Below are 288,358 nucleotides of genomic sequence, written 5' to 3'. Positions count from 1 at the left end.
GGTATGATCAGAGATGCTATCCTCCAACACAATTTTGTTGATGTTTATCCTTCCATGATGGGCCCTACTTGGGATATTAGGAGATCACAAGATGCATACCTTTCTAAGAGACTCGACCAATTCCTTATTCATGACAGGTTGATTGATTGCTTGGGGATTCCCTCTTTGAGGATTGTTCTGAGCTTCATCTCGAACCACAGACCTATCTCCATTCAATGGAATCATCAGGGCCACAGGAATGGCTTCTATTCAAGTTCAACAGAGTTTGGTTATAGGATGCACAGTTTAATAAACTTATTCAGGATATTTGGCTATCTTCTTCCTCTGAAGACTGATCTTGGCATACCCAAACCTTCTTGGATCGCTTGTCTACCCTCAGAAAATGTGTAAAAAGCTGCCAGCGGGAAAAGGTGATTTCTAATAGGGCAGCTCTCAAGGAGATAAATTGTAAACTTGAAAGTTTATCGTTAAATCTGAATGCAAACAATGTGTCTCTGGATATGAGAGCTCATATAAAGGAATTGGAGAGAAAAAAGCAAAACATTCTAGCTATTGAAGAGGCTACCTAGAGATTGAAGAGCAGAGCAACCTGGCTGAAAGAGGGTGATAGAAATACAAAAATTTTCCACAGATATGAAAACAAAAGACAGGAAATAAATTCGATTTGGGAGATAAAAAATGAGGGAATCTCAGTGGTGTCACAGGAAGAAATCACAAAGGAGGCAGTAAATTATTTTCAGAAAGCATACAGTAGGAATAGAGGCAGCGGATTCGAAGACTTCTTGTGGGGCACAGAACCCTATCCACTAATGTTTGATGAGGCGCAGAATGAGCTACTATTTGCCAAGGTCACTGAGGAGGAATTCATGACGATCATGAAATCTTTTAAAAAGGACAAAAGTCCGGGCCCTGATGGATGGACAATTGATTTTTTCATACACTTTTATGACCTGTTTAAGTCAGACATTCTGGAAATGGTGGAGGAGGCCAGGATAAAAGGCAACATCAATCATATTATATCCTCCATTTTTATTGCTCTAATTCCAAAAAATAGGTTTTCTCACACCTTCTCGGATTACAAACCCATATCTCTTTGTAATACCCTCTATAAGATAATCTCCAAACTCATTGCTGACAGGATGAGAAATATTTTATCAACCCATTTGTCCCAAGAGCAGCATGGTTTCCTTAAGGGTAGGAACATTCTGGAGGCTGTTGCTCTTACTCAGGAATGCCTCCACTCCATGCACAAAAAAATCTGAAGCAACTATATTGAAATTAGATCTCAAGAAAGCATATGACTGCATCGACTGGGGTTTCTTAAGGTGTCTCCTTACCAAAATTGGCCTCAATAACAATTGCTCTAATTGGATAATGGCCTGAATTGAAAATGTAAACTTTGTTGTTCTTATCAATGGTACCCCTTCTTCTTTCTTTCCTACCACTAGAGGCCTGAGGTAGGGGTGTTCACTGTCCCTTCTCCTTTTTATTCTGGTCATGGACTCCTTAAGTCTTCATATAAAAAGGGCCGTCAGAGAAAAGAGATGTCGCCCTCTGGCAATCAGCCGAGATATTTCTATTACACACAACTTGTTTGTTGATGACATCCTACTTTCAGCGATTCTTTGTCGGGCAACATGGACCTGTCTTCATGTCATATTGGGAAAGTTCCAAAGAGCTACGAGGCTGTGTATAAATGACGACAAGTCATCTTTCCATCTGGAGGATGTTAATGCGGAACTTATTATTCATCTGGTGCAACTCTTCAATATAAAAGCAAAACCACTTAAAGATGGCCTGAAATACCTGGGATTTCATTTAAAACCTGTGGCCTACACATTAGCAGACTAGATGTGGATCCATGACCAATACTTCATGAGAATTGTTGGATGGGAATTTAAATGTCTTTCTATGGCTGGGAGGGCGATTCTAACACAAGCAGTTCTGGTCCAATTAATGGTCTACTGGGCCCATTTATTTTACATTCCTGTAAATATAATTAACAAACTAAACAGATTAACTGCAAATTTTATCTGGGGGGGGTCAAAGAGAGAAGAAGATTCCACCTGACTAAACTCTCAAATTTGACTCGTCCAAAGAAGATGGGGGGATGGGGAATCATGGACCTCCAAAAGTTTGGCATAGCTCTTCTCTGCAAATCTTTATGGAAAGGAGTTTTAAGGGACTGTCTTTGGAGCAATGCCATCAAATCAAAATATATGGATAGCAGAGACATATCCTATTGGTATAGAAAAGGGATAATAGGAACTCCCCAGGGATCAGCCATATGGAGGAGCTTTCGAAAAATTGAACAATTTTTTCTTCAAAATCTGGTATGGAGTTTTCAAATAGGGAAAAATATCATTATTGGACTTGATCCCATTGCGGGAGGAGATGAGGAAATTTCCTTCCCTCGGCAGCTACTTCGGATCTTTCAGCAACAAGGGATCTTCTTTTGGGAGCAAACCATTGATAAATGGCTGGGGTCTCCTCCAATTTGGAAAACAGCCTCGATGTTGGACCTCAATGGTGATCATGCTCTCCAATGGAATCAAATCACTTGATCTATGAGGAACAAGGGAATCTACAGATCTGAGGTGGAGGATAAACTCATCTGGAAGGGGTATAGGGGAAGGTCGAATGTTTATGTCAAAGATATCTATTTAGTACTGCAAAAGGACAATCCCATTCTATAGGATAACATCTTCCCTACTATCTTTTGGAAATCTGGATGTTCCTATAAGATAATCATATTTTCATGGCTTGTTTTCCATAATAAGAACCTCATGTGGGATAACCTTCAAAAAAGAAATTGGAGCGGGCATGCTATCTATCCTATTTGTAAAACTGAAGAAGAAAACAACTTGCACATTTTCCTAAACTGTCTTCAAACACAGGGGCTATGGAAGAATCTGGCAGACCATTTCGGATTCTATTTGGTTTCCTTTCTCCCTCTTAAAGAAGCTTTTGTATGGTGGAGCAATCAGAAATCGGTCTGGAGGCCTATTCCACTATTAACTCTTTGGGCTATCTAGAATTGGAGGAACAAGGCCCTTTTTCAAAACAACAAGGAAAATTTTAACACAGTTTTTTGAATCATTCTCTCCCAGTACTACTCCAGTCAATCCTCCATTTCCCTTCAGAGATTTTAAAAGCTGAAGGCAAAATATCTTGATCAGTCGGGCATACCTCGAGCTTATTTTGATGGGGCGGCTCAAAATGGTATATTTGCTTGTGGAGTCTTTATTATTACAATGGAGAATCAACACTTCGACATTTTTTGGAACAGTGGAAAAGGGTCTAACAACAAAGCAGAGGCAATGGCATTGGCTGGTCTCCTTATGTTTTGTGACTATCTAAACATTCAGGTTTTGCAAATTTTCGGAGATTCTCAGGTCATTATTGACCATGTAAAGTCAATTCACTCCATAAAAAACCACAATCTTTTGGGGTGGTTGAACAAAATTGACTCTATCTGGAAATCTCGAAAGGACTATACTATCAGCCATATTGATAAAGCAAAAAACAAAGAAGTTGATTCACTGTGAAAAAAAGGACTTTCTTCACCAAATGAATACTGGAAGATGAGCATAACGGTGGGGGACAAATTGCACCAAATTCAGGATTTCTTACTGCCAGGTACTTAATCCTCTTTCATCTCTCTTCCATTCTGGTATGTATCAAGTACCCCCTTTTTCTCTTCTGGTAGCTCTTGATTTTCTGATCTTGCATACTTTCATTGATGCTTTATATGTCTCCATATTATTCTGCATATTTTTTATGAGGTTTTAAGTTAAAGGCTTCGTTTTTGTATCTCACTGAATTGGCTTGGTTGCCTATTCGGGATGCACCTATATGTTATCATATCCACTAGATGATGCACTGTTATCTTTTTTGGAATGAATAGCAATCTAGCTTTCTTCGTATTGAAAAAAAAAATCAATTTGTAAACACTTGATTGAACAAAAAAATTGATGCCTTATTTCAACATTTACGCCATGTGTCCCAATCTCACTAATAAAATTTTCTAACTCTGATAAATCGCCAACATTCACAACCGAAATATGTCATCATGTTTTACATTTTGAGAATATTTTTGTGATTCCTTTGTAATTGCTTTTTAGGAAAACTGAGAAAAAAGTGTATGCTTTTTAGGAAAACTGAAGCTTTAAATAATAGATATCAGATGACGAATTAAAATTTTTGTCACCTGAAAAAGAGGACAGAGTAGCGTGTTCTTAAGAGATGCATAGGAGTAGATTTTGGAAGAATCATAGGCGATGCATTTGAATCTCTTTGTTTGGAGCCAAAGAAAATCAATAGCAAGGCTAAACAAACAACGAAGGAACATGTATCCAAAAACCGTCTATATGTATTTAGAAATTAAGGTATCATGCCTCGTGATCTTGTTCAATGCACTCCCAGTGAAGATCATAATTCATATCCATTGAGTTGACCCAAGGCAAGGAATTACATTCCATCACCTATATATATTATGTATAAATTTCAAATATCATAAGTTCTTTGAAACTTATGAAACTTCCAATAATTATAATTTGTGCATATTTCAATGACATGACACTCTTTTTCATTGAAAATTCAATCTTGATTATAGAATGTAAATTGGAAGTGGAAATGGCTTTTTTTTGTGTACTAGAATGGAAACCGAGAACTATAATCGATAACTAAATGTAGGTTTTAAGTGCACGATAGTCTATGTAATTTTTTTATTTTTTGCACAACAAAATATAAATGCAAATTTATGAGTTATGTAATTCTCTTGATGGTCACATGATTTCTTTATGCAAAGTTTTTGTACAAGAATATTAAAGATTGGATTGCTTGACAATGGAAACAACACAATAAAATCAATTCTAATGTTCCTAAAAGTATCATATTTGACCATTTTTGTTTTACTTTGCCATATATGATTTCTTTATGCAAAGTTTTTGTACAAGAATATTAAAGATTGGATTGCTTGACAATGGAAACAACACAATAAAATCAATTCTAATGTTCCTAAAAGTATCATATTTGACCATTTTTGTTTTACTTTGCCATATATATATATATATATATATATATATATATATATATAATGGTTGTTATCTTAAATTAAATACTAATAATTTTTTATTGTTATCTTAAATTAAATAATAATAATTATTGAAATAATAATGTTTTATGTTCCAAGCTATAGCTCGAGTGGTTGAGAGATGAGTTTCTCATCTCACACACATAAGGGAGCTTCATCCACCAATTTAGAGTCTAACTTGGTTGCGACCTTAAATTAAATAATTAATTTTATTGAAATAATAATTTTTTATGTCCCAAGCTCGTAGTTCGAGTAGTTGAGAGCACGATCTATTCATACTTGACTTGTTGATCTTGGGCCTTGCCTAGATTACTCCATATTATCCATTCACTATAATTACAAAAATAATAATAACTTACCAATTCACTCCGAGTAAATATCCTAAATCTTAAAAAAATAAAATAAATTGATATTTAATCTTTTAAATGAAATAAAATTTATTTATTTATTAAAAAAAAAACAACGCCCCATCCTTCGGTGCCTTGATGGGGCCCACCTTGACTAAGGGGTCCAACCTTTCTCTTCCTTCGGACAGTGATCTTCGATCCTTGTGGGGGCTATTTTTTTTTAAATTGTATCCAAGGTGAGCCTGAGGGGGCCTAGGGCATTTTTAAATGTACTCCTAAATCTTAAAAAATAAAATAAATTGAAATTTAATCTCTTTAATAAAATAAATCGAAATTTAATTTTTAAATAAAAATTAAAAATTAAAAATTTGAAAATAAACTTAAAAACATTAAATAAATTTTTGACTTAGAAAACAACCTTCAAATTAATAATAAGTTGATATCACCTTTGTACGAATTGACATTTATTTTCATGATTATGACCCATTTTAAAGGTTTCACACATGTAATATAAAAATCCAATTATTTAAATATTCAAAAAATTGCAACACAGTGATTCATTCAACATTAAAAGGCCTGTCAATTGATAGGGCGAAGAAATGATACATCCCTACCCCACTTTCATTGGTGTTTCCAACCCCTTCTCATCCATGCATGCAATAAACGTGTCTCACGTCGATTCTTTTTGCATATTAGTGTGACAACATTGGGCCCGCCTTATTCCTTTGCATATCATCCATGAATTCACTCAATGTTGGCTTGGTAAAGAGGTATATTTGTAATGTTCTAAAGATATCCCATGTAACATTGCCTAAGGTTTTGCAATGAGATATGGGGTTCACTTTGGAGAAATTCTCTAAGCACATACTCCTAGTCAAAAGGGAAAACTACACTAGACTAGTTACATCTTCACTATCTGTCAACATCATATAAGGTCAATGATCAAGCCTTCCTCCTTTCCTTCCCAAAATCATAATGACATAGCATGTAACCTATTTTTAACAATAAAAGTATATTCTTTTCATTCTTTTTAAAAGTATTTAGACTATAAAATTAGGAGGTAGCTAATCTAGTTTAGTTTATAGTTTATGTTATATTTTTTTTTTGTACAATTAGTTCTGGGCGCTATTACATTGGGTTGGGGCAACGCCTTGGATTCTTTTTTGGAGGACTTAAGGATGATTGAGCAAACCCGAGGATGGGGTGTGCCCACCCTTGGTTTTACACATGGTTTACGTACGATGATTTTGCCCATGGTATTTTGTAGATCTGGTCGAGACGGTTATGTTATAATCCAGGATTAATAGATTAGAGGTTTATAAATGCTTCAACATGTATACATGTATTATAACATTGTAAGGAATATAATGAAAAATTAATCTAGTTTTCTTGGTTTTGGGTTTGAGGATAAAAACCTCTATGTATATTCTTTGTTCTCACCATTGTTTATTTTTTATTTTTTTTAAGAAATCGTTTACCAGTAATTTTTGTACAAGGTTAAAACCTTCAATAGTCAGTTATGTATTTATTTTTCATGTGTTCTCCAAATGGTCTAATTTGGATTGTTATATATAATTTTAGGATTAGATTTTAGCTTTTTAGTTCTAGGTTATATGTTTAATCATTCAAAATAAATTAACTGTAAGTTTATATATTTAATTTTTCAAATTAAAATACTTTGTAAATATATTCTAATGTATTGAATTTACAAGTGATTGTAATTAGTGTGGGCCCCAATGAAGGTGAAAACAATCTTAAACATGTCCAAATACATCTCAACAATTATAATCAATTAACATCTCAAAATTGTAATCCATCTAATCATAAATCTAAATACCATTCATAATATCATATTAATTATAATGTACTATAACATTATCAATGTAATTACATTAAGCAATACTATTAAAATTGAGCCTAAGGCACAATTATTCATGCTATCAATCTAATTCTTAAATTAAATAATAAATGGTAGAAGAATTTAAAACTGACACTTCCCTCAAACTCCAATGCTATCTCCCCTAATCACCCCTAATCACTTTTAGTAATCGCAAAACTCAATATCTAATTCAACATATTGATATAACTGTAATAATTAAAAGTTAATTAATAAATTTTAATAATCACAAATCTCAATATAACTACACTAATTAATATTCAAATAAAACACAATATGAAAATGTGAAAATTACTATCCCCTAACCTCTCCTCTCCTCTCCTCTCTCCTCTCCCCTCTCCCTTTCAACGTTCACATATCTATTAATTATTTAACAAAGATCAACCACACTAAACAAATCCATGGATGTAGCCAAAATATACTACTATAATTAAAACATAATGTTACAAGAAAAGGCTATTATGTAAACTCATATAGGGAATCGCTTGGCCTACCAAATAACCACCTTCTTTTCATATGAAGTTAATGTCATGAATACGTGAGCCACTTCATTTAGGGGAATATGTAATGAATATTTGTAAATATTGAATTAGACTCGTGCACATGTAGAAAAGGTGCGGCCATAGCAAGTTTGTAAATATGGAATTGGAATGAGAATTATGACCTTTTTTTAGATTTTTTAAATTATTTTATATATACTAATAATTGTATCAAATGTTGCAATAGAAACGTTGTAAGGCGGTAGCATAGGAAAGAGTGGCACTAAAGTGTTACTCTTCCATAATGACAGTGAAAGTGTCACGAGATGTTGCCAAAGGGTGTAAGTAGAATTTTGTATCTTAGTTAAAAAGGGGTCTCAAAAATTGCTTCATTAACATGAAAGGAGTATCCAGAGTATCGGGCTCTCTCTTTTTGGTTATTTAGCATAGTTGCCAAAGAATGCACGGTAGAGATAGCAAAGATCTCTATCCTTAGCAATTATTGACTAGAAGACCTTGTTTTGGTCTTTCGGTTAAACATCCATATGTATTTGCATTGGTAACACTTGTGTTTGAAGTATTTTCTTACTTGAATGGTTGGAATTATCCAAACCCTATTTGAATATGCCAACTTTATTTGGGATTCAAGATTTTGTTGCAATTGATATAGTTCTCTTGGGTTTCATTCAAATCCATTTACATTGTTCCTCCATTTCAAACTCTAGCAAACATTTGTATTATTCTATTTTTTATCACTCTATGGATAGGATCATAGTGACGTGCATCCAATGATTTTGGATAGATTATAAAAAGATCAAGTTGAAGCCAAAATATGCATCTTTTGAACTCAAGGATGTTGAAAATTGGTGCAACACTCACAATATATAATAAATTAATGATTTTCATTTTCCAAAATATCAAACAATATCCCATTTCCATCTTTGGTGCAATTCTATATGTGGAAGGGTATAAATGTAAAATCATATGATTGTAATCTTCATTTCCATATTGGGTGTAAGTATCTCTTGATTGATTAGCATTTATAATGAAATTCAGAAAAAGGTACAACAATCACTATATATAGTAAATGCTTGCAATTCTCTATGTGGAAGAAAGGTATAAATGTAAAATCATATGATTGAAATCTTCATTTCCATATTGGGTGTAACTATAATGAAAAAAAAGAAGTACAACAATCATTATTTATAGTAAATGAGTTCTACTTACCAAAATATCAAACATCATTACTTTATAATAATGAATAGATTATTAATGCAATAAATTTATAAAATTATGATAACAATTCACATTTATAATGAAATTGAGAAAATGTGCAACAATCACAATATATAATAAAATTAATTATTTTCATTTTCCAAAATATCAAACAATATCTCATTTCCATCTTGGGTGGAATTCTTTATGTGGTCGAGGGGTATAAATGTAAAATTATATAATCATAATCATAATTTCCACATTTCGGTGTATCTATTTCCGGATTGGTTGGCATTTATAATGAAATTCGGAAAAATGTACAACAATCACTATATATAGTAAATGATTTTCACTTTCCAAAATATCAACATCTCATATTACTCTATAATAATGAATAGAATATTTATGCAATAAATTTGTAAAATTATCATTAGAATTAATAGAATATTCTTGCAATAAATTTATAGAATTGTGATGGTCACTGTTTTGAAATCTAGGGTGATTTTGACAACTTAGACCTATCCAGGGTGATTTTGACAACTTAGACCTGATCCCGGGTTGATTTTGGCAACTTAGACCCGGGGTGATTTTGACAACTTAGGTGAAGGGTTTTTTTTGTAGCTAGATAAAAAGAATGTGTAGGACTAGAGATATATGATATTTTTGATATGGCAACATGGAGTTTCAACATTAATCAATCAATTTTGCAGTGGGGAGAGTAAAGAGCCTTTCTCTGTGGAGCCTCTCATTTCTCTTCTCTAAAAACCGCTGAATAGAAAATTTTGGAGTGGTTGGAAGTGCCACTATAAAAACAATGTAAACTACTATCAAATTTACATTTTCTATTAATTGGAAAGAATTTTCAAGTGAATTTGATTGGCTTTTACTATTTAGTTACAGTTCCTCTTACCACTTTTTATCATCTGAGTAATTTGGGTTCTGCTATCATTGGCTACAGGTGATGTGGAGGGAGAAATGTGGGTTGAAGGTGTGAAGGGAGTCGACGTAGAAGATGAGAGATTCCTATTTATTCTGCTAGCCATTGGCATTATGGCCTTTGTCTGCACCACCACCACAACACAAAAAATATTTCAATCCAAATCTTTCTTTACAAATTACAAAAAAAATCTCTGCAAATTTGATATTGCAAGCACTCCAATGAAATATAATAAAATCCACAAGATAAGCATAAAATCCTTCTTGTGCAAGAACGCTACGCCACCTTATCTGTCGATACATGGTAAACATTTACTTTCCCCGCACAGAAATTTGTGAGAAGGGAGAAAGGGGACTCTCGTTGGGCTCTGCATAATAAAATCACGCTCAACATAAATTCTGCCACTGATTTGAGGGGAAAATTTTATATTTGATGTAATTTAAAAACAGAAGAGGGCAAGAAGATTTAATTTATTGTGATTATGATAAATCAAATCCTAAACCAAGAAGCTCTCCCTCTATTAGAGTGTGATAAGGGGTGAGTCAATAATTGAACAATGAGTTTAGATACTCAAATTTAACTATAACGAAATCGAATTTTATACATATACGCATCAAATATCAAACTTACAGGTGACTGCGGATTCCAAATTTAATAGGTGTGGAGTTATCCTTTGGCTACTAAATTTGGGAAACAAATTTTCTTTAAAATGCCATTGAGTAGAATCGAATAGTACCTGTGATATTGTTTTGCTCTGCCGATGCTGCAAGATTTTCCCACGAATTTTCTGAGGGTTGTTTTCCCTTATCATTGTCCGATCAAGTATTCATAGATCCCATAAAGACCCACATTGTTTAAATAAAATGGAAAGGTAAGATCTTACTGTCAGACATGGGATCAGGGGTGGGAGCCTATGCATTGGCATAAGGTGCGAAGAGTTTTCCCTCATCATTGTCCGATCAAGTATTCATAGATCCCATAAAGACCCACATTGTTTAAATAAAATGGAAAGGTAGGATCTTACTGTCCGACATGGGATCAAGGGTGGGAGCCTACGCATTGGCATAAGGTGCGAAGAGATTCATTACCAAGAAGGCAACAAAGAACATCAGTAAAGTAACAAGTACGATGGAGGCGACCATCTCTGAAAATACCAGAGATGTCGATGTCCAATACCAAGAAAATCAAGAAAGAAGATCATAATACCAAAAGAACACCCTCGTGGTAGTTCGTCCATCCCACACATTTCAAATTTTCGAGCAGGAGTGCTCAGTTTGAGGGTTTCAGCTACTGATAATCTTGCAACTGATCCAGCTTGAAATCAGTTTCAGAATTTAGTGCTCCATCACATTCTATCAAGAAACGAGCACCGCCAATTATAACCGCCAGCGTCTAGTCTACGCAAGTTTCTAGCTAGTCACAACTGGCACATGTAAATCAACGGATGATTATAATTCAATCGTCTAACGAAAGATCGAATGGTGTACAGTGAAGACAAGTGGACAGTAGAGGAGTTCGTTTCAGAGAGAAATGCCTTACGGCATAATAAATATAAATGGTGTATATTAAAAAAATAATTAAATTAATTAATTATATTAGAAATGAAATTTTAATTTTTTTTATATATTAATAAAAATAAAAATTATTAATTAAAAATAATTTTTAATATATATAATATATTTTTATTTTAAAAATTTAATATAATATATTTAAAAACATATATAAACATAAATCATATGAATAAATAATTAAAAAATATAACATAAATCATACTCTTTTCTCTTTTAATTTATACCATTAAGATTGGATAAATTTTGAAAACATACCTACTCAACCTGAAAACACAATAATTTTGAAGTACATAATAATTCATGCACAAGTCAATTTTAAAGAGAAATGACGTAAACAATTTCAAAGTGATGAACACATTAAAATATGCATAAATTTAGTTATATTATTTAAAATGAAATGATTTCGTTATGTGTAACGGTTTTTTTTTAAATATCATGCATAATAATTGTTGTGGGTTTTTTTATAATATTAATAAAGAAAAACACAATAATTTTGAAGTACATAATGATTCATGCACAAGCCAATTTTAAAGCGAAGTGACGTAAACAATTTTAAAGTCATGCACACATTAAAATATGCATAAATTTAGTTATATTATTTGAAATGAATCCGTTATGTGTAACGTTTGTTTTTTTTTATTTAGTTATATTATTTAAAATGAATACGTTATAGTTGTGGCAGGATATAACACACTTTTTTTTTCATTGATTTGTTATTAGTTTTGTATTGATAAAATTAAAATTTATTTAAAATTTAACATTATGAAATAAAATTTATTATTTTTAAATAAAATAACTTGTTATTAGTTTTGTATTGATACAATTAAAATTTATTTAAAATTGAAATAGTCTTTAACGCGACTTTTTGAAAGTCTTTTCGGCAGATTTTTCCGGTCGAAATCCGGCAGGAAATTATTGGAATCGCAAGTTTGATAGCTAGTTTTTGCACAATGAAAGTGTCCCACGGATTTTCGAGGGTGCTGAATCCAAATATGCAGTTAAAAAACCATTTTAACTGCAACAAATCATGATTTAACCTCAATTTCTTCCGCCGGATTCCGTCACCGGAATCTCCAAAAAGTCGCATTATAAACAACTCCTTTAAAATTTAACATTATGAAATAAAATTTATTATTTTTAAATAAAATTTATTTTTGATGATGATGATGGTGGTGGTGGTTAAAGTACGTCGAGACTAAACATTGGTTTATCGGACCTAAAAAAACAAATTATTTATTTTGATTTAAGATTTTATTCCTATGCTCAAAAAGCTTGGAGAGAAGTCTCCCGAACTCACTATAAAAGGCTAGGAAGGTCAGTGTTGTAACAAAGATTGTGAAACTAAGATCTAATGTGGTTGTACACGGGGTACTCTAAGAGGAAGTGGTTTTCATCCTCGATGTTCCTATTCTCACATATATGGCAGATCCTAAGATTGTGAAACTAAGATCTAATGTGGTTGTACGCGGGGCACTCTAAGAGGAAGTGGTTTTCATCCTCGATGTTCCTATTCTCACATATATGGCAGATCCTTTCCATCCATGGCATTTTAGGAACTGCCCAATGCCCTGTTTCACTATGTTCCTATTTATCTCAAATATTATTGGTTGAAATGTCTCCCCTCTTATTGTGTAATGATGGCAAGAATTGACTTTTGTGTACTTTATTATTAATTTCTATGTACTATATCACTAATTACTATGTACAATAAATATAAATAATTTGAAAAATAACATTATATATTAATTACTATGTACCATACACAAATGGTTTGTAATTAAGTTTAAAAATTATATTTTCTCATTGGTGTAAAGTATTGAATAAATTATTTTTATGGGTTGTATTTTTTAATTTACAAAAAATAGTTTAAAAAATATAAATTTGAAAAAATATGTAAAAATAACATATATACAATTTGTACAACTCTCATTATATCAATTTATACTCTAATATGACATGACATGTGTACTATAATATGAACATTATATAAAAAAATTGCCATCATTAAATATTAAATAAATAATTATTAACTTGTTATCATTCTTTTCAGTGTCAATTATATATATATGATTTTTATCTACCAAAAAATGTTTAATTATATTAAAAAATTAAACAAATATTCATATAACATATTTTACAATTTTGCGGCCTGGAGTATGCCGTAAAACTGCTTCTGTTTGGCTAAGAGCTTGTCTTCCTCGGACGTAAGGAAACAGGTTAACGGCCCAAGACCCAGAGGCATCTGGCAGGAGTGAAAGCCTGCTCCCTTACGGACCACCAGCGGGTTATTACAGGTGGCGTGGTTTTCCTTGATAACAGTGATGAGTCAAACCGACATTCGCGGATAGCAGCCAGAGATGGCTGTCCTCACTGTTGGTTTGACACCTGAGTTTGATAGGTTTTGCCACCTAGAAAAAAAAAAAAAAAAAAACATATTTTACAATTTTACTATTATTTGAAATACATACAACACATCATAAAATTAAAATATTTTATTAAACCAAACTAAAAACCGCTAACTATACGACCCAATTAAATGTCAAATTTTATTATAATATTAATAAAAAACACAATAATTTTGAAATACATAATCATTCATGCACGAGCCAATTTTAAAGCGAAAGGATGTAAACAATTTTAAAGTCATGCACACATAAAAATATGCATAAATTTAGTTATATTATTTAAAATGAATCCGTTATGCGTAAGTTTTTTTAAATATCATGTATAATTATTGTTGTGGGTTTTGTTATAATTAATAAAAATGAGGGTATAGTTTTTCATTATATCTTCTTAAATATAAATGTTATAAATTTATAAAAATATAAAAAATATATATAAAATTACATAAATAACAACGAATAAGGGTCATCTAAACCATATCAGTGACGAATAAGGGTCATCTTTTTCAAATAAATCTTTAAAAATAAAAATATTTTTATTTTAAAAATATAGATACATATTTTTCTCAATATTTTTTTTATAATAATTTATATTTTTTATAAAATTAAAATTTTAATAATATTAATAATTTATTTATTTCTTAAATAAGTTTTTTAATTAAACTGTACCAGATTACATAATATATATATATTTTTTTTTATCATGACTTATTAGATTGGAAATCAGGCTAATGGACAAAGTTAATGTCTTCTATTTCAAATGTCTATATACTAACCAAATACATACAAAAAATCTACTAACTAGGACTTCATTATGTAATACATTATGCCACATTATTAGTAAATTCCAAGAGACATAGAAAAACCATAAGTTAACTAAAACCATCAAAATGACATGGAAATATCAATAGTGCCTCGAATGGTTGGATTGACTTGAGGTACAAGTTTTGGTTTGTTGCAGAGATGCTCCTCTATTCTGGCTAGTCCTTCATGTTCTTCCACCCCAGTGAGGTTTCTTGATCTTTGTTTATCATCTTGATAATTCTCAGTCTCTAGCCCTCCCATAAGTTACTGTTCCAGCTTAGTGAAAGATAAAGGTGAATGTCATTGCATCCCAAGTAGGCCAGAAGGTCCATTACCTTATTGCATGTTCCCCTAACGTGAGAGGGAATAATGACTGGAATCATATGGATCAAATGGTTAATATGTGTGATATACTTTTCCAATCTCCATTTGTGGCAAAAAATTTTCTGGAGAAGCTTGATCAATTGTTTTACTCTTGAGATGACTAATTAGGAATCACCCTCCACAAGCATCCTAAAGAAGCCTTGCGATGAAGAGATAATAACCACTATCTAGAGTTGCAAATTTCGTTGCGTTGTTACTTGAGTGTCCATACTATATGCGAATAGAAACATTGATTTCCCATGGTTGTCATAGAAGATTCCTCCAAGACCAACATAACCTAGATTTCCTTTAGATGCCTTGTCAAAATTAAGTTTAAGGAGTCTAGGGGGAGGAGGGTTGTAAGATGTCAAAGGACTACAAGATGGGATTCTTAGAGGTAAGGGATTGATAGAAGAAGAGGGAAACAATTGACGATTATGCAAAATTGTGGCATCCAAACCTTCAACATCCTAGCGTGATGATGACCATAGGTGATTTGGGTTCTCTTGAGCTACCAAAATTATCCAAGATCTTTTACTTTTGTGATGTTGTTAGAATTTCATTTAAAAGAGCATAAAAGAACCACATGTGCATGCTTAAACAAGAGGAAACATGACAACGATCAGCAAATCAAGAACATGATACATTTGATAACGGAGTTCACCCAATGTGGGTTATGTCTCCGAGCCTGGTGTCAAGATGGTGGAGGCTGCTTCATATAATGCTGGAAATGATGATGATGTACATGGACTATTCTTTGTCATAACAAGGTCATATGCCCTCAACAAGAGTGGCTTGTCTCTCCATGAGACGTTCTCCCTACAGGAACTCTCACTCAAAATGGGCTTCCTTCAGCATGACAAACTAACAAGTATCTCACATAATGTGGCAACGAGTATCCCCTCGACATAGTTACACAGGGATCTCAACAACAATACATAGCATGACAAGCTAATGACATCTCACATAATGTGGCAATAATGATCCCTCGACATAGTATCAAACAAGGATCTCAAGAATAATACATCATCTCAGCAATAATGAAAGGAAACATAACATGATTGCTTCATGTACCTTCACTTCTGAAGTTGGATGAAAAATGAAAGGCTCAATTGCAAAAACTGACTGCACCACTGAATTTATGGCATCGAGTAGTGTAAAATTGACTACCAATTTGTCCAATTCTGACACTGTCAAATTCTGGGCCTTCGGGAATATTTTAGATACCCCTAGATTCTCCAAATATTCTGCTCCATGGGCTGACTGGAGATCTGCTGCTCAAATGGAAAATCTGATATCACCATTGTGATCCTTGCAAAATTCTGAGACTTTTGAGTATAAAGTTGGCTACATTCTGACTCTGGCAAATTTCAGCCTCCAAGGGAATCTAAAGATTCCTCAAGATTCTTCAAATATTCCGTTCTGCTGAGCACCTGCAATTTTGCTGCTCAGATGGCGAATCCAACTTCACCATTGCACTCCCTACAAAAATTTGATAAAAAAAAAAATTACTGTAAACTTGATAACATAATAACAATGTAAATTTTTACCTCCTAGGGAACCTCAAAGATTCCTCGCAAGCATCAAAACATTATGAGAATATTCCTCAAAATATTATTGTCTCGGAATTTGTGCCATATGATTTCGGCCTCCTGGTTGTGTCTGTAACTTTGCTCCTTCGTGGTCCATCGGTTCCCCGCTCACAGCTCCATTGGCCTCTTCCCTAGGCATCTGAGTATAGTAAGGTTTATATGGTAAAGGGGCGATGGATTTCACAAAACCGACACCAATGGTGTGTTGGTTAGGGCAGGGCTCTAGAGGCAGGGAGGTCAGGGTGATCAAATCTATCCCCTACCAAAATTGGTGCATATATATATTTTGGCGTTTATTTTCTATGTTTAAAGTTTGGCAGTTTAACAAATCGTTTTTGTTGTGATATGGTTTGTGTTTAAATATGGCATGGGGCCACTGCGTGGGGGAAGGCAGGCCCACGTGGCCGGTGCGGGTTCGATACTTGTCGGCCTTCCATTTAATACATATATTCTGACCGTTGAAATGGCCAACCCATTTTGGGCCTTTATATTGTAATGTATTATACCGTTGGGGTGGGCAGGTCCAGTGGGCCCAACCGACCCTTTTTTTTAATTATTTTTGTTTTTTAATAAACATATGGTCATTTTTAAATTTTCCGAAAATAAGGCCCATTGGGAAAAGTAAGTAGGCAACAATTTCTCCCACTCGGTGGCCGTATTCCGTGCACTGGGTCTCGGTCAATTTGTAGAACCATTAAACCTGGCCCACATACCCAGTTTGACCAAAACTTTGATCAACTCTATCTTCCTCATACGAACTCAGATTTGAGTTCCGTTTGCACCATTGGAATCAATGCGATGAAAAATTTGCTCTGGTTCTAGTTCAAGAGTAATATGACCACTTTGAATTTTGAGCTATTATAAGCCCTTTTTGACTTGTGAGGGTCTCTGGAGCCACTTGGATCATTCCTCCCCACTGAGGAGCTTTTGGTCCTCCAAAAGCATGAACATAATTTGCAAATGTCTTGTACATTGTTTGCACCACAAGTGTCCTGACAGGTCACCCTTCCTTCTCCTTCACCTTTGTTCTTTGGAGCCATAAACGATGAGCTGACACCTACATCCTCTACAAACCTGTAGTACAATCTTTTGCAAATTACATGCTTAATTACATGACCAATAATGACCCAAGCATCCCATACTTGCCACGAGTTTATAACACATACTCTATGGTCAAGTTTACATCAAAATGGAAACAATACCCGAGCTATCAATACAAGGCCAAAACATCATTGTTGCTTCAACAAGTGATGAAAAATACATCATCACTTTTTCAATGTAAATTGCAACAAATGATTTACAAAAATAAGGTTATGACAAGCTAACACATCTAGAAAAACCATCTCTCACTTATCAAAGTGAATGGGTCATCTCCCTGTGGTGGATTTTCTTGTCGATCAACTTTTTCAACTGGTTTCTACACGGATGCTTTGTCTTTAAGGCATTGCTCTGGATGGAGAATCCAACATGTGGCTCTTTGATGACCACCTATGTTGCAATGACTGCAATTATAAGTATTCTTCCTCCAGATCTGCTTAACATGCTTCTTTCCCTGTTGTGGAGAAGGTCTTTCATGCATCATCGTCTTTCGTGTTGTCATTCTCTTCCAACACTCAACAAGCACATGGTTATGTAAACCACAAAAACTGTATGTTTTTCTATGCCATGATTTCGGTTCATCACTAATAATATGATTGTAATCAAAATGAACTCTAGAATGATGAGACTTGTTATAACTTTCTTGGTTGTCTCCAGTGCAATTATGACGATGAGAGATTGCCTTAGCTCTTTCTCTACAATGTGAATTGCCATGGGATGATGGTGAGGTGTTTCCATCATTATCTTTCCTCGACGGCCTTAACAATGTCTCAGAAGCTTCTGACACCTTTGAGCATTGTCCTCCAGTGTATCCTAGACTTGCATATGGAGGTCTTTGCACAACCTCCAATGGTTGAGTCATGCCTTTGCCATTAACACCAAGTCCTCCTCCTTTATAACTCATCTTGGTAAAGAGTCTCATGCCAGTCCCTGTAATGGGTACCTCCACATTTCCAATAGAAATAACCAAGGAGAATTTTAAGGGATAATATTCGTAGATGGGCTAATTTTCCATGATTTTTCCGAAAATAAAATTCACTAATTTCCATTTTTTCTAAAAATGATTTGCCCAAATTTTATAGTAAAAAAAAAAATTACATTTGAAATCGCCAACATTTTATAGATACTATATATAAAATCATTAAAAATTTGAACATTTTTACAAAGATATCAACAAAAATTTCAGATTTTACTTATTAGGGACTATTGATATTCGCCAAGGTTTTTAAACTTTAAGATTAATTTACATCCTTAAATTTTTCCCTAGAAATAACATCATGTGAAGATGAAACTGAAGAAAAATCAACATTGTTTACCTCAACTGTTGTTTCTAAAACAAGTGATGTTGGCGTCAACTTTTCCAAGGCCTCTTCTGCGGCTCGCAATTGAATCTGCAATCTTTTCTTATCCCCTTTCTCTTCTCGTAGAAGCTTCTTCAATTCAACATTCTCTACTTGAAGTCTCTGGTTGATCTCCTCATTCAAATGATGGGAAGATGATGAAGGCGATGCATGTTCATTGGAAGGTGTGGATGGAGCATTGTCCTCTACTCTTTCTTTCTCCTCTTCCTATATTCTCTTCTCATAAGCTTCATACTTTATGTCCCCCATTTTGGACATCCTGAGCAAGGCCTCGTACATGTCTTTGTCATCCTCCATCGCTACACGTTTAGTCATTCACACTCGCAATTCACATCAACGAGAAGACCACTCTGATACCAAAATTGATCTGGGCTCTCTTTAGCTACTGGAATTATCCAAGATCTTTTACTTTTGTGATCTTGTTAGAATTGCATTTAAAAGAGAATAAAAGAACCACATGTGCGTGCTTAAACAAGAGGAAACATGACAACAATCAGCAAATCAAGAACATTTTATAACGGAGTCACCCAGCGTGGGTTACGTCTCCGGGCCTGGTGTCAAGATGGTGGAGGTCGATTCATATAATGTTGGAGATGATGATGATGTACATGGACTATTCTTTGTCATAACAAGGTCATGTTCCCTCAACAAGAGTGGCTTGTCTCTCCACGAGACGTTCTCCCTACAGGAACTCTCACTCAAAATGGGCTTCCTTCACCATGACAAACTAACAAGTATCTCACATAATGTGGCAATGAGTATCCCCTCAACATAGTTACACATGGATCTCAACAACAATACATAGCATGACAAGCTAATGACATCTCACATAATGTGGCAATAATGATCCCTCGACATAGTATCAAACAAGGATCTCAAGAATAATACACCATCTCAAAAATAATGAAAGGAAACATAACATGACTGCTTCATGTACCTTCACTTTTTAATTTGGCCGAAAAATTAAAGGCTCAACTAAAAAAATTGACTACACCACTAAATTTCTGGTGTCGAGTAGTGTAAAATTGACTACCAATTCGTCCAATTCTGACACTGTCAAATTTTGGGCCTTCAAGAATATTTTAGATACCCCTAGATTCTCCAAAGATTCTTCTCCATGGGCTGATTGGAGATCTGATACTCAAATGGAAAATCAAATATCACCATTGTGATCCTTGCGAATTTCTGAAACTTTTGAGTATAAAGTTGGCTGCTTTTTGACTCTGACGAATTTCAGTCTCTAAGGGAATCTCAAGATTCCTCAAGATTCTTCAAAGATTATTTTTTATTGCGCACCTGCAATTCTACTACTCAGATGGCGAATCTGACCTCACCATCGCGCTCCCTTCGAAAATATGAGAAAAATGATTGTAAAATTGATAACATTATGATAATGTAAAAATTTACCTCCTAGGGAATCTCAAAGATTCCTCGCAAGCATCAAAATATTCTTGTCTCATAATTCGTGCCACATGATTTTAACCTCCTTGTTATCCCTGCAACTTCGCTCCTCCGTGGTCCGTCATTTCCCCACTCACGACTCCATTGGCCTCCTCCCTGGGCATCCAAGTATAGTTAAGGTTTATATGGTAAAGGGGAGGCAAATTTCACAAATCTTGCACCATTGGTGTGTTGGTTAGGGTGGAACTCTGGAGGTAGGCAGGTTAGGGGATCAAAATTGGTGCATATATATATATATATATATATATATATATATATATATATATATATATATATATATATATATATATATATATATATATATATATATATATATATTGGCGCGTATTTTCTATGTTTAAAGTTTGACAGTTTAACAAACCGTTTTCGTTGTGATATGGTTTGTGTTTAAATATGGTATGGGGCCGTTGCGTGGGGGCAGGCAGGCCCACATGGCCGGTGCGGGTTCAATACCTGTCGGCCTCCCATTTAATACATATATTTCGAACATTGAAACGACCAACCTATTTTGGGCCTTTATATTGTTATGTATTATGCCATTGGGGTGGGCGGGTCCAACAGGCCCAACCCACCCCTTTTTTAATTATTTTTGTTTTTTAATAAACATATGGTCATTTTTAAATTTTCCGAAAATAAGGGCCATTGCGCAAATTAAGTAGGAAACAATTTCACCCACCCGGTGGTCAGACTCCGTGCGCTGGGTCTCAGTCATTTGTAGAACCATTAAACCTGGCCCACATGTCTATTTTAACCAAAACTTTGACCATCTCTATCCTCCTCATACGAACTCAGATTTGAGTGACGTTTTCACCATTTGAATCAATGAGACGAGAAATTCGCTCTAGTTCTAGTTAAAGAGTAATCTGATCACTTTGAAGCTATTATAAGCCCTTTTTTACCTCTGAGGGTCTCTGGAGCCACTTAGATCAATAGGTGGATTAGTACTATTTCACGAACACTCTAAAATGCTTCTGCCTAGATTACCTCCTATTCTAATGATCGATTATGAAAGATGCAATTTTTCCTCTCTTTCCATATATTCCATAGAAAAACTCTGGAATGAGGGCCCAAGATTGATATACAATAGGATTTTTTGTCATAGAGGATCTCCAACTTTTATGTTTTTCTTATGGTGTCATTCCTATTCCTATATGATTGTTCAAATAATATTAAGAGTTGAGACCATATAGTTTCAGAAAAAGTGCATGTATTGGGAAAGTGCTCCATGTCCTCGACATCTGATCTACAAATAAATCATAGGGAAGGGCCTTCAAATCCTCTATGGATGATCTTATCCCACAAAAGGATTTTTTATGTAATAAAAACAGTAGAAAATGGTCAACTTTGGAACATAACTTATGATCCCAAACCTATTTCCAAATCAGTGGATGAGGAAGATTGGTGTGACCTGCAATTAGTTGATATGCCTCTTTGGTTGTGAACATACCCTTCTGGTTATAGCCCCATCAAAGTTTGCCTTATCCCTTGGAGAGGCATATTTTGTTTGTGAATTTATTCCCTTAATGTGTCTAGATTGGCTTGATCAAGAGTTTGAGACTAGCATTCCTTATTTTTCTATTCTCTCCAAGAGGTGTGTTCCTCTATTTATTGCCAATAATATGTTATTATCAAGAGACCTATGGGTTTCATAAGCTCTTTTATAGCAATGAATTCCACCATACCGCTAAGATTTGGATACTGCTGCCACAATTATGTCCAAACACACAACATCCTTTCCCTCTAAAACTTCCTGGATCAATGTTCCTATATGATGGATTTATTAATGTTGTCCAAATTCCATGTTGAAGATCCTTGAACATGGTTTTGAGCTCTCAATTGTTGTTTCCATGATTTAGTGGGGTTGCATTTCTTGCTCCAAATTCGCCTCCATAAATCCTAGTCACCTTGGATCCACCTCCACCATAATTTTGCCTCCAAAAAATTATTTAGGATTTATGCATCACAAAGTCCAAGGCCTACTACCATTTTGGAAAGACATAATTTATCCCAGGCTACAAGGGCCCATTTTCTTTCCTTCATAGTCCCTCCCCAGAGAAAGGACCTATAGTTAATATTGATGGATATGAGGATTCCTTTGGGTGCTTCCAATGCAAAGATGATACATAAGAAGGAATTGCAAGGTTTATTTTAACAAGACTAATTTTGGAAAATTTAAAGATCTGAAGGTGCATCAATCCAATTGTTTGGATATTTCTGGACTAATTCCTTCCAATGAATATTTCCAAGGGAGTTATCTACCAAAGGCACCCCTAGATATTTAGTACAGAGGGAACTGCATACAATTTGGCTAAGTTCCCTTGCACTATTAAGTTAGTATTAAAGAAATAATTTTGAGATTTACCAGCATTAATGGATGTAAATGAGGCCTCCATGAAGTCCTCTAGGATCTATTTTAAAGCTCTAACTTATCTTACTATAGGAACTCCCATTAGCATCACATCATCAACAAACTGGTGATGGGAGATGAGAAGATCATCACCATCAATTCTTAATCCTTTTATCTTTTCTTGTGATGTTGTTTCCTTTATAGTGTGTCCCAACCCTTTTGCAAGAAGAATAAATAAGAATGGTGAGAGAGAGTTGCCTTGCTGAATTCCACGTGAAGAATTGAATGTCGAGGAAGGAGATCTCTTCAAAATCACCAAGAAGAAAGGGGTTGCAACCAAATATCCTACCTAGTTAATCCAACTAATTGAAAAGCTAAAGGTTGTGAGAACACTAGAAAGCTAAGCCCAACTAATTCCATAGAAGGCCTTAGACAGGCCATGCTTAATTAGCATTCCTACATTTTTAGATTTTTTTGACAAACGAAGGACCTCATGGGTTAATTATTTTTAGTCCAAGATCTGTTTTCCCTTCACCATAGCTGGGCTGCTCCATTGAAATTATATTTGGCAAGAGAAACTTTAGAAAACTTGCAATGAGTTTCGAAATAATACTATATATGACATGGCATAAGGCTATTGGTCTAAAGCTACTAGGATCAAGGCATTATTAGAATTTTGTACTATTGCTAATAAGATGGAATTCAAGATTGGAAATAAAAAGCACATATTGGGAGATTTGTCCACTAGGTCATGGATTTCTTTGTCGAGGAAGTGCCAACAAGCTTGGAAAAAATCTATGGTGTATTGATCTAAACCCATTGCTTTGTTTTTTGGTATGGACATTATCACCTCTTCAACTTCGACATAGGATACCTCTCACGTTAATGCAACATTTTGATCTGGTTGAACCAACATTGGAATGTTTTTTGTGATTTTCTAAATTTACTTCCATTATAATAATTATTATTATTATTTAATTTCAAGATTTTTTTTACTGTGGTTCACATACATTGAGTAGTCGCTACATCCACGAAAAAATCCAGGTACATCAACTTGAAGGGAGATTCTACCCACCAGCCAAACTAGCAAGGCCTAACCCCAAGGGCGTTGAGGAGATTTGACCCTGTGACCTCCCGATATGCGAGGTACTTAGCAACAATAACTTGACTAATTGAGCTATCCCTTAGGGTTGATTTAATTTCAAGATTATAATCAAATAACTTCAAATTAATATATACTATTTTCATTTAAAATTAATTAGATTTAATTATACACGATTATTTTAAAATATTAATTAATATGTTTGAAAATATCTACTGCTTATAAAAATAAGTTGTAGTCTATTTGTGCTACTTTTTGGAAGTTTTTCCAATATATTTTTCTGGTATAATTTGCTCAAAACTAGGAAGAAATTTCATCAATAACAAGTTTAATTTGAAAACTTTCCATAATCTGAGTGCCCTAGAGGTTTTTTTCGGTCGTTGAATCCATATATGTAGTCAAAAGCCCATTTTAAACAACACAAAATAAGATTTGACTAAAAAAATTTTACCAGATTCTGACAAAAAAATCTAAAACATTCCTATATAAATAAATTATATATAAATAATTTTATTATTAAATAAATCATAATAATAATACAAAGGATATGAAATCATTAACATTAATTTATAATTTATATGTATTTATTTTGTCGTTACTCATTTCCTTAAAAAGAACAAACTCTTTTCCTTCTAAAACATGTGAATATAATGTCCAATACATGGTTTGAAATTTCAAGTGTACATTAGAGCATATAATAGAATATATATATAAGGCTCTTTTAAAGTGTAAGATCTCCATAACAATGTTTTCCTTTTCCTCCCAAGGAGGGAGCTTTTTTTGGAACTAACTTTGTTCTTAAGTTGGATTTGCTTTTACAGTTTGAGACGTATCATTGAATTAGTTGAATAATATATAAACATAAAATAATGGTTTAGTTAGTAATATGAATATAGGAGTATAGAGGTTTGCATAATAGTGAATATATTTTTTGAATATTTTTATTGTGTATGAGGATTTGTTTAATGTTTTGGGTAGACATTCCACCTATCCCTATAGACCAAGTAAAGAAGAAAGATTAGAAAATAGTGCAACTAGATTTATATAGATGTAAGGAGAGGCAAGAGGAATGTTAGATTTCAAAGCTCATTGGTCAACTAGGTTACTAAAATTTGACTAAGATATGACTATAGGTATAGCTCATTATCTATAAAATTACGCGGAGTAGTTTATGAATGAAGCATGCAGTGTCCCTTAAATTATCCAAGGCTTATTATCTTTAATGGCACATCAAGTATTAATTTTATATGCCATATTTTAGCATGTACAAATAGATCTCATAATCTTATGTGTGTGCATTTTATTGGTATGTCTACACTCACTCAAGAACTCATATGTTTTACCTTTGACATTATGTTCACATTCCTATAGTTGGAAAAGTCAATAGTCACCTAAGTGTGCATTGTGCACCCTTTTATATTATATACATGCATCTATAATCAAGGATTCCAACTGAGGAGAAACATAATTTGACCCTACCTCCCTCTCTACCCTACAATAGAGGAATAAATGATAAAAGTAAAAAGGGAAAGAATCATGAAGAAGGCTAGCTTCTCCCATTAAATGAATGAAAAGATGGCTACCTCTCTAGCTAGAAGGTTTGTTGGTAGAGAAAGAAAAACATCAATAATTACATATATAAAGAAAGAATCCACTCAACGCAAACATGTAGGCCTATGAAAGAAAGGTGAAGCCTTAATCTCTTCAACTAGTGTTTTAATTTTAGGTTTTCTTTCTCAAAACAGACTAATCAGAGCTTCTCTTATTAATTGAAGGGTTATCACACATATAAATACTTTTATATACACTTTGTTACACCTTATAGGAATTTTATTCACTAAAGAAAATAAATACCAATCATCGTGAAGCACAAAACATGAAGAAATGTTTTTCAAAAATACCGAGAGTAGATGTGAGAATACCCTCATTGAATTCCTCAACCACTCATAAACTAGCCTCAAATTGCAGTCTATTCTTTGAGAGTTGTTCTTCATCTTCATTTAATTTTCTAAAAGTACAAGTTAGATAAATAGATTCAAAATAAGAGGCAATCACTTTTAATTGCTCCACAAAAGATAAGTGCCACTTTCTGTTGCTCCCCCAAAATAATTGGTGTCACTTTCAATTTCTCTCCTAAAAGAATTAAAGTGCAATCCTATGTTAACATCTCTCATTCATCCAATTTATGACCAATGACGAGTCCCCACATTGATGGACTTCAGAGAAAAGATTGTCGCTGGCAAGATATAACAACTTCTTCAAAACCATTGATTTGGCAAGATTGTTTGACTTCAAACCCCTACTAGCTTTGAGCCTAGAATAATAAGAATCTAAAAAGAAGAGTATACCCCCAAAACCACTTATATTGACTCATTGCATCAAAAAACCCCTATGCTTTGACTTATCTATCTATAGATCCTCTATGCCCCTAGGAATCATAATCTTGGAAGTTATCCTCATCTTAGCAATTATAGACTAGATTTTAGTTAAAATATGAAAAATATGCAATATTGTAATATACGTAGGGTATATACAACTAGACTTACAATATAGTGATTATTATATAATAAGTAATGATAATGTAATAATCATCATAAATTGATTACTATCTAATATTAATGCCTAATAATGATAATTCATGTCCTTTGCCAAAGACATCACCCATCTCCTCATACGCGTATTTATACATGGTTATTATTATTGAATCTTAACACACACACACATATATGAATTTATGCATTCATGCTATTATGATGAAGTACTCTATCGGGTTCATTGTAATAGGTATCATCATAGTTATTTTGCTAACATGTCAAATTTTATTTCTCTATTAGAAATACCAAGAATTTGGTCTATCCAATAAGGAATTATTGAGAAAATTATCTAAATCCCATTTAAAAAAGAAGAAGAAGAAGAAGAAGAGACAAAAGAAAAGATTTCGTAAATAATTTTCAAGCTTGTGGCCTAAATCTTATATATGTATATATATATGAATGATAAAAAGGTTTTCAAGTATTTTCATAACAACAACAACAATAATAATAATAATAACATCATATTGGTATATGAGACCTAGGACAAGGGACACCCCTCCATGCAATGATTTTAAAAAGTGCATGTGAAAAAGTAAAAAGGGAATTTCCAAGTATCTTTAAAAGTGCACTTAAATAACTAAAACAAATATTTTATAATTGACAATAAATAAAGTTAATTGCTACACAAAGGGAAAAAAACTAAAAAAAGAGATTTACATGTGCTTTATAATTGAAAAGGAAAAAATTATCTCTTTATGTGGGCAATGTTGTGCATAGAGAATTAAAAAAAGAAAATACAAATCTCTCTTGATGAGGAAAATAGGTTTTATCTCTTTATGTGGAGAATGTTTTGTTGAATTTTGCAGCTAGGGAGAAATTCCCAATTACCCCTCCCCTCTTATATTGGATCAAACAAGAAATATCAATTAAATTCTTGGGATCAAAAGAAATTATTAATATTCTCATTTATGTCAACTTCAATTATTAGAGGGAAATATTTTAATTCGAAATTCAAATTTAGATCAAGTCGCTTCTCAAGGGACATGACCTTTCGCTTATAGAATCAACTATAAATACCCTATTGGGTTTATCTCCAAAGACAATTTAGATGGCTTATTTGGTTCTGTGATTTTCGGATGGTATTTGTTCTGAGGTTATCGTCTAGCTCATATGGTTATGAGATATTTCAGATATGGATTCTCTCTATATTTTTTGCAAGGGTTAGACTCACATTCTCCATTGGACCTTCGCTCTTGGAATGTTGCTACAAGACTCATGCTCGCTATAGGACTCACTCACGCTACAATACTCTCGCAGATGGTGTTATGCAACTATCTTGTTCTCACTAGTCTCACCTTAATGACATTCATTCTTTCTCTCTATATTGTCTCATTTTAATACGACATGGACTCACATCTTTAGATGGTATCTGATCTGACTCTAATGGCATCATATTCACAAATATGGTCAACATAATGGTATATATAAGGAATCGGTTCTGTGTATGTAATACTTGTATATGGTTTTTCGACTTTATAGCCTCGGCATTGTTATATCTTTGTTCTATGTGTATGACCCGATTGTACACGGACCAATGGTTAGTAGTGCCTGGTGGTTCACATGGTCTATTGGTTAGCAATGGTTGGTAGTTAGCATGGCCCAGTGGTTAGAAGTGCTCGATGGTTAACAAGGCTCAGTGGTTAGCAGTGCCCGATGGTTCACATGGCTCATTCGTTAGTAGTGCCCAGTGGTTAGCATGGCCTAGCTGCTAGCAATTCCCAGTGGTTCACATGACCCGTTGGTTAGCAGTGCTCGGTGGTTAGCATGGCCCAGTGGTTAGCAGTGCCTGACGGTTAGCGTGGATCGGTGGTTAGCAGTGTTGATGGTTCACATGGCCTGTTGGTTAGCAGTGCCCAGTGGTTAGCATGACTCAGTGGATAGTAATGATTGATGTTTAGAATGGCTCAGTGGTTAGCAGTGCATGGTGGTTCACATGGCCCATTGGTTAGTAGTGTCCGATCGTTAGCATGGTCCGGTGGTTAGCAGTGACTGGTGGTTCACATGGCCTGTTGGTTAGCAGTGCCCTGTGGTTAGCATGGTTCAATGGTTAGCACTGCTCGGTGGCTCACATGGCTCATTGGTTAGCAGTGCCTGGTGGTTTGTAATGCTTGAAGGTTCACGTGTCCCAATGGTTTGAAATTCCCAACGGTTCACATGGTTTGGTAGTATGGTTCACATGGACTGCATTTTGGTCTGGCTCATGTTAGCGCTTGAGATTTCACCCTAGGCTGAGAAAAGTAAATCTTCAAGGCTACATCAAACCATTTCACCTCGTAGCTAGCCCTACGAGGTATGAGAAGGCTCTCTCGGGTCAGATTCGGTAGATCTTTCAATATGATTAGGCTGACCAATTAAGAATAAAGATTTTAGGCTAGTAAATTGATAGGGGTTGGATTTAATGATTTTTGGGGTTTTTTAATGGAATGACGGGGCTTTTCTGGGCTGCATGGGCAAAATCACAGCTTGAAACAGAGAAATATAATGACTACACAGGTTATCAACTGAGGCAAGGTAGGCATGCAATTTAACACCAAATCTGGTTTCAAATGGGATGGCAAGACTGGTGAGGAGCTAAGGAGGGCAAATAATACTTCGAATCCTCCTTAAACAGAAGAAAACATTGAATTGAACAAACTTATAGGAGGAGCATATAATACTATGAATTCCTACCTAATCACTTCATTTGCTCAAATAGATATGATCATGAGGTGAATGAAACAAAACAGTTTACATATGAGACAAAGGGAAAAACTTATGCTAAATCAACATACCACATGAATCTCAGCAAACAGAGCTGTGAAATTCCATTCAATTCTCTGTCATAAAACTGTACAAAAAAAAACTCTCTGCTTCTCCAGCAGCTCCCAGCGCTCAGAAAAACTCCCCTCTCTCACTCTTTTTTACAAATGAATTTTTTAATACATTTAATACAACTGCTGCCCAAAACAGGGGCGCTGTTTTAACTAACATCACCAAATATGAAACAAAAACCAGCTGGGGGAAAACCAATCGACCCCAAGATGAGGGATTTGTTTTATTATCCTTATTAACAAAATAAACTAAAAATAATCAGCGCTTCCTGAAGAGAGAATGGCGCTCTTTCCACTGAATTCTGTTGATGGTTTGGCTAAGTTCGAGGCAAATCTGGTGCTAAAAATCTCATGAAATCATGACTTGGCAAATCCGTTTCTTTTGAACTCCTCTGATGGCCGACACATGGAACGCAGATCCAGTTGAAACATTCATTAAAGTCTGGGAAATAGGAATCGAATCCTATTATGTTGTTCTGGCGCCGTTTGAATAGCACCGAAACTACACCTGTCAACCCCTCTAAGAAAACATTTAGTACTCCTTGGTTGTGAGAGCCTTGCCCTTGTTGTCGCCTTTCAATTTCTGCAACAAATTCTTCATCAAAAAACAAAAACGACAACTCTGAGCTGCCTTGCTGAACTGGGCTGCAGCATTGCTTACTGCGAACACTGTGTTATTGAGAAAATTCCTTGTGTCTTGTGACCATGCCATTCCCTATGGCTGAACATCAAAAGCTGGCTTAACGAACTTGGCATACTCTCTCAACGGTGTCATGTTTTATCCTCCTAGGTAGCTTTACATCCGCATCTGTGTCAACAAAGATCTTCATGTTCATCATTTCCCGGACACGAGGATCATGACATACTAAAATTCCCTCTAAAATAATGACATCTGATGGATTCACCCTGCGGAAGGCATCTGTGTGATCAAAACTGTACTTTTGCACATGTTCCAACTCCTCTGAGGTTAAACCACGATAGAACGAGTCTTAATGAACAAGAATGACACGATGATCATGAAGCTGTTGAATGATCATATTACAAACTGTAGTTTTTCCAGAAGCCGTTGGTGATTTATGAGTCACAATGATTCAAATAATGAAGCTGCATTGTTGATATGTTTTTCACTTTATTTAATCCACAGATTAGATTATTTGCATGATATGTGACCGCAGGTATTTCAGGATTTCACCACAGGAATAAGTAGCGTTTTGGCATTGCCATCAAATGCATCACTCATAAGCATCGTGAATTTATGATTTCTGCATGCCACCCTCAGAAACCAGTACACTAATATCCTCCCCAGGGCTGAAAGAGACCGATTGAGTCACTTTCCTTATCGAACCTCTGAGAATTCATCTTCAACTCCATGAAGAAATGCTCCAACAGCGCTAAGGGTGAAAAGATCTAATCCTCTGCCATGGCATGCTAGGTCTTTATCGCCCTCAGGAGTTCCATTAGAAAAGTTATTTGATACCCTCCTTGCTGATTGGCACAAGATTGTTTATCAAAGAACAAATTATATTAATAATATCGACCCTCAACGTTTTTTCCATGCATCCATAAATTCGAGTCATTTCAACAACTGGGGAACCATCAAGCTCAAGTAGCTTCAACGTCAATGCTTTGTTAATGCATGAGTGCCCTGACTGAAAGGAACATTATTGTAGACCAGTGTTCAAGATCCAAGACTTCAATAAGAACTAGAATAGACTGATATCTGACATGCTGTGCATATTTCTGCGCTTCTTATGTCACAGCAAGTTTTTCAATGTTGCTACAACCCGATATTATGTCCTTGAAGACACCAAGTAAACTTTTCCATCTATCAGCTGTGCAAATATGGGCTGGTTCATAGTAGAGAAGAAATAGAATGTCCATAATTAAGCTCTCTTCAATCAAAGTCTCCTCAGCCCAAAGGTCTGCATATCGAAGATCCAGTTTTGAAGGTCGCTTAGCTAAAAGCAAGTCTTTGAAAACCACTAATGCCTGATCCTCCAAGCCCTCGTCCAATAGTTCATTTGCTTCTTCTCTTATTGCAATATACTCTGAAAAAGCATTTACACCTGTACAATTGTACATGAGGATTTGCCGTGCACATTTTAACAAACATTGACGCTCCAAGAAATATCGCATTGCAATTGTTTCCTAAAAATGATTCAATTCCATCTGTTGTAACAAGGGTCTCCTGTTTAAAAGACCTGCTCACCAGGATATATATCTGGACCTCATCCAATGCCAGAAAATAACTAAGCTGGAGAGCCATGTCCCTCAAATCGGATTTGATCTCTATACTATGCTTCCCAATGATTATTCGGGGACAGTTCACGGCCGATCTTGAATTTGAATCTGGAAGTTTGAAAAATGCTAATAAATTCAACAACCAACCATGATGTTCTCTCAGAGTCTGCATCAATGGCAGCCCATGCTTACGAACTTGAGCCATCCATTGTTGACCAGCATCATGCTTACCAAATAACTGTAGCTCTGTCCCAATTCTCTTCAACTGATACCAGATCGGTGATACATGTGTAAGTTTGGCACGAAATTTTATGGCCATGTTATAACCTTTACTATTCCAGGGCATAACATATGCAAGAACCATAGAATTAAAATGCCTGTGAGTAGTGTTCATTCAGGGCTTCTCTCAAAATATTTGTGAAAATTAAATCTGCGTCCCGGAGCTAAGTGTGCAGAGATGAAGCCATAGCGCAATGTGAAGTAATTAACTTTAGTCACTGAACATAAAAAGATGAAGATTGGTATCCTATTCCAAAAATGCAGATGGCGCCCTCCAAATAGCTTTTTGCCTTTGATTGCTGATGATGCTTTGAACTGTGTTTGTGCGTTTGCAGAGATAGGAGTTTGAAGTTTGCTACTGCCTTTTGAAGAGCTAAAGATAAATTACATAATTTAAATCAATACATTAAATGATTTCTTCTTCAAAACCCTGTTTTGAAGAAGAATCAATCTCTGACATGAGACGGAGTCTAACATCGGCTCCATTTGGGATGGCAACTGCAGCTTCCTGGAGGTGCCAAGAACCGCAGAACTTTGGGAGAGCAGACAGTGCCTCCACCATTGGGCAATGGAGTCATCATAACACAACTCTTGACTTATTTTCACACTGAAACTGAACTGAAACAATCTTCAAGCAAACTAAAACAAGATGCTTCCCTTATGGCTGCTTATTTATTTACAACCTACTCTAATCTGCTGTATAAACAAGAAATCAGGTGATGCTAAAATGCCAAATTAACCATGCAAGTAAACCTGAAATTGAAGCCGCTTGAGAATGCTGCCACGAAGTCACAGATGCAGTTGCTGGCAGCCCTTCATGTGAGTACTGAGCTTGGTCACGGAAAAGACAGCCTGATCTGTCAATCAAACTGAAAAATGTGTCCATGTATGCTGCAATAGGATCACGGACACCGGCCTCTGTTGGCTGCCCCAACTCTGCAATGCATATTTCCAGCTGCACATTGTCAATGTATACCTCTATAGGCAAGTCTGTTATTGCTTGTTGTGAAGGAAGAAGGATTTCCAAGAACTTTTTAGGGTCTTGGAAATCATAAGACTGAATTTGCTCATCGAGATACTGAATCTCATTTTCAACTCTTTCAACAACTAACTCATAAAATCTAGTTTTGCCTTCAAGATGAAGCTTCGGAGATTTCAAACATTGAAGGAAAATACTGAAAAATTCTTCATTAATTTCAATATCCGCTAACAACTCTCTAACGCCATATAGAGCTTCACAAAGTGCAGGGTCTGCCACATACCCTACCATTGCATGAACAAATCAACAGGCACTGGAATGTCTGATCGAATTGGAGTCGCCAGGTGAATGATTCAGCCTGCATAAGTATCTGACTGCTGTCCACCATCAACATCAGATCTGAAATTGATACATGTACTGGGGTAAAATGCAATCGAATTGGTCGTATTCACAAGCTCACGGAGATTGACTGAAGCAGCGTTTATCTACTAACGCTGATGTAAAACAAGAGCGTTTTCGAAGGCTTCTGGCGTAACTTCAGGCTCCGTCTAAGACTTATGAAACAAACACATCAACCCACAAACAAGTTTGTTCTCCCCAGTATGGTCGCCACTATGTTAGCGCTTGAGATTTCACCCTAGGCTGAGAAAAGTAAATCTTCAAGGCTACATCAAACCATTTCACCTCGTAGCTAGCCCTACGAGGTATGAGAAGGCTCTCTCGGGTCAGATTCGGTAGATCTTTCAATATGATTAGGCTGACCAATTAAGAATAAAGATTTTAGGCTAGTAAATTGATAGGGGGTTGGATTTAATGATTTTTGGGGTTTTTTAATGGAATGACGGGGCTTTTCTGGGCTGCATGGGCAAAATCACAGCTTGAAACAGAGAAATATAATGACTACACAGGTTATCAACTGAGGCAAGGTAGGCATGCAATTTAACACCAAATCTGGTTTCAAATGGGATGGCAAGACTGGTGAGGAGCTAAGGAGGGCAAATAATACTTCGAATCCTCCTTAAACAGAAGAAAACATTGAATTGAACAAACTTATAGGAGGAGCATATAATACTATGAATTCATACCTAATCACTTCATTTGCTCAAATAGATATGATCATGAGGTGAATGAAACAAAACAGTTTACATATGAGACAAAGGGAAAAACTTATGCTAAATCAACATACCACATGAATCTCAGCAAACAGAGCTGTGAAATTCCATTCAATTCTCTGTCATAAAACTGTACAAAAAAAAACTCTCTGCTTCTCCAGCAGCTCCCAGCGCTCAGAAAAACTCCCCTCTCTCACTCTTTTTTACAAATGAATTTTTTAATACATTTAATACAACTGCTGCCCAAAACAGGGGCGCTGTTTTAACTAACATCACCAAATATGAAACAAAAACCAGCTGGGGGAAAACCAATCGACCCCAAGATGAGGGATTTGTTTTATTATCCTTATTAACAAAATAAACTAAAAATAATCAGCGCTTCCTGAAGAGAGAATGGCGCTCTTTCCACTGAATTCTGTTGATGGTTTGGCTAAGTTCGAGGCAAATCTGGTGCTAAAAATCTCATGAAATCATGACTTGGCAAATCCGTTTCTTTTGAACTCCTCTGATGGCCGACACATGGAACGCAGATCCAGTTGAAACATTCATTAAAGTCTGGGAAATAGGAATCGAATCCTATTATGCTGTTCTGGCGCCGTTTGAATAGCACCGAAACTACACCTGTCAACCCCTCTAAGAAAACATTTAGTACTCCTTGGTTGTGAGAGCCTTGCCCTTGTTGTCGCCTTTCAATTTCTGCAACAAATTCTTCATCAAAAAACAAAAACGACAACTCTGAGCTGCCTTGCTGAACTGGGCTGCAACATTGCTTACTGCGAACACTGTGTTATTGAGAAAATTCCTTGTGTCTTGTGACCATGCCATTCCCTATGGCTGAACATCAAAAGCTGGCTTAACGAACTTGGCATACTCTCTCAACGGTGTCATGTTTTATCCTCCTAGGTAGCTTTACATCCGCATCTGTGTCAACAAAGATCTTCATGTTCATCATTTCCCGGACACGAGGATCATGACATACTAAAATTCCCTCTAAAATAATGACATCTGATGGATTCACCCTGCGGAAGGCATCTGTGTGATCAAAACTGTACTTTTGCACATGTTCCAACTCCTCTGAGGTTAAACCACGATAGAACGAGTTTTAATGAACAAGAATGACACGATGATCATGAAGCTGTTGAATGATCATATTACAAACTGTAGTTTTTCCAGAAGCCGTTGGTGATTTATGAGTCACAATGATTCAAATAATGAAGCTGCATTGTTGATATGTTTTTCACTTTATTTAATCCACAGATTAGATTATTTGCATGATATGTGACCGCAGGTATTTCAGGATTTCACCACAGGAATAAGTAGCGTTTTGGCATTGCCATCAAATGTATCACTCATAAGCATCGTGAATTTATGATTTCTGTATGCCGCCCTCAGAAACCAGTACACTAATATCCTCCCCAGGGCTGAAAGAGACCGATTGAGTCACTTTCCTTATCGAACCTCTGAGAATTCATCTTCAACTCCATGAAGAAATGCTCCAACAGCGCTAAGGGTGAAAAGATCTAATCCTCTGCCATGGCATGCTAGGTCTTTATCGCCCTCAGGAGTTCCATTAGAAAAGTTATTTGATACCCTCCTTGCTGATTGGCACAAGATTGTTTATCAAAGAACAAATTATATTAATAATATCGACCCTCAACGTTTTTTCCATGCATCCATAAATTCGAGTCATTTCAACAACTGGGGAACCATCAAGCTCAAGTAGCTTCAACGTCAATGCTTTGTTAATGCATGAGTGCCCTGACTGAAAGGAACATTATTGTAGACCAGTGTTCAAGATCCAAGACTTCAATAAGAACTAGAATAGCCTGATATCTGACATGTTGTGCATATTTCTGCGCTTCTTGTGTCACAGCAAGTTTTTCAATGTTGCTACAACCCGATATTATGTCCTTGAAGACACCAAGTAAACTTTTCCATCTATCAGCTGTGCAAATATGGGCTGGTTCATAGTAGAGAAGAAATAGAATGTCCATAATTAAGCTCTCTTCAATCAAAGTCTCCTCAGCCCAAAGGTCTGCATATCGAAGATCCAGTTTTGAAGGTCGCTTAGCTAAAAGCAAGTCTTTGAAAACCACTAATGCCTGATCCTCCAAGCCCTCGTCCAATAGTTCATTTGCTTCTTCTCTTATTGCAATATACTCTGAAAAAGCATTTACACCTGTACAATTGTACATGAGGATTTGTCGTGCACATTTTAACAAACATTGACGCTCCAAGAAATATCGCATTGCAATTGTTTCCTAAAAATGATTCAATTCCATCTGTTGTAACAAGGGTCTCCTGTTTAAAAGACCTGCTCACCAGGATATATATCTGGACCTCATCCAATGCCAGAAAAGAACTAAGCTGGAGAGCCATGTCCCTCAAATCGGATTTGATCTCTATACTATGCTTCCCAATGATTATTCGGGGACAGTTCACGGCCGATCTTGAATTTGAATCTGGAAGTTTGAAAAATGCTAATAAATTCAACAACCAACCATGATGTTCTCTCATAGTCTGCATCAATGGCAGCCCATGCTTACGAACTTGAGCCATCCACTGTTGACCAGCATCATGCTTACCAAATAACTGTAGCTCTGTCCCAATTCTCTTCAACTGATACCAGACCGGTGATACATGTGTAAGTTTGGCACGAAATTTTATGGCCATGTTATAACCTTTACTATTCCAGGGCATAACATATGCAAGAACCATAGAATTAAAATGCCTGTGAGTAGTGTTCATTCAGGGCTTCTCTCAATATATTTGTGAAAATTAAATCTGCTTCCCGGAGCTAAGTGTGCAGAGATGAAGCCATAGCGCAATGTGAAGTAATTGACTTTAGTCACTGAACATAAAAAGATGAAGATTGGTATCCTATTCCAAAAATGCAGATGGCGCCCTCCAAATAGCTTTTTGCCTTTGATTGCTGATGATTCTTTGAACTGTGTTTGTGCGTTTGCAGAGATAGGAGTTTGAAGTTTGCTACTGCCTTTTGAAGAGCTAAAGATAAATTACATAATTTAAATCAATACATTAAATGATTTCTTCTTCAAAACCCTGTTTTGAAGAAGAATCAATCTCTGACATGAGACGGAGTCTAACAGCTCATATGGCCCAAGATGGCCCGGTGACATGCCATAAGTATTCTTGGACTCATTTAATTATCATAATTCAATTCACAATCAAAGTTGTGAACTAACTTGGAGTATCTCGATGTAATGATATATATCACCATGGATGTTCTTTCTATCTCAGCTAAACAATTAATGAATATCTAATAGAAGAAGACGAATTTAATTTTGAGTTTTCCCCCTTATGGTTCTTTACCCTGGTCTTCGACCAAATACTGGTGTATCTATTTGTGCATGATTTTCTTCTGTTGTTCCTTTATGTTCTGCTACATCTTTATTGTTCTTTCTACATAATTGCTAATGATTTTATGATGTTGTGGGGTGAATTCCATGTGTAAAAGATGTCATGCAATTATATAAAGAAAATAACAATATAGCCCTAAGAAAAATCAACATGGTATCAGATCTAGTTTGAAGAAAAGCCATGGATATCACCCCTGTGAAGACACAAATGGATCAAGTAAAATGAAAGATGTTGGAGACCTAAAAGAATTCCATGGTTTGAAGGAAACCCTAGGCAACTTTGTTATAGCAAGTTAAAATAGGTTTTGATGGATAACATGAGGTTAGGGTTTGGAAGAAACTCTTGAAATGTGCTTGGAAGAAGGTATGATAAAGGCTTGAGTTCTACAAGCCTTGTAACCCTAGCTTGATTAGTATGAATTTAGTTCATCATTTGTGACATATTCAATGTAATCCTACATGGGCTAGTCTCAGTTGGGTTTGGCTACTTATGAAGTTGATTGAAAATATTGAAGGCAACATTGACATATGGATGATGAAAAATAGTGACTCTTGAAGGTTGGCTCAAGAGAGAGTTGTTCACCTGTCGCTAAAGATAAGTACCTTCTAAACTTATGTTATCTCTTTATGGCAATGCTCTTATTTATATTTATTGTTTTTCTTATCCTTCTTGCATGAATATTTGAATACTTCTAACTTTATGATGAAGATGTGATAAGAAAATCATTCTTGAGGATCATTTGGATGCAAAATGGTACATGAAAAGAGAGCTAGTGCAGGATAGAGAAAGCTAGTACAAGAAAAGGAACTTGATGCAAATTTATTCTGGGAGCTAGTGAAAAATATTATGGGCATATGTGAGATGACAAAATGGATATGCTACCAATTTCTAAGGTATATGAATATTACGAGGTATGTTACGGCGTTATGTTTTGATTTAGCTGCAACACTGGGATGGCAAGTTAAACCCTACGGTATGACAATAATATTGCGTTCAGAAAAGTCTTGATTTATACAATAATCTTATATACTTATGTGAGTAACTTTAATTCTCAATACATGTAATATATTGGTGCATGGTATAAGTTCAAATATCCTTGATATTTGGTCTTGACTTTTATATATGGTATGATATGGAGGTACACTTTGAAATTAAACCTTAATGAATAACTGATGACATATACATATATGTCATTGAAGCGAAATTGAAATCGTTGATGATAACTTGTCATGAGAACCTTATATAATTTGACTTCATATGATAGTCTTGTTTGAACAAATGTAGTTATGATTTGAAGAAACAATGATCTTGATACATAACAGTGGAATGATAGACAAGGTTTAAGTCTCCTTCATTGATGATGATTGAAGAAGCCTTCCCATTTAGAGGGAGATACACTTTTTAAGATTCCAACACCTATTATTATTTGCAGTGCATGATTAGAAGTCCATGATTGTAGAATGAATCAAGTCGGACATGGATTCTCTTTGTATTTTTTGCAAGTGTTAGACTAGCATTCTCCACAGGGCCTTTGCTCTTGGCATGTGGCTATAGGACTCACGCTCGCTACAAGACTCACTCTTGCTACAGTACTCTCGTAGATGGTCTTATGCAACTATCTCGCTCTCGTTGGTCTCATTGTACTGACATTCACTCTTTCTCTTTGTATCATATAATTTTAATAAGACATGAAGTCACATCTTTTGATGTTATCTGATCTCACTGTAATGGCATCGTATTCATAACTATGGTCAACATAATGGTATATATAAAGACTCAATTTTGTGTATGTAATACTTGTATGTGGTTCTTTCGCTTTGTAGTCTTGACACTATTATATCTATATTCTATGTGTATGGCCCAACTATACATGGCCCAATGATTAGTAGTGCCCATTAGTTCACATGACTCGTTGGTTAGTAGTGTTCGGTGGTTATCATGGACTAGTGGTTAGCAATGCCCAATGGTTTGCATGGCTCAATGGTTAGCAGTGCTCGGTGGTTCACATGGCCCGTTGGTTAGTAGTGCCCGATGGTTAGCATGGAATGATGGTTAGTAGTGCTCGATGGTTCACATGGCCCATTGGTTAGTAGTGCATGGTGGTTAGCATGGCTCAGTGGTTACTAGTGCGTGATGGTTAGCATGGCTCAGTGGTTAGCAACTCCCCATGGTTCACATTTCCCATTGGTTAGTAGTTCCCCGTGGTTCACATTTCTCGTTGGTTAGCAGTTCCCGATGGTTATCATGGCCCAATGGTTAGCAATATTCGATGGTTAGCATGACTTGGTGGTTAGCAATGTGTGTAGGTTCACATGGCTCGTTCATTAGCAGTGTCTGATGGTTAGCATGGGTTGGTGGTTAGGAGTGCCTGGTGGTATCATAGCTCGGTGGTTAGTAGTTCCCGATGGTTCACATGGAACATTAGTTAGCAATTCTCAGTGGTTAGTAGTGCTCGATGGTTCACATGGTCCGTTAGTTAGCAATGCCCGGTGGTTAGCAGTGCTTGGAGGTTCACATGGCCCTATGGTTCGTAGTTCTCGGTGGTTCACATGGCATGGAGGTTCATATGCCCCAGTGGTTAACTCACATGGACCACACAATGGTTTGGTTCATATGGCCCAAGATGGCCTAGTGACATAGCAGAAGTCTTCTAGGACTCATTTGATTATCAGAAGTCAATTCATAGTTGAAGTTTTGAAATGAATTGTAGTCTAATGTAATGATATATCTCACTATGGATGTACTTTGTATCTCAACTGAACAATTGATGAATATCTAATTTAAGATGAAGAATTGAATTCCAGGTTTTCCCACTTGTGGGGTTTTGCCTTAGTCTCCGACCAAATATTGGTGTCTCTTTTTGTGCATGTTTTTCTTTTGTTGTTCCTTTATGTTCCGCTCATCTTTATTGTTCTTTCTACATAATTTCTAATGGTGTAATGATGTTGTGGGGTGAATTCTATGTGTACAAGATGTAATGAAATTATCTAAAGAAAAGAACAATATATCCTTAAGAAAAATCAACATATTTTGTGTAGAGAATAAAAAAAAAAAGGAAATACAAATGTCTCTCTACATGGAGGATAATTTTTATTCGAATTCAAGCTTCTGTGATCCATAACTTGTTAATTTATGAAGATTTTCGAAAAAATCACATTGCTAACATTTGGTTGACGCGTTTCGAACCAGCTAGTGTGGTTCATCTTCAGAACCAAACATTGGCAATGTGATTTTTTCCGAAAATCTTCATAAATTAACAAGATAAGTTTTGTCTGAGAAGTTTTTTCCTGGAGGAAGAAAAAATGAAATATAACTACATCTTTATTTGGAGGATAATTTTTATAAGTATTCATGTAAAATTTAATCGTGTGAAAAGGAAAGAGTATTAAAGTATATTCTTAAGGTCAATTATTATTATCAATTTTTTTCTTTTCCAAGGTTCAATTAAAGGATATTAAATTAATCCCTAAGTTTCAGTCAAGAGAAAAGTGAAAATAAGAAATAAACCTATAGTGAAAGATAAAAGATAAGGTCAATCATTGTAAATTAGCCATCGACTCACTCATTCATATGGGTGAGGGACTCACTATTCATATAGTGAGGATTGCTCACTCAAGAAGGAAAGGAGGCAAGGGAGAGTAAAAAGCATCAGTATCCGCAAAAGAGACAGAGACAATGGGAGCAGAGGTGGTGGGTGGTTATGCATGCCGAGGATAATAAAGATACCTATACCTGACGTTATTATAGTCGCGCCTGGTGATCAAAGTAAGGTTGGCTGGCTCGAACAAGAATCGATGTCTTGGTTCTTCGGTTGGGTGACGTCGAAGTCGGGCAAGTGCAAAGCGAAAAACCACTTATTAAAGTGTACCAGCCAACCCAGGAGAAGCCCCACCGAGATAGAGTAGCACCCGCTTCTCTTACGCTATTTGGAGGGAAGAGAAAAGCACTCCCCTCTTAGAGCTGCCCACAAACTAGACACCTGTTTTTATTACTCACATAGAGTACCGGCAAGACCGGCGCCTTGTTCTGCCATTAAGAAAGAAGAAAGCCAGGGGGATTTCATCTTTGAATACTGGTACAGGAGGGACAGATGCTCGGATAGCCAGATGCTATGGAAGGAGGGAACCCCGCAAAGAACCATCGGGAGAAGGGGCACTGGCCTCACTTTAATAAGAAATGCACGACTTGATTCCTCATCGTCGGATCAGAAGGGAGCGGCTCTGGTACACTACTTTTAGGTCCCATAATAAGAAGGCTTACCTTTCTATTGAGAATGTCCCGAGGGGATGGAGGATTTATTGGACATAGAAAAATGCCCACTAGGGCAGGCAACCGGCCTTCAACAGATACCTTATTATACACTTGCAGTACACGAAAGGGTGAGCATAGTCTAGTAGACGGAAAAAAACCAACCTGTCTTTATTTGTTAAAAGCAGGTACTCTTCCATAGCTGCTACTTCCATACGCTGATCGGAGGTCTCGGAGACCGAACTCACCGGGATGCAGAAGAGCTGGGACCTAGGAGACAATCCCCCTTGACCCTCTCTTTTCTTTATTCATATAGGAAAAATTCCCCGTAGGGACATCTCTCAATAGAAGAGAATTCGGCTAGTCAGGCCGGACAAGCAAACTCACTTAGGCAGCTACAAGCGCAAGGGGAAGGGAGGAAGCTTTGGGGCATCAACGGGATCCATAGGGTAGGCAACCGGCCGTAGGGGAGGAGGCCTTTGAGACATAGACAAAGGGAGACAGAGGAATTTCTTACTTTCAATCAATGCTTGGATGGATGATCGATGGATGGCTGGATGGGATAGGCCACTTTTCAGTATTGAAATTCCCAGACATAAAGGCGTGGTACAGCTGGTATGTCTGAATGGGCGGGTAGAGCTTTAGAGGGCTTGAGAAGGAGGGGTAGGGCTAGCAAAGTGCAGGTAGGGCGATGAAGGTGCCGGGCTTTAGTGAGAAATAAGGGTAGGTCTTTCTCCTGGAAAAGAATCTCGTATACAAAGATACATTTCATTATATATGTAATTACGCTTTAGCACCGTATTTTGCAAACTCTACTCAAAGTTGAATCAACGTATCGCCATGTTGTATCTGCATCTTGGTGGTGGTTTCGTGTAGGTCCGTCTTGGTGGTATGTTTTTTGTAGGCGTCAAGGTCGAGGAGGTATAGATCATAGATCATAGATCAGTAGGTATAGAGAGAAGAGATCTAAGGAGGTATAAAGAGCCGGGCAGCAATTGAGATCCGAACAGTTAGCAAGATCGAAGATATCAGGTCGGTTCGTTCGGTTTCATTCATTCTCCCACCATGCTACCGACCGACACGTCAACCTGCCTGCCTACCGCACATCAATCACCACGACCGAACCAGCAAGAGATTAACGAATCACGGCATTGCAATTGATTACCGAACCTACCGCACACTTACACATACTGAGAGCATTACACGCCCGCATTCCCCATTCCCCTTTCAGTCCGCCTGCCCAGTACAATCACCCAGGAAGGAAGGAACATTAGGGAGGATGGAGTCAATGGGAAATAATAGTCCAGGTCCAGAGATACGAGCTTTGGCGAGAAATATACGTATGTCTGCTCATAAAGCGCGTAGAGTAATTAATCAAATTCGTGGTCGTTCATATGGACAAGCACTTATGATATTGGAACTGATGCCTTATGGGGGCCTGTTATTCCATATCACAATTAATTCATTCTGCGGCGTGGTGAAAAATAATATAAAAAGTTATACAATTTGCCAAGTTCAATTTAAATTTCAAAATTAAAAGTATTATGTAAGTAATATGGGGTGGTATCAATTTGAAGTTGTGGGGAATATTTTGATAAAGGGGATTTTTTTCCTTTTTCTTTTTTAACCCGTAATAGGAAAATTGTATTAATAAAAATATGCAACCAAAACACAATGTTGAAGTACATCAAATTGAATAGAAATTAAATGCTCAATGTATAAGGCAAATTTATCCACCTTTCCCTGAGTGATATAAACGATTTCTCTAATCAACTGATAAAATATGTCGATTCAACCATATACCTTTAGATTTAAAAATTTGACAATAACAGTTGTGGACTTGATTATGAAATATGGAGCTCCACAAGCTTGCTCCATTGCGGCTAGGGTTCCCCTATGTTCCTGAATCACTACTGTTTGAAGGCCATGTCACCATCGTCATCTCCAAATTGTTGTTCATTGGGTTTCTGGTGCAAGGGTAAGATCTGGGATTTCACCTGATGTGGGATTTTTCCCGTTGTTCGATTTGGAAACCCTTAGATTGTAGTTGTTTGGTTTTCCATCTTTGTTGGTGGACAACCTTTGAAGAATATAAAGTGGGTGTTTTGTTTATTGTGTAGTTCCATGCATGCAAAATGAGTGCCCCAAACAAATTTGGGAAGAAGGCATAATCAATTCCTTCTTTGGACCTAGGGCTTTCCTCCCCAGTGAAAAAGAGTGTGGCACTTTAGAAGGAAGAAGGGTTATTGGGAAAGTTTACTAGCTTATAGCCAAGTTATGAAGCCATTGAAAATTGGGTTTCTATCAACTCAGAAAATAATGAACCCAAGAACATTCTCTATAGTGGAAATGGGTATTACACATTTCTTTTTTAGAACTGAGAATATAGAGACCAGATCTATAAGTCAAGTCCTATTTCATGGGTACCAAAAGCTTATTTCTCACTCTATTGGTCTTTGGAATTTAACCCCCTGATGAAAATTTCATCTGCACCAGAGACATGGAAAATGGGAGAAATTTTTTGTGTGCCTGAATTTGCGTTGAAATGGATTTCACAAAAGGCTTCCTTGAGGTGATTCAACTAAATCTGGATGGTGGGTCTAACCTCTAAGCTCTAGATTATGAACAAGCTCCTTTTAAGTGTAATATGTGACATGAGTATGGCCACTTTGCAGAAAGTTGTCCAAAAGCTTCAGTTTCCCAAAGCTCTCCAATCCATCGCTTCCTTCTAAAGAATAGCAAGGAGAAAATAAGCAAGGATTCATTATAGTTAAAAAGAAACACAATAAGCATGAAAATAAGAAACTATAGACATATAAGGTTGAGTCTCAACATCATCACCTTTCTAACAATAGTTTTGGAGTCTTGAATGTTCCTTAGACAGAAGGTGAGAATCTTGAGGCCCTAATGGATTAGCTAGTACCATCCAAGAATACTCATATTCCAAAGGTCCATCCTAATTCGAAGGATGCAGAAGCCTCTAATCAGGACTCTCCAAAAAAAACTTCTGTGGTGGAAATTTTTTCTCCAAAGGTTCCTTTTGCATTGAGAGATAAAGAAATTGGTATGGTGGTCGAGAACGATTTCTCCTCTACTTCTCCTTCATATTCATATATGCTTAAAAATCAACAATCTTCCCTCTGGTAATAAGAAGCAGAAAAACTCATAGTAGAAAGAACTATAGTCCTGAGATATGTCTTGCCTCCCGTGGGTCAAGCGGTGGGTTGTCCTCTAGCATCTTATAGAAATATTATGTTTTGCATTTTCTTATGCAATCAATTTGTTAAATTTACTCCTAATACATGAAGTAGTAGGAATAAAAAATCAAAGAGTTAGTTTTGGACCTTTTCCCTGCTTGTTATTATTGAGAGTAGGTTGGTTTTTAGTCTTTTTAGAATTTTGTGAGACAAAATCAATGTGATTCCCAATGAACTTGCTGTGTCTAGGGGCGGATTTTCAATATAATATATATATGCATTCTTGTTTTTAAAAGTACATAAAAATAATATTACAAGGAAATTTATTCAATGAATGTAAAAAGAGGAGAGCAAAAAAACCATCCTCTACCCAATAAAAGGAGAGGGGGATGAGTTCCAATATTAGACCTTATAAAACTTGCAACTACTTCTTCTTGTGAAAAAGAGTAAATTATTACAAATTGCTTGCAGAAGATGATACACAACAAACCATTTTAAATATTTGAGTGAGATTGACCCCCGCTAGCCCCACAGGAGGCGAGAAAATGATCAACACTTGATTTTGGAGATTCCTTGCTTTGATATTTCCTACTTCTTGTTAATGGAGGGGAGTAACACTGGTTGATTTTTAGAGCATCTAAATAGGAAGGAGAAGAAGAGGGGAGTTTGACCTCCTCCTCTTCCTCCATTCGAGCCTCTTCTTCCTTCTTTTCTAAAAGAAGGCTTTTCTCATTATCCTTGGATGAATATTCTTCCTCAATAGATGAATTGATGTTCTTTGGAGACACTTGAACTAGAGTTGGTTGATCAAATTGAGATTCTTCACCCACTTATTATGTTTACAAGAAATTCAAAGTTTCATATATATTATTGAGGGTATGATATTGATGAGATTCAAGTATATTTGAATGAGGCCTCTTAGATAGATGATTTCTTGGCGGAGGTTTGATGCCTTGGCCCTTGCCCGATGCGGACAAGCGACTACGTTCCTTTCGTCAATTTGAAAACTATGTATGAAGTGACCGTAGAAGGCTGGAAAAATGGTTTTCAAGGTGTTTTACTGAAGTTGTTTTGAATGCTCCTTGCTCATCATTATTGTGAGAGGATTGAGAAGGTTTACATGGAGGATGAGAAGTTGAAGCATTTGGACATATTTTTGCAAAGCTCTCATAATCATGGAAAAAAATCATTTAAAAGGAACTTTCTCATAATTGAGGGCCTAAAGATGGGACCAACCTTTCAAGTCAACATGAATCACTTCTTAGATCCCTTTTTTAAAATCCATTTTGACACAAATTTTGGCACAAGAGAATTTATTTTCCTTGACCTAAGAACTAGTAATACACCATCCCAATTTATCTCCTATGGATTTAAAAACACCATCACACCAAAAAGAAGGGAAATATATGATGGTCTAATCCAAACAGGTGTAGAAGCAATTTAAAAAATCTAGAGTCCAATGGGTGAGAAAATTTCCTCGGGTACCCATGGAATAACATCCATATATGGAAATCAGATCCCTATCCTCCTTGCTTTAAAAAACGAAGGCAAAACAACCATTTCCATAATATAATATACCAATGGGCTCATGGTCTAACCAATTATTATAGGTCCATTCTAAAACATAGCTATAACTAGGAAAAAGGCTAGTGAACTTACCAATCAACCCTCTTTTGTTAAGAATATTAACATTCTTATTTGAAGAAGAAGCAAACCAAAACCAATAGAAGGAATCGAATCCACCCTTTTAACAAATTTTCTTGGTATACCCATTGAACAATAAATGATATCAACAACTTGAGATCGATGGAGAACTCTAAATTCTTGTCTACATGGAACTAACTTGTTATAACTAGTAGCAATGCATCATACAACACTAGATCATAAACTGACAACAGAAGAATCCAATCTACTATACTCAAATGGAATTGTCTGAGAGAACAGATTATCCAAACCAATAGCAAGCTGGGGTAGCTGAAAACCAAGTATGAAACTTTGATTAAGTGAAAAAACTCTTGATGTGTCACAAACAATGAAGCACTCTATACACAGAACACAAAATCTAATCAAATGAGAACTATTTCCTTAAAAGGAGAACTCTAGCAAAAAAACCCCAAAACGAAAAGTGTTGATGCTACATCAATATATATATATATATATATATATATATATATATATATATATATATATATATATATATATATATATATATATATATATATATATATATATATATATATATATATATATATATATCTATATATATATATATATATATATCTGTGTGTGTGTGTGTATTTATTTTTTATTATTATTATTATTTTCTTTTTTTCTTTTTTTTCGGTTTTTTTTTTCGGGGTAAATTTTCAAGATTTTTTGAAAATGGCAATAAAAACCAATTTTTTGTGTAAAAAAATGAAAAAACACCGTGAAAACGAAAAGTGTTGATGTTAGAACATTTTTTTTCCAGGGTACATTTTCAACATGTTTTAGCAATGGCGTTAAAGATAAAATATCAGAACTCCGAAAAACCTTAAAATTCCAACAATTGTCATCCATGCCATTAAAGATAAAATTTCATGACTCTAAAAATACCTAAAATTCTAACTATTTTCAACTCATTGATGGCCAAAAATTGCCTCATTAACATTTGGGAAGGCCACCCGGTCAGAGTCCCAAATCAAACTCCTATCCATTTGTATAATCGCTCCAACTGGTTCAATTGGGTCCAATTATCCTCGATCTCCCCCTGTTAGCTTGTGGTTTATCCATAACTCACCAACAGAAAAAAAAAGCAATCAAATCTGCCCTCTTGTTGTGCACAAGCAAGCATGAAAATCCTTAAGCTGGTTTAAGAGTTCAACCAAGCCACAACTAAGGTATGTACATGTGTAAGGGGGCTTCTAGAAATGCAATGATTAAATCTATATGCATAATTATTCTAACACGCTGGCAATGTTGAGATTGCAACAAGATGATGGAGCTTAGTGAAAAGAGTCGCCTTCACTAAGTGGGCCCGCATGCTATTTTTGGCGTAAGTCTATTTTTAGACTATGTCTATTTTTAGACATATGGATCATGTCTATGGATTGCAGGTTGCTATTTATGGATGATTGGTCAAGTTGGGAAAAATAGATGGACTTCTATTTTTTATCAAAGTGTGAGTGATCACAGTGTGAGTGATCAAAGTCTATTTTTAGACTGGCTGTCAAAAATAGAAAAGTCAAATATTATTGTCTCATAATAATATTTGGACTATAAAATTGATCTTATTCGCTTGGAGCAGTTCAGTTTGAGCTACAGAGGTGGCACATGCAGCTGTCAGAAGGAAATACGCTTTTCTTATGAGTCAGTTGAGTTGTTGCATGCATGACTTCAGTTAGAACTCAATCAGTTGAGTTTGGTGGAGTTGATGGAGTTGTGTTCAGTTTGACTTAGTTAAACTAGTTGTAATTAGTCTAACTGCAAATAGACTAATGATGAGTTGTTAAACTAATTATTAACTCATGATGCAACTAATGAATACATCAGTTAACTCAGTTGCATGTCAGTGCATGTTCAGTTCAACAGGGACAGGTGGTAGAGAATCAGATTGCTATCAGTTGTGACTATAGTTGTGCACCAGATCTTGCAAAATCAAGGGATTGAGTATGCCAGTGAGTTTGCTCACGTATGTGCCCAGTATTGTAGCCTTTGCTCACGTCCAACAAAGTGTGAGTGATTATTTTGAGGTGAAATACGAGTTTGGTAAGCCATTCTCATCAGTTCTTGAGCAGGTATTAAGCAGTGGAGGCAGGCAAGCAGTGGAATAGATTTGGAGATCAGATCTTAGCTGTATTGTGTGTAACAGGTGGAGCTGGTACTGGATTGCTTGTGATAAGCATTGTACTTTGTAATGTTACATGGTCTCAATCATTAATATACAAATAGTTGGGGTTTTTAGCGAGATGCTTTCCCCGGGTTACATACTATGTTAATGTGTGAATGCTCTTGATGTTTTATTGTTATTGATGCTGCTATATTGATGATCAACGTAGAGGAGCTTATGTATTGTGTATGTATTCCGCAATAGTACATGATCAGGATAATCTCTGTTGAATATGTGTTAAATTATTCAAAATTTCTACATGGTATCAGAGGTGTTGATCATCAGATCTACTATTCAGGAAGTGTTTACATTCTATTTCTTCAGGCAGAGTCTGTAGTCGGGCCAGGTAGCCTCTGGATTCATCCTTCCTTTGGAAGCTGAGATATCCGGTGAATGCCCATATAGTCAATCTCTGTACGAGAAATATTGTGTTCTCACGAATCTTAGATCCGAGGCGGTTGAGTTGGTTGCTGGTGGAATTCGAATTTGCAGCAGTGTTTTCTTGGTGACAACGCAGCAATGTCTTTCAACGGATTGCGATTGGAGTATGCTCTTGAGGGCAGCTCAAACTATATTGCATGGAAGGACAGGATGGAGGCAGTATTGGATGATAACGGGCTGAAGGAGTTCATAGATACGGATATCCCAAAGCCTACTGATGCTACTCAAGCTGATGCTTGGCAAAAGAAGATCGCAAAATGTCGAAGGATTCTGTTGGAGGGCGTGAAGGATCACATTGTGTCCAGCCTCCATGGAAAGGCTACTCCATATTTGATGTGGAAATCATTAACAGAATTATTCCAAAGCAAGAGCGATCAGAGGAAGCTGGCGCTCAAAGATAAACTCAGAAACATCAAATGCGAGAAGGGTGACAGTATTCCCAAGTATCTCACGAAGTTCACTGAGTGTCGAGATGAGCTGGGAAGTGTGGGGGTTACTGTCGATGATGAGGACTTGGTGAGCTTGGCTCTCCTTGGTCTTCCGAAGAGTTGGCATTCCTATCAGGACTCTGTCAATGGTCGGGAGAAATTGCCAGGATGGGAAAGACTATGGTCAGATCTTGTGCAGGAGGAGATCAGGCGGAGTTACCAGGGACGGATCTTTGTCAAAGGGAGCTGATGAAGAGAATTGTGCTTTGGCTGCCAAAGCAAAGAAAGGGAAGAGCAAGAAAGCTTCTCAGTCTAGTGCGAAAGGCAAGAAGCAGGACATGTCCAAGGTGAAGTGTTTTCACTGTCACCAGCACGGACACTATGCCACAAATTGTCCACAGAAGAAGAAGAACAAGCAAGCTGCTGGATCTGCAGGGGGAGAGGCCTTAGCTTCTCAGTTTGAGCTTGATTTTTCGTTGATCGCATGCTTGGTTTCAAGTGTGATGGGATCCGTGTGGTTCTTGGACAGTGGTGCGTCTTTTCACATGACGGGAGATAGAGATTTTTTCTCTGATCTGGAGGACAAAGATCTTGGAGTGCACATCGAGATGGGCGATGATGGTAGATACAGTGCGACCAGTATCGGTACCATTACCTTTGAGAGGGAGTCTGGTAAACCCTTCGTATTGAAGGAAGTCATGCATGTTCCAGGATTGAAGAAGAATCTTATCTCAATGGCGATGTTAGAAGACAAGGCGTATGATGTTGTTTTCAGCGAGGGAAAGGCTTTCCTACGCAGCAAGACAACTGGTGAGACCCGGAAGATAGGGGTTCGAGTGAGGAACCTTTATCAGTTGCATGTAGATGGATGCGCAGCAATGGAAAGCAAGGCAGAAGGATTGGTGAGCTGGGATGATGGCGAGTTGTGGCACAGGGGATTGGGTCACCTTCACCATGGAGCCTTGAAGATACTGCAACAGATCACTACAGGGCTTCCTAAAGGCACACTTGCGCAGTCAGATCAGTGCAAGGGGTGTACTTTGGGGAAGTTTGTGAAAGCCACCTTTCACGAGAAGGATAATCGCGCCACGACGATCCTTGAGAGAATTCACACAGACGTGTGTGGACCTTTCTCAGTTGCTTCGACAGCAAAACATAGGTATTATGTGATTTTTGTTGATGATTTCTCTCATAAGTGCTGGATCTTCTTCATGCAGAAGAAGAGTGAGACATATTCAAAGTTCTGTGAATTCAAAGCACTGGTCGAGAAGGAGTCGGGGAAGAAGGTGAAGGCTCTTAGGAGCGATAATGGTGGTGAATACATCTCGGACGAGTTCAAGGATTTTTGCAAGGCAGAAGGGATTCGTAGAGAGCTCATAGCTCCCCATAACCCATAGCAGAACGGGGTAGCTGAGCGGAAGAACAGAATGATTGTGGGTGCTGCACGGGCAATGTTGCATGATCAGGGCCTACCCCTTCACTTGTGGGCGGAAGCATGCAATACAGCAGTTTATGTGCAGAACCGTTGTCCTCATAGGATACTTGGCATGAGTACACCCGAGGAGGCTTATTCTGGTAAGAAGCTTGATCTTTCTCATTTGAGGATTTTTGGTGCTAACATTTACATGCATGTGACGAAGGATGCCAGGAAGAAGTTGGAGCCGACCGCAGAGGTTGGGATATTTGTGGGGTACACTGATACGCCCCACAACTATCGTGTGCATTTTCCAGACAGTGGTAAAACTGTTGTGCGACGGGATATAAAATTTCAGGAGGAGAAAGCCATGAAGTGTTCGCTTGAGAGGGAGCTACACTTGTATGCAGATGAGGAGCTATTAGTTCCTAAGGATGAGCTTCAGGACGTGGATCAGCCACAGGACGAGGTTCATGGAGTGGAAGAGACCACTCATGCAGCGCCAACCATCAGAGGGCGAAAGCGCTTGACAGAAGTTGAGCGACTGACTCAAGATGCAGAGAAAGTTGTAGGACCACCTACAGCGCAACACAGGCAGAGACAGTCACCTGATCGGTACACTGGATACATGGCTCTTATGAGCAAGTGTGTTGTGACTGAGCCATCCTCTTTCGAGGAAGCTGTGGAGGATCCCGCATGGGTAGACGCCATGTTGGAAGAGTATGATTCTATTGTCAGAAACAGTGCATGGGAGATTGTTCCTAGACCGGAAGGGAAATCAGTGGTGGGTTCGAGATGGATCTACAAAGTTAAGTAGGCAGCTGACGAGAGTGTGGAGAAGTACAAGGCAAGATTTGTTGCCCGAGGCTTTTCACAGATTGAGGGGATCGATTATGAGGAGACCTTTGCACCTGTCGCAAGGTATTCTTCCATACGGACGATTCTTGCTCTCTCAGCGCAGTTGGGATGGCACATTCATCAGATGGATGTGAAGACTGTGTTCCTCAACGGAGTCATTGAGGAGGAGGTGTAAATTGAGCAACCCGAAGGCTTTGAGATCTTCAGCAGCGAGTCGCATGTGTGCAGGCTCAAGAGAGCGTTGTATGGGTTGAAGCAAGCACCACGTGCTTGGTACCAAGGATAATTTTAGGGGCGAATGTTCGCTCTTTGGCGAAATTAAGGGGTTTTAAATTTTTAGTGGGCGAATATTTTGTATCATAGTACATTTTCACAAATCATCTCAAATAGCCCACCTTATTTTAAGGGAGAGGGTAAAAAAGGTAAATTTAGCCCTTGAAATTAGGACTTACAACCTTCCATTCGCCCATTTTCAAGAATAGGTTTTATTTAAGTGAATCCTATGGGCCAAATACCATATTTATAAAAGAGGTATGGTAAATTAATAAAAATATAAATAAATGAGAGGTATGGTAAATAAATAAAACATTTTTTATATTTACTCCATAAGTCACCTTATATACATGTAAGGGTGTAAACAAATAAAAATATAAGTAAAGTGGAGGTATGGTAAATAAATAAAACGTCTTTTTATACTTACTCAAAAGGTATGGTAAATAAATAAAAATATAAATAAACTAGACGTATCGTAAATAAATAAAATCTTTTTTTATATTTAGTCCATAACCCTTGTTCTATTTATGAAGGCTCAAGAAAGAGGTTTTATTTAAGTGAATCCTATGGGCCAAATACCATATTTGTAAAAGAGGTATGGTAAATTAATAAAAATATAAATAAATGAGAGGTATGGTAAATGGCACATGGTATTGACCCACGGTATTCACCAAAATGGCACATGGTATTGACCCATGGTATTCACCTGGAATGTAGCCTATTTAAATGGGGGAATTAAACCAGCATGTAGCCTATGCTAAGATTCACTATGACTTTACAAAGTTTTATTATTTAGTGAAAGACTCGCCAAGATCTTACAAGATTTTATAATTGAGTAAGATATTCGTCATGCCTAAGATTCACTAGGACTTTACAAAGTTTTATTATTTAGTGAAAAACTCGCCAAGATCTTACAAGATTTTATAATTGAGTAAAATATTCGCCATGCCTGGTGAGAGATTCGCCAAAAAATTATATATACATATTATATTATTGATAAAATCGCCTTCCATTTTTCCTATATACCATGGAGATTCGCCCATTTATTATATTTATAAATTTAGGGGGGGGTCTTAAAATTTTCCCTGCTTGGTACACACGGATAGACAGTTATTTCACAGGACTTGGATTCTCCAAGAGCGAGGCGGATCCTAACCTATACCAGATTGTGGTGGAGGGTAAGTTGCTTATCATTGTACTGTATGTTGATGATTTGATTCTAACGGGTGATGAGCTGTTGATAATGTCATGCAAGAAGGATCTTGCTACAGAGTTTGAGATGAAGGATTTGGGCCTCCTTCACTATTTCCTAGGATTCGAAATATGGCAGCGCAGTGGTGCACTGTTTGTTTCTCAGGGCAAGTATGCTCGGGAGATACTGGAGAAGTTCAACATGTATGGCTGCAAGCCTGTTGATACTCCTCTTCCTGGAGGTTGGAGGAAGGAGGATGCCACTTTGGGAGAAGAAGTGGATGCCACTGTTTATCGACAGTTGGTGGGGTCGTTGATGTATTTGGTCAATACACGACCCGATATATGCTATGCAGTTAACCAGCTTTCACAAGCTATGGTTAAGCCTACCAAGCTCTTCTGGAAGGCGGGCAAGCATGTATTGCGCTACTTGAGAGGCACATCGGGATATGGTTTGCGGTACAGACAGGAGGATGAGGTGAAGCTATGTGGCTTCACGGATGCAGATTGGGCAGGGAGCCCAACGGACAGAAAGAGCACATCAGGAGGGGTCTTCAGTATCGGATCGACAGCAGTTTCTTGGTACAGCAGGAAGCAGAGATCCGTGGCACTCAGTTCAGCGGAGGCCGAGTATATGGCAGCAAGTTTGGCTGCATGCGAGGCTATATGGATGAGGAAGATCCTGGTTGGGTTATTCGGTTCTCATTTGGATCCTACTGTGATTTACTGTGATAACCAGAGTTGCATTAAACTCTCGGCTAATCCTGTATTTCATGATAGATCTAAACATATTGACATCAGGTACCATTATATCAGAGATTGTGTGCAGCGGAGGATCATGTTGCTTTCATACATTCCAACGGAGGATCAAGATGCTGATATTCTAACGAAGGCTCTCACCAGGAGCAAATTCGAGTACCACCGAGGCAGGATAGGGTTTGCTGATAATCCATATCTTGTCGAGAGGGAGTGTTGAGATTTCAACAAGATGATGGAGCTTAGTGAAAAGAGTCGCCTTCACTAAGTGGGCCCGCAGGCTATTTTTGGCGCAAGTCTATTTTTAGACTATGTCTACTTTTAGACATATGGATCATGTCTATGGATTACAGGTTGTTGTTTATGGATGATTGGTCAAGTTGGGAAAAATAGATGGACTTCTATTTTTTATCGAAGTGTGAGTGATCACAGTGTGAGTGATCAAAGTCTATTTTTAGACTGGCTGTCAAAAATAGAAAAGTCAAATATTATTGTCTCATAATAATATTTGGACTATAAACTTGATCTTATTCTCTTGGAGCACTTCAGTTTGAGCTACAGAGGTGGCACATGCAGCTATCAAAAGGAAATACGTTTTTCTTATGAGTCAGTTGAGTTGTTGCATGCATGACTTCAGTTAGAACTCAATCAGTTGAGTTTGGTGGAGTTGATTATGGAGTTGATGGAGTTGTGTTCAGTTTGACTTAGTTAAACTAGTTGTAATTAGTCTAACTGCAAATAGACTAATGATGAGTTGTTAAACTAATTATTAACTCATGATGCAACTAATGAATACATCATTTAACTCAGTTGCATGTCAGTGCATGTTCAGTTCAATAGGGACAGGTGGTAGAGAATCAGATTGCTATCAGTTGTGACTATAGTTGTGCACCAGATCTTGCACAATCAAGGGATTGAGTATGCCAATGAGTTTGCTCACGTATTTGCCCAGTATTGTAGCCTTTGCTCACGTCCAACAAAGTGTGAGTGATTATTTTGAGGTGAAATACGAGTTTGGTAAGCCATTCTCATCAGTTCTTGAGCAGTGGAGGCAGGCAAGCAGTGGAATAGATTTGGAGATCAGATCTTAGCTGTATTGTGTGTAACAGGTGGAGCTGGTACTGGATGCTTGTGATAAGCATTGTACTTTGTAATGTTACATGGTCTCAATCATTAATATGCAGATAGTTGGGGTTTTTAGCGAGATGCTTTCCCCGGGTTACATACTGTGTTAATGTGTGAATGCTCTTGATGTTTTATTGTTATTGATGCTGCTATATTGATGATCAACGTAGAGGAGCTTATGTATTGTGTATGTATTCCGCAATAGTACATGATCAGGATAATCTCTGTTGAATATGTGTTAAATTATTCAAAATTTCTACAGGCAAAGAAGCTAATCCTATGTCAAATTGGAAAAGGATAGTCTTATCTCAATTTGAAAGAAAATGAATAAACTACTTAGGGGAAGAGGATTGCTTATATAATGATTGAATTCAGAAAATGAGATTAAATTGCAATATGCAAAATAGTTTTCATTTTGCACTTTATTAGCTTGCTTTATGCAAATCGAATTTGCTTAAATAAATAGTTATCAACAAATTAGAAAACATGTCTGAATCCAATAAAATAATTGAATTCATTATATGTTTTTCATTAATTAAACAAGTAGTTCATTCAATTAATGAAAGAGAAAACAAAATGGGAATACATTTAAACAATAATTAGTTACTGCTTAGTAAATTTCAATTTCAATGAATTCGTACTAATTCCAATTTTGTTATGCTCCTCAGAGATAGCTCTAACATAACTTCAATAGCATAAAACAATTGATATGACAATAATTCTCAATCAAAATGTGATACACTGTTTAAAACATAAATTAAAATCAGGTGTAGAAATTCTGGTAAAAAGTGATTAATTTACATATCAAACAATAGTGCACATGAAATGAAAATTAATTAAGATCATACCAAAATCTCGTTCCAAAATTATGTAGTCATTGAATAACTTCAAGTCCTTGGAGAAATTGCTTACAATAGTGTAAAAAAATCTTCTTTTCTAGAGCTCAAAATGCTCAGTCTCTCCATAATTCAACTCATAGTACACTACAAAAGTGCAAATGCGCAACAAGAAAAATCACAAAATTTTCCCCAAATACCTCAAATATCAAGTTTTCCACAGCTAATAATTCCAATGCTTCAGAATTCACTAGTTTCAAAGAAGGGGAACCCTTTGTTCATTATCAATTCTGATATTTAATAATTACAAGAATCTCCAAAATGGAGAACTGTTAGGAGTGTTTTTCCATATCCTTAATTAGAGCTACAAATTCTCCATCTTCTCTTTGCTGGTCTATTTCCATTGCTCCAAAGTGCATCAGTGTCAACTTCCACAACCAATCACCTGTTACAAACCAATCAAAAATAAACAAAATAAAATAAATTGCACACTAAAATCAAAATTACAAAATTGGGAAAACCCAACTTTACAATCAAATTCTAATTAAATAAATAAAATAAAATAAAATAAATATGGACTTCCCTTGATCCATGTAAATACCTTGTTGATCAAACAGGTTATAATTTTGGAAAAATGCATGTTTGGGCCAAAATTAGGCATTTTTAATTAAAAATTAAAAATTTAAATTAAATTAATAATTTCAAATGAATAATTTAATTAATTAAAAAAAAAAACAAATTAATTTAATTTATTAAAAAAACATAATAGAAATGTGTGCTAATGGTTTAGTGGCAATTGGCTCTATTTAAATGCGCCTTGGTATGGTTTAGTGGCAATTGGCTTTATTTAAATGCGCCTTTATAAGGTAATTAAAGAGGGAGTTATAATGGATATAAAGGAGCGCATGGGAGTCATAAGGTGAATGTCAAAGGAATAAGCAGGGGAAATCTCGGGAGGAGGCTTATAAAAAAGTTACGAGAAATTTGAGTTCCAATATGAGGTGTGGAGTGATAAGGAGGATCACGGAGCTCGGAGGAATAAGGGTTTGGGGGAGATTTAATAAAAATTTACCAGAGGAGAGGAGAGGAGAGGAGAGGAGGAGTGAAACTTTCTTTTTATAAATTGTAACCATTTTATTAACATGGTTTCAACTATATCAAAAAACTACAACTACTATTGAATAAAGAGTTTCAGGATCTCGAGACATTTTAAAATTGAATCTGAAATAAAGTTCGAGAAATGAAATCCGAAATTTCATTATGTATCATTTTTATATAAAGTGTTAATTATGATAGGTATACATATTGGTTCTTAACTGTGGTAGTTCTACGAAACAATTAGTAAAATCAAATAAAAAATTAATAAAAAATAAAAGAATATCAATGAAAATTAATATTTACATATAATTAATTAATTTACAAAAATCAAAGTAATATACAAGTTTGTACATTTTTTAGCTTAGGCAGTACTGAACTTTGGATAAAGACCATTTATAAACCATGATTCTAAATGAGATGAAACAAAAACCGATGGAAAGTTAGTGAAAAATCGAATGAAATGAAGTAATAAAAATGTAAATCCAAAAAAAAAAAAACGCACACTTAATCAAAAGACAATATTAAAGGCGATTTGGTCAAAATTTACGAAAATGGTCCCCGTTATTATTATAAATATAATAAGTTAAAAATAGGGAGGAGGGGTTGTGATTTCACCACAACAATGACATCACACGAGGAAGAACCAATTATCTCTGGTTAAAAGATGATGAACTTCACTTTACCCAAAGGTTAAAAGTGAAGAATTCTATTAAACTGTTAGACAATAAAAGATTTCCCATGGGTCCCACATTAGTAAATCAAGTAATATAAGTTCAAAAAATGGTAAGTACTCAAAGCAGATTGAGTCTAAAGTCATGAATCTGAATTTTGAGGAATATTTAGTATTTAAGATTATCTCGTATGAGTGATAGAAGAAGATATAGATGGGGAGTTCTTGATAAAGCATATATCCATTGATATGAATGGCCTCTGACATTGCCTCGCTGCCAGTGAGCCTAGTCAGTACCCCGACGAATTTGTCATTTAATTCCATACAAGCATGGCTCCGCTTCCAACGAGCGCCATATCCCTAATGAGTTTATTTGCATTTCCCATGCTTCTCCTTTTGATCACCCTTTTGATAAGCACATTTATGAGCTATGTTTATAATGTAGCTGAGTGAAAGAGGTGGGATGGTAAAAGATACTTAAGCAAATGGATATAATACTTCCATAACATCGACTTCGTAATCCTTCCCTACGACTATTCATTCAGAGGCTTTTATAAAGTGGAAGCATGAGAGGGATCCATTGAGTTAAACTCAAGGTCAGTTTTTTCCTTGAAAAGATGAATAATATCACTTACAAAGGATACATGTTCCTCCATGAAAAATATTGAAATAAAGAGGGCTTTAGGATTCCATAAATATATCCCTTTAAAGGTAAATGAAACCCATTGAAATTGAGAGAGTACAAATTTTCCATGTATGCCAACCAATGTTGGGTAAGAAAAGTCCTTTTACATGAATCTTGGTAATATCCACAAAATCGATCCAAAACAAACAATAAAAGTAAAAACAAATCTAAACCAAAGCAAAAGAAGAAATCAAAAAAACTTCTAAAATGTCAAACAAGGAAAGGAAAAATGAAAGGAAAGCCCAAATTAAAAGACAACCCCAACAAGGCTAACTATAAAAATGTCTCAACAAAAGAGTAAAATAAGACAAGCATGTGTGTTCGTCTTATGTTGAGATTTTAATGAATTCTATCTTGCAGAGTTATAAACAATTAGGCTCTCAAACTATAAAGTGAATAACAATCATGAGGTAAAATGAAGCCAAAAGAGAAGTTTTTACCCTTTGCAATTTTTTTGGTTTCATAAGAACATCTTAACAATTTTCTAATAAAAGCAATGCTTGTGAAACAAATTAAAGGTTTAGGGACTCCCCAATTTAGCTAATTTGATGAACATCGTAACTGCTCTTCCAAAATTCAAAAGTAAGTAAAACAAGGAGCATGAGTTCAGATATGAGTTGGTAGGGGTGTGAAACAGTTCTGGAAGACCTACAAAATAGAGGTTTATATCAACGAAACTAAAAACAAAGCTAAAACAAAACTGCTAAGAAATAGAAAAGGATGAAAATGGGCATATGAGGCTTACCATTTGAAGAATTTCGTTAAAATTTTAGATGAGAGATCAATTTTCTCCAACAAAAGATAACCTCTTCTTTTAATCCGAATTAAAATTATGTAGAAGTGGCTTTTGATGATGTTTTTCATTGGCCCAAAATCATCATTTATGAAATCTAAACTAAGATGAGCAGTAAATCTAGGAAAAATAATGATTCATGTTCAAGAAATATGAAGTAAATAAAATTCATTAAAGTGAAAATGAAGATGTGCTTCTCTATGAATTGCAACGACAATTATTCTCTTTTTTTTCAGATTTCCTATCAACTCCATGGTTTTCATAAAATTCTCAAAAATCAAGACCAAGTCCCAACTTATGTAACACTTATGTGTATATGGAGAGGACTTGAATTTTGTATGATAAATATGGAGTGATATATTGTTATTATTATTATCCACTTTTAAGGTCACAACCAAGCCAGACACCAAAATGGTGTATGAGACCTCCTTGTTTGTGGGACAAGGGACCCACCTCTGTGCAACAATTTGACTGCTAAGTCTACGAAGGCATACATACTCTACCCCCCTCTAGTTTTGAACCTGTGACCTCTTAGGAGGAAACACATGCTCTTAACCATTAGGCCCATTAAAGACAAATGGACCATAAGAGAATTCAAACATAAATTAAGCATGCTTCATTACCTTTGCATGTTCTGAATTTCCTCACCAGCTAGTTGTATTGCTATAGTGGTTGCATTATCATAGTGACTACTTAAGAATGCCTCGAAAAGATTAAAAAAATGCATATTATAGGACAAAAGAAAAGGAGATGGGCCTCTGATAGTAAAATAAGACTAAAATATGAGTAAGCCACAAAACATGAAAGCATATCAATACAAATTATTGCGGACACACTAGATAGAATAGATATCCCTAAAGTCACTTAATCATCTCGAGGAATAAATTCTTGGAAGTTTGTTGAAAGTATAAACAAAAATTCATCCAAGCTCTCGAACACAATGATAACATGGAATTCAACATAAAGATACAAAGATAATCAAAGAGGACTCCAAGTGGTTATGACAAATACGCCAAATTGTCAAACAATGAATGAGTTGACCATAAGCTTATGAGATTACATTAATCTGATATTTCACAGGTTCAAGATATTGAGGAGGCTCAGTATAGAGAGAAATAAGAATCGTGGAAGAGAAATATTGTAATTTTTTAAAATATGTTTATGAGAAAAGGAGTTCGAGATCAATAATATGAGCTAGTGGGAATAAATTTGGTATCGAAAATCTCGGAAGCCATTTTGTGATTTAAATCATCTTACGAGACTCCGAGATCGTGAGGTCCAAGTGAAAATAGTGAAGTGGGGTCCACTTTCCTAATTAAACATTTTATTTCGAAAAGAGGCAAAATGAGTGCGACGATCGAGAAAATGGCCACATGGATCTCAGACTAAAAAATCTCATGACATAATTTAAAATTCTTCTGATATAGTGTGTTGCTGAGGTTCTGAGGCATTGAGTTCTCAGATGATAAATCTCAAAAAATATTTAAGATACTTTCGATATAGTATAGATCTGAGAGTACGAGAACCCTGCAAGTTTGAAGTCATGAGGAAAAGATCTCGTAAAGGTTATTTTCTTAAAAATGAAATGAAAAACTAAGGACTGAGATTCCGAGATTTACCAGTTAGAGGCTCTGAATCACTCGGGAGAAATAAATGTGACTAAAGTGGTTGCAAGATAAATGAGCACAGTGATAAGATTCAACTCAACTCGGTAAATGTAATATTCAAAATAGGCAGAGGTCAAATCATGGATAAGAGTCCTTTTAAAACTTGCTGCAAGACTTTTGTATTTTCCTTTGCTTTTGGGCCTTCTTTAATTTAACATTTAGGATGTGAGAAACTGTAGACCCCTGACATACCTGAACAAGAAGGAGCCAAGTATTTCATTTCAACTGCACCAAAAAAAAGTGTAGTATGATTATTGAGTCATCTTTCAAATTTGCAAAGAAAGGAAATATGAGGAGAAGCACTGATACATCGTACAAAAATTTGGATGAGAAAGCAAGTACTTCCCTTAATATTTTTGTGACTTAGAAAAAGTTAGCTGCTCACTTTATTCTTCTACCTGTATTGTTAAAAGAAGAAACAAACCAAAACAACAACTAACTAAACTAATTATAACCCTATCCTAACTAGATGAAAGGAAACATAACTAGGTATAATCATATTTCCAATGTAACCATTCCAACATTTTATTTCATGCATGTATGTATAGGTCAAAAATCAACAACAAAAATATAATTAAATCAACAAAAATAAATTTGAATGCAATATCTACACTTATGTTGTAGTGGCTGCAACACCCTCCAAAATTTTGGCTTGCATCCAAATTTTGGAGCCTTCCTTGGTTTTTCCCCTTGATGGTTGCAAACACTCACGCTCATCCCATGAGCTCTTGTTGAGTTTTCACACCCTCTTTGCTTGATCGATCATTGGTCGTCTTTTGGCATGTTTATCGCTATGTCATGCTTGCGAGTTTGTTTTGGCAATTTTGAATGTTTTTCTTTGTGTGTATGAGTTTTTTTCACTTTGTCGACATTGGTTGCACTCACACACAAAGTTGTAAACACTTCGCGCAAGTGTTGTCACGGTCATTCGAAGACATATTTCAACGGTCACACTTGTCGCTCTTAATCTTTGAGTCAGTTTCACTAAGGACATGTTGTCTTATTGGTTTGAGGTGTCTTGTCACCAAGTCGCGCTAAGAGTGTGATCACATTGTCGTGTATGCACAAATACACTTGCTTTCATACTTCATCAATTTTCCCAAAAATTTGTTGACCGGACAACCCTCCGTCAACCGGACCCAATCTCAGTAACCTTGCATTACTACCCAGAATTGCACAGAGATTGAGGCTATCCTATGGGAAACCTTCTCTATGCAATTTTGGAAATGAGCTAGTTGACTAACTCCTGGAATTGCGCAAAAGTTATCCCAAAAATCGATCCAGTCTGTGCTTCCCGCAAGATCTCTCATTAAGCCTCCCGCTGGTCAACCAGAATAAATGACTTGAGTTGTGACCCAAGGTTGTATTGATCTCCAAAATTTCGTAGAGTTGTCCTCCACCTGCCCTTCTTCCCTGCTCTACAACCAACCCAAGAATTACGTAGAGTTGTCCTCCAACAACCCTTCTTCCCCGCTCTACAACCAGCCCAGAAACTGCGCAGAACTGTTAGGCATGCTTCCCTGCTGACCTGCTCTGCTCTCACTCAAAAAACTGCGCAGAAATAGTTGTCGCCAACCCTTCTTCCCCGATTTTCAATAAGCCTAGAAATTGCACAAAATTTTCCGGGCCCAGACTATCTCCTAGGCTTGCGCAATTTTGACCAGCAGCTCTTGCAGCCCAATCGTGTCGTCCTCTGGAAAACTGCACATATTTTTCTGCCATTGCCTCCTACTACCCACACTGTCTTCCCTGTATAAATTGTGCAGATCCCAGCTGGATGACCTACCCAGTGTTCCCCTTGAAAATTGTGCAGATTGGCCCAACAACTCCCTAACACCCCACCTAACCTTCTTCCCGAAAACTGCGCAATTCTACCTCCCAGCTAGTTTTTGCCCCGCAACTGTTACTGATGTCCCGGATTGCAAAAATATGTCTCCCAATGACATCTGCGTAGTTTTTCCCAACAATTCTCTAGAGCATCACATCCCAGCCTAAGCTATGCTCTGCGTAGTTTCAGTGCCTTATCCCTCTCCTGGTCACCTGAACTGAAATGGAAAACAATGCATGATGATAGACTAGGAGATTTTTGGATTTGATGTCGTCTCATCATGGGTGATTGCAGGAATAGGTACATCAATGAAACATAGTGCAATGATAAACGAGATAGAAAAAAGGTGCATGCTAGAAGACTTGCTCGAAGTCGAACGAACACATGAAGCACATCGAGCAAGCGAGCGAAAGGGACATATTCACATGCTCCATCAAGAAAAGACCAAGATCATCGAAGACCGCACACATTTTTACATGTGGAGGTGAAGACATATTACACTGAAAGCATATCATCACTCAGTACCACAACAACTCGACACAAACACCACAATCAGCTAATACATGTCAACAATGTCATGTCGAGTTGTGTCATGAGTTGTCTCAACCACATCACTACTATGGGTCATACTTGTTGTAATCAATGTAATGTAAAATGGAATTCCAAGAGACCCACATATGAAGTTGAAGAGTCATGTAAAGTCAAAAAGTCATAGGAAGTCAAACAATCATGAGGGAAGTCGAAGAGTCACAAGGGTCAGTTATACCCCCTTGGCTATATATATCCCCTCATTATATGAGCAAAGGACTTTTCACCTTGGCTCCTCCCGCATAGCCTTGAGAGTTTGTAATTTGTTCTTTGAGGAGCGAGGAGTGGCTTCAATGTCCCACTACTGGGACTAGTGATGTATGGTGTATAGACGTGTCTTGGATCTTTTTCTTAATCCATAAGCCTGTCTCATGCCATCATGTTTTCACGCATGTTTTGTATCCGTTTGTAAGACTATTCTTTAAACATTTGTAATGCATGTTTTCTTAACTTGTACTAAGATAGTTGAACTATTTCGGTTATTTTAGTACTCATATTGTTGAATATGTGTTGTATTGTTTATCATTGTTATCTCGTCCATGTGGACTACTCTGCCAAACATTAGATAGACCATCTTTTTGTTTTCTTGGTTTTAACATCCATCACTCCCGTGTGGACTATTACGCTGGACATTGTACGTGTTTTCCCTTGAACTTTGGTTTTCACGACTGTCGCATCCGTTGTGGACTATTCTGCTTGGATTCTGGACAAACCCTTGTTTTTATTCGCGTGTGTTTCTTCCTGGGTTGGGACTGTTCCCTCTCATCAAGAGGTTCACTTTACCACCTCCCTTTGATAGTAAGAGAACCCAGACACAAAGTTACATTACGCACTCACGAGGCATACTCACCTCGCTTTCTTGAAGTTATAAGCATAACACTCTCATGTGTTGAACAACAAGAGCTAAGGAAAATCCCTAAGATAATGGAAACCAAGCCATCATACTGGATGGGACTCCTACACCAAACGATGTGAGGTCTAGTTGGGACTTCGTATCGAGGAGATCCCCTAAATGTTGGCAGGTCCAACACCATCAACAACTTATTACTAACATAATTATAGAAAGAGGCTTATTTGTAATCAACCCCTCTTGTAGATTTTCCTCCAGCAAAATCTCTATGGGATCATAAAAATATGGATGGATAGTTGATAAGAAGAAGTCAAATGGGAGAGAGGTTGAACAACCATGAAACAAGTCATTAGTGATCTTTGGTAGAATTGAACCTTCCAAACAAATTTTAAATGTATCAATAAAATTTAGATGGGAGCTTAATGAATCTACCAAAAGATCACTGGTTAAATTAAGAGGCTGGAAATATTGCATCAATGCACTCAAAGAGATGATTCATGTTGAAAATGCACTCTAGAAGGAACGATAAGCTGATAAGATATGGCCATCAAATGGAATTGGAATATTAACAACTCTTGATGGTCATGATCTAAATATTTAGATTCTTTTTCGTATTCTAGTAATGTACATTGCAAATTTTCAACACTTAGTTGCTCAATTTGCCAGCAAATGACCTCTTAAAACTAAAAAAATGCAAAAAGAAAACAAATCTGAAATCAACCAATATAAATGAAGGAAAAATAATGAAATCAACTCGTAATTTACATTAATGTTACAACACAATTGGGACTGATTTGAAACAACTTATTTCTCATAAACATTAGCATAGATAATATAATTAGAATGGTCATCGACATCAACTTGTGGAAGAGAAAAAGGTTTAAGACCATGAATATGAGCGAGAATTTGATCATCATAAGAATAAAAAATTGGGATGGATGCTTGAATGCTGAAATCACAAAAATGATTAATTGTTTGAAAATGAGAACTAATTGGAACAATTTCTAAATTAGAGTTTTCTTCATTTTAAAATATGATTTGACTTTGATCATGAGGATTGATTGGAGAGTGAGATAAATAAACCTCCTCAATGTCAAAGAAATTATCATAAATGACTTCACGACATTCACTAGAATTATCTTCATTCCCATACGATGCATTAAAACAAGGAGTATTGAGCACATTTTCATCAATATTAAAATAAATATTGCTAAATGTCTCTCTATCTTGACAAAAACTAATCATCAATTCATTTGTATCTGCCTATCTATTTTTTGGAATAACATTAATGCAAAGAGGAGATAAATTACTATCAACAAAAATATCAGGATAAAGAGAGAAATGAGAGTTTGAGGAAATGAACTTGAAAATATGTTTATTTGCAGAATCTTGTGTGTTTTCTCCATTACAAATTTCAGATTCTTGATCATTCTTTTGGCTGTTTAAACTTTGTTGAAGACTATTGATTCATTGCCTTAAGTTTTGTATTTGATAAATATGATAAAATTCAGAAATTTTTGCAGTGAATTGTACATATTTAATTTATGCTTGTAGTTATTGATTTCTTAGCTGATTTTCTAATTTCATTTCATGTTCATTTTCAGATTTTGAGGCAGTTGGTTCTTCAATTTTGTTGTTGTTGGTATCTTCTTGCAGTTGATTACCAAAATCTTCGAAGCTTTATTATGATTCATTAACATGTGGGAGTGCATCAAAGTCATTATTAATATTGTAAGAAGTGTGCACCAAATGAAGGAATTTATCATACATGGCCGAGGAAACTTCATCATGATTGACATGCACCTCCATATCAAAATTTTCAATCATGTTAATAGAAGTTGAAGAAGATTAATCAAAGCTTGAAATTGTATCATATGGATTAGGAATACAAGGAAGGGAAACTAATTTTCTAAACCATCTTGTTAATTGAAACTTAGGAGGCAAATCCTCAGATTGAAATTGAAAACAAATTAATTTAAATCTAATGAGAAATTCATCTAAAGACTCACCTTCAAATCGGCAGAGAGCTTCAAGTTGATTGCATACCTGTTCATAATCATAATCTTGAAAAACACGTAGGAAAAATTTTACAAACTCATCCCAAGTGCGAATGGAGGCAATGTTGGGTTGTGTTATTCTTTCCACGACTAGCCCACGTAGTGAACTAGGGGGTTAGAGGGGGGTGGGTAGCCCCCCTCTACGGGGTCCAGGGCAGCACCCCAGGAAAAAAAAAATGGACCCTATATTAGGTTGGGCAAACCTACCTATGGTTTTGTGCATGATTTTCACACATGGTTTTAGATGCGATGGTTTTCGATCCATGGTTTTGGAGATGATGGTTTTCGGTCCATGGTATTGGATGCTTCGGCATGTATAAATATGTATTGTAACATTGGAAGGAAAATAATGAAAAATCAAGCTGGTAGTCCCGGTTTTGGGATCTAGGGGAAAATCTCTGTGTATATGTGTTTTATGTGTTATGCTCTCGCATTGTTTATTTTCTGTGTTTTAGAATTCGTATGCAGGTAAATTCTATACGGGCTTAAAACCTAAATTTGGTATCAGAGCGGTTTTGGCTTCAAGGGGATGCCTTTGTTGCTGAGGGATTTCGCTCGAGCCTGTGGTAGACCATGTTCAGTGGGAGATCTGTGGGATCGATTCTGGTGGTGAAAGAAGATGGCGAGCAGTGGAAAGATATAGATCGAGAAATTTAATGGTCACAGTTTTGAGTTGTGGAAACTCAAGATAGAGGATCTGTTAGTGGATAAAGACCAATGGATCATGGTAGATCTAGGTACTAAACCAGCGGGAGTGTTTGATGAAGAATGGAAGATGTTGGCTCGAAAGGCAAAGAGAACAATACAATTGTGTGTCTTAGATTTAGTATTGCTGAATGTATTAGGGGAAGCTACGGTGAAGGCTTTGTGGGACAAGTTAGGGACTTTATACCAATCTAAGTCTCTGGTGAATAAACTGTTCCTATGGAAAAAGTTGTATAACCTGAGGATGAAATATGGACTTGGTGACAAAGCATTTGAATGCGTTTAACACTGTGTTAAGTCAGTTATCGTCTGCTGATATAAAAATTTCAGATGAAGATAAGTGCATTAGTTTGGTATGTTCTCTACCAGATTTGTGGGGTAGTCTGGTTATTGCAATAGGTAGCAATGCAACTGCCTTGTAGTTTGATGAAATAGTCTCATCATTGCCGACAAAGGAGATGAGACGGAAAAATATGGAGAGCCAGAATGGTGATGCCTTGTCTGTACGAGGATGGTCCCAGAACATAAATAAAAATAAGTCATCGAGTGGGAGATCTAAATCTAAAGGGAGATCTAAATCTCCAGGAAAACCTGTAAAGGTGGTGTGTTGGAAATGTGGAAAGGAAGGGCACTACAAAAGGGACTTTAAATCTAAAGCTCTTGACAAAGGAAAGAGATCTGATGATGCTCCTTCTGCAGAGGCAAAAACCACCTCAGATGAAGGTGGGGATGTGTACTTGACTTCTTCAAGTACACATGTAGATCATGAGGCATGGTTGATTGACTCATGTGCATCCTTTCACTTCACTCCCCATAGAGAGTGGTTCTGTGAGTATGAGAAATATGATGGTTGTGATGTCTTCGTTGGGAATGACAGGAAGGCTAGAATCGTTGGTCATGGAAAAGTAAAGTTGAAGTTGCAAGGTGGAAGGGTTAGAACACTTCCGGGTGTTCTGCATATTCCTGCATTGGCCAGAAATCTGGTTTCCATAAGCAAGTTGGATGGTGTAGGTGTAAAAACAATGTTCGAGAATGATACCTTCAAGATGGTTCAGGGAGCACTGGTATTGATGCGAGGAGTTCGAATTGGAACTTTGTACAAGCTGCAAGGTAGCACTGTTGTTGATGGGTGCAACAGTTCTATGGTTCCTGAAAGTGGAGCAGAAAATCTAGTGGTCTCTGGAGAGAGGACCATGCTGTGGCATCAAAGGCTTGGACATATTGGAGAGAAGGGCTTTCGAATACTTCATGGTAAAGGTATGGTAGAAGGTATCAGTAATAGCTCTCTGGATTTTGATTTTTGTGAAAATTGTGTATATGGGAAGCAGAATTGGGTGAGTTTCCCCTCTGGTGGTAAGAGGGTGAAACAAATATTAGAGCTTGTGCACAGTGATGTGTTTGGACCTGTGAAGGTTCCATGTATTCAAGTCTTTGACAGATTTAAAGAATTTAAGGCTCTGGTGGAAATATAGACAGAGAAGAAGATAAAGGTGTTGAGGTCAGATAGCGATGGAGAGTTTTGCAGCAAGGAATTTGAAGAATTCAGTAAGAAGTGGGGTATAGCACGGCAGAAGACTACTCCATACACACCTGAGCAAAATGGAGTTGCAGAAAGAATGAACAAGACGTTGATGGAAAGGGAAAGAAGCATGCTCAGTGGTGTCGGGTTAGGACAGGTATTCTGGGCAGAGGCGGTGGAGACAACATGTTACTTGGTCAACATATCACCTTCATCAGCGTTGGAGGATAAGACTCCATAAGAGGTATGGACTGGTAAGAAACCCTCTCTTTCACATATGAGGGTATTTGGATGTGATGCATATGTACATGTTCCAAAGGAGAAAAGAACCAAGTTGGATAGTAAATCTGAAAAGTGCGTCTTTACTGGGTATAAGGATGGTTTAAAGGGTTATAAGCTTTAGAACCCAGTAACAAGGAAGGTTGTGTACAGCCGAGATGTGGTGTTCAGAGAGGTGAAAGATGTTATTAAACATGAAGTCCAACCAAAGGAACCTAAGAAGATAGAGTTTGAGCTCAAGGAGGAACAATCAGACTCTATAGAAGTAGAGGAATCAAAAGATGAAGAGCCACAAACTCCGGGTGTGAGAAGATTAGTTCAAGAAAGAAGGCAGCCAGAAAGGTATAGTTCATCTACTTTCTGTTCAAATTTTTCTTTATCTGTTACTGATGATGATCCCAGAACTGTGAAGGAAGCTGTAGATTTAGAGGATGGCAAACTCTGGAAAGAGGCCATGGTTGATGAAATGAAATCTTTGCTAAAAAATGAAGCTTGGGATGTGATGGAGTTGTCGGCTAGAAGGAAATCTAGTGGCAGCAAATGGGTGTCAAGAAAAAGACAAATGCAGAAGGAAAGGTGGAGAAATACAAAGCTTGGTTGGTAGCAAAAGGCTATTCCCAGGTGCCGGGAATTGATTTTGGTGATATTTTTTCTTCTGTTGCCAAGGTAGCTTCTATTAGATTACTTTTATCTGTTGATGTTGCTTTTGATTTTGAGGTAGAATGGATGGATGTGAAGATAGTATTTCTTCACGGGGATCTAGAAGAGGAGATCTACATGAAGCAACTTGAAGGTTTTGCAGTGAAGGGTAAGAAAAAACTGGTATGAAAATTAAAGAATTCTTTGTATGGGTTAAAACAGACACCAAGGATGTGGTATCAGAAATTTGATGCATTTATATGGGGACTTGGCTTCACCAGAAGCAAAGCAGATTACTATGTGTATTTTAAATTAATCGGTGACCGTGTTATTTATCTGGTCTTGTATGCGGATGATATGTTGCTGGTTGGAAATGACAAAGAAATTATCCAGGATTTGAAGACCCAATTGTCCTCCAAATTCAACATGAAAGAACTTGGTGTTGCAAACTATATTTTGGGCATGGAAATTAAAAGAGATCAGAAAAAGAGGAAGCTCTGGTTAAACCAAAGGAAGTATGTCGAGACAATATTGCATAGGTTTAATATGCAGGATAGTAAACTGGTGAAGGTTCCTATTCTTGTAGGTGTAAAGTTATCCGCTGAACAGTGTCCCAAGACACAAGAAGAGGAAGAGGACATGTCCCGTGTTCTGTTACACTAAAAAATGTCACCATGACTATTTGCAGTTAGTATGGCTCCATCCACTGTCATACTATCCTCCTTGGCAAGTCTCATGCCTCTGCTCTTCATGTCAAACTTCAAGAAAGAGAGAAAAGTCATTTAAAGTCAATTATCTCTGGTACGCAGTTTCTCTTAGCCTTACCTGTGTGTACGCAACCCAAGTTCATAATACCTGCGTACTTGTACGCTCTGTATGTAAAGCAATGGGTGCGTACTCCTGTAAAGGTCAAAAGGCGCAAGTTTCACTCCAAAAAAGTTACTTGTGGTCATTTCTAGAGTCTTCTAGAAGCTTATTTGACGTGTATGAAGCGCCTCCAGATGGTTCATGTATCCCTACCAAAGAGGAACTTATCCCATCAAGAGGGGAGCTATCCCATCCAAAGAGGGGCTTATACCATTGATGGTGGACCTGAATAACTTCCTCTAGAGCACTATAAATACAGGCATTGGGCCAAAGGGAGGGGAGGTTGAAAGCTGAACATTCCTAAGGGTAGATGCTGCTGGAATTAGGACTTCCTTGTAGAAGCTTGTGAGGAGAGATTACCATCTTTGCTTGTTTCCATTGGGAGGTGGGTGAGCTGATCAGAGTAAGGGAGAACTCTTGTGGACCCTGGGAGGAGCTTGCACAACACCAAGGCTCAGGTTGTAATGGTTCCTTTTGTTACCTTTTAATACAAATTAGTCCATTCTTCTCAACAATTTGTTATTTATGAGTTGTTTCATATACTCCTTGGTCTATATGTTAAATATGTTTTATTTTATGTGATATTCAGGTGCTATTTAATCGTTTGATTGTTAGTGAATGCAGGTTTCGAAGGGAATGAGGAGCTCATCCGGATCAACGAAGCTGGACTACTACAACAGCGTTGGGTTACAGGTAGGATCTAAACACTTGATTTCTCATATTGTAAAAGCATATTTAGGGAAGGATTGCTCTTATTTGTCTTGTTTTTCATTAGAAATTCTTAGGCTTCTAGGAAGGTTGGTTGTGTCCGCACTAACGACTCTTTCCGTGTGACAAAATGGCGACTCCGCTGGGGAATCCATGAATGTGTTTGAGTTCTTTTTGATTTGATATTTTGTGTATTACTATGTGTATTTTAAATTAATCGGTGACCGTGTTATTTATCTGGTCTTGTATGCGGATGATATGTTGCTGGTTGGAAATGACAAATAAATTATCCAGGATTTGAAGACCCAATTGTCCTCCAAATTCAACATGAAAGAACTTGGTGCTGCAAACTATATTTTGGGCATGGAAATTAAAAGAGATCAGACAAAGAGGAAGCTCTGGTTAAACCAAAGGAAGTATGTCGAGACAATATTGCAAAGGTTTAATATGCAGGATAGTAAACTGGTGAAGGTTCCTATTCTTGTAGGTGTAAAGTTATCTGCTGAACAGTGTCCCAAGACACAAGAAGAGGAAGAGTACATGTCCTGTGTTCCATATGCAAGTGCAGTCGATAGCCTGATGTATTGGATGGTCTGTACGAGGCCATAAATTACACATGTAGTGGGAGTATTGAGCAGGTTTATATCAAAACCAGGGAAGGAGAATTAGATAGTATTGAAGCGGGTTTTCAGGTATTTGCGTGGCACTAGTGATTATGGTTTGCGCTACCAAGGAAGACCAGGATTGGACAGAGTGTTGGATATTCATGGCTTTGTTGATGCAAACTGGGTTGGAGATCTGGATCAAAGAAGATCTAAAAGTGGGTATGTTTTTAACCTATTTGGAGGTGCATTCAGTTGGATGAGTAAGAAACAATATGTAGTGGCACTATCAACTACAGAGGCAGAATACATGGCAGCCACTCATGCAAGCAAGGAAGTAGTTTGGTTGCAGAGATTGTGTTCAAGTATGGGGTTAGTACAAGGAGCTATAAGGATAGACTGTGATAGCCAAAGTGCAATTTTCTTGGCAAAGAACCCTGCTTACCATTCAAAGACAAAGCACATTGATGTTCAGTATCACTTTGTGAAGGATATGATAGAAGACAAAAACGTGTTGCTGGTAAAGGTGGAAACTTTGAAGAATACTTCAGATGCATTGACAAAATTTGTGAGCTCTGAGAAGTTCTCTTGGTGTAGAGAAACAATGGGCATTGCAGGGCTGGATAAATGACTAAGCTCTCTTGTGGCCCCCTATGGAAAGAAAACAACAAGTGGGAGAATGTTGGGTTGTGTTATTCTTTCCACGACTAGCCCATGTAGTGAACCGGGGGGTTAGAGGGGGGACGGAGCCCCCCCTTCATTGTGCCGATTGTACAGCGGGGGGGTCATGGGGGGGCAGCAACCCCCTCTGTCTAGGGGGTTTGAGGGGGTGGGTAGCCCCCCTCTACAGGGTCCGGGGCAGCGCCCCGGGAAAAAAAAAAAAATTGGACCCTATATTAGGTTGGGCGAACCTACCTATGGTTTTGTGCATGATTTTCACACATGGTTTTGGATGCGATGGTTTTCAGTCCATGGCTTTGGACATGATGGTTTTCGGTCCATGGTATTGGATGCTTCAGCATGTATAAATATGCATTGTAACATTGGAAGGAAGATAATAAAAAATCAATCTGGTAGTCACAGTTTTGGGATCCAGGGGAAAATCTTTGTGTATTTGTGTTTTATGTGTTATGCTCTTGCATTGTTTATTTTCTATGTTTTAGAATTCGTATGCAGGTAAATTCTGTACGGGGTTAAAACCTACAGGCAAATGGTAGAGATTTACACTAATTCTTCGCCATTCCTGTCAAAGTAAGAGTAAACATCCTACACATGACATCTTCATCAATATCAAAATTATTACAATTTGAAATAAATTGAAGAGCATGTTCATAAGCAAAGGCATTTTTCTTACCGTTGAACTTCGTCTTTGACAAGATTTTTACTACCTGAATTAGATTTGAAGCAAGTAGAAGTCCAATAAAGCAACTCCAAAGTGGTTGCTTAAAAGGAGCCATTCTAAAAAGATAAAACTTTATAACACAAAATATTTAAAGAAACAATATAATGCAAGCTCTCCCTCTACCTCCAAAAATGTTGATGGCCAAAAAAGACCTCATCAATATTTGGGAAGGCCACTCGGTCAGAGTCCCAAATTAGATTCCTATCCATTTGTATAATGGCTCCAACTGGTTCAGCTGGGTTCAATTACCTCTTCTCTCCCCCTGTTAGCTTGTGGTTTATTTATTACTCACCAACAAAAATAGAGCAATCGAATCCGCCCTCTTGTTGTGCACGAGCAAGCATGCAAATCCTTAAACTCATTGAAGGGTTCAACCAAGCCACAACTAAGGTTTTCCCCTATGTAGGGGGCTTCTAGAAATCCAGTGATTAAATCTATATGCAGAATTATTCTAAGATGCAAGAAAATAAGCTAATCCTATCTCAAATTGGAAAATGATAGCCTTCTCTCAATTCAAGAGCGAATGAACAAACTACTTAGGAGAAGAGGATTGTTTATATAATGATTGAATTCAAAAAATGAAGGTAAATTGCACTATGCAAAATAGTTTGCATTTTTCACTTTATTAGATTGCTTTATGCAAATCGAATTTACTTAAATAAATAGTTATCAAAGAAAATTAGAAATACAAGTCTAAATCCAATAAAATAGCTAAATTCATTATATGTTTTTCATTAATTAAAGTAGTTCATTCAATTAATGAAAGAGAAAACAAAATGGGAATGTATTTAAACAATAAATAGTTACTTCTGAGTACATTTCTATTTCAATGAATATTATTCATTTTAATTATGCTATGCTCCTCAGAGATGGCTTTTACAAAACCTCAATAGCATAAAACAATTGATATGACAATAATGCACAATCAAAATGTAATACACTATTTAGAACATAAATTAAAATCAAATGTAGAAATTTTGGTAAAAAAATAATTAATTTACATCTCAGACAATAGTGCACATGAAATGAAAATTAAGTAGGATCGTACCAAAATATTGTTACAAAAATATGCAGTCCTTGAATAACTTTAGCTCCTTGGATAAATTGCTTTCAGTGGTGCAAATCAATTTTCTCTTCTAAAGCTCAAAATGCTATGTATCTTCATAATTCAACTCATACTACACTACAAAAGTGTAAATGCACAACAAGAAAAATCACAAAATTTTCCCCAAATACCTGAGATCTGAAGTTTTCCTCTCACCTACAACTAATAATCCCTTACAATAGTGCTTCATAATTCACTAGTTGCACAAAAGAGAAACCCTTTTCTCATTATCAAATCTGATATTTAATAATTACAAGAATCTCCAAAATGGAGAATTGTTGGGAGAAGACAAATTCTCCATCTTCTCTTTGTTGGTTTTTTTCCATTGCTCCAAAGTGCTTCAGTCTCAACTTCTCCAACCAATCTCTTGTTACAAACCAATTAAAAATTAAGTTAAATAAATTAAATTGGACACTAAAATCAAAATTACAAAATTAGGAAAAACCAACTCTCCAATCAAAATCCAATTAAATAAATAAAATAAAAGAAATCTGAGTTTCTCATCGATCTCTACAAAGATCTTGTTGGTCAAATATGACATAATCGAATATATCTACAACAGCAGAAGCTTTAGGCAAATGAAAATGCAAAAACAAAGTTCAGAAAATTAGTTTTGATCGCAAATTCAGAGCTTAACTTTATGCTAATGTTAAGACACAATTAGTGACCAAATATAATTATGAAACTACCTCAAAAATATTTTTCATGATTTATCTTTCTAACGAGCCATCCTGGGCCTCATTTGGCCAAGTAAAATTCAATTTATGAACTTCCAAAATGAATGCTTAAGCCAAAATTAGATATTTTTAATTAAAATTTTAAATTTTAAATTAAATGAATAATTTTTAATTAATTACCTAATTAAAATTAATACATTAATTAAATATATACCATTAATTACCATTATAAAATCAAATTATAATCACAAATGTTTAATTAATTAATTAATTAAAAAGAACAAATTAATTTAAAATAAAATAATTTAATTTAGTAAAAAATCATAATAGAATGCATGCCAATTGTGTAGTGGCTATTGGCTCCATTTAAGTGGGCCTTCGTATGATATATGGGAGGCATAAGGTAATTAAAGATGGAGTTATAAAGGAGCGCATGGGAGTAATAAGGTGAATCTAGGAGGGGCGGATGGGGACTTTTACATATGAGATCTTTCGGCAAGGCCCTCCTCTGTAATTCTCTTCATCGTGGTATCTTCGGTGTGGGCAAATGGAGCTCCATTATCAATCAAAAATATCTGAAAGGTAGGCCTGTGGTATACTGGTACAGGAGGAAGTCACTGGGCTCTTCAAGGGGATCTGCTATATGGCTCGGCTTCAGAAAGATTCAGGAGCTCTTCTTCGATTTCCTTAGATGGCGCATCAATACTGGCTCCAGTATCCTTATCGGTTTGGAACCCACCGTTCTTGGGTTGGAAGATTCTCTCTCTCCCGATCTTGTTTCCTTCCTGCACTCACGGGGTCTATTCACATGGAACAAACTGATTCAGTCATGGTCCTCATCGACGCCAACTTGGAAGGATGCAGAGGAACTCAGTATGCCTCCCTCTCTGTGTCATCTATGGGTATCCGCGGTAAAGAGTTTTGCTGATAAAGGTATTAAACAGTCAGGGATCATCGATGATTTGGTATGGTCGAAGCCGCACTCCTCTCAGCCTGTCACTGTAAAAGATTTGTATGCAGCTGCCTCGTCAAATCTTCCGCCGCTTCCTATGCCCATCTTTCCTTCAAAGCTCTGGAAAGCTACATGCCCGCTCAAGGCAATTTTATTCTCCTGGTTGGTTTTTTCCAATAGGAACCTCACATGGGAGGTCCTGCAAAGAAAAGGTTGGATGGGTCCTGGTAGATGTGCCATGTGCTGTCAAGCGCCCGAAACAAATATCCACATGTTTTTTCAATGTCCGGCATCGGCCCAAATCTGGTATGAACTCTCCTTAACTCATGGTTTTCCTCATCAAGTTTTCTCCTCTGTACAGGACGGATTCAAGTGGTGGAGCGACCAACGTCCAGCTTGGAGATCGTTGTTTATCCTCACCTGTTGGTTTCTCTGGAAGTGGAGAAATGCCCGCATTTTCCAGGAGTCAAAGGCTCCAATTGATTCTGTGCTGGTTTACATATCTGCTCTGGTTGCTTCGGATTGATATGTTTTTCTTCTCTTCGGTTTTTCTTATGATCTATGTGGAATTCTTCTCATTGGTGTAATCTCTCCTTATTTTTGGATGGCTATTGTGAACATGTTTTGATTTTTGGTATGGTCCTCTGGACCTCTTTTGAACAGCTCAATCTTATTATCGGCTCAGAGCAGCCCCTCTATTGTCATCAGGAACAGTCGGCTGATATATGGCCTTTCATGTTACAGCTCATTATATTTTCTTAATATAATATACATGTTGATTTTCTCTCTCAAAAAAGGTGAATCTAGGAGGAATAAGGAAGGGAAATCTCGGGAGATAAAAAAGTTACGAGAAATTTGAGTTCCGAGATGAAATGTAGAGTGATAAGGAGAATCTCGGAGCTCCGAGGAATAAGGATTTAGGGGAGATTTAATAGAAAATTATGAGAAGTGAGGGAGCCAAGATGAGCAATGAGGAGAGGAGGGACATGTGGAGTGGGATTTTTTATTTTCCATAAACTACATCCACTTCATTAATATGGTTATAACTATATCAGAAAATTACAACCACTATTAAATAAAGAGTTTTGGATTTTGGGACATTTTAAAATCAAATTTAAAATAAAGTTTTGAGAAATGAAATGTGAGACTTTATTATGTATCGTTTTTATTTAATGTTTTAATTATGATATATATGCATATTGCTTCGAGAATGCGGTGGTTCTGTAGAACAATTAATAAAATAAAATAAAAAATGAATTAAAAACTAATAAAAATCAACATTTACATATAATTAATTAATTTACAAAATTTAAAGTAATATACATTTTGTACATCTTTTAGTTTAGATGGTAAAAATCACTGAATTTTGGATAATCACCATTTGTAAATCGTGAGTCCAAATGAGATGAAATAAGAATAAATGGAAAGTTAGAAAAAATTGAACGTAATAAATCAATTAGGATGTAAATTCGAAGAAAACAAAATCCTCGCAAAAATGTCGCGTAGTTAACCAAAAGAAAATATTAAAGGCGATATAGCCAAAATTTACGAAAATAGTCCCTAATATTGTTATAAAGATAATAAATTTAAAATAGTGGGGGGGTGTGGGGGGTGTTGTGATTTCACTACAACAAAACCATAACATTAAAGATAAAATATCATAACTCAGAAAAACCTTAGAATTTTGACAATTTTTCAACCATGGAATTAAAAGCCTTAAGTTTTCAACATATTTCAACCATGGCCTTATGGACAAATTATATGACTAAAAAAAACTTTAAAAATGAACACCTAAATGAAAGAGTCATTATTTCAAGAGTAATTTTTATTTTAAAGGTTAAAAGTATAGCTTTTTTCAAATCTTAGCCTAAGACAACTTATCCCATTGCAACAAAACTTAAAAATCAACCATCAAAATGAAGTATCCCCTTTTAATGGGGCATTAAAATTGCAACATTTTTTTTAAACTATGGTATATCAAATGATAACAATAAATAATATCATGACAATATAACTATATAATTTAAAAATTCAATATTAATTTCTAATATTTTTTTTATACTTTTAATCAAAATATTAATACTGGTAAATTGAATGAAACATAAAATTTTTCTCTAAGTTATTGTTGCATTGTGAATATTATAAACAAATGAATTCTTCGTAATTAAAACATATAATCCAACAAACATATAAATGACCCATAACTTCATGTAAGATCATATGGAAATTAAAATATTTATTTCAAGTTACCATGTAAACATCATTTACATAAAATGTCTTAGACAATTATTCAAAATCACTCATAGGTTTTGGCACACCATCAGAATCGAAAACATCTTTAGATGAATGACTAGATGCATATGAAGATGACCCATATTCTTCTCTTCCACCAACTATTTCCCTATCTGAGTCAACATGCATGCCCGCCGTTTCAAATTTCAAAAGTCTTCTAGATCTACGACTGAGTTCAACAGCTTCCCATCTTAACATTGTTTCTTCTAGTAACAACCTCTTCATGATATTTATGGTACCGAAGCAAAGAGTTATGTTCTTTGTTAAATTGAAGTAATAAACAAGTATGTCAACATCCTCTAATTTTAAGAGGTCTATGCAATGACGAGTTATATTTGTACCCTTTCTTTTTCTATTTTTGTCGATTTTTTTATCAACTACCATCTCTAGCTTGTACACACCATTGAATGGGTGTGTATTTGTGGCATACCAATGTATTTCAACATATGTAACATCTTCATTTTCTTTAATGATCTTTATAAACTTGGAAACCCAAAATAGATATCCATGTGGATCATCATCTTCTAACACTACGATCATGCAAGCCTCCTTAACATCTTGCACAAAACCCCTATAAAGGTTTTTCATGGTTTCACGTTGTGCACGTGATCTTCTAGAACCAATACATATTTATCTCTCCTCTACTTGTGAAGAATTAATAATACCTTTAGATTATTGTTGTTCAACAATGTTTCTTTCCTCGTGTTCATTTGGCATATTTTGTGGCCAAATAAATGGAGTCATCAAAAGTATATCTTCATTTTTTGATCTTGAAATGATATCACTTTGATTATTGAAAAAAAACTCCCACCAAATTGAATCAAGAACATCAAAGTACTCATATGTATCTCAAATAGATTTTTTAATTTCTTCCAAGCATTTAGAATAATTTATATCTCTCATATGTCTTCGTACATTATGTATTTTAGCAACTTATTGTAATAAAAATATACTTTATGCAATTATTGGATGATCTAGAATGAACTTCAAAAATGATAAACATCATGATGGTCCCCATTCTGAAGTACTTGAATACTTCTTGCCCCATGTAAGTGTTTTCCCATCAATTTTTTTGATATGAAATTGACGTTGGAAGCTAATGTTATTAAGTTGTTCAATGCATTTATCCTCACCATGCAATCCTATAATAAACCTTCGCATTTCAATAGTTTCTTCCAACATGTGAAAAATAGACTTTGGAATGTATGATTTCTTAATATATTCAATTAATGATGGCAAGTTCCCAACATTCTTCCTCCTCAATGTTACTGCAAAATGACTGAACATCTAATCAATATGGTAATGAGTGTGCCCAACAAGAAGGAAACCAACCTTTACCTTTTGAAAAAATCCCAATTCAACAAGCATGTTTAGATATCCAAAAACAATTTGATTTTTGTTTTCACGAATAGTGTTTTCTAATTGCAGATACAAAACTTCAGGATGATTACCAGTCCAATGAGAAACCACATCATGGGTTATGGTTATAATCAGATTTGCATCAATATGAATATTTGGAGTTGTTAAGTAAACCATTGGCCACGTTTTCCCATTAAAGACCATACAACTGACCAAGTGAAATTGAATAAATTTTCCTCCTGTAAATTTTTTGGTGTGCGAACAAAATGTGGTAGAAGTGTTTTCTTCTAGTCCATACCATCAATTATCAAACCCAAATATTTATTTGGATTATCATAACACTTATTTCAATGCTTATACAACTTTTTCCTTTCACTTGTTTGCTAATTGCGATGCTCTTGAAGTGCTTTGACAATGGAATTGCATATAACATAAAAATAAAGCTATTAATAAATACATTTTCATAGTTGATAACTATCCAATTTTGAAAAATAATGTTATGAATTCATACCTCTTTCTTCCCCTTGACATTTCTCCCTTTTTTATTTAAGAGAAGCACATGTATTGCAAACCCCCATCCTTGTCTTCTTAAGAATAAAACATTGTTGAATTCTTTCCTCCATATATCTTCATAAAATATGAATATGCAATAAAATTACCATCTCCTTCAACACCTTCTGCATATTATTTGTATAAGTTGTAGATTTCTCGTCTTGAGAAATTATCTAGAATATGTAGTGTATCCTTATTTCGCATACACTCTCCATTCTTTGAAAAGAAACCTTACATCCATGACATTGCAGTATTTGTTAATGGCCCAATCTCTCGTTTATGACGTACTTATGAATAAAACATGGGATATTTTTCCAATCTTGTGTGACATATGGGGATTACCAATTGAATGAAACATTTTGAAAGCCTTTCTACATAGCAATAAATTCCTAATATGATAATCATAACTTTCCATTGTAGATTGCATGCACCCCACTAAATATAATTTTTCATGCTTTTATTCATATAAAAATATATATTCCTTTTCTCCAATGCAAACTTGAAATCCATATGTTTCAAGAAATCCTTTTGACAACATTCATTTGAAATTAGATCAATGATAGAACTTCTTCTTGTCATATATTTTGTCCTATCGTTTGTATAATTGGAATATATTGGATTGATATGAAAAGGTCTACTCCTACTCCTAGATACAATATTTGTTTGCAACGTCTCCATCATTTCATTAATATATTGGATTGATATGAAAAGGTCTACTCCTAATCCTAGATACAATATTTGTTTGCAACGTCTTCATCATTTCATTATCCTCTTTATAATCATTTTCATCATCATTAGGAGGAATTAATATTATCCTCATTATGATCATTCTTAACATAGTTAGGAAATTCGTTACCACTTGTAACAACCCTGGTGAAAATTCCATGTAACAAAAGTAAATAAAGGAAAAATAAGACCATGGGTAAGGGACACGTATTCCAAGATGAATGTTGGGCAAACATATCCTAGTGGGCATCATTGGACGTGTTTATGGCTAAAGGAAATTGTCAAAGGCAAAGGCATTAAAAAGGACAAAAGACATTTTTGGCACATTTACTTATGAAAATAGGAGAAAAGGGAGGTGAAAGGTCACAAGTTGGATGTGAGGAGGAAAATGAAGGAAAATAATGGAAATTGAAGAAAATAGAGGCCTCATTGATAAAAAGGTTTCTCAGGATCAATGTGTAATATTTTTTCAATATAGGGTTGGTTAGGGTAAGCTTAGAGCTCTCTCATTATTCTCTCTCTCTCTCTCTCTCACTCTTGGACACTTGGAATTTTCTTAGAGCACTCTAGCTTTGGAGCAAGGAAGGAAAGCAAGGATCAAGCAAGGAAGAGAAAAATCAAGCAACTTCAGTAAGAATAATTGAAAGTAACATATTGCAAGTGTGATTTCCTAGCTTGTTTTGACATGCATGGCTTTGCATGTTGGTGTATGGTTCTCTTGCTATTGGTGGCATGGTTTTTTGGGTTATGAAAGTGGTTTTCAGCCTATCATTTCCTTTTTATGGATGCCATGGTGTGTTGGGATGTTGATCCCAGTTTTGAGCTTTGGAATTGTAAGATGGATTTCAGTATCCGGGGCAGAGGTGGTCTCAAGGTTCATTCCCAAAGGCCTAGGAATCCCTTGACTGGTTATGGTGGGATACAGGATAAAGCCTAAGGGAGGTGTCTCGATTTAGGGACTAGTGATCTGGGATTGGATTGCAGTAAAGCCTGAGAGATATGGATATGGAAAATTCCTCAAGGATAGTGATGGATTCCAGATGGCACTCCAAGTCCAGTTCAGTTTTGTGATCGGAGCACCAGTTTTGGTGTGATCACGATTTGGTGAGGGCGGAGGTGGTTTAACCTCTGGATTGCCTTAGTTGTTTTTGGATTGGTTTATCCATGAGATCCCACATTCATGCTTGGAATATGGCACGAGGATGATTGGGTGCAAGAAAGATTTGGTTCAACCATGTCTATGGTCGGGTGGCATGTGGAAGTCCCGAACATGGTCATATTTGCCTATGTTTAATAAAAGATAAGTTCTCTTGATTTTGTACTTATTATATGTGGATTTAATGGTTGTTATCTCAATGTTATGTTCATGGTTTTATGGTGGTTATAAGCATGGGTAAGTCACTGGTTCATGTCATGGTTATTTCAAGTATATACTTGTAATTGTTAAAATGATGGATGAAAGACCTAATTGATGTCATACCAATTCAGAGGAGAAGGTGGTGATCCTTCTTGTCATGTCTCGTAAGATTTTTCAGTCATTCATGCTCTATCTTGTACCCTAGACTTGTAGATTGTATTGATGTCAAGTGTTTGACATAATGCAAGTCTCGGTTGGGGATGGTCAGGCCTAGTCCTAGAGTTAGTTTTTGGTTTATTAGTCTTGTCATCATGTGTTTAATGGATTCCGGAAGTTACAACAAGTTTTGGGCAGTGGTCGGAATTCTGGGCTTGAAAAGTGCCTTAAATCTCATAAACTCTGGCACAGGTCTGCTGGAAATAGTCCCTAGACACAGGAATGCATGCTTGTGGGAGCACCCAGAGCTCTCTGGACGCTGGCATGCCCATAGCATGGGAGTGTCCAGAGGTTTAATATATTAAAAATTTAGTGGGACCCAAGGGCATGATACCTGTGTGGTTGGGATGGCTCTTGGGAGTGTTGTTGTTAATGTGGAAGGTATGTTTGATATGTTTCCATCAATTCCACTTTCTTAAGGACACCTAGGAGGTTGAATCATATCATAGTAGTCTCTCGTCACGTGTTTACCTTGGTTGGTCGGTTACTTGGGTAGATATGGTGGGAGTGTGTTACAAAGTGGTACCAAAGTGGGTTGCGCTCTCTTTAGGTCATATCTGATACTAAAGAGTGGTATCGGAGCATGGTTCACCCCTCAGACTGGATGGGTAGTGTGTTGGACATGCATTCATGTCGGTTCCATATGTGTTTCTTGTGTTGTAAGACTATGTGCTTGTTGCATATGCATGGTGTTGATCATGGTTGTAGTGATGTCACCATGTGAAGGTTGAGGGCGTTGTTGTGGTATGTGTCGTCATGATTGTATGGTTGTATATGCATTTATTATGCATGTATGGTAGGCCGGACATGCATTGTGAGGTCATTGTATGCAATTAGGTCATCATGATGCTATTCGTTGTTATGATGTTGATATGTTGGTTGAAATAGAGTAGGAGATGCAGATCATTAAATTGAAGTTGTAGCATTAGACCTCGAGGCAAGAGCATGTCGTCATATAGGTTTGGATGCTGGTCATGCAGTTATGTTAGTTAAAGGATTTTTATATGCATTAGGGTTATATACATTAGGTTTATGTACATGTCTCTTGATGTTATGGTTACATACATGATAGATGCTAGTTGATTAGTGTAGACATATGCACATATGTCAAATAGTCATGAGTGGTACTAACCTGTGGTTGTATGCATTGCTCTTGTTGTTTTATGTTAGATAACTTGATGATTATGTTATATGTTGTTGATGAGTATGTTATAGATTAAATTTTTGTTTTTATATGATAGTTACATTGATGACTAAGTTATACATTGTTGATGAGCATGATATATAACTTGTTGTTGTTATATGCTAGTAACTTTATGATTAGGGTTATTACATTAATATCTTGATGTTATATGTATAATGCTAAATTGGATTTGACTATGAAGATGGTTAGGGTTATGAAATTCAGGTATGATTCGACTTATTTGTGACATTGTGTTGTACTAATCTAGACTGATCATACATATGTGATTGCTATGCATAAATGACAAATGTTTATGTTTTATGATATGAACATGTTAGATACTGACAATTATGCATATCATGACCTTATATATTTTTGAGTTGATATGTCGTGAAGTTATATCATGCTAATATGGATTGATTGTGTACACAAGATCGCCTCCCTCGAGGTAAATTAAGGTATGATATTGATTATTTGATATACTTTGTGCTTGAATGTTTGATTATGTCGTTTAATTGGTGTTTGAGTGTTGTGTCTATTATGCCACCTATCTATTGTCTGAATGTTCGATTATTTACATGATATGAGTATGTGTATGTAATATTTCCTTAATGAATGATCTTGTTCAAGTTGATTGTACTAACACTTATGTGTTGAGATAGTTGACATGTACTTGAGTGTAATAGGTGATAGTTGTAGTATTATGTCTAATGACTATGAGTTGACTATGAATTATGACATGATTTATAGTCTTGGTAAAGGTTGATTTAAAATTGATAGATATGATTGTCTTAATATTTGGAACATGTGTTTGACATGTGTAAGTAGTGTAGGAAACATGCTTGGTATTAGCATGACAAGGTAATAATTGATGTGTTTATATAACTAACAGTTGGGTGAAGTGATAGTTCATAATAACACTCAATTGCAACAAGGAAAAGGTCAAAGAAAGGAATTGGGCAAGAATTCTTTTGGCTATGTTTGGAAACCCTAATTCCAAACGAATGAGTGCTTTGCATACAAGAAGTCTTCTTAACCTTAATCTTGTCTGACATTATGTGGATATGTGTTAGATTCATGAACTTGTATTTGACAGGTATATTAGATAGTCTCTAGTTACAGATGGATCTGTCAAGAGAATGGGAGTCCCTTGAGAGATGACGTGGATGTGTTCACTTGCAAGCAATGTGCTTGGCACAGTAAGGTAATGTAACTAATGTATTGTTATGTTTATTTAAGCACTGAGAGTTATGTGTTGATGGAAGTATGATGCAAGGATTGCATGTAAAATAAATTTCCTTGGAATATTGAAGAAGGCTTAGGTTGAGATTTCGCTTCGAAGCGCTTGGAACCATGGGGATTGAGTCATGGAGTCTGTTGTTAGTCTTTTGATTTTGGTCTTTTGGTGATTTGTTGTTCTTGATTGTGGTTTTTTTGCATCTTGTGCATGGCCATGTCACTTTGGTTGTGGTGTCGTATTGTTGTTTGTTTGCCATGGTTTTCTTCTTGTTTGTTTCTTGTCTTGCCTTTTATGTTTGGGGTCTGGGGAATTGGTTGGGAAAGAGGAAAGTTAATGGAGCCCAGGGAGAGATGAATGAAACCCAATAGGTGATGTAAGGCCTAGATGAAGCTCAGTGCATGTATAAGGGCAGCTGAAGGCAAGCGTATAACAGCTAGTTGGATTGGTTGGGTCCATTGGTGTAAATGGACGATGGCGGGACAATCATGAGAAAAGTAATAAGGAAAGGTAAAGTAAATAGATTTGAGGCGTCAAATGCCTTAGCTACATTGGGAATTGTTGTTCTCGATGTTGTACATGTGTTGCATGGATAAAGGAAGTTATCTTAACCTTGACCTTATGATATCTAGTAATTATGTTGTGATCATGATTGTGTCGATGTATATATATGTATACAAGTATATATATATAGGTATATCAGTTTTTGACGAGATCGTGATTGTTTTGTGCTAATGTTATATATATGCATGTATATATGTATTTATGTCACTGTCTGATTGGGTCATAAGGGATCATTCTTGTAGAGGAATGATTGCTTATGCAAGTGAATGGCATGAAGAGATTCTTGGTTCATGAGGAATCAAGTGGGAATAGTAAACTGACATATCTCTGAGGTCAGTATCATGTGGATATGAATTGATATTATGTGATTATACTATGTCTATATTTATGTTATGGATAGGGTAATGTTGAGAGATACATCAACGAAATGAAAACAACATGATGCGCGACATGCTAGGATAAGCATGGATGGCAGAGAGACACTGGAAGCAAAGTTTCTTGATAGAGACAATGTGGTTTTGGATGTGTGGCACTATTGTTGTTCATATATCGTATATGTTGTACATGTTGCATCTGTGATGTTGTTCACATGTGGTGTTGTGTATATATAGTATGTGTACATGTTGTTATGTATAGAGTGGTATAGATAGTGTTGTGTGAATATTGCATATGCAGTGTTGGGAATAGATGGTGCTATGTACATGTTGGATATGCGACATTGTGTTCATATGGTGTTGTGCGCATGTTGGATATGCAATGATGTGTACAGATGATGCTATGTACATGTTGGATATGCAGTGCTATGTACATGTGGTGTTGCGTGCATATTGTACATGTGGTGTTGTGTACATATGGTGTTGTGTGCATGATTGTACAAGTGGTGTTGTGAGCATATGGTGTTATGTACATGTTGTACATATGGTGTTGTGTGCAGGTGGTGTTGTGTACATGTCATGCATATGGTACTATGTACATGTGGTGTTGTGTACGTCTAGCGTTATGTACACGTTGTACATGTGGCGTTGTGTACACGTTGTACGAGTGGTGCCGTGTACATGTAATGTTGTGTACATGTTGTACATGCAGTATTATGTGCATGTTGTACATGTAGTATTATGTGCATGTTGTACATGTAGTATTATGTGCATGTCGTACATGTTGTGTTGTGTACATGCAGTATTATGTATGTGCATGGTGTAGTCGTGGTTTCATGACATGTGTATTCGGTGTCTTGTACTCTGTGTATGTATATGTATTTTTTTGTACATCGGGTGTAGGTATATGTATTGTGTTTTAGCGTACACCAGATGTAGGTGTATGTATTGTGTTGTGTTGTACACTGGGTGTAGGTGTATGTGTTGTATGTCAGATATAGGTGCATGTATTGCATGGAATTGTATGTCATGTGTGGTTGTATATGTGTGATGCACACTATGTGTATGTGTACATGGTAGAGGAGAAGGCATTGGGTGTTTTTCAGGTGTGGAAATTGATTTAGAGTGCATACAGAATAAAGAAAAAGGTAGAAGATAAGGATTGATTAAAGGATAAGTATCAATATTTTATTTCAGTTTTATTATGCATGTGAATTATGATTCTAGTTTGTGATGGTTACATGTGATTTATGATTTTGATCTATGATGGTTGTGTTTTGAGCTAATCTAATGTGATATATGTATACATGATGATTTGGTCAAAGATGCTAGTTTGACTTGTTGTGACATAAAGTAAATAGAAATTCAAGTGTACCTTATTGACGAGCTACCAATGAGGTATGATTTGAAGTTATTTCAAATTATTTTAATCTAATGGAAGTTATGTGCTTGGTACAGGAAGCACGGAAATGTCGGTTGGGTGGTGGAAATAGACTACAATCATTAGTAGCAACGGAAAAAGGAATTAGAACATGCAACAATATGTTGGTAAAGCACTTCAGGAGTAGGACCATTGTGGGAGACTGGTACCCAATAGTGTCCATTGATTTCCATGAACATGTTATGATTGGTATGATGGTTTGAGGCAGGTATATGTCTTGGTTGTTTGACTTTCTAATGCGAGGAAGCCTTGCCAACGCATGGATCACCCGAGATAGGGGATGTCGGGGAACTTGGAAGGTGAGTGACTGCACGGAAGGGGTGATCGGATTGCCCGAGGGACTGTGTAGCAGAGAAGGGAAGGTCGGGGATATATTTTTTTTGGCTATTAGCATTTCCAGATGGAATCAAATACACATTGGGAGTGTGCCCTAGAAAAATGAGTCGGTAACTGTTCGCTGAGAGGAAAAGTGGCCCGGCATTATAGCACTAGATATTGAATGCAGTTTGACTATGGCAATGGATTCTGGACTTCCTAGAAAGGAGGTGAATCCTAGTATTATTTTAAGGGTGGATTTGTGAGCCTATGGATTCCCTTGTTGCGGATGCAGGCATCATATCCTTTTATTTGCTAGTTTAGCAAATGTGCATATGTGTATATGTGATTATTGTAAATAACGTAATGAGCTAGGTTATAAAGCTCCAGTATGCGATATGTTGTCATGATGTTTTTTTTTTAGCAGGTTATTCATTGTCAATACTGCAATGAGCTAAGTTACAAAGCTCCATGGGCAGTATGTTTGTTTTTCAGTGGTTTTGTTGAGGTCTTAGTGTGGTTTAACACCTAGGCAGGTGTCCCCCAGGGGGGAGGGTTCTGTAATAGCTCTGGTGAAAATTCCATGTAACGAAAGTAAATAAAGGCAAAATAAGACCACGGGTAAGGGACATGTATTCCAAGCTAAATGTTGGGAAAATATATCCTAGTGGGCATCATTGGATGTGTTTATGGCTAAAGGAAATTGGCGAAGGCAAAGGCATTAAAAAAGGAAAAAGGAATTTTTGGCACATTTATTTATGAAAATAGAGGAAAATAGGAGAAAAGGGAGGTGAAAAGTCACAAGTTACATGTGAGGAGTAAAATGATGGAAAATAATGGAAATTGAAGAAAATAGAGGCCTCCTTGATAAAAAGGCTTATGAGGATCAATGTGTAAGCTTTTGTCAGTGTAGGATTGGTCAGGGTAAGATTGGTCAGTTCAGTTTTGGAGCTCTCTCATTAGTCTCTCTCTCTCTCACTCTTGGAAACTTAAACTTTTCTTGGAGCACTCTAGCTTTGGAGCAAGGAAGGAAAAGCAAGCAAATGGAAATGATGGAAAGAAAGGATCAAGCAAGGAAGAGCATAATCAAGCATCTTCTGCAGGAATACTTGCAGGTGACATATTGTATGTGTGATTTCCTATCATTATTTTTACATGCATGGCTTTGCATTTTGGTGTATGGTTCTCTTGTTTTCGATGGCATGGTTTTTCCGGGTTATGACAATGGTTTTCAGCCTAGTCTTGCCTTTTTCTAGATGTCATGGTGTGTTGGGATGTTGATCTCGGTTTTGAGCTTTGGAATCGCCGAATGGATTTCAGAATCTGGGGTGGAGGTGGTCTCAAGGTTCATTCCCAAAGGCTTAGGAATACCTTGATCGGTTTTGTCAAAATACATGGTGAATCCTGAGGGAGGTGTCTCAATTTAGGGCCTAGTGATATGAGATTGGAATGCGATAAAGCCTGAGAGACAAGGAGATGGAAAATTCCTCAAGGATAATGATCGATTCCGGATGGCATTCCAAGTTCGATTTGGTTTTGTGATCAGAGCACCGGTTTTGGTGTGATCATGGTTTGGTGAGGTTGGAGGTGGTTTAACCTCTGGATTCCCTTGGTTTTTTTGGATTGGTGTATCTATGAGATCCCGCATTCATGCTTGGAATATGGCACGGGGGTGACTGACTGAAATAAAAATTTGGTTCAACCATGTCTACAGTAGGGTGGTACGTGGAAGTCCCGAACCTGGCCAAATTTGACTACGTTTAATAAAAGCTAAGTTCTCCTACTTTTGCACTTATTTATATGTGGATTTAATGGTCATTATCTCATTGTTGTGTTCATGGTTTTATGTTGGTTATAAGAATGGTTAAGTGACCGGTTCATGTCATGGTTATTTCATGTATTTACTTGTAATTGTTAAAGTGATGGATGCAAGACCTAATTGTTGTCATACCAGTTCAAAGGAGAAGGTAGTGATCCTTCTTGTCGTGTCTCGTAAGAGTTTTCAGTCATTCATGCTTCGTCTTGTATCCTAGACATGTAGATTGTATTGATGCCAAGTGTTTGACAAAATGTCAGTCCCAGTCAGGGATGGTCAGGCCTAGTCCTGGAGTTAGTTTTTGGTTTATTAGTCTTTTCATCATGTGTTTAATGGATTCCAGAAGTTACAACAAGTTTTGGGCAGTCGCCAGAATTATGGGCTTGAAAAGTTCCTTAAATCTCGGGAACTCTGGCACAGGTCTGCTGGAAATAGTCCCTAGATGTAAGCATGCAGGCTTGTGGGAGCATCCAAAGGTTTAATAGCTTAATAGCTTAGTGGGACCTAGGGGCATGATACCTGTGTGGTTGGGATGGCTCCTGGGGGTGTTGTTGCTGATGTGGAAGGTATGTTTGATGTGTTTCTTTCGATTCCAATTCCTTAAGGACACCTAGGAGGTTGACTCATATCATAGTAGCCTCTCGTCACATTTTTACCCCGGTTGGACAGTTACTTGGGTAGTAATGGGAGGAGGGTGTTACACCATCATTGCTTGTAAAATATTCATCATCATCACTAGCAGGAAATTCTTCAATATCATCATCTATGCTTTTGAAATCCTCACTCAGAGAAAAAATTTCATCGTATTTATCCATGCTTTTTAAATCATCGCTTGGATGAAATTTTTCATCATCATTTGTGCCTTTAAAATATTTATTTAGAGGAAAACCTTCACCATCCTCATTTGTGTTTTTGAAATCCTCGCTTGCGAGAAATTCATCATCACCATGAGCACCTTTGAAATCCTGACTCAGAGAAAATTCATTATTCATACTTGTGCCTATAAAATGATCATTTGGAGGAAATTTTTCATCCCCCCCCTTTGTTAGTGGTGCGCTCATAATCCTTAGGATTAGGATTAAGTGGAAAATTTAACTCTCTATTTATAATAAAATTATCATTGGAGGAAATTATTCATCCTCCCCTTCGTTAGTGAGGCTCTTATAATCCTTAGGATTATGAATAAGTGGGTAAATTGACTCTCTATTTACTAGAAATTCTTCATCCTCCCCTTCGTCAGTGGTTTTCTCATAATCCTTAGGATTATGACTAAGTGGAAAATTTGACTCTCTATTTACTAGAAATTATTCATCCTCCCCTTTGTCAGTGGTGCTCTCAAAATCCTTAGGATTAACCCGGATGCGGGTGGCAATCAATGTTATTTATGAGGGGCCACACAGAGCAGGCAGCTGGCCCTGCACCTGCCTGGCGGATGGCCCCCATCGCATGCGCCTCGGGCTGGCAGACACCTTCAAAGGCACGCGAATTGAATCCGCTTCAGAACGGTATGTTGGTCACACAGTTCAGCATTTATGAGTGCCTGGTTCAAGAGCATTTGTGTAAGGTTTTATGTATGGCCTCGTTTCTAATTCACGCCATTGTCACTGGTTTATTTCACCTCCCCTTGGAGTTCTTCCCGCACCCTTTCCTGGCTCAACGTATTTGGAACCTCGCCTGGTTAATTGATGTTATTGGGCTCCTCTGCGCTCAAATTCTCACCCGTCAGCTCCGCCTGCTTCCCTTTCTCAGTCAGCCTGTCATCCTAAGTATGCCTCGCCGTCGAGGAGTCCCGCGCAGAGGAAGCAACACTGGGAATAGAGGAAGAACCTCTCGGCCTGCTCTGCAGAATGTCATTCCCATTGCATCAGCCTCCCCTTCTTCTCCACCCCCGGGTCAAGCTGGGTCTCTTCCGCACAATTCTTTTCAGACTACCAGGTTCACCTTCCACAGTAGGCTCAACAGGCATGTATTGACAGCAAGCATCACAGTTATACTCGCTGAGGAAGAGAGTAATCCTACCAGCTCGGCTCACGCTACTTCCTCTCAATCTCAGGAAGATAGCGTTCTTCAAGAGGAAAGGGTCGGGGTGGTGTCTAACGCGGACAATATGCAGGATGACACCCCTATTTCTGAAGAGCCTCTGCATCCGGTCGACTCAACTCAGAACAAGATTCTGGCGTGTGGGTCGTCTCAGCATGCAGGTTGCATTCTCAATCTGGTGACTACTCCTGAAGGCGGCATTGAAGGAAATGATGACAATGACTTTGTCACCTGGGTCGCTTCGTCTAGCCAGGTGGATAAGGACATGCCTGACTCTCCGCAGCATGCAGACTAAGGTCGGCTCATCACCGACGGGTGGCATTCTTGCCTCTGCTCTGTGTAGTTTTGACTATGTGTCTTCGTTTCCAAGTCTCTGGTCCTATGTCTGGTTTATGTTCTTGTTTAAGCTCGTGGCGCTAGCCAACCTGCTCTCTGTTTACAGTTACAACTGTGGGTTTGATGGGTACCATTTTGTCTTTTTGATTAATGGCGGGCATGATAGTATGCGTCTTAGTAAAATTTCTAAAGATGTTAGCTATGTCATGTTAGAAGCAGAATAGAAATATCTCAGGGGGTCATGGTCCAACACAAAATCTTTTGAAGTCTGTAATGTGAAAACAGCAGAAAGCATGAAATGTATATCTCTGAATATCTGGCTGAGGGCTGGCATCTGCCCCCTCTGAGGTCGCCAAAATATTCCCCTCCAAATATTTCATTTGAAATATTCCCTCCAAAATTTCCCTCTAAAATTTATTTGAAAACATTCTACTACAATTTTGTCTTGAAAATCTTGACCCTACTTTCTATTCAAATTTTCCTTTAATGCATTCCTTCAAAAAAAAAAAAATCTTTTACTTAAAGTATTTAACATTAACTAATTAATTAAGTTAATTTTTATAATTTATATTTTATTTCCTATCCCACATTTAACAAACATTAATCTACACCTATTATATTAACTATATATTAATTTTAATCCCACATTCAAGAAATGTTAAAGTAATCCCACAATCTTCGCTATGTAATAACTTCAATTGTTTCTATTCCTTACATCACATTAAGTCTTCTGGAGGATTTGTTAAAAATCTTGGAGCGTTTTTGCGAAGAAGCTACATTGTTATAAGAATACATTCAACAGGAGATTTTCACATTTAAAAGGTTACTTTTCCTTCTATTTTGATCATTTAAAGAGGAATTTGGGGAAATAAATAAAACAAAATTTACATGGCATGTTAAAGATAGAGAAAACAATGAAGGTGTACAAATATATCTATATTGTGGTATGATTAAATATGGTGAAAATTATGAGGTGATGAGAAAAGCATGAGACATATGTTTGGTGCCAAATACATATATTGTTTATGTTCTTGCAAAATTGGCCAAGACACGTGAGAATGTTAGATATTGTATCTTAAAGAGCAAGTATGACATGTATGAAGATTCGACAAAGATGTGTGAAGAAATCAAAATCAACATTTTTAATAACATTGTAAGTTTGATTATTTATATTTATGTGTTATGCATTATTGTAAGAATCATTATATTTTATATAACTTATTTACCATTGACATATTATATTTTGTTTGATAAGATTTCGTTGAGAGTCTTTCAATTATGTTGGAGAGAATTTATTATACATAGCCAACTATTATGAATGTGATCAAAAGTTTCCACATGGAGACAGAAGAAGATAGGAGAAAGAAGCAAAAATAATAGTTCATGAAACTACAAGAGTACATATAAAGGATCAACAAAGAATGACTAAAATGCATCAATCTAGTAAAACTAAACATGTTACTTTTGAAGATGTGGAAGCTGAAGCTGAAGAATATGTTTCCATTAGTGATAATGAGATTAGAACTCCTATTGAAAAGGAGAAAAGCCATAAAAGATGAAAAAGAAGAAAGGTCACGAATATCTCCCTTCTAGTTGATGACGAGGAGATTGCTTATTTAGCAGAAAACCTGTTAACTAATAGGCGAAAGAAATTAAAAGTTGGTCATTCTGAAAAATCATGGGCACCAATGAAGATCATAGTGAAAGCTCTAAAGGTAGCAACGAAATCATAACGTCGGGTATTGGTTTAGAGGATGGAATTATTAAAACAAATCAAAATGGAATTTGAAATCAGTTGAGGAAGATATACTTAATTGATGGTGGTCATACATTTCAGCTTAATGTCAGCCAATTCTATAAGCCAAATGAAGGACAATCTAAATATCAAATTAGAAATCCACACCACCTGCATGTTCATAACTTGAAAACATTGCTTAGGTACAATCCATATGCACATGTGGTTGATTATGTGGTTCTTGTTGATCCAATTCAAGTTCCCAACAAAGAGGCATTTGATAGGTCAAGATGTTTTGAATACAAATATTATATAATTGGGGGGAACCATTCTGTAGAGGCTAGAAGACAATTGATGGAGGAATATCTCAATAACTCGGTTTTTGAAATAGTGAAATGTATCATTTATGCTGGTTTAATAGATACAGAAGCAAAGTTATTGGCATGGGATCATAATAATGAGTAAAGGGCGTCTATGACTTTCATCCAAAGGATCATATTTATTCATAGTGAATTTGAAGGAAAAAGTGGTGGCAATAAGGCAAATGTTACTCTAACCTTTCAGAAGGAATGTGGTATGGAAATAGGTAATCAAATTAAGGTAAAAATCAATGAAATAGGTGGAAAAGTAAGTTTATATGTATTCAGAGGTGTCGAGCATTTTCCAGTTGGCATTTAGAACTGAATAAATATGGGATTTGATTGATGAGATTTTTCAACATGTGGGAGAATATTGGCATAAAAAAATCAGAAGGTTAAAAATTATAAACCCTTAATAGGTATCAGCAATAAGACATGACTTGAAATCAAGAATCTTCTATATGATATGACTATCACACCTTGGAGAGCAATGCAAGGAATGAAGGATGCCAAACTTTTCAAATAAATATTATCTCATGTGAAGTCAAGTGAATTATCAATGAATGAAATGTGCGAGGAATTTCAAAAGTAAGTTTGTTGAGTTATTTTTACTTATTTTTGGATTATAATTTTCTTTTAAATATAATATATTATTGTTGGTAGTATTTGTTATACATATCACTGTATTAACGATTTTTACTTTATTTATTCAGTCATAAGGTTTATATGAAAATACAAGAACATATGGTTAAAATGTTGAATGAAAGAAGTTGGGATGATGTTGTACGCAATTACCCATATTCAAGTTCTATAGCAACACTAAAATATTTTTATCTTGCATTCAAAAATGTAATTGATTTACACATTCATTTTATTCATACGTAAACTATTTTTATTTTATTACTTATACATAAATATTTGTATTTCATTTAAGATGTTGAAGAAGGATGCAAATGGATTACTAGATAGTTTCAAAATCGTCATTGAAAAAATTAAATTGGAAAGGTAGATAAAGCAACGTCTTAAGAATGTTGAACTTGATACTCATCTTAATCATTACATTTGGAATGGGATCGACACTGTCCAATATCAAATAATACTAGGTGGTTATGAATACATTTCAAATCTCATACCTAAAATGGAATACTATTTAGTTATTGCAAATATTCCTTATGGTTTAAATTTCCCAAACATTAGATATGATAGTGAGCCTTATAGTTATCAAGCTTTTAATAAAGTGGTTACAGGATTTCAAGAAGTCACAACATCATCACTTTGGAGATTTGTGGCATTTCATTCAGACACACAATTTGCAATGATATTATCAAGCTTCAAGGGAAAAGTAAACTCAAGGATGCAACTTACATGGTAAGATATTAAATTGTATATTTGGTTAATCTTTAAAAAAATATTATGTACAAGTTAATTAAATTTTTAATATTTCATGTTACAAGAAAAAGTCAAATCTTATTGGTTCTGGAGATCAACCAATTATAAATGATTGTGATTTCATTCATGTTGAATCTTGGACAAAATATGATAGCTATAAGTCTTTTCTTCTAAATCTACTATATGGAAAGAGTCATAGCCAAGTACTGGTTCATAATGTTGTTGTAAGAAAACTAACATATGAGGATAAAGATGCAAAATGAGAGATAGTTAAAATTTATCAAAACCCACAAACATTGATTAATTATCTTATAGATTTATGTTCAAACGAAGGATATTGGGTTTTGGATTTGTTTTCAGGTTCAGGTAAGTTTTATTATATAAAATTACATTTCAATATTTTATTTTTTAATATCTATGTGTTTATACTAATTGACTTAATTATTTATTTTGTGCTTGATGATTAGGTACAACTCCCCCCAAGTCTATGTGCTCTTGTCCTCCTTGATATCCTTCTCCTTTCCCTCTTTGCTTCTGCTTAAGGGTTGATCCTATGAACTTGATTTTAACTCTAGGCCCTTTAGTACTACACACTTCTGCTACAACCCATTTTCATCATGGAAGATGAAATGCTATCGTCTATTAACTCTCCCTCTCAGAATTGTTGCTTCAACAAAACTACTCTGATAGATCTAAAATCTAGGTCTTTTAATGAAGACACACTAGAAAGACACCCAAATTCCGTGGCACCTATATTTCCTTTTACAATTTCCAAGATGAATCCAAAGTTCAAAGAATCCTACCACATAATTTGCCAAGTCACCTTACTACCACATGTTACGATCTACGACTACCATGTGTCATCCACAAATTGTCTAGTTTTCCATCCAAAAACGCCAAAATCGAATGCTACATGTTGCCTATAAAAAGGAAGAAATTGCATAGTCATTGAAAAAGACTCACTACAATGAGTGCATTTCAACAAAGAATTAATGCTATTCGATTTCTTCCAGTTGCAATGCAAGAAGTTGGTTTGAGGAAAGGGGATTTTAATTAATCATGTGTGGAAAAAAAAACAAAGGGGCCTCAACCACAGTTAGATGGAATGATTGGAAAGGGATACTTTGGGAGATTGCAAACATCAAAGATCCATCAAAAGAGGAAAATGACCATACAGAAGCACATAATACTATGGAAGAAGACAACAATGAAACTCTAGAAGAATTATTCATTAGTTTTACTTGTAATGCTTTGATTTTGAGATGTTATGATAAGAATAAGTATTCAATTAATATTGTTATATGTTTAATATTTGTATTATTTGATTTTCACTTTAATTTTTATGTGAATCATTATTTTTTGAAAAAAAAATTGTGGATATTATTAGTTTTTGACATAAAATTCATAAAAAAAATGTTATTTTTAATTTTTCTTCTGTTAAAATTTCCCATAAAATCATTTATTTGACATGTCATTTTTAACAAAAATGTCTCAAAATGTGTATTTGTTTGCTAAATGTTTAAAATTATTGTTTTCTTAATGACAATTATTTGATGTACATTGAAATATTAACTAGTATTTGCACCAAAAAGTGCAAAGACACACTGATAGTGTTTTAGAGTTTTTTTACCCTTCGAAGATAAGTACAAAAACATTTGAAATAGAGGCTGAAGGATAGCATAAATATATATGCATCAAAATCACATTTCCTATGGTTTCTAATTCATAACAATATCACAAAATATCCAAAATTTTAAAATCAATGTAAAAAAATACTACAATATATACAATTAAGTTTATGAAAAACTATCCAAATAAAATGTGATAAAAACATCACAAAACACCCAAAATGTTAGAATTGGCAAAATTGTTCAAAAGGAATATTATGTTTTAATATTTTATAATCCACTTTTCTTAAATATGTCACCCATGCCATGAGGACAAGTGTTTAATGAAGAATACACCATACATAGGGGGGAATTGTTCAAAAGGCATATTATATTTCAATATTTTCCAATCCACTTCTATAAAATATGCCACCCATGCCATAAGGACAAGTGCTTAACAAAGAATACGCCACACATAGGGTGAAATTGTTCAAAAGACATATTATGTTTCAATATTTTATAATCCACTTTTCTAAAATATGTCACGCATGCCATGAGGATGAGTGCTTAATGTCGAATACACCATACATAGGGTGGAATTATTAAAAAGGCATATTATGTTTTAATGTTTTATAATCCACTTTTCTAAACTATGTCACTGATGCCATGAGGACGAGTTCTTAACGAAGAATACACCATACATACTCTCAAATATTGGTAATGTTATTTTTGTTGATCCCCCACATTCATTTTCACAGTATTTGGAACAACAATGGAGATCCTAAACAAAGGGCTTGGGATATGTAAGGATAAGTGCCTAATCATGAACACACTGTGTAAATTATGAAATATCGGGAATTCTATATTTTTGTTTCCCACATTCCCATTGTATTTGGAACAATAAAAAAACCCCAAACATAGGAATTCAGATATGTAAGGCACCATGATACAAATTTACATGGTACTCGTTCAACAAGCGCCAAAGTTCTTTACGTTTGCATGAAGGGTTGGTGGTCTACAGAAAGAAGACACTATCAAATCTCATCTCAGTATATATCCCACTAGAATGATGGATTTGATGCATTTATAACTTATAAAGCATGCTAAGAAAATTGCTTTGATCTCATGTCTCTCTTAAGGAGTTCTGCCAAATAAAATATGGAACCCCTTACCTGCGTTGGATGTTCAGCTCAAAGGAAAATGAGAAAAACAAAACATAGGATGTCATTCCTACCATGTTGCACACACAAAATAAAGTGTTTAAATTTTGGTATGAAATATATATAGTGTTATTATTATGATGCGATGTCTTAAAAATTGAAAGAAAAGTTATATTATCATGTCATTAACTAGTTCAGCCCCAAAATGCATCATTAACTACTGGTCAACAAATTCTCTATAGCGTCATGATCAAATCCACAGACTCCAAATCTTTGAACTATAAGAATTGTTCCACCAAAACAAGAAACCTAATCCTCTTACCAATTTGAAATCACAGATGATAGTGAAAAATTTAAAAATTAGTCAATGAGAAACTTCTTTATTACTATTACATAATAGCTTTGTATAACACATCCCTTCACCAGAAACTCGTGAAATTAATCAAATATTACTACAAATCTTGACCCTTTTCCTTCTTTACAACCCTCAGATCTCTAAGGTATTGACAAAAACCATCGTAGATGTATAAAATGCTCATTCATAGTAGAAAATCCAAATATACAACACACTCTAGAAGCACTTCCTATGCACAATTGATGGACTAGATTCATCATACTTTGATTTTACAATCCACATCTGCAAGACAAAAATATACAATGATAGATGAGAAAATGATAGAAATTTCAAAATTTATCTACCTAGATTGAAAATATGGGTAAAGAAGATTATGTGCTCTCAATTATAGGGTTAGCTTAGATACCTGCTGAAATGTACTCAAGGAGGCCAAAATAGACCCTCCTATCCAAACGTTGTACTTCCTTTCAGGAGCTGCTACAACCTTAATCTTCATGCTGCTTGGAGCAAGTGCAGTGATTTCCTTGCTGATTCGATCAACAATTCCAGGGAACATTGTTGAACAACCACTTAGGACAATATTTCCATACAAATCTTTATAAATGTCAACATTAAACTTCATAATAGAGTTGTAGGTGGTGTTAAATTCAATATTTGCATACTACCATCAGTGATCAAAACTCCTCTTTTATATCATATTAGTGTCCCATTTGAAATTTTTATCATTCCACCTAGGTCATCATGTAAAAATTTACTCATTGATGGTAGCCCAAAATCAAAAATCACACTCCCCTCTCAAAAAATTTGTATTTGTTGGCCCACTTTCATGTGTCTTGCTGAGCATCCATTGACTATAAAGGCTCATTTCATCATGTTTTATGTCAGTCAAGTCCACCTGAAGTCCAGTCATTCAAGGTTCCATTAGGTCACCTAGGTTTCATTTTCCCAAGGTCCAATAAAGCACCATCTCACTGCATAAGGCCAGCAAAGTATGAGAGTAAAGCAAATAATATCCCTTTTTCAGTCAAATAAGGGTTTACAAGTATGTAACCATGGTTGCTGAAGTTCCAAATTTGATTTTAAGCAAGAATTTCATTCCAGTTTGTAACTTTATTTCAAAAGAGAGATGTAATATTTTTTATTTTATTTATGTAATTTTATGTTTATCATATGTAATAAGTCACCATTTTAGCTGTTTACTAAATTCCATTTCCAAAAGCTCAGCATCATCCACCTGCAGAGAAAAAAGTCAGAAGTCAAAGAGCATTAGTGTGAAAATTTGAAAAGTGACATGAAACATTAGAAAATGGGTTTTCAAAGCATAAATTAAACCCATTCAAATATAAAAGCCCTCAAAGACATCAATTCAACGTTCATTTGCACTCCTACACTCTCAAAGCATCCTCAACAAAAGGGAATTTTCGAGAAATTGGGCAAAACAGGGGCAGAGGGCGAGTTTTGAAATTGGAGGGTGTATTCTGAACTAGTGCTGCGCATTTGCCTCAAAACGCTGAGTGTTTCCTAAGGGCATTGCACGCCTATTAAGAGAGGGCGCGTTTGACCAGATTGTTGTGCATTTTCCCGAAAACATCCAGAGATTGCCCAAAGAGCACTACATCATCTCCAAGCTTCAAAATGTGTCACCAACATGCTCCAGCAAACAAGTAGGTTGAAATCATATCACTCCTCTCCTCCACAGTTGATTTATATGATGTTTCATTGTGTTTTGGTGTCCTACTAAATTGAAAACCCTAGTAACATAATACCATTCCTAAATTTCATTTTCTAGCATCCCACTACCGTTCCTACATTTCAAAACTACCCCTGTTACCTCCTTCATATCACACATCCCCATTTTTCATCTCCTCAATTTCCTCACACCATTCCATACTATCTACACCTACATTCCATTTCATCATCTCCCTAGGGTTTGACTCCAATAACTCATGGAAGAAGAAGAGAACAGAAGTCATAGTGAGGAAGAAATAAAGGAGAGGAGGCTATCTAAGAGAGGAGGAAGAATCATTAGACGTGAGCCAACCAATACCAGAGAACTCATGGCATCTCTCAGCATTGTGACAGGCTTTAAGCATGTGGGTTGTTTTGGGTTTTGTGAGAAAGTACAATGGAACCAATATCATCCTGTGTTGACCAAATTATTCATCACCAACCTCCATGACAACCAGGTAACCCTTGCTGGTGTCACCTTCAATGTATCTCCTGCTATCATATCAGTTGCCTCTGGGATCCCAAATGTTGGGGAAAAATGGTTTAAACAAGGAGAATTGGATCATTTCTATTATGAGCCATATCTTAAAACAAGGTACAATAATGAGAGAAATAGGATTTTTCCTTTCTCTTACCACCTAGAGAGATATGTTCCCATGATGAAAATCATCATGAAGTACTTCACTTGTGAGGGTAGGTTTTCTAAGATTTATTCCTATCATATTTGGCTACTCATGCATTTCACAAGAGTCAAAATGCTCAATATGCCCTACTATCTTTACCGGAGCATTGACAAGATGTCATTCATTGCCCAAAAGAAATATTATGATCATCAAATGCAAAGTATCTTTCACCACTCCCTCATCAAGATGATAGTCCTCCATTACCTTGATTAGCTTAACATTGCATGGGACACCTTTATATCCAATGATATTTTCACTGTCCCACCTATTCAGCATGGCCAAGAAGCACCTTCATCATCTCATCCACCCACCTCCATTCCTCCACCTTAGCCCATACATCATTCATCTTCATCTAATGAGTCAGCCACACCATCACCTCCATCATCACCATTTCATGAGCCTATTCATTCACCTGGCAGAGATGAAGGCAGTGAGCAAGAACACATTGAGCATGGTGAGAGCAGCAAGCCTAAAAGGGTTGGTTTAGGTACCTTGACACATACCTATCAGAGAGGGCATAGGCAAGTGTTTTCCCCACAGATTGTGGGAGGTGCCTTGCCTTATTCATCAGCAAAGCAGGTACATAAGGGTAAGGGAAAGGTGACATAGGCGAGATTCAGCAGCAGCAAGAGGACCTCCATGAGACAGAGCAGGATTTTCACTTAGTTGACCTAAGCGAAAATGATGACAGTGATAACACAGCCATTGTCATCAAGGAGAAGAATGCACTCATAGGAGAGCTCCAGGTCAACTTGCAAAGAGCCAAATACATTATTTCATACTATGAGCAAGAGAGCATGCAGTTTGAGGTCAAACATGAGCTCATGGAGATTCAGCTCATCAAAAGGATAAGGCCTTAGTTGATGAGGCATATGGAGAATACAGTGACCAGCTAGAGGAATAGGTTCCAAGAAGAAGGCCAAGGACTAGAGGCCTAAAGAGAGCTTTGGAGCTAGAAAAGCAAAGGGAGGCAGAACTAGCTAATGAGCTCACCCTAAATGAGCAATTTTCCAAAATGGTAAATGAGAACCAGGAACATTGGCTCGAGAGGGTGAACGGTCATCTTGAGAAACTCCTAGACAAGGCCAAAAGGGATAATGAAATTCACAAGAAGATGGCTAAACATTATGCCTACAGAGAAAGGATTTCCAGGGCAAAACTCAAAGCTGCAAAGGAGAAGATTGAAGCCTTGACCAAGCAAGAGGAGAAAAGGAGGCTAGACATTCTTGCCGAGGCATCACTCCATGCCTCAAACACATGATTAGCTATCATCCCACCAATTTTGACAAGTTTTGAGAAAATTTTTGCAAGTTGTGAATTACTGTGTTTTTTGAGGCATTTTTAGCACAGTGAAAAGGGTCAAACGCGCAGCACCTAGGGTGATGTGCTCTTTTTTGGGGCATATAATGAGAAAAATGTCAACATTATTGGATTCAAAGTGATGAGGACATGCACCCTATGCATTTTCTAGGCATTTGGAGAAAACAGGTCAGTCAAAAACCACCAAAAAACCACCTTTCTACCTCATTTTTGGCTTGGGCACTGCGCGTTTACCAGTATTGGGATATTAAGTTTTTGACAAGGAAAATGAGCTCCAATTTGAAAACTGAAGACATGTATATAAAGTAGACTTGAAGGGCTTTCAAACAAGCCATTTTGGAGCAAATTTGGACACCGGGAAGGCACCCAAAAGCAGCCTTGAACTTGGAGGGCACGTTTGACACTGAGAGGGCGTGTTTGACAAAGAGAGGGCGCGTTTGACAGTGTTCTCCAATTTTCTGAGTTTCTCTCCTGTTTTGATTTTCACCTTGGAAAAAGATGATTTTACCTATGTAAATGATCAAAATTGACTATAATTATCATGTTTTTACTATTACCTAGGGTAAATGCATTAGGTAAATCAAGCAGATGAGGTGTAATGAATCAGTTCACTTAAGATAGGAATGAGTCACTTGGACCATCCTACAATTTAGCTTTCAGTTGATTTTTGTGTAACATCTTCCTCACCTCATGGATTCGACCCCTGAGGATGAGGGGAAGTGGTGTTCATGTCTATTTAGTCCCTTTCTTCACCATAGACAATGGTTGGAATCAATTGGATGTTTGGCTATTGATCAGAGACATTGGTGTAATCAGTATTTGGCAGAATTTAATGAATCGGTTGCAGCTATTTTGATTGAATACGTGTGGTATGAAATTTTGACTTAGTTTCTTCTTATGTTGCATATGTTTGAATGTTTTGTACTCCCATATTTCACTTCATTTCTATGATATGTTGATTTTCAAGTTGATGAGCATAATACATCTTATATGCTCTGTTTTGGGGAAATATTCATAATTTGTCCAGTTTCTTCAGTTTAGAAAGAATATATTTTTGTCTTGCTCTTTCTAGCACCTCACCGGTCTTTTCCGTCTCACTTCAGAACCTTAAAGTGTTTGAGTGCCTACCTAGGTTGCTTCATCAGATGTCTGCAATCATACCTTTATTTGCCCTGACCTAATATCTTAACCTAATCCTCTTCCAACAACCCCACCAAATCAAATCAAACAACCTCTGCACATCATACCTATCCTAAAAATCTAATCCATCCAGCCCTCTTAGCTGTGATCCTTTGGAGAGAGCCCTCTCCGGCTTGGTAGGGCTAGCTACCAAGTCGAAAGATTGGTATGTGGTTACCTCAACTGGACTCTTCCTCAGCCTTGGAGATCCGAAGGAGTGATAACAGGTGGTTTCATGGATGTTGGCCACTTCCATTCCTATTAATGTTGCTCGAAGAGAACTGCGCATTTGGAACTCTCAGCTCCAATGGTGATCTCCTGACCATCAGGAAGCTCATAACTCTTCTCCAAAGAAGAGCTAGTTTTTGCAATTACAAGCTCTTGTTCAAAGTCCAAGGAAACGTAGGCTAGCTTCTCTTTCATGTCTCGAACAATCTTGCAACCATATGTCAATGGGGACAGTGTTAGCAGGGTGATTTTAGGTGGAAATTTTATGATGCCATAATGCTATCAATGGTATGGGCCAATGCATATATTCTCTTTTAAATGTTTTGGGAAACTAAAATCTGATGTTTTAGGCTAAAAGGGTAGAAATTTTGGTGGATTTCATAATTAACCTGGATACATTGATGCATTTCAAAGATTGTTTGAAGCATGTTGTGATTTTAAGATGTAATGAATGGTGGCAACATATGAAAAATCCAAAGTGGTGGATGGCTAAGGATTGGAGTGGGTTAGTGAGAGAAACTTGAAGATTTTACTTTTTTTAAGTGGGGTAGTGAGAGGAAATTGAAGATTTAATTTCTTTAAGTGAAGTAGTGAAAGGAACTTGAAGATTTTACTTCTTTATTTTAATAATGTTAAAAAGGTTTTCCCGTAATTAGTTCTAGTGATTTCTTGGGATAGAAAGAGATTGATTAATGGAGGACCCATGGTTTTAGGGTAGAGTCATCTTGTCCATGAAGCTATGGTTTCTAGAATTTGAAATGACAACTCTAATGTTGTCTTCAATAACCATGACAATCAAGATTCGTAATATTCCACTAAAACTGTGGAATGAGGAGGTTGTAGGATAGGCGAGGAGCACAATTTGGAGATCTATTTAGATGGAAGATGATGAGATTCTATTTATTACCATCTATTTGGTATTTATGTTGATTTAAGTAAATGAGTGCCTTAATTGGCACTATAATATGGAGATTTTTAATGGATATAGCTAGCTATTTCAAACCATGCAAGTTTTGGTTTTTGTCGTAAAATTTTCCATCACTGTGGACACAAAGTCAATGTACTATTTTATTTTTGGTAAAGCTTCCTTGTATTATATTTCAAGATTAACAAAATCGTATCAAGTTTTACATCATGGGGTTGAGGACAGGAAAATTGGATCCCTTTCCTGTCATATGGAAAAAGGTCCAACATGTCATCCTTAGCTATGATCTCTAGTGAATCTATATCTTTCCAAAAAATCTTCATCACATTTGTCATCTAGTTTCATGCTTATGATTTGAGGGTTGATGGTTCTCTCATATGGTTTGTGTTTCTTACGCTTCTTGCAATTAAGTTTCTTGCATCTAATTGTTTCTCTTGTATCTTGCATTTGAGTTTCTTGCATCTAATTGTGTTTCTTGCTTGAATTTTGATGAAGTGGTAGTAGTGAAAAATAAATAAATAAAATACATATTGCCCAAACACTTTGTCTCTCCTCCATTTCCTACAGTTTCTCCATTACAAATTGTCAATAGCTGTATAAAATTCTAATGTTGGTCATCCACTTAACAAAAAATAAGTCACAAAGCATGCATATGGTATCAAAGTCAATCATCCTTTTAGAATAATGGACTTGATGCTTTGCTAAAAATATATCTTTATAATGTTCATGTTCATAAAGTATACATAGACTACAACAAGCAATGTTTACAAGAACCAAATTCCCAAACTGTGAGCTATGCAACAAATTAGAAATCTTGAAAGAATTTGGTTTTACTCAACTCCAATAAGATGTGGGAATGTTATATGCACAAGCCAATACAATTGTTTATAGTTCATCACTTGGATTAATCACTCAAATATTTTGGCATAATTTGTATGTAATGGATGTTATTGCTAAGATGAGATGTTGAACGAGCTCACTTTCTTTGGTGTCACAACAAGTGGAGCTTCTAGATAATTTGTAATGGAAAATTTGCAGTGCATGAACTTGCTATCAACAATAGATTCATCTTTTCAAACAATGTTGTAGAAATAGCAACGTTTTAGTCCCTCATGACCCTTGTAACATAAATGGTTGTTGTTTTTGACTTGCCGGAAATTCCAAATGACAAAAAAGTTATCAACAACAACAACAATATGATGCTCTTGTTTTCCACTCTTAGTAACTTGCAGAGATGAAGAAAAAAGGATGTCAAACATTTGTAGAGTTATCCTTCCACTCTCAGTAACCTACAGAGACTAATAAAAAAGGATGTTAGACATTCGTAGAGTTAACAAAGGTTAACAGTCGTGCAATTTTCAATCGTTATACATTTTCATTTGACGTCATTTGTTGTGGAGTTGATCCCTTCATAGAGAAGGGAAACTTTTAAATGCATTCTTATTTGATCATAGCAGACACATTTAAGAAATTTCAAAGCTTGCTAGGGATATGGAAAAAAAAATCCCTCAATATTTGTTATGTCATATTTGAAGTTTGTTTTTGGGAGAATCAAGACCCCCATTTGAAGAATAATGGAACAATTTAGGAAATTCATTTTTCTTGAAAGAATAGTAATGAATTGTGTGGCAAAAAAATGAAAATATTTGTCATATATAAAATAATTTATTGCTCTGGAAAGTAAATATGACATTTTATAGGACATCATAGCTTAAGTAGTAAAAATTCAACCAGTTAATTCGACCAAGAAACAAAGGGTGAATTCATTGCCATGACAATTGAAGATCCCAAACTTTGGTTCCAGGTAAACATACTATTTTATTTAGAGAAGGATTATTGTATATTTTTGCTGCATATCCATTTCTGTATCAGAAATGTTTCCTATATAGAAATGGAAATAAATTTGGACAATTCAATTTATTTATAGAAACAGTCATTAATTTTCCTTTTTCATGATAGAAATCTTTGATTTTCAATATAATATTGAGACAATAGTAGTTGCAGTTGGAAAGAGACTATGATATGTAAAAGGAATCCTGCTCTGCAAGCCAAATAAATAACAAACACGTGCAAGGGAAACAACCAAATAACATAAATTAAAATACCAAAAAGTAGATCAGTAACGCTTACCCAAGAGAACTAGCCACCATGGAACTTATTCTTTCCAGCAAGATATGCATCCACCGGGTTAAGCTTAAGCAGTCTAGGAGCTAGAATCTTGTGCCCCATTCGCCCAGAATAGCCTATCTTTCTCCTTCCATATTTTTCTATGAAGACAATACTGATGAGAATAAGATAAGTATCACTAGTCCCGAGAATCCACCTCCCATCATAAAAGCTGGTTTTATGACAAATACGTAGCAACACATAAATCTCTTCCTTGCTTTGTTATTTGGGGTCTGTGAATTGCAAGAATCACAATGGTATTTCAAGGAAAAGAGAGAAATCCTATGCAGGTTGCTCACGAGATATGATTCTTCTATGGTGGATCTTGGAACCCTAAAAAGGAAAATCCACAAAGAACCCTCAAAAAGCCTGAAATTGATTATTAAAAAACATAGGGTTTTTGGGTGGGGATTTTCAAGGAACACCAGTATGGTCCATGGAGTATATTATTCTTATCTTAAAAAATATATTACTTTTCCTTAAGTATGCAACAGGCCAGAGATCAAACAATATTGTTGAGTTCTATTATCTATGATTAATAATGAAAGGTGCTACACACACAACCATTGCAGGTTTCTAGAGATTCAAAGCTCCTTATGCACTGGGAAAATGACATGTGCTGAATGGAGAATTTGGTTCTATTTTCACTCACGGATAGAGTTCTTGATATAAAGAAAAAAAAATAGATATCCCATTCAGACATATTGTTATAGCATCATTTATCACTCTTGTAGTTATGACGCTCTGATATGGTCTTGGGCAACCCTTTCCCATTCAGACTTGATCATTTATTAAAAAACAAAATTTTCAATTCTATACATGACTCTGCCCTTACAAAATCACGTACACACACGAGTACCATAATACAAAACCCACACACATAATTTAAAATATGAAAAAAATAAAAATATTTCCTATTTCTCGGGCGAGGTTTACGAGTTTCACCGAAAGCCCGCCTACAGGGGCCCGTGGCCTAACTGAATCAACTGATTTTTGGTGGTATTTATACATCTCATGGGAAGTCCTAACCATAGAAGGAGATAGGATATCGACATTATAGTCCTTTTGTACCCAGTTCAAGTATGATTTTCCCTGTGCCTCCTACACTCCCGGTCATAGGAAACCCATGTTTCCTTGCAGATATGTTCATCTTCCATTATGAGAGGTGATCTTTGAGGCTTGGGCTGGATGGATCCAAAGGAAGGTTTCATTGGTGTCGTGGTCGAATCAGGTTGTATTCTTCCACTCCTATTTGTTGATATCAATAAAGAAGCTCTGTCTTGTTCCTGAAATGTTATGATCTCATGTTTTTTATGATTCATGTCTAATATATCATGATTTATATGTTTATGCTTGATGATCTAACATGTTTATTATGTACGCACTTTGAACTACTTGCTATGTATATGCTTCTCTGAATTGTGTTGCAGGTCTGATCAATTTGGAGTAAGCAGAGGGTTTGGACCCTACAGGATCGACATCAAACATAGGACCTATAAGTACTTCTCTCAAACCAAAATTTAGTAGTTTTCATAGTTTGCTTGCTTGAACATATGCTTCTTGTTGATAGTCTGCCTTCAATCTGTTGAGGTTTTCAACCCTTACCTTAGGGAAGTTTTTCTTGCCAACATAATTGGTGACTCCACTAGGGAATACAGTCTTGTATTTCCTAGAAGGGTTTTTTTTCCTTGATATAGGTTTTTCTATCTTATTTCTTGATTTTTCTAGTATTATTGACTCATTTTCAGTTTAGGCAATCAGTGTGATCTTCTCAATTAGGCCTGTACTTTTTATTTTTCCCTTTTTTTATGCATATACATGCTTTTTCTTATATACAGTCACGTACACACACGATTTATTCCAAATAAACTTGCGTATATGCTTGTTTCTTCAGAAACAATCGCATGTACACGCGACTCTGCTTATAGACAGTTGCGTATATTTAGGAAAATTTGATATTTTTCAAATTTTTACCTTCAGTTGGGGTAGTAGCTTGGTTTTCCTACTCTTTCAAAGTCATTTGCAGTCTGGAATGATCTTGTTGCTTGTTGGTGTTGGTTTATTTGTCTTGTTTTGCAAAAATATTTTTTCAAGCTGGCATTTGAAACTTTTTGAAATTTTTCATTCTTAGTTTAGATTTCAGACCTTTTGGCAAATTGTCTCATGGTTTTATGCCTCTGGAACAATGAGTTGATTCTCAACTTGCCTTATAATCCAATCTTTTCATTGCTTTGTTTTGCATTCTTAAAGTTGGATCGTTGAGTTTCTTTTTGGTTATTTGAGAAAGGTCTTTGAAATTTTGGTTTAGGGAAAGATTTTTGTCCTCTAAAATCTTTTGTTTTCTGAATCTTTTATGTGTCATTTAGATCAGTTTGTTCAAGTGTTTTTGATCTCTTAGTCACTTTGGTCTTATCATCTCAGTTATCGTTTATGACTGGTGAACTTTGGTGTTTTTTCACTTGATTTTGATCTTGATGTGTTTGATTGCTTTGCCTTCTTGAAACTTTTATTTGAAGTCCTTAAAAAGAAAAAAGAAAAAGAAAAAAAAATTGTCTTTTTTCCTTTTCTTTCTCTTGGTTTTTGGTTTTTTGATCTTTTTGTTTATCAACAAGTGTGTGAATCTTTGTTTGAGGTTGGAATTTGCTTTGCTTGAGATATCTTTTTCTTGGATATTTGTTTCTCCTTGTTTGGTTAAATTTTGAGTTTAAGATATTAAAAGAGCACATTTGTTTATTTAGAGAATTCCATAGAATCTCACATTTAGGAATTCTAGTATGAATTAAGGTAGTTTGCATTTTAGGCATTTTTTAGTCTCTTTCAATAGATGATGAATGTGTGAGCGTGTTTAAAAAAAAAAATTGCTTTCATAGATTTCTCATAGAACCATGTAGAGATCACTTTTCATCAAAGAAAAAGAAGTTGCATTTACATGTATCCTAGTTTTCTATTTGTTTCTTTTTGCGTAAGAATGTCATAAGTTTCACTTCCGCTACTTGTGACCTAAATAACAACCAATGAAATCAAGCGCTTAATCTAAAATGGACTAGATTTTTCTTTTTGTCTAGATTCATTAATTAGCCTAGGGCATCTAGGGCCTTGGAATAGTTGTGTAGAAAGAAAACTCTCCAAGGCCACTCTAAACTGAAACATAGAAGTTGATTAAAGATTGAAAATCCAGTCTCGTTGATTTGTCCAGGAAATCTCTTCTAAAACATGAGTTAAGCACGAGGACGAGTGAAGACATGGAAAGAGAGATATCCCCTCTCCTACTTATTGGATCTCGCGCCTACGACTGTTCCACCCAGCTTCTGATTACAAACTCATGACCTTAGTTGCCTATCCTAGGGACCACACAGGTGATTGTGGGGGGCAATACTCGTGGTACCTGAGATAGACGTTGTATCACTTTCATAGTACTTTTGGAGGGTGCCCTTCCAAAGCTCGAGTATAGGGGTGATTTTAGGGGCGAATGTTCGCCCTTTGGCGAAATTAAGGGGTTTTGAATTTTTAGTGGGCGATTATTTTGTATCATAGTACATTTTTACAAATCACCTCAAATAGCCCACCTTCTTTTAAGGGAGAGGGTAAAAAAGGTAAATTTAGCCCTTGAAATTAGGAGCTACAACCTTCCATTCGCCCATTTTCAAGAATAGGTTTTATTTAAGTGAATCCATTCGCCCATTTTCAAGAATAGGTTTTATTTAAGTGAATTCTATGGGCCAAATACCATATTTATAAAAGAGGTATGGTAAATTAATAAAAATATAAATAAATGAGAAGTATGGTAAATAAATAAAACATTTTTTATATTTACTCCATAAGCCACCTTATATACATGCAAGGGTGTAAACAAATAAAACTATAAGTAATGTGGAGGTATGGTAAATAAATAAAACGTCTTTTTATACTTACTCAAAAGGTATGGTAAATAAATAAAAATATAAATAAACTAGACTATGGTAAATAAATAAAACCTCTTTTTATATTTAGTCCATAACCCTCTATGGGCCAAATACCATATTTGTAAAAGAGGTATGGTAAATTAATAAAAATTATAAATAAACGAGAGGTATGGTAAACAAATAAAACATTTTTTTATATTTACTCCATAAGTCACCTTATATTTACGAACACTCAAAAAATGCGTTATATTTAGGTGAAACCTATGGGAAAAATACTATGGGACAAATACCATGGACTAGATTGTTATTAATACCATGCAAAACAACATTATTAACCCTAATATTAGTATTAATAAAAATAAAAATGGCACATGGTATTGACCCATGGTATTCACCAAAATGGCACATGGTATTGACCCATGGTATTCACCTCGAATGTAGCCTATTTAAATGGGGGAATTAAACCAGCATAGATCCATCTTTACTCTGGATCTACTAACCCCTGAGAGGTATCAAATATTGTGATATGCAAACTAGCATAGAGTGAAAAAATATTTGATCTCTCTCGGGGGATCAAGAGTAAAAATGGATGTTGTAATTTAATGTATGTTAAACATTTTAGCTTGGTTAAAATAAAAAATAAAATAAAAATCAACTATTAATTTTAATAATTTTTATAAATTACTAATAGTAATTTTTAAGCTCCAGGTTTATGATAACCCATGGTAATACCAAGATCTTACAAGATTTTGTAATTGAGTAAAATATTCGCCATGCCTGGTGAGAAATTCGCCAAAAAGTTATATATACATATTATATTATTGATAAAATCGCCTTCCATTTTTCCTATATACCATGGAGATTCGCCCATTTATTATACTTATAAATTTAGGGGGGTTCTTAAAATTTTCCCTGCTCGAGTACTTGCACCAAACAAGGCTTTCGTCTAGAGATTAACGTAACTATTTATGATACCTTCATTGGCAGGCTTGGGCCATAATTATCCCAAACTATCTTTGGAAGGTCCTTATCTTCTCTTTCTTGTATTTTGGTGTCTGGTCATAATCACCCAGAGCGGAAATAACTTGAAACTGCTTGTTTGGTTGTATCTTTTGGGACTTTTTAATGAGTGCTCTCTTCTCCTAGATTTCCATAAGTTTTTATTTTTTGAGTCTTTAAAAAGTTCTCTTAATGCTCTACCATTGAACCCTTTTGTTTGAGATTTATCAAATGGCTAAAGAATGTGTTGCTCTTTGTATCATCATAATTTTCTATAATTTCCGCCGTAAAAATTGACCAAGTGAAAAGTAGTTTACTAGAACAAATCCATTGATACCATACAAATTGATTGGGTTCTAAATATAAAGATGAAATGCATACCTTTTGTGTTTGTTGCAAATCAAACTTCCTCATATCGATATTTGGAATGTAGTGGGTCTTAAACCCAACATTGGAATCTCTAAAATCATAATTCATATTCCTTTTTTCCTCATCATGATTTTCATGGATTACCTTGTCACCATTGGGAAGTCTTTCTTCTAGCAACTTTGCCAAACCTTCCTTCAACCCTTCTATCTTGACATTCATCGTTGCTTCCATGTATGCTTTTAAACCATAATTCAAAACTCCCATGTCCCTTTTTATACCATCTATCTTAACATTCATCATAGCTTCCAATTCATTTTTTGTTACTTTTTGCGAGAGCGAAATTTGTTATGACTTGGTCACGTAATTTTGATATATCATGTTGCATTTCTTCATCTTCTACATGTGTCATAGTAGATATTTCTCGTTGCTTAATAGGTGTATCCATTTTTTTTTAGGCATTATGGAATAAAAAAATGATATCTATGCTTCATTATTCCCTTTGAATCACTTCAAATTGATTTTTCAAACAAAATTTATGCAAGGTTTTTTTTTTTAATACACACATTTTTCTTGCTTTTAGGAGCTCTATCTTGAAAATATTGTATCTTTGTAAGTTTGGCTCTTCAAGGTATGAAATTTTGTCTTGTGGTATCTCCTTTAATCTTCTTTCCAACTCCACAAGTCAGACCAATATTAGATTCTTCAAGGTAAAGTTATTCCCAATCTCCCGCAATAACCTGATTATGGACAAGTTCAGTAGAGTGAACTTGTACGAAATTCCATGTTTTATTGTTTCAACCTTCGGCCCTAAAAATGATACACAACAAACTAAAGTTCATTCACTTTCAATCACTTTTTACGAAATTCAAATTCAATGCGTTTAGAGAAAGTTATGATTATTTTCCCTAAGTCACATGTTTGAGACTAAATTGTGGAGCATGTAGAAACCCTAACTTATTTGAACCATATCTTAAAAAATATAGTGAACCAACAGATGAAATTTCTACAAGAACTTCATCAATATTTTCACTCCACATGGTCAAAATTTCAGGTTTTGAAGCTTCATAGAAACAAATTTCCAGTGAAAATTCCACGATCACCTATTTGAAGCAGCGAAACCCTAGAATCCAAAGCTCTAATGCCAAATGTTATGCAACCAACACAAAACATAAGAAAGGATATATCAACAACTTAAAAATTATCCTCTTCAAGGGGTAATATCCTTTATATTATATAAATGAACAATTTTTAGATGATACAAATGATAATACCTCCTTGGTATATATACGAGTCGAAGGGGTCACAATATAATCAGAGCCTACAATATAACAATAATAATGTAAGGGAACAATAATAACAATAGTGGGCTTCTATGGGGCACAACAATAACAATATGGCGGATACATGGGCACAACAATTAAAAAAAGGGGATACTCTTACAATAACAATAAGGGGGATACACTAGTATTATAGGGACCTAACAAAATACATACCTTTGAATTTGTTTGTTTCATTGAGTTTGTTTCCCTTTGCAAACTAAAGACAAGTTGTTAGATAACCAAAACATAAAAGATAAAAGCAGTACTTCCCTGAGATAGATCAAGTCTTGGTGCCAAGGATGCTAAAGAGAATTCCTCATAACGTTTTCATGACCTACATGCTTGCTTGTAAACTTTGATCCTTCTATTTGTTTTATTCCATGGTGATTTGTACTCATTTATATATATACATGTCTTATTCACCACTTATTAGAATTGGACTTCATGAAGGTGACTATAAGAGGTATTATATTTTAGCATATCTTCACTGCTACAAAACTTGAAGTTTTCCATCACCAAACATAGGAGATAGTTCCTTCTTAGAGACTGTATCTTTTTCCTAGATATTGTGACAGAGAAAAAACAGGTTTTGTGTCCTTAAAAAGTAAGACTATCCAGGACCCAGTTATATAGCCATGGAAAGTTCGGATTATTGTCTAATATAGATTGAATTTTGCATATGTATGTTATTCTTATCATTGTAGGATGCACAAATTGTGGATCTCATACCACAGATATTTATATCATTTCCACACGTCAATGAATACTATTATGACACAGTGAATACTACTAAGGAAATGAGTTCTAAGACACAAGAGGAGATAGACTACATGTCCAAGGTTGCACATTCATCAGCAGTTGGTAGCTTGATGGTGTGAAAAAGGCTATACATTGCACATGAAATCAGAATTGTGAACAGGTATATGATCAATCCAAGTAAAGAGCGTTGAAATTCAAGAAAGTGGATCTCAAGTATTTGAGAGTAACTACTACTAAGGAATTATTCTTTCATGGTTCAAACATTGTTCTACAAGAATATGCTGACTCAGATATGGAAAGTGATATAGATAGCAAGAGCACCACAAGGTATGTTTTTATTGTAGTGGAACAATAGTAAGTTGAATTTTGAAATTGAAAAGGGTTGTTGCACTTTCAAAAACAGAAGTAGAGTATGTGGTTGCTACAAAGGATAGTAAAGAGATGATTTGGTTACAGAGGTTCATGGAGGATTTGGGAGAGAAACAGGGGAATAGTAGCTTGCATAGTGATAGCAAGAGTGTCATTCATCTTGCAAATAACTCATCCTTCCATTATAATACTAAGCATATACAACTCAAGTACCATTTCATACGATCATATTTGGAAGATGGATAGATGAAGTTGGAAAGGTACATAGCTAGAACCCTGCAAATACGTTAACAAAGGCAGTAACCAAGGAGAAACTAACTTTTTGCTTAATTTCAGTTGGTCTTCAAGCATGATGATAAAGATGAGAAACTAGCCAAGTCAAAGTTGAAACATGGTCCAACAAGTGCAATAACAGTGGGGTTGTTGCAATCAATCTCCAAGTGGGAGATTGTCGATTATGGAACCTGAATATCTTTCTAATATAGAGGTATTGTTTTTAGCCGTGTTTGGACCCAATTTCTTAATAGGGGTTTTGAGGGACTTTTTCCCCTACTATTTTTTCTAGGGTTCCTATGAAGGGTGGCGACAATTCTTTGGAGGCCCCCATAGTGGGTGTTTAGAGGTAGTGTCCAAAGAGAAATTTTCGAAAAAAAATCCTTGTAAAATATCATAATAGATTTGGACCATTCATCATTAAGTCATAGATATGATGGTAAATGTTATGTTAGGTTTTTTTCCTAAAAGGCATGTAGCGGATGTGCTACACGTTTTATCTCTTCATTTTTTGGATGGAATAAAAGGAAGGATTGGTTAATTTCTCTATCGACACAACCCAAAGTTGGTGGAAAAACATATTTCTCCATTGTATTGTTTCAATCTATATTTTATTTACACATTCATTGTGATTGTGTTGCTTTATGATCTTATTCCAACATTCTCTCCTTTGGCTTTTGGTGGCATATTCCCTCTATTGAATTGCCTCTCATCCAACATTAAGATAATTTCTTCAAGGAACCTATAGCAATGGAGGCCTCTAATTCTAATAATTCCAATTGGAAGTCTCTATGTAGTTCCTTCTTTTGAATTGCCTTTCAATGGTTTTGTTTATCACATTTTTTTTGTTTTTCAGTCTCTATGTAGTTCCTTTTTTTATGACCCTAATAGCCAAACATTTCAGCTTAATTTTTTAGCCATGATGTTTTACTTCAGTGAAATGTTCTTATGGATGTTGTTAAAACTTTAGTTGTCTCTAGTTTGGTTTCCCACGCAGTAGACCAGGACAAACCTTTCACTATTTTGATGTCTTTTTTGAAATCTGAAAATAGAAAAATTTACCCAAAAAAAACAATGATATGTCAACTTCATGAAAGTTGAAATAGCTGATGATAAACAAAAAGAATTTAATAGCATAGGAAAATAAAAGAAATGAAGGGATTGGATGGAAAGCAAAGGGAAAATTCAACATTGTATAAGGTATGAAGTTCTCTAATAATTTATCTCCTACTTTCACATGATCTATGGCCATGCAGATAATAAGATAAGTGAAAAGTAGAATGAAAAAAAATAATATATATATATATATATATATATATATATATATATATATATGACATATTTACTTGAAGACGTGGAATGTAAAAGTTTTTACTCAAATGTGAAAACAATGCTAATGACCATCATATTACCATGAAAGCATATGTGAAAAACAAATTGCAAATTATGTGTTAAAACTAATCAATTGTATACAAGGGCAACATAACTTAAATATGGCATACATATTAATTTGAAATGGAATATGACTATATGCAAGAAAGTTGCATATGTTTAGATATGAAATAATCAAAATAGAATCTAAAAAATGGACAGTGTGAAAGGATCAAAATACAGACTTACAAAAATGGAGGGTATAATCCCTCTATTAAAACTTGCTAATTTCATGAAATAATGGTGTATTCCTAGATTAAAAATTAAATTGATTCCATCTCATAATGATGACCTCAAGGACTTTGTGTCTTTAAATGTTTCCATCATGGAAAGTGTAAATAAAATTTGATTGCATTCAACTTTGGAACTATTTCTTTGATAGTTTCAAACTTGGAAAACAATAAGTGAAAATCTATTGTATTGATTCCCACTAGTGCGATTGTTGCATCCTAAAAAATGACAATGAATTCTAGTGTCTTTGTGTGGTCTTATTGGTCAAATTTAAGCGAGTACTTATGTTTGGCACAATGTCGAATCTTATTCTTGTTGTGAATGGCATTTTCATGCATTGCCTATCAATGATGATTAAAGTGCATGGAAGATGGAAGATAATAGAAGTCATCCATATATTTTTTTGTTATGGTATCCTCAAGTAAAATCCATACATCTTTTTTGGAGTGTTAATCCTAGCAACCCCAACAACTGTTTTTTTACCTACCTATGAATATGTGTATATCTTGTATTTAAGTATGGGGAGGGAGCATGAAAGATTTCTTTCTCAAACCATGATGTTAACTTGTGTTTGATTATAATGTTGGAACATGATATAGTCCCAATATTCTTATCCTTCAACTCATTAACACAACTCCCTTTATTTCAAGGATAGGGTGGATTTATGTAGAAAACAATTTAGCTAGTTCTTTGTCTTCTACATGGGAATGGCCTTCTCACAATGGCATATCTATTCTATACCATGGTCTCCTCACAATGGCATGTCAATTCTATAATCCCTCTATGTTTTCTAAAACTTGCTAATTTCATGAAATAATGGGGTATTCCTAGATTCAAAATTAAAGTGATTCCATCTCATAATGATGACCTCAAGCACACTTTGTGTCTTCAAATGTTTCCATCATTGAAAGTGTGAATAAAAGTTGATTGCGTTCAACTTTGGAAACTATTTATTTGATAGTTTCAAACTTGGAAAACAATAAATGTAAATCTATTGTATTGATCCCCACTAGTGAAATTGTTGCATCCTAAAAGATGACAATGAATTTTAGTGTCTATGTGTGGTCTTATTGGTCAATTTTAAACGAGTATTTATGTTTTGCACAATGTCAAATCTTATTCTTGTTGTGAATGGCATTTTCATGCATTGCTTATCAATGATGATTAAAGTGCATGGAAGATGGAAGATAATAGAAGTCATCCATATAGTTTTTTGATATGGTATCCTCAAGTAAAATCCATTCATCTTTTTTTGAGGGTTAATCCTAGCAACCTCAGCAATTGTTTTTTCTTACCTACCTATGAATATTTGTATATCTTGCATTTAAGGATGGGGAGGGAGCATGCAAGCTTTCTTTATTAAACCATGATGTTAACTTGCGTAACCATGTTGTTAACTTTTGTTTGATTATAATGTTGGAACTTGAGATAGTCCCAATATTCTTACCCCTCAACTCAATAACGCAACTCCCTTGATTTCAAGGATAGGGTGGATGCTTGTAGAAAACATTTTAGCTAGTTCCTTGTCTTCTACATGGGAATGGTCTCCTCACAATGGCATTTCCATTCTATACCATGGTCTCCTCACATTGGCATATCCATTCTATACCATGGTCTCCTCACAATGGCATGTCCATTCTATACCATGGTCTCCTCACATTGGCATGTCCATTCTATACCATGATATGTCCTTTAGATGGATTTTGTTATATAGTTTTCTACCCATCTTTCTTATGTATAGGGAAGGTAAAGGATGTGTTGTATATGGAAGGTAAAGAATGTGTTAGTGACAAGATTGATAATGTCAACAATAACACTAACAATTAGTGTTCGCAATTATTGACTTGAATTTGAAATGTGGATGGGAAATTGATGTATTTTCCCCTAGGCAATGTTGTACTAGGGATGTTGAATGTAAGAATATTTCCTAATCCTTATTCAAGTGATTATATACTATGTTTTCCTATTTAACATTACCTTTGGAGATCAGGTAGACATTACCAATTTGGACTTGATCATAAAAAGTATGTAGAATCATTAAAAAAAAGTGACATGTATATCCCCTCCATCTATATCAACAAATTCAAATTCAAAGACCTTGGATAGTCTTGTTGGTTCTTTTGAAGTAATGAACGTTTCTTTTTTTTTCTTCCTTTATGGTTCAATTCAAGTTGGAAGGGCTCAATCCTCTAATAGGAATAAGTGTTTGCATGGTGAACAAGGAATAAATTTGAGGAAAGGTACATTAATTTTGTTGAGGCTTAATGATTTCTAAGTCTTGTAGTATGATTGTCCTATATGGAATATATTGAACATCAAATAGCAAAAAGGTAGTAAGTGTGTGGTAGAACATGGATTTGAAGCATATTAAGAACTAGCATATTGCAACACTCATCCCAAGTTGAAGGCATCATTATAAATTAACTTCAAAAAAAGGAATTTTGCACTAAACCATAAAAACGAATGCGTGGAAGACTTTTTCTACTTGAACTGTCTGGGGAGAATAATATTTTGATGTAGTGGTGCAATCAACCCATGTCATATTGCATTTGAACTACACCTCTCCACTTAAGGCATACCCCTAACTCAAACCCTAGCCACTAGTGAGTCAAATCGTTCATCACGCACTTATCTCTTTAACTTGGTATCAAAGGCACATGTTGTGCCAGTGATGCCTTTTCCGACCACAAAAACATGTCACAACACAAATGTTTACGAGTCTTAAAAATTTAGCACCATGTCAAGCATAAGAAAGTAGCATGCAACACATAAATGAAATGGCATAATGTGTCATTTGGGTGGCATGAACTGCCTAACACATGTACAATATTCGACATATAAAATGCATGCTATACAATACAATGCTACAAGAAGGGAGTGCTCAACATATTAAATAGATATTACAAAGTTTGGTCAAGTCGTGTGACTTGCCCACACATCCTCAAACACACAGAACTTCCTACAATCGATCTATCACAATCAAGCATGTATTTCCACTATAAGTCTCTCTCCACAATGCATGGTAGGTTCAACCTATGACACACCTACATACCCCATTCTGAGGTGGTCACAACTCCTTATTTGTGTTGACTTATGTGACTCTTTGATTCATTTTCTCCTCTTATGATTTTGTTCGACCTCTTTCTAAGTCATTATGCCTTACCTTGTCTATATGCACTATATATGTTATGATATTTAGACACTTATGAGTTAGTTAAAATCAAATTGACATAATGTGTCTCTAGATAAAAGTGTGTTTCTTAGTGTATTTCTTTAGTGAGCATTAGTTGCATTGTAATTTGACAATCGTGACATGTTCTAGACATAAAGTGATTTGACAGCTCATATTATCTTTGATACTAATGGTTATTGATCCATGGCTTAACCCTTGATTGGTCCATGATCTCTATTTAAAAAGCATCAAGGGTCACTAATGATGATTGATTGTGAGAAATCCTGTACAAATTTTCTTGTGCATTAATAAAATTGCCTCAAGTGGCCACGTTGGTTGGTGTTGTCGAGTGTCTCCATCTTAGAAGGTTTTAAGTCACATTAAAATCTTAGTTTTACGATCTTTGATCCAGTTATATAAATAGCTATTAAAAGTGTTTTCCTATATAGATACCCTATTTTATAGGACCCTATTTTCCCAAATTATGTATATAGCTATTAAAAGTTTATTTCCTATATAGATACCCTATTTTATAGGACCCTATTTTCCCAAATTATATATATGTGTGTCCCGTCTATAACATGAACCATCACATTATATATGTGCCCACTCTATAACATGAACCATCCCATCCTTTTGTTAATGATTGAGCTGGCCTTGCAGTCATCATTTGGCTTCCTCATGGGCTAAGCCAACCCTCATCCCATCCTTTTGTTAATGATTGAGTTGGCCTTGCACTCATCATTTGGCTTCCTCCTGGGCTAAGCCAACCCTCCAATTTGTTGCCTTGTTGTCCAAGACATAATGTCCACCACTCTCTTATGTGCTGAGTTATTTTTCCCTCGAAATGCCTTGGCTTGTTATTGCCTTAAACAATCTAGTGCCACCCACGTAACATCCATAGCAAGTAAGGATGCAAGTCCCTTTGGCTCAGCATGGCTAAGTCATGCCCCAAAGTATCCATACTCGTGCTTGTACCAGTAGAATTCTCGTTACAACAGTTCCAACGTCCTTAATTGTCCTAGGTGGCCAACCCAAGGCAAGTTGTGACACTTTTGTATGCTTTCCCAACGAATGTGGGAGGACTTCGGAAATAAAATCGTTCACCAAAATACAACAATCCATCACTCATCCAAAACCTCTGTGCCTTGCCTTCCTTCACTTACGGCTTCTTTGAGTAGACCCTCTGTAATCTTTTCCCACAAATTTGTCCTCACTTGTGTTTCACTTCCCACTAGTTTTGGCAACTGCTCCTCTGAGGCTGTGAATTTAGCCTTCCTACTCAATGTGTCTGCAATAACATTCAATCTGCCTGATCAGTACTCAATGGTCAAGTCGACTTCCACAAGAAATTTTTGTCATCATGCTTGCTTGGGTGACAACTTTGGTTGTGTAGTGAAGCAACTCACCACCAAAATTTGTCTGTTTTCACAAGTGGTTTACCCAACTATCCAACAAGTAATGTCTCCAAGTCATCTCCTTTTCATGAACACGGTATCTTTGTTTGCAATCGTGGAGCTTCCTACTCAACCGGTTTACCACCCTGCAATAAAACTCCCCCAATGGCATAATTTGAAAGATTCTTCTATACCTCGAACAATTGCTCAAATAGGTGCCTGGATGATGTGCTTTAGCTCTAGGCGGCAATGTTGGAGTAACCTTACACAAAATTTCACTAGTAATTGGTCAGCCCATTCTTCGATCACTTTAACCTTCACATGGTGCATAGGAATACATCCTTGTCCAATCCAGTGGCCCAAGAACGGTATTTTGGACTGGGGCTACCCAAAAAGACACTTAGTGTTTAACTTATGTCATTGCAGATTCGGGGAATATCCCAGAATCTAACAGTGAGGAGAGAGGTTAATTTCAGATTCTCAAATATTTGTAGAATCAGCAATACACAGATGCTTGACACTTAGATTTCTTCAAGTTGAACTTTTCATAGCACCTCAAAGATTGATATTAAGTGTTTATTGTGCTCCTCCATACATTCATTGAACATCACTATGCCATCTAAGTAGACCACCAGAAACTTGTCCTAAAACCAGACATTAAATTGACTTATCAAATTCTGAGATATTCCAAAATCTGCAACTGATAAAAAGATGCATGACACTCAAACTTCTTTAAGTGCACTTGAATTTTTCATAGCACCTCAAATACTGCTACTAAGTGCTTCTTGTGCTCCTCTATACTTTCATTGAACATCACTATGTCATCCAAGTAGACCACCACAAACTTGTCCTAAAACCAAAAACATCAAATTTACCTCTATTCTGACTGTCAAATTCTAGGATTTCCTTAAATTTGCAATCGACATAAGAATTCCTAGCACTTATACTTCTTTAAGTGCACTTGAATTTTTCATAGCACCTCAAAAACTACTACTAAGTACTTCTTGTGCTTCTCCATATATTCATTGAACATCACTGTGTCATCCAAATAGACCACCACAAACTTGTCCAAAAACCGAAAACATTAAATCACCACTATGTCATTCAAGAAGTGGTCAATCCATTACACAACTCAAAAGGAATTATTAAGAAGTGGTAAGTCCAAAAACATTATTAACTCCACCATACCTTTCTTTTGGAAGAAAAACATGGCATCGTACCACTATGTCATTCAAGAAGTGGTCAATCCATTACACAACTCAAAAGGCAGTATTAAGAAGTAGTAAGTCAAAAAACATTATTAACTCCACCATGCCCTTCTTCTTTTGCAAGAAAAACAAGGCATCGTACAATTTACCTGGACAGTCGAATGAATCCTTGCATCAACAAACTTTGTTAACTGCCGCTTCAACTCTCCCAACTCAGGCCCGGATAGTTGGTAAGGAACCTTCTTGGGTGGATGCAACCCAAGCTCGGGCTCTATACGATGATCAATAGTGTGCCTTAGTGGGAGCACTTTAGGCAATTCGTCCCCTCAAATTCAACCAACACATTGGTGAAGACACTAATTGCATATTCCTCCATAACGCTCTCTATTCGCCAATTCGATCCGTATATCGACAGAAATTCGATTCAGCTCATGGTTTATCCACACGGATAAGTAGCTAATCATGTGGATGACAGTGACTCTGGTTCATGTTTTATCCACGGGGATTTGTTAATTTCCGTGCATGGAATGCTTAAGTGAAGTGACCCCACACACAAACACAAAAAAATTTAGGGTAATTGGGAGGGTTTAATGATAACTTCCTCACCCGGGTTTCAGTCTCATGATGTGATTATGTTGTAAAAATCTCTGACGTATGTATTGCTCCGTGAATTAAGCCTGAAACGGATTTCTTCTAGGGTTTCGCACCCCTTTAAAAATAGACTGATGCGTCATAGCTGGTAGAAAATGGCATAAACTTTTTATTTTTCTTGCGTAGAAAGCTGGAAAAATCAGAAAACAAAAATTTTAAGCCAAAACCTTTAAATTCATGTTTTAAATATATTTAGATTTAAATATGTTTATATTTAAGAGAAATTAATATGGAAACAATTACATAATAGTTGGTCCCTACAACTTTGTTTAAATATAGTTTTTTTTTTCCACTGGAAAAATCGTAATCTTTCATTAATATTGAAAAATTACATGTTGTAGATGCCTTCGGCATATGCTGAAAACAGATGTCAAAAATGGTGCTTTTAAAAGATGCAGTAATCCGTCAACACCACGCAGGGTGTACGAATAACAAGGAAATATCATGCAATGCAAATATGATTATGTACATGTGGGGGAAAATCATAGTTTTCGCCCCTTTTTCTTCTCAACTTTTTTCCAAACCCCCTGTGGCTCTGTTGGACTTATCAGTGCAAGAGCAGTTTCATCCACAGGTTGTGGAATTTCTTTATCAGAGTCCGACGAATCTGATATGTGATGTCGTTTGTTGTTGCCTATGTCCATAGAAACTGTTGTAATTGCCTGTGTTGTTTCTAATTGTTCCTGTGGTATTTTGTCTTCCGTTGTTGGTTCTTTGTTCATCTGGCTGGGCTGTTTGAGATTTGTAAACTCCATCTCTTCTTCCTCCTCGTCATCTAGTTCAGGTGGGGGAAATTGCCATCCCTTCACTTTTTTTTCTGTTTTCTTCTTTCTTCGATTGTCTTTTTTGGCTGCTGGACATGTGTTTTGTAGGTGTCCTGTTTGTCTACATATTCGACATCTGAAGGTAGTATTTTCGTAGTCTAAACCTTGAGTCCAGCTCCTCTGTCTATGCTTCAGCTGAATCTGGTCTGGCAGACCTTTGCTGAGATCTACTTCCACACATATCCGAGCATATGTGTAAATTCTTTCCTCCAATCGCTGTGTGTCCCATTTGATGTAGCGTCCGATGGTATTTCCAATTCCAGCTAGTACTTGATCAGTCCAGAGATGTATTGGGAGGTTGTGTAGTCGCACCCAAACTGGCATTTTGGTAACAACCATTGTGTTTGCGTCAAATTCTGGAAACCAAGGTGTGATGAATAGTCCTGTAGATCCCCAGAACCAAGGTCCTTCCTGTATTACTGAGTCCCTGTCAGCTGCTGATAGGAAATTTACTATAAAAAATCCTTTGGACCAAAGGTGTATTTCGCATTGCATGGTCTAGTTCGTGAAGATCCAGTGGAATAAATCCACTGGTTTGGGCCAAAAGTTGTTAAATTTGCATATTATTGCTTTCCTTTCATAAAGATTACAGTAATCCTCTATTTCTGGTGTGTCTACGTTATATACTGGGGTATGATCCAGCTGTTCCACAATATATGGCCTGGCATCCATCCCTGTTTGATTTGGTGTTGTTCCTTCTTTATTTTTCCCTTGTAGGATGTCTTTGAAGGATGTGTTACTTGGTTTTTTCCTTGCGCCTGTACCACTCCCTTCAGCTCTGTTATTATTCCTGCCATTGACAGATGCCCCCCTCTCATTCTCAGATTAAGTATGATTGTTGACAGGGGTTCAATCTGGTATTCCCAGAGATATTTTGTATCTTATCGAGCTCTGCCTTCATATATCAGATTTTGAGATCTGATGGGGAATCCTAGTTGTTTCATGATCATTTCCTGTACTTGCTTAATAGTATCCGATTCTTTTACCCAGATAAACTTCGATTTTCCTTCAGGTAGTTTTATGAATACTTGGAATCCTCTTGCCAGAGTTCCAACTCTTGTATTCGATGGATCTGATGCAGAGATTTTGTTCTGTGGCTTCTGCATGTCCCATATCAAAGGATGGGCGTCCAGATCTGACAGGCGATGAGTCCGATTTGTCATACGGGATCGATCTGCCATGCGGGGATCTAGTTCAAAGAGCCCAGATCTCGATCTGTGCGTACTCCCCTGGATCGGTATAAAATAGGGTCGATTTACCCTAAAAATGTCTAGATCGAATTGTCCAGGGTTCGATCTGAACTGGGTGCCGCGGAGTGATGGGAGTGACTCCCATGCAGAGCTCCATGGTAGAAAGGAAGCCAAATCTATACCAAAAATGAACAGATCAGCGATCAGTTGTTCAATGAAAAAAGTTTTTCCTCCATACCTTATACATAGTCTACGATTTTCCTTCCAGCGGGTCCCATTATTGCGGAAGACCGCTTCCTTGCCAAGCTTGTTCTCATTGTCAGCTATGGCCTGTAGGCAGCCTGTCGAATAGCCGTTCGAACCGTTTATTTCAACCCAAAGATTGTCGGCGGTCTTTGTCAGATCTTGGCGGACAGAGGGTTCCTTTAGATCTGAGATCGCTTGAACCAGGGGTTGCAGTGGCGGACGATCGACGATGGCTCTGGCTCCTCCATACGCCAACAAACCCTCTAGAGAACCCAAGGAACAGGGAAAGCGAATAGTCGAGGCCATCTCCGAAGTCGATCTCGGATCTGCGTTTTCGTCTCCGACTATTTTCTTCATCTGCTATCTCCAAAATAGACCGGCTTCCAACTTTGTTTAAATATAGTTAAATTAAAATAAAAAAACAATAAAAATTTTAAATTTTAAATTTTTTAAATGTTATAATTAGATTAATTTTATAATGTAATTAAATATATCACTAAATTTTGTAACTTAGCATGTATGGGTTCGTGTAAGTCAGAGTAAGTGGCGAACGTAGAGAAGAGACTCAGCGAGGCCTCACAGTGGTGTTGTTGCAAGCTTCATTGAAGCCCCTGCGTAAAAATTGGTATCAGAGCCAGTAACGTCTGGTTCAACGGTTAGTACTCATAAACACTCTATATCTAAATGGAACCTTTCAAAAAGTCTATTTCTTTCCGCGAAATAGAAGAAAGAGAATCATTTGTTCAAGAAAATCCCCTTAGGGATATGTTCGCATCTACATCTAGTCGTGTTCTAAATTCTGCTGAATTAGAATATGAGGAAACACAGCCCTCTGCTAGATGGCAGCTACCCAGAATAAATGCATCGGAAGTTTACTCAGACATGTCTGCTTTTCATTTAAAAGTTGCAACTAGAATTTCTATTAAAGAATCCATAAGCCAAATTCAAGAAAACTTCGATTGTGTCCAATCTATTCCTCTTTTAAATTCCAAACAACTCTAGGCTGAGGCAAAAAGACTAAAAACTCAGTATCTTCATCTGGGATGCATACGCATTGGGATTCATGCTTTAACGCATCAGGGTCTAAATACATTTGTCTTAGCCACTGTTCAAGATTTGACCCATAACAAATACACTGACTCATTGATAGGTGGGATTGTAGCTCCTCTGTCCAATGGCCCTGTATATTTCGATTGTTATCCTAATTTCTCTGTATATGTTTTCGATGAAACAATTGAAAGTATTCTTCAGCTGCAAATCCATACAACTAGATTTGACATGGCCAAAAAGAGACACAATATTGCCATACAAACCAGAGGTTGCTTCCATCATACAAACACCCTCTATCCTGCAATCTTACATGCCCCCAGCAAAGAGTCAAAAGCAAGTGGAATGGTGTTAACAGATTCTTGAAATCAAAAGATTGAACACCAAACTATAAGATGGGAAGATCTTACTTTCCCAGAACACTAGGTGGTATCCAATCCTAAGCCTCCTGCCATAAAGAAAATAACTTCTGTTGATATTAGAGAATAACCCTCTTCTGTTATTCTTTCCTTCCCTCGAAGATCAACTATTGATAAGCGAAGAATAGATCAGATGTGCAGAAGTTCACCATTGTATAAAAACCCTGAGCTTGTAGATACAGCTTGTTCTAGCTCTAGTTCAAATTCTTGTAAACATATTTCATTGTTTGAGTCTGCACAAATTGTCAATTTCTCTTCAGTTGAAGTAAAATGCCTAGAATGTCATTGCTCTGTAAATCTTAGCTATCTTGCTGAAATGGTCATGCATGAGAATCATCATCGTAGGACAGGTGAAGCCCTACCTTCTACTTCTATAAATCCCGGTCCAAATCCTAAATGTTCAGACATACCATTTCCCCATGAATCTGAACATATTATGATGATGCATGAGGTAACTACTTTAGAAAATGAAGATCCAAGGCTAACATAAATTTTTAGCCTAATGAGACCAGCGAAGCCTAGATATGGGCTAGGATATTTAGAGCAAGCCAATGGCTTAATTCCAGATTCAAGATTTGGGAAAATACCAAATGAATGTAAAAAGCCTGTAGTCATGGAAATGTAGAAATTTTTTTTATTTGATGGATGGCTATCCAAAGCACAAAATTGGTGCTCAATGGATGAAGGCTATGTTAAATTGGGATATCTTTACTCATCCAAAGGCTGAAGAATTTGCTCTAAGTCATTCAATTGAAGAAAAGATTAGACTGTCCCAAGATTGGAAATAGTTCATGGAAGAAAACAATACCTAGATTTCATTCTACTCATGCATCCAGAAGAAACAATCAGAAATAGTTCTGCTGACTGATGCCACTGCATCCACATCATCCAAACACTCTTGGTCAACATTAGATGGCAGCAAAGTTGAAACTCCTACCACATTCCCTCCTTACAAAGGAATAGTCCTAGGAGAGGGCCAGAGTTCTGCTAAATCCAATCCACTGGTGTTAAAAGATGGCAATGCTTTAGGCATTGATGGCAGAATACAAAAATCCAACGAACAGCTAAATTGGACTAACACAGCTGTCATAGGGCTAGAGATGAATATAGCCAAATCTGGGTACACATAAAACAGAGCACTGTCAAAATGTAGTAATCAGAGATCGTCCTCTAATTCAGCAGCAACAATTACTTTATTCTTCTGCTGAATATTCTAGTTCCAGTTATGTTTATACATCAGAAGAAGAAAATGAAGAATTGAATCTTCATGCTCAGGCCTGTAATTGCTCAGATTCCGAAGAATTCCAGTGTAATTACTCACACACAGATTCTGACTCTTTTGATGATTCTTCTAATGATGAACCAGAAAACAAACCACAGAAAGAAAAAAGTATTAATGGCTCAGACAGAAGAAGAAGAAATCAAGATTTTGTCACAAATAAGAGCAATGGAAGACGGTGAGATGAAAAATCGTCTTATTGAAGCCTTCATGGACCAGCTCAAATCTTCCAGCCACAGTAAAGGATCTTCAAAGAAGCCCCTATTCATTGATGCCTCCTATGACCGCAATGCAAAATCTTTTCAAAGGCAAAAACAGCAAGACAAGGTTCGTGCACTTACCTTGGGGGAGGTAAGTAAAGAAATTCATAACCTTAAATCTAAAATTTTTGCATTAAAGATTCAGGTTGAAAGGTTAGAAAAAGGAAAACAAAATGTTGCAGTAGATCCATTAGATGAATATGATCCACCAGAATTCCAAGAATCAAATATCCAGATATTTGAAGGAAAAAAGGATCCCACTGCTGGTTTTCAAGAAATGAGGATACTTGCAATAGAATATCAACAACACCATGTACAGGTTAACATATGTATTCAGGGTGAAATGTTTAGTCTAACTGCTCTTATAGATTCAGGAGCAGATGTTAATATTTTAAACACTAAAGTTGTTCCTGCTAAATACTGGACATCTGCAGAAAGAAAGGTGATTGGGTTGGGTGACAAAACACTTAAATATGAAGTACCCAAGGCTTCAATCTGTTTTGATAATCATTGTATAAAGTTAAAATTTGTAGTCGATGATATCCCAGTAGACTGTATTCTTGGCAATATTTTTTTAGCTGCAGTAGAACCACATGGGTCTATCCGATTGAAGAAAAACAAAGGTGGATATTTCATCACACTTCCAACATCCAGTGGCATTCCTAAAAGGATTGAGATGCCTTACATCTCAAATCCCAGAGTCTCAACAATGGTACAAGCCATGAAGGAGTTGGATAAAGCTGAGTCAAAACTGCTAGATCTTAAAGATCTAAAATCCACTATTCAAGTTTCACAACAGCTAAAGCATCCAGCTAACCAGAAGAAAATTGTTGAGATTAAACAGCAGATTGAAGAAGAATGTTGTGCTGAAGAACCAAATGCTTTCTAGCATCGAAAACAATATTCAGTAGAACTACCATACAAGGCAGAATATACAGGAAGGCCTTGCAAAAGCAAAGCCATACCAATGAATAAGGAGTACCGTGATCTCTGTGAGAAGGAAATACAGAGGCTTTTGGAGAAAAAACTAATCAGAGAATCTGATAGCCCCTGGAATTGTTATGGATTCTATGTAAACAAAAGGGCTGAACAAATCAGAGGAATCCCCAGACTGGTAATCAATTATAAACCTCTGAACTCTGTTTTAGCTGACAATACCTACCCAATCCCTCATAAAGGGGATCTTATTAGTAGGATTGCAGGTGCTAAAGTGTTCTCCAAATTTGATTTAAAGTCAGGATTTTGGCAAGTTGCAATCTTAGAAGGAGATAAATTTAAGACTGCCTTCAGTGTGCCAGCAGGGCACTATGAGTGGAATGTGATGCCTTTTGGACTCAAACATGCACCATCCAAATTCCAAAAGGTGATGGATTCTATTTTTAAACCCTTCTTTGATTGGTTAATTGTTTATATTGATGATATTCTTATCTTCTCAAAGAATGTCCAGGACCATTTTAGGCACATACAAATTTTTGTAAATACCATTAAAAGAAATGGTCTTGTTCTTAGCAAAAAGAAAATTGAAGTCTTTCAAACTTAAATTAAGTTTCTTGGTCATACAATTTTTAATGGCCAAATCTCTCTGCAAAAACATGCTCTGGAATTTTCCAGCAAATTTCCAGATGTTATTACAGATAAGACGCAGCTCCAAATATTCCTTGGATGCTTAAACTATGTTAGCAATTTCTACAAAGATTGTGCTAAAGATAGAAGTTTGTTAAATCAACGTCTTAGAAAGAATCCAGAACCTTGGACTGAAGCACACACCAGAGCAGTGAAAAATATAAAGGCCAAGGTTAAATCCCTTCCTATTTTGCACATCTCCGATGATGAAGCATATAAGATTGTTGAATCCGACGCTAGTAACATCGGATGGGGGGGAATCCTGAAGCAAAAGAAAAATAATGAAGAGCAAATTGTACAATTTGTTTCTGGTACATGGAATCATGCTGAAAGAAACTACTCTATTATAGACAAAGAAGTTAAGGCAACATGGAAGTGTATAGATAAATTTGAAATGCATCTTGTTAATAAACCATTTCTCCTCAAGACAGATGCATCAACTCTCAAAAATGTCTTAACCAAAGACATCAAAAAGCCAGGAGAAGCAAAATTCGCAAGATGGCAAGCTCTCTTTGCTAACTTCGATTTTGAAGTTGAGCATATAAAAGGAGATGAAAATTGTTTGCCAGACTTTCTCAGTAGAGAACATATTCAGAACTAGCATCAAGAACATGTGATGATCATTGTGACAGAATGGGACCCAGCTCAGCAACAAGAAGTCTTGAGAACAATCAACGAAGATCAGAGTTGGGATGAATATAAAAATAATTGGAAACCTACATGGCAGCTCAGAAATACAAAGGTTTTAGATGCAGACTTACAGCCTCACACTGACATCCTACACCTTGTTCCTGAAAGAAGAGTATTTCCGAAAGGAAATCGGTGGATACATGATATGGTGTACACCAGCAGTATGGCTGCAGCTCACCAAGCTGAAGAAGCATTACAATATGCTTTCCATGACATTGCAATGGTATGGTCAGAAGGAGGAGACAGAAGAAAAATATTTCATAGATTTTTCTCGATTAATAGAACCAGAAATACAAACTGGCCAATCATGAGAAATAATGCTGCACTCTGGCCAAAAAATGATCCAAATCTCATTTTTCCTGATACCATTTATAATTTTTCTGGATACAAGAAATTATGGTGGGACATTTTAAATGTCGATGGAAAAGATGAAATTCATTATACAAAGCTTAAATTTGGATCCACAGGAAGCATGCAAAGAAATCAACAAGCAGAATGGTTAAGAGACTGGTGGAAAGATTATGGAATAAATAGAACTGCAATTGATCCAGTCTACTATGAAAGCTACTTCCAAATGCAGTGTGAAAAATGTTTTGAAAGAAATATTGTAGAATGTTTTCATATACCATGTAAAAGGGTCAAAGATTTATTTCAATATCCTGACCATGCAACTTTACAACAATTCATGGCTAGGCATGATGAATGGCTAGTTATGACTAAAATAAAACATCAATATGTACTCAATAAACCCATGATCGTCCGACGAATCTATACTAAAGCATGGGATGGGATCATATATCCTAGAACCCGCTTTCCATGGATTACACCTCTTGCTAGTCCCAATACATAATTGGTTCTCGTGGGCTTTTCCGGAAAGCATCCACAATGTAATTATGATGTCTAGTCACAGACTGAATGTGACCAGTTTTCTAGTGGGCTTTACTGTTCAAAAAGCATCCACTATGTAAATTTTATGCTTTCACTATGTAAATGTAGTACAAAGATTCTTTAGTCATGAGACTCGGAGCACTTCTCCGACTTTTGGTGCGCTTTGAGCCACATCTCATATACTGACAGAATATTTCGTACTAAGTTTGTCTGCCCGATGGTCGGATGTTTGTCCCCTCCTTTTCCTATATAAGAAAGGGGTAAGGCTCATTCGAGGCATTCAGAGTTGGAGTGTCTTAGATATTAGAAGGTCTAGAGAATTTTCTTCTTGCTCTGCAACTGCAAACTACTGTCTGATCTGCTTTCATCACGAAGAGATCTCAAAAGTCTTAGGTGATCTGAGAAGCCTGTGCATCTGTGTGTTCAACACAAGTGAGAACCTAAAGTGGCCAGATCTTTAGAGATTCTGTCTATATGAGTGTAAGTATTCAAAGACTGAGTCTGTGATCTCGCCAGGTAGCCTCCAGTAAGCTATCTCCTTGTTGAGTAGCAAAAGTCTGGTAAAAGCGAACACAGTCTATCTCAGGATTGAACAGATTGTAATCCATTGTAATCCATTTCTGAATTAATATAAAAGAGTGTTATCTTGATTCCGCATCTGAGTACTTATGCATTATAAATGAACTGTTGAGGTAGTATCTGCTTGAGTTACTCTGTATTGAGGTTCGCTAAAATTTCGCAAGAGGTTCGCCAACGCACAGAAGGGACGCCAGACCGTGTAAGGCGAGGAAGCCATGAAGAAGGTCGACAAAGCGAGAAATGTGCTAGTAGGTTCGTGTATGGGTTCATGTATGGGTTCGTGTAAGTCAGAGTAAGTGGTAAAAGTAGAGAAGAGACTCAGCAAGGCCTCACAGCTGTGTTGTTGTTGCAAGCTTCGTTGAAGCCCCTGCGTAAAAATTGGTATCACTTAACATTATTTGTATTGCAACATAGAGATAGTTATTAAAGGTTTACCATTGGCTTTTCATAGTTTGTGAATATGGTCTGATGAAAATTTTATTATTAGACCTTGGTATAGAGGTCCTATCATAAATTTTTATTATACCTTGGTTTATAAATATAAGAAATTTTATATTTATTGGTATTACAAACATCTTATTATTTTGAATTTCATTCATTCATTAATAGTGTAACTACCATATGTGGTTAAGTTGGCACAAAAACCTAAGTGATGTCTATCCCTTAAAAATATAATGTAAAAATAAAAATATCTCTCACTTACCATTAATAAATCTTTTTAAATTATATATGTGATTTTAAATAATCATTTTAAATTATATATGTAATTTTAAATAATATATTTTTTATTAAATTATATTAATCATTAACTATTTTTATAAATAAGAATATAAAATGATTATACTCATTAACAATAATTTTACCTTCTCAAAACAAAATATAATAAATATAAATATAAAATTTAAATAATTTTATAGCTTCCTCAAAAAATAGTAAAACAAACATAATATAAAATTTCAATATTGCTAAATTATTTTGTAATAAAAATATAACATAAAATTTCAATAATATTATCACCTCTCCTAAAAAAATGTAATACAAACATAATATAAAATTTCAATACTACTAAATTATTTCAACCCATCATAATCCGCAAATTTGATGACTATTTTGCCTCCTCAACAAAGATTGTATAATATAAATATAATTTAAGATTTCACGCAACTAAATTATTTTGATACATAAAAATAAAAGTTCAACTCAGAATTACACTGAAAACAAATCGAAATTATAGAAAATTATTAAGGTTATTTGCTCGTTAATATAATGGCCACATAATCATTTCTCAAGTCATAATGCATAATCGGTCACATGGTATGGGGTCCATGCGAACACGACATTAATTTTAGAGATAGTGCGATCAACCACACGACTACAACAAAAAACTCTCTGACAAATGATCACGAGAAGTCGAGTGTCTATATGATTTTAGACAATTTTAGCTGCACTTGGGATGACTTTAAACGTTGTGACGATGAGAAGTCAATATGCATTATAAATGTCCATCTTACATCTTGATGTGATCTATGTACTTCTGGTTAATTAATAGAGGTAATGGCCACATTAATAGAGGCAAAGGGAAATAACATGTTCAACTTGATAGCCAATCAAGTTGAGCATTAATCAATTAAATTATTTTTAAAAAATCATCTATTTTAATGTGCAATGTTATACTATAGAATTTTTTGCAAATGTTTTTGGTCAAACCCAAACTAATATGAGTTTGACCAAAAACCCATTGCAATATCCACTGCCTAGGGATAATAAGTTTTGAATATTTAATTTTTAAATATATGTTAATTACAAAAGAATTTTAGATAGACTTTGAAACTAGGGATCGATTTTAGATTGAAGTTTTGGGTTTTCGAAAAAAAGATGGAAGGGAAGAGAAAGTGTAGTATTTTCTGTGAATTCTAATTTTAAAATTGTTTATATTGATCAAAATTATTAGAAATTATTTATAAAATAAATAAAATCTGTTGTTGTTACAGAAAGAAAAGTATATATATCTAAATGTTTAAGATTTATATTATCAAATTTTTATCAAACAGAAAAATTTTCATCCTAATTTTATTAGAAATTGAATTTGAATTTGAACTTGGTAACTATGCTAAGGAGGCGATCTTAGTGGCCACCTTTGCCTTAAAGTTCACTGCCTTCACCATAGCCTTAGTTCTACAAGGAGTAACTCTAAGCCCCAACTCCTTTGCCAAGTCTATATGCTAGGAGTTGTGCGAAGCAGTGTCTCAACAAGTGAATCAACCATTTTCCCGATGATCATATCGACAAAACACAACTTCTGATCACATCAGTCGTGTTTTCCATTTAGGGCACCAATCTTCCACAACCCATTGTTCGCAAGATTCTATTATGCACCATGCGTTAAATCTAATGAACAATTACAATTCAATATACCTCTACTTGCACATGCTTCCACAAATTTTGTGGGGTTGCGATGATGAAGGTAGCCTTGGAGACGCAATTTGGTCCATGCAATTCAGCATGGAACTCATGGAACCAACTATTGCATCCAAAGCACATTGGACAAATTTGTTAGTTTTTTATTGATTTGATAGCATCATACATGTGTTTTAGTCCCAATTTATGTCTAAGAAACTAAGGAACACAAGATCTCCAAAACCCAGAAAATATTTTGTGAAATAAGCTTGTAAAACTCCTTAATTAAATTAATTAACCATCATTTAAACATTTCATAAGTCTAACTTAAGAAAAGTGGTTAATGAAAGTGAATTAATTGAGGAGATCAACTTATGCTCTAGAGACTTCCAAAAATGACTTGGATCAAGTCTAAGATGTTCGTAGTCGTTGATAAGGATCTAATCATGGATATTGAAGCTCCAACAAGATATTATAAGAGCAAGTCAATGGGATGGACAACGACACAACGGTGAGAGTGAGTTATCTTGGAAGATCGAGCTACCTAGTGCGCAGAGATTCGGCGAGGGAACAGTTCGAGCCATAGGAAGAGAATTAGTGATTGAGGGAGAAGCGGGAGGAGAATTCCAAAGAATTTCCCAGCAGTTTTCCAGTGGCAGAGCAACAAGAAAAGGGAGACCAAAATTGTTCTACAGAGAAGTTGTGCAGCAATTGCAAGCTACGAGAAACCCCAGTGCGAGTGTTAAGAGAGAGGTTGTTTCAGTTGTCGGAGGCCATAAACATCATTCAGAAGCCAGAGAAAATATTTCAGAGGCAAAGGGAGGTAAGACGACTCACTTGGAGCCAGCTAGCAGGCAGTGCGCACTTCCAGAGGGTCGTGCAGCAAGAAAGTGGAGGCCAAGTTGATTTGCAGAGGGGGGGAATTATCTCCCAGATATTTTGCTAATGTATCATCCAAAAAATTTCTAGTTTGGCATCCAGATTAATGTACACCCATAATTTGGTGCATAATAATAATAAAAACCCTCATCTGTTGTATTGGTTTTCCCTTCGGGGGTTTTTTCGGGGACGTTAGTCCAAAAACATTGGTGTTTATTTTTATGTGTGTGCATCTATTTCTCAGTTCCTTATTTTTATTCTGTGGCGTGTTTTATTTGTGAAAATTGCATCACTGAATTATTTGGTATTTTTCGTAAACAAATAAATTGTTAATTAGTTAGGAAAATAATATCCAATTTTTTGCATTCATGGAAATTTCACATGATATTAGAGCTTTGTTGATCAGATTGGAGGCTCAGAGGTGAAAGATGAGTAGATTATGTAGTTTTAGAGGGATATCTAAAGCACAAGATTCAGATCTGCGCAGGCCAAATAGGCAGTGCGAATTGTTGGGTAGGAAAATCGATTTTCCAAAGGCAAGGTGCATGAAAAGTTTGATTTGCCCATAGAAAAATTCCACCAGGAAGTAGATTTGTTGGGAAGCAATTATGGTGAGCAGATCAGTTGATTCAATGACCAAATATCGACACGAAATACTTGCAATAACATCTCTGCACCAGGACAGGAAGAGAAAATCACGTTGAAAAGGGAATTTCTAGAAATTCTCAGAAGGTTTACATTTCCAATTTTCAAGATGAGATCTGAGCTTTCTAGTCGCAGCAGGCTAAAATAGGAAAATTAATTTTCGAGTACGAGTTTGACAGAAAAGTCGATTCGAGTTGCATAGGTTGCAGCTTGTGTTCCAGTTCTCAGAGAAGGACATCCGAAAGGCAGAGTGAGTAGTCTTAGTGAGCAACTAAAGGAGGATCTGTGCATTCCTCAGGGACTGCGAGTAGCAGAGGGAAGGTCAAGTAGGAAGGAGAAGGAGATTTCTAGATCTAGTCTCCAATTTATTTGATTTTCACAGAGATGGCCGCAGCAAGTCTCAGAGATCATGATATACTTTACAGAGCTTCTAAATTTGGCATTTGGAAGGCTAGGATGTTAAACCTATTAGATGAGCATAGTTTGAAGTAATTCGTGACAACAATTGTTGTTGAACCAATAGGTATTATCCAGTATCTTAACTACAAGAAGGATATGGCCAAAGCTAAGAGGATGGTCCTAGACGGGGTTCAAGATCATATCATCCTGCGTATTGCAGAGAAGAATATGACAAAGGACATGTGGGAGGTCATTGTGAAGCTATACCAGGATCCATCAGAGGATCGTAAAATGATTCTCAAGGAGAAGTTAAGGACCACAAAGATGCAGAAGGGTGAGAATGTAACTTCCTATCTCACCAGATTTCAGAATGTCCACAATGAGATAACATCTTTAGGAGAGAAGTTTGATGACAAAGAACTTGTGTGAGTTGATATAAACAACTTTTCCAAAGACTGTGCAACTTTCGTTTAGGTAATTACTAGACGAGATAAACTTTCAGATTGGGCACGACTGTGGAGTCACTTCACTCAGGAGGAGCTAAGGCTCAGTCTTATCAAGGGCTGAAGGTTGAGAAGGAAGAGGAGAATACATTCCTTGCTAGTAAGAGAAAGGCGAAGAAAGGTCCCATCTAGGGACAAAGCTCAAAAGGAGGAGAGAAGAAGGATTTGTTGAAGGTCAAATGCTTTGGATATGATGAGTTTGGTCACTACGTCACCTAGTGTCCCAAGAAGAAGAAGGACGAGAAGGGGCAACAGCACACAGGAGCTTCGGAAAAGATAAATGAGTTGACCTTCAAGTTGAAGGAGTTTGCATTGATAGTGACTATACCTCCAGATGGAGGAGGAGCATAATGCTTCAAAGTCACGGGATCAGGTAAGATTTGAGGAGGCACAGTGTCATATAAGTGTTTCCTCATGGATCATTACCTTTGCTACAGGGGACCGCAGTATTTAGTAGCAAGAAGATCGATATGTCATCACAGTGCAATCCTATCTTGAGAGACAATTCAAAGCTAGTTGCAGTTAGATACTAGAGGGGCGGAGAGAAAATTGGGTGCAGCCATATACTTAGTAGACAGAGCAGAGCTAGTTGCAGTCAAAGACTCAAGGGACAGTTGCAGAAGCTATTTGCAGGGACAATAGATCAGTTCTCAGTTGCATTAGTTGCAACAGCATGAGATGAGATGCAACACAAACAATTTTGGCAACAATGCAGAGAGGCACAGTGCAGTGTGAGCAACAGCGCGGATGCAAAGTGGTTATGCTACAGGGTTAGCATGTGAATCAGAGTATGCATAGTAGCTTGGTGGATAGTGAGTATGTTGCAAATGTAAGACACCAGCAGTGTGGTCTAGCTATAGAGGAGAGATGTTGGGGAGAGAACACCTCCCTTGCTAAGAGGGAATTCTAGTTTTTTATTGATTTGGCAGCATCGGACAAGTGTTCTAGTCTCGATTTGTGTCTAAGAGACTAGGAAACATGAGATCTCCAAAACCCAAAAAAGGTTTTGTGAGATAAGCTTGTCAAACGCCTTAATTAAATTAATTAGCCAACATTTAAATATTTCCTAAGTCTAACTTAGGAAAAGTGGTTAATTAAAGTGAATTAATTAAGGGGATCGGTTTATGCTCTAGAGACTTCTAGAAAATGACTTGGATCAAGTCTAAGATGATCTTAGTCATTGATAAGGATCTAATCATGGTCATTGAAGCTCCAACAAGAGATTATAAGAGGAAGTCTATGGGATCTAGAATGACACAAGAGGGAGAGTAAGTTATCTTGGCAGATCAAACTACCCAGTGCGCAAAGATTCAGCGAGAGAAGAGTTCGAGCCAAAGGAAGGGCATCATTGATTGAGGGAGCAGCAGGAGGACAATTCTAGAGAGTTTCCCAACAATTTTCCAGTGGCAAAGTAGCAAGAAAAGGGAGACCAAAATTATTCTACAGAGAAGTCGTGCAATCAGTGAGAAATCCCAGTGTAAGTGTCGGGAGAGAGGTCGTTTCAATTATCAGAGGCCAAAAATATCATTTGAAAGGCAGAATGAATTTTTCATAGGCAAAAGGAGGCAGGATGACTCACTTGGAGCCAGCTAGCAAGCAATGTGAATTGTTCCAAGCCAGGTAGTGTGCATTTCTAAAGGTTAGTGCAAGCAGGCCAGTGGAGACCTAGTTGATTTACAATGGGGGGGAATTATCTCTCAGATATTTTGCCAACGTAACATCCAGAGGATTGCCAGTTTGGCATCCAAATTATTGTACTCCCAAAATTTGTTACATAATAATAAAATAAACCCTCCCCTGTTGCATCAGTTTTCCCTTTGGGGTTATTTCGTGGACGTTAGTCCAAAAACATTGGTGTTTGTTTTTATGTGTGTCCATCTATTTCACAGTTCCTATTTTTCATTCTGCAACATATTTTATTTGTAAAAAATGCATCATTGAATTATTTGTTATTTGTCGTAAACAAATAAACTTCTAATCAGTTAGGAAAGTAATAACCAGTTGTTGCATTCGTGGAAATTTCACAGAATTTAGGCCAGCATCAATGAGTTTTCAAACCTTATGTTAAAGATCAAAGACATGTCAAAGGAATATGGATTTTTCCACTTCATGAATGGATCATAGCATTAGGCACAAAGTGACTAACAACGTGAAAACATGTAAACCCATGCAGTAGCAATCATGGTAGCGAAGAAACTATTGCACTTCATGGGTGAAGCCAAGAATTGTCCAAGGAACAGTGAGGACACTCAAAGTTAGAAGCAGTGGGGTAACAACAAGGAGAAAGAAAAAGGGGAAAAACATCCAATAAAGGTAACACAGACAAGGTGTGTCAGTAGCTTAGGGATGACTTATGGGTGTGCCCTTAGTGAAGAGGTGTATTCCAAACATAGTGTGAAGTGTGTTGGTCGCACCACTGCCTCTGAGACATTGTGGTGCCACACAAATTGAGGCCAAAAATTGTATGGGGGAGGGACTCTCGGGGGGAGCATGTGATAGCGGGCAGCATTAAAGCAACACTTTAGAATGTGGAAATTGTAAAAAAAAAAAAAAATCTTCACCACCAATGCCCCTTTCATCAAATGAGTGGATCCCCACTTGAGGTACCATTAGTAATGATGCAATGGAGGGTGCATCAGATATATTTGGCAAGTTCCACAACAAGTCCATATTCTAGGTAGCCTTGGTAATTGACTTGCAATGAAGCATGACATGATTAGGACGGAGTACCAGCATGTAGGCTAGGAGGACAAAGGGCATCTTGTCAAGTAGGATGAACAAACTACCAACGAGGTGCATCTATGTAGTTTTGATAGAGGACAATGCAACTCAACAATGTAGTATATTTTGTCACCCATGAAAAGGAAACAATGGTGATGCACCATTGAATATATGTGGATTCTTTCAAAGTAGGAACAAGATTTTGGTGACTATCACATGTAAGCCTAGATGGATAGTATTACAATTACACATTGGGCAATCATTTGTTCAATCATATACTTGGCTTAGGGGAGGTGATAGCAAGTTGCCTATAGTTGGGTTGTGATGGTGCTACATCGTCTATGGTGAAACCAAAAGATTCCTAGGTTGGGATCAACCAAGGCATGATAGTTGGGTGTATTCAAGTATGCCCAACTTGCAAGGTCACATTGGTGCCACGTAGCAACTAGGCTTCTAGAGTGGTATGTGACTCTCAAGTGGAACAAAAATTATACCCATATAACAAATGGTATCACAACAAAATTTCAATGTGGAAATTACCAAAGACTTTCTTTAACACCAACATCGCTTTCATCAAATGAACTAATGGAGCCATGTTGACAAGCACATCAACAATTTTAAGTGGAAGAGAATGCAAGGACCCCAACTTGAGGCACTATTGGCCATACTTCGCAAGTTTCATGATAAGTCCATATTCTTGGTAGCCTTGGTGAGCAACTTACAATGAAGCATGAGACAGTTAAGATGGAGTACTAGCATGTAGGTTTGGAGGACCAAGAGCATCTTGTCAAGTAGGACAAATGAGCTATCAATAAGGTATCGATATGCAGGCTTCGATGGAGGATGGTGCAACTCGGTGATATGGGAGATTAGGTGTCATCCATGGCAAGGTGACAATGATGATACATCCATCAAAGATATGTGGGCGGCTTGGAGTAGGAACAAAATCTTGGGGAATATCACGTGTAAACCTACATGAATGATAGCACAATTACACATCAAACAGTTAGTTGTTCAAGTACATGCTTGGCTCGAGGGAGGTGACTAAATAATCTGCGTTATTTTAGATGGTGCTAGATTGTCTATGGTGAAACGAGCATTACAATATTCAACACAGTTAAAGATGCTTGGCTTGCATTTAGTCAAGTCATGACATCTAGGCATATTCCGAGTGATACAAGTAGTTGATGGAGAAGCACTTCGAAATAGATTGGGAGGAAGAAAAAACAAGTAACTTATAGGAAAACATCAAAATTAATTGTTGTCACATGTCCACAAAGAATGAGTCAGTAATCAGAAATAAATTAGAGGGAAGAAAAGGGCTAGTTTGAAAGCATTAAATGTTGCATATAACACGAATGACACGACACATATATTTCCCAACATAGGTTATAAGAGTCTATAACTTCTTGCATTATATTTATGCATATAAACTTTATTACCATTGTACTAGTGTAGCCTTGAGAAGATAATAAGAACACCCTTCTAAAATATATTATGCATATAAACTTGAATAGTAATGTGCTAGTGTAGTCTCAAGTTGTGATTGGGAACAAGAGCAAGAAGAAAGGGAATATGCAATGAATAAGAAAGTAAACATCTTAGTGGATACCCAAAATACATTGTTTAATCAATGTATTTGGTGTACCCATTTCCCGAAGGTAGTGACAGTAATAAATTGTAACATGATTAAGGATGTTGAATAACAGCAATGACAATCATAAGGAGTTTAATTTAATAGGAACAAAATCGATCACTTATCAAAAAATCAGGGAATGTGTACAAATAGTTTTTGTTCAAACCATGCAAGGGCATGCTTGTTTCAAAGGATATAGTGAAGAAAATCAAAAGGTTAGGTTACAAGGTTATTGCTTAAAAGGCCATCAATTTGAAATTTGAAACCCTAAATTGTGATGTGATGTAAAAAAAGAAAAGAGATGCATTTGAAGTCCAAACTTACCCATAGGAATGTGCCTAGGGGATGATCCATACATTCGGGATTGAAACCCACCAAGGCATTGTTTTAAAGCATAAGCAAGGTGAGCAAGACATTGTTGCAACAAACACCATTTATAGACTTTGAAAACTTTACACCATACCTTCTCTACCATAGTGATTTTTTCAGAAGGTATTCTAATGTTTGACTCCATATATTGAAAAAAATAAAAATCTATGTTCATGAAGGCATGGAGGTTTCTCAAACATTAACTACAAAACAGAAATCTAGAAATAGATATGCATGCCAACATAGCGTAGTAATGTTCTAAGATAATGATGCCTCCATATGTGATTTTTAAGAAAAAAAGTGTGTTTCATGAAATCACCCTTATCTTTTAAATACAATACATATTTGATGCACCATCAAAGTAAAAGACAAAATAAAATGAAACCCAAAACCAAATAAAGAAGAAAAATAAAATGGAACAAATTGTACATATCCGTAGTATATATGTTATATGTTTTCGAGGATTTGTTGGAATCACAAGTTTCAATTGCGAACTCCCCACAATGCAATGTGCTAGGGTTATTTAGGGTGTTGAATCCATATATACAATCAAAAACCAATATTTGGCCTAAAAAAATCTATCATATTCCAGTATAACAAAAAAAAACAAAACAAAACAAAAACAAAAACAAAAACAAAAACAAAAAAACCAAAGCATATGTTTAACCAATGCCTGTAAATAACGCAAACGTGGAATTTATAAACCACTCTTATGAAATCCCAATCCATCTCAATATTTGCAAATAACTATATTCAAATGGGAAAAATAATCAATGTAAGAGATTTTCAAAGAATACACTAGTTACAAGTGGATGCATTAAAACATACCCAGTCCTGTCAATAAACACATCAACAAAAACACAAGTGTCAATCACAATAGCAATACAATTCTAGAAAGAAATAGATTGTTTAGTTATGTTGAACAAAAAGCAGATGGGAAAATCATAGAGATAAAATGAGAGGAACCCTGGACTCTCAGACCATTTGCCTATTCATCTTGAAATTTGTGGCATCACCAACAAACCTAGAGCTCCCTTCAAATTCAACTCCTCATGGTTGAATGACATCTCTTACACCAGTCTTGTGACAGACTTTTGGAAGACCCACCCACCGGACAAAAACGGACACATCAATGAGGGATTTGTGGCCAATCTGAAGGAACTGAAGAAGATTTCCTAGATTTGAGCTGACAATAAGAGAAGCGATGATGAACATAGGGTGAATGAAATTGAAAAGGAGATAGCCAACCTTGAGGAAAATAGTAGAGGCACCTTCCCTTCACCCGAGCTCAAGGACAAGCTTGTGGAACTAACAGCTCTAAGAGGGAAAATTCTCAAGGATAAAGAGGAAACATGGCGACTAAGAAGTCGGGCTATTTGGCTGAGAGAAGGGGATGATAATACAAAGTTTTACCATAAATTCGCAAACGGAAGAAGGGCCTATAATACCATATGGAATCTAACAAATGATCAAGGAGCAGTGGTTGACACTTTCCCCCATCTGGCCTCATTGGCCACCTCACACTTTAAGCAGGTCTACCAGAACCCTCCTAATGCTACCCTTGCTGAGGTCATCAGAGTAGTGCAACTATTCCCTCGTTTCACTGATATGGAGGAAGCTGAGCATCTTAATAGGGAAGTTACCATGGGGGAGCTTGAGGCCACTCTAAAATGGTTCAAAAGGGATAAAAGCCCAGGTCCAGATGGATGGTCAGTCGAATTCTACCTGGCTTTCTTTGAGGTTCTAGGGAATGACCTACTCAAGGTCATAGAGGAATGCAGGAAATCCGGGCGCATGCATGGGGCCATTAACACCACCTTCATAGCCCTCATTCCCAAGTCTGACAACCCCTCATCCTATAATGACTTCTGTCCCATCTCCCTTTGTAACTGTCTTTATAAAATCATTTCCAAAATCATAGCCAATCGAATCCGCCCCATCCTATCTGCCCACATCTCCCCTGAACAATTTGCTTTCCTAAAAGATAGACAGATTCACGAAGCTATCGGATCAGCTCAGGAGGTGATGCACTCAATACAATCCAAAAAGATCAAAGGCATGATCCTCAAAGTTGATCTCTCCAAAGCTTTCGACAAGGTAAGCTGGTTATATCTCAGAATGCTCCTTACCCATCTAGGCTTTTCTGTTGGATTTATCAAATGGATCATGTGTTGCATCACCAATGTATCCTTCAGTGTACTGGTCAATGGGGCAGCCTCACCCTTCTTTGGTTCTGAAAGGGGCCTCAGACAAGGATGCCCCCTGTCACCTCTACTCTTTCTCCTTGTCATGGAAGGCCTTAGCAGATTGATCAAGGACATGCATCACAGAGGTAGACTCTCTGGTATCAGATTAACGGAGGATTGTACTATAACTCACCTTCTCTTTGTGGATGATGTTCTTATGTTTCTAAACGGGGGAATAGGTGACCTCACTACCATCCAGAACACTATCAACCTCTTCAAAACGGCTACAGGCATGGCCATCAACAACTCTAAATCCACTATAACTGTCTCTAAATGCTCCCCCCATGAAATAAACTTTGCGTTACAAAGGTTTCCTTTCTCTCTGAATCAGATAGACGGGGGCCTTAGATATTTGGGATACAGACTGAAACCGCATGGATACAAGATTGCAGACTGGATATGGTTAATTACCAAGCTAGAGAAAAGACTCCATATCTGGTACCACAAATATCTCTCCAGAGCCGGCCAGCTGGTGCTCATCAAAGCAGTTCTTGAGGCCACCCCGGTCTACTGGATGTCTCTTGCATGGATACCTAGAGGCATCCTCAATCAAATACAGAACCTCTATAGTAGATTCCTTTGGAAAGGTAATCAACCTGGGAGAATATTTGCTTGGGCTAGATGGGACCTCCTATCTATACCCAAGAAATGGGGAGGATGGGGCATAAAAAAATTGGAGGACTTTTCCACTGCGCTGGCGGCCAAGCTAGGGTGGCATCTACTTACCTCCACCAGTCTCTGGACCAAAATTGCTGCTGCAAAATATATCGCCCCGCTCAGGCCTTTGGAGTGGCTGAGACAACCTAGCTGGAACAAATCAGGGATCTCTAATATCTGGAAAGCGGTTTTGAATGCACTACCCCTTATACGGGATGGTCTAACTTGGAGAATATCTGATGGGGCTTCTGTCCAAATTGGCCGAGACCCATGGATAGGATGCGGTAATGCACATCAGCTCCCCCTAGACTTACTACAGATCCTCACTGAGAAAGGAATCACGCATATAAATCATGCAGCGGACCCGGAGCAATCGTCCTTCCTCCATCAAGCATGGAAGACAGCCTGCAGCTTTCTCCTCCCCCGTCAATGGCATCAAGCATGGCACACCTACACTTCTGCCCTACAGGAATCCCACATCAGGCTCAAAGAAGGGGAGGATGAGATTATATGGGCCATTGCTAAGAGTGGTCGGTACTCCCCAAAAGAGGGGTACCTACTATTGGCAAATAACCACAAGCCTCAGCTCATTGAATCATGGTGGAAAGACATGTGGAAACTGAAAGCACCTCCCCGTACTAGACTACTCATGTGGTCTATTCTAAAAAACAAGGTGCCGACTGGTGAAAACTTGATTAAAAGAGGGCAATATGGCCCATATTGGTGTTGCTTCTGCAAGAACAATTCTGAATACCTGGATCATCTATTTCTGTCATGTTCAGTCACTATCGGCCTATGGACCTCCACTCTTACCCACCTTCACCTGCCTATTATCTGGGGGGGACAGACTACCAAGGAAGCTTGGGCAAATTGGTGGACATCTACTACATCACCCAAGACCAGAAACCTCCCCCTTCTCATCTGTTGGGAAATCTGGATAGCCATAAATTGCTACATCTTCTGTGACATCGCCCCTCATTGGAATTCCATCTCTGCCAGAGTTATAGCCGACTACAACTCTCTCCCTGAGGACTTGGCCGACACACCTCCCAGGAATATCATTCCCAAATCCATTGATCACTCAAAGCCCTGGGCATATTTTGAAGACTTCGCACAAGTTACAGGATGTGGTGGAGGGGCTATATTACACATTTTGAAAAACCATTATTTTCATATTCAAATGGTACTTTGGAATAGCACCAACAACTTTGTTGAATTCTCCACAGCATACTACCTCATCAAATTTGCTATAGGAAAAGATTCTCATAATCTACAAATCTTCAGTGATTCCAAAATTGTTCGTGATTGGATAAACAAAACCACAACCTATCACACATTCACATTCGAGCATATATTGGCTGAAATTCATAGATGTATCACACATTTTGACAGTTTTGTTTGTCATCACATCTACAGGGAACGAAACACCATCACTGACCAACTTTCCAAAACGGCCGCGATCAGGCCATGCAACATCTGGTTGATACAGGAGCAGTGGGGAGAACAACATTTATAGTACTACCACCAGCTGTATGTGGACCACGCAGAACAGGCTCAATAGGATCCTGAACTTATGAAAATCAAGTCTCCCTTATTTTGTCTATTTTGAACTATGTATATACATAACAGTACATGTTTTTAGGAATACTCTCTGCGTAGAGTATGTTTAATTTTGATTCAATTATGCAGTACTATTTAAAACACTGTCTCCCTGCGTGAAGAACTTATTTTGGGATCTAAAAATTTTGAACTGGCACACAGCCACATCTTATGCATATGCACTTTGCATCTACAACATGTAATTTTCTTATTTTTAATGAAAATTACGATTTTTCCAAGGGGAAAAAAAGGAGAGGAACCCTTCAGGGAAATAAGGCAAAGGACTGCCTCATCATGGTTAAAAAAGTCGTGAAAACAACCCTAACATATTAGATAGGGTTGTGCAAACAACATTGATGGAGAGTGAATAGTTGAATCTACAACAAAGGGTCGATGTGGAGAGCTAGTTGGTACCCATATGGACACCCTAGCTTGGAGATAAAGCCCTGTTAATATGGACGACCATGAGCAACTAAAATTCTTTGATTAAAGATATCCTCTAAAGAGGGAAACACCTTCAGACATAATTAAAATAATATAAATCATTTATATAGCTATTTAAAAGCAATGAAACTTTAATGTTTTGCAAGTAAATATTACTTATCTTTTATATCATCTTTGAGCACCATATAATTTCATTTAAAATTTGAAAATTATATAATAATTTGACAAATCAAAATAATCTAACATTCTTTATATCAATTCTATAGTTAAATTTTTAATATCAAATTATACATCTACAATTATTTTTCCTCGACAATCCCACTAAAGAAATATAGACCCTGCGACTTATTCTTGAGAAGGGCTTGGTTAGCACGTAGTTGTCTCTCTACCTTCCTACCAGGTGGTGCATGGGACAAATTATTATCCTATTCATGTCAATCTTACTTGTGGCATATTTTTAGTTCGTGAATCAAAAAATGTTAGCCTTCTTCATAATTGTTAGCCCTCATTATGAACCATCAAGCATTCTATTGGTGGGATAAGATGAGAGCTTACATTTTATAAAATAAGTAAATAAAAGTAAAATTAAGCCAATTTTATTTTTTATTCAAAATAATTTGTTTTATTGTTTTCTTTATTATGTGTAAGTTCTTCCAATTTGATTCAATTGATCTAATGTCAAGGGAGTTTAGAACAAAATATTTTTTATAATGGCAACAAGAAACTATTACGTTTATTGTATGGTAAGTGTTTCAAAATTGGTTTATTGTATGGTAAGTGTTTCAAAATTGGTTTAATGAAAACCACATTTGAACTTTAATGTTTTGTATACATGTATTAATTGTGATTTACACTCTCCTAGAATCACATTACACTATAGTATAAGTGTATAAACATTTTTTTTTTCAAACTGAGCTTTATATAATAATTTTCATGGAATTGAGCTTGGCAACTTGCAAGTCGGTTCGGCTTCCCACGAGATCCGCAATCTGCGGGTTCTTCAATCTGCGCGCGCGCCCGCCTCCTGCGATTCCGATCCCTACGGGCCGGCCCGCCACGGGCCTTTGCTACTAGCTGCGGTCGACCAGGGTTTCGATCTGTTGGCCCTCCATGGAGGAGCCGACTCCCCCCCAGGGGTCTCCCTCCCCTCCTCCGTCCTCTACAGCTGAGGCCTTCAGATCCTTGTTGGCCTCTCTGCCCAAGAAGAAATTCGTGGAAGCTGCCAAGTTCGTGAAAAAGCTAGACGATATCCCTGAGATCGCCCTTCCTCCTGAAGGTCCGATTCAGGTAGCATTATCTCTGGCGGATCGGGCTCTGGTCGGTCAGTTTACAGGTCTCTGGCCTTCCCCGAAATCAACAGAGAATTGGGTTGCTAGGAACTGGGCTTCGCTGATAAAGCACAAGGTAACCTCTTACTTCCTCGGAAGAGGATACTTCTTATTTGAATTTTCAGAAAAAGAGGACAAGGATCTTATTTTCAGGAATGGCCCTTACTTCATGGGCCCTCAAGGGCTGTATCTAAATAAATGGACGCCAGACTTCGATCCGGCGGTGGATGTGCCTTCAGCTGTCCCGGTGTGGGTAAGGCTCCCCAATCTCCCTGTTCACTGCTGGAATTGGGACTCTTTGAAACATATAGGAAACACTCTTGGGAAATTCATAGACAAGGCCAACAGCAAAGATTAGTACGACTGCGCTAGAATTTGTGTGGAGGTAGATCTGGAGGTCGGACTGCCAGAAGCCATCAAAATAAGGGTAGGTCCGTGGATGCATGTGCAGAAATTGGACTACGAACAGCTGCCGTTCAAATGCCGGAAGTGCCACGTATACAGACATTTCGCCAGAGACTGCCCGTCCAAAGGGGTAGAAGAAAAAGGGAAGGAAGAAGGTTGGAATCAAGCAAAGCGACCCAAAACTTCACTCTGGAAAAATGCATACAATGCTAGAGCTTCACAAGCGGGGCCTGCCCAAAACCTAGCCAAGGGAACAAATTTGAGATCCTGGGATCTGAAATCATGATTACGCAGGAAACAGAAAGCCCGAAGGAGATCTCCCCATCTAAACCCATAAGTGTACCGGAGAGATCCAAAGAGAAGATGTCAGAAGAAAAAGAGGAAACCCAAGAGTCTGAGGATTCGAAGGAAGAAGTGGAAATAGGGGAATCACAGTCTACCCCTAGAAGATCCACAAGAGGGCGAATGTCAACAAAGGAAAAAAGAGACCAAGAAACATACAAAGACAAGCTTCAGGGCAGCCAGCCAACACTAGAGAAACTTCTAGCAAAAACCCCGAAGATGAAGAGGATCCAAACCCAGAGCTCTAAAGGAGCTCACCACAACAAAATTAAATGATGAAGATAGTCTCCTGGAATTGTAGGGGAATGGGTACCAAAGCTAAGGAAGAAGCAATGAAAAACTTAATAACACTGGAAGCCTCGGATATCCTCCTCATCAAGGAAGAAGCAAGGAAAAACTTAATAAGACTGGAAGCCTCGGATATCCTCCTCATCCAGGAGACCAAATTGGAGGACTCAGCTTTCCTCCAAGCAAGCAAAAAATTTTGGAACAAAAGTGGAGTGCATGCAATCTCTGCCCGTGGAGCATCGGGAGGACTTGGATCGCTCTGGAATACAAATAAGTTCTCATTAATCTCTGAGTCCCTGAATACCCATTGGATTTTTTTTAAAATGCAGCATCTAGAATCAAAGGAGATTATATGTCTTTTCAATGTTTATGCTCCTAACAGTGCAGGTGAAAAAAAAAACTGTTGGGACTCCATCAAAAGTCTAGCAGATCCAGAAAATCTGGAAAACATAATCACAAACCCATCAGCCTAGAGTTGTTGACTTCTAAGGATCTGGGACCTATCCCTTTCAGATTTAGCTCTCTATGGACCAAAGAGACAGATTTCATGCAAAGGGTCAAAGATTGCTGGAAAGAGCCAGTCAAGGGTTCCCCCTTCTTTGTTTGGGAGGAAAAACTTCGTAGAGTTAAAAGGATGCTAAAAGGTTGGGTTAAGACCTTGCCCAATCTCGCTGTGGATAGAACAAAAATTCAAAGTGAGTTGGAAAAACAGCACCTCCACCTAGAAACTGCGAAAATAACCAAAGAAGAACTGGATAAAGAATCTCAACTACAGCAAAAGTTCCACAAGGCTTGTCTGGCAGAAGAGGAATTCTGGAGGCTCAAATCAAGGAGTCTATGGCTCAAAGCTGGGGATCGAAATTCTTCTTTTTTCCACAAGCAGGCTCAAGCCAGGAAATGCCGAAATTCTATATCAGAAATCAAAAAATATAACTGCACTCTAAAAGATTTTGGCAGCATTAAGAGGGCAGCTTCAAATCACTTTGAGAATATGTACAGTGAAGACATGGAGACTAGCCAATACGATAATCTGCTAGATGTTGTTCCTAACCTCATCTCATCTAAAATGAACCAGGTTCTTGAAGGAAAAATGACCAAGATGAAGTCAGGGACGCCCTCTTTGCATGGAACCTGATAAAGCCCCGGGCCCGGATGGTTTTGTGCCCAGGTTTCTTCAAACGTGTTGGCAGATAGTTGAGAAGGAACTCTTCAAAATGATCCAGAAGTCCCAAGAGTGTCAGAAAATTGGAGGATGCACAAATTCAGCTTTCCTTGCCCTCATACCTAAAGAAAAAGGGGCAAACTCACTTAATAGATTTCGCCCTATATCCTTATGTAACATCGGATACAAAGTGATTACCAAAGTAATAGCAAACAGGTTGAAGAAAATCCTCCCCAAAATCATCCAGGAAAATCAAGGTGGATTTATACATGGCAGGCAGCTAGTAGAAAATTTCATCCTGGTCCAAGAGGCGATTCATTCCAGCCTTTGTCGAAAATAAAAAGGTATGGTCATTAAACTTGACTTAGCAAATGCTTTTGACCGAGTAAAACATAGTTTTTTGTTTGTTGTTTTGCACAAACTTGGCTTCGGTCGAAATTTTATCAAGTGGATCAAAGCTTGTATCTCGGAACCCTGGATTACACCTTTAGTAAATGGCAGGGCTGCGGACTTCTTCAAAGATTCCAGAGGGCTAAGGCAGGGGTGCCCCCTCTCACCCCTTCTCTTTGTGTTGCAAGCCTCTGTCCTCAGTTTCTACCTAAACAAGAAACAGCAAGATCAAGATTTAAACGCCCTGTGCATAGCAAGAGGGATTAAGAGCATCAATCACGCCCTCTTCGTAGATGATACCATGTCACTGGGGACTGCAACTCAAATGTCTGCAAGAAAATTCAAAGAAGTAATGGAAGACTACTTTCAAGCATTGGGCAGTGAACTAAACAGGGGTAAGTGTCATGTTTACTGCTGGAATATATCAGCTGCTACTGCAAGTTCCATAGCCAGATGTCTAGGCTTTGCAGCTTCAGCTTCCTGGACCTCCTTTAAGTACCTTGGGCTGCCCATCTTTAATAAGAGGGCTATGAGCAAGGATTGGCACCCCCAGATAGAAAAATTCAAAGTAAAAATGCAGGCCTGGGGATCCTCCTGGCTCAACATTGCCGGAAAATCAGTCCTCATCAAATCAGTGCTTAGCAGTCTGCCGCTTTTTCAATTCTCTGTTCTTTTGGCGTCGGTGGGAATCATTAAAAGGATGGAGGAGCAGATTAGAAATTTTCTCTGGAAAGGAGGCAAACAGAATGAAAAGAGAATCCCTCTGGTTAATTGGGAAACAGTATCCAGGCCATTGCAGGAGGGAGGTCTAAACTTCAAGAATCTAAGTATGCATAATCTAGCAATGGGAGCCAAACTGATATGGACGATCATTGCTCCAAAGCCAGGATGGGTTCAACTGGCGTTGTGGAAGAAATACTTCAGAGGGCAGAGACTGAGGTGCCTGGAGCAACCAAAAGAACACAACAGGACCCCCCTCAGCGCTTTAATTATGAAAGTGGGGCCACGCATAAGAGAAAACGCTTACTGGATTCCAGGAAATGCCAGACAAATCAGGCTATGGCACGACAGCATAATGAGCAGGCCTCCGCTGGTGAACTCAAACCTTAGGAACGAGCTGAAAGTTTGGCTGGATGAAGCCAATATAACAACGCTCTGGGACATCTCAAACTGGAATGGAGATAGTTGGTCTGGCTGGAAGCAGATCAGCATTTCCCCTGCGCTGCAGACAGAATACGATGCGCTGTTGGAAATGCTGCATGGTGTGGCCCCTTTGCATGCAAGAAAGAAAGACACGAAAGGCTGGGGACCAAAGCAAGTTGGTTACACGGTGTCTCAGGGATACTCGAAATTCATGGAGAGGCCTCACGTACCTCCTAATCCGGTGCCCTGGACAGGTATTTGGAACTCCCCTACCATTCCAAAAATCGATCTTTTTCACTGGTTGCTTTGCCACCAAAAAATACTAATAGATGACAGACTCCAGAAGAGAGGCTTTCTAGGCCCATCAAGATGCACATTATGCAAAGAAAGCCCAGAATCTGCAGTTCACCTTTCGCTGGCGTGCAACTATACAGGACTGATCTGGCACGAGCTCCTTAGACCATCGAAACATATGCCAATCTTCCCCCATTATGTTCAGGATTTGTTTGCTGGGTGGCTGGCCAGGTACCCAGGCCCAATCCCAAAAAATAAAATTGTCAAAGCAGCTTGGAATGCACTGCCAAAATTCATCAGCTGGCAGATCTGGCTGGAGAGGAACAGAAGAATTTTTAGAGATAAGGAACAACACTATAAACTAGTTGCAAATACAGTGAAAGGTCAGCTAAATGAATGGCTAAGAGACAAAAGTGATGACACAAATCTAAACCAGCAGGACATAGAGTTTGGAGCAGCTCTCAACCTCAATTTTCAAAAATCGAAAACTCCACCTATTAGTCTCAAAGATTGGAAAATAAGGAAAACTGAAGAAGAATTTCAATCTTGGCTGTCCAAGCAAACAATCCCCTCCCTTTTCTTTGACGGCGCAGCCAAGGGAAATCCAGGAATGGCTGGAGCAGGAGGAATCATTATTAATCCAAAAGGAGCTCCTATACATAGGTTTGCATGGGGACTGGGCCACTCCTCAAGCATACAAGCTAAAGCCATGGCTCTGTTCCAAGGGCTCAGAATGCTCAAAGAAGTGGGACACAAAGAAGCAATTGTTTTCGGAGATTCCCAGGTCATCATCAATGCAATGGTGACCAACACAAATCTAGCAAATCTTTGACTTGCAAGGACAATTACAAGAATAAAAGACATGACAAAGTTCTTAAAATTAAATTCTTCCATATCCCGAGAAATAACAAGAAAGAAGCAGACATAGAGGCAAATAAGGCAACCCAGCTAGGTGCTGGAACTATTCTCAGAGATAATGAAATCTCCTGGGACCCAATTCCCTAAATTTTTCTATGTTTTTCTGTCTTTTGGTAAAACAGTTTGTATGCATCCATAAGCTTGGGAAATCAGCAGCAAGAATGCACGTGAAAATTTGTAAAAAGAGGCGATTTAAAACCCTGTGCGACATGACTCGCTGGTTGGAGAGATGCCAAGAAACCAGTTTCACCTCTTGTAACCGGAATTATGGCATTTTGCCAAACACTTAATGAAATCCCATAACCGTTTCTGTAATTAAAAAAAATAAAAATAAAAATTCATGAAGCTCAATATAATTCAGCAATCTTTATAGCTCAAATATTTTATATTGATTCTACAGTCACTCTTTTATATCAAACAATTGAACCATCCATTGGGCCTAGCTTGGGTGGTGGAGAGGATAAATTGTTATCCCTCCACTTGGGTTCAAATCATGCGTGTAGAATGTTATGCTTAACGATCAAAATGCTTCTTATATAAAACCTTTTGCACTTAACAAACCAAAAATTTCTATGCTTTTTGTATAGAAAACTTTTTGAATTTAATGAGAACCTTTTTTTTTTCTTGTACAAGCGCAATATTCTCAAAGCACTCAGTCATAGATACCAATGGCTCTAAAGAAAAAGGGGTTTATAATAACATATTTGTTAAAAGGTTGGTGACCAAGGCATCAATTTTGCTCGGACGGCCAAAAATCACCAGAATCCAACGAATTTCTCTCAAAATAATTTAACAATAGGAGTGCTTGAATCTTGTTTTTGATGGTGGAAATGGGTTTAGCACCATCAAAACCCTTGGGGCACCCAAAATCTCTAAACTTGACCACTGTAACACAAATTTCCAAAAATTTATGCCAGATTTTTTCAATACTTTAACGGGATTTCCATTGTTTTCCAAGCAAAATTGACGCCTAGTTAGACTAGGCTTTTTTGAAAATAATAGTGTCCAAAAACATAAATAAACATGCTACAACAGCAAAAAATGAACAACCCACCACTAACCCCCACGTTTGTACCAAATGGCATCACATCCAACAAATATTTCAAATTTCCCCGTAAATAAGATGGCCAAAACAGCCTAAAGGGGAACCCATCACCCCTCCCATTATTTTTTTATCCATTTTACCTTTATAAAATTAAAAAAGGCTGACTTTAGTCAAAGCTTTACCAAGTTGTTAAGTTCAAAATGAATTTCTTTTGCGGGTTCAACGTCAACAAAGCCTCTGACTAGTATTTTAGCAAATAGCAAAACAATATTGACCATTGAATCCTCACTTTAAAAAGCCTGAGATTTTAAATTTGTTCATTGTGTCCACCAAGTCACAAACATATGGCATAGCCTTTCTACACCATAGATTAACCCAGAAATATTTCAATATACACCTATATATAACTTGAAATACGAAATATGAATTTGATAGATTTAAATTATTTGAAAAATGATATAATTATTGGAAAACATAAATTCAATCAAATAAATACACCTACATGCAATTTGAAAGTTTTATATATTCATTACTAAATATTTATTAGAATAGATCCATCTTTAAGCATGGATATCATGTATTACTTTATAACGACTATGATGGAGTGTCAATTGAATTTGTGTGATTGCGAGGAATGATTGTTATGCTCCCCATTCAGTTTTTATTCTTACAAATAGCTTGATGAGTTGTGGTGTAAACACTGAGCCTTGTTGTGTATATATATACATATATGGAATATAAAAATATTTCTCATGAAAAAAACATTTTTGAATATAAAATCTTAACTATAGATTGAGAAAAAAAAAGGTCTGTACATAAAATCATAATTATAAAATTTCTATTAAAAGTAGACATGAGAATTTGTTTAAATGGATAAGACTATACAAAATAACATGTAACATGAACATATCAAAGAGATTTAGAACAATGGGTGAAGGAGCGCGCTGTTAAGGCGCTCTGTAAGCAAAGGTCACCGGTTCTAGTCTCGCTGATACCAAAAAATTCAGCATGGTTTCCGCTTGTGCGGCTCAAGCCGTGTGCGATCCCCGGTGACTTTGACGGCTAAGATGCCCCTGAGTCGTGGCCTCTTAGCGACAGGGTAAGCGTGATTTTCAGGATTCACCCACTTATCAACCAAAAAAAAAATATTTAACATGAATATGAAATAATGGACATTTGCTCTCACTCATGCCATAGATCACATCTCCTCTCTCAAGCAATGTTATCAGAGTCAGACCATACAGGTCAAAATCGGCCAGTCTAACCAATTAGGGACAAACCGGTTTGAACCAATGAACCAAACCCTTTTTGGCCGATTCGATACCAAACCAACATTTTTCACCGAACTGGGCAGTTCGGTAACAAACCAAAGGATTTTGTAAAATGCTACAAAAGACCTTTGAACCGATTTTAAAAATATTAAAATAACTAACAAACAAACAAACAAACAAAAATCAATGATTTATGACTAGGGAAGCCTAATATTTGAACATATTGTCCTACTAATGCTATTCAAATAATGTTAATGTTAAATTTTTAACGTAAAAGCGACATTCTCTTTTATCTTTCCTTTTCATCCTTTTACTTCAATCTTTAGCGTTACCATTACTTGACTTGGGATGTTTGAGAGTGGTTTCGAACACATTGGATTTCATATAGAAAAAGTAGAATTTTAGATCCCACTTAAAATCCAGCAGACTTAATAGCTTTTTAGAATTTTAAAATTGCAAGGATTGCAATGTTTCCAGTGGATCTTGTCATGTACAAGAGTATGGAACTAGCATTTAATCAAGAGCAGCAACCCCTCTATGTACCTTGACGTTAGTGGCATTGATTGTTAACTCTTCTATCATGATCCTACTAAAAATGTACCCATCGCTCGAACAAAATCTTGACTTGGCATGCTAAGCTTTTCCATCTTATTTTAATGCTTAGAAGGTAATATTGATGATGAAGATCCCAATATAGGCAAATGTTATGAAACCAGCTCACAAAAATATAGACAAACTAGATCAACGCCTTAGAATTCAGCCCCTTCAAGGAGCCAACCTCCTTTACATTACACAAATGAACAATTCTTGGATTATACAAATGACAACCTCATTTTTATATATAGGAGTCTAAGGGGTTATAATATAATCAGATCCGACATAAAAATAATAATGTAAGGGCACACTAATAATAATAGTGGGCTTCTATGGGGCACAATAATAACAATATGGGAACTACATGGGCACAACAATATAATATGGGGGTTGTACTAATAACATTAAGGGGTTACACTCGTAGTATAGAGACCTAACATGCCCCTCCTTCAAAAAGTGTTGTCATCAATGCTTGAGTAGTTCTTGATGCTTCTGTAATAAATTCTTGTCCTCCCATGTGGAATATTTAGCGGGTAAGTTCTTCGACTTGATGAGATACTCTGAAATTGATCGATTTTGTAGTTGTCGAGTTCTTTTTTCTGTGACTGCTCTAGGGTCTAATATGGTTTTTCCTTCCTCGTCAAGTTCTAGCAATATTTGTTTGAACTAGGATCTTCTGCAACTTTTGAATGAGTGGCCACACATTTTTGTCCTTTGAATGAGGGAACTCTACTTGAATGGTTCACGAGGCACAATACATGCTAAGGTTTTGCAAATGGGGTAGCAAGCTAAGTGGGCTTGATTGTGGGGAAAACTCCACAGTTAAGCGCACTTGACCCAGAGGCGATCTGGGATGGGTGACCTCCCGAGAAATCCTGGTTACCGGGTGCAAGCCTTGGAAGTGATGATTGATGCTATGTGATTAATTTCACTAGTTTCAATCCCACTTCTTCACCCCTGTGAGCATCACCCGATGCAATGAGTACTAAGTGGACTATTCAAAAATCATGAGAAACTAGTCATTTACGACTACCTCTCATGGAAATGGTCATAGATGAATGACTTACTTAACACAGTTGAATCCCAAAAATGATATCTAATATAATGCACTGTGAAAACCTCCCAATACTTAAATTCAAAAGAGTGAAGGGAACTCTACTTGAATGGTTCACGAGGCACAATACATGTTAAGGTTTTGCAAATGGGGTAGCAAGCTAAGTGGACTTGATTGTGGGGAAAACTCCACAGTTAAGCGCGCTTGAGCCAGAGGCGATCTGGGAACGGTGACCTCCCGGGAAGTCCTGGTTACCTGTGCAAGCCCTGGAAGTGATAATTGACGCTATGTGATTAATTTCACTAATTTCAATCGCATTTCTTCACCCCAGTGAGCATCACCCGATGCAATGAGTGTTAAGTGGACTATTCAAAAATCATGAGAAACTAGTCATTTACGACTACCTCACATGGAAATGGTCATAGATGAATGACTTACTTAACACAGTTGAATCCCAAAAATGATATATCTAATATAATGCACTGCGAAAACCCCCCAATACTTAGATATGTATGCATTTGTTGTAGCGTGATTTTCTTTTATGCTAAAGGGCATCTAGGGTGGGTTTGTTGATGTATTTTCAATACAAAAATGGATTGCACTCTGTGCTATTTTGGTTATGTGCACCGGTACATGCTATATAAATGAGAACATTTGTTTATTTGTGTATAAATAATTTGGATTCATATGAATGCATATATATATATATATATATATAATTTGAATATTTTGAACTTTTGTTTATTTGTGTATAAATAATTTGGATTCATATGAATGCATATATATATATAATTTGAATATTTTGAACTTTTGTTTATTTGTGTATAAATAGTTTGGAATCTGGATTCATATGAATGCATATATATATATATATAATTTGAATATTTTGTGTTCATGGTTGACCGCTTTTTTGCTCCGGTTTTCTTACGGGTTCCCGTCCAGGTTCCCGTCCAAGGAGTCTACTGATCCAGTTCTGATAACATTGCTCTCAAGATAATAAACAAATATCTGATCTACAATAATGGCCCTACCTTACTACTAGTAGTTAAGTGGAGAAAAAATTGTGTAAGACTTACATTTAACATGAATATTTAAAATAGACATCCGCTCCCACCCGCATGTAGAGCAACTCTCCTGTCTCAGGAGATTAAACAAATATCTGATCTACAATAATAGCCCCACTTAATTAGTGGTTTTAACGTTGACCTGAGCCCTATGGATCCAGAGACCAAGAGGTTTGCATGGCCTGAACCCATCTTTCACCTGAAAAAGGCAAAGATGAGCCTAGATATACACGAGTTACATTAAAAATTGAGAGGCTCACTATATGTATCTGTGTATGTTTTTAAGCTCCATATTCATTGGGTGAGAACTGGTCAATTGACCAAATCAGCAGTCCTTTTCGTCTTACTGGGCCTCTTTCCAAATATAGAGAAAAAACTGATACTGCTAAATGAATTGTGGTTTCTGCAGTCACTGAAGGTTTCCTACAAATATAAACGGCAGATTTGCACTACCCATTGGCATGCATAATTGCTCTCTTACTATTTCCTATAGGCTAATTTACTGCAGCCCTCTGAACCAAAATATTGTCGCTGTGAGATCAGACAATGAACTGGATATATATCTCAATTGAACATTTTAATTCCGCTAATGTAACTACAGTTCAAGACATAATAGGAGAACAATATCCCTTTTACCAGTTAATGATTTTACATAAATAGTCCTTGAGCAAAGGAGTACAAAAAATTGAACCAGATAGATGATTGCTGAGAAGAATCACATAGGTTCTGCAAACTGCTAAAATTGAAGTCCCAGCAAAAATGTACTGCAGATCCAACTAAAGATAAATAATATGATAATGGCTTATCATTACAACCACAAAGATCCTGTTCAACTTTGCTCAGCTGTTGCTAATATCACTTTTCTCTCGAGGTTAGTTAACCAGTTAGTGATATCCAGAAAACAGACCCTACCTCAGAAACAGATTCCAACAAATTATAGGCTTAACAGCTTCTAAATCCAATAAAAATGGACGGAAAATATATGGATATGACACCAGACATGGATGCTACTAGGTGAACACTCGTGATCCTGCAGTGAATTCACAAAAACATTGGTGCCATGACCAATGTAATAGTTGCAAGCATCTTGATGAGCACATGTAGTGATGGTCCAGCAGTGTCTTTGAATGGATCTCCAACTCTGCATTACCAAGTCGTTTAGGTCAATAGCTCGATAAACACATTCAATTAATTAAAAGACATTGTCAAGAAAGAAATTAGGATAAAATAAGTTTAACTGCAGATAATGTAGAAGAACAAGGTGAGCATAGGATGGATAACACGACAGCAATATGAATCATGCGATAATGCATGTTAAAGACAATGTTCCCATTATAACTCACGTGTCTCCTGTAATAGCTGCCTTGTGAGCTTCACTTCCTTTTCCACCAAGAGCACCACTTTCTATGTACTTCTTTGCATTATCCCAAGCACCTCCAGCAGTATTCAAAAACAAGGCCATGAGAATACCAGAGACCGTTGCAAACATTAGCATTGAAGCAACAACTTTGGCACCAAGTAAAGGCTGATCTGTATACTGACCCAGAATCTTAAATGAGACACCTGCAAGAACAAATGGGAAACATAAAATCAAACAAATTACATGAATGCACAGAATTTGCAAACAGGGAAAAGACACTTTTGAACTGTTAACTTCGAAAGCAGATCACTTGATAGATAAAATAAACTTCTAAGACTAATAACAGCCTTTTCCTCTCAACCATGGAAGTTTCAATGTTTTCAAAAGTTGTGCTAGCCAAGCAAAAGAAATAGGTAAATGTTTCTGACAAGGACTAAAACGCTGATATTATAACAATGGATTAACTTCACCATATAAACTGGATTTGCATACACTAAAACCACAAGATATTATTTCTATCCCCAAGGAAAGTTCAGTAACCTGATCATGGATTTAAACTTAAAAGACAAAGTGATAACACGCATTTATGCCAGCTTCCAAGGGTAAAGATTGCAAGATTAGGATGTTTGTTGGGTATTTGCACCTCGCAGCAAGTGGGTGATGGATTCTTTCACCTGAGAAGCTGTGTTGCTTGCAGACAGTTCTCTCAGTTAATTCCAAAGTCACATGGCTCTGACTCATAATCATTTATCTTAAATGGGGGGTGTACAGTGTACTTACACCTTGGGCGCACAGGAAGAACGAGAGAAGAAATATTGGCTCCAAAGTCACATGGCTCTGACTCATAATCATTTATCTTAAATGAGGGATGTACTTTTGAACTGTTAACTTCTCAAGCAGATCACTTGATAGATAGAATAAACTTTTAAGACTAATAACAGCTTTTTCCTCTCAACCATGGAAGTTTCAATGTTTTTGAAAGTTCTGCTAGCCAAGGTAAATGTTTCTGACAAGGACTAAAACGCTGACATTATAACAATGGATTAACTTCACCATATAAACTGGATTTGCATACACTAAAACCACAAGAGATTATATATATCCCCAAGGAAATGTTCAGTAACCTGATAATGGATTTAAACTTAAAAGGCAAAGTGATAACGTGCATTTATTCCAGTTCGAAGGGTAAAGATGGCAAGATTAGGATGTTTGTTGGGTATTTGCACCTCGCAGCAAGCAGGTGATGGATTCTTTCACCTCAGAAGCTGTGTTGCTTGCAGACAGTTCTCTCAGTTAATTCCAAAGTCACATGGCCCTGACTCATAATCATTTATCTTAAATGGGGGGTGTACCTTGGGGGCACAAGAAGAACAAGAGAAGAAATATTGGCTCCAAATGTTGCCAGGTTTTCAATGTTTCTATGGCTTAAGCAGTTAATGTCCATGACAATGGCTGTTGAAAGTCAGGGTACCGTGGCTGTTAAAAAACACTTTTTTCCTGTTCTATTATGGTTCTTGCAGACCAGGAAAAACCAGGAAAAACTTGAAAGCCAGGGTGATCATCCGAGGTCTGACCTAGCTTCTGGAAGGCTGATCTTTTAATTGGGCTTAATGAGCCTTAAATGAATTATGACCTTTTAATTGGGCTTATTTGAACTATGACCTTTTGGAGTAGACATGACCATCTCATAAGATGAATTTTCAGCAAGTACCCATTATCCTACCCCGGGCACAGGTCTTGGGTAAAATAGCCAAGGGAGGTTCAAATCCTGGGGGATTATGACAGAATAGATACCGCTCTCGAATTATTAGCCCAACATATTTTTATTATCCTGAGCAGTAATGTGACTTGACATAGATGCCATCTAAATACATCAATAAATAAAATTAAAATAAAATATTAAAAAAAATCCTGAAAAATGACATTTGTAACAAAGAAACCAAGACATGCAGAATATCAGATAAAAGATCTTTTACCAATTAAAACAGGAGATACAACTGCTAAAGCACCAGGCTTTATCATCTCCCGAAGTGAAGCAGTTGCTACTATTGCAACACAACGTGCATAATCTGGCTTCTCTTCATATGTCTGCAACAGAGCATCGCCAGTTTTAGCTGAAGAATCCATTTGCACTCAACATAAAACATATAATAATAATGCTTAAAAAAATGCAGTCCTCAGGCAACAAACCGAAAGCTAAGGAACAACACACTTGTTTGAATACTAACCATTATGCCAGGTCGATCTATAAATTGCCTCCGCACTTCCTTAACAACTTCCTGGGCTGTTCGACCAACTGCAGAACATGCCCATGCACTGAATAGGAAAATAAGCATCGATCCCAATAGACCTCCAAGAAACACCTCTGGAATAGCTATATCAACCTGTAATAAACTTAAAGCTTACATATTAGGTTAGATTTAAAATGCCCACCAAAGATAATAACGAAATTGCAATTCAATGAACTCGTGTCAAAACTAATCAAATGAGCAGCTCAAACTAAAAGGAAGTTTGGCAACCTAAAATGTTCTCTAGGCAAGAGTTTCAATGGACTTAAGTGCATCATCCTTAAAACAGCTAACTTTGTAATATAAAAATGATTAACATTTTGGAAATGGCTAGCTATCAAATTTGGAGCTAAAGTCACAAAAACAAAAAACAAGGTCGAAAAACAGCAATACTGAAAAGGAGGGGGCTCTGCCCAGAGTTTCTCCATAAAGCATAGGGAGATATAAATTGCATGTGGAATCATATATCCATAAGACAAGCATTTCAGAACACCCAGGTTACTTATTAGCCATAGAAGCATATCTTAAATTAGAGCATCTAATACTACTGAATCTATTTAAGTTGTGAAATGGACTTTGCCCCATCTCACATAACTGCACTCTTAGTCTCTGCTCTGCTAATGAATAAAGTGAAGCTCTTGTATTTACTCAACATCATATAAGACATAAAATATACATTATTTCGATAAATAAAACTTGGTTTCAATCATGTTACTATCCATTATTTAGAAAATTACAAAGGTTCTGGAGAAAATACATGCCTGCGTAAATGGTTGATGAGCATAAGCTGATACTTCATCCATATAGGCACTGAATAAAAGAAAAGAAGCTAATGCAGCAGATCCAATTGCAAAGCCTTTGGTGGTTGCTTTTGTGGTGTTCCCGACTGCATCAAGAAGATCTGTAATTTCTCTTACACTTTCAGGCTGCAAGCAGAAATTACAATTGGATTTACAACTTATTCATAAAAACTAGAAGCTGTATCCTATTAGAACTGACAAAAGACTGTGTAAAATATACTTCTGGGACAGAGAGTCAGGTTCTTAAGACCTGTCCCAAGATATTAAGATATTCAGTTTCTACTTTTCTTCCCTTCTCATATAGGATAATAAACTAGGTTCAAAAGATGAAACAAGACTTGAACAAATTATACTCTTCATTGACAGTGAAACATAGAAACTTTTACCTGTTGACTCATTTCCACAATTCCACCTGCATTATCAGCTATTGGCCCAAACATATCCATTGTCAAAACATATGCTGCAGTACTAAGCATTCCCATAGTAGCTACAGCTGTGCCAAAAAGGCCACCTGTTGGAGTTCCATCGGACTCAACTAGACCTGAAGTTCGTCCAAGCCAGAATGCAGAAATAATAGCCACAGTGATAACAAGTACTGGAAGAGCAGTTGATTCCAAACCCAAGCTAACCCCTGCAATAATATTCGTCCCATGTCCAGTAGAGCTTGACAGTGCCAGTGTCCGTACAGGTTCATACTTGTAATCTGTATAGTATTGAGTGATCCAAACAAAAAGATAGGCTGTTATGATTCCTACTAGCCCACAAAGTGCAAAGTGTAACCATGCCGTCGGAGCTTGATCAGAGTAAAGAAGCCAACGTGTAGACTGTAGCCAGAAAACGACAGAAGAAACAACAGAATATAAGAAACATTTATACAAGTGAGCAAAAAGAATTTGGATATGAAAAAAGTATAAATCACTTGCAACACAAAACTTGACCTTGTAATAGAAATTAATCTGTATGTATATAGAATAGAATCTTACCCCAGCAAATGCAATAACTGCCAAAAATATAGTGATAGAATATCCTTTCTGGAGTATTGCCATGGGATCTTCCACAGGTGACTTTAGACTTGGATCACGTGTACCTCGGATGGAAAGTATTCCACATGCAGATACTATTAAATCAAATGAATGTACAACAAGAGGGAAGAGAATAAAACCAGATGGATCTGCAGAAACAACACACGAACATAAGAACTTAGTTATACGATCATATTCAAAATCCTAGTCAATTTCTTTTCAATAATAATTCTACTTGTGAAAAGAAAACAACCTTCACAAAAGACATGAGCCTTCGCAAAAATTACAATTACCATATAGGACTTGCAATTTCAATTTTTCTTACTACAGTATGTCCCAACAAAGCACATTTCACTCCCTACTATGAACTATTGATACTCTGGTAGTTTTCTCTGAATTACTATGGTAGTTATACAATCAAATTCAAATATCAAAATCAATTTCTCTTCAAACAACATTCTAGTTATGAAATCAGGGGTCTCAACAAAAGAAAACCTTTACCAAAAACAAGCCAAGATAATGGTTGTTATTGATGCCAAAGACTGTCCAAATGAAAGGGAAAGTTGCATAGTCAAATAGCATATTTCGAGACCTTTCCAACGATATATGGCATGCCTTCTAACTCCTCAAGATTGAGGAGATATGAATTTTTGAATATTCATTATCCATTCTGACAGTTGCACAAGTCGACCCAGCCAGTGGATAAGTCAGCTCTACCCTAGACCCCAAATGCATTATAAATAGACGTGAGAAGGAGCATTTCTAACAACCGCTCAAGCAAGTTCAGTTCTGTTTTAGCGAGCAGAAGAAGCAGATATGAGGTTCATACCTCATGAACCATTAAGTGAAGTAAAGTCGAGTTGCAGAAGTCTTTTGTGAAGCATTTGCTGAGCTGTGGAAGGAGATTTTGGCATACATTTTGAAGGTTTTTCTGTCTGTTTTGGTTCTGGTTTAAAGGAGGCCAAGTACAGCCCTGTTGAAACCGAGGTTTGTTCTAGAGGCCGAATTCTGTTGAAGCCAAGGTCTCTTCTAAGAGGCCGAAATCTGTTCTGTTGAGAGGCCGAGTTCTGAAGGACGCAAGCACTAGCTGAGTTGTGTGTTGGTTTAGAGGCCGGGCACTAATTCATCAAGGCTGCCTAAACAGATGTGGAAGCAGATTTTTCAAGGTTAAGTACAAGCTATCATATTAAAGCATGCAAATTTATAAGTTGGTGCTAACAGAGGATTGGTGTCCTCATCTTCTTGACAGGTTGGAGCCTGCAATTTTTGTAAGTTGGTGCTTACAGAGGATTGTAATAAATTGAAGACTGTCTGAAAAGAATTCAAGTTTCAAGTTTGAATTTTCACTTTAATCTCAGTGTTTATGCATTGGGTTGATGATTGATTATGTGATAAGGTTTTATTTTTAAGATTTATAAAGTGAAAAGAATTTAAATCTAAGTGATACAAGTTCACCCCCCTCTCAATATCACTGTGTATTTCCAACAATTGGTATCAGAGCAGGTTTCTTCAAGAATAGTCTAACAGCTGGAAGAAGATCTTATAGGGGCCATGGCAAGTCAAGAATGCTCAATCAAAATTCATTTGTTTGATGAAATAAATTTTGCCTTTTGGAAGATAAGAATGAAAACTCACTTGATGTCTCTTGGTGCTGAAGTTTGGCAGGCTGTTTTAGATAGATATAAGGATCCATCTTCTCCTACAGCTGATCAAAATCTATGAACTCCATCTTAAATGGCTTGTTAGATTCAAAATTTGTTAAAGTTATGCAATGTGAATCAGCTAAAGAGAAGAAGGTTAATTCTCTCAAAAGGCTTGGTGAAAATGTTGAAGAAACAACAGTTGTTCAAAAAATGTTAAGGTCTCTTCCTCTGCGTTTTGGTGCCAAAGTCTCTACCATAGAAGAATTAAAGGATTTGGAGAAAATAAAAATGGACAAGCTTCATCGAATTCTCACTACATATGCAAAGAGGACGGGAAACACATCACATAAGGAAGCAGCATTTAAAGCATCGAAGAAATCAAGAAAATGCAAGTCTGGTGGCTGCCCCATTGATGAATCCAGTATAGAAATGGCTCAGCTAATCAGAAAACTAAAGATCCAGTTCCAAAGGTAAGTTACCTCTCATATGTTTTAATTGTGGTAAGATGGGACATTTGTAAAATTTTCTGATTTTCCCACCCCGGTTTTCAGTTTCACCTTATTTCTCCCATGTAGTTAAATGCCCATTCCCATAGCCATACATTTAACAGACTGAAAAAATAAATATTGCTGAAAACACAAATTCTGGAAATTTTTCAGAGTGCTGGAAATTGCAGAAATAAAAAATCAGCAATTAAAACAGCCATTAAAACACATTTAAACTCAGTGATTTTTTGTCAACTTGACCCTGGAAAAACCCCCTACAACTCTTGGGGAAAACCAGTTTGAGAGCTCTTCTTTATTTCTGGAAAATGCCTTTTACAGAGAAAATTTTTCAGCAAAACAGAAATTTTCCAGCAAGCAAAACTTATCTGTTTTCAGCCCAAACGACAATCTGAAAAATGCTGTAAGAGCTGTACGGACCGTACGGACGTACGGACGTACGGACTGTACGGACTTGTACGGACAGCCCTCGGAAAAAGTGCAGAAAATCGCCTCCTCGATATTCGTGCTGAAAAATAATTTTTTCCACTATTTTGCTCACAAAAACTGCCTTTTTCTGCTTGTTCTTTACGCTGTTCGGATTTGTTGAAGTGCTGCCTTGGTGTATGTGCCAAACTGCTGCCTCTTTTTCCTCCTTGTCCAGAAATCTCCCTTGCTCTCTTGCTCTCCTTCTCCCAATCTGCTCATGAAAGAATGAATGATCTTTTCCTCCTTTTCCTCCCTTAACCCAACCCTAAATGACTTTTGGGTGATCCCTAAATCCAATGGCTGAAATAGATTTAGATCAATGGCTGAGATTAAATGCTCATTTAAATCTCACTTTCTATTTTTTAATTCACCCCACTTTAATAAAGACCCACTTAGTCATTTATTTCCAAAGTCACTTTTCCTTTCTAATTTTTCATTGACTTTATAAAGTCACTTTAAAATTAGACTTAGTAACTTTATCACTTAAAGTCACTTTCAAATTAGATTTAACTTTATAAAAAAATTATAAAGTTACTTTAGGAGAAAAATTAAATTCTTTTGGACACTTTTCCCTAGGCCAAAGATCAAAGCCTTAGGGAACCACCTGTCCTCCGGTACCAAATTTCAACAACATTTTGCTAGTAAGTGTCCTTTTAGGGAAGATCGTGACGATAGGGGAGAACCCAAAAAAAGGTTCTTCCAAGTAAAATCTTCGAAAAATAAAATCCTCTCTACTCCAAAGAGCATAATGATTTCTCTGAAGAAGAAGAATATGATTCCGATGATGATGATGATGATCGAACATAGACAAATCAGAAGAGAAAAAAGAAAAAGTAGAAGGTGATGTTGACTGCATAGTGGATCTTAAAGCATAACTCATCAATGCATTAAAAGATATTGATAACCTCAAGAAGAAGAACAAAAGACCATCCAAGGTAATCATCTTCATCAAGACTAATAGAGAGGAAACAAAATGAGTGGAAGAATTGTTGAACAAACAGCTAAAAGAAAAGGAAAAGGAAGAAAGCTATGAGAAGCTTGAAGCGGAAATTGTCTCATTAAGGAAAGACTAAAAGAGAGGAAACAAAATGAGTGGAAAAAGTGTTGAACAAACAGCTAAAAGAAAAGGAAAATGAAGAAAGCTATGAGAAGCTTGAAGCGGAAATTGTCTCATTAAGGAAAGAGATAACGAAGCTCATCAAAACCATAAAAGGCTCTCAAACCCTGGATGCTATTCTCAGCTGTCAATGGCCACCATATAACAATAATGGTCTTGATTATATGGGTGAGACTTCATACAAAGAAGATGCAAATCCCAATTCACCAGAAAAGGAAGTTGAAGAAAATCCTGAAAGCTCCAATCTCAACAAGAGAAAGAACAGAAGTCGAGAAGAGGCTGGAAACATTGCTTCACCAAAAAGCTATGTTGATGCTTTCAAGAAGTCCATTCACAATGCAGGCAGCAATATGACAAGGGGCAAGGACCAGCAATCTTCTCCAAAGCAGAGCAACTCCAGAAGAACTGTTCCATTAAGTCAATCATACATAGCCATGTATCAAACTATTTTTCTTGATCATGGTTATTCATCCAAAAATTTTGGACATCTAGCAAAAGATTGTAAAGCTTATGTGAAAAATGATTATGAAAGAGGTTCTCATCAGACCTCTAGAAATAAGTTCGTAGACAACAGAATCAGAGATAATGATGGCTTCAATAACAGAAATCATAATTCATTTGCTCCATTATCCAGGTATAGTGTAGAGTGTTACGAATGCAACAATTATGGACATATGGCACGAGACTGTCCTACAAAATCAAGAGGAAGGTTTTGGAAGAAAAAACAAGAACTACCAACAGAAAAATGCCTTGCTTGAAAATGAAAGCAATCTTAGAATCAAATGTTTAAGATCAAACGGAGGAGGTGAATTTACCTCAAGGTGACTTTAATGAATTTTGTGAGAAATATGGAATCAAGAGACAACTTTCAGTTGCAAGAACTCCACAACAGAATGGAGTCATAGAAAGAATGAACAAATCAGCGTGAGAAGCAGCAAAAACAATGATGCTAGAAGCAAAATTATCACATAAGTTTTGGAAAGGCGCAGTTGTTGCAACAGTTTACATCGGGAACAGTGCACAACTCTGAGTTAATAGTGACAAGACACCATATAAGCTATGGAAGCGCAAGCCAAATTCAATTAAGTATTTCAGAATTTTTGGATGCAAATGTTATGTGAAGATAAATGACGATAAATTAGGAAATTTTGATTCTAGAGTAGACGAAGGAATCTTCGTTGGATACTAAACAAGAAGTAAACCTTACAAATGCTCCAACAAAATACTTCGCAATGTTGTGGATAGAATTGATGTAAGAATAGACGAAGAATTGCCAAAGAATAGACGAAGCACCGAAGACAGTTTTTAAGTTTGTCCAAAAACATCATCCAGAGAATCAAATGTTTAAGATCAGACAGAGGAGGTGAATTTACCTCAGATGACTTTAATGAATTTTGTGAGAAATATGGAATCAAGAGACAACTTTCAGTTGCAAGAACTCCACAACAGAATGGAGTCATAGAAAGAAAGAACAAATCAGTGAGAAGCAGCAAAAACAATGATGCTAGAAGCAAAATTACCACATAAGTTTTGGAAAGGCGCAGTTGTTGCAATAGTTTACATCGGGAACAGTGCACAACTCTGAGTTAATAGTGACAAGACACCATATAAGCTATGGAAGCACAAGCCACATTCAATTAAGTATTTCAGAATTTTTGGATGCAAATGTTACGTGAAGATAAATGACAATAAATTAGGAAATTTTGATTCTAGAGTAGACGAAGGAATCTTCGTTGGATACTAAACAAGAAGTAAACCTTACAAATGCTCCAATAAAATACTTCGCAATGTTGTGGATAGAATTGACGTAAGAATAGACGAAGAATTGCCAAAGAATAGACGAAGCATCGAGGACAGTTTTTAAGTTTGTCCAAAAACATCATCCAGAGAACCAAATTATTGCAGACATTGACACAGGTATACAAACCAGAAGAAGAATGACCAATTCATCAGGAAAAATCAATCTTGGCTTACTATCCAAAATAGAGCCAAAGGACTTTGCACAAGCCAATAAGGACCAATATTGGGTGAATGTTATGGAAGAAGAATTGAATCAAATTGAGAAAAATGAAACCTAGGAACTTGTTCCACGAATGAAAGACAAAAATGTGATCAAGACTAAGTGGGTATCAAAAACAAAATGAATGAAGATCTAGAGAACAAAATTATTGGAGATGTTGATGCAAGCATGCAAGCCAAGAGAAGAATGACCAGTTCACCAAGAAAAATCAATCTTGCCTTGATATCCAAAATAGAGCCAAAGGACTTTGCACAAGTGACAAGCCAATAAGGACCAGCATTGGGTAAAATCTATGGAAGAAGAATTGAATCAAATTGAGAAAAGAACCTAGAATTTTTGCCACGACCGAAAGACAAAAACATTATCAGGACAAAGTGGGTATTCAAAAACAAAATGAATGAAGATGGACAAGTTATTAAAAATAAGGCAAGACATGCAAGGGCTATGCACAAATTGAAGGAATCGATTTGGAAGAAACCTTTTCTCCAATTGCCAGATTAGAAGCGATAAGAATGTTTTTGGCATTTGCACGTACTAAAGGCTTCAAAGTTGTTCAGATAGATATTAAACCAGCCTTTCTAAATGGATATTTAAAGGAAGAGGTATACATCGAACAACCAGAAGATTTTGACTTCTCTGAAAATAAAAATTATGTGTGAAAAATGAAGAAAGATCTTTATGGGTTACAACAGGCTCCAAGAGCTTGGTATGCCAGGCTAGACCACTATCTGCAACAAGAAGGTTCCAAAAGAGCGGATGTTGACAACAATCTCTACATCAAGATGGAAAAAGACAGCTTATTAATTACACATGAATGTGGATTATCTCATTTTTTGAAGCAAAGATGATGAGATGAGTGTTACAAATGCAACAATTATGGACATATGGCACGAGACTGTCCTACAAAATCAAGAGAAAGGTTTTGGAAGAAAAAAAAGAACTACCAACAGAAAAATGCCTTACTTGAAAATGAAAGCAATCTTAGAATCAAATGTTTAAGATCAGACAGAGGAGGTGAATTTACCTCAGATGACTTTAATGAATTTTGTGAGAAATATGGAATCAAGAGACAACTTTCAGTTGCAAGAACTCCACAACAGAATGGAGTCATAGAAAGAAAGAACAAATCAGCGTGAGAAGCAGCAAAAACAATGACGCTAGAAGCAAAATTACCACATAAGTTTTGGAAAGACACAGTTGTTGCAACAGTTTACATCGGGAACAGTGCACAACTCTGAGTTAATAGTGACAAGACACCATATGAGCTATGGAAGCGCAAGCCAGATTCAATTAAGTATTTCAGAATTCTTGGATGCAAATGTTACGTGAAGTTAAATGACGATAAATTAGGAAATTTTGATTCTAGAGTAGACAAAGGAATCTTCGTTGGATACTAAACAAGAAGTAAACCTTACAAATGCTCCAATAAAATACTTCGCAATGTTGTGGATAGAATTGATGTAAGAATAGACAAAGAACTGCCAAAGAATAGACGAAGCACCGAAGACAGTTTTTTAATTTGTCCAAAAACATCATCCAGAGAACCAAATTATTGCAGACATTGACACAAGTATACAAACCAGGAGAAGAATGACCAATTCATCAGGAAAAGTCAATGTTGTGTTATGCCCTGAAAATGCAAGTTCCTTTTGCAATTTCGAAAGCATTCTTTTAAACAGCATTGTGCCGGCAGATGCAAACTTTGGGAATTTGGTACAAGTTATGGGTTCTCACCTCATCTTATTTATCATGCATTGGAGAGATGTTGATGGAGGTTCCACCTTTCATTCTTCATGTTGAATGATATTTACTTTCAATGTATATTTCAATGTTAAGTTCACATATTTGGACTCTGGAGGCATTATTGCACATGTGGCAATATTTCACTTTTAGGACACTTCGGTATATATTATTGTGCATATTTCTACATTGACAATCTCATCTTGTTTATCACACATCAGAGTGTTGATGAAAGTTCACCTTTCTTTATTCACGTTGAATGACATTTAATTTGGAGGTCTATTTGATTTGCTAAGTTCACATATTTGGAGGCACTATTGCACATGTGGCAATATTTCACTTTTGGGTCGCTCTGCTATATATTATTGTGAATGTTTCTCCATTGAAAGTCTCTTTCACAATCCCTAGGTAGTCTATACATGTTTGAAAGCAAAAGTCATCATCCTTATATGGACATTCAACACACTTACAAGAAAAGTGAGAAGCTTCTGCAAGGACAGCTTGCATTAAGATAGCCACACATCAGACAAGTATTGATTTCAAGAACATTGAAGCTTATAGGAGTGTTCATCCTCCAAGTGAGTTTGTTATGTTGTAGAGTACTCTTTCCGGGAAAAGAGCACAGTATCATTTAAGGGGTTTATTAATATTCCAAGTGGTCAAAGAGGAGCACCCTTGATTAAGACATCACAAGTAGCATGGATGCAAGATTCAAGGAACAAGTTACAAGCTAAGTCACCTGACATGGGGACACGAAGGACACAGGGACTCGAGCATCGGACACAGAGACATTGACCCCCCAGAATGATTTTGATTATGAGGATTGATGACTCATGAGCTATTTACTGCCTTCAGGGTTGTAGTTGTTTTGTATTTTCTATTTCTATTTGTCATCGGCATTGCTAATAACTATGTAACACTGTACACATTTTGATTTTGATGACTTAATGAGAAAAATACCATATCTTGTCTTTCTCCTATTAGATCATTGATGAATATGTATTATGATTTATCATTTATGTAACAATTGTGTTTGTATGCATAATCTTACTTTGTAAAACTTACATCTATATGAAGATCTATGTTTGAATCAATGAATTTGTATCATGAATGAGAATTTGTGTAAGAAATATCTAATATGCACTGACCTCTTGCTTGAATCGCCTCCAAAATGCTCCCATGCCGTTTTCTCTTAGCTCTCACACACCCACAGCAAACCCACAATGACTTTGGTGAAGTTAGAATGGTCGAATCACACGTTTATAGCTACGCGAAAGGCAAAAATCCATCACACGTCCTAGAATCGAGACACGATCATTAAGCACATGGTAATTGGCCAGATGAAAGGTACTTCCCATGAGTCCAGGACTACACGGGTAGGGTGTATGTTGGGGCATCAGCAGGAGAAGGTGAACCACTCATCCTATGCATATGTCAATCATAGGGGAAGGTGAACCACTCACCTTACACACATGTCATCATGGGGTATCACAGGGGAAGGTGAACCGCTCACCCTATACACAGAGCACCAATAGGGAAGGTGAACCACTCACCCTATGGTTTCTCATAGCTTCAAGAAGTACCCCAAGCCCCCAAGAGCTCCCAAAGCTCAACGTCCAACTCAAGAGAGACCCTAATATCAATGTGCTTGGAGCAGTCGTGGAACACAGGATTCTCTGAAAGGCGAATCCCACTCTATTTGTCACAGTATTTCACTATGGTATCCAACACGTGCTCAAATAGCTCACTGAAGAGCTTCCTCAACCATATAGCTTCACAACATGCCATACTGGATGCAATGTATTCGGCCTCAGCGGTGCTTAAAGCAACTTATTTCTACTTCCTGCTCATCCATGAAATCGAAACAGACTCTGATTAGAAGCAACATCCTTATATGCTCTTTCGATCCACCACACTACCAGCCCATTCAGCATTAGTATATCCATATAGCCTCAAATTCCCAACAGTGCATTTCAATCCATAGTTGATTGTGCCATAGAGATATCTCAAGAGATTCTTAGCAACAATTCAATGTATGTGATGAGGCTCACCATAAATTAACTCAATGTATTCACATCAAAACATATATCCAATTGGGAGTTTACCAAGAACATCCGGCCCCCACAAGTTGTTGATACTCAGAAGAATTTCCCAGTTCGGGCCCAGTAGCACTTCCACATTTTCTTAAAGTTGAGTTCCATTAGAGTAGACACAGACTTGCAATCCACCATCCCGCATCTCTCGAGCAACTTCACAATGTATTTTCCTTGTGAACGGAAAATCTCACCTGGCTTTTGCCAGACCTCCAAGCCTAGGAAGTGGTGCATCAGACCCAAGTCCTTCATCTCGAACTTGGAAGCCAATTCCCTCTTGCATTGATAAACGAGAGGGTCTGCACCTGTCAAAAAGAGATCATCTACATAAAGGACCAAAATGAGAGGCAAGTCCTTTTCAACCTTGAAGTATAGCTTAGGATCAGCATCACTCCTTGTAATTCCCAGCATCATAAGATAGCTATCAATCCTTTCATACCAAGCCCTAAGGGCTTGATTCAACCCATAGAGGGCTTTCTTTAACCTACATACGTGTGTCCTTTGATCTTGTACTTCGAACCCTTGAGGTTGTTCCAAGTAGACTTCCTCCTTAAGCGAGACAATGCAAGAAAGGAGTTTTAACATCCATTTGATGTAGGCTCCATCTTTAAGAGGTAGCAAGACTAATAATCGATCAGATACTGGTATATCAAGCAATCAGTGCAAATATCTCATCAGATTTGAAGTAAGATGTAGTAGCCATTAGTCCAATAGTCTTGTCTCATAGACCTCTCTTACTGATTGCCTTTTTTTCTCTTGCTTGGGTTTTGTCTTCACCTGTGCTCTGATACCATGTTAAATTTAGTTAACAATGGTATGTTTTATGCTTAGCACAATTACTTCAATGTACTTTAAACATCCCAATGACAATTCTCCAAATTAGTTTCCAATAGCAATCACATTAACCATAAATCACATTGACAACAATTGTAGATAGAACACAAAATAAAATGCAGAAGACAAGCCAGGACAAGAGAACACCAAATTTGGCGGATGCCAAGGAAAAACCCCAATGTGGGGAAAACCCTTTGATCAATTCTTCTTATTATTATATCAAATGTTCAATAGAGAGAGAGAGTACAAATGTAGAAATTGACTTGCCAAATCAAAGTCAAAACAACCTTGACAATTCTGCAGTCAACTGCAATCAAACTTTAGCCATAACCAGAAAGTCAAAGATGGTCAACACAATTGTAAAACTTGCCTCCTTGAGCTTGGTCAACCTCAATCAAATTTGGCCTTGTTGATCAAAATTAGCTCAAAACAATGCAGTCAAAGGAGAGAGAGAGAATCTGCTGTAATTTTATGTTGTCCAGTTTGTAGTCAAACTTGAAGTCAGCACTGGTAAAACTATCCAGATCTTCTTGATTTTTGTGCCCAAAAATGCAACCTAGAGAAATAGAAACAACCCTCCAAAAATCGCAGTCAAAATAGGTCAAAGAGTCCTTGGTCAATGTTGGTCAAACTTGGTCAACTCTTGAAATTTTCGGCCCTGCAATTCAATGCAAAAACTCGTCCTTCTTGCCACGTGTGAGAGAGAGAAGTTGTCCAATAGTTGTACGAACCAATGAGAGAAGGAGAGAGAAGAATGTGTGAGTGATGATGATGCCAAATGAGGTGAGAAGTCACTTGTATTTATACAAGTCGTTGAGGGTGAAGAGTCATGTCCATTGGGCTTCATGAGCCTACATGATGGTGTGGCCACCCCGAACAATTTGAACATGTGTGGGCATAAATTCAAAATCACACTTCTGCTTATCCAATTAGATGATCTTTATATCAATTTTGGTTCTCTCGGAAAGAGGAATTTAATGCAATCATCATCTCCATCAAATGGGTTGTCCCAAGGTGGAATTTGGCCCTAGTTTCCAATTTTAACAATGTCTAATCATGATGGTTTAGATCAAAGCTAGCACCCAATTAAAAATAAAGTGAATGACATAGTGAGACTAAGACACATGAAACCCTAAAGAAGCAACATGATCAAATAAATCAACAATATGCTTATCAAGTGGGTGACTACCATCTTTAAGGAATTCGACATGGAAGCCCTCCTCATCAACAGCTTGATTCTTGCTCATAACTGCACTGACACTCCTCAAGTCTCCATGAAAAAAATATGACAAGGGGAAGGGGCATGGAGTATGGATAGGATGATGCCCCAAAATATCATATAAGGGTTGTCATAGAGGAATACATGGACTAAGAATCTAAAAATCCATGAGGGAGAAGCATACATCTAGACAAAAAAAGATGCCAAAAAGTCTTATACCAATAAATGAGGGCATCATGAAGCTCACATGCATAAAGAAACACTTGCTTTTCACAGAAAATGAGACATTGAGAAGATATTCAAAATCCAAGGAGGAATAATGAATCAGAATTGCCCATGGAGGACTTTATAATCGTAGTCTAAGTCACATGGTTCGTCGAACTTGAACGTTAGTGTTCAAATTTCGACAAACCTAAAAGCAACTTTTAAATTCGACTCAAGTTCAGCTCAAGTTCGACATGTTCGGATGTTTCGATTCAAAATCACTCTATTCAATTTTCAGTTTTACCGTCAGACCTTCAAACCACCATACAGCCATCAAGTGTGCAGTCAAAAGTAAAGTTTATACATGTACCCTCGAACCTCCATACAGTGGTTAAATGCGTGCCCTACACGTGAGTTGAAAAACTAAAAGGGACGGTTAGAAGCCTACATAGCATTTTGGCCTCGGCATCGATAATAACATGAAAATCCAAATAGAAGGGTTATGTGTTACTTAGAAATCGACACAAGCATGTTGAAGCTCACTGGGATAGTTTAGGTTTAATAATATATTTATTTATGTTTTAATTTTTTATTTATTTAATATGAAACGATAAGATGTTTAAACATATTCCATCAAAGTTACGACAAATATTTGGCGAATGAGTTGTCAATTACATTTACCATAAATTTATTAACATCATCATTTAAGTATAATGAATATTATAAATGAATAATGATATTTATTAAACAATAATAGTATGTAGTATTATTATTATTAAAATTATTCATATATAATGCATTTAATAAATAAATAAAATTCATATTCATATATATATATATATATATATATATAGATATATATATATATATATATATATATATATATATATATATAGATATAGATATATATTTCAACTAATCCCAGACCTCAATCAAATTTTATTACAAAATTTGAATTCGAAACGAACTTAATCATTGTCAAACCCAAATTAGAACCTGAACTGTGTGACATTAATCATAATCATGCCAATTTTTCATGGGATAGATACTAATCTTGGGGGCGCTAGAGGAATGTTGTATGGTTTGAGGATAAAAATAAAGAATAAATCCCAAATGAGCCTATTCTCAACTAAACTTGTGCTGAGAAGTTGAGAAGATGTAAAACAAATCAACAAACAAGAGATATAGATATCTACAAGACAATCATCAAATAGAATGGTAGGGCAAGGTGTGTCAAAAGGAGCTAAACAGGAGGGAGGGGGGGGCATAGAGAAGAAGCGGGGAGACAATGAAGTGTCAAATGTGGGGGAGCAATACCTAGGTCAAGATGCAATGGACACATTCCCAGGACATATGTCTTGAATAAGACACATGTCCCACAAGTGTTTGACACATGGACAAGCATCCAAGGGCATAGAGAAGAAGCGGGGAGACAATGAAGTGTCAAATGTGGGGGAGCAATACCTAGGTCAAGATGCAATGGACACATTCCCAGGACATATGTCTTGAATAAGACACATGTCCCACAAGTGTTTGACACATGGACAAGCATCCAAGTGTTTGACACATGGACAAACGTAGGTCAATGACACTGAAGAAGAGCACAATAAGCATGAAACCAATATGGGAGTGCAAGTGCAACTCCTAGAAATGTTGAAAATCGCATAAAGAATGAAGCAAACAAATTGTAGTGTTGTCACGACATGCATATTAAACACTGTGGCACAATACAAAATAATCAATAGCTTGTCAAAAAAAAATGACCAGGATAGGAAGATTAGGTGATGGAGTTAAAGACATCAAGAGCTCTTGACTTTGATTGTTGATGGTGAGAAAGACAAACTAAGCACTTGCTCACTATCAAAGGCCCCGCGAGCCAACATTGGGTCTAGCCATATGATCTTGCAAGGGATATAGGAGCAAGGAATACTCCTAGCATCCAGGGTAGAAGCAAAGAAACTCTGAATAGGTCATTGGTCGCTCTTTTGGAACTAGGAGGTAATCGGACGGGCGGAGGGTGCATGCACTAGAATTATTTGGAACCAGGGCCTATGAACTAATGTATGGTTTAACATCGCCAAGCTAGTCTCAATGGTATCTGTCAATGCCCCAAAGGGGAAGGTTGAGAAGAGACCTGAAATTTCACCCTTCTATTGCCTATTGCACCCTGAGCTTCTAAACATCACTTCTGGTTCAAATCTGAAATATCCACAATGCTGGTTAACTTGATGATTTTATAAAATTTATGGTTCATGTAGTGGAGCAGTGATATTTTTTCCCTAGTTTACCTTAGGGATTTTAACAAAAAACATTGTATAGAATATGCAACAAAGATATAAATCAATACTGAAATTTTATTCACAAAATAACTCTTCAATTCTCTAACTGTGATTTGTAAATGGCACTATTGTGATAACCGTGTCAAACAACTTCTACTAAATAATTCAACAGTAACCAATCCAATCCACAAATTACAGTACACCAATGATTTGCATCATAATTAGACAGCAGCATAACTATTACTATAAACAGTTTGGAGGGATGGAGTCATATTCAAGCCCTTGATTACAAGCAGAACCCTTTCAAGTGTAACTCCTGCCATGAATATGAACACTCTGCAAAGAACTGCACAAGAATTCAAGAAACACAACCCCTTCTGAAGCAAGCTCCAATTTCTCATAACAGTAATGAGCAAAAATCATTTAAACAAGTATCTAGAAGACGCATGAAGAGGTAGCCCAAGTGAGCGGTATCCCAAGTGAGTGGTAGCCCGCAAAAATACCTTTGTCAGACCTATCCAACTCCCCCGTCAACATATTTGAAGACCAAGAAGAAGCAAAAGAGGAAAGATTAGAGACAGATACTCCAAAAACTCGTTCTAACTAGAACAATTGATGTTCAAGAGGAAATTGAGAAAACAGTTCCAAATATTACAAAAATGATCCTATCTGGGGTAAGATTGACAACAACCCAAGAGAATGAAACAAAAGTAGACGGGGAATTAGAGGAAAAGAAGCAAGAGGAGGTATTGATAGATAAAGAGAAAGATGCAAAGATAAACTGGAAACATGACCTTCAAATACTGAAATTTTATTCACAAAATAACTCTTCAATTCTCTTAACTGTGATTTGTAAATGGCACTATTGTGATAACCGTGTTAAACAATTTCTACTAAATAATTCAACAGTGCATCATCAACCAATCCAATCCACAAATTACAGTACACCAATGATTTGCAACATAATTAGACAGCAGCATAACTATTACTATAAACAGTTTGGAAGGATGGAGTCATATTCAAGCCCTTGATTACAACCAGAACCCTTTCAAGTGTAACTCCTGCCATGAATGTGGACACTCTGCTGCAAAGAACCGCAAAAGAATTCAAGAAACACAACCCCTTTTGAAGCAAGCTCTAATTTCTCAGAACACTAATGAGCAAAAATCATTTAAACAAGTATCTACAAGACGCATGAAGAGGTAGCCCAAGTGAGCGGTAACCCAAGTGAGTGGTAGCCCGCAAAAATACCTTTGTCAGACCTATCCAACTCCTCCATCAACATATTTGAAGACCAAGAAGAAGCAAAAGAGGAAAGATTAGAGACAGATACTCCAAAAACTCGTTCTAACTAGAACAATTGATGTTCAAGAGGAAATTGAGAAAACAGTTCCAAATATTACAAAAATGATCCTATGTGGGGTAAGATTGACAACAACCCAAGAGAATGAAACAAAAGTAGACGGGGAATTAGAGGAAAAGAAGCAAGAGGAGGTATTGATAGATAAAGAAGAAGACACAAAGATAAACTGGAAACATGACCTTCAAACTTTTAGTTCCCCTTCCTTTGCAAAAGTTTTGAAGAAAGACATGTGCCTTTGTCCCCCCACCAACAAGGGGAGGGAAATCAAGTTGAGAACAAATAGAAAAAGAAGCGGAATCAAACATTTTAATGGGTTACCAACTTACCAGTGAACTGGGGACTGTACCATGTGCCTCATCTCCCTTTGATTTTCTAGGATGAAAGCACTGACATTGTCAGTGCCCTAAAGAAATTTTACCCTTAGGGATCTACTGTGACCAGGGTTTTTCCAAATAAATCAAAAGAAAAGATTGTGTAACAATGCACATTCATACAACAGTAGGTGACATTCTATGCATGAATATAAAGATTTCCACAGTAAGGTGATTCTTTAACCAAATCAAAATAAACTAGGGTTGACTGCCCAATGAACAATGAAGGTTTTCACCCAACAATTCACCAATGTAGTATTGATTTGCAATAATCTAATAAATCGGCATTGTGCTATCCAATTCAAGCGTTATTGTATTAATTCACTGCCTATTGTGTTGTTTTGAGTTTCCTGTATAGGAGTCTGAGCCTTGACTCTATACTATGGACATTCTACTAACTAAAAATCTAATTGTCCTTACAATCATGCTTGCTGTTCCAAAATCATGTTGCACAAAACCTTGACCAGGTACCGTAGGAGGGTCATTGACCAGCTGTGAGCATGTTCCGAGTGGGCCATAGTGCCTGTCGCAAGACACCTTGCGCAAATACCCTAATTCCACCTTAGGGAACTTAGTTTAAGCGCAGGCTGACTCAGGATTATTGGAGGAGGCCTCAATCCAAAGTGTAGAAGTCCTAATACTGCCACACTTGAACGACTAGTTGTAGTAAGGTTTGATAGCTATTCCAATAGATGACCACAGCCCTTAGAAGGCTTGACCGCAGACTCAAGTTAGTTGTTCTTGTCTAGTGCCGCAAAGATGTCTACCGTGTAATTTTGTGCCCTAAATGCACGTTGATACCATAGAACGATCCACTGTGCCCAAGGGGGATAAGAATGGCCACCCCACAAACAAAGAACCGTTAAGATTATCTCAGGACCGTTTTTTGGAGAACCTTGACCGTCTGTCCAAAAATTTAATGGTTGTGTAAATTTGTCTTATCGTCAGTATTAGGGCATTCGCTAGCCCTTGCCTTGTATCCAATATAATACATTATAGAGGGTCTGTTTTTAATCAAATTCACAAGGAAGACTTCCGCCACTAGGTTTTGCTAACCAAATAAAACATCCACTGAATATCTTCTTCATGCAAGTCAAAACAAATACGTGTTGCTTCGAAAGAGAATATGTTGTGCCAAAACAAGTAAATGAAGTGTCTAGGTAGGGTAGGATAAGATCCACCGAAACTAAAAAGGATTAGCTAGGGTGGGATCACCTCCACCAAAACTAATCAAGAAGGGGGGGTCTTAAAACTCTCAGAGGCTCAGGCTTGAGAAAATCAAAGATATTCCAATCCAAATTGATGATGAAAATGTGATCTCAGCTCTCCTTTATTTATTGATTTCCTCGTGGGGTTCTCTCCTCCTTAATCAAATGTGAGGGGTTCATGTGCAACCCCCAATTTGGGCTTCTTTGCCCCAACTACCCCAAAATTTACCCATTGCTGCCCCAAACAATGGATAATTGGGTTTTCCCCTTTACCAATGACTATAGTCTACAAGGTTGGATAGGCTACTTCGTCCTTCCGTGGGTGATTAATCAATAGGGGACATTACACGTTGCGAACAAGTTGGACCGATTTATTGACAAAGCAAAACCAAAAGGAAACTTGCTCTCTTTCCTACAAATATTTGTGGAGGTAAATCTAGAGAAGGACCTCCCAGAGATTATAAATTAATATAAATGGGTGGGGCCAACAGTAAGCCCTACATTACAAGCAAATTCTTTTAAAGTGCAATGCCTAGCATCTTTATGGTCATTTTTTTTTCCAAAAACTGCCCAAAAATCCAACCAGAGCAGCTCCACCCAAAGCAACTGCTGAATAAAGAATATCGAGTTTAGGAAGGTGGCTAATGGATGCAGAAGTTCCAGAATAAGGAGCCACAACATCCAAATCCACCAAACAGGGCCAACCACATTGAGCAACAAATTTTGAAGTTTTTGAAAGGATCAAGGAAAGGCAAATGAAGGGGAACAGAAACCACCAGAAGATCCTAAATCTAGAATAACTCCTTGAGGTGGTGCAAATACTCCCAAGTCCCACGCAGATCAAGAGATTTATGACCCAATAGGGACAGAAGAGGAGGAAGCAAGCGGCAGACAAGAAGGAAGTGTGGGAAGCAAAGGAAGAAGTACAGGAAGAAAAAAGGATGCATGGGAATCAGAGGAGTGAGAAGAGAAAGCAGAAACAAAAGAGGAAGTAGAGGAGAAATGGAAACAAAAGAGCATTGAAGCTGACACTGATCTGCCTCCATTGTGGCATGCTTATTCAACTAAGACAAATGAATCTCTTTCGCTCACTAGGGTCCTGAAGAAAGACTCGCACCCCTCCTCTCCTCTGACTATGGAAGAAAGTCAAGTAGGGATCAGAGAGAAAATAAAGCAGAATCAAGAATTCCTTCTGATGATCCTCCAAAAGACTATCATGCATTGTTTAAGCTTCAATTATGTAACCAATTTGTAAGAATTTATTCTTGTATTCAAGACTGTCAAAACGAGTATTAGTAGGAACAAAAACTGGCTTCACTTCTTTCAGTACTTCGATGGGAGGAGGAAAGACTGCAAGGCATTCCTTTTAAATTTTGTATTAACCTGATGGATGGTTCAACCAAAGCCTTCTTTTAAAACAAAAGTTCTGTTATAAATAAAGTCTAATGAGATAGATAGCACTAACGACTTGGACAATCCACCTTATATTCTAATAGTTATTTCCGTATTACAGGATGCACAGGAATCAGAGGAGGGAGAGGAGAAAGCAGAAACAAAAGAGGAAGTAGAGGAGAAATGGAAACAAAAGGGCATTGAAGCTCACACTGATCCACCTCCATTGTGGCATGCTTATTCAACGAAGACAAAAATGGAAACAAAAGGGCATTGAAGCTCACACTGATCGGCTATATTCAAATAGTTATTTCCATATTACAGCTCAATAATGACGTCAAGTAGAATCTAGATCATTAAGTTTCCTACATACTTTTAATTCATGTGATATATTTCATGTTTAGATTGTTTCTTCTGAGTATTGCAGCCACAGATGTGGATGCAACCTCTTATACATTTAAGTCACGTATGACTGGACCGAAGGACCTGCCATACTACCAAGGTACCCCACAAGTCACACAATTCAAAGATGTTACCATCATAAGCTACCGACAACTAAGTCACACAACACTAGCAAGAGTGTCGATAGTTCAATGATGTCTCCAGCATACAGTACCTAGAAATCATGCAACATAGTTGCTGTGGTACAATCCAATCGCTCGTGAACAAAAAGCCCTCAATAGTGATTTTGGTAGCTTCCATCCTTCTAATATAAGCAAGAGTTCATGAAATTGATAAACTAGTGTAGGTTAACAATATTCAGAGCCCCCCAAAGCAAACTTCAAAATATCTAAAGAGGCTTCTCTTTTCCAATCACATAGCTGAATGCAGGGATGCTACAGTGACATAAATAATTGCACTTACCTTCAATCTTACATCGCTTAGCCATGGTTCCTCCAAGTATCATTGCACTAATTACCTCGGCAGCAATACTTTCAAAAAGGTCTGCACCACGAGCTGCACAATCACCAACATTGTCTCCAACCTGCATAAATGGAAAAAAAAAACAAGTCAAAAAACAGAGACACAAGATTTATAATGTTTTCTGAAGGACATTTATAAAAAGAATATTCCTCAGCCATATTGTTAATATTTTCTCATTAAAAAACTGTTGGTTTGCTTGCAATGAGAAAACTGGAATATCAATCCTCTTGCAGCTCACCCTGTTATAATCCATAACTTTGTATAAAATAAAATTGATGTTTAATGCTGAAATTCAAAATATATAGAATGTTCTATAGTTAATGCACACTCTTTCACTCATCATGTATACAATTAATATTAAAACATACATGGCAATATATGGGCTTGTATCAATTCGGTCATTTTTCATGTATATCCGAAATCTATTTCAGATTTCTGGCAGTCAAGTTCTACTCCACTGAAACTGTAAGGGTCCTGTCTGATGGTAATATTAAAGGTATCAACCAGACAATATCATCTCAAAGTCCTTTGCGATAAAGATTTAAGTGACTCCATTCTTCACACTTTTGATAGATTGTGAACCTCACCTAGATAGAAAGGTCCTTGTGAAGCTCCTTTTATGTAATGATACAAAAAGATACTGGTTGATTTCAATGAATATCTAAGACTGTTTGTGGTAGACAGTAATATGTAGAATAGCTGCTAGGACAAAAATGTTTGCAAATTTGATCAGTAGCCCTGCATCTTAGACGATGGATAGTTTGATTTCTGCCACAAATATCAAATATACTGCTTTTTTACTTGGAAAAATAAATAAATTAAAACAATATATATATATATATATATATATATATATATATATATATATATTTGGGTAACTCGTCCAAAAGTAGATTCTGATTTGTGGTGAGACAAGCATGTTGTCATCTTTGTGTTTCATTTCTCACATTAAACCTAAGAGACAGGACACATCCAACTGGGGTCCCAATTCTGTACTCCACATATCGAACACAGATATGCTAGGAGACCATACCATATATACATGTTAAACATGTGCCCTAGAAGTGTCCCGTGCATTCTACTCTAGAAAATAGTTCTTCATTGGTATTTTCTTTCAGCTATAGGGAAAGAGCTCTCACAGTCTCTCATTGTGCAAGTGGAGGGTAAAATTGAGATTTTAAGACATTCCAAGTGTTTTGTAATTTCCTATTTCAAGGAAAATTTAGGTCTTTATGTCTATATATATATATATATATATATATAATGAAAGAGAGAGAGAAAGTGTCTCGTTTAGCCCGGGTGGTTGGGAGGAATGATTGTTATCCTCCCCACCCACATTCAATTCTGGCGAGTGACATGTTGAGCTCTTAACGAGTATATCATTGTAACAGCTTTGATCCCTGTTGTCCACTGCCTTTAGTCTTGAAGATTCTAGGGTTTACCTTAGGTACCATGGAAGTACTCAATGATTTTACACACACACAGATATATATATCTGTCCAGCATGCCTTATTTCCAAGGTCAACACATCCCATGTTGGATACTTTGATTTTCGTGTCCCATGACGACCTTGTGTCATGTGATTTGCATAAAACTGATTTGCAAAACAGATGGAAATTGGTGAAATCCCTTGATTTTCAGTTGTTTCATATTTGCTTAAGTTGCATTTTTATTATCCTCAAACTCTCCCCTCACCTAATTTCTTTGCCACTGCCTCATTTGCATTTGCCATTAAGAGGTCGCTGAACAAGACTGCAAAGCAATGAATTGTTGCAAAAAAATGGATTTAAGTTGGTGGAAAAAATTGAAATCCTTACAAACTTGCAAAAACTAAAAAATTATTGAATGCCCAAAGGATTACATCAACAAAAATCTCTTACAAACTATTATGATTGTGTAATGGAGAAGCCCTATTGTTTTTGCTGGACTGTAACTGCTACCCTAAGAGAACACCCAACCAAGATTGGCATCAAGTTAAAGTTGCACAAAATAAATTGTTGCTAATTAGACGAAAACTTAATTAGTTACCAAGGAATTTTATAACAAACGAAAAAAATCAGTCACTGATAGCAGCCTTAAATAAACCATATATAGAATTTACAGTTTTTTTTAAACATCAACTGGAGAATTGTATTGAGCAAAATCTCCAAAACGCAGCAGGGTTACATCAAAAAATTCCATCTTGCCAAAATTTTGACTCAGATTCTGTCAACGTGCCCAAGAACATTTCTGACCTGACTTAATTTGCCAAATACTTAAAAGGAGCTACAGTCCAACATTTCTGGCCTCAATACATTCCCACAGATTGATTACATAACAGTAGACAAAAGCAATACATGCTTAATCTGGTTGTCAGATATGACTTATTGTAACCATTGGGTGGGCTTCTACTAGAGATTTCTTCTTCTTCTTCTTCCCTACTTTTGTCCAAGCTTCTTTGAAGTAGGTGAAGTGCTTGCTGGTTCATCCAGACCTGTAGTATCTTGTGCTGAGGAATCTTCTTGTTCTTGAAATTTGCCTTCATCAACATGATCTGCCCAGCTTTTCATTGTCTGAGCGCTTGATTTACCATGGGATTCATGGCCCAAGTCCTGTGAGACCTGGTCCACTTTCAACAAACATTGAGAAACCTGATCTTGCTGTTTTTCTTGACAATATGGAATCACTTGAGGCAGAGGAGGATCTGGAGGAGATTTATCTCATAGAACTATGTAAGGAACAAAGTTTGTATACGCAGCAGACTACTTCAGAAGATCTGAAATATATAAACATCCCTGATAGGACAATAATATATTATAGAAGAATATTTGAATACAAGTTAGATGATTGAGTTACAAATGAGGGCCTGCTTTCTATACCTAGGCAGGTACCCTTTCATGAATGGTCATGTCTTTAGGGACATGCCTCTTGATTAACTAATTACTATTTAATTAACTATTCCTTATTATTATTATATTTTTATTTTTATTTTTATTCATAACAAACTAGCTGATGATCCTGAGAGGAACCTACCCACCAGGTTGATTTTTGCTGCTTCTTTTTACAATTCTTTAACCCATTTGGACAATGAGCAGCTATATGGCCTGTATAAAACATGCCCTACACTGCCAGGAGAGACACTCATTATCTAATTCTGAGTCTAGGAAAAATATTAGCCAATGAAAATCATTTCAGCTGGGAACCCGAGACTGTAATCCATTTCTATACAGATTTTAGTACAAGTAACAATACTTCTCCGTTGAGTTTCACAAGAGAAGAAAAGGAACTTTCCTAAGTTGGATCCCATAGATGCAGCGACAAATTGGTAATACGCACCAAAACAAGAGTAGAGGTCAAAGCTTCTGTCAACCGATCGAAAGAGGGATACCAAGGCTTCCGGCACAGATCGACATTACCCCAAAACTACGAACCTCAGTTAAAGATTAGATCCCTGTCTTCAACACTTTCAAACTCAGTAACAAAAAACCCTTTGGACAATGGTGGATAAAAATGTCTTGCTTGATCACAGGGAGCCAATTTTTCACAATCCAGGCATGTGAGGATCTGGAAGCCACGGCCAAAACCCAAAGAAATGGAAAACCAACATGCCAGATCTGAGGAAATCTGCTTCCTCATCAACCTTTGAGCCAATAAGAATGGAAATGGAGGGAGCTTCACAAACCAGAATAGAGAAAGAATAGGCAAGAGACTGCTGAAGCACAACATTCTTGAATTAGATAGCTCTGAAATATCTTAGGACTGGATCTAATGCTAGCAAATCACAGGGAGACATGGGATCAGGCATCAATGAAGTTAGGAGAGGCCCAGCAGGGGATGCAAAGGAGGAAGGAGCCGAGGGCATCCACGGCAGAAAGGACTGTTGTCAAGAGGAGCAGCACCATAGGTAAGCACGATCATGAAGGCCAAACACCAAGGGAGGAGGCGCACAGACGGCTCTAGCTGCTGCAAACGACAGTGTGATAACCATTCATCATTGTTTAGAACTTATACTTAAAAGTTAAATCTGTACCTGTTTTTTCCTCATTAAATTATAGATCTAAAATCTCTTTTTAAAGTTTTGTACTTTCAACTTTTTGAAATATAAACTTCACATATTAAGATAAGGTTTGAAACGTCGCATATTTGAATTTGAAGATTTACTTCCATTTAAATACCATGGCCCCCAGAATCAAAGAACATGCATGGATCCATGCTAATATTGTTGATCGACCAATGTATTTCAAATATTGAAAGAAACACAAAGTGTGTGCAGATTCATAAGTTGAAATAGCACTTGGCTGGTGTAAGAGGCAAATTTCACCATGTGATGGACCAAAGGAGGTGATTGGACATATTAGATTGGAATTGCAAATCAGTTTGAAAATTTTGAATAAGACAAGGCTAGGAAAAGGGAGATAAATGATGATATAGGGAGGAAGTGGCAACTGGCTACAATGAGAGCATATGCTAGTGTTAAAAATTTCAAAGCTCTTCCTCTATCCCTTCTTCCAATGTTATGGACATCTTCCATTATGTTCCTCCCCCTCCTGACACGCAGCCTGAAAAGAAAAACATTCACTGTTATTCTACGTCTCCCTGCTCTGCTAGTGCCTTTCAACCAAGTCAAACTGAGCCCGCCTTAGATAACCTCTGAGAGAAGCAACACAAAGATGTTGCTTTTGAATACATAGCTAGATGGTGGTATGATGCAGATACCCCCTTCAATGCCAATGTTGTCCACTTACCTCCTTACCAACCTATGTGGGATTCTATCCTCGCTATGTGAAAGGACTTTAAAATCCCTAGTATGCATGACCTGAGGGGGCCTCTTTTGCAAAAAGAGGTTGTGTCCATAGATGGATGCTTGAAGGATTTTAAAGATTCATGGGCCAAAGCAGGTTGTACCATCATGTTAGATGGATGGACTAATGGAAAGAATTGTACAATCATTAATTTCCTTACCTCTTCGCTTCATAGAACCATGTTTTTGAAATCGATAAAGGCATCTAATGAAGCGAAAGATGCAAACATGATATTTCAACTTTTGGATGAGATCGATATTATAGTGGGTAAGGCAAATGTTGTTCAAATCATCGCAATTAATGCATCCAACTATATTTTTGATAGTAAGATGGTAATGTCAAAATACAAGACCATATTTTGGACCCCATGTGCAATGCATCAGATAGACCACATGCTTGAGGACATTGGCCAAACAATAGTGGATCATGAACAATGTAGAGCATGCCAAATCCAACACTAAATATATTTACAGCCACTCATGGCTATTGAACCTAATGAGGAAAACCATGAGGGACAAAAATATTGTTAGGCCTGTCATCAGAAATTTTGCAACTCACTCACATTGCAATCTCTCCTTTCCAAAACATAGAATCTCTCCTTTCCAAAGCATAGAACTTGAAAGAAATGTTTTCCTGTGATGAATGGAATGGATCTCAATTGGCTCGCAAACAAGATGGAAAGACATCTAAAGGAAAGATTTTGCGAACACTTTCTTGAAAAAAACAACAGAGTTTATGAAAATTGGTAAGCTCATTTTTTAAGGGATTGAATATATTGGTGGATGGGGAAAAATTGGCCACAGGTTACATCTATGAGGCCATGGATTAGGCAAAGGAATAAGGTAGCAAAATATGGGCCTATCTAAGAGATCATCGATAACAGATGGAACAATCAACTCCATTGCCCTATACATGCAACTAGATATTTCTTGAACCCAAGGTATCATTTCAAAGCTCAGTTAGGGGAAGATCAAACTAAAGAGGTCAAAGATATATTTGTACAAATCTTTGAAGTACATGGTCCCTAAGAAGACAAAGCAGCTAGAGGTACATCAATAGATTAGTTCTTTCACTAGAGCCATGAGTACCTTTGGCGATATCCTAGCAAATATTGCAAGAGATATGAACTAAACAAGTAAGCAATCCCAAAGTTTTTAAGTGGTTGTTTAAACTTTAAATACTTGATTTTTTAGCCAAAGTCACAATTTAATTTGTTGAACTAACTTTGTGTTTGCAACACATCGGTGGGACTCATTTGGTTGCCAATGTCCTCAAATCCAAAAGTTTGAAATTCAAGTCCTAAAACAAGCTTACAATACTTCTCGATGTGAGCACAATCAATCTATCTTTGAGTGAATTCACACGAAAAGAAAATGTTTGGGACAAAAACAATTAAATGATAACATCTTCACGCAACGCAGCCTCTAAGTAAGGTGCAACTGATTGTTGTATAGAAGACCTGATACAAATCCCATTATGTTTGACGATATTAGTCCAACCTAAGAATGGTAGAGGAGTCTCATGAAGGAGAGTTTGATCTTAATTTTGATATTGATGACTTACAGTTGGTGGGGATTGGTTTTGATTCAGATCCGCTCATTGGCAAAAAGTAAGCATCAATGTAACACTAGGCACGACACATGCAAGCACTAGTTGTGCAATTCATCTAGCTTGTGCTTCTGCTAGTGCTACTGCTATAATTGCAGTTGTCCTTGATGAGTCTAAGGAATTCAAACACTCTAAGACAAAGGATGGTTTTGTAGCTCCTATTGGGGATCCCATTTCTAGCAATGGTGATGAGCTTGATGGTTGATCACGTTGATCAAAGATTTGCACTATGTACTATGTAGTAGCCAATAGCTCGTAGCATCCTTTTAGGACTTTATACACAGCTTAGAACCTCATCGATTATGTATTTTGTTGTTGATATGTATTGCACTTAGTGTCACTTTGAAAGTTTGATATATCCACCCTTACATGGTATATACATGAGCAAAGTTTGCATTAATTTTAGGTATGTTCTACGCTTAAAGCAATTTATTTCAATTTTCACAGTTAGCTCCATATCTTTTCCAGATTAGCAATCACATCAGCATTAAAGTAAACTACAGATAGAACATAAACATAAATCGCAGAAGACAGGCCAAAACAAGGACACAACATGTGGCACTAGCCAAGGACAAACACCAATGTGGGGAAACCCTTGACCAATTCTTCTTATATGTTCTTCAATAGTTAAGCAGATAGAGAGAGAGAAAGATAGTACGTTTACAACAAAAGTCAACACTTTGACTTATCTAGATAAGAGCATAGATCATCTCTATGAAGATGATACATGAGATCAGTTGAAAACATTCTGCTTCAACTAATTCTCCAAGGTGGCTCCTTCACCTATCGTTGTGTTGCAATTCGTCATCATGCTGCACCTCACCGCGCTTCACCATGCTGCACCCATCATCACTATGCTGCATCTCATCACGCTTCATTAATCATGACTGTACTCATCATTGTACTACATTATGTGCCATTGTTACACCATGTTGCCATCCTAACCTATGTGTTGGTTGCACCTTGCTTGCTTGTTGTCCCTAGCATGCTTGTTGTCCTTAGTGTACTTCTTGTTGCATGCTAGTTGTCCCTTGCATGCTAGCTGTAACATTACATGCTTGGTGTATTTGCTACTAAGTACGATACAACTATCCCAATGTTAGTTCGCTGTCCCTTGCATGCTGCTCTCCTTCGGAGACAAATGCTCCGACTGTTTCGGCAATTCCCAACAGTTCTGGCAATTCCGGCTGTTCCCGGTGGCTCTAATAGTTCCGGCTGTTCCTAGCAGTTCCGGCATTTCTGGCTTTTCATGCAGTTCTGACGATTCCGACAGTTTTGGCTTTCTGCCCTCTGGATCAAGGCAACGTTATTCCTTAGGATCTTTCCTCCTACTAAAACCCAAAGACAAGAAGAGAGAGGAAGAGATCCCAAGCGTTGAAATGACTTGAAGGCCACCTCTATTTATACTAAAACGTTGAGCACATGTGGAGTTTATATGGTTACTAGCCAACCTTGACGAATTGTCTTATAACGCAAATAAAGGAGTTGTCTTTAGTGCGACTTTTTGGAGATTCCGGTGACGGAATCCGGCGGAAAAAATTGAGGTTAAATCTTGATTTGTATTATTTAAAATGGTTTTTTAACTGCATATTTGGATTCAGCACCCTGAAAAACCCCTGGGACGCTTTGATTGTGCAGAAATTAGCTATCAAACTTGCGATTTCAATAAATTGCTGCCGGATTTTGACCGGAAAAACCCACCGGAAAAGCTTCCAAAAAGTCTCTTTAAAGACAACTCCGCAAATAAATTCATAACTCTTATCGGAATCGGATGATCTTTAGATCAATCCTACACTTCTCGATGAGAAGGATCCAAGAAAAATATCAACTGCCATAAATAAGATGACCCACAAGAAGTTTGGCCCTAGTTGCCAATTTTAACACTCCCTCTCAACTAGGGAGAACTCCATCCGTTGATCCATATGTCCAACTGTCCTATCTCTGCCATTAGTGCCCTGCACTGCTCTGCTCTGCTCTGATCTGCTAAGCTCTGCTCTGCTCTGCTGAACCATGAAGAAGAAGAATTGATCGAGAATGTCTCATACCATTCTATACTGACCCGAAGTCAGTTTCATCTGAAGAGAGTGTGTCACATCACTCTTATTGTCCCGAAGCCAGTTTTATTGATCCCAGATCAATATCCAAGAGAGTGTCTCAAACCACTCATATTGATCCCAGATCAATGTCACAAGAGAGTGTCTCAAAGCACTCATACTGATCCCAAATCAATGAAGGTCATCCTAGCATAGGGAGTACGGTAGATACAGCAATGTGTCCATCGATAGTACTACTATGGTCCCTCTCCTCATTTTCCTGCTCATTGATCAGATGAGAGGTGCTTCCCATGAGTCCCAGACTACATGGGTAGGATGCCTCGACAGGAGAACTATTCATCCTGTCCACAAAAGAACGAATCATCATGTCAGTGGATGCCACGGAGAACTAATCATCCTGGCCCACAGGAGAACTAATCATCCTGTTCCATAGTCGCCATGTAGAACAAATCATCCTAGCCCACAGGAGAACTAATCATCTTGTTCCATAGTCGCCACAGAGAACAAATCATCCTGGCCCACAGGAGAACTAATCATCCTGTTCCACAATTGCCACAGGAGAACTAATCATCCCGGCCCACAGGAGAAATAATCATCCTGTTCATAGCGCACCACCAGGGGAGGGTGAGTCGCCCTGTGGTCGTATGTTGCTCTAGTAAGTACCCTAAGCCCCTTAGAGCTCCCAAAGCTCAATGCATGCAACATGGAGGACCCTTATAAGAAGGTCTCTCAACGACTCCAAGTCGTTCGGGAAAGTCACAAATTTCACTGCTTTTTTTTAATGTACAGTGATGTGTGGTTTGACGGTAAAGTCACATGGGCGATGCCCAGGCAGACCGAGTTCAAATCTCATTGAGTACATTGACCTGCTGTGGTGGCGGCTAGAGGGGCGGATTCCCCTTTCCCGTTGAGTCTGCTCTTGCTAAAATCATAGGAACTTAGTATAACTGATTTGCAGGTGGTTGGTTATGCTCTTGGTGTTATAGTGGCAGCGTTAAGGTTTGATCCTTGGTCTCCCCTAGATTAGGCCAGGCAGTTACCAATTCACCATGTGGTATAAAAAAAAGAAAATTATATTTTTTAACATGTACCTTTCCATTGATGAATGCCACCCTGAAACCTTTGACTTCCATTTCCGAGATGGACACCAGGTTCTTTTTGCGATCAAGTACATAAAAGAGATTCTGTAAATGAATCGAGTTACCCTTATTCAATTGAGAGTTAACATTCCCTACACCCTTTCCGAGATAGGTGTCATCGGCTCCAAGTATAATCCCACGATTGTTTCTATCTCTACCAAAATAGAGAGTGCAACTATCTATCCGATGAAGTGCCTTGAAGCACTACAATCTATAAGCCAGATTCCCAAAGAATCTAAAGGAGAGGGCCAATACAAGATGACGCTTCTTTATCTTATCAGAAACAACATTTGATTCTTCATACCTGGGGTTCCTTGCATCCTATGAAGAGTCGGCCATTTCCTTGATGACCTGCATTACCTGTCATTCCTTTGATCATTGAAGATGTCCCTGGAATGATTATTATCATCATCAAGTGATGTGTCCCTGCCATTCAGACACTCCTTTGCATAATGGCCGAACTAGTTATCTGCCTTTCCTTCCACCCTGAGATCTGGTCTTCCAATGAAGTGATCTTTAGGTAGGCCATATTCCGCTACGCCATTTTGATAATATTCTCTGCTTCGACTTCACCCTTGGTGAATTTGAAGAGGGATGATGAATCCACTGATCCTTTTGTCCTTTCCCAATTGTCTTCAGTGATTGCTCTTTCCCTCTTGCTTGGGCATTGTCTTCACCTCAACTCTGATACCATGTTAATTTTAGGAATGTTCTATGCTTAAATCAATTTATTTCAATTTTCACAGTTAGCTCCATAGCTTTTCCAGATTAGCAATCACATCAGCATTAAAGTAAACTGCAGATAGAACATAAACATAAATCCCAAAAGACAAGCCAAGACAAGAGGACACAAGATGTGGCGCTAGCCAGGGACAAACCCCAATGTGGGGAAACCCTTGATCAATACTTCTTATATGTTCTTCAATAGTTAAGCAGAGAGAGAGAGAGATAGTATGTTTACAACAGAAGTCAACACTTTGACTTATCTAGATAAAAGCATAGATCATCTCTAAGAATAAGATACATGAGATTAGTTGAAGACATGCTGCTTCAACTAATTCTCCAAGGTGACTCCTTCACCTATCGTTGTGTTGCATTTCGTCATCATGTTGCACCTCACCGCGTTGCACCATACTGCACCCATCATCACTATGTTGCATCTCATCACACTTCATTAATCATGACTGTACCCATCACTGTACTGCATCATGTGCCACTACTACACCATGTTGTTATCCTGACTTATGTGTTGGTTGCACCTTGCTTGCTTGTTGTCCCTTGCTTGCTTGTTGTCCTTAGCATGCCTATTGTCCTTAGCATGTTTGTTGTTGCATGCTAGTTGTCCCTTGCATGCTAGTTGTAACATTGCATGCTTGGTGTATTTGCTGCTAAGTACCATACAACTGTCCCAATGTTAGTTAGTTGTCCCTTGCATGTTGCTCTCCTTCGAAGACAGATGCTCCCGTTGTTTGGGCAGTTCCAGCAGTTCCGGCAATTTCAGCTTTTCCAGCAGTTCCAGCTTTTCTAGCTTTTCTGGCAATTCCAGCGTTTCCAGCATTTCCGACTTTTCCGGTAGTTCTAGCTTTTCCGGCATTTCCGGCAATTCTGGCATTTCTGGCTTTTCCAGCTTTTCCAGTAGTTCCGACTTTCTACCCTCTAGATCAGAGCAACGTTATTCCTTAGGATCTCTCCCCCTACTAAAACCTAAAGACAAGTAGAGAGAGGAAGAGATCCCAAGTGTTGAAATGACTTGAAGGCCACCTATATTTATACTAAAACGTTGAGCACATGTGGGGGGTTTATTTGGTCGCTAGCCGACCTTGACAGATTGTCTTATAGCGCAAATAAATTCATAACTCCATGAATACTTATCGGAATCGGATGATCTTTAGATCAATCCTGCACCTCTCGATGAAAGGGATCCAAGAAAAATATCACCTATCATAAATAAGATGACCCACATGGAGATTGGCCCTAGTTGCCAATTTTAACAGTTTGCATATTTTGTCCCTAATGGTTTGGAATCGTTACAATATATTTTTTTCATTAAAATTTAAATATTTTATGTTTTTTAGCAAATAAGGTGTTAATTTTAGTTAACAATGGTATGTTCTATGCTTAGAACAATTACTTCAATATTCCTTTCGCAGCCCAATGACAATTTCAATTTAGTTTTCCAATAGCAATCACACTAATCACATTGACAATAACTGTAGATAGAAAATAAAATAAAATGCAAAAGACAAGACAAGACAAGAGAACACCAAATTTGGCGAATGTCAAGGAAAAACCCCAATGTGGGGAAAACCCTTTGATCAATTCTTCTTATTATTATATCAAATGTTCAACAAAGAGAGAGAGTCCAAAAGTCAAAATTGACTTGCCAAATCAAAGTCAAAACAACCCTATCAAATTTGCAGTCAAACTCAGCCCTAACCAGAAAGTGAAAGATGGTCAATGCAGCAGTCAAACAATCCTCTTGAAGCTCGGTCAAACCCAAACAAATTTGGCCTGATAAGGTGGTCAAATTCAGCCCAAAACAGTCCTAAAAACTACGGTCAAACTTGGTCAACCCTGCAATCAGCACTGCAGTCAAAGTGCCCAAAAATTCTGAGTTCCTATGCCAAACTGTACAGCCTGCCAAAAACGAAATTTTCCCACAAAAGTCGCAATCAAAGGATGAGTTAAAGTGCTCAAACCTGAAATTCAGCCCTGCAATTTACCTAGAAAATTCGTCCTTCTACCACACGTGTGAGAGAGAGAAGCTTTGCCCAATAGTTGTACAAACCAATGAGAGAAGGAGAGAGGGCACTTGTATTTATACAAGTCATTGAGGGTGAAGAGTCACAGCGATTAGGGTTCATAAGCCTACATGATGATGTGGCCGACCTGAACAATTTGCAAATGTGTGGGCATAAATTCAAAAACACACTTTTGCTTCTCCTAATTAGATGATCTTTATATCAATTTTGGTCCTTTCGAAAAGTGCAGTTTAATGCAATCATCATCTTCATCAATTTTAAAACTCCCTCTCAACTAGGGAGAATTCCACATGTCAATCCATCCATCATCATCGACCATCATGCCACCCTATCGTCATATGTACCATCTCTGAATCTTATCTCATCTCTGCTCTATTGAACACTGATATGAATAACAAAGAAGAATCGATCGAGAGTGAGTCACAAGACCTTACCACTCTCCAGAGGTAGAAACTCAATCAGACTTGATTCTAAATCAAGTTTTTGAACACCATGCATCTTGGTCATAGAGAGTACGGCAGTAGACGATGCGTCCATCAGTAGTGCTATGGTCCCTAACCATTTTTCCCAACTCATTGGCCATATGAGAGGGTACTTCCCATGAGTCTCGGTCAACAGGAGAAAGTGAACCACTCATACTCCTCATATGCATAGGAGAAGGTGAACCACCCAACCTATGCATATGCAATCTCGTAGGGGAAGGTGAACCACTCACCCTGTACATAGTGCACCAATGGGGGAAGGTGAAACACTCACCATATGGTCGTGCATAGCTCCAAGAAGTACCCCAAGCCCCCAAAAGCTCCCACAGCTCAATGTCCACAAATCCAAGTCTCCCACAAAGGGTTAAGAATTTGACCTTCCCTAAGGGCTTCGTGAGGATGTCTACGACCTGTTTATCAATCCTGATGTTTTGGAGCCTTATTTCTCCCTATTGTACCATATCCCGGCTAAAGTGGTCCCTGGTATCAATGTGCTTGGAGCAGTGGTGGAATATGAGATTTTCTGAAAAGCAAATCCCACTCTAGTTGTCTCAAAAGATCACGGTTACATCCAGAATGTGCTCAAATAGCTCACTGAAGAGCTTCCTCAACCAAACGGCTTCACAACAGGCCATAGTAGCTGCAATGTATTCAGCGTCGGCGATGCTTAAAGCAACCGATTTTTGCTTCTTGCTCATCCATGAAATCAAAGCAAACCCTAATGAGAAGCAACATCCTGATGTGCTCTTTCGATCCACCACAGTGCCAACCCATTCAACATCACTATATCCATGTAGCCCCAAATTCCCGACAATGTATCTCAGTCAATAGTTGATTGTGCCATGTAGAAATCTCAAGAGATTCTTAGCAGCAATCCACTGCGTGCGATGAGGCTCGACCATAAATTGACTCAATGTATTCACAGCAAAGCATATGTCCATACAAGAATTTACCAAGAACATTAAGGCCCCCACAAGTTGTCTATATTTAGAACGATTTACCAACTTGGGCCCAACAACAATTCCACATAGTTTCTTGAAGTTGAGTTCCATCAAAGCAGACACAGACTTGCAATCCACCATCCCACATCTCTCAAGCAGCTTCACAATGTATTTTCATTAAGAAAAGGAAAATATCATGTAATGAATAAAATATATATAAATAATGTAAAATAATTGTAAACAATAATAATCATAAATAATGATTAGTCAAGCTAGTAATTAGGCTGAACAGGCATCTCTAATAGGACATGACTCTTCATGAAGAAACACTTGCCTGATATATAAGCAAGCCTCTCGTTCTCATTGTAAATCATTCTATTCAATCTTAATCATTCTTATTCACATATTTAATATATAATATTTGTATCCTCATGGATATATTTATATTCCAAGTCTTTTGGAGTAATTAATTTGGATAAGGAACTTTGCTCACTTCATTTGGTATCAGAGCCAAGCTCGGTCCTCTAGGTTGTTTAACCGGTGCACAAAGCTCGTTCTCCGATCCAAGTCTTTGGCTATCGACTCTTCGTCAAATTTATTGTTGTTGCAATTCAAGCGTTTTGCTAAATATTTAGGGTTTCTCCGTCTCGCTACCAAGCCTTTGGCTATATATATATATATATATATATATATATATAACAAAAATAATAATAAAGATTATTAAAAAAAAAATCATATTAAAAAAAAAGAGATTAAAAAAATATAGAAAAAAATCAAATTCAAAAGAAAAGAAAATAAAAATATATATAAAATAAGTGCATAATAAAGATAAGAGGGAATCCTTCCAAGTATATTTAAAACTTTTTACGTTGAGAAGCTCGTGGTTTTAAAAACAACCCATGCTATTTTAAAAAGTTTCAAATAAAAAACAAAAAAAAAGAATACGTTTTACTTTTTATGGGGAGAACATTTTAACAGAGGTTTTAAAAATAACCCATGGTAATAGCCCATGGTATTTTAACATCTTGATCGTGTCATATGAAAAGACATGACTTTTATATCTATTAAGTGGGGTAACATTAAAAATTTATCAAGGGAGTAATTAAGTATATAAAAAAAGGGACCAATTTATTATTAAAAAAAAAAGTGAAACTATTATTATTATAAGATAATAAAGTTATTTTGAAAAGGGGTCTTAATATAAAGAAATACATACATATATAGAGGGCAACAATATAAAGGAGTATTTTTTTAATAAAAGGGTATTCAAGTTTTTAACAATCCACATTAAAGGAAATATTTGAAAAATATATATATAAGAAATAAGTGATATTTCATAATAAAAAGAGCTCCAGTTGACATATTGTTTACGTAAAAACACCAAGGCAAAAATGGAGACTAGTAATGAAAGGTTTCCTGAAACCTTCAATACATGTGTTTACACACTATTTAAAATCAAAAGATCACTCGCAGGAAGAGACATCATAATCTCTATCAGTCCTGTTGAAAGAAGTAATTATGTTAGTCCTAAATGTGCTAACCAATTGGTGATTCCTAAACCAAATATAGTTAAAACGAAATTTTTTGGCACATATGACAAACAATACAACATAAGCAATCTACACCTAAGTATTGGAGATTACACTTTTACTTCGCAATTCACCGTGAAAACCTTATTTCTTGACGATAGTGACATTGTTTTGAGATCACCGTGGATGAAAACTCTAGGATCTGTCATCTTAAATACGAAGAAAAAGTTTTTAACATTTTTTTACAACTAGATGTTACGCTGAAACCAAATTCAGTAACACCAGAAGATATATCAGATATTTCAAAAGTAATGTCCCAAGAAGGAAAAAAAGTATTACAAAATATGCAAAATGAAATTGACAAAATCACTTTTGACAAAAATGAAGAAGTTTCTCGACTTAAAAACCATAGTGAAAAATTACTGACTCAAATTAAGAAAGAAGGGTAAGAAGTCATTAGAAAACAAGATACAACAACTTATCGAGAAAGAAACATCAAATGTAGGAATTCAAGTTGATGACAAAACAACAAATACCGATTCAATGAATGTCACAACTCAGGAAAAAGACAAGCAAGTTAAAGAAAAGCCGCGCTTGGATGTTGCAGTTCAAACAATGAACTTCCCAAGAGAATGTTCCATAACCAACTCAACAACATCTTTGCCAGAAGAAAATATAAAAATTGCCACATGCCCAATAAGGGAAAATCAAACCAAAAAGGTTCCCTATCAGCATCCGAATCATGAGAATAGACAAATCAACCACGCTACGTATCGGGACCATTCAGAACCAAAACGACAAATTGATGTTCCAAAGAATAATGACGTAAAATCAATCCAGTCTTATGCTAACAAGTCATTACAAAATTCCAGTGATCAAAATACTACACAGAAGATTAATCTGGGATGGTCTGATCCCTTCTCAGTGCGACAATTTTGTTTGTCACTAAGTTGATTATATCAATTTGTATCGACAAGGATGACTATTCTGAGACAGAAAGACTTTCGAAGCCGAAAAAGAGATCAAGCCTTTTTCATCGACAAGCTTTGAGGACAAAGCTTTTTGAGGAAGGAGGCAACATAACGAATAAAATATATATAAATAATGTAAAATAATTGTAAACAATAATAATCATAAATAATGATTAGTTAAGCTAGTAATTAGGCTGAAGAGGCATGTCTAATAGGACATGACTCTTCATGAAGAGACACTTGCTTGATATATAAGCAAGCCTCTCGTTCTCATTGTAAATCATTCTATTCAATCTTAATCATTTTTATTGACATATTTAATATATAATATTTGTATCATCATGGATATATTTATATTCCAAGTCTTTTGGAGTAATTAATTTGCAGAAGGAACTTTGTTCGCTTCATATCACCTGCCTTTTACCAGACCTTCAGGCCTAGGCAATAGTGCATCAGTCCTAGATCCTTCATCTCAAACTCAACTCCATGTTGCATTGATAAATGAGAGGGTCTGCACCTGTCAAAAAGAGATCATCTACATAAAGGACCAAGATGAGAGGCATGTCCTTTTGAGCCTTGAAGTATAGATTAGGATCAGCATCGCTCCTCGTAAGTCCCAACTTCATAAGATAGTTATCAATCATCTCATGCCAAGCCCTAGGGGCTTGCTTCAACCCATAGAGGGCTTTCTTCAACCTGCATATGTTTGTCCTTCAAACCCCTGAGGTTGTTCCAAAAAAGCAATCTTAACGTCCATCTGATGTAGGCTCCATCCTTTAGAGGCAGCGAGACAAGTCATCCACAAAAATTGGATAGTATAAGTATCCTACTAATGATGTTACGGGCAACAAACCAGATAGGTCAAAATGGACCAGTTGAAGAATATCAGTAGTTTGGCTTTAACTTGAAGGGAATGGTCCCCGTATGAGTTTCCCAATTGCACAACCCTAACAAACTCCATGATTCATGTTGAAATTGGGCATACTTGTGACCGTCTTCCTTACCCCAAGTAAGGCTTTGTAATGTAAGTAGGCAAACCTTCGCTGCCATAGCTCAAATTGAAGTGAAGCATCGCAAGTCAAGGCTCCCAATGAACTTCCTCCAACTTGATAGAGACCTTCAACCCTAAATCCACTTTATCTTCCATCGCAAAAATAGACACCATGTTCTTCTTCAAATCGGTACATACAATACTTCTTGTAGATGAATAGTTTGACCTTGATTTAAGTGAAGAGTGACAATACCTATTCATTTCACGGGATAGGTGGCATTATCTCCAAGTATGATCTCCAAATTAGTCTTATTTTCAACCAAATTTGAGAGGGCCTACACCTCCTTGTACCCAGTGAAGTGCCTTGAGGCTCCAATATCAATCAACCAATGATCCAAAGTGTTCGTAGGAGAGGCAATAGTAGATAGAGTGAAAATAAGATAAAATTCATTTTGTTTTTCTACAACATTACTTTCCTCGTACCTGGAGTTTCTTGATCTTTTGGGAGGTCAACCATTTCCATATCGAGCAACGGGAGCATTCATTTTTCCTTTATTATTGATCCTGTTGTTCATTTGATTGTCATTGCCTTTGTTGATGTTGTTGTCATCATCCATTGGAGAGTTCTTCTTGTGAGGACACTCTCTAGCATAGTGGCCAAACTTGTTACAATTGAAACACCTTCCTTTTCTTCTTTCTTTGAATCCCTGCTTGAACCCTTGACCTTGTCTCCTTGGACTAACATTATTTTGAAGGCTTGTCTCTCCCCATCATCCTTGTCTCCTCTTGAGTGCATATAGCCAATAATTCATCGAAACTAGGAATCCTGTCATTGTTGAGAATGGTGGTGTTAAACACATCCCATGCTCTTGAAAGACCCGCAAGTGCAATGAGAGTGAGCTCCCTGTCAGCAGTAACTTCTCCAATAGGTAAAAAGTCATTCTTGAGTTGTGTGATCCTCATGAAGTAGGATTGGATGGACTCCCCTTTATCCATCTTGATGTCCTTCAACTTGTTTTTGAGAAAGAAGATTTGATTTGCATTGTTCACTTTGAACATCCCAACCGACTTATCATATATTTCCTTAAAAGTTCCCAAATCATAAATATAGGCAACGAAATGCTTTTGAATAGAATCAACCAAAATTTTATTTGCTTTGACCTCACCTTTTCTATACTTCGTCTTAACAGCAACTAGTGCATTTGAAGGAGGCTCCACCACTTTCCCTGCATAGTCCAATTCTTCATGCTCCTCCAAAGTAATATCCAAAGTCATTTTCCATGCATGATAGTCATATTTGTCACTGAGCTTATCCCTGTCTTGAAGTAAGATGAAGAAGCCATTGAAATTTGTCCAATAAACCGTTCTTGGTGATTGTTTCTCTCTCTTGCATGGACTTTGTCTTCACCTGAGCTCTAATCCCATGTTAATTTTAGTTAACAATGATATGTTCTATGCTTAGCACAATTACTTCAATGTTCCTTTAACAACCAAATGACAATTTCAATTTTGTTTTCCAATAACAATCGCATCGACAGTAACTGTAGATAGAACATAAAATAAAATGCAAAAGACGAGCCAAGACAAGAGGACACCAGATTTCTTGGATGCCAAGTAAAAACTCCAATGTGGGGAAAACCCTTTGATCAATTATTCTTATTATTACATCAAATGTTCAGCAAAGAGAGAGAGTACAAAGGTCAAAATTGACTTGCCAAATCAAAGTCAAAACAGCCCTGTCAAATCTGCAATCAACTACAGTCAAACTCAGCCCTAACCAAAAAGTAAAAGATGGTCAACACAATAGTCAAACAATGCTCTTGAAGCTCGATCAAACCCAGTGAAATTCAACCCAAAACAGTCCTGAGAACTACGGTCAAATTTGGTCAACTCTGCAATCAGGTATGTGGTCAACGCTATGGTCAAAGTGCCCAAAAATTCTCGATTCCTATGCCAAATTGTACGGCTTGCCACAAACAAATTTTTCCCACAAAAATCACAATCGAAGGATGAGTTAAAGTGCTCGATAAACACTGGTCAAAATCCTGCAACAGTCTTGAAATTCAACCCTGCAATTTGCCCAGAAAAATTGTCCTTTTGTTGCACGTGTAAGATAAATAAGATTTGCCAAAAAAAATAATAAGTTACGAATGGAGCCTTGGAGAAATGACAAACAACAAGGCTGAAGCATACAGTGTTTTCCCAGGCACAAGGCTTTTAAACAAAAATGCAATTAAGGACCCTATAATAATAGGAGACTCGATTATCATAATAGCAGCAATGGAAGCCGAAAAGGATTTCAAAAGCACTGCCATCAACAAAATATGTCAAAGGATCAGAACAAGTATTAAAAATCTGGGAAATATATCTATCAAGCATGTCTTGAGAAACCAAAATAAGGATGTTGATAGCCACACCAACAAAGCAATAGACAGACCAGTTGGGATTGTTAAAGAGAACAATGAAGTTTACAAAGAAAATATACCATGACTTCCATACCTAGAATGAGGACTGAGAAAGAAGTTATAGAAAAGAAGTATACCACAAGGAAAATTATGAAGGGAAAAAAAATTAAAAAGGGAGAATCAAAACATCAAGTCAAGAAGCAGATTACATGAAGAATATAAAGAAGATTGGTCAACAGAGGTTCTCAAGTGCAATCTGCTTCGTTCAGAGCATATGATCCTCACAATCCCAGAAAAGCTTCAACACATGATGAATCAAAATTGCAGTTGTCCTTCACTCCTGAGCGAAGATGGCTTTTGTCTTGTCAATCACAAACACCAGGATCGAAATTGTTATGCAAGTAAAAGTCAGGTCTCAACAGACATTTGTGCAGGCTCCCAAGTTATTCGAAACACGATGGCCACCTACAGTAGCAGGTCTCTTCTCCTCCCTGAGACCAATAAATCGGGGGCAGCTCTCACAAACCTTCATCACCTGGAAAGCACTGAACTCCATCTCTCAGGCCACCCCGTCAACAATCTTCACAGTAACCCTAAAGCCATCAGATTCAAGCTCTTCGGTCCTCGTTGCCACGCCTCCCCTGACCTCTCCATTCGTTTCCACAGAAGCATCAAACATCTGCTGGGGAATTCGCACTCTCAACAAATTCATGCAGAAATCAGTCTCGGTTTTCTTTGGGATCAAAGCATTGTCCTCCTTTGCAAGCAGCCTGAAGCAAAGAGAGTAAATTTCATAGGTACTCGCCTTCATCCCTTCCCTGGCTACTTAAATTGTGCTTTCAAAAGTATTCCCCAGTGGCCTCTCTCTGTTGTTAACCCTGCTCATTTACTCGTTCAGCTTCCTATCCACCACTGCCCCATTCATCAGCATTTTCTTCACTCTATCGCTCTAAGAAACCTGAGCCTAATCTCCTCTCAGTGGCAACCACAAATCTCTACCTCTGTGAAGTCACATTCTCACTACCTATTACAAACTCCGACCTCTTCTCTCCCCTTGGATAGCACTTCTCAACTAATTGACTTGAACTAGAATTTAAAGCATAGACAAAGGCACAGGAGATCAAGTGAAGCTTTGGAGAGCTATCCCACAGCTCAGAACTACGACAACAGTAGTAGAGGAAAAAGAAGTCATCTTAACATCAGGGCTCATACTGGGAACAAGAAAACAACAGTCATCACAAAAAAGCAGAGCAACCAAATGGCTTGCAATCCTCTAGAGAAGGTAGAAAAGAATGACAGTTGCCCAACTTGTAGGGCCAATAGATTCATGATTGGACGTTTCAATCAAGCATTGAAGGACCTCAAAGCTGAGATGAAGATTGCCAATGTTTACAAGCAAAGAGACATTGATCTTCAGAGAGCTGAAATAGAAGAACTAAAGGACAAATGCAAACATCTGGAAGAAGTCGTTGAGTACATAAAAACTCTCAATCAAAGTCAGCAAAGAGAAACATCCTCTAGGTACAGCAAGAAGCGTCGCCCCCAACAGGAAGAATCAGTTAACCAATTCTGGTGATTGTGTTTAAATTTCTCTTAATGCAGTGCAAATTTAGTTTGTTCCTAGGACAGTATGTAAGGTAGTATGCCACTTTAGTTTTTGAAGTCTACAAAAACAAGGCTACAAATGTAGATGTGGGGACTATGCTCCCATTTTGTGCACTACATTTGAAACAGCGCTCTTTCGAATGTATAAGGAGCTAGCTCCCTTTCCTTTTTTGCAATATAAAAATAAGTAACCAACTGTGTTAAAAAAAAAGAGAGAGAGAGAAGATCTGCCCAATAGCTATACAAACCAATGAGAGAAGAGAGAAGAAATGTGTGTGATGATGATGCCAAATGAGGTGAGAGGGCACTTGTATTTATACAAGTCGTTGAGGGTGAAGAGTCACGTCCATTGGGTTTCATGAGCCTACATGATGATGTGGTCGACTTGAACAATTTGCACATGTGTGGGCATAAATTCAAAAACACACTTCTGCTTGTGCCTGGGAAAACACTTATATCAATTTTGGTCCTTTCAAAAAGTGGAATTTAATGCAATCATCATCTCCATCAAATGAGTTGTCCCAAGGTGGAATTTGGCCCTAGTTGCCAAATTTTAACATAAGGTCAATGAAATGAGATCGGTCCAAGTCATTCCAAGTCCGAGTTTTGAAACATTGCATTCAACCACCATTGGGGTGTTAAAGAGGTGAGCTCTAAAGCCCACTCTTGTTTGCTTTTAATTTTTTCCATGTGTTGTAAATTAGCATATTTACTATATTGATAAAATGCTTGAATGTTCTCTTCTCCTACTGTTTCCCATTTCTCCTTCTCCATCACTCTATTGTAAGCACCAAGTTAATCTCCAGATTCATAGAGTATTATGGGTATGACAATTTGATTTTTTATTATGATGGTGGTGTTGGGAAATTGAAATACCAATGACAATGTGAAAGAACTAGAAGTAGGCGGCACATACCATGGAGAAGAGGAAAAAAGGGAAGGGGATGATGTTACTAATTATAAGGCAACATGAACAATCATTAATGATATGTACCCTAACATATTTTAGTCCTAGTGTTTGGTTCACACATTGAACCTCTTGAAACATGATATTATTAAGATGAAAGGCCATGATTATAAATGGATTGGTGCATTGTATAAGAGAGAAAAGAACGATAAAATTTATTATTGATCATAGCCTGGCCCACCGCATTTTTTACAATCACTAAGTTGGAGCTACTAAGGATTACAAAAATGAAATTTGTTGAGTATTACCTCACCTTCAAGTGCCTTTTGAAGGTAAGAAAGCCATTGGCCAATATCATCACAAGTGATTTATGGCAAGGTTTGAAAGATTGCAAACACGAAATTTGTTAACTATTACCTCACCTTCAAGTGCCTTTTTGAAGATAAGAAATCCATTGGCCGGTATCTTCCCAAGTGATTCAAAGATAGGGTTCCATCCGCATTTGATAGACATGATTTTCAAGAGGTGGAGGACACTATGCTTGATGGTCAGATTTTGCAACACATATGAGAAATTGATGATTGGGGAAGCGTATGAGAAAATGGAGAACATGCTAGACCAAATTAAAGATACTGTTGAGTTGAGAAATGTGATCTGTATGATCATATCCATAAACAAGTTGTCAAAATGTGGGATAATATGAATGTTCCACTCCATGCCCTAGCATATGTCCTTACAACGAAATATTATTCTCCATGTTGGTTGACAAAATTAGCACCTAGGGGGGTTTCCAGAAAACCACACAAAAAACCACAAGTATAAAATGGGAATGTGCTTGTATTAGACAAGTTGGTCCTTGATGAAGAGGATTGTGCTTCAGTACAAAGCCATTTGAAAAGTATATAATAAAAATGGAGCCTTTGCTAACCTACATACAACTAAAGATCAAGATAGGTTGAATCAAATCAAATGGTGGAACATGTATGGCTCCTCCACCACACATTTGCATAAATTGGTGTTGAGGCCGCTTTCAAAGGTTGATAATATTCCCACAAAGAGGTGTTGAAGCACCTGCAACATCATCCATAGTGTGAAGCAAAACATTCTGAATGTAGACCGGGTAGAAAACTTAGTTTATGTGAACTACAACTTCATGTTGTTGTCCCATTATCATGAGGTGGTAAGAATGACAAAACATGTGCAACTTGAGACAACACTCTAGATGAGGCTAATTTAGAGAAAGAAGATTAGTTTTACAGCACTTGAAAGTTGAAATTTTGGGTGATCATGGAGGTGATCATATTCATGGAACAAACATGCAACCCCCATCTATTTGCAAGTTTGTAAATGCAAGGGCCTCACCCTCTATCTTCACAATATCCAACATTGTATGGGATCCATGTAGCTGCTAGTTGTGTTCCACAAACACTTCCACCTTATTTTGATCCTCTTCTTCATATCGCAAAAGGAAAAAGAAACTATATGTTTATTGTGGAGACTAGAAAGCTTCATTGATACTAGATCTCTTTTTCCTTTTTTGTTTACTAGTAATCTCTTGAACTTAGTGAACTTGGAGCTTTGAACCAACCTTTGAATTAATTATTGCATCTTACAACTCTTTGGTAATGAAAATGATGCTTTGTTTCATTTCATGGTTGATGTTATGTATTACTTTAAGGTTGATGTTGTGGTTGATGACTGATCATTTAATGACAATGTTATAAGTCATACCCACTAGATGATTGATGTTATATGTACTAAATGGTTGATGCATTAATGCTCATCATTAATCTGGTAGTTAAATCTAGGTTTTCATGTTTTCTGCACCTAATTCAGCATTATGCATTTCTTTTTGAATCTATATGCATCAAAATATATTAAAATGTATTATATGTAAAAAAAAAGATCAGTTTTGTATCCCTCCCAGTTTCAAATGTTTTTGCATATAGTTTAATGCCCACAGCCCCAAGTGTTAACTGATAAGTAAAACTTTTAGCAAATTACTTTGAAACACTTTAGGCTACTTCTACACTTTTCATTTTGCCAGCTGATAAGAAAATAAAAGCACAAGCATACACAGATTTTTACACAGTGATTTTTGGTCTAACTTGACCCTAGAAAAACCCACAAGGGAAAACCAATTTAAGAAGATTGTATTTGCTTTCTAAGGAAATTTAATACACAGCAAATTAATTCACAGAGGGTTATCTCCCTTTTAGTTTGTGCTCAGTTCCTTGAAAAATGAGCCACAAGTTCAGCAATAAATTCCTTGAACATCATGCCACTTGCCCAAAATTCTTCCCAGAAATTCAAGCCTCAGCCCAGCATTTATTGTGTTGATAATTGACAGCTAAGGAATGAATTTCCTTGAATAAATCTCATTTCTGACTATTCTAAAGTGACTTTCTAAAAATAGAAAATGATGTCTAACATTTCAAATTTTCAAGCATGACTTTCCAAAAATAGTAAATCAACCTGTTTCACTTGGTAATCAAGTATAGATGTTGGAAAATCACTCAACTTATCCTTAATCAATCTTAATTGTTCAGTTTTTACTTAATCATCAATATTATCATTAATATTATTATTATCCTTGTGATACTATAATATTATTATCAAAATGGAAATACATGTCACCTTTCTTACTCAATCATGCCACTTCATATATCTCTCTCCTCTTGATGGCACCCGTACCTCTCTCTCTCAGTTAATGGATTCATTGCACTCCTCTTACACTCTCTTACGCACATTAAAGTCTCGTAATAAAAGATTCCTCTTATGCACCCTTCAATGCATATGTTACACTCCCTTGCACACTCTTCAATGCATGTGTATCTCCTCCGTATGGCATGAGTTACAATGGCAAGCGTACCTCCTCTTTATGGCATGTGTTACAATGGCAAGCGCGCCTCCACTTTATTGCATGAGTTACAAAGGCATGCGTACCTCCCTAAATGGCATATGTAACTCTCCCTCAAGTCATGTGAGTTACTCCTCCTTCATGGCTCAAACTCCTTGCTCCTCCTATATATATGTGCCCCCCGTCTTTTCTACTTGTGCATTGTGAAAGGATAATTCAATCTTGTGGAAGAGAAAGTTGGAGAGACTAGAGAAGGATTGAGAGAGAGAGAGAGAAAGGGAGACTTGAAGAGTAAGCGCAAAACTTGGTGAGCCAAAGTGATTCAGTGTTTGCATCAGTTGTTGCTACCAGAGATCTTCTTGCTACAGCTATTTCAGATTTGGGTGAACTTACTCATTCTCTTGATATCTCATTGTATTTTATTTCTCTGTTAAACAATTGATTTCTAATAGAAGAAGAATCTGGTTGGGTTTTCCCCTTGCGGGTTTTGCCCTGGTCATTGGACCTAATTGTGTCTCATTGTGTTTTTGGTTGTCTTCTATTTTGCATATGGTGTATGTTCTATCCACAATTGCTTAAATGATATTGCAGCTGGAAGAAGTTTCATTTTAAATAATTGTTTCAGCATGGAACATTTTTCAACATATTGCCCTCATTTTCCGTGCCTGCAGTCTGCTCTTCCCAGCCTCAAACTGTGTGTCTGACAGTCTGCTATAGCAGCCTCGTTTTCTGTGCTGAAGCTGCCTTGTTTTCTGTGCCTCTAACCCGATTTCTTAGCCTCAGAATGCAGGCTAGTCAGACCTTTGCTGAAGCAATCAGAACCCCTCAAAATTTGTGCATTCAGACCTCAAAACCTGCGCTGAAGGTGGCTACCTGTGGTTTTCATGCCAGTTATCTCAGCTTGCAAGACCTTGGAATTTGTGCCAGTTTCCTCTTGCTGTAGGTCGATTTCCACCTGCAAAATTGTTCTCCTCTCTAGCTCACTTCTCTTCATCCTCACAAAAATGCACATGAAAATGAGAGTGCTTCTTCCTTTTTCTCCCTATTTAGCCTCATTAAGATAGGAAACCCTAACCCATTTGATCAAGGGTTGAGATTAGACCTCAGCCCTCTAGATCAATGGTGAAGATCATTCCCACACTTGACCCTTTTTCATGTGGTTCCTCCTAGTCACTTTATAAATTTATATTTGTACCTTGTACTTTTCTCCACATAAAGTTAACTTTAAAACATAAAATGGTTTTAATATTAAAAGTACTTTATAAAGTGACTTTTTCATGACTTTAATATAATTCATAAAGTCACATGCTAAAAAGGTGTTTTAAAGTGTTTTCCTAGCAAAAAGGCAAGGAAACACCTCTTTGGTACCTTTTTCTTCAACATTATATAAAAATGTTCCAGGAAGATTTTTGAAAATAGCACTTTCCATTCCAGCTCCCACTCACAACAACCTTGTATATAATACTTAACTACATTGGATCATTGTTTCTTTTCTAGCTCCTCTAGGTCACCTAGCATTTACCAGCTCATTACCTCATTTGTCACTCAATGACCTATTACCAGCATAGATCCATCTTTACTCCGGATCTACCAAGCCCCGAGAGGGATCAAATCTTTTTTCACTCTATGCTAGTTTGCATATCAAGATATTTGATCCCTCTCCGCGCTTAGTAGATCCAAAGTAAAGATGGATCTATGCTAGGTTAATTTCTCCTTTAAATAGGCTACATTCTACGTGAATACCATGGGTCAATACCATGTGCCATCTTTATTTTTACCAGGTGAACACCATGGCTCAATACCATTGGTTCTCAATACCATGGGTCAAACTCAATACCATGTGCCATCTTTATTTTTATTAATAATTTAATATTAATATTAGGGTTAATAATGCTTTTTTGCATGGTATTAAAAATAATTTGGTCCATGGTATTTGGCCCATATGCTCCACCTAAATAAAACCCTTTTTTGAGTGTTCTTACCAATAAATACAGTATTTGGCCCATGGTATTAAAACGTTATTTGGCCCATAAGCTTCACCTAAATAAAACTTTTTTTGAGAGGTTTCTGGAGTAAATATAAAAAGAGGTTTTATTTATTTACCATACCTATTTTTTGAGTGTTCATAAACCTCTTTATATTTTAAATTTATATTGTGTTTATACATAATAATAATTAGATTGATTTTTAAATAGAGCTGATATTAGATTAAAAATGTTTAATTGTAAACATTACATTTTAAATGTTTACGTTTACGTTTACATTTACCTTTATGTTTACTTTTACATTTACATGTTTACATGAGATCTACCCCATACTGGGCTGTAGAGTGCCTCTCGGCGCAATTACAAAGTTCAAACAACTTGATATGGTTGAAACAGAGCCCTTTAAATGTACTGTCAAAGGCTCTGCTGAGTCTGCTATAAGTTTTACCCCACAGAACCAAGAAAAAACTGCCCCTGAATCCCAAGAATAAATGGTTCACTAGTCAAATTTATAAAACAACTAGCAAAAATAATATTTTATGACCTATAAAAATCTCCAGATGGGCTATTGATGAATTTAAGCTTAAAAGATCTCTGTTTGTAGAAGGTAAATGGATATGCGCAGACCTCCTGAAGAAAGGAGAGTAAAAATGATTCACAAATCTAGTAACAGAACATAGCAATTTTGAATGATATCATGTGAGGAAAGAAAAACGATGCATTACAAATCGAATCGCAGGGAAAATGGGGAAAAAATGAAGGAAGCCTTACCAAGTCAGCAATGACAGCTGGGTTACGTGGATCATCTTCAGGAATACCCTGCTCCACTTTCCCAACCAGATCAGCACCTACATCTGCAGCCTTTGTGAATATTCCTCCTCCAAGTTGAGCAAAAAGTGCTACAAATGAGGCCCCAAATCCATAACCAACTAGAAGAAGAGGCACTGCACATCAATGCAAATCAATTAGACCATCTCAAGTGATAAAACAATCAAAGCAAATATACCAATGTTTCATCATAAGATTGGACATTACTCGATCAGGTTCCATGTAAGTTTGTAACAGATCAAAGTGCTTGTATAAGTACAGTCCAGAAAAGCTTTTCTAGGCATTTACTCACTTTGATCTGTCATATTTGCATTTGATACAGCAATTTTTGCACACTTTATTTGTATTTTGGACATACTTTCCTTGCACATCATTCCTTTCAGTTTTATTATTTTTATTCTTCTCTTTGGAGTCTGGACTTACAAAAAAGTAGCATGTGCACTCGCACCTCTCACATTATATGAACACTGTTGTTCCTAGCAGTCTCATTGACCTACTTTTGTGGTCATTTATTGGACATTGATAAAATTATTGTCTTATTATCTCATCTCTCATAAGATGTAGTGTTAAAGCCAAAAATTAATTAGAGAAAATTTGGACCATCCTCCACACATCAGCAATGCAGTCATTGACACCCAAAAGCGCTACATAATATTATTATTGAAGTATAAAGATAACCTGCATTCCTACATTGCAAGATTTTGGAATAATATTATTATTAAAGTATAAATATAACCTGCATTCCTACATTGCAAGATTTTGGAAGCCAATTCAGAATCATCACTCCATGAAAGCTAACCATTCATAATAGGGTTGGACTTAAAAAGTTGGCAGGGAGCTGCAAAACCTCTCTTGACACTCGTGAGTTTTGAATCTTACATTCAGTCAACTTCATTGAATTCGGTGTATCCACCCCCAGATATACATAGAATGAGGCATATAGAACTGCTACTCCAATAACTGCCATGCCCACGACAATGATAGCTGAAAAGCCACCAGCACGAGTAGCCACCTGAACACAGAAACAAGATAGCCATATCAGAATAGAACATCACTATTCAAAATTTATTAAGCACTTCCCCCATCAAACTCTATTGACAAACTTCCAAAAATTAATGACAAACTGAATTAATGAAAACCTGTAAAGCTTCTCTTGCTGACCGCCTTGCAGCACTAGAAACTCTAACATTTGCACGGACAGAAACCCACATGCCAACATAGCCTGCAATACCCGAACACAAGGCTCCAAGAAGGAAAGAAATTACAGTGATAAATGCTAAAGTTGACCTGCCACAAATTGATACACATCAATGTTTGAAAGACTTAATTTGTTAGTAGGAGACAAAATTAATGATAAGAAATTATGTCGATATTACTATTACCAGCTTTTGAAAAGGTACTAACAAAGCAATTTTACCTTTCAAGTCCAGCTGCTTCCTGCTGAGGAGTGGGACTTCGAAAGAGATATATACCCATGATAACAAATGCTAACAAAATTGCCATTTTTGAAATAGTACCATACTGAGTCCTAAAAAAGCCTTCAGCCCCATCCCGAATTGCATCTGAAATCTGAAACAACATAACTACGAACATGAGTACAGACTAGTGAAGATGCAACAACAAACACTCAAACACAAATACAGCACTGTAACCAAAACACTGGTGTACAAAATGAAACTGGAATATAAAAAAATGTTATGTAAGGAGGACTGTGAGAAGCAATAGAGATGACAAATACATAAATCATCAGTGAAGCAAATATAATGTTAGATTTATGATCAAAATTTATCATCCACTCAAGCAATAAGACTCATCAGTCTCTTACAAGAGGCATCGCTGCTTATCAGTACAAAGGGTCGCCAATTGCCAGACCAGTCCTATAGTCCTCATTCTGAGGCACATAGCCAAGCATCATCCTGAATATATTTCCTATCTAGCATATTTGACTTCTTTGATCTTTTATACAAGCTTACTAAAGCTGTGATTTAAAATCAAACTAGTATATTATCCATACTGACAATGTCCAATTACAATATTCTATGTTTAATTTCATAATGAAAGCTCAAAGCCTCGAATGCATCTGAAAGACGTTTAAAAATACAAATTTCAATATCAACTCTTTGTATGTTAATAGGATAGTATAAGATCGCATCAAATAATTCTATTAATGTCCAACAAGTAACCATGAATGTCAAATGGCATCTGAAAGACGTTTAAAAATATAAATTTCAATATCAGCTCTTTATATGTAAGATGAGGTAAGATTAGATATGATAATTCTATTAGTGTCCAACAAGTGCCGCCAGTTGACTCACACTGAAGCACATAGCCAAGCATCATCCCAATTATATTTTCTATCAAGCATATTCGAATTTTGGTCATTGACCTGGTGATATTTTATATAAGCTTATCCAAGCTGTGATTTAAAATTGAACCAATAAGTTATCCATCTACTGGCAATTTCCAATTACCATATTCTATGATTAGTTTGACAATGAAAGCTCAAATGCATCTGAAAGACATTTATAAATACAAATTTCAAAAACATGAATAAGATTAAGATAAGTTAATTCTATTAATGCCCAGCAAGTGACCACAAGATAAGGTGAATACAATGTGGGATTGCAAAAGCAACTCCTATAAATGCTGAGAGCAAAAGGAAAAAGGGTGAAAATAATACATCATAAATAAGCATCTATCTAATTGAATCTCTAAGTCTGATCATATCAGTCCGAAAGGTACAGCAGGGATTGAAGTGCAAAGATACAGAAGTAGTGTCCGAGACTGGATATCTCAGTGCTGAACAAGAAAGTGAGAGACATTGTCAATTGTGTGTATCCTAGGTGGTTGGGAGGGTTTAATGATAACCTCCCCACCCAAGGTTAAAGTCTCATTGACATGACTATGTATGGTTATCCTGAAATATGTTGTACTATGTACCTCTTCTTTGAATTAAGCAGGATAAGGGAAATCTACTTTTAGAGAGAGAGAAAGAGATGACGTCAAGGCCTCTCAGTCCTGGTGACCAAGGGCAAGGGGGGCAATCAGGACATACTGGTTAGTCCACAAACAATGCAAATTTAGGATAATCAGGTAGTCAGTTGCAAAAGCCATAGTAATCTTTCAGTACTCAAATGGCAAATAAGCAACTACAGCCAATTGAGGCAATTCGTGCAACTGCCTAATAACTTTTACACATCATGGTGAACTTGTATGCAAAATTGCCATTTTTAAAGTGCATGGATCAACAATGTAATGGATTCTTTCATCCTGTCAAGCTCCCACCCCCTCCAGCCCATGGGCAAGATTGAGAATGCTGGTACCTTTCCAGCCCCAATGAGCAATTAGCCCGCGAAGAGCCCTAATCAAAAATCTAATCATGAATAGTGAACATGTAACAAGTGGAATTTGAAATTGGGTGGAGAGGATAGCAACTCTGTACTCCTCGAGCTAGACCCAATTGACAATCAACAAAGCAATGCTAAACTATTAAAGTGAACCCAATTGACAATCAACAAAGCAATGCTAAACTATTAAAGTGAACAAAAGTGAGTACGGAAAGTGAATCTAGAAACCTTACCTGGCTCATTTCCGGTGGTCCTTCATCCTTTGCAAGGACCCAGGATGTGAGGTAAATAGAAAAGAGTAAGCTGATAGTGCATATGGAAAATACGAAAACAATAACCGGTGAAGTATTCACTCCAATGTAGAAGAGAGCACCAAACGTAAGAAGCAAAAGTAGATAATAGACTCGCTTGTTCAGCCCAAATAGCACCCTTAAAATCTGCAACAGAAATATAGATAGTTAGTGAAACTTTTATTAAAGATTAACCTATTAAATTATATAACTTTACTTTCTAATAATTTAATGTCATATATACAGTTGCAAAGATGTTTTATTTCATGAAATTTAATCATCCTATTACTCCAGGCATTTCTATGACGTAAAGTATCTGCTACTGTATAAGAACGTTAACCTGCTCAGTACCACAAAAAAATTTGAAAATGTGTCTTCCACTTTAATATAGCTAAAGACATAAGCTTTCAATGTACAATGTAAATTCGTAAAAATTACGTAAATTCGGTAGCTACATAAAATGGTAGCCATAAGCAGATTGACAATATGCAATGGAGTACAACTACTCGGTAGGTTATGGAACTGTGAAGCTAATAATTATCAGAAGCCATGAATCTTCTCCGTTGTACTGGACACTCGTCTTGTGAGAGCATTATATGATTAAAAGCTATTTTAATCAAAAAAATGAGGTAGCTACGTAAAAGGTTAGGATAATGCAACTGACAGAATAGGAAAGGACCAGTCTTATAGTGCAAAGTTTTTGATGTTGAATAACGACTTCTAAAGTGGTAATCAATTTGCCAATTGAACTTGGTACAAGCTCCATGCCATAGACGTAGAAGAGAGCAATTACAAACAGAATCATCTAGAGGATGTAAGTCTCAAAAATGCATTACTGGACATGGGTTTTCATTTGCATTGCACCACCTAAAACATTTGTACTTTGCAACACAACCCAAATTCACAGACTCCCAACACAAGCCACAGAATCAAGCCCATTTGTTATAACCGTAACTTTCTGAATTTGATTTTCAAATGTATGCAATACTTGATGCAGTCTACCACTATAATTGCAAGCTAATGTCTATCCAAAAGTCCGGACAGCTGAAAGCATGGGGATTCCCCTTGTGAGCCTGCAAAGCATTAAAGTTTTAAAACCGTTACACTGTACCTCAGATCTAACAATAATGAACATGAAACTACTCAACAATTGGCAAAGCTTTTGGGTCTTACCCATGGTGTATTAGACTTGCTCCGCATTGCCGGAAACGTCTTGGGCTTATCTTGATATGATCCCCTCACCCCTTCCTCCACATCGTCGTCCATCATGACTGCGTAGGACGAATTTGCCCTACGAGCAAAAGTTATTGCAGAGGGATACTCCCCGCTCTGCGGCAAATCGTTCCCCGATCCTAACCGTTGAATCTTGTAGGATCCTATTTTGAAGAATGCAGCACACGTAGTGTGCTGCAGTCCTCCAATTCCCTTTAATGAAATAAAATTCTCAATTTATACACCACGCTAACCTCTGCCTCCTTATGTGCTGCAATCCTCCAATTCACTTTAATGAAATAAAATTCTCAATTTATACACCACGCTAACCTCTGCCTCCTTGGCTTCAACTGTTAATTTGCTTGTGTAATTGACCTCCAGAACACATTAACACGGTCAAAATAGCAACCTGAATTGCTCTTGAGTCTTTACAACTGTGTCGTGCCTGCACAATACATCAGACAACTTCAGTATCCTAACAAAACCCTGGGAGCTAGAAAGGAACACACAGATAGACGATATTTGCTATGGCAATAAGCAGTGCTTTCTGAGCGACGCCCTTTTTGATTAAATGTGGGTTCCCACATTATTTTTTACTGCAATTCAAACAACGCCCAATTGGCACTGTCATTTACTGTTGAATTTCAGAATTTAGTCAAACTAACACAATACAATACAAACCCATTTCAGATCACGCCTTGTCTGAAACGCCTGGTTCCAAAAATAAAACAAGCAATGCTACGGGAAGCCATATTTATTGAAATCATAAAGGAAAACACTGAAACCCTAGCTAGATCCTTTAATTTATCAACATACCCATCAGATCCATCAAATTCACAAACCTAACAACGCAGAACAACAATAGATTTAACAGAATATCGAAAAATTTCAGCATCCGTCAGAGCCTTCAACGGATAATTCAATGAGGGCAAATAAATAAGGAAAACGAAAATTATAAAAGCAGCAATTGCTGAGATCTGTCAGCAATAACCGCAAATGCAAACTCATTTTCTAAATTTAAAAAGAAAGAATTATATACACAATAAAGCCTGTGGAGATTACCTTGATGTCGCCGCGAATTTTCGTGAAATGACGTAAACCTGACTGATATGCGCCCTCTGCACAGAAATCCCTCGAGAGACGGAGAAGCGAACGGGGGAAGCTATAATCGGAGGAGCTAATTATACCAAATCTCGCACCCCCTTAAACTCAAACGGTACCCGTTAAAAGATAAAAGATATTCTTCGTGTCATTCATTAATTGGACTCTAAGCAACAGCGGCGGCAGTCCTGGCATAACATTCCCGTCAGATTTAGCTGTATCCGTCGATTGTCAGGAGAATTTCTGTCTGGGGTTTTGGGTTTTTTCGGGTTGCGGTGAGAAATTTAACAGTGTAGTGAAAGGATTTGAATTCGGAAGAAATTCTTAGGTACAAGTAAAAACTTCTTAAATTCGGAAGAAATTTTTAGGGACAAGTAAAAACTTCATTACGATTTATATGATTTATGCCAAGGTTTGTAGAATTTTTTAATCGATGGAAAACCACGCAGGTCAAGGACTTGAAATTCAAACGGAAGGGCATTTGCGATTACAGTGGGCAGCCCAGTCCAATCAGCGGCTTTTTCGCCACGTCCGGCGACTGGACCGAAAGAAGCCATGGAGGCATGCCACGTGCCGTCAAATGGACGGACGAGATTTTATATCGGACGGGGCTTTATCCCCTCGCCGCCGGACGTTTTCTTGATTCTTTTAATTTATAAAGATTTTATTGAGGTGAGGTGGAAATAGAATATCCAAAGGGATCAACTTATGCCCCCGCGAGGATTTTCAGATTTTAATTCGAAAGGCTTTCTTGGAATGGGGAATCGTATTCTTTCTGCTAGGTTTTTTCCGAACTTTACACCGTTTATCACGGCGGCTTGAAAATCTTTAATTAACAACTTTCTTTTACTTTTTATTATGTGGTGGTATAAATTTTACTTTATTACATCAACAAATATTTGATTTTATATTTTAAAATTTTACTTTATTATATTTAAATATTTTATTTTATGTTTTTTAAGTATGATATTATTATTGTTATTATTATTATCTAATTTTAAGGTCAAGGTTAAGCTAGATACTATATTGGTGTATGAGATCTCTTTGTTTATGGGACAAGGAATTCATTTCTACATAGTGATTTGACTACTTACTCTCCGACGGCATACGTACTCTACCCTTCTCTGGTTTTGAATGTGTGACATCTTAAGAGGAAACACATGCTCTTAACCATTAGGCCCACATGTGTGTGTGGAGATCTTATATATTTAAGAGGAAACACCAAGTCTAAGAATTTTGTTGAACCATATGCCCCCTTTTAAGGAGGTCAAGTTGCAACTTCCCTTCATATTCTTAAATTGCTCATAGTGGGGTACTCACTAAATGTTATTCAATATGTGGTGTTAGACATTCTAATTATCAATTCAAGCACTTGAAATATTTTCTAGAATTAGGTAGGCATTGTAAAGTATCCTAGAAGTGAAAAAAACTCATGTTCTTCAAGAAAGTGGATTATTATGCTAATCTTGAAATTGGGAAAAGCAATGTTACATTAAACTTAATGAAGAGGTTTATTAGTAATCAATTCATTAATGATGTGTGGTCCATTGTTTAATGTCAAATCATAATTTATGGAGCATTTGGTTTTCATGCAAGGTTGTGAATCGCAAGGTATATGCCCCGGGTGATGTAATTGCATAGCCATGTTAATCGAGAGTTGCATGTATAAACCAAACACTTCTACTTTGTGTGATCTAGGTGCTATGAATAATACATGGGTGAATGGCAATGGTAGTCTTCATTTTCGAGTTTGAAGGTCTGATTCACTTATATTCATCGATAAATTTATTTATTCAAGTGACATGTGTAGGATGTGAGGGTGGTTGGAGCCCTAACCTCTTGACTACTCTTTCTCAAGTCACAAGTATCACCCCACCCCCCTTTAGATCATTTGTAATTTCTCTATGCTTTTCCCTCATTATGCTTGTGTGTAGGCTCTTTCGTGAATTTCTAAGTGGATTTATGGATTGAGGTTGAAAAGTGACTTGCATGAATATGCTTTCCCTCTCTCAACTAGCTTATGGTGCTTTTGAGGCCTATGATCTTTCTAAGTATGGTTTAAGGAGGAACCCTTTAGCCTCCTCCTTTGAAATTTCTAGTGACTTATGCTCCATTATGTTCATTCTCAATTATGTCCAAACTTCCTCAATGTATAGACTATCTTTGAGACCTCTCATTGGTACTAGAGCATACTCAAGGAATTTGATGTGCCAACAAGACAAAAAAAAATCAAAGAGACCATGGCCTTTATTCTCTCCCTCTCTTGTCAACTGCATGACCAAGAACACTTTGGCATAGAGCACAAGGACATTGTTATGGACATCATGGTCAGGCTAAAGAGGCAAATTAATGAATTGGAAGTTGAGTCAACAACTCTCCATTCCAACATTAACAAGAGCCAAATAGAAGCATATGCCCTACTCCAACATTTGTCATTGGTACAGCAATGGAGCATATGAAAGTTATTGGTATTCAGGGTTCCACAATTATCATCAAGCATATGATTCATGGTACAACTCCAAAGGACAATAAGTTGACTCAGGTTCTCTTTCGAATTAGAACCCTCAAAGGTAGTTTTGAATCAGTGCAATGGTTCCATGTCCTACATGTCAATAATGAACAAGTGAACACATAAGCTAGTCTTGGCACATATAAAAAAAATGGTGTAATTAATAGTTGATGGGCATGAACAATATCAAGACAATTCATAAATATATTTCTTGGTCAAAGTGGTACTTTTCTAGTACAGTAGGAAGAATGATATTGAGTTTAATCTTCCCTAGGGGATAAGACACTACTTGTCTCTTTTGATGTACTTGTCCTTAACTTTGCTTATAGCTTTTATATTGCAATGAAATTTCTCAATGGTTATTAAAAGAATAAAAGAAGTGGAGGAGGAGGAGAAGCATGGCCTCCCATACTTAAATGAACCAATACATGACCCTCTCATTATTGGGTGTGTGGGGACAATTCAAGACAATGATCTTTCTTCTCCCTCCTCTATTTAATTTTTTTAGAGTTTTGTGGATCTTTGGGTCCTATTGCAAGATTTACATTCCAAAGTACTTTTTTAGTTCTTTTGTTCACCAATTAGTTAGCTTTTGTCATTTCTAACAAAAATACTAATTATCTAAAACTACTCAACTCTAGGCTATATAGACTCCTAAAACTTCTCTATGCTTATGTTAATTAACAATCTTAATTTTTTTTATATAATATAAACTATTTTACAATTATTATTTTATTACATATAAATTTTAAATTTGTTACTATATTTTATGAAATACAAAATTCATGATTTTCAAAAAATTTAATTTTTTCAACTTCAATTATAAATTATCAAATGTTATTGATATAATTTAAATATAATAAATTGAAAATTACAAACATAAAATGAATAGATAAATAACTTTTTTTTAACTTCACTTAACAAATAATTATCAAAATCTTAAAAAATGAATAGACAAATAACTCTTTTTTTAACTACCCTCAACAAATAATCATCAAAATATTTAAAAACATATAATAAAATAACATAATTTCTTAATATAACACCAATATAAAATAAACAAATCATCAAAATCTTAAAAATCATACTATGAAATAACATAGGTTCTTAATATAGCTCCAATATTAAACAAAAAAATGATAATCAAAATCTTAAAAATCATAGTTTCTTAATATAACTCCAGTATAAAATCTTAATTCTGGATCTATTTTTTTTAGATGATGGCGAGGAGAGCAGCTGAGGATAGCATGCAACCCTAGCTGTTGTTGTAGCTCCCAGCGCGAAGCAGCATTCGCTGCGCCTCAGTGGTCCTTGCTGATGAGGTTAGAACGACAGAAAGAGGAAGGCGAGATCGCAGCTGCAGTTTTCGGCAGGCAGATACTACTCCAGATCGTATTGGCCCTCGGTGGCCTCCTGCTGCTGGGGTTTGAGCAATATGGATCCACCGGAAGAGGAAGATCATCATCACACAGATCACCAGCAAGAATCAGAAGTAACAGAAAAAACTTTTGCTTCCCTCATCTCTGCAATGGGTCCAGCAAAGAACAGACCGTCAGTTTCAAAGTTTGTTAAAAAAATGGAAGAAATACCAGAAATATCTCTCCCTCCAGCACTCCCAAGAAAAGCAGCACTCTCCCTGGCAGAATGAGGGTTAGTAGGGCAATTTACTGGGTTGTGGCCATCACCCAAGACTGTGCAAAAGCGGGTAGAAAGAAACTAGGCTGCAGTAATATCTGGGAAGATCTCAATCAGATTCTGTGGTAGAGGTTACTACACCTTCCACTTCAAAACCAAAGAGGACCGAGATCTAATATTCAGGAACGGTCCATATTTTATGGATACAAGGGGACTATATTTGAACATATGGACATCAGACTTTGACCTAGAAATGGACGTCCCAAATGCTGTTCCAGTATGGTTAAGATTGCCGCATCTACCTCTCCACTGCTGGGGAGATGATTCAGTCAAAGTAATAGGAAACGCAGTTGGGAAATACATAAATGGATGTGAGCCTAAAGAAGACATGCATGCATGCGCCCGAATCTGCGTGGAAGTGGATCTAGGCAAAGGTCTCCCTGAAGCTATCAAAATAAAAGTGGATCAGTGGACGCACATATAACAGCTGGACTATAAGCAAATCCCCTTCAAATGTAAGGTATGTCATGAATACAGTCATTTTGCAAATAGATGTACAAAAAATAGAGTAAATGAAAGTGAAAAGATTGAGGATCTGGAAAATAAATGGGAACAGGTCAAACGAAAGAAGATAGCCAACAAACAACTAGTCCAGCTCTCCTCTCAGCCCTCACAATCTGCTGAAGCCCTCTCCCTCTCGCCAAAAGCAAACTTAGCTAGCCAAAACCCCTTTGATCCTCTACTCAAATTAGACCACCCATCCCCTGAAGCCAAAGCTAGATCTAGATTTAGATCTAGAACCCCGTGCTCTCCAATCACCTAGCGATCCCCCCTCTCCCCCAGAGACTCAATTCACCTCTCTCCCACTCCCTTAGTAGACAGGATATTAACCAGAAAACAAGCTAAAGAAGCATTCCCAAATGCAGAAAACCAAAAAAATAGTTGGAAGAAAGACAAATAAAGAAGTAAGGGATGAAGCAATAGCAAAAGAAATGGCCCTAGGAACACAACAGCCCATGGACACTTATCTAGGGAAAAGTACAGGAAATATGGAGAAAAGCCAGCATAAGGGGAAAGGAGCCATGCACCACCCAACAAGTAAATAATGATAATAGTCTCCTGGAACTGCAGAGGAATGGGCTCACCTGTTAAGGAAAATGCAACAAGAGATATTTTGACAAAAGAGAACCCAAATATCCTTATGATCCAGGAGACAAAAGTAAACAACCAAGAATCAGAAAATCTTAAAAAAAAGTTCAGGCAATATGAAGGGGAAGCAATCCAGGCAACTGGAGCATCAGGAGGCATATGCACAATCTGGAAAAAAGGAAGGTGGGAATTAATGGGGAAAAAACAGGGCAGCACTGGATTTTAACGGATCTTAGGAGGACCAACACAGAAGAGAAATACAGGGTGATAAATATATATGCCCCCAACCACTATAAGGAGAAAGAACAGTGTTGGGCAACAATAAAGGAAGTATTACAAGAAACACAAGCTGGAAAAATAATTTTAGGAGGAGATTTAAATCTGGTTAGAAGTATAGAGGAAAAGTTTGGAGGAAACTTTCAAGCGGATCCATCCAGGAACTCTTTAGAAGAAATAATGGAACAGTATAGCCTTCTGGACATTCCTCCAAACAATGGAAAATATACCTGGAATAACAAGAGAGTGGGTAAAAGTAACATAAAAGAAAGACTGGACAGAATCCTGATTCAAGACAACATAGCAGCACTGTACAACTCTATCAAATCCAAAATCATTCACACCACAGCTTCTGATCATAAGCCGGTTGTAATAGCAATGGGCAAAATGGAAAACCAAGGCCCACTCCCGTTCAGGTACAGCTCAATCTAGGACAACAGCACAGTAATTAGCGAATTAGTTAAAGCAGCATGGGCACCAAGAATATCAGGCTCACCACAGTACATATGGGAGACAAAATTAAAAAGTGTAAGAACCAAGCTAAAGGAATGGGCAAGGTTAAAAAAAAAAAACAGCTACAACAGAAAATGGATAGCATGCATGCTGAAAAAGAATGTAAAGAAGAAAGCAAGCAAGATTACCTTAAAGAGAAAGAAATTTTCTAGGAGATATATAGGGAAAAAAAGAAAGAGGAGGAAGAGCAACATTAAAATCTAGAATCCTCTAGCTCAAGGCAGGGGATAAGAATACGTCCTTTTTTCATAACAGTATGAAAATCAAAAGAGCTAGAAACCAAATAGAAAAAATACAAGTGGAAAATCAAGAAATCAAAGGAGCGAAAGAAATTAAAAAAAAAGCATCCCACAAGCACTTCAAAAACTTACTGTCAGCAATGGAGGAAACGACTGAATATGAAGAAATTTTGCAGCACACAAAGAAGAAAATAAAAAAAGAACAAAACAAAGACATGTGTAAGGACCTCACAGAAGAAGAAATTGTGGAGGCCATTTGGAGCCTACATTCAGACAAAGCGCCCGGGCCAAACGGATTCACAATAGCCTTCTACAGAAATCATTGGTATACAATCAGAAATGATTTCTTAAGAATGGCAAAGAATGTTTAAAAAAAAAAAATGGGAGGCGACATAAGAACTTCCTATCTTGCTCTGGTTCCAAAGGAAGCAAATCCATCCACCTTTAATAGATTCTGGCCCATTTCTCTGTGCAATTTCTCCTACAAGATAATAACAAAAATTGTGGCAAATAGAATAAAGAAAGTTCTGCACTTAATCATCTCAGAAAACCAAGGAGGGTTTATCCCAAACAGACAAATCATTGACAATGTCATCATAGTTTAGGAATTTGTCCACTCCAGTATCTTAAAGGAAGAAAAAGGTATGATAATCAAACTAGATATGGCAAATGCTTTCGATAGAGTTCGCCAGTCATATCTATTGGTTGTACTTCAGAAATTGGGCTTCTCAAAAGAAATAATAGAAGTGATATAAGAATGCATATCCACTCCCTGGATAGCCCCCCTCATCAATGGAAGACCCAATGAATTTTTTCAAAGCACAAGAGGCCTCAGGCAAGGCTACCCTCTATCACCATTTCTATATATAATAATGGCAAAAACTCTTAGTAGAGCATTGGAAACACAGAGGAAAGAAAGAACTATCACAGGACTGAGAATAGTAAAAGGAATAAAGACCATAAATCACTCCTTGTTTGCAGATGATACATTATTTATGGGAGGAGCATCAACAATAATAGCAAGAAGATTCAAAAAAATAATGGATGCATTTATGCAGGTGATAGGTGGACTTTTGAACAATACAAAATGCAGGATCTATGGGTGGAACATTCCACCACGAACTATGCAAAGAATTTCCCAAATCATGGAAATCCCAGCACAGGAAAATTGGAATCACTTTCTCTATCTTGGATTACCAATATCAAAAGAGATCATGAAGGCAGAAATATGGACAAAACAAATTGGGAAAATGCAAGACATGATAAAGAACTGGGGAATGATGTGGTTAAATATGGCTAGAAGGGTGATATTAATTAAATCTCTCCTTGCTGCATTACCAATATACCAATATGCACTAATCATGGCACCAACAAGTGCCCACAAGAAGATGGAATTAATTCTAAGAAGTTTTCTCTGACAGGGAGAGCAGGAAAACAAAAAGTTTAGTTTGGTAAGGTGGGAACAAGTAGTGCTACCATATGAACAAGGAGGCTTGTCCATTCGGCTGCCTGGGCTCATGAATGCAGCCCTGGGAATGAAAATTGTCTGGAGACTCATAACAGGTAACGAGAGCTGGTGGAAAAAAGCCCTCATAAACAAATATCTAAATGGCTCCAAGGAGAATCTGTTGAATGGGAACATCCCAATAAAACAAAGCACCCAAGTATGGAAGCTAGTCAAAAGAGTCATTCCAATAATGGGCAGCCACATCTCCAAAACTCCTGGGAATGGACAAAAAATCTCGATATGGGAAGACAGAATCATGGGAAAAGACCCATTACAGGATCACCCGGAAATGGATGGCATTCAAGAGTGGATGAGAGGGAAAGGCTTTAATACCTTACATTCAATCTCCCTATGGAATTAGAAGGAATGGAAGGAATGGAAAAGGCCAACAATCCCAGCAAACATGGAAGGACAATGGAATAAACTCAAGCAACATCTAAAGGGGGCAACACCAATTCATCGTGACGAGGAAGACAATTACCTGTGGGACCCAAGTAATGGGCAATATACAGTCAAATCTGGATATAAAATTCTTCAAGATCAAACCAATCAGCAAGAATGGGAACCATGGAAAATAGCATGGAAATCAGAAAGTTTGCCTAAAATAACAATTTTCATTTGGACCCTATTAAAAGGAAAGATCCTGACTCGCTAAAACTTAAAAAAAAGAGGATTCCATGGGCCATCAAGATGCCCATTATGCCAACAGGCAAAAGAAACCATTCAACACTTATTTCAAGACTGTAAATTCTCAAGAGAATGTTGGGAGCAAATCTTGAGCCCGCTGGAAGTAAATATAGACTATGGTAAACCATTGTCGGAATTCCTCAAAATTCCGGAGAAATCCTACCCATACGCAACAAAGAAGAAAGTCATAATTATAAGAATCTAGAAATGCATTCCAACAGTCCTATGCTGGCAAATTTGGTTGACTCGGAACAGGTGTATCTTTAAAAACCACAATCCTAGAATTGGAAAAACAATATCAAAAGTATGGGGATTAACTTCAGAAATATTCAATGAAAAAGGAACTGCCCCACCGGATTATAGTATTCTTCAACAAGAAGAAAGAGAATGGCTTACCAAAGCCATAATAGACAACAATGGTAAAAAGGGACAGAGAAAAGAAAGCTCAGGGAAAAACTGGAAATTGAGAATGACTGAAGAATAAAATTGAAAGTTGGAAAAGACAGTAAAATAGATATTGTTTGCAATTTGATGGAGCCTCCAAGAATAATCTTGGAAAGGTAAGAGCAGGCGGGATAATTTTTGGACCAAGTGGGAAAAGGATTGTCACATATGAATGGGGATTGGGACAAATTTCAAATAATAAGGCCGAAGCGTATAGCTTGTTCATGGGGACAAAAATAATTAAAAAAAGAGAAATCTAAAATCCAATAATTTTGGGAGATTCAGCCATCATAATTGAGGCAATGATCGAAACCAAAAGTCCAAGCAACGAGTTTATGAGTAGAATTATCAAAAGAATAAGAAGGAATCTAGAAGACTCTCGTAGTGTAACTTTCAAATATATATTGAGACTTCACAATCAGCAGGCGGATTTTCACACAAACTAAGCAGTGGAGATGAATGAAGGAAGAGTCCGGGAGAATAATGAGGAATACCAACACTCTATGCCATAACATCAAAATGAATTTGAAAAGATTAATGTACTGGGGAAAAAAGGGACAAAGCAAGACAAATCATGGAAAAACAAAAAACAAAAAAAAAAAAAAAAAAAAAAGTGACAACCCAAAAAAATCCGAGAAAATCATGGAACGACAAAGGAAAAAGCAAGGAAAAATGGAAATACAAAGGATCATCTTCAGAAACTTCAATCAAAGTCAAAAAGATCATGAGCAAGCAAAGCTCAACTCAGAAGGAAACCGAGCCAGAAAAGGAAAAAGTGTGCAAGGGACAGCTCTCATCTCCAACGCATGGGGGACCGCTACAACCACATGCTTGGAGGCAAGCATGCAATGCAGAAGCTTTAAAAAAAGAGCGCATAGTGCAAATTATCATTGGCCTGAGGATTCATCTCCCCTCGGCGCTTCCAGGTCTGCATCAAAGCACAACTCCCTCACACACCCACGCAGTCCCCTCCCTCTCACTTCCACGTGGTCCCCTGCTCTTTGCGCAATCCCCTCCCCAGCTCCCATTCCTCGCTATCTTGCTCAGCTGCCTCCCTCCACGCAGCCCCTGCCCAGCTTCCCTCCCTCACGTAGTTTGTTGTGCTCCCTCAAGCATCCATGCACTCCCCTCCCTCACGCCTCCACGTGGCCCCCTGCTCTCTGCGTAGTCTCATTGTTCTCTGCGCAGCCCCCTCCCCAGCTCCCATTCCTCCACGTTGTCTTGCTCAGCTGCCATCTCCACGCAGCCCCTTCTCAGCCTCCCTCCCTCACGCAATTCCCTTGCTCACCAGCTTTCTACTCAACTACGTCGCTGCTCCTTGTCCCCTTGCAAACACTATTCAGCAGGCGGCCTTTTTATTTAATCAAGCTATTACCTACCCTCATCCAGCTCTTATTGCAGAGTTATAATTTTCGCTGCAATTTTCATCCCCCTCTTCATAAATACAGGCCCTCTCTCATATTATCTAGCTCAGCGGCAATATCCACAGCTACTCAAGAATTTCAGAGCAGAGGCCATCAAATCAGAACAATGATGGATCAAGGGAGCACAGGAAGCTACAACAAAGCAAGGGGAAACAACAGTCAGATGGAGTTTAACCCCACTGAGAAGGCAGCCAGGAACGACTCATGCCCAACATGCAAAGGAAACAAGGTCATGATACATTGGCTGCAGCAGTCTCTCAAAGATCTAAGAAGTGAAATGAGAATGGAGTACAGCTTTCAGAAGCAAAATATGGCAGCGCAATAGCATGAGATAAAGGATCTGAAAACCAAGTGCAAACATCTGCAGGAAGCAGTAGAATACTACAAGAGCAACAATATGAGCAGTGAAGGAAAAAACTCAGCCAACAACAACAACATGAATGAAGCAGCCCATACCTCAAGATGATCCTTACACATCTAGGATTCCCTCATCTCCTCATCAGCTGGATTATGGGATGCGTCTCCTCGGTCTCTTTTGCTATCCTCATCAATGGAGCTGCCTCGGATAGATTTCACATTAACAGGGGCATTAGGCAGGGATGCCCCCTCTCTCCGCTACTCTTCCTCATTGTCATGGAGGGTTTGAGCAGGCTCATAGCAGCAGCCAAACGGAATGGTGATATCAGCGGTCTTAATATTACAGAGCATTTTTCACTAACTCACCTTCTGTTCGTGGATGATATATTAATTTTTCTTAATGGAAGCATCAGAGATAGTATTGCTTTGAATGATATTCTGCTCTTATTTTGTAAAGCTACGGGCATGGAAATAAACAGGGATAAATCCACCAGATCCCTGATGCACTGCACCCAACAGGAATCTCAGCTGGCTGCACAGCATTTTCCCTACATGGAATGTCAACTGATGGACGGGATCAAATATCTGGGATTCAGACTAAGACCTGATGGATACAAAGTGGCTCACTGGACCTGGCTCATTACTAAAATTGAAAAGAGAATTACTGGGTGGCAACATCGACTTCTGTCAAAGGCCGGTAGACTTCTATTAATCAAATCGGTGCTGGAGGCAACTCCTGTCTACTGGATGTCGCTCACCTGGATCCCAAAAGGAATTCTGCAAAAAATACAACAAATATGCTTTAGATTTCTGTGGAATGGCAACAAAAAGGGCAAGGTTTTTGCATGGACAAGATGGGCACTTGTCTCCATGCCGAAGAGATGGGGAGGATGGGGGATAAAATCACTGGCTGATTTTGCACAGGCTCTCACAGCAAAACAGGGTTGGTCGCTAATCAAAATGGACAGTTTATGGGCGACTGTAGTTCATCATAAATACATTTGGCCTGCCGGCATCACGGATTGGCTTCGCAGACCTGCTTGGCACCACACTGGCATATCCGCTATATGGCGGGCTACTTTAAAAGCTATGCCCCTTATCCGTGACAACCTGCTTTGGAAAATTGGGAATGGCACCCAGGTTCGTATTGGTTTGGATCCATGGCCCGGATCAGGCAATGCACACATCCTGCCTGAAGGATTGATCAGACACCTGAACAACAGAGGCATCAAATACTTGGCACAGGTTGGCGACCCTCAGAGATCCACTATATTTTCACAAGCATGGCTGACGGACAGACAATGGCTTCTGACGGAGGAATGGTCTGCAGACTGGCAGGGTTATATTCGGGCCCTCACTGAGACTCATATCAAGCTACAAGAGGAAGCGGATGAATTAATATGGGCCCCTGCCAAGGATGGTATCTACGCACCAAAGCTTGGATACTTGAAGTTAATCGAACCTAAGAAGCCGGAATATCTCTATAGCTGGTGGCGGGAGGTATGGCAGCTTCAGGCACAGCCCCGTACCAGGCTACATATGTGGAACATCTTAGCTGGGAAACTCCCAACTGGTGCCACCCTCAAGAAGAGGGCATTCTCCGGACCTTCTTGGTGCGTTCTTTGTCATAACGCAGAGGAATCGACGGCTCATCTCTTCCTCCATTGCGAAGTCACGAAGTATATTTGGACACAAGTTTTGCAGCTACTCAATATCAACATGGTCTGGCAGGGCGATGAGATTATCACGGCTTGGGATCGCTGGTGGATAGCGGTGCCCACTGCGAAGGCTAGGAACCTTCCGCTGGTGATCTCCTGGTATATCTGGAACAGCCGGAATGCCACAATATTTGAGAACCGTATTATAAACTGGCATCATCTTCCGCCCTCAATCTGTGCGGCTTACACAGAAATACCCTTTGAACTGAAATCACATACCCCACGGATCATTCAGCCTGAACCTATAAACAAGGATTTGCCCTGGGCTTACTTCGACGGGGCCGCGCCACTTCAAGGATGCGGGGGGGGTATTGTACTCCATATTACAGAAACACACTATTATCACTTGAAAATGGGTTTGGGGACTGGATCAAATAATTTTGCAGAGCTGATCACCTTGAGACATCTCATATATTTTGCACTTACCAAAAATTGCAGACAAATACAAATTTTTGGGGATTCAAAGATTGTTATTGATTGGGCAAATAATAAATCAAATTGTCATGCTTATTCTTTGAAACATATCTTGGAAGAAATTGTTTTTCTAAAAACACATTTTGACCAGATCACTGTTTCTCATATCTACAGGGAAAGAAATGCGCTTGCTGACCGGCTCTCGAAAGAAGCGGCGGATCGCCATATAGGTGACTGGCTGATCGAAGAATACACTCCTGAGGGCATGCACAGTTACTACCATCGCCCATACATCGACGGCCTTCAGCTGGGGGCTCCCCCTGATACTTAGAAATTTTTGATCTATATGCCTGCTATTTTTGTATATAACAGCAAAGAACTATATCTGATTGAGGATATACGCCTCAAATATCTGCTATTACACTGTTTATATCCATGTTATAATTCTGGTACTTAGTGTTGTGGATACTGTCACACAGTATCCACCAATTTTGGACTTTACAGGATGTTATTTATGTAACTTTTGAACTGTGGATCACACCACACTTCTGCATATGCTTCGGCATCTACAACATGTAAACTCTGTTATTATCTTTATAATAGAAATTACGAACTCTATTTCTTCGGAAAAAAACAAATGAATGAAGCAGCCCAAGAATACTCAGTGAACAAGCCATAAACCCAATGAGAAATTATGTTATGTAAATTTGTTTTCTTAGTAGGTCAATACGTTCGACAGTGTCCTAGAATAGTTAAAAAAATCTATGAAGTTTGGAAATTAACCACAGAAGAAGGGACTGCGATCTCGTTTCGCTGCTTAGTCTACTATCGCAATATAGCTGAATGTAATTGGAGCTTGCTCTACACCATTTTTGGTAATATATCATCTAACCGATCTTGTTAATATATATATATATATATATAACAAACAAATGATAATCAAAATCTTAAAAATCATATGTTGAAACAACATTGTTTCTTAATATAATCGAATATAAAACAAACATGAATTGAATGAAGAAATAACTCCTTTAATATTTAACATGAACAAATATTATAAATATTTTATATTTTATTGACATGATTCTCAAAATGTTAAAATTGTAGGACTAGTTACAAAATTAAATTATTGATTTACAAAATTAGATCATTAAAATATTAAAATTATATGGCTAAGTACAAATTAGATTATTGATTTGATATTAAAATGATATGATTAAATTATAAAATTAAATTGTTGATTTGGTATTTTATATTTCGAACGTCTATATTAAAATTTTCAATTATTCAAAATCAAATATATAAATATAAGAAGAATAATCTATTAAAAATCCACTATATTTTAGATTTAATTTATTTTTCAAAATTTTATGACAAATATTTTAATAGTTTTTTATACATATAACTCGAATTCTCCAACTTTCACAAATGATTCAAACTCTCCCATCCTTTCACAAATGCTCCAAACTCTCCGACCCAAAAATTATCTTTGAATTATGTCTCAAGGAATCCCTCAAAACTCTGAAACTTTAATATTATACTTTTTTCCCTTAAACAATGTTTTGCAGTTATAATTTGATCTTTAAGCATTGGTTGGGTATTTATATGGGAAATAGTAGAATATATTGGGCTAAGAGTTTTTCAGTTAGGAATTTTTATTATATATAATTGATAGGGAGTAAAATACGTAAATGTGATATTTATAATTATAATTTTTCATTTGCAGTTAACCAGTTTAATTCTTTTTATTTTTCGAGTTTTATTCTTTAGAGACATGTTAGCCTATGTGGCAAAAATTTGAATAAACTAAAATTCCTAATGAGTAATTCCTGTAAGCTCGAAAGGGACATGAAAAATTTGAATATCTTGATATTTTGGTGAATAATGGCAACGTGATTTATGTATTGTTTGGGTATATGTTTGTTTTACTCAAACATGTACTATTTGGGTGGGCTTTGCTAGTAAAGAATTTGTGGCATGCCTTAAATGGTATTGGCATATGGCAGATGATCATCAAAGAAAAGTACCTCAAAAATCATACATTCTTGGTGTAGATTCAAGAAGGGGTTTGGGTTCCATACTCGGTTTCATATATATGGAACGATATGATGAAAATTAAGCACTGGGTAATCAAGAATTTGCAGTAAGAAATCAGAACAGGTACAAATGTTGAGATTGGTTTGGATCCCATTAAAGGTTTTAATGGGGATCATTCTTTGCCTACTCCACTTATCAAGTATATTCATAATATGGCAATCTATTATTTAAATCAAATTTATGTCTCTCATGATCCCATCACAATGACACCATCTTGGACTCGAGCATGGGATATTGGTTTATTTGGTGACCTAGCAGTGTCTTGGGAAAAGAATGTTCAAAACTTGTTCTTGGTGGGTTTCACTTTAAGAGAAAGTGATGATATCCTCTCATGGGATGGAAAAAATATACAAGGTCAGGTCACAGTAAAGGAGGCATATAGTTATATCTCTCCTACATAACTTTATTTTGGGGATAGATGTTGATTCTGAAAAATTTGGAAGTGGAACCTCCCCTTAAAACTCAAAATTTTTAGTTGGCTAGCATGGCAAAACATAATTCTAACATGGGACAACTTATGTAAGAGAGGCTACATAGGACTGGGGAGACGTGTCATGTGTAAATCAGAGCTTGAAGAAGTGTTACACGTTTTCCTCAATTGTCCTTTTGAGACTTCCATATGGTACAATGTATTGAGTTTACTTCATTTTATTGTCTAGTGGAATCATACTTCTATGGAGGCTTGTTTATTGGAATGGTTCTTGAATTATAAAAGTTTTTGCACTCTCCCTTTCTTATGGGACATATGGAGGCGTCATAATGTTTTTATATTCAAGGGAGTTTCAACAAATATCATGAATACTTGTATGAATATTATTGCATTTTACAATGAAATTGGGCCTATATCTTAAAACGAATCTCCAAGATGAAGTAAATATGTGATATATGGTGTAGATATCTAGTTGGTTTCTTTGATGTGGTGGCATTCAATAATCCTTGTGGTCATGGGGCATATATAGTCATAGATTCAGGTATTTATTATCACTTTTGTTGGAATGGTGGGGCAGGTTATGATACTCGCACTGAGATCATCACTCTTTGGAGGGTTCTTTTTTGTGCACAATGGTTTCCATTGAATCTATGGATGTCTATGGAGACTCTAAATTGGTTATCAACTTTGTGCTAATAAGAACTATTGTTGCACCTCCCATGCTTATAAACTAGATGAAATGTATTAAAATGTTGAATGATATTTTCTAAGGACTGACCTTTGATCATATTTACAAGAAGCAGAGTGTCATAGTTGATGCCTTATCCAAGCAAGGGTTCAACAAACTTTCTAGGGAGATCACTTTCTCTGCTTTCTACAATGATACTCTTCTTAAAACAGGGAAAATACCTATTACATAGACACTTTTACTCAAATATGTTGCAACTGATATTTCTGTTAGTAGTTTTTGTGTGATTAAGGGGATGTTGGGCAACATAATATGTCGACATCATATACTACTTTTTCTGACAGGTCATTAAAAATCTAGACGATGTAGATTTGGTTATATATAGACACTACACAGGGTAATGTATGTGGTTGCCTTTTATTACTATGAAGTACAGATTTAAACTTGTTAGCAAACATATGAGATATGGGGTATATATTGACGCATTTTGCATATGTAAACATTTTTTTTACTAATAGAAAGTTTGTTAGTTTTTTCTCTTTGAAAAAGAAAATACTTTTATAAACTTAAGACAATGAACTTAACCTAAAAAGAAAATTTTAACATTTTTATTTAAATAATATTTATTACATGTACATTCTACAATCTAGTATGAAGATGTCATGTGATTTTGTTTGTGCTCAACGTCGAGTTAACACATGCCACTTTAAAAATAAAATAAAATATTCTCTAAATAAAAAATCATAAAAAGTAAAGTTGAATATATGTATTTAGCTAATTTTAATTAAAAGTATTATAAAACATCAATAATCTCACTCTCATTGTGCTCGTTCTATTATTGATATTACAATAAAGTAACAAGGAAATGTGGTAAAAATACTTCATTCTCACTCTCACCAATAAATAAAATATTTAGATGTCCATACACAATAACATAATTTTGTAACACAATAACATACGCATGGAATTTACCCATGGTATTGTCAATGGCATCCACGCATGGTATTGTAAGTGACACCTAGCCATGGTATTTGTTACACTAAAAAATGTCACCATGACTATTTACAGTTAGTATGGCTCAATCAACAGTCATGTTATCTTTTTAGGCAAGTCTTATGCCTCTGCTCTCCATGTCAAACTCCAAAAAGAGAGAAAGTCTTTTATAAATGTATTTATCTCTGGGGATGCAGGTTCTCTCAACCTTACCTGCGGGGACGCACCCAATGTTCACAAAAGCTGCGTCTTTGGACGCTCTGTATGTAAAGGGGCAGGTGCGTCCCCCTGTAAAGGTTAAAATGCGCAAGTTTCATCTTTAAAAAGTCACTTGTGGTCATTTCTAGAGCATTCTAGAAGGTTGTTCGACGTGTATTGAGCGCCTCCAGATGGTTCATGCACTCTTACCAAAGAGGAACTTATCCCATCAATGAGGGAGCTATCCCATCCAAAGAGGGGATTATCCCATTGATGGTGGACCTGATTAACTTCCTCTTGAGCACTATAAATACAGGCATTGGGCCAGAAGGAGAGGAGGTTGAAAGCTATACATTTCTAAGGGTAAATGCTGCAGGAATTAGGACTCCCATTTAGAAGCTTGTGAGGAGAGATTGCCATCTTTGCTTGTTCTATTTGGAAGTGGGTGAGCTTTGTCAAAGTAAAGGAGAACTCTTGATGGACCCTGGGAGGGACTTGCACAACACCAAGGCTCAGGTTGTATTTGTTCCTTTTGTTACCTATTAATGCAAATGAGTCCATTCTTCTCAATAACTTGTTATTTATGAGTTGTTTCATGTACTCCTTGGTCTATGTGTTAAATATGTTTTATTCTATGAGATTATCAAGTGCTATTTAATCGTTTGATTGTTAGTGTATGCAGGTTTCAAAGTGAAGGAGGAGCTCATCCGGATCAGCGGAGCTGGACTGCTACAACAACATTGGATTACAGGTAGGATCTAAACACTTGATTTCCCGTATAGTAAATGCATGTTTAGAGAAGGATTGCTCTTGTTTGTCTTGTTTGTCACTAGAGAGTCTTAGGCTCCTAGGGAGGTTGGTTGTGTCCGCACAATCGACTCTTTCCGCCTGACAAATTGGCGACTCCGCTGGGGACTCCATTAATGTGAAAGTCTTTTCCTTTGTATGAACTTTGCTCTGAGAAAATTGGTTTATTTTTCTGGTTTTTGGCTCTGTGACTTTGTTTTTGGGTGGGTTAGCTTAGAGTTAGATTCCTTTTAGTTTTTCTTGAATTTTCCAGTAGGACGCACCCTCTGAGCATTGCACAGTGCGTCCCTGGACGCACTGTCACTGTGTACACAGAGCGGGCCCGCACCTGTTCTAACGGGTTGCCTGCGTCCCCTGCTAAAATTTGAGAAAATTCCATTTTTTGCATTTTTTCTCTTAGATTTTGCTTTTTCTTAGTTTTTACTACCCAGATTCATTAGTCTCTTGTCAAAGATCTTCACCTGAACTTGTTTCGATAGCATTGAGTGTTTTAGTGGATTTCATAGAAGTTTAAGCCCTAGGGTTTGATTTTTGAGTAGGTCTTGTAGTGACTTTGGCGGTAGAAGTTGTCAAGCCTTAGATCTCTCTGGTTTTGTCAACATTCTTAGAAGTCAGACCTGTCATAAAGTCTACCTGTGTGAGCAACTTACCATTGAGTTGTCTCTTTGGCAAATTTCGAAGTGCTTGTTGATTAAGTCTTGAATTCCATTTTACAAAAAGAACAAAAAGATTTGAGTTTTGTTTTGACTAGTCTTTTGATTCTGCATTAGCTGGTCCTTGATTTAATTTTGGTCAAGTAAAACAACCTAGAATCATCTTTGTGAGCTTTTGCCTTGTTAGGTTTGCTTAGAGTAATTTCCTTTTTGATTTGCTTGTGAGTCAAATTTTCATAGTTTTTATAGCTTTTAAGATTGATTTTTGTTACAATAGATTTATATGCTTTATTAAAAAGAGAAAATACAAAAACATCTCCTTTGAAAAGTTTTGTTTCAAGTAGCTTTGAAAAGTTTTGAAAGAAAAAGAGTTTTTCGTGCACGTAAAGAGTGGTCATGTTTGTATGCTTGAAAAGATAAAGAGAATTGTTTCTTTGATTGTCTTTATTAAGAAAGTTGTTTTCTCTAAAATTTGCATTCTCTCAACTCTCTTAGTTAAGAATTTCATTGAAAAAAGGAAAAGTAGCGTAAATCATCTTAGGTGCATCTTTATAGTGGTTTGAGTCGAGTCTACACACCATTGGTTTCACTTCCACTACCTTTTGTCTTTAAGGAAAACCATAAAATTAACGCTTAAAGTAAAATCAACGTAGTAACTTTTTATTTACTAGGGCTCTGAAACACCAATTTAGATGAGGCTAGTGTCTTGGAGTAGGTGAGTAATTAACTCTCCAAGACAACAAAACCAAACAAGTAGCTTATCTTGTGATAGAATAAATCCAATTGTCTCATTTGTACTCTGGGAAAGCTCCTCTTAAAGGAGAAGCACGAGCTCGTGTCCGAACCAATGAGGGGATCAATCCCCCCTTCGTTGGGAACGACGCCAGACACGCACGTATTACAAATGGTAAACCTCGGATTAACCATTGTCGAGGAGCCAGGGGTCAACTGTCGGTAAACCTTGGATTATTGTCAAGGAGCCGGCAAGGGGATTGAGCTTGCTACTCTGCCCTTGCGTGCTGTCGGAGTTTAGACTGTTCCCCCAGGTGCATTTGTTACGGTTGGTAACCTTAGTGACCATTATCTTTAGGATTCTACCGAGGTGACGGTGGAGGGAAGGTCCCACTGTACCTGGAGCAGACGTCGGCTAGACTCACTTGGATTTTCTGGGGGGTTCACTTCACTCGAGACGGTTAAAGTGGAGGAACTTGGTCCAGTCTATTCATTAAGCAGGTTGCTGGGGTAACTGTTCCACCCGCCACTTCTGTACTGAATCCAGCGATGTTGGGCTTCATCACCAACTAGCGCTTTCGGTCTGGAAGGCTACTGTTTGTGCTTGGTTTGACGCCCTAGATTCTTTAGGCGTGTGATTCAAATTTGTTTGGTTCTTAGAGACTTTAGGTGGTTTGATTTGAAATTTTATTTTGTTTTCGTGTGTAGTAGTTAAAAGTTTTTAGCTGTGGCGGAATTACCGAGACAGTCCCGTAGACTTCGGGGCCAGTCTCCTGAAGTTGTTTCTGTGGCCGAATTGTTGAGAAGATCCCGTAGACTTAGGGGATCACCTCCTCGAGACGACCCAGGTAATCTAGAAGGTTTAAAGGTCCTTGTAACTCCTCCTAGTGGCAGTAGAGTAGGTTCACCCGAAGAAGGAGAATCTTCCTTGGTAGTCCATTCAGATTACCAAGGTTTAGAGACAGGTTATAATCCCGAAGCTGTTACAGTTTCTGAGCTTGTTGGTAGTTTTTCGTCTGCTAGTGATACAGGCGAAGAACCTGAAATATCTGAACCTGTTACTCCGACTTCTAGTGTTCCAGATTCACCGAGAATAGAAAGAATTATCACCGAAAATCTTCCTACTGGTTTGATTGCTATAGAAGAACTTGCTCCAGAGGAAGAAATAGGTGTCTCTAACCTTGAAGGTCAACTTACTATTGATCTAAGGGAGCGTGAATCCATCTTTTACAGTCCTCCTAGAAGTACTACTTGGTACCTTTCGTTAACCAATTATTTAGACAACTCAGGGGTAGGTTTTTCTACACCTCGTACTCCTTTTCCACCTGGAGGTATTTATACTCCTGCAAATATGTCTGGTCAGTCGTCCGTGTTTACTCAAAGTCCTGAATCTTTCTTACACGGCGGTCCTTCTGTTCCCACCGGGTATCAATCACTTTCTGGTACCTTTTCGGGGGCATCTCCTCAACCCGTTGATCATGGGTTATTAGCTGGAAACAGTGGTAATATACCATTGGGTGTAGGAGACATTTACATGATGTCAGGTTCAGTTCCCGTTTCCCAACCTCAAGGTGGCCAATTACCGCCTGGGGGGCAGCCTCAGTTAACGCCTGGGGGGCAAACTCAAGGTACACAAATCGTGTTTGGGGGGCAACCTCAAGGTCAATATGCACCTATGGTGCAATACATGCCTCAAGGTCAACCCCAGCCTCAATATGTACCCCAGGGTCAACCTCAGTATCAATATCAACCTCAAGGATGGCAACCTCAAGGATGGCAACCTCAAGGGTATCAACCCCAAGGGTATCAACCTCAAGGGTACCAACCTCAAGGTCAAGGTCAACCCCAGTATCAGTATTTACCTCAAGGTTATCAACCTCAAGGTCAATACTCGAGTCAAGGTTATCAACCGCCTCAAGGTCAGTCATATGTTCCAAGTATGGGAACTGCACCTTACAATTATCAATCCTATCCTCAATTCGGTTATGGATCTCAGTATCCTCAACCTGTTACGGGTCAATACCCTGGAATGTTAGTGTGGGATCCATCACAGGGTCAACAGGTGTTGCAGCCAAGTATACAGTCGGTACCTCAAGCTGGACAACCCGTAGTTTCTGGTCCACCCCAGCAACCGCAACCTGTCCAGTCAAATGTTCAAACTTCTGTAACTTCGGTAGTTACTCAGCCGCCAATTGCACCTAGTACTCCATCTCAAACGGCTGCTGCAACTACCGCCACATCTACCATACTTACTTCTGGAGTATCGACGGCTCCAGTTTCTACTGTCCCTGTAACCACTCCTCAGACATCTTTACCGTTGTCTGGATCTACGATTCAAACCACGGTCCAGATGCCTGTAGGTCAGCCTGGTATAAGTACGGTTGTCACTACTCAACCTCAATTTGTTCAACCTCCGTACCAGGGACAGTACCAACATGGGCAAGCTGTCCAACAGCCGGTTTACCAGTATCAACCGTATCCTGGGTACACTTATCAACAACCTCAACAACCCCAGTACGGTCCGGTTAATCCTGGTTTTCCAGGAGGATATAATATCCCAAATGCGACTCCTGTTCCTAGTTATCCTGGATATCCTCCTCCTGGGGCTGGTATTGTGACCCAGAGTTTTAGAGATCCTAACCGGCAGTTACCGTTTATCGCAACTTTGGATTTACCAGACTTGACGTGCCTAACGAACGATCCAATTCAATATCTTCAGTTTTGGCCGCCAATGCCAAATAAGTTGCCCAGTGATATACCCAAGTTCGAAGGTAAGTCTGGAGAGGATCCGTCCAATCACGTGATGACTTACCACCTCTGGTGTGCTTCAAATTCTATCTCGGATGATTCGATCCGCTTACGTCTTTTCCAGCGTACACTCATTGGTCTCGCGGCCAAGTGGTACATTGAGTTACCACGGGCCTCTTTTTACAATTTTAGCCAGTTAGCTACCTCGTTCTTAACTCACTTTCAGTTGCCGGTCAGATACGATAACGGCACGGAGTTATTAACTTCACTAAAACAATCGACGTCCACGTATATTTCTGATCACATTCATGAGTGGAGACGTCGAAGAAGGCTAGTGAAAGTTTTTATCCCGGACCAAATCTTAGCTGAATGGTTTGTTAAATCATTATTACCGAAGATTACTGAAGATGTAGCTAAGGCCGAAGTAGTTACTGAGGAGCAAGTCATTGCTCAGGCGCAATACCTTGACTTAGTTTATACTCAGTCGGGTACGTTACACGAGAAGATTCCGGATCTTCCAAAGTCGAATCAAATCGCTGCTGCTCCTTCGGGATCTCATGCCGCTGATGGTATGATTGGTATCGTGAATACAAAGAGCAAGAAGAAGTCTTCCAAGGCTTCCACTACTCCTATTATCACTTTGCCTGATTCCCCGACAGGAGAGTCTTCTCCTGAACTTACCGCCGATATTCACGCTGTAGAGTCATCTACGGCCAAATCAAAAAACGGCGGAAAGAAGAAAGGAAAGAAGAAGGCTAAAGCAGACAAGGCTCCGAAGGAGAAAACGGAAAAGTCGGAAACCAATGACGAAAAACGCAAACCTCGATATCCTTGTCTTATTTGTGAAGAGGATCATTTTACGAGAGATTGCCCTCATCGGGCCGAGGTTGTGAAAATAGTCAAAGGTTCTCCCACTCCTGCTGTGTTAAAAAATCCATTTCCGGAGCAGGAGAATAAGATGATAGGTTCTTCCTCGAATGCCAGTGAAGAACCCATTTTGATGATGTCTCATGTGAGGATTGCGACTCGATCGCAAGATTATGGTAGTAAGGCTCCTGTTGATGGTAAGGAAGCAGAATCTTCTCACTCTAACCCATCAACCTCAGCTCCTGGTTCCGATCCACTACAGATCGAAAAACCTAACCCGGACTTAGTAATTAAACCGCCCGCCAAGGGTGTACTTCGAAGGTCTGCTTTCAATCCACATGCGAGAGCAGCCCAGAATTACAACATTGTTGAGGACTTAGCTGTTTCACCCTCAGCAATGTCGGCGTTAGAAGTGCTGCAATCATGCCCAGCACAACGAAAATTACTTTTGTCGGCTATCGGAGCTGTTGATGTTCAGGACCCGAACCTGATAATCTTCGATCTAGAAAATAGTACACCACGTCTCCCCCATCAAATGGCTTTCCAAATTCCAGTGATAGTAAAAAACAGGCCTATTCATCGGACTGTGATTGATGAGGGAGCCTCTACGTGTATTATGTCGATTCAATGTTGGAGATCTCTTGGTTCTCCTTCGTTGAACCAATCCCCCACCATCCTTAAGGCCTTTGATGGCCGTGGGTTCCGTCCGTTTGGTATTCTACAGGAATTGCCTATAGGGGTAGAAGGTAAAACCGTTAGTCTGGATGTGGAGGTGGTTGATGCCCCTCTAGACTACAACCTTCTTTTGGGTCGAAGTTGGTCATATGCTATGACAGCGGTCGTTTCATCGGTCTTCAGAGTAATTAAGTTTCCACATAACGGTAAGATCGTGACTATTGATCAGCTGACATACTTTTCATCCGACCCAGCCTCTTCAGAGAGTATCCAGCATGTCGGTAAGACGACAATCCCTTATAGGGACGTTGGCGTAGGTTTAGTTAAAGATTCCGGTTTACTGGGAACTTTTCCTCTCCCTCCACTCAGCGTAGATCCTTCATTTGCAACAATTCATATGATTACATCAGAAAACATTATTTATGATGATCCTTGGATTGTCCCATCTGAATCTGAGATAGACTCATTCGGTGATGCTATGCCTTTGAGTCCATATGAAATTGCTTATGAAGCTGTCATGTCTTTTACCGACTCGCGTTCAACCGAAATCGACCAAATGAATGTGGTCAGTGAAGAATCACTTTTCACCTCAACCTTAGAACGGATAGCGTTTCCCGAAGTCGTGTCATCTGACGAACAACTTCGCGAAATCCTAAGTGTAGACGATCTACCATGGGAAGATCTCCATCACAGATCTTCGTTTTTACCTAAGGATGATGCTTTTGAAAATGATTTTTCATCTATCTTTACCGCTGAATATGTCAAAGACGCTCAGGATCCAACGAAACATTCTGATTCAGAGTTGAATTTAGGGAATATTTCTCGTACTATTCCCATTGATATTTCAGTGAAGCCCGGAATTGAGGAAAACATTCATATAGGTGCCGCATGTACAGAAGATGAAATCCAAACTTACAAGGCCCTATTCCAAGAATTCCGCGATGTGTTTGCCTGGTCTTACGAGGAAATGCCAGGAATCGATCCTGCCATTGTTGTTCATGAAATAAAAACCTACCCGGATGCTAAACCCGTCCGGCAACGGTTGCGTCAGATTCACCCTCGAAAAGCGGCTGCGATTAAAGCAGAAGTCGAAAAGCTGTTGAAAGCAGGTTTCATTTATCCGATCCCGTTAACGGATTGGGTATCGAATATTGTTCCGGTCAACAAGAAACAAGGAACAATAAGAATCTGTATCGACTATAGGGATATAAATCGAGCTTGTCCAAAAGACAACTATCCTACGCCTTATATCGATCAAATTATTGATGATTGTGCCGGAAGTGAAATGTTTTCCTTTATGGATGGTTTTTCGGGCTATAATCAAATCAATATTCTACCTGCCGACCAACCAAAAACGACATTCATTTGTCCATGGGGGACATTTGCTTATTGCAAATTACCTTTTGGGCTTAAGAATGCCGGGGCCACTTTTCAACGGGCGATGTCTTACGCATTTCATGACATCAAGCACATTGTGCAACCGTACCTCGATGATTTGCCTGCTCATTCTTTACATCGAGCTGATCACCTTGTCCACCTACGAGCAATCTTTATGAGGTGTAGGCATTATCGAATTCGGTTGAATCCCCACAAGTGTGTTTTCTGTATAGAAACAGGTCGATTGCTGGGATTTGTTGTTTCAAAAGCCGGCATTCGCGTCGATCCCTCGAAGGTCGAAGCTATCATCAAATTGCCTCCTCCTTCGAGTTTGCGCCAACTCCAAAGTTTGCAAGGGAAAGCGAACTTTTTACGCCGATTCATCCCAAACTACGCCGAGGTCACTAAAGGTTTTACACGGTTGTTGAAACAGAACGCTCAATTCTTTTGGGACGAGATTGCCCAACAATCTTTTGATGCACTTAAACACGCGTTGACCCATGCACCGTTGTTGCATCCTCCCAACTACAACCAGGACTACTTCTTATACCTCGCAGCTTCGCATTCCACCATTGGAATGGTGTTAGTTCAAGAAGATGAATTCGGAGCGGAACATGTGATATATTATCTTAGTAGGACCTTAAATCCCACTGAGTTAAAATATTCGCATGTGGAGAAATTGGCCCTGGCAGCCGTTCAAGCTGTCCAGCGTTTTCGTCACTACATTCTTCTCCGTAAAACTACAGTTATTTCGGATTGCAACCCTATGATTTATATTTTGACAAAACAACTGCTAGGGGGCAAGTACTCTAAATGGATCGTTATCCTGCAAGAGTTCGACTTGGAGTTCGAGAAGTCCAAGTCTAAGAAATCCTTAGTTTTTGCGGAATTGATGTGTGATTTCCCGTGTGCTGACACAGAGACTGTGGCAGAGGAGTCCATTGCGGACGAATCTTTGTTTCTTATCAGTACTGTAGATCCGTGGTACGGAGATATAATCATCTATCTCCAAACCCAAACCTTTCGGCCTGAAGCTTCCAAAGCGGAACGTCGAAAAATTCGGTTTCAATCCCAGCAATACAAAATTATTGGAGATACACTTTATCGCCGGGGGGCAGACTTAGTTTTTCGACGTTGTTTAACTCACGAAGAGGCTGAGAAGGTTTTGAATGATTGTCACTCTGGAGCATGTGGCGGTCATATGTCTGGGTATGCCACAGCTCAGAAGGTGTTGCGCGCTGGCTATTTCTGGCCGTCTATGTTTAAAGATTGTATCATTGCAGTCCGGAAGTGCCACAACTGTCAAGTGTTTGATCGCAAGATGCGCGCACCACCTGCTCCTCTCCACCCTATAATTGTCGTTGGTCCATTCGCCAAATGGGGTATCGACTTTATTACTTGTAACCCTCACTCGGCCGGGGGGCATGCGTATATCATCCTCGCGGTTGATTATTTTACTAAATGGGCCGAGGCGATGCCTACATTCGACGCAAGCGGCAAAACAGCTGCAGTTTTCGTATTCAATCATATTATAACTAGGTTTGGTGTCCCACAAGCAATCATTACTGACCATGGGAGCCATTTTCGAAACATCATGATGACTGAGCTTACAAGCCAGCTTGGTTTGCGCCACGATAGCTCTACTCCTTATTATCCGCAAGCCAACGGTTTGGTTGAGTCTATCAACAAAGTTCTGGTTATCATGATCCGACGAACCATTGGTATTCATCGGTCGAATTGGCACAACATGTTATTTTCAGCGCTATGGGCATACCGAACCTCAGTGAAAAATTCAACAGGGTTCACTCCTTTCCAGCTAGTTTATGGCTTGGAAGCTGTGTTACCCATTGAATGCGAAATCCCATCACTTCAAATGGCTGTCGAATTACTTCCAGCTACTTCCGAAGAGGAGAAACGTTTATTGTACTTAGCTAAATTAGATGAGACTCGACGTGACGCTACATTGGCAATCGAGACTCACGCGAAGCGAATGAAAGCTCAGTATGATAGAAATGTGACCCCTCGAAGTTTTTCGGAGGGAGACCTAGTGCTATTATATGATCAAGCTAACGATAAGCTAGGTGCTGGAAAATTCGTTCCTATGTGGCATGGACCCTACATTGTAAAGCGAAAGCTAGCAAAAGGGGCTTATGAGCTGGTTGATTTTGATGGGGACTCTTTGGGTAAACCCAGAAATGGACTTTACCTAAAGAGGTATTATGCTTAAATGGTGGGTATGGAGAAATTTTTAGTTAGGTTAGATTTTCTTTCTAGCTAGTATGTTTGTTAGTTAGTCAGTGTGCTTAGCTTAGAGAGTGTGTTTTTCGTCGTTATTCTGGCTTATCTTGGTTTTACTCTTGATATTGCAGATGTCGACGCCTCTCCAAACATACATTGGATTTGCTGATGGTGCTTGTCGTAGTACACGGAATATCTCTTCCGCAGCTTGGGTTATCTATTCGCCCTCTGACGAGTTAGTTTCTATGCATGGGGTAAGCCTCGGTCAAACAACGAACAACATTGCAGAATACAGTGCAGTGGTTGAATTATTATCCGAATCTATTTCATTTGGAATTCGACGTTTGATAGTGAGGTTAGATTCTGAACTTGTTGTATTACAGCTTAATAGAGTATATGCCATTAGAAATCCTGTGTTATTAAGGTTGTTTTTGAGAGTGCGTCTCTTGGAACGTGAATTTGATTACATTGAATATCAGCATATTCCAAGGTCTTTAAATACATTAGCAGATGCAATTGCTTCTCGAATGTTGGACAGACATTTACGATAATCATGCAAGTAAATTTAAAAACATTTCATCACATATGTTAAACAAGATAAGCCGGTAATAGTGATATATATATAGATAGGAGTGTGTCAAAAAATATACATCGTCTTCGATCATAGGTTGAAAAACACCTTATGATCGGCAAAAATGATAAAGTACAAAAAGTCAAAAATGTCACATGTGTCTACAAAGTGACTAGCCAATCACTGGTGGTGCTCCCTATACGACACCACTGCACGGGCTACCTTACGCAAAAATCTCCTAAACGGTCCAGGGACTGCGACTACATAGCGCTGAAGTCTGATAGGAATATCATCCATGGTAGTCTCAGGCATATCCGCCGTCAGACGCTCTAGATCATGCTCCAACTCAGCTAGTGTCTCTGCAGCCGCGTCCTGTGGGGCCGGTACCGGTGCAACTGGATGTCTCCTCTCAAAAGGCCGGAGGTTGGCTGGGCGCTGTGGACCAACATCTGCATTTTGAAAATTTTTACTGTCAGTTTTGAGACGATATATATAAAAAACAAAAAAAAAATACATAATTTGAAAACTTGTGAAAAATAAAGTACCTCTGTCATCCCATTGTTCTCCCTGTGGAAGAACCATGTCCGGATCACCTCGAAAATCTACTCCGGCATACGGAAAGTCCTGGATCGAAAAAACCTGGTCCTCTAACCAGTGAAAATAACTATCAGAGAATCGAACAACCGCCGCGCCCTCGTCAGGATGCCGGGCCATCACCGTAACCCATCGTATCAGCTTTGGCTCCCGAGGACCCAAGATATCAACAGTGAGTTGCTGAGGGATCAGCATCGGAACTCTCTCTAAGGCAAAGCTCACGACTAAAGGCCCATATCCAAAGGCTTTCAGTCGTCCGTTCTTTGCCTTAGTCAGTTGGCTCTTCATATTAGCCGACACAGCATCACACCAGTTGAAAATGGTGCCTTGGTAACAGTCAATTGCCATCCGCATTTGGGACCCGGAAGCAATATGTAAAGCGGCTGCGCCGCAAATTCTGGTAACCGTGAAAGCTATAACTTTGAGTTCACGTAGAGAGATGTGTTTGATTTCCACGCCTTTCGCATGGTGTGCATTGGGTGTGCACCAATCTGCCCGGAGACTAGCAAGGGATTGGCCACCCGGCCTAGTCCCGGCTAGATTGAGTTGCTCACCTCTATTCGGCAAGCCAGTGAGAAAGTATATATCAGAGGGCTCTATCTCGAGCTGGTGCCCTCCGATGTAAAAGCATTGTTCTTGAACGTTCCATCTCTCAACCAGCCATTCTAAGAATCTTACCTGAGCCCTCATGCCAGGTATGGCCCAATATTTATATAACCCGCATGCTTTTAGGGCATCAATGGAAGGTTGATGTTCAATTGCGGCTAAATCAACGTCCTCGTGCTCTCTTTCTCTCCAATCCAACATGGTGAGTGCCCTACACACCAAGAAACAGAGATTAGAATTAATTTGGGAAATTTTTAATGGTTGATTTTGGAGTTTGGGGTTTCAAATTCCGCGTTTTGCGGAGGACGCACCCCGCGTTTAGAACACAGGGCGTCGGGACGCAGCTGGCCTGAAGGTGGGCTGCGTCCCCGAAGGTCACCCGAAGGGCACCTGCGTCCACCGCAGAGCGCGCTTTGAAACCCAAAACCCCCCAAAAATCAAAACTAAAACCTAAAACACAATTTTAATCGGATGAAATTGAAGAGTAGGATGTTGTAAAATACCTGGAGGAGACGGCGTTCGATTCTGACGGTCGGATTTTCCGCAGCGACCACGGGAAGTTTCTTGCCAAAAGCCCTTTTTTCAACCTCAACAGTAAAATGGTAAAAATGACATGGTAAAAAGTCTTTTTATAGGTTTTTTGGATGAATTTGTTCATTTTTCACCATGGAAGGATGTTTTTCGATGTATTTTTGCCTATCTTAAACAGGTATGAGTAATGTGTCGTTTTTGTGCAGGACAAAGGGATTTAGAGGGAAAATTGTCATTTTTCACAAACCAAAATATCAGAGTCATCTTTTAAGCCCTTTTCTGACTCCTAAAAAATGAAAAGATTGCCGAGCGTTTCTTTTACACTCGTTAAAACAGAATTAAAAGACGGTCCCCCTATAGCTCTTTTCTGACCGTAAAATCAGGAAAAGATTGCCGGGTTTTTGTCGTTTCAAACTCGATACGGAAATAAAACGACGTGTCCTTGATCGCTTTTTACTTTTCAGGTCAGTGGCACTAATTATGAAAGTACTCCTTGGTCGCAAGATCAAGCGGTTCCCCCAGGTATTATTTTATACTTTTTCGGGCTTGAGGGACACAAATCTACGAAAAAGTTCAACTTGGAGTCTTCTTAAGTTTTTTAGACTCTCTAACCTATACTGGACTCGTTAAACATTTCACAGTAAAGGACCTGTTCAATTACAAACGGGAACGAACCACTCCTTCCTAGGGTTCGAATCAAAACTAGGTTGGACTCATCCGAAGGATGAGCTTATAATCAAGCATATGTTATCCTCCTCAAGCTTGTTAAAAATAAAGAGGTACTTGCCAGAAATGGTGGGGGAAAAGAGAGAAGAATGAGCCTATTTGTTACCTTTTGTCTCAGAAGAAACTTTATTACCACTCTTGAACACGACACTTTTCATTCACCTGGGTTGGGAAATCCTTTACCTCACAGTTGATCAAACCACTTTGAAAGTCTTCAGCCGGGTTCCGGGGATTAACTTTGAGTTATTCATCACCAAGCCATCTGTCGTGTCGTTATGTGTTCAAGAGGTCTGCAAGCAAAACTTTCATCTGCAAAATACTTGTCATCCATTTGACCATCCCTGAGTCAGTCCTTACAACAACATTTCTTCAACTTGAACAATGATTTCGTGTTGCGGGCTTGCCTGCAACGGGTCGCTTTCTATCGACATCAGCACATTATCTAGAGAGATGACTTAGAAATCGTCAGTACCTTGAAGTCTGCATGCATCAATGGCAGGTTTCTCGCCTTTGACGTCAGTTTACATCATTGACTTTCGATCAAAGGATTCCGTGAAATGTTCGACATCAACTCATTCATTCACATCTCATGGATTGTACTGGGTACTTTGAGAACCATTGACATTACTGGTGGTCTCTCTCACGCTTGTTAACAGTTTACATCATCGACTGGTAATCAAGTGGTTTCTACCATGTTCGACATCAACTCATTTATTCACATGGCTAGAATCGTACCAATTCGGGAAGTAGAAATGAAGACCCTGGATCTAGTTTCCACCATCCAGGCTGCGAGGAATTTTGTATTCATTATCTAAGTAGACTCATCATAAACAGATGGCTGCCCCCATACTGTGTCTACAAAAGTCTATGATTATGATGTACTGCAAAATCATTCTTGTATCAGAGTAGTTAGTCTGTTAGTTAAAGTTTTAATCTGAGTATGGGAATGCCTACCTCAGTGATGATATAATCTTATACATGTATTTTGTGTTGAAAATTGCAGGTTCTGACCAGGCTCTCCACGAGATAATCCTTGAAATGATAAAGCGCTTCACCCTTCCTAGATAATACAAAACCCTAATCTATTACAGGCTTCGCACTTTAGGGGGCAATCTGTTACACTAAAAAATGTCACCATGACTATTTACAGTTAGTATGGCTCAATCAACAGTCATGCTATCCTTTTAGGCAAGTCTTATGCCTCTGCTCTCCATGTCAAACTCCAAAAAGAGAGAAAGTCTTTTATAAATGTATTTATCTCTGGGGACGCAGGTTCTCTCAACCTTACCTGCGGGGACGCACCCAATGTTCACAAAAGCTGCGTCTTTGGATGCTCTGTATGTAAAGGGGCAGGTGCGTCCCCCTGTAAAGGTTAAAATGCGCAAGTTTCATCTTTAAAAAGTCACTTGTGGTCATTTCTAGAGCATTCTAGAAGGTTGTTCGACGTGTATTGAGCGCCTCCAGATGGTTCATGCACTCCTACCAAAGAGGAACTTATCCCATCAATGAGGGAGCTATCCCATCCAAAGAGGGGATTATCCCATTGATGGTGGACCTGATTAACTTCCTCTTGAGCACTATAAATACAGGCATTGGGCCAGAAGGAGAGGAGGTTGAAAGCTATACATTTCTAAGGGTAAATGCTACAGGAATTAGGACTCCCATTTAGAAGCTTGTGAGGAAAGATTGCCATCTTTGCTTGTTCTATTTGGAAGTGGGTGAGCTTTGTAAAAGTAAAGGAGAACTCTTGATGGACCCTGGGAGGGACTTGCACAACACCAAGGCTCAGGTTGTATTTGTTCCTTTTGTTACCTATTAATGCAAATGAGTCCATTCTTCTCAATAACTTGTTATTTATGAGTTGTTTCATGTACTCCTTGGTCTATGTGTTAAATATGTTTTATTCTATGAGATTATCAAGTGCTATTTAATCGTTTGATTGTTAGTGTATGCAGGTTTCAAAGTGAAGGAGGAGCTCATCCGGATCAGCGGAGCTGGACTGCTACAATAGCGTTGGATTACAGGTAGGATCTAAACACTTGATTTCCCGTATAGTAAATGCATGTTTAGAGAAGGATTGCTCTTGTTTGTCTTGTTTGTCACTAGAGAGTCTTAGGCTCCTAGGGAGGTTGGTTGTGTCCGCACAATCGACTCTTTCCGCCTGACAGTATTCATTCACCCATGGTATTTGCCCATGGTATTGTGACATCCACCCATGGTTTCATTCACCCATGGAATTTACTCGTGGTATTGTAACCGAAAGATACTATAAGTAACAAATTTTGTAAAAACACTGTTTGTCCGCCACAATGTAGCTTTTATGTAACTTTTATAGTTATTCTCCGTTTTAATAAAATTTTCTTTGTAGTTTTGTTTATTGGGCATTCTCCTCTTTTTCTTTTGGCATTTCAATTTTTCAGATCTTGGGGGCCTCTCCCCCAAAATCCATTTCAATCTTTTAGATCTTGGGGGCCTCCCCCAAGATCTGGATCACTGGTATCAGAGTCAGGTTATGATTCCATGGGAATGAGGGTTTGATGCATATTTCAGTTTCAAATTTTGCAGCAATATTCAACAAACTTCAAGCATGTGCTATGTCCTCCATAGAGCATTTTCTTGGGCCAAGTGGGAAGAATTTTTCCTTTTTCATTTTTTTGCAGGAATGTTTTTGGGCGGTGAGTTTGCAGATCATATATGAAATTTTTGGTGAAAAAATTACAAAAACAAATAACACATCTAGATTCCTTGGAAAAAAATACCAAAAATAAATAAATAAATAAAAATTGGCCGAATCAGAGTCCGGATGAGGGAGATATTGCTGATTTAAAATCAGCTATGTTGCAGAAATGTTTCTGATGACAATTCATGGACGACGACTCTCCTATATTTTTTTTCGCAATTTTGGTGCAGAACTTCAGAAAAGTGATTAGAGATCTGAGCTCCTCTTAAAAAAATTGGTCAATTTCAAAAAAATGGGTTGAATCGAAGTTCGGATGTGGGAGATATCGTTGATTTAAAATCAACTATTTTTCAGAACTTTTGTGATGGCGAATATGAGATTCTAGAGTATCCAGATAAGGATTTTCAACACATGAGAAGATGCAAAATGGTCCTTTTGTTTCTAAAAACAGGTTATAATAAATATTTTGAGTTATATTGACTGATTTATGTCCATTTTAATTCTGGAGCAACATTCGGAGCGGGTTCTCTTTAGAGACATGCCATCCCACCCCGCTTTAGTAGGCACTTGCTTCACATTCATCAATTTCAGCATAGCAACATTCAGCTTGGGTTCTTTAGAAACGTGCCCTTCCACCCTAAGCTATGTAGGCACCTCCTACTTCATCAACAACCAACATCATGGTTATGGGTCAACTGCACAAAATCATTGTCATCGAAGTCCATTTGCTAGGTCGCACACTGTTAGTATCACCTTTGCTCACAAGCATTACATGGTATTTCTATCCTCGGATCTTCGTTTGTCATGGTTATGGGTCATCTATAAACCCACACTTCATCGAAGTCCAATTGTTAGGCCGCACACTGTCAATATCGCAATTGGTCACAAGCATTACAGGGTATCTCTATCCTCGCATCTTCGTTCATCATGGTTATGGGTTAACCACATAAAACCCTTCTCTAATGGTTATTCATATTTAAGAAAGGCTTCATAAGAGGGAACTTCACGCAATGGGGAACATTGCTTCTTAAGGAGGGAGGAATGATCCAAATGGAAAATGACATCAACCCATGGTATTCATCCATGCATGGAATTTACCCATGGTATTGTAAGTGGCATCCACCCATGGTATTGTAAGTGACATCCACCCATGGTATTCATTCACCCATGGTATTTGCCCATGGTAATGTGACATCCACCCATGGAATTTACCCATGGTATTGTAACCGAAAAATACTATAAGCAACAAATCGCATTTTGTAAAATGACAATTTGTCCGCCACAATGTAGCTTTTACAGTTATTCTATGTTTTAATAAAATTTTCTTTGTGATTTTGTTTATTAGGCATTCTCTTCTTTTTCTTCTAGCATTCCAATTTTTCATATCTTGGGAGCCTCCCCAAAATCCATTTCAATCTTTTAAATCATGGGAGCCTCCCCAAGATCTAGATAAAAACGATTAATGGAAAAAGTGGCAAAGATTAGGCAAATGATAACAATTAATAGAAAACTAATGAAGCTAAGTCAAACGATAACAAAAATTGTTTTGATTTGTTTTAAATGAATAGGGAATCAAGTCCCATCCAGAAATCGTTTTAAATGTTCCAAAAATTATGCTTGTCCTGCACACTACACTGACGATAAATGTCCAATGCAAAACTATTTGAGAATATGCAGAGCATAATCATTGAAAATTAAAAAAACAAAAAACAAAAACAAAAACAAAACAAAACAAAACATAGCATGGCAATTGAAAGCATATTAATGTGAAATTGAACTCTAAAACAAATAATAATTTCATATTGTTATTTAAGAGAATGCGGGCATGCCAATTTTATAGCCATGGGAAAGTCACAATACAGCGTTATGATGATTTAAAATATATATATATATATATATATATATATATATATATATATTGATTTTTACTATTACTGAAACGGTTAATAGAAAAAGTAGTGAAGATTAGGCCAATGATAACAATTAATATAGAAACTTATAAAGTTGATTAAAAAGAGATTTGATTTGTTTTAAATGAATAGGGAATTATGTCCCATCCAAAGATCATTTTTATTGTTCTAAAATTCTGCTCGTCCTTCCCGCTTATGGAAAATGTGCATTTTTTAATCAAAAGTGTATTAATTGAAATTGGTAATAAAAAGCGTATTGATTGAAATTGTATTTCCCTAAAATTGTTGTGATGTTTCTCACAAAACCAACATACAAATCGACAATGCAGTTGAAGAAATTTGCAATAGCATGTTCAATTTGATAGCCAATTAAATTGAACATAAATAAATAAAAATTATTAAAAAAAAATTTCAAGTTCAATTTTCAATATTAAACTATAAAAATATTGCCTTGCATTTTTGGTCAAAGGCAAACTAATATGGTTTGACCAAAAATCCAATGCAATATCTACTACATGTGTAGAGACAATAAACAAGTTAAGTAATATTTCAATGTCATTCATATATATATATAGAGAGAGAGAGAGAGAGAGAGAAAGAGATAAGAAACAAGTTAAGTAATATTTCAATGTCATTCATATATATATATATATATAGAGAGAGAGAGAGAGATAATAAACAAGTTAAGTAATATTTCAATGTCACACACACACACACACACACATATATATATTCCGAGGAACAAAAACCATAATTGTCTTGCAACTTTAAAACAGAATAAAATTTTTGCATATGCTTTGAAGCATTTTGAGAATCAAGAACAAAGTCTTTAGAGCAAAAAAAATTCAGTCATTTAGTGCTGGAAAAAATGAGGATCAATAATTATAACAATCATTTGTTTTCTCTTTCTTTCCCTTCTTTTTTTGAACCTTTTTCCATCTCCCTCCACATGGGTCAATAAAAACTACTGCCAATTATGTCCCAGGGGGTTGTTCCTTTTTAGAGTAAGAACTTACCTATTCATGTACTTTCTTTGTGCCTCCTATCCCATCTTTTTGACAAACCAACATACCAGTAGAACCATATTTGTGTTTCATCTCATCAAATTGTTCATTCTATACTGGTTTACATGTGTCATCAATGTTCTGAGTATTCGTATTGTCTTGAGTAGGTGTGGCCTCCTCCTCTTCATCCTCTGAACATGTGGGATAACTGCCAACCTTTTGTGTTATGAGCTTATCTCGTTTTCTTCCTTGGAGTTTTTTTGGCCTATGGGCAAGAATCCTACAGGGGACCTATTTGAAAGCATGTGTGAGATCTGAATGTTGTGTTTTCATAATCTAGACTCTGGATCGATTAAAATGTTCCATTTTTTAGCATTATACAATCAAGAAGACCTTTACTTAGGTATATTTCGACACAAATTCAAGTAAAAGTAAATAAACATTGTTGAATTCACTCATTATCTGTTTTTTTTTTAATGCCTAGAGTATTCTCAATGTCTTCAAGAACATTGTGATGTTATAAAGGGAGAGGTAAATTTGAAAGCCACACCCATACCGACATCTTTGTGACGACTATTATTGTGGGGTCAAATTTTGGAAATGATGGAGTTATGAAAAGGCATGCTCTTCCCCATAACCAGGGTCCTTTGTTTAGAACTTTATCAGTATCCTCCTAGGCATCAAACTAGACAATGTAAAAGCGCTTGGAGAAGAGATAAATATCACAATTCTTGGTCCAAGTTGTGAAAATCCATTGATGCAAGGCATATGTTTTTGGCCAAAACCCATTGAATCTACATATGATAGCCCTTGAATGAAGGAAAGAAAAGATATGGTTTACCTGTTGGTTTTTAATGTCCAAGGATGGCATATCATCCACCTTCTCCACAATGTACGACCCTAGGATGGAGGATGGTTGTTCCATTTGAATTGGCCCCTTTCCATGCGTTGCATCCTTATATGATGATGAAGTTACTGGGGTTCTGGAGCCTACCGAGCCCCCAGCCAGTCTTAGCACAAGAAATAGTGTAGAGTCCCAGGATATGCCATAAAACTTTGGTTGTTTTCCTTCATATATGAGGCATTGTAGAGTTGTCAAGATCCCCATACGTTGTGCAAGAATATGTTTTATGAGCCCCACAATTTGTTCCTCTTGCACCCAGATCTGGATAGAGTTTCCCCTAAGATATTTGGCCGAGATTTGAAACCCCTTCGCTCTAAGTTGAATGTCTTCGTTGTCTTTTTTCCCACCATATGAAGACTAGTTTGAAATGAGGGTTTTGCAGGGAATAGATGAGGGGATCTCCCCAAAACTTGGGTGTCCAAAGAATTGTGAGACACTCATACTCCCAGATTCAAAGAAGAGCTCTCCCTTAAGCGAAATTTCGTCATGATGGAGTTGAATGGGTGATATGTTGGGAAAAATATTTCAATGTGCATTGGCGGTGGCGACAACCTAGGATTCATGGATCCTTTTTATGGATTGCTTTTCCCATATATATATAAGCAATTAAAATAATTAAATTATTATGGTTAATTATTTTAAATTTTTGTCATTTTTCAAGTATGTATTTTGGTGAGTGGGTGTGTGTGTAACCAATATAGATCCATGGGTGGATGCCACTTACAATACAATGGGTGAATGAATACCATGGGTGGATGCCATCTTCCATTTAGATCATTCCTCCCTCCTTAAGAAGTAATGGTCCCCATTGCGTGAAGTTCCCTCCTGAGAAGCCTTTGTTGAATATCAAGAGCCACTAAAGATAAGGGTTTTGTGTGGTTAATCCATAACCATGATGAACGAAGATATGAGAATAGAGATACCCTGTAATTCTTGTGACCAATTATGATAATGACAGTGTGCGACCTAGCAAATGGACTTCGATAAAATGTGGGTTTGTGGATGACCCATAACCATGAAAAACGAAGATCCGAGAATAGAGATACCCTGTAATGCTTGTGACCAACTGTGATACTAACAATGTGTGGCCTAGCAAATGGACTTCGATGAAGTGTGGGTTTGTGGATGACCCATAACCATGAACAACAAATATCCGAGGATATAGATACCCTGTAATGCTTGTGACCAACTATGATACTAACAATGTGCGGCCTAGAAAATGGACTTTGATGACAAGGATTTTGTGCGGTTGACCCATAACCATGATGTTGACTGTTGGTGAAATAGCAAGTGTTTACATAGCTTGGGGTGGGAGAGCACGTCTCCAAAGAACCAAAGTCAGATGCTTCTATGCTTAAACTGATGAATGTGAAGCAGGTGCCTACCAAAGCGGGGTGGGAGGGAACATCTCCAAAAGGAACCCCTCTGAATGTTGGACACTATGGCAACTCAGATTCGCGCTGCAACTGTCTCGTTGTCACAAAAGTTCTGAAAAAAAATAATTGATTTTAAATCAATGATATCTCCCTCATCCGAACTCTGATTCGACCATTTTTTTTTTAATTCGGTGATTTTTCAAGAGGAGCTCAGATCTACAATCTTTTTCTTCTTCTTCTTCTTCTTCTTTTTAAATTTTGCACAAAAACTGCAAAAAATGATAGGAGAGTCGACATCCGCAAATTGTCGTCAAAAAAATCTCTACAACATATCTCATTTTAAATCAACGATATGTCCCTCATTCAGACTCTGATTCGACCGATTTTTTTTTTTTAATGTGGGTTTTTTTTTCACAAGGAATCCATATATGTTATTTATTTTTATAAATTTTGTAAGCATATTTCAACATTTCATATTAATGAAATGAAGTGTTATTTTTGTTGCATCTTTGTATTTATGGTTATATCTGTAATTTTTTGCGTTTGTGTTTAAATTCAGATCAATTTCTCTCTCATGTGATTCTTTGGAAGGGGCACCCCATTAAGGGGAATACCAAACAATATTGTTATATAAAATATGGATAATATTAAAATTATGATTACTTCTAAATTTAAAGAAAAAACACGATGAAATAAAGAACTAGAAGATAAGCCCCAAGGGATAGCTCAATTGGTCGAGCTCTCGTTGTTAAGTACCTTGCCTATTGGGAGGTCACGAGATCAAATCTCCTTGATGCCCTTGGGGGTAGGCCTGACATATTAGGCCGCTTTTGGATGGATATGCGTGGATTATTTCCCATGGATGTAGTGGCCGCTCAGTGACAACGAACCATGGTTGCCTTTAAAAAAAAATACAATATTACAAGGAAGTGGTCAATCCCAATCTAAAAGATCAAAAGTATCTCTTGGTTTTGACTAATGTCAAGAACAAAATAAACATTGTTAAAATTTGAACCAATTCCCACATGTTGCATAGTGAAATTGAGCTTTTGGACATTTCCAAAAACATCGCGGGACATAAGAATTTGTCATTTTTAAGATATTAAGAGGATTTAAGATGAAAAACACTTTCTCCTAAAGTGCCCTACCTATACTCAAATTAGAGCACGATTTCAAAAAATCTGTCACAATATCGACCTTCCTAACCTCCTAAGTCATCAAAACTATGGTGATTTTGGAACACTTATTGTAATGTTTCTTAACATAAAAATAAAATTTTAACTAAATCTTAGTAATTCCCTACCTTTCTTAAGGTCAGATAAATTAGTTATGGTCTCAGTGAATGTATATGTATAGGGTGTTCTAAAATGAATTAATGATTTAAAAATCTCTCTCAATTTTTGTGTGTGTATAAAGGAGTTCATTTAAACCCCCCCCTCTCTCTCTATATATATATGTGTGTGTGGAGTCTAACTATTTTATGTTTTGTCTTTTTCATTGGAATCCAAGGTAATATCATGGATTTTTGTTGTTGTTTAATATGTGTGTTTGAACACATAAGTGGATTCAATACCGTAAAAAAGCCTTGGAGCACTCAGGCTTATGTAGATTCCACAACTCAAACTTATGATTCCAACAAATCCTTACTAGATTTTGAGCAAAATTAACCAAAATATATTAACGGAAAAAGACCATGTAGAATATTTAGACTCTCTATCTCTTGCTCTCTCTCTAAGTAGAGAGATATATAGAGGAATTCATTTAAACCTTCTCGGATATTATATTAGAAAATGTGGTTATTTGGGCCTCACAATATCATAGTAAGGTTATATTGTTAAATTTTCTAAATGATAAGCTCACAAGAAGTAGCCCAAGTGGTTGAGACTCACAATAATAATTCCACCCACGTTAGTTCAAATCTTGGCTAGCGTTACTTGATGTGGTTTGCGGACTATCATATCGATGGTTGGGAGGAATGATTGTATCCTCTCCACCTAAATTCAACTCCCGCAAGTGGCATGATAAACTTTGTTATCATGTAAAAAAAAAGGTAAATTTGTTATTCATGCATATTAATATATTGGTGTCAAGAAATTAATATTCTTAATTTCACGTGCCCATTAAAGAATAAAATGAATTGTATTTGTATAATAAAATCCAATACCCAAAATATTAAAAAACATAATTACTATAAGTATAAGTATCACAATATTATAAGTATTACAAGATTATGTTTTTTATTTACTATTAAATATCTCACGGTTATTTGATTATCTAGGGAACCCTATTGATTAACCCCACAATGGAACTTATTTGAAGATGTATTATTCATAGATAGCAATATTTGGAATACCCTTGTATATGTTGTATTATAGGTTTTTGCTTTATCCATTTATTTCATTTTTTCAACTTATACTTTTATGCTTTGTGTTTGATTAATATATGTGAAGCGATTTTCCTATTTATATTGGATTTGCAAATGGTGCTAGGAGATGTTCTTGGAAACCTGTTTTCATAGTGTGAGTTTTGTTTTTTTTTTAATCTAGAATAATCGGTAATTGGTGAGAGTTATCCTGAACAGACCCAGGATCAAATCTAACTGGTTGCCACTATAAATCTAGGCTACGTGCAACAGCCTGCAAGCTGCACAATAGCATTAAACTTATGCCTCAACAAGAGCCAAGACGTCCGCTATGGGGTCGCCTACTCTTCTAGCCAAGACACAACAGGTCATATATATACTTAATGAGATTTGAACCCTCATCTCGTGGGTTTCACCCAGCGAAACTTACCGTTAAACCCCATATCACTGTATTCATAGTATGAGTTTTGTTATGAACATAAATAATGATAATTTATTATTAATAAAGGGATACGCCTAAAAATACATTTCCCCACTAACAAATGTAACTATTTATGACAGGGCATTTCCGCTTGGATAAACCAACGTTCCTCGTGTGTTTTGTGACATGGACTAACCACCTCTCGTGGATCCTTATCTTTGGCGATGTGATCATTGACGAACACTTGCAGGTTTTGGTCTAACGGCAATCGTGATTCCCAACCAGTGGTATCAGAGCATAGGTCATGAGTTTGACACACATATGACTCGTGTTGGGGGGGAGGTTGTTGGACATTAGATAAATCAATGCTCCTCATGTGTTTCGTGACATGAACTAACCGCCTCTTGTGGTTCCTTATCTCTGGAAATACGATTATTGACTAACACCTGCGGTTTTTGGTCTAACAGCAATCGTGATTCTCAATAATATATATCGAGGAATCCCCATTGTATTCAAACATATCATATATCTTGTACATTCAACATTTTTATATATAAATATTACTTGTCCTATAGTGGATATTTAGATATTCCAGATGTTTTGTTGACTACGAGCTTTGTTCGTTACATTGGTATTAGACCCTTGTTCTCTAATCTTGGTCATTACGTGGTCTAAGCGGACCTTTGACCACCCACTGTTCATCAAGTTTCGTTGTCATTGCAATTGGGGTTTTTTTTTCAGAGAGAAAAAAGCTTTAATATATTATATGAGGAATATAAAAGTCCAAAATTTGCTGAATACATCCAATAGTTCTAATTCAGATCTGTATGCCACATAGTCTAAAAAACTCCTATGTTCAAAAGAGTAACATAATATCTAAGTAGCCATAAAACTATCAACTATCAAGTCTCTGTAATTAGTACAGAGAAAACATGATTATAGAGAGAAAACATCATCTGGTGAGGCAAAATTTCCAAAACAGAGCACTAAAAATCTGGTAAAACAAAATCTTGGATCTGAAATGTGGTTCCATCCGAAACTATCTCAAGATGCCAAAATCCAGGAGAGGAGGTGAGACCCTTTTTAGAAAGTGCATCGGCTGTAGAATTTTTGTCCCTGTTGATGTGCTGAATAGTGCTATTCACCATGCGGCTCTAGTAGTAGTTGATCCTGTCTCTCCAACCAGTCAGGTGCTGCGCCAAAATGATATTTCTCCTATTTACCGAATCAACCAATATCTTCGAATCTCCATAGATAGCCACCTGCTGGTTTTTTTTTGGGAAATAAACGATTATATAAAGAAAATGCACTTACCTGATAATTATATGTAAGAAATAATTCACTAACCAATATACAAATCTTAATGTGATTATTTAAATAAAAGGTCATTATAAATATATTTAAATTGGGATTATTTATAAAAAAGTATAATGAAGTCATAAAGTTTATATTTTAAAAAAGAGTATAAAGGTTCCACTCAAAGGTGTAGAGTATTAAGTATTATAAATAAATAAATAAATAAAAGCACAAACACAAGAATACTCAAAAAGAAGGGGTACTTTTAAAAGTGCAAGTTCATTAAAAGATCCCTAAATTCCAATTCAAAGTTATAAAAAATAGGTGAAACATTATTAAATTTATTCTCACCAAAGTACAATGTTACACAAGAAAAGAAACATAGTGTTATAGAAGGACAATGTTATATATATATATATATATATATATTAAAAATATCTATATGTTCAATCCAAGTAAAAAGAGGGAAAACTAAAAAATGATGGAAGGAAGATTTTTTTATAGAGGTAGCATGAAATCATGTTATGCATTATTCACATTAAAGGGAAATATTTGAGGAAGAGAGATTACCATAACAAGAACCATGAGGAAATTAACATTAACTTTAATTTGACAAATCAATTATTAAATCCAGAATCAAATATAATTGAGAATAAAGATGCTTCTTATTTCGAAGTAGAATACAAAATTAAGAACTAGCAAGTCATAATCGATGATTTAAATATATGTCTCAATTCAACGTCGTAACAATGTTGAACAAAGAGAGTGACATAATTCTATATCTACATTGGTTTAAAGAACTGGGTACGTTCATGTTAAACATGGAGCTTTTTATTTTATTTTTTGCCCCCTATAAGAAGAGGATGATAACATTTAAAGACATTACAATGAAGTTAGAATCAATAATAACTTCATCATAAGACTTTATAGATATTTCGAAATTGATGCTTGTTGACCCTCGTAAATTGCACTCTCTTAAGTGTTTTATACTTATCCATATTTGATGTGTGCGGACAAAATTTCATACCCCTTTCCATGCACATGTATTCCATCTACATATCCATTCTCCCGCACATGCCTCCCCTTCCACACATTTGTTTCTCCACACACGTCCCCCGCTTCGCACATCATACTTTCACACTTCTTGTTTCACGCACAACCCTACGCTCAGCATACTTGTTGTTTCATGCACAACCCTACGCTCCGCATACTTGTTGCTTCATGCACAATCCTACGCTCCGCATACTTGTTGTTTCACACAACTACTTCTTCCGCTCATATTACTTCTCGCATTCTTTCCCACTATGCACTATTAATTTATTGTATGCCACATGTTTCACACAACTACTCCTTTTGCGCATATTACTTCTCGCACACTTTCCCACTCTACATTATTAATTATCTATACGCCACCTATTATGATCATAAAGATTTCATAGCACAATAGTTATCTCACCTCATTAAATTTCCTTGGCACCCATAGTATTGATATCAAGGATATTAAAAACGAATCAATCCCTAAGTTAAATGGATGAGATCTTTTTAAAACTTCAAGATTTATTTCCACCATCTCCCGTAAACGATGTCCTTAATGTATTAAATTTCTATTTATTAGCCAATCCTGCCCAATGGAATTCACACACGAGACAGTAAAAACTGGTAATTATATTGGGAAATGAGGAATTTATAGCTGAGTTACACTAATGACGTTGGTAATTAAGCACATATTTCTAAGTACAAAAGGATATGGCAAGAAAAGGAAGGAAAGAAGCAATTTGCGGTGATACTTGTAACTTGCTTGCCCATTAGGACAAGAACTTTCATTGGTTGACTGCATACCAATGATATGTGAACTTACCAATTGAGCAAATGAACAACAACAAAATTTGGACCAGTGGATTGTCGAATGTTGCATGTGTTCTTGATGTTTTCAACTTCAACGAAATAATTTATCTTTGTGCAAAGAATTTTGATCCAAAGACAAGAATAATCAGAGTAGGAGTGAACAGGAATCCAGTTCTTCTAACCCCTAAAGCGTTAAGAAGGATATTTAAGTTATCATAACCAAACAAGTTATTAAAGTTGCCAGACGCTGATAATTTCTTGGACTCCCAAGTGGGTGAGATGAATGTCATTCAGGAATTCATCTCACTCGCTTCGTAAGTTCCTTGTGATATTTCATTGTTTATATAGCCTTTTAGATATTTTTCTTGGCTTTTTGCCTGAGTGATGGGGCGAGAAACTACAACTAATGCTCCAAAGTCCATATTCTATGTTCTCTACTATTATTACAGAAGAGATTCTTTATTTGATTGGGTGGACCTCATTTCAAATGAGTTAGCCTTCCAATTAGTATTGTCAAAGATCCATAGGTTTTTCATGATGACATATTTGATAATAGCCCTTATGTCCTGCTATGTTTTCCACGCCCTACCCCATAAGGGTAACTTCAACCTCGATGAAGAACCAACTCAATTATGGTATCCTATATTATGGAGACACAAAGCTCCTTTTCATTTTTGTCAAATCCACTATTTGTTTATGAAAGAAGTCAATTACATCATAACTAAACGCGAGCCTACAAGAATATCGGGACGAGTGCAAGCTTTCCTATGGGGAAAAGGTGTCCAAAAAGAAAGATAAAGTAATACCATAATTCAAATATATGGATTTCAGAACAAGCCTCTATTGTTACCCAGGTTTTTATGGATGAGTATTTTGTTGTTGAAGTTTGTAGACAATATCACCCCTCGAAGAAGAAAAGGCAATTTATTTCCTTGCCTTTTACTATTGGAGAAATAATTGTAAAGAATGGGACCCATCTTGGAGAATTTGCTCAATACTTAAATTATTTAATTTAAATGAAGTTGAAGTCATTCAGGGTTTTGACTAGGAAGGAATATTTTATAAGTGCTTGGCTACAGTTAGATAAAACAACTTGTTTACGAGAGTTACATAGGAAAGTAGATAAATTCACATTGGCCCATTAAGAGACAAAGATTTTCCAAGTCATGTTGAAGAAGCTATTAAAGAAACCAACACAAGTAATGGAGGAAGATACAAGCAAAGAGGCAAGAAGCCCACAGACACACCCCCAACCTCCACATCCGAAACTCGCTCAAGTTCGTCTTCAACTTAATGGAAGAGAAATACTACTTTGGTTGGAAAACAAAATAATGATATTCTCTCAGGTGTCAAAGACAAGGAAGATACCCCTTCTAGATTGACCCCTGAAAGGTTGCACATTGTACAGTAAGCCAAAGTTAGAGGTTCGAAGGAAACATAGAGCATGGAAAAAATTATGGATGTTGAAGTCGATAACATTGCACCACTTTATTAGGTTATAACCCATATGGCTAAAAACTAAAGAATGATAGAAGAGATTGCTAAGGATGCAACCACTTTCAATGATCAGCCTATCACCTTACAAAATGCAAGTTATGACAGAAATAATAAGAAGTTAAAAAATTGAAAGGGTGAAGGTTAAAAATTAAAGAGTTATTGATCAGATTCAAATGGATATTGATATTTTTGAAGTCGAAGCCACTGGGCTCGTGAAATTACATCAAACCATAGGAGAAGCATTGGCTCATTTGGTCACAGAGTAGGAAGCCGAGGATCTAAGACTAAAAAGGAAAATAAAAGTTGGATGTAGCCCTTAATCATGTTCCTTTATTTATGATTCCTCTTACCATACAAGCATCAGTGACAACAACATGCACCCTTGACACACCCCCACAAAGTTAAAAATCATCCCACCTCCTTAATGGAGTTAAACCCTATATTCTTAATATTATCAGTAAGAGATTGAAAATTATTGTATAAGTATGGGAAGTAGCTTCCCATTTGTGAAATATGGCATAGATAATTGCCCCCTTTATTGACTGGCTTGAGAAAGGCCTTGATCATGATAGGAATTTCCCAGATAATGACTTATCTACTTTCATTCAAAAGGTCGGTTCACTCAGTGAACTATGAAGATTGCAACAAAATCTCACTGGGCCCAAAAGAATGAAGTATATTGAAGCTAGATGGTCTGCAAAAATTAATATAATGGAGGAGATTAATCCTGAATGCTATAAAATTAATGATAAAAGAAGTGATTCCTTTTTCAAGGCAATCAAAGTTGTTGGTGATCCACATAATCCACGCATGATAAGAGATTTTGGGTTAGTTCCCAAAGAAATATTGAACGCTAATTTGAATGATCTAAAGGAGTCAATGGGGTCAAAATTCAACAATATAATTGATTTTAATGAAGGGGAAATTAAAAAGTGGTTGGTTACTTTTGTTAATGTGAATGAATATTAGTATACGATAGTTGCATAATTGTAGTAGGATGGTCAAGAAATTGAGGAGAATATATTTAACCAATGTTTTGAAATGGACATCATGACCCCTATGATGAAGATTATATTAAAGAATGACTAAAGCAATCACTACAAGAAGTTTTCAATCCTAATCAACTGTGAAACAATTATTGTAATGATTTCATCATCAAGAATATAGGGCAATGGAGACTTCACAGCTGAGGGATTCCATCCTTCCACACTTTGTATATTATTTATGTTACGGTTCACAATAGCCCGATCCTAATCCCCCTTGGGATGAATGCATTTATATTTCCGATTAAGTATCAAGATTTTGTTAAATGCTTTAGGCACCAAATATTTTTAAAACTTAAATTTGTAATATTTTGTTTCGTAGAGAACTCCCTTTTGGGAAGACAATTCATTTGTGGTTAAAAAAACTTATTTAAAGTTGTATGAATCACGTGAATTTTCTCCCATTCTCTTTATGATTTTACATTAATGAAATCATTTTATAGCTCTATGATATCTGAACTTCGTTATCTTGTGTCTACCTTTGATATGCTTCAATGATATTTTCTTGTTGTGACGGAATAGATGGATATCATATTTGAATTTTAATATTTACATCTACTATTATTATTTTCCTTGTATTTGTTTAAAAAACACTTGGTCCACTCACATGTGCATATGTTAAATGTTTTAATTTCATTACAAAATATTTGAATGTGTTCATAAATACGATTAACACCTCTATAAAAATGTACACGGACCTACATCCAGGCCCTAGGAAGTTGATATTTTCCCTTAACAGGAGAAAAGATCAACAATGCTTTAAGAGAATAAAAAAATATATTAAAGAAGCAAAAAGAACTTGAAGAAGTCATCTCCAATAAAAACAAAGAAATTTTTCGTTTAAAGGATCATAGTAAAAAACTACTTGGGCACGTCAAGAAGTGTAAAGCCACAAAGCACAAAATAGAACAGGAGAATGGAGCTCTCAAGAAGGTACTCAATGGATGTTTATCGAAAACTAAAGAATAAGGAACAAATATTGAACTACATAGTATCACATTTCATAAATACCCCAATCAAATTGAAGTGAATACATACTCAAATGTTTCAATTCAAATGACGAAAATTTCAAATGAAAATCCAACGATTAAATAATCACCATCTGTGAGTGGAAGAGATCAAATGCCTCTAGTAAATAAAAAAATCACCAAAAATAGGATAATGAGAAATCAAATCACATGAACTCCTCGTCGACATCTAAATCATAAAATCAAACATCTCAACTAGTCTACATATCCATATCACTCAGACCATAAACAACTGACTTAAGTTCAAATAATATCGATGTTATCATAATCCAATCATATGATAATAATTCATCACGAATATCCAATAATCACAATGTTCTGCAAAAGATCGATTTGGGATGGTTAGATCATTCCACAGTGCAACAATTTTGTACCACACTCATAAATTCATATCATCTTGTATTATCGAGGATGATAGTTTCAACAATCGAGAAAGACGAGAAGACATCATGAGACAAAAAATGATATCAAGTCTTCCATCAACAACCTTTGAGGACAAATCTTTTCTAAAGGGGAAGACAATGTTATGAACATAAATCATGATAACTTATTATTAATGAAGGGACACATATAAAAAGACGTCTCCAGTAATAAACTTAACTCTTCATATAAGGGCACTCCCGCTTTGTATTTATATTAAGAAACTCCGATTATATTCAAACAAATCATATATATTATGAATTCAACATTCTTATATGTAAATATTACTTGTCTTATAATAGATATTTACATATTCCAGATATTATGAATATTTCGTTGAGTACAAACTTTGTTTGTTACATTAGTGTCAAAGCCTCATTTTTCGATCCCGACCACTAGCGAGTCTGATCTAACCTTTGACCATCGACCCTTCGTAAAGTTTTGTTGCCATTGAGATTGAGGCTTTTAGCCACACAAAGTTTTTTTTTTTTTTTTTTTTTGAGAGGTTCTCCATTTTGATGTCAAACCTTTGGTCCTATATATATATATATATATATATATATATAATCATTCAAAAAAATCATATATCAAAAGAAAAAGAAGAAGAAAATAAATAAAACCATTAAAAAAATTATAAAAAGAAAAAAGGGCCAAGAAAAAAATAAAAAATAAAAAAGGGATTATATATATGCTCACGTGGTTTTGGATTTATGGTGAATGGGTGTACTGTTAAGACATTTCATGTGAAAATGTCACTAGTTCAAATCCCTCGTGGGTGCTTACCCCAAAAAAAAGAAATATATATATATATATATATATATATATATATATATATATATATATATATATATATATATATATCCAATTGGGGTTATCCAAACTATATAGGGTTATCCTGGATGGCTGGGAGGAAAGAATGGGATCCTCCCCACTAGGGTTCAATTCCTGCAAGTGATATGACGAACTTTAATGTAATAGATGGAATATTTATATTCCTCATATGGAATATATAACATTGTATTTATTAGAGCACACACACACATGTATTATATGTATGTATTTTCACAAATACAATGATATCTATATATATATATATATATATATATATATATATATATATATATATATATATATATATATTGTAGAAATTTCACCATAGTTAAACTGATTGTGCAATGAACTAAAGCAAAATACTTAATCTACTTCTACAATCAAACTTGCGAAAGCTTAATCGATTTTGAGCAAGATCAAATAGAACACATATAACAGATGAAGAAGAAATCAATCACACATGAAACACAGAAGAATACTCTAGGGAAAGCCTTAGCTAAAAACTCCGCTATCTGTATTATCATACATGTGGAAATATCTCAAGATTACATAAAGCTTTAGCTCACAAGCTATCCAGCTCTCAGTACAATCCCTCACTGCTGCTCATAGACAGAATAGACAACACCTATGCCTTCCTTCAGTCCTCCAAGCCTCCTATTTCCTTGCACAGTTTCTCCTAGGTCCTCAAGCTGCCACCTGTGTGTAATTACCTCATACACTGCTCACTAACCTCTGAAATAATTGCGCAATCTTGAAGGAGATAATTCCTTCTGCATGGATGAGTTCCTTCATAGGAAAATTCCTCCAACTGATAGTACATTGTCCATTCCTTTAATCTCAACTGGGTCTTTCTCTGAACTGACATGCATGAGTTATTTATGAGAGAATATTTAGTTATCTAGAGAACACTAATTGCATGCATACATGCATTAACTGACTAAACTCACAATTAGTTCCTCCAATTGTTTGGAACTAATTTGCTTGGACTTAACTCAGTTAACTGAGCTAACTAATTACAACTCAAATACAACTCATCCTTATCTCCTTAATTAAGGGATAACTTCTTCAATCAAAGGGATAACTGTTGCATGTCTTCACATAGACTTTATGTTTGATTTTCTCGAACTAATTAACTCGAGATGAATTAATTAATTATTTTTCAAACAACTAGTGAGACTAAATTCGAATTTTAATTCAGGGACTAATTAAAATTGGAATCTATCTCGAAATGCTATTTATGGCATTTCTTGTTGCTATTTTTAACATATATATATATAAGAAAAGAAAAAATGAAAATAAGAAGTTGCAGTTGTCGCCCAACATGTCGCCACCACCATCGTAATCGACTTTCTCCACCACATAGATACACATATATATAAAGAGGAAAAATAAGCAGTTGTGGCCACTGCCCGATAGGTCGCCACCACTGTCACTGTCAACCTTCTCCACTGCATCCTGTAACCCTGAAACTTCCTGCAACTCTATCATCGGACTCTGTTACCACCAAATTCCCTCCCGTGACCAAGATCCATTGCCACCTGCCATCTTTGCTACCACTTCTCAACTCCTTGCCGCCAAAAATACCCTAGCTTGACAAACAAGTTAATTAAAAAACAATGAATGTTTCCCTTCTTACATTAAATTCAGTAATTGTGTGAACTTCATCAAATAAATCCACACCAATAATTAGCCATTCTCACCATATTAACGATATTTGTTATAGTTGGGTCACAACAAGCTCTCAACTATTTTGACACCTTCATGAAAGTGATGTACCAATATGTTGTAGTCATTTCCATACTAAATTTTCATAGTAACCACCATATCCTTACTCATCAGTCGTCGTCTTACCCTTGGTAAGAAACCACTGTTGTGCAACAAACATTCGTAAAACTACAATAACATTGGTTATACAAATTTACAGGCAATTTGTATAGATCATTTCATACAATTTCAATTATAAAACACCTAGAAGTGGGCGATTATGATGCAGTTAATGAAGATTAGATAGAAGGAAGGCAGGCGGCTACGCCACATGGCCACCCGCGTCCCCTTCCATGCCAATTTATGGCAAGTTACAGTCGATCTGCAGGCACCATTACTCTGGTGCTCAAGTCGAGAAACTCGCAGCAGGAATAAGGCTATGGCCTCCGCAAACCACAATTATTTCGTCCCTCCCCTTCTAAATTGCTCTTTCCCCCCTCATGTTGTAGAGCTGAGCTCTCGCACCATCACTGGTAGGCGTTGTTGGATTCTTAGTTGTGTCGATTTGGGAAATGGCTTCCATTTCTCCCAAACACCTCACTATCTGATGAATTACGCTCAAAATTCCTCTGCTCTTTTTCTGAATAGCCACTTCAATCCCAGAGATATCTCTATCTCCCCAACTGCAAACTCTGAAATCCATACAGTCATGGCGCGCACTCGCCATCGAATGTACAATAGAAGAGGGGGTAGTTGAGGCGGAAGCATTTGCCCACTCGCAACGCCCAGCCCTGAACTTGCTTCTCCTTCCTCTTCCCCTTCTGCCACTCTTTCTCGTGGTCCCTTCTCTGAAAGATACCCTGATACTCGTAGTGGTAGAGGTAGGTCACAGGTCCATGGTGTCCGAAGAGTGAACGTAGCTACCCAAACAGAAAATCTCCCCACCCCCCCTCACCCCTCTCACCACACAACCCAATTTCACTTCCAGAGTACGTTGCTTCGTCTAGTTATCATAGCTACTGTCACTGTTACCTTCAGTGAGGAATTCAGTCTACAGGTTGAGTAGGAAGCTCAGAACCACGACCTTGGACCAGAGAAAAGGAACAGCGGCGAGCAGCAGAAGGTTGTTAAGAGGAATAGGGATGATCGTGAACCAAGCAAGCAACAGATGGCAGGGAAAATTGGCTTTCTGCATGGCGAGGTGTTGGCTGGAAGCAAGCATGCTACCGAAGGCAAAGCGGGTGGCACGAAGGCAGTTGGAGGCATCCTGGGCGACACGTCAAACAAACATGCAGCCGAGGGCAGCTCAGCAGGCATACAAGCAGTTAGTGGCATCCCGCGCGGCACGTCAGCAGAGGATGATGACTGGTATGAGTACGTGTGTCGCATTGTAGAAGAGCCCACCCCTGATGACATCCAGGGGGTCCGTCCAGACTGATGATCTAGTCGCCAAGTGTTCTTACGAGATTGTTATCTAAGGTTTTTTTCTTCTGTTTTTTTCGAACCTTCTGGCATGTTTTTGATTGCTTGGATCTAGGACCCCTGTGTGGGCCTTTTTAAGTTAAGTCTTGAGACCCCTGCATGGACCTTTTTCTTGGGTTCACTCAGACTGGTTTCCCCTTGTTGGGCAGTCGAGTTTAGTCTTTTGATAATTTTTGACATAACTCTGTTTAGCACCGCAGAGGCCGGCGCCTTGCTGTATTTTTATTATGCTTCTTTTCAATAGAATAGTATTACTTAGAAAAAAAATATTCAATTAGAAAACAATATTTTTTGGGCATATCAATCTATACATCCACAGACACAACTCCTCAACAACCATCATTTGAGGTTAATGTGGATTAAAGATTAAAATTTCAAGGAAGTTAAAAGATTGACCATCATCAAACATGGCCATTTCAAGAAGCATTGTGCGAGTGGAGGATAACCTAGGGTTCTTGTGTGAGTGGAAGACAACCTAGGGTTCTTTGGAAATAAACGATTATATAAAAATTGCACTTACATAATAATTACATGTAGGAAACAATTTATTAACCAATATTCTTGCTTAAAGTTGTTATTTAAATAAAGGGTTAATAAAATATTTTTAAAGTAAGTGGGATTATGTATAAAAGGGTATAATGAGGTCATAAAGTTTATATTTTTAGAAAAGGTATAAAGGTTCCACCAAAAGGTGTGGAGTAAGTATTATAAATATTTATAAAAATAAATAAATAAATACCAGAAAAGAAGGGGTTTCTTTCAAAACTTCAAGTTGAAGCATGAGCTCTCATAACGCTTAACAACACTGTCACAACATCTCGAGCCACAATGTTTTCTTTGAATGAAAGCATCATAAACATAATTTTTAAGTCCCATACTAGTGAGAACATTTTTTCCTCAACATATTACAACGTTGTGTCTCAAAGAAGAAATGTCACAACATTCAATAAAAAAACCAAAAGTCTAGACCCTTACAATGAGGAAAGCCAACACTCTCCGCAATCTATAGATTTACCTCAAGTAAAACTGTAACAAAGCATTGCACAAAAATGAACATTCTTTATAGAGGTCTACAGGTCCTCAGACTCTTCAAATCCATATTATCGCTAGAAATTCCTATAAGAGGATTAAACTATTTTCATGGATGTGAAAAATATACATTCTATCACAAAAACAAGAGTTAATAGGTCCACAACCCTCCCAGGTATTCAACAATCAGATATCTTTGGAAGAAAACTACATTATATAAACTTTTAAAGTTGAAACCTGCACAACATCAACTAATATAGGTTCACTTATATTAAGATTTAGTATTCTTTCTTGCACCACAAGAACTAACCCCAATGTAGGGCCCAAAGTAGATATAGTTATGGTTGCCCACACTATGAACCTGCAAAGTGGCACTTGAAACTACAAAACTACATCTTCAAAGTAGGACATGAGAACTACTATCAAACCATTCATAATACCCCCCCAACTACGTATTGTTGCAAACTCCCAAGCATGTCCAAACAAAGATTGCATATTTTTGCCATGAATAACCTTTCTGCACATGTGGCTAGGAACCTCCCAAGCTTATACACTCTAGAAAGGTGCAAATATAACAATCATAATAAATCTACTACAAGAGTTAAAACAAAAAATATTTAGTTGTATATGTTGACTTTGAATGTTTTTCTATTTTTTTTTTGGTTGGTCAAGACCTTTTGACTATAGACAGTGGAACTCCTTATATCATTAAATTTACAAGACAATGACCTATGGCTACAAAACTGCAACTAAGTAGTTTATACTCTACCAAAGTTACCCTTGCACCTGGTCTCCTCAGTAACGGCTGCATTAGCACTAGTAAGGGGACTACCATTAACACTTAGCATAATACTGGTGTTTATCTCATTAACACCACCTCTCATCTTTGGAAGACTTGGAATAACTCAATCAACTCACACACTTTGTAAAAAATGATGGTACCAAAGGAAGGTCACGGGATATATTCCCACAGTTGGGTTCTTTGGAGTTACTCGCAAGTTATCTGACTTGTTGTTAATCGAGATATAAGGGTTAATCAAAATGTTCAAGAAATTGGGTGATTCCACAAAGAAATACATATTTTTCTTTCAACCAAGGTAACCCAAGGGATGCTTTACAACATTCAAATATGGCATCCATCCCCATGGATAAATATTTAATAGTCATCCAAACTATTCCAAAATGCATATCAACCCTTGTAAAGAATCAAGTGTGGGATTTTTCTCTCTGAATGATATTAGGATGTAAAACATTAATATAGTTCATTTATTTTTGTTGGATGGAAGTTAATTTCCACCCAACTTAAGCAATTATGAGGGGATCGTCTGAACAAGTTTACATCAGAATCTCTTGGTTCAAGCTAGAGAGTTTGCATGAATATGTTGCATTAGCACACGACTTCGATGACCATATTGTTGCATTTTTGGTGAAGTAGTGGCAAAAGGGGTACCATTTAGGATGACATGACCTTTGGAAATTTATCTTCATCCATTTTGATAGGCCTTAACAATCCAAATAGTTACCAAAAATATCACTGTAGATAAAGCAACTATAGATGACCAAACTATGTTAATAGATGACTTGACATGGTGGCATTGCTTATTGAGAATGTTGGAAAATGTATCCTTCACAAAGGCGTAGTTTGTCAGGCTCTCCAATGTTGGAAAATTGTCCAACAAATTATGAACATATGTTGCATATGCTTCTACTTCATTGAGTTGAATTTGTGTTATGTACTTCCCTTCATTATTGATTATTCTAGTACCATTTTCTGAGCAGTTGAAGGTCTTCAGTAATTGTAAGAAGAGGATGTAAGTTTCCATAACACATCAAAGCATAGTCAAAATTAGTATAATGTTCCAGTGACTTACTTGAGGAATAATTCTGATTTGAATGCTACCATTAGAACATCCATATGGTGTATATTCATACTTTGGTGGCCCAGAAAATGGATCACATACATAAGGGATATTTACTGTCCCCGAGCTAGAGATGTTTTTTTTCAACTGCAAATAACAAAAAAATAAATAAGCATTTACGGCTTTAAGAAGAGTTCAATAATATAGTTTCAATGTCCTTGCTCATATTAGATCAAAGACTAGAGATAATCAAGAAAATGGATCACAGGGGTTTGTTCAACCAGCTAGATGCCAATGTTATTGGGCATTTGGCTAGTTCATTTTAGTTGCTTCGCTTAACTTTAATACTTCTCAAAGAAATAGTTAGTACATTCTCCTGCAAGGTTTCTCATACATACAATTGGGTATGTACATTTCAGTTGCTCAGCTTAACCTTAATCCTTCAAAGAAATAGTTAGTAGATTCTCCTCCAAGGTTTCCCATACATACAGTTGGCCTGGATCTGTACATTTCAGTCCCTCAACTTAACCTTAATCCTTCTCAAAAACAATAGTTAATAGATTCTCCTCCAAGATTTCCCATATATACAGTTCACCCAGGTTCATTTTAGTTGCTCATCTTAAGCTTAATCCTTCTCAAAGAAATAGGTAGCATATTCTCCTCTAAGGTTTTTCATACATATAGTTGGATCTGTACATCTAAGTTGCTCAACTTAACCTTCATATACCCTAATTTTTACATACACAATTCACCTAGGTTCATTTCAATTGCTTAGCCTAACCTTCATCCTTCTCAAAGAAATAGTTAGTAGATTCTCCTCTAAGGTTTCCCATACATACAGTTGGATCTGCACATCTCGGTTGCTCAGCTTAACCTCGACGAGCCCTATTTTTTACATAAATCAATGTTGCATTATAATAAGACTCTCAAATCCAACTGTTGAGATGGAGTATTTAATATACTTTAGGTTTTGACAACTATGAAAGGATGGAAGACATCAAACAACATCCATTTCAACCGATTTTCTAGTGCTTTAAGCTGGATTTAGCTTGCCAAGGAAAGTGTATTTTTTTGTTGCCCTACTTAATTCTTCTCATAGAAACAAGAACTAAAAAAAATACCCTAACCTAATTCTTTAGCAATTTCAATGTTTCCAATTTCTGTGAATTCCTTCAAACTTTTGTCTAAGATTATTTTTCGAGCAGAATGGGTATTTGATTTCAAAGTTCAACGTTTGCCATTTATTTTTCATCATGGCAATAGGGCATTGATAAAAGACATTGTTGGGTAAATTAATTGTGATTTAAATTACTTTACATTAAATTGTCAATCTAGGATCGTAAACTTGTGAAGTGTACGACACAGTATATGCTAGGAGTTTAGCTTTAAATTCGAAAAGAGATAAATTACAATGAAAGAAATTTATACTATATAAAAACAAATAAAATGACCTGAACTGAAATATTAATCTAAAAAAGCACTGAAGAATTAATCTAGGAAAGCATATAAACTTAATCTATGAAAGCATGAAAAACTCTAATCTATAAAAGTGAGTAAATTTAATCTATGAAAGTTTGTAACTTTAATCTAGAAAACATTTGAAATCTATTTCCATGAAAGAAAGCAACTCTAAACAAAAAAATGATAATCAAAATCTTAAAAATCATAGTTTCTTAATATAACTCCAATATAAAATCTTAATTCTGGATCTATTTTTTTTAGATGATGGCGAGGAGAGCAGCTAAGGATAGCATGCAACCCTAGCTGCTGTTGCAGCTCCCAGCGCGAAGCAGCATTCGTTGCGCCTCAGTGGCCCTTGCTGTTGAGGTCAGAATGACAGAAAGAGGAAGGTGAGATCACAGCTGCAGTTTTCGGCAGGCAGATACTACCCCAGATCGTATTGGCCCTCAGTGGCCTCCTACTGCTGGGGTTTGAGCAATATGGATCCACCAGAAGAGGAAGATCATCATCACACAAATCACCAGCAAGAATCAGAAGTAACAGAAAAATCTTTTGCTTCCCTCATCTCTGCAATGGGTCCAGCAAAGAACAGACCGTCAGTTTCAAAGTTTGTTAAAAAAATGGAAGAAATACCAGAAATATCTCTCCCTCCAGCACTCCCAAGAAAAGCAGCACTCTCCCTGGCAGAACGAGGGTTAGTAGGGCAGTTTACTGGGTTGTGGCCATCACCCAAGACTGTGCAAAAGTGGGTAGAAAGAAACTAGGCTGCAGCAATATCTGGGAAGATCTCAATCAGATTCTGTGGTAGAGGTTACTACACCTTCCACTTCGAAACCAAAGAGGACCGAGATCTGATATTCAGGAACGGTCCATATTTTATGGATACAAGAGGACTGTATTTGAACATATGGACATCGGACTTTGACCCAGAAATGGACGTCCCAAATGTTGTTTCAGTATGGGTAAGATTGTCGCATCTGCCTCTCCACTGCTGGGGAGATGATTCAGTCAAAGCAATAGGAAACGCAGTTGGGAAATACATAAACAGATGTGAATCTAAAGAAAACATGCATGCATGCGCCTGAATCTGCATGGAAGTGGATCTAGGAAAAGGTCTCCCTGAAGCTATCAAAATAAAAGTGGATTAGTGGACGCACATACAACAGCTGGACTATGAGCAAATCCCCTTCAAATGTAAGGTATGTCATGAATACAGTCATTTTGCAAATAGATGTACAAAAAATAGAGAAAATGAAAGTGAAAAGATTGAGGATCCGGAAAATAAATGGGAACAGGTCAAACGAAAGAAGATAGCCAACAAACAACCAGTCCAACTCTCCTCTCAGCCCTCACAATCTACTGAAGCCCTCTCCCTCTCGCCAAAAGCAAACTTAGCTAGCCAAAACCCCTTTGATCCTCTACTCACATCAGACCCCCCATCCCCTGGAGCCAAAGCTAGATCTAGATCTAGATCTAGAACCCTGTGCTCTCCAATCACCCAGCGGTCCCCCCTCTCCCCCAGAGACTCAATTCACCTCTCTCCCCCTCCCTTAGTAGATAGGATATTAACCAGAAAACAAGCTAAAGAAGCATTCCCAAATGCAGAAAACCAAAAAAAAGTTGGAAGAAAGACAAATAAAGAAGTAAGGGATGAAGCAACAGCAAAAGAAATGGCCCTAGGAACACAATAACCCATGGACACTTATCTAGGGAAAAGTACAGGAAATATGGAGAAAAACCAGCATAAGGGGAAAGGAGCCATGCACCACCCAACAAGTAAATAATGATAATAGTCTCCTGGAACTGCAGAGGAATGGGCTCACCTGTTAAGGAAAATGCAACAAGAGATATTTTGACAAAAGAGAACCCAAATATCCTTATGATCCAGGAGACAAAAGTAAACAACCAAGAATCAGAAAATCTTAAAAAAAAGTTCAGGCAATATGAAGGGGAAGCAATCCAGGCAACTGGAGCATCAAGAGGCATATGCACAATCTGGAAAAAAGGAAGGTGGGAATTAATGGGGAAAAAACAGGGCAACACTGGATTTTAACGGATCTTAGGAGGACCAACACATAAGAGAAATACAGGGTGATAAATATATATTCCCCCAACCACTATAAGGAGAAAGAACAGTGTTGGGCAACAATAAAGGAAGTACTACAAGAAACACAAGCTGGGAAAAAAATTTAGGAGGAGATTTAAATCTCGTTAGAAGTATAGAGGAAAATTTTGGAGGAAACTTTCAAGCGAATCCATCCATGAACTCTTTAGAAGAAATAATGGAACAGTATAGACTTCTGGACATTCCTCCAAACAATGGAAAATATACCTGGAATAACAAGAGAGTGGGTAAAAGTAACATAAAAGAAAGACTGGACAGAATCCTGATTCAAGACAACATAGCAACACTGTACAGCTCTATCAAATCCAAAATCATTCACACCACAGCTTCTGATCATAAGCCAGTTGTAATAGCAATGGGAAAAATGGAAAACCAAGGCCCACTCCCGTTCAGGTATAGCTCAATCTGGGACAACAGCACAAAAATCAGCGAATTAGTTAAAGCAGCATGGGCACCAAGAATATCAGGCTCACCACAGTACATATGGGAGACAAAATTAAAAAGTGTAAGAACCAAGCTAAAGGAATGGGCAAGGTTAAATGAAATTAAAAAAAAAAAAAGGAAAAGAAAAAAGAGCTACAACAGAAAATGGATAGCATGCAGGCTGAAAAAGAATGTAAAGAAGAAAGCAAGCAAGATTACCTTAAAGAGAAAGAAATTTTCTGGGAGATATATAGGGAAAACAGGAAAGAGGAGGAAGAGGCAAGACTGAAATCTAGAATCCTCTAGCTCAAGGCAGGGGATAAGAATATGTCCTTTTTTCATAACAATATGAAAATCAAAAGAGCTAGAAACCAGATAGAAAAAATACAAGTGGAAAATCAAGAAATCAAAGGAGCGGAAGAAATAAAAAAAAGCAGCCCACAAGCACTTCAAAAACTTACTATCAACAATGGAGGAAACAACTGAATATGAAGAAATTTTGCAGCACACAAAGAAGAAAATAAAAAAAGAACAAAACAAAGACATGTGTAAGGACCTCACAGAAGAAGAAATTGTGGAGGCCATTTGGAGCCTGCATCCAGACAAAGCGCCCAGGCCAGACAGATTCACAATAGCCTTCTATAGAAATCATTGGTATACAATCAGAAAGGATTTCTTAAGAATGACAAAGAATGTTAAAAAAAAATGGGAGGCCACATAAGATCTTCCTATCTTGCTCTAGTTCCAAAGGAAGCAAATCCATCCACCTTTAATAGATTTCGGCCCATTTGTCTATGCAATTCCTCCTACAAGATAATAAAAAAAATTGTGGCAAGCAGAATAAAGAAAGTGCTGCACTTAATCATCTCAGAAAACCAAGGAGGGTTTGTCCCAAACAGACAAATCATTGAGAATGTCATCATAGTTTAGGAAGTTGTCCACTCCAGTATCTTAAAGCAAGAAAAAGGTATGATAATCAAACTAGATATGGAAAATGCTTTCGATAGAGTCAGCCACTCATATCTACTGGTTGTACTTCAGAAACTGGGCTTCTCAAAAGAAATAATAGAAGTGATACAAGAATGCATATCCACTCCCTGGATAGCCCCCCTCATCAATGGAAGACCCAGTGAATTTTTTCAAAGCACAAGAGGCCTCAGGCAAGGCTGCCCTCTATCACCATTTCTATATATAATAATGGCAAAAACTCTTAGTAGAGCATTGGAAACACAGAGGAAAGAAAGAACTATCACAGGACTGAGAATAGCAAAAGGAATAAAGACCATAAATCACTCCTTGTTTGCAGATGATACATTGTTGATGGGAGGAGCATCAACAATAATAGCGAGAAGATTCAAAAAAATAATGGATGCATTTATGCAGGTGTTAGGTGGACTTTTGAACAATACAAAATGCAGGATCTATGGGTGGAACATTCCACCACGAACTATGCAAAGAATTTCCCAAATCATGGAAATCCCAGCACAGGAAAATTGGAATCACTTTCTCTATCTGGGATTACCAATATCAAAAGAGATCATGAAGGCAGAAATATGGACAAAACAAATTGGGAAAATGCAAGACAGGATAAAGAACTGGGGAATGATGTGGTTAAATATGGCTGGAAGGGTGATATTAATTAAAGCTCTCCTTGTTGCATTACCAATATACCAATATGCACTAATCATGGCACCAACAAGTGCCCACAAGCAGATGGAATTAATTCTAAGAAGTTTTCTCTGGCAGGGAGGGAAGCAGGAAAACAAAAAGTTTAGTTTGGTAAGGTGGGAACAAGTAGTGCTACCATATGAACAAGGAGGCTTGTCTATTCGACTACCTGGGCTCATGAATGCAGCCCTGGGAATGAAAATTGTCTGGAGACTCATAACAAGTAACGAGAGCTGGTGGAAAAAAGCCCTCATAAACAAATATCTAAATGGCTCCAAGGAGAATCTGCTAAATGGGAACATCCCAATAAGACAAAGCACCCAAATATGGAAGCTAGTCAAAAGAGTCATTCCAATAATGGGCAACCACATCTCCAAAACTCCTGGGAATGGACAAAAAATCTCGATATGGGAAGACAGAATCATGGGAAAAGACCCATTACAGGATCACCCGGAAATGGATGGCATTCAAGAGTGGATGAGAGGGAAAGGCTTTAATACCTTACATTCAATCTCCCTATGGAATCAGAAGGAATGGAAGGAATGGAAAAGGCCAGCAATCCCAGCAAACATGGAAGGACAATGGAATAAAATCAAGCAACATCTAAAGGGGGTAACACCAATTCATCGTGACGAGGAAGACAATTACCTTTGGGACCCAAGTAATGGGCAATATACAGTCAAAACTGGATATAAAATTCTTCAAGATCAAACCAATCAACAAGAATGGGAACCATGGAAAATAGCATGGAAATCAGAAAGTTTGCCTAAAATAAAAATTTTCATTTGGACCCTATTAAAAGGAAAGATCCTGACTAGCTAAAACTTTAAAAAAAGAGGATTCCATGGGCCATCAAGATGCCCATTATGCCAGCAGGAAAAAGAAACCATTCAACACTTATTTCAGGACTGTAAATTCTCAAGAGAATGCTGGGAGCATCTCTTGAGCCCGCTGGAAGTAAATATAGACTATGGTAAACCATTGCCGGAATTCCTCAAAATTCTGGAGAAAGCCTACCCATATGCAACAAAGAAGAAAGTCACAATTATAAGAATCTGGAAATGCATTCCAACAGTCCTATGCTGGCAAATTTGGCTGACTCAGAACAGGTGTATCTTTAAAAACCAAAATCCTAGAATTGGAAAAACATTATCAAAAGTATGGGGATTAACTTCAGAAATATTCAATGAAAAAGGAACTGCCCCAACGGATTATAGTATTCTTCAACAAGAAGAAAGAGAATGGCTTAGCAAAGCCATAATAGACAACAATGGTAAAAAGGGACAGAGAAAAGAAAGCTCAAGGAAAAACTGGAAATTGAGAATGACAGAAGAAGAAATTGAAAGTTGGAAAAGACAACAAAATAGATATTGTTTGCAATTTGATGGAGCCTCCAAGAATAATCCTGGAAAGGCAAGAGCAGGCGGGATAATTTTTGATCCAAGTGGGAAAAAAATTGTCACATATGAATGGGGATTGGGACAAATTTCAAATAATAAGGCCGAAGCATATAGCTTGTTCACGGGGACAAAAATAATTAAAAAAAAGAGGAATCTAAAATCCAATAATTTTGGGAGATTCAACCATCATAATTGAGGCAATGATCCATACCAAAAGTCCAAGCAACAAGTTTATGAGTAGAATTATCAAAAGAATAAGAAGGAATCTAGAAGACTCTCGTAGTGTAACTTTCAAACATATACTGAGACTTCACAATCAGCAGGCGGATTTTCACGCAAATCAAGCAGTGGAGATGAATGAAGGAAGAGTCCGGGAGAATAATGAGGAATACCAACACTCTGTGCCATAAGATCAAAATGAATTTGAAAAGATTAATGTACTGGGGAAAAAAGGGACAAAGCAAGACAAATTATGGAAAAAATAAAAAAACAAAAAACAAAGAAAATAAAAAAAGTGACAACCCAAAAAAATCCCAGAAAATCATGGAAAGACAGAGGAAAAAGCAAGGAAAAATGGAAATACAAAGGATCATCTTCAGAAACTTCAATCAAAGTCAAAAAGCTCATGAGCAAGCAAAGCTCAACTCAGAAGGAAACCGAGCCAGAAAAGGAAAAAGTGTGCAAGAGACAGCTCTCATCTCCAACGCATGGGGGACCGCTACAACCACACGCTTGGAGGCAAGCATGCAATGCAGAAGCTTTAAAAAAAGAGTGCACAGTGCAAATTATCATTGGCCTGAGGATTCAACTCCCCTCGGCGCTTCCAGGTCTGCATCAAAGCACAACTCCCTCACACACCCACGCAGTCCCCTCCCTCTCACTTCCACGTGGTCCCCTGCTCTCTGCGCAGTCCCCTCCCCAGCTCCCATTCCTCGCTATCTTGCTTAGCTGCCTCCCTCCACACAGCCCCTGCCCAGCTTCCCTCCCTCACGCAGTTTGTTGTGCTCCCTCAAGCATCCACGCACTCCCCTCCCTCACGCCTCCACTTGGCCCCCTGCTCTCTGCGCAGTCTCATTGTTCTTTGCGCAGCCCCCTCCCGAGCTCCCATTCCTCCACGTTGTCTTGCTCAACTGCCATCTCCACGCAGCCCCTTCTCAGCCTCCCTCCCTTATGCAATTCTCTTGCTCACCAACTTTCTAGCTCTTCTACGCCGCTGCTCCTTGTCCTCTTGCAAACGTTATTCAGTAGGCAGCCTTTTTATTTGATCAAGCTATTACCTACCCTCATCCAGCTCTTATTGCAGAGTTATAATTTTCACTGCAATTTTCATCCCCCTCTTCATAAATACAGGCCCTCTCTCATATTATCTAGCTCAGCGGCAATATCCATAGCTACTTAAGAATTTCAGAGCAGAGGCCATCAAATCATAACAACGATGGATCAAGGGAGCACAGGCAGCTACAACAAAGCAAGGGGAAACAACAGTCAGATGGATTTTAACCCCACTGAGAAGGAAGCCAGGAATGACTCATACCTAGCATGCAAAGGAAACAAGGTTGTGATACATTGGCTGCAGCAGTCTCTCAAAGATCTAAGAAGTGAAATGAGAATGGAGTACAGCTTTCAGAAGCAAAATATGGCAACGCAACAACATGAGGTAAAGGATCTGAAAACCAACTACAAACATCTGTAGGAAGCAATAGAATACTACAAGAGCAACAATATGAGCAGTGAAGGAAAAAACTCAGCCAACAACAACAACATGAATGAAGCAGCCCAAGAATACTCAGTGAACAAGCCATAAACCCAATGAGAAATTATGTTATGTAAATTTGTTTTCTTAGTAGGTCAATATGTTCGGCAGTATCCTAGAATAGTTAAAAAAATATATGAAGTTTGGAAATTAAGCACAAGAGAAGGGACTGTGATCTCGTTTCGCTGCTTAGTTTACTATCGCAATATAGCTGAATGTAGTTGGAGCTTGCTCTACACCCTTTTTTGGTAATATATCATCTAATTGATCTTGAATATATATATATATATATATATATATATATATATATATATATAAAACAAACAAATAATAATCAAAATCTTAAAAATCATATGTTGGAACAACATTGTTTCTTAATATAATCCAATATAAAACAAACATGAATTGAATGAAGAAATAACTCCTTTGCTATTTAACATGAGCAAATATTATAAATATTTTATATTTTATCGACATGATTCTCAAAATGTTAAAATTGTATGACTAAGTACAAAATTAAATTATTGATTTACAAAATTAGATCATTAATATTAATTTACAAAATTAGATCATTAAAATATTAAAATTATATGGCTAAGTACAAATTAGATTATTGATTTGATATTAAAATGATATGATTAAATTATAAAATAAAATCGTTGATTTGGTATTTTATTTTTCGAACGTGTATATTAAAATTTTCAATTATTCAAAATCAAATATATAAATATAAGAAGAATAATCTATTAAAAATCCATTATATTTTAAATTTAATTTATTTTTCAAAATTTTATTACAAATATTTTAATATTTTTTATACATATAACTCGAATTCTCCAACTTTCACAAATGATTCAAACTCTCCAATCCTTTCACAAATGCTGCAAACTCTCCGATCCAAAAATTATCTTTGAATTATGTCTCAAGGAATCCCTCAAAACTCTGAAACTTTAATATTATAATTTTTTTCGCTTAATCAATGTTTTGCAGTTATAATTTGATCTTTAAGCATTGGTTGGGTATTTATATGGGAAAATAGTAGAATATATTGGGCTAAGAGTTTTTTAGTTAGGAATTTTTATTATATATAATTGATAGGGAGTAAAATATGTAAATGTGATATTTATATTTATAATTTCTCTTTTGTAAAAGGATAATAGTTTGACTAGTAGTTAATAAGTTTAATTTTTTCTTTATTTTTCGAGTCTTATTCTTTAGAGACATGTTAGCCTATGTGGCAAAAATTTGAATAAACTGAAAATCCTAATGAGTAATTCCTATAAGCTCGAAGGGACATGAAAAATTTGAATATCTTGATATTTTGGTGAATAATGGCAACGTGATTTATGTATTGTTTGGGTACATGTTTGTTTTACTCAAACATGTACTATTTGGGTGGGCTTTGCTAGTAAAGAATTTGTGGCATGCCTTAAATGGTATTGGCATATGGCAGATGATCATCAAAGAAAAGTACCTCAAAAATCATACATTCTTGGTGTAGATTCAAGAAGGGGTTTGGGTTCCATACTCGGTTTCATATATATGGAACGATATGATGAAAATTAAGCACTGGGTAATCAAGAATTTGCAGTAAGAAATCAGAATAGGTACAAATATTGAGATTGGTTTTGATCCCATTAAAGGTTTTAATGGGTATCATTCTTTGCCTACTCCACTTATCAAGTATATTCACAATATGACAATCTATTATTTAAATCAAATTTATGTCTCTCATGATCCCATCACAATGACACTATCTTGGACTCAAGCATGGGAGATTGGTTTATTTGTTGACCTAGCAGTGTCTTTGGAAAAGAATGTTCAAAACTTGTTCTTCGCGGGTTTCACTTTAATAGAAAGTGATGATATCCTCTCATGGGATGGCAAAAATATACAAGGTCAGGTCACAGTAAAGGAGGCACATAGTTATATCTCTCCTACATAACTTTCTTTTGGGGATAGATGTTGGTTCTGAAAAAATTGGAAGTGGAACCTCCCCTTAAAACTCAAAATTTTTAGTTGCCTAGCATGGCAAAACATAATTCTAACATGGGACAACTTATGTAAGAGAAGCTACATAGGATTGGGGAGACGTGTCATGTGTAAATCAGAGCTTGAAGAAGTGTTACACGTTTTCCTCAATTGTCCTTTTGAGACTTCCATATGGTCCAATGTATTGAGTTTACTTCATTTTATTGTCTAGTGGAATCATACTTCTATGGAGGCTTGTATATTGGAATGGTTCTTGAATTATAAAAGTTTTCGCACTCTCCCTTTCTCATGGGACATATGGAGGTGTCAGAATGTTTTTATATTCGAGGGAGTTTCAACAAATATCATGAATACTTGTATGAAGATTATTGCATTTTACAACGAAATTGGGCCTATATCTTAAAACGAATCTCCAAGATGAAGTAAATATGTGGATATATGGTGTAGATATCTAGTTGGTTTCTTTGATGTGGTGGCATTCAATAATACTTGTGGTCATGGGGCATATATAGTCATAGAGTCAGGTACTTATTATCACTTTTGTTGGAATGGTGGGACAGGTTCTGATACTCGCGCTGATATCATCACTCTTTGGAGGGTTCTTTTTTGTGCACAATGGTTTCCATTGAATCTATGGATGTCTATGGAGACTCTAAAGTGGTTATCAACTTTGTGCTAATAAGAACTATTGTTGCACCTCCCATGCTTATAAACTAGATGAAACGTATTAAAATGTTGAATGATATTTTCTAAGCACTGACCTTTGATCATATTTATAGGAAGCAGAGTGTCATAGTTGATGCCTTATCCAAGCAAGGGTTCAACAAACTTTCTAGGGAGATCACTTTCTCTGCTTTCTGCAATGATACTCTTCTTAAAATAGGGAAAATACCTATTACATAGACACTTTTACTCAAATATGTTGCAACTGATATTTCTGTTAGTAGTTTTTGTGTGATTAAGGGGATGTTGGGCAACATAATATGTCAACATCATATACTACTTTTTGTGACAGGTCATTAAAAATCTAGACGATGTAGATTTGGTTATATATAGACACTACACATGGTAATGTATGTGGTTGCCTTTTATTACTATGAAGTACAGATTTAAACTTGTTAGCAAACATATGAGATATGGGGTATATATTGATGCATTTTGCATATGTAAACAATTTTTTTATTAATAGAAAGTTTGTTAGTTTTTTCTCTTTGAAAAAGAAAATACTTTTATAAACTTAAGACAATGAACTTAACCTAAAAAGAAAATTTTAACATTTTTATTTAAAATAATATTTATTACATGTACATTCTACAATCTAATATGAAGATGTCATGTGATTTTGTTTGTGCTCAACGTCGAGTTAACACATGCCACTTTTAAAAATAAAATGAAATATTCTCTAAATAAAAAATCAATGTAAACCATAATAAAAAGTAAAGTTGAATATATTAGCTAATTTTAATTAAAAGTATTATAAAACATCAATAATCTCACTCTCATTGTGCTCCCTCTATTATTGATATTACAATAAAGTAACAAGGAAATGTGGTAAAAATACTTCATTCTCACTCTCACCAATAAATAAAATATTTAGATGTCCATACACAATAACATACGCGTGGAATTTACCGATGGTATTGTAAGTGGCATCCACCCATGGTATTGTAAGTGACACCCAGCCATGGTATTCATTCACCCATGGTATTTGCCCATGGTATTGTGACATCCACCCATGGTTTCATTCACCCATGGAATTTACCCGTGGTATTGTAACCGAAAAATACTATAAGTAACAAATTTTGTAAAAACACTGTTTGTTCGCCACAATGTAGCTTTTATGTAACTTTTATAGTTATTCTCCGTTTTAATAAAATTTTCTTTGTAGTTTTGTTTATTGGCCATTCTCATCTTTTTCTTTTGGCATTTCAATTTTCCAGATCTTGGGAGCCTCTCCCCCAAAATCCATTTCAATCTTTTAGATCTTGGGGGCCTCCCCCCAAGATCTGGATCAATGGTATCAGAGTCAGGTTATGATTCCATAGGAATGAGGGTTTGATGCATATTTCAGTTTCAAATTTTGCAACAGCATTCAACAAACTTCAAGCATGTGCTATGTCCTCCACAGAGCATTTTCTTGGGCCAAGTGGGAAGAATTTTTCCTTTTTCATTTTTTCGCAGGAATGTTTTTGAGCGATGAGTTTGCAGATCAAATATGAAATTTTTGGTGAAAAAATTACAAAAACAAATAACACATCTAGATTCCTTGGAAAAAAATACCAAAAGAATAAAATAAAATAAAAAATAAAAATTGGTCGAATCAGAGTCCGGATGAGGGAGATATCGCTGATTTAAAATCAGCTATGTTGCAGAAATGTTTCTGATGACAATTCATGGACGACAACTCTCCTATATTTTTTTTCGCAATTTTGGTGCAGAATTTCAGAAAAGTGATTAGAGATCTGAGCTCCTCTTAAAAAAATTGGTCAATCTCAAAAAAGTGGGTTGAATAGAAATTCAGATGTGGGAGATATCGTTGATTTAAAATCAAATATTTTTTAGAACTTTTGTGATGGTGAATCTGAGATTCTAGAGTATCCAGATAAGGATTTTCAACACATGAGAAGATGAAAAATGGTCCTTTTGTTTCTAAAAACAGGTTATAATAAATATTTTGAGTTATATTGACTGAGTTATGTCCATTTTAATTCTGGAGCAACGTTCAGAGCGGGTTCCCTTTAGAGACGTGCCATCCCACCCCGCTTTAGTAGGCACCTGCTTCACATTCATCAGTTTCAGCATAGCAACATTCAGCTTGGGTTCTTTAGAAACGTGCCCTTCCACCCTAAGCTATGTAGGCACCTGCTACTTCATCAACAACCAACATCACGGTTATGGGTCAACCGCACAAAATCATTGTTATCGAAGTCTATTTGCTAGGTCACACACTGTTAGTATCACATTTGGTCACAAGCATTACATGGTATTTCTATCATCGAATCTTCGTTTGTCATGGTTATGGGTCATCTATAAACCCACACTTCATCGAAGTCCATTTGTTAGGCCGCACACTGTCAATATCACAATTGGTCACAAGCATTACAGGGTATCTCTATCCTCGCATCTTCGTTCATCATGGTTATGGGTTAACCACATAAAACCCTTCTCTTCAATGGTTCTTCATATTTAACAAAAGCTTCATAAGAGGGAACTTTACGCAATGGAGAACGTTGCTTCTTAAGGAGGGAGGAATGATCCAAATGGAAAATGACATCAACCCATGGTATTCATCCATGCATGGAATTACCCATGGTATTGTAAGTGGCATCCACCCATGGTATTGTAAGTGACATCCACCCATGGTATTTGCCCATGGTAATGTGACATCCACCCATGGAATTTACCCATGGTATTGTAACCGAAAAATACTATAAGCAACAAATCGCACTTTGTAAAATGACAATTTGTCCACCACAATGTAGCTTTTAAAGTTATTCTCTGTTTTAATAAAATTTACTTTGTGATTTTGTTTATTGGACATTCTCTTCTTTTTCTTCTAGCATTCCAATTTTTCATATCTTGGGAGCCTCTCCCCCAAAATCCATTTCAATCTTTTAAATCATGGGAGCCTCCCCAAGATCTAGATAAAAACGGTTAATGAAAAAAGTGGCAAAGATTAGGCAAATGATAATAGAAAGCTAATGAAGCTAAGTCAAACGATAACAAAAATTGTTTTGATTTGTTTTAAATGAATAGGGAATCAAGTCCCATCCAGAAATCGTTTTAAGTGTTCCAAAAATTATGCTTGTCCTGCACACTACACTGACGATAAATGTCCAATGCGAAACTATTTGAGAATACGCAGAGCATAATCATTGAAAATTAAAAAAAAAATACATAACATGGCAATGGAAAGCATATTAATGTGAAATTGAACTCTAAAACAAATAATAATTTCATATTGTTATTTAAGAGGATGCGGGCATGCCAATTTTATAGCCATGGCCATGGGAAAGGCACAATGCAATGTTTTTTTTTTTTCTGAATAAAGACTAATTCTATTAAGAAAAGAAAAGTATAGTACAATCAAGCTTGCAAGCAAGCGAAGCAGAAAAGCAAGGGAGCCACCGGTGAAAGGCAAACCACCTCGCGCTAAGAGACATTCCATGAAAGGACTAAGTAGACAAAGGAGAACAAAAAGAAAGAACTCGGCTCAGAGAACTACCCCGAGGAGTCATTTCCAGCCACACGACATTTTTTGCCTTTTTTCTTGTTTACTTTGACCCACCCAGTGGAGTTTGGCTGAGCCATGACAATCTGAAGACTATTCTGCAATGGCGGTAGAATCTCCTTGTCAGAATCTGAGGAAGAAGACAAATGAGTACGTTTCTGAGAAAGCTGTGGGTCAGAGGATACTGCTGGAGCACCCGAGGGAGTGTCCATCGGAATCACATCATTCTTCACATCTTCTACTGTAGCCTCATCATTCTGCAAAACATCTTTAGTTTCCTCCTCATCCGAGCTAGAGAAATCTAGATCGTACATTGAGCGGGGAGGCTCACAAGGATTCCAGCGCTTAGATTTGGGTTTGCGATTTAGATTCTTCTTTTTTTGGAGGAACTGAGAACATGTACTTTGGAGGTGCCCCGTTTGATGGCAATGACGGCATCTGAAGGCTGTGTTCTCGTAATCCAAGGTTTGAGTCCAATGGAAATCTCCAATCTTGAGAATAATCTGATCCGGTAGTCCTTTACTGATGTCTATTTCTGCACAAAGTCTGCCGTAGGTGTAAAGACCATTTTCCTTTCTTGAGCTGTCTACAGCCAGGAACCGTCCCAAAGATTCTCCAATGGCAATGAAAACAGATGCATGCCATAGATGAGTTGGAAGATTCGGGAGCCTGACCCAAATGGGAAGCTTGGTGATGACTGCTGTAGAAGGGTCAAAATCTGGAAACCAGGGGGTGAGAAAGAGCCCAGCCGCACCCCAGAACCAAGGGCCTTCCATTAAGGCCTTCTGGTAATCTTCATTTGAGTCAAAAACCACAATGAAGAATCCTTTTGAACATAAGTAAATCTTGCTTTTTTTGGTCCAAGTGGAGTGGATCCATTGGTAAAGATCTGTTGTGCGAGGCCAAAGCCCATTAAATCTGCAGATGAGTGTCGATTCTTCGAAAATCTGTAAACGATTTTCAATCTCAGGATGAGAGAAATTGAGGGAGGGAATTTCCTCTGATTTATCTACCAAAAAAGGCTTTGGAGCCCCGTTTGGATGGGCTGTTTTCGAAGAAGACTGAGGTTGGGCAGCGTCTTTGCTAGCTGCATCTTTGTAAGAGAAAAAAGGGGCAGAGGAGGTCTGCCCAAAGGAACCACCTCTTAAACGAAAAGAAGCCTCGATGGAGGCGTCCTTATGAATGCTGTAAAAAGAGAGAGGTAGGGGATTCAATAGTTGCTTACCCTTATATAACAATCTGATGAGGGAGGAGGGGATCCCCAGCTGGCATTCCAGTTTTTGCAGTAGATCCTGGACTAGATATGTTGCTCAAACCCAATGCATCCTTGTCTTTCCAAGTAGTTTGACTTGGATTTGAAATTCCTGAGATTCTTCCAACAGATCTGGCTGAATCAAAAGAGGAACCTCTGCATGCAAGTCTGGCGAGAATGAGGAGCAGATTCGCTGCTTGCTTCCGGCTAGAAGTGCCTTGTCCATACAGTCCTTCTGCGCATGTCCTGTATTCATGGTAGTCCCTGAGACCACATTTCTCTCGTCCACTCTCCCATTCTTCACAGAACCAGAAAGCGATGCATTCCAATCAATAGCGTCTCGTTCAGGACTTTTCTCAAACACTTTGTCTGCAAACTCCATTTTGCCCCATTTAACATCGTGTCTCCATGTGAGCGTGTTCAAGATGCCTCGGCACATCTCGGACGTCACCAGATTCCCATCTTTCCTCGCACTGAACCGCAGAGCCACAGCGACGTGCTGACTGAACCCTGGCGCGCAGCTCGGATGGTCAGGCAGGTTTTCAGAAAGATTGATACAGGCAATCCTCATCATTGTCTTCCCGGCTCTCTTGCTGTCCGTAACCTACAGAGACCTCCATTCGGATCCTTCCGGGGTTTTCACAGCAAAAATTTCTTCCAATCGCTTGGAAAGTTCGCGCTCGATCTCTGCCACGCGGAAACGGGCTTTATCGACGGCCTCGTAATCCGGACGCTCTCCCAGGGACTGCAGCTCGGATCTTGTCTGAACGACGTCGGAAACCACGGCCTTCATTTTAGCCACGAGCTTCGGCTCCCGGAGCATAGGCATCTCTTTAAGCAGATCCTCGCCATGAGGTTCAATCGCTTCAAAATCCACTTTAATGGCGCTCGAAAACGAGGGTTTGGAGCTCAGCTTTAATGGCTGCCGCAGGGGCCTCCGAGATAGAACGTAAGAAAGAA

The 288,358-nt window shown here is 37.1% G+C and overlaps 3 protein-coding genes across 3 annotated transcripts; 2 read left to right on the top strand and 1 right to left on the bottom strand.

Moving 5' to 3' along the window:
• Nucleotides 1–75,323: 75,323 nt before the first annotated feature.
• LOC149176115 (uncharacterized) lies at nt 75,324–76,319 on the top strand. The gene has a single exon (XM_089421350.1). The coding sequence runs from the start codon at nt 75,324–75,326 to the stop codon at nt 76,317–76,319; it is 996 nt and encodes a 331-aa protein (XP_089277476.1).
• An 81,644-nt stretch (nt 76,320–157,963) lies between these two features.
• Nucleotides 157,964–216,344, bottom strand: LOC149176114 (pyrophosphate-energized membrane proton pump 2). The gene is made up of 15 exons (XM_089419871.1): nt 215,961–216,344; nt 214,860–215,343; nt 213,630–213,833; nt 211,467–211,618; nt 211,189–211,336; nt 210,929–211,061; nt 209,993–210,165; nt 182,142–182,262; nt 162,785–162,972; nt 162,188–162,625; nt 161,763–161,927; nt 160,942–161,097; nt 160,690–160,801; nt 158,697–158,916; nt 157,964–158,494 (listed from the first exon to the last, which is right to left on the bottom strand). Exons 2-15 carry the CDS (start codon nt 214,953–214,955, stop codon nt 158,395–158,397), a joined length of 2,406 nt encoding a protein of 801 aa, XP_089275997.1. The 5' UTR covers nt 214,956–215,343; nt 215,961–216,344; the 3' UTR covers nt 157,964–158,394.
• Nucleotides 216,345–227,015: 10,671 nt separating this feature from the next.
• On the top strand, nt 227,016–268,161 carry LOC149176113 (uncharacterized). The gene is made up of 2 exons (XM_089421348.1): nt 227,016–228,765; nt 267,818–268,161. Exons 1-2 carry the CDS (start codon nt 227,016–227,018, stop codon nt 268,159–268,161), a joined length of 2,094 nt encoding a protein of 697 aa, XP_089277474.1.
• Nucleotides 268,162–288,358: the final 20,197 nt, after the last annotated feature.

The sequence above is a fragment of the Pinus tabuliformis genome, chromosome 4_1 (assembly GCF_031772625.1).
Source record: "Pinus tabuliformis cultivar Carrire ecotype Pingquan chromosome 4_1, CPIR1, whole genome shotgun sequence".
Lineage (NCBI taxonomy): Eukaryota > Viridiplantae > Streptophyta > Pinopsida > Pinales > Pinaceae > Pinus > Pinus tabuliformis.
This window is presented reverse-complemented; position numbering and strand designations above follow the sequence as displayed.

Excerpts from the sequence above, each read along its gene's own strand:
- LOC149176115 (XM_089421350.1), top strand. The coding sequence starts at position 75,324 with ATGAGATCTTTCGGCAAGGCCCTCCTCTGTAATTCTCTTCATCGTGGT.
- LOC149176113 (XM_089421348.1), top strand. The coding sequence starts at position 227,016 with ATGGAGGGTTTGAGCAGGCTCATAGCAGCAGCCAAACGGAATGGTGAT. Across the intron at positions 228,766-267,817 it reads ACTTCAAGGATGCGGGGGGG|AGAAAAGGAACAGCGGCGAG; the intron begins GTATTGTACTCC and ends ACCTTGGACCAG.
- LOC149176114 (XM_089419871.1), bottom strand. The coding sequence starts at position 214,955 with ATGATGGACGACGATGTGGAGGAAGGGGTGAGGGGATCATATCAAGAT. Across the intron at positions 211,337-211,466 it reads GAAGCAGCTGGACTTGAAAG|GTCAACTTTAGCATTTATCA; the intron begins GTAAAATTGCTT and ends AATTTGTGGCAG. Across the intron at positions 162,626-162,784 it reads CAGTTATTGCATTTGCTGGG|TCTACACGTTGGCTTCTTTA; the intron begins GTAAGATTCTAT and ends TTCTGGCTACAG.